General features: G+C 54.3%; 5 protein-coding genes and 4 long non-coding RNA genes across 21 annotated transcripts; 5 read left to right on the plus strand and 4 right to left on the minus strand.

The window, feature by feature from the left end:
• The first annotated feature begins 1,743 nt into the window (after positions 1 to 1,743).
• LOC128798894 (uncharacterized) lies at positions 1,744 to 8,062 on the plus strand. Its single transcript, XR_008434579.1, has 2 exons — positions 1,744 to 1,837; positions 7,759 to 8,062. It is a non-coding gene; the product is annotated as an uncharacterized LOC128798894 (long non-coding RNA).
• Positions 8,063 to 26,050: 17,988 nt separating this feature from the next.
• LOC128798887 (uncharacterized) lies at positions 26,051 to 29,553 on the minus strand. Of its 2 annotated transcripts, XR_008434571.1 has the most exons (4): positions 29,356 to 29,553; positions 28,585 to 28,638; positions 27,811 to 27,864; positions 26,051 to 26,598 (listed from the first exon to the last, which is right to left on the minus strand). It is a non-coding gene; the product is annotated as an uncharacterized LOC128798887 (long non-coding RNA). The 2 variants fall into 2 exon arrangements; XR_008434570.1 differs by lacking the exon at positions 29,356 to 29,553 and having other exon boundaries at positions 28,585 to 28,723.
• Positions 29,554 to 33,837: 4,284 nt separating this feature from the next.
• On the minus strand, positions 33,838 to 48,587 carry C22H1orf159 (chromosome 22 C1orf159 homolog). Of its 5 annotated transcripts, XM_053962830.1 has the most exons (9): positions 48,517 to 48,534; positions 46,994 to 47,125; positions 46,783 to 46,866; positions 43,294 to 43,382; positions 42,502 to 42,601; positions 40,965 to 41,099; positions 39,275 to 39,300; positions 37,915 to 37,945; positions 33,838 to 37,022 (listed from the first exon to the last, which is right to left on the minus strand). In XM_053962830.1, the coding sequence occupies exons 4-9, from the start codon at positions 43,363 to 43,365 to the stop codon at positions 36,952 to 36,954; spliced, it is 435 nt and encodes a 144-aa protein (XP_053818805.1). In that variant the 5' UTR covers positions 43,366 to 43,382; positions 46,783 to 46,866; positions 46,994 to 47,125; positions 48,517 to 48,534; the 3' UTR covers positions 33,838 to 36,951. The 5 variants fall into 5 exon arrangements, with proteins under 5 accessions (XP_053818805.1, XP_053818807.1, XP_053818804.1 ...); XM_053962832.1 differs by lacking the exon at positions 46,994 to 47,125 and having other exon boundaries at positions 42,502 to 42,577; positions 48,517 to 48,587; XM_053962829.1 differs by lacking the exon at positions 46,994 to 47,125 and having other exon boundaries at positions 48,517 to 48,587.
• Positions 48,588 to 62,552: 13,965 nt separating this feature from the next.
• Positions 62,553 to 63,492, plus strand: RNF223 (ring finger protein 223). Its single transcript, XM_053963201.1, has one exon. The coding sequence runs from the start codon at positions 62,553 to 62,555 to the stop codon at positions 63,369 to 63,371; it is 819 nt and encodes a 272-aa protein (XP_053819176.1). The 3' UTR covers positions 63,372 to 63,492.
• A 1,767-nt stretch (positions 63,493 to 65,259) lies between these two features.
• LOC128798893 (uncharacterized) lies at positions 65,260 to 65,902 on the plus strand. Its single transcript, XR_008434578.1, has 2 exons — positions 65,260 to 65,357; positions 65,416 to 65,902. It is a non-coding gene; the product is annotated as an uncharacterized LOC128798893 (long non-coding RNA).
• On the minus strand, positions 65,712 to 167,704 carry AGRN (agrin). Of its 6 annotated transcripts, none has more exons than XM_053962802.1 (38): positions 167,649 to 167,704; positions 132,082 to 132,129; positions 127,665 to 127,880; positions 126,417 to 126,641; positions 125,413 to 125,637; positions 123,202 to 123,408; positions 116,752 to 116,973; positions 112,678 to 112,872; positions 111,722 to 111,922; positions 109,205 to 109,350; positions 109,012 to 109,117; positions 107,499 to 107,612; positions 105,091 to 105,255; positions 103,935 to 104,078; positions 103,145 to 103,269; positions 102,771 to 102,876; positions 101,802 to 102,173; positions 100,590 to 100,724; positions 98,606 to 98,733; positions 96,516 to 96,630; positions 95,772 to 95,891; positions 94,048 to 94,479; positions 92,306 to 92,498; positions 90,370 to 90,585; positions 88,848 to 89,077; positions 88,090 to 88,224; positions 86,811 to 86,907; positions 85,516 to 85,680; positions 83,643 to 83,754; positions 79,816 to 79,827; positions 78,364 to 78,480; positions 76,943 to 77,132; positions 75,317 to 75,404; positions 73,833 to 73,856; positions 72,357 to 72,389; positions 70,660 to 70,884; positions 69,283 to 69,386; positions 65,712 to 68,377 (listed from the first exon to the last, which is right to left on the minus strand). In XM_053962802.1, exons 1-38 carry the CDS (start codon positions 167,695 to 167,697, stop codon positions 68,238 to 68,240), a joined length of 5,877 nt encoding a protein of 1,958 aa, XP_053818777.1. In that variant the 5' UTR covers positions 167,698 to 167,704; the 3' UTR covers positions 65,712 to 68,237. The 6 variants fall into 6 exon arrangements, with proteins under 6 accessions (XP_053818777.1, XP_053818773.1, XP_053818774.1 ...); XM_053962798.1 differs by lacking the exon at positions 167,649 to 167,704 and adding an exon at positions 134,943 to 136,192; XM_053962799.1 differs by lacking the exons at positions 79,816 to 79,827; positions 167,649 to 167,704 and adding an exon at positions 134,943 to 136,192.
• Positions 167,705 to 167,854: 150 nt separating this feature from the next.
• LOC128799096 (agrin-like) lies at positions 167,855 to 178,967 on the minus strand. The gene is made up of 4 exons (XM_053963202.1): positions 178,521 to 178,967; positions 168,345 to 168,623; positions 167,984 to 168,062; positions 167,855 to 167,880 (listed from the first exon to the last, which is right to left on the minus strand). The coding sequence occupies exons 1-4, from the start codon at positions 178,719 to 178,721 to the stop codon at positions 167,855 to 167,857; spliced, it is 585 nt and encodes a 194-aa protein (XP_053819177.1). The 5' UTR covers positions 178,722 to 178,967.
• A 46,793-nt stretch (positions 178,968 to 225,760) lies between these two features.
• On the plus strand, positions 225,761 to 228,069 carry HES4 (hes family bHLH transcription factor 4). Of its 2 annotated transcripts, none has more exons than XM_053962819.1 (4): positions 225,761 to 226,001; positions 226,091 to 226,186; positions 226,275 to 226,362; positions 227,035 to 228,069. In XM_053962819.1, exons 1-4 carry the CDS (start codon positions 225,798 to 225,800, stop codon positions 227,625 to 227,627), a joined length of 981 nt encoding a protein of 326 aa, XP_053818794.1. In that variant the 5' UTR covers positions 225,761 to 225,797; the 3' UTR covers positions 227,628 to 228,069. The 2 variants fall into 2 exon arrangements, with proteins under 2 accessions (XP_053818794.1, XP_053818795.1); XM_053962820.1 differs by having other exon boundaries at positions 225,761 to 225,908.
• A 20,182-nt stretch (positions 228,070 to 248,251) lies between these two features.
• Positions 248,252 to 251,240, plus strand: LOC128798891 (uncharacterized). Of its 2 annotated transcripts, none has more exons than XR_008434574.1 (3): positions 248,252 to 248,939; positions 250,054 to 250,181; positions 250,931 to 251,240. It is a non-coding gene; the product is annotated as an uncharacterized LOC128798891 (long non-coding RNA). The 2 variants fall into 2 exon arrangements; XR_008434575.1 differs by having other exon boundaries at positions 248,252 to 248,851.
• The last annotated feature ends 28,877 nt before the right edge of the window (positions 251,241 to 280,117 follow it).

A 280,117-nucleotide genomic window follows, 5' to 3' on the forward strand; every position in this document is an offset into this window, starting at 1 on the left:
TTGGGGAAAAAAAGCTTTGGGATTGGGAAAAAAAAGCTTTGGGATTGGGGAAAAAAAGCTTTGGGATTGGGAAAAAAAGCTTTGGGATTGGGGGAAAAAAAGCTTTGGGATTGGGGGAAAAAAATCTTTGGGATTGGGAAAAAAAACCTTTGGGATTGGGGAAAAAAAGCTTTGGGATTGGGGAAAAAAAGCTTTGGGATTGGGGAAAAAAAGCTTTGGGATTGGGAAAAAAACCTTTGGGATTGGGGAAAAAAAGCTTTGGGATTGGGGAAAAAAAGCTTTGGGATTGGGGGAAAAAAAGCTTTGGGATTGGGAAAAAAAACCTTTGGGATTGGGGGAAAAAAATCTTTGGGATTGGATCAGAAAAGCTTTGGGATTGGATCAGAAAAGCTTTGGGATGGAGGAAACGATCCCAATTTCCCTTCCCACCCCGGCTCCTGCCCTGAACCCCTTCCCCAGGCAGGAAGGGCGGAATTCCCAGGAAATCTCCGTGTCCTGAGCCGTGCCGACCGCGTTTGAGGAGGGGCAAAAACGGCGGCTTTGGGACGTTAGCCCTGACCTAAGCCCAGCTCCCAGGGAATGTTTCTGATCCCCGTTCCGACTTTTCCCCTCCCCGTTCTCCCCCAAATCCATCCTTACCCTGTGGAAAATCCCGGGAAATCCCGGCCCGGCTGGGATTTGGGGCCCGGAGTGCTTTGGATCGCCCTTTAAACATCGTTACCAGACAGTGTTAGAGTAGAGGCAGCAAATCCAGCACTGCCTGGTAAGATGCCCAGAGAGCACCAGGAGCGCCGCAGCCGCGGGAATCGGCAATTCCGTGTTCTTCGCGAGGCCAGAATTCCAGGAAAACCCAAGGAAAGGCTTTGCTTCCTCGGGAATTTGCCGCGGGTGCAACAGGAGGGCGAGGGGGGAAAGGAGGGATGGAAGCCGTGAGGGGGTTTTGGGGGGGGAAAAGAGCATAAAAAGGGATTTAGTTTGGGTTTAAAGTGGAAATAAGGGGGTTAAGCCTGGTTTAAGGCAGGACAAAAAGAGAAATGTGAGGTTAAGTCTGATTTAAGAGAGATCCAAAAGAGAAACAGGAGGTTAAGCCTGGTTTAAGGCAGGACAAAAAGAGAAAATGAGGTTAAGTCTGATTTAAGAGAGATCCAAAAGAGAAACAGGAGGTTAAGCCTGGTTTAAGACAGAGCTAAAAGAGAAAATGAGCTTAAAGCTGACTTAATACAGGTCTAAAGGAGAAAGAGGAGGTTAAGCCTGGTTTAAGACAGAGCTAAAAGAGAAAATGAGCTTAAAGCTGACTTAATACAGGTCTAAAGGAGAAAGAGGAGGTTAAGCCTGGTTTAAGACAGAGCTAAAAGAGAAAATGAGCTTAAAGCTGACTTAATACAGGTCTAAAGGAGAAAGAGGAGGTTAAGCCTGGTTTAAGACAGAGCTAAAAGAGAAAATGAGCTTAAAGCTGATTTAATACAGGTCTAAAGGAGAAACAGGAGGTTAAGCCTGGTTTAAGACAGATTTAAAAAAGAAATACGAGGTCAAGCCCAATTTAACAAGGGGTTAAGACAGATCTAAACGAGAAGCAGGAGGTTAAACCTTACTTAGTAAAAATCTAAAAGAGAAAGATCAGGTTAGACTTGACTTAACAGAGCTCTAAAAGAGAAGGATGAACTAAGCCTGCTTTAACACAGGTCCAGAATAAAACCATGAAGTTAAGCCTGATTTAAGTTCAGCCTGGTTTGGTGCCAATCTACAAGTGGAACAGGAGGTTAAGCCTGGCTTAACACACAAGAGCAAGGCGATCCCGACGTTCCTTCCCAAGCAAAGCCTCCCTGGGAAGCTCCTGGTGCGTTAAAGAAGATTTTTTTGGGACAGAGATTTCCCCTTTTCCCCTTTCCTAAACCACTTCCTCTTCCCAGCGGGACATTCCCGACATTCCCAGAGTTTTGGGAAGATTTTTGGGTTTTTTTTGCATTTTTTTTTTGCAGCGCCCCATCCGTGCCTTTTCCCTGAGCCAGGCTTATCCCCCAGCGAGATTTCGGATTTTCCCAACCCACGCTAAAACCCAGCCCGAAACTCAGAGCTCGGGCTTGGATCTGGGCAGTGCCCAAGGCTGGAACTCTTAAGCCGGGCTTAAGCCCCGCTGGCGGAGTGCAGGAAACGCCTTCATCATCATTACCAGGCAGTATTAGAACGGCACAGATCATCCAATGCTGCCCAGTAAGATGGCGAGGACGTCTCAGGCTCGAGGCTCCAAAATCGGAATCTTTTGGAGAAAAAAAAAAAAAAAAAAAAAAAAAACCCAAAAGGATTTTGGGGGAAAAAAAAAAAAAAAAAAAGAAAAAAAAAAAAAAAATTCCACCTGGGAATGGTTTTCTCTTGGGGTTTTGGCTTTTTTTTTTTTTTTTTTTTTTTGGGGGGCGTTTTTCCAGGGAGAAATCTGGAAAAAATTCCGTGGCCTGCCCGTAAAAGGGGAGGATTTCTAAAGATGAAAACCTGGCTTTGTTAGGCGAGGTTTAATAATAAAGGCCGGCTCTGTCGTCGCTTGGTTGTGCATTAAAAGAATGAGGAGTAATAGAATTTAAAAAAAAAAAAAAAAATAATAGAGTAGAAATAATGTGATAAAAAAATAAAACAGGAATAAATTTAATAGGGATAGTGGCGAATAATTGACAATGAAAATAATAATGATGGTAATGAAAATTCTAATAAAATAATAATTATAATTACGATACTGGAGAATAATAATAATAATAATAATAATAATAATAATAATAGTAACTATTTCAAAAAATCCCCCGATATTTAATTGCAATTAGAGCAAAACGATCCAGTTCTTAATAACTCGAGAATTATTTTCCAACCGTAAAAATCTTGGGAAAATCCAAAATTCTGCCTCCCAGAACAGGACTCGGAGCTTATTCCATAAAAATAAAACCAATCCCAACAATTCCTGGAGTTCCTGCAGGGCCTTGGATCAAAAACCTCCTTTAAAATCTCCCAAAAGCCGAGTTTAGGATGGAGCTGGGATCAAAAACCTCCTTTAAAATCTCCCAAAAGCCGAGTTTAGGATGGAGCTGGGATCAAAAATCTCCCAAAAGCCGAGTTTAGGATGGAGCTGGGATCAAAAATCTCCTTTAAAATCTCCCAAAAGCCGAGTTTAGGATGGAGCTGGGATCAAAATCAGCTCAGAAGAGAGTAACAAAACCAGTTCAAACCAGTAAAATCCCAGTTCAAACCAGTTCAAACCAGTAAAATCCCAGTTCAAACCAGTTTAAATTGGTAAAAACCCAGTTCAAACCAAAAAATCCCAGTTCAAACCAGCAAAATCCCAGTTCAGACCAGTAAAATCCCAGTTCAAACCAGTTCAAACCAGTTCAAAACAAGTAAAATCCAGTTCAAAACCCAGGAAAAGCCCAGTTCAAACCAGTATAAAACCAGTTAAAAACCAGGTAAAAATCCAGTTTAAAACCAGTTTAAACCCAGTTAAAAACCACCACAACCAGTTCAAACCCAGTTCAAACCAGTTTAAACCCAGATTAAGCCCATTTTAAACCAGTTTAAATCCAGATTAAGCCCATTTTAAACCAGTTTAAATCCAGTTGAAACCCAGTTTAAAGCAGTTCAAGCCCAGTTTAAGCCCAGTTCCAGCCCAGTTCAAGCCCAGTTTAAACCCAGTTCAAGCCCAGTTCAAGCCCAGTTTAAACCCAGTTCAAGCCCAGTTCAAGCCCAGTTTAAACCCAGTTCAAGCCCAGTTCAAGCCCAGTTCAAGCCCAGTTCCAGCCCAGTTCAAGCCCAGTTTAAACCCAGTTTAAACCCAGTTCAAGCCCAGTTTAAACCCAGTTTAAACCCAGTTCAAGCCCAGTTTAAGCCCAGTTCAAACCCAGTTTAAGCCCAGTTCAAGCCCAGTTTAAGCCCAGTTCAAACCCAGTTTAAGCCCAGTTTTCCAGAACTGCATCCCAGTGTTCCACTCAGCCTTTGTCCTGTGTGGAATAAAGCCAAGCTTAAATCTTGAACCTGAACTTGGAGCAAACCCCAGCAAAAGCTCAAAAAACTCAAAAAAAAAAAAAAAAAAAATCCCCAAAATTCAACACCAACCAAAAACCTCCAAAAAAAACCAACAAAAACCAACAAAAAAACTCCCGAAAAAACCCCAAAATAATGAGAAAAACTCCCCAAAAATTCCAGAAACGGCAAAAAAGCTCCAAAAGAGCAACAAAAAACTCCTAAAAAAACCCCAAAATAACAAAAAAAAAACCCAAAAACCCAAAAAAACCCAAAAAACCCAAAAAAAACCCAAAAAAACCCAAAAAGACAAAAAAAAAAAGCCAAAAATCACAATAAAACCTACTAAAAACTCCCAAAAAACCCAAAAATTCCCATTTTTATGGACAGAAAAAGGGCAAAAAAAAAAAGGAAAAAAATTCCTTTTTTTTTTTTTTTTTAATTGCTTGGAAAAGTGGCAGAAAAAAAAACCGGGGAAAATGAGGAAAATGAGAAGGGAAAAAAGGGAATTCCCAGCGCTCAGAGCTTTCCCTGCTCCTGCCTTTCCAGGGAATCCAAAATTTCCCTGATTTTTCCCTGATTTTTCCCTGATTTTTCTGATTTTTTTTCTGATTTTTCTGATTTTTTCCTGATTTTTTCCTGAGGTTTTGGAATTTTTCCTGATTTTTTTTTTCCTGATTTTTCCTAATTTTTTCCTGATATTTTTTTCCTGATTTTGCTGAATTTTTTTTCTGCTTTTTCTGATATTTATTTCTGCTTTTCCCCTGATTTTTTGCTGATTTTTTCCCTGATTTTTCTGATTTTTTCCTGATTTTTCCCTGATTTTTCTGATTTTTTTTTTCCTGTTATTTCTGATATTTTTTCTGATTTTCCTCTGACTTTTTCCTGATTTTTTCTGCTTTTATTTTTCCTGGGTTTTCTTGATTTTTTTTCCTGCTTTTTCTGATATTTATTTCTGATTTTCCCCTGATTTTTTCCTCATTTTCCCCTGATTTTTTTTCCTGACTTTTCTGATATTTTTTCCTAATTTTCCCAGGTTTTTTTCCTGATTTTTCTGATTTTTTTCCTGTTATTTCTGATATTTATTTCTGATTTTCCTCTGATTGTTCTGATTTCTCCCTGATTTTCCCCGATTTTTTCCTGATTTTTTCCTGACTTTTCCTGGTTTTTCCTGATTTTTTCTGATTTTTCCTGATTTTTTTTTATTTTTTCCTGACTTTTCTGATATGTATTTCTGATTTTTCTGATTTTGCTATTTTTTTCCTGATTTTTCCCTGATTTTTTCCTGACTTTTCTGAATTTTTTTTCTGCTATTTTTCTGATTTTTCTCTGATTTTTCTGATTTTTTTTCCGATTTTCCTCTGATTTTTCTGATTTTTCCCTGATTTTTCCTGATTAGTTCCTGATTTTTTTTCCTGATTTTTTTCCTGATTTTTTCCTCCATTTTTTTCAGATTTTTCCCTTTATTTTTCTGATTTTTTTCTGCTTTTTTCCTGATTTTTCTGATTTTTTTTCTCCTTTTTTTCTCTGATTTTTCCCGGATTTTCCAATTAAATTAGAAATTAGAAATTATAAAAATAAATATAAATATAATATAAATATAAATACTATACATAGAATTGTAAAATATAAATATAAATAATATAAATATAAATATAGAATAACTATAAAATAAATATAAATTTAAATACTACAGATAGAATTGTAAAATATAAAGATACGTATAAATATGAATATAAATATAAATAATATAAATAGAATTGTAAAGTATAAATATAAATATAAATAATATGAACATAAATATGAATATAAATATAAAATAAATATAATATAATATAAACATAAATACTATATATAGAATTGTAAACTATAAATATAAATATAAATATAAATATAAATATAAATATAAATATAAATATAAATATAAATTATGGCATTAAAAATCCTTCATCTTTTCAAATCATCAATAAAAATTTTCACCCCCAAAGAGGTGAAAATTTGAATTTTGAGCAGGATCGACACCCACAAAAAAAAATCAAAGGTAACACAAATATGAATATAAACTTAAAACCAATTAATATCACATTAAAAATAATTCATATCATATAAAATAATTAATATAAAATTAAATCATGACTACAATAAAATTAAATCATCACTATAATAATCAAAAATAGCTGAAAATTTGAATTTTGAGAGCGATTTAAACACCAAAAGTTCCGAGGTGCTTTCGAAATCAAATCTGGGTTTGGAAAAATGTTGGTTTTGAATTAATTTTTAATTTTTTTTTTGGTTTTTTTTTTGGCTAAAATTAATTAAAATTCATGCCTGAAAATGGAGAGTGGATTGAAAACTCTGCAATTCCCAGGGAAATAAAATAAGGGAAAAAAAAAATCAGGAGTGAATAAATTCCTGCTGGATTGGGGAAAGGATTAATCGGAATTAACCGGAATTAATCGGAATTAATCGGAATTAATTAATTAATCAATTAATTGGAATTAAATCCATGTGGGACAAGGCGAATATCTGGGGAAAATCCCATCCCCTGAAAGGTTTCAATCCAAAATTCGGGGGCGCTTCCCACTTTGTGCCCCACGGAATTTTCCAGAAGGTTTTTCCTCGTGGAGAAGTTTAAGTCGGGTTTAAATTGGGTTTAAAGCTGGGTTGAAATTGGGTTGAAATTGGGTTTAAATTGGGTTTAAAGTTGGGTTTAAACTGGGTTGAAATTGGGTTTAAAGCTGGGTTTAAATTGGGTTTAAATTGGGTTTAAATTGGGTTTAAAGCTGGGTTTAAAGCTGGGTTTAAATTGGGTTTAAATAGGGTTTAAATTGGGTTTAAAGTTGGATTTAAATTGGGTTTAAATTTGGTTTAAATTGGGTTTAAATTGGGTTTAAAGTTGGGTTTAAAATCCCACAAATCCATTCCCAAACCCGGCAGAATTCCCAAGAATCCTCCTGGATAACAAAAGCCCTCAACCCGAATTTCAGCCGCGTTTCCAGTGGAATTCCAACCCAAAAAATGGGATTTTGAAATCCAAAAAAAAGGGATTTTGAAATGGAATTGTAACAAAAAAAAAAGGGATTTTGAAATAAAAAAAAAAGGGATTTTGAAATGGAATTGCAACCAAAAAAGGGGATTTTAAAATGGAATTCAAACCCCAAAAAAGGAGATTTTGAAATGCAATTGTAAACAAAAAAAAAAAGGGGATTTTGAAATGGAATTCTACCCCAAAAATGGGATTTAGAGGACGAATCCAGGGCCTGATCTCACTCCCCAAAAATGAAATAAAATCACTTTATTGAACTTCTCCTTTTTCCCTTTGGAGCCCAACTCTACAAAATTTGGGAGAAACCAGGAAATTTCTCCAAAACTCAGGAGAAAAACAGGAAATTCCTCTAAAATTTGGGGGAAAAAAAAGGAAATTCCTCCAAAATTCAGGAGAAAAACCAGGAAATTTCTGCAAAATTCAGGAGAAAAAACAGGAAATTTCTGCAAAAAATCAGGAGAAACCAGGAAATTTCTCCAAAATTCAGGAAAAACCAGGAAATTCCTCCAAAATTTAGGAGAGAGCAGGAAATTCCTCCAAAATTCAGGAGTAAAGAGGAAATTTCTATAAAATTCAGGAGAAACCAGGAAATTTCTGCAAAATTCAGGAGAAAAAACAGGAAATTCCTCCAAAATTCAGGAGAAATCAGGAACAGCCGATCCCGGTTGGATCCAGCATTGGGATAAAGACAAAATTGGAATATTTGGATTTTCCAGGCACCAAAAAGGAGCCGGAGAAGCCCCAGGTGAGGAGGAATGGAGAATCCAACCCAAAATGGCTCCTGGCTCCTCCCGCCGCCGCCGGGAGCCGGAATTTTCCTCGGCGCCCGCTCGGATCCAAACAGAATTCCCAAATTTCCGCCTTCCGCTTGGGAAAATCCCAACCCCATCCCCTCGCTGCTCTGGCCCGAGGAATTGGGGCCGGGGAGGAGGGAAAATGAACATTTTTGGGATGGGGAGCTGTGGAGGGTGAGGAGGCCTCGTTAAAACGCTGGGTAATTAAAGAAGTCATTAAAACGTGGCAATCGTTACTCAGAGGCAGCGGCGAACGCGGATCGGAGTCGTCGCTTTTCGTCCAAAACTGGGAAATCCTCCCTTAAATCCAAATACTCCAATCGGTGGGAGATCCCCCTTCCATGTCAGGCTCATTTAAATAAGTTCGATTGGGATTTTAATTGAATTTTAATCCAATTTTCCCAATATTCCTTTTTTTTTTTTTTTGTGACTTTTATACCCAAAATTGGGAAATCCTCCCTTAAATCCAAATGTTCCGAAATCCAAAAACATGGCAAGGAACCCCTTTAATTCCATGCTTGTTTGATATAAATTTTATTGGGATTTTAATGGGATTTTTCCCAATATCCCGTTTTTTATTCAGAGCCAGCAGCAAACCCGGATTTGGAATGCTCACTTTTAGTCGAAAACTGGGAAATCCTCCCTTAAATCCAAATATTCCACAATCCGGGAATATTGGAAGAGTCCCCTTCAATTCCACGCTGGTTTCCAATCGATTTTATTGGGATTTTAATGGGATTTTCCCAAGATTCCTTTTTTTTTTTTCAGAGCCGGATTTGGAATCCTCAGTCGAAAACTGGGAGATCCTCCCTGAAATCCAAATATTCCACAATCCGGGAATATTGGAAGAGCCCCCTTCAATTCCACACTGGTTTCCAATCGATTTTATTGGGATTTTATTGGGATTTCATCGGATTTTCCCAATATTCCTTTTTTTTCCAGAGGCAGCAGCAAACTCGAATCGTGACTTTAACTCCCAACACTGGGAGATCCTCCCTTAAACCCAAAGATTCCCAAAATCCAGGAGTGTTGGAGGAACCTCCTTCCATTCCAGGCCGGTTTCCCGTGGATTTTATTGGGATTTTTTTGGGGGGATTTAATGGGATTTCCCTTTTGTCCCCAGCTCTCCCTGACACCTGGCTGCCAGCAGCTTTTCCCCCTCGTCTCCCTCCTCCTTCTGGCCGCCCTGGATCTGCTCGGACTGGTTGGACTGGTTGTAAAATGAACGTTTGGATTCATGCGCTGCCCTCCCCTCCCCCAGCGCACACAAAACCCGATCTGTCCGACAAAACCCTCTCGAATCCACCTGGGGGAGAAGGAGGAAGAGAAAAGAGGGCGGAATCGCGGAGAAAGTCAAGTGGGGAGAGGGGATATCCATGGAAAAGTAGGAAAAGGCCTCCGAGAAGTCGTTCTCGCGCTCCGTAAATCCCATTTTTTTCCCCCTCCCCGCTCTACCTGGATACTTTGGATCTTACCAGGACCAGCACAAAATCCAGGGGGAAACTTCAGTGCTGGGAGCTTCTCCCAAAGCCAGGTCAGCCTCCAGGTGGAGGAGGAATTTTGGGAGGATGAAGGAGCCAGGTGAGTTTTCCTCTTCCGCGTCCCGGAAAAGGCGACCTTGGATTTCGCGAGGAAATTGGCGCCGGAGACGAACGGTGGCAAAACCACCGCCAGACCTGGAAAAACAACACTGCTACACCTCGTTAGGCTGCTGAAACGGAGCTTAAAAAAACAAAAAAAAACCAAAAAAACAAAACAAAACCCGGCTTAAAAGGGGAAAAAAAGCAGGCCGGGAAGGGCTGGGCCAAGCGCGGCGGCTCCGAGGAGCTGCGTGTTGGAGCTGGAATTGAGGAGGGATGGTTGGGGAGCGAGGCCAAGGCTCGTCTTACATGGAGCCCTTCACCCCTCCCTGCGCAGGTGCACCGGGGCCAGCCAATCCCGCGGCCCCGTGGCCAACAGGTGTGTCCTGGCCCCGGGGAGCGGCCGCGGAGCCGCCTCGGGAGCCGCCGGGGCTGGGCCCGGCCTAACAAAGGCTGGCTTCTTCCCGGAGCCTTGGGGGGTGGCGGGCGCTGGAAGGGACGTTGGAGATCCAGGGTCAGCCCGGGCTGTGGGGAGGGACCTGCCACCATCCCGGGGTGCTCCAAGATGGACTTGGGCGCTTCCAGATTCTCAGGCCGAGGCCTTGCTGCCCTCAGTTTCCTCCCAATTTCTCATTTAGTCCTGCCCTCATTCTGCACAAAGCTGTTCCCCAGAAGGGACACTGGAGATCCAGGGTCAGCCCAGGCTGTGGGGAAGGACCTGCCACCATCCCGGGGTGCTCCAAGATGGACTTGGGCGCTTCCAGATTCTCAGGCTGAGGCCTTGCTGCCCTCAGTTTCCTCCCAATTTCCCACCTAAACCCACCCTCATTCCACACCAAACCATTCCAGGAAGGGACACTGAAGATCCAGGGTCAGCCCAGGCTGTGGGGAAGGATCTTCCACCATCCCAAGGGACTCCAAACCGGCCTTGGGCACGTCCATGGACAGGGCAGCCACGGTGCCTCAGGCCGAGGCCTCGCTGCCCTCAGTTTCCTCCCAATTTCTCATTTAGTTGCCTGCCCTCATTCTGCACAAAGCTGTTCCCCAGAAGGGACATTGGAGATCCAGGGTCAGCCCAGGCTGTGGGGAGGGACCTGCCACCATCCCGGGGTGCTCCAAGATGGACTTGGGCGCTTCCAGATTCTCAGGCCGAGGCCTTGCTGCCCTCAGTTTCCTCCCAATTTCACATTTAGTCCTGCCCTCATTCCACACCAAACCATTCCCCAGAAGGGACACTGAAGATCCAGGGTCAGCCCAGGCTGTGGGGAAGGACCTTCCACCATCCCAAGGGACTCCAAACCGGCCTTGGGCACTTCCATGGACGGGGCAGCCACAGATTCTCAGGCCGAGGCCTCTCTGCCCTCAGTTTCCTCCCAATTTCCCACCTAAACCCACCCTCATTCTGCACAAAGCTGTTCCCCAGAAGGGACATTGGAGATCCAGGGTCAGCCCAGGCTGTGGGGAGGGACCTTCCACCATCCCGGGGTGCTCCAAACCGGCCTTGGGCACTCCCAGGAATGGGGCAGCCACAGATTTGCAGGCCGAGGCCTCTGTGCCCTCAGTTTCCTCCTAATTTCTCATTTAGTCCTGCCCTCATTCCACACCAAACCATTCCCTGGGACACTGAAGATCCAGGGTCAGCCCAGGCTGTGGGGAAGGATCTTCCACCATCCCAAGGGGCTCCAAACCGGCCTTGGGCACCTCCAGGGATGGGGCAGCCACAGATTTGCAGGCCAAGGCCTCGCTGCCCTCACAAGGAACAATTTCCTCCCAATTTCCTCCCAATTTCCTCCCAATTTCCCCCCAGTTTCCTCCCAGTTTCCCACCTAAACCTGACCTTATCCACACCAAACCTTTCCCACTGTCCTATTCCTTGTCCCAGTCCCTCTCCTGGAGCCCCTTTAGGCCCTGGAAGGGCTCTGAGCTCTCCCCCTCCTCCTACCCCCACTAAGCTTTGCCAAATCCACCCTCAAAAGGAACAATTTCCTCCCAATTTCCCTCCTAATCCTGACCTTATCCAGCCCAAACCCGTTCCCTGTGTCCTGTCCCTCCGTCCCTTGTCCCAGTCCCTCTCCTGGAGCCCCTTTAGGCCCTCTTAGGGCTCTGAGCTCTCCCCATCTCAAATAAAAACATTGAAAAGAAGAGCACTTCAAAGCAAAACATTTAAAACAAAAGCATTTAGAAGAAAAGAGCTATTAAAAGTGAGAAGTGTGGCTTTTAAATATCCTTTAAAAATCGGGAATCGGCCCCTTTCAGAGATGGTGTCGGAGAATTCCCCTGGGCGCTGTGCAAATCGAACAAAAACACCAAATGTTTTCTCCTTGTTTTGGAGGAAGCAGGCTCGAATTTCCCAGGGCAGCTGCACTCCCGACTCCAATTATCCCGTTAATTAGCCCCAAACTCCCAGGAGACCCAGGCTCTGCTCACAAGTGACCCCGAGATCCCCCGGGAAGCTGGGGCTGGGACGGAGGGGTTGGAGCAGCAGCAGCTGAGCCCGGGGCTGCTGTTTGCCCACTCCTGGAACGAGCTGGCCCCGGGGCTTGGAGGGGATGGGATGGAGGGGACCCCCCAGAGCCCGTGGGGTCCTGTCCTGTGCCCGTGGGGTCCTGTCCTGTGCCCGGAGCCCGTGGGGTTCTGTCCTGTGCCCGTGGGGTTCTGTCCTGTGCCCAGAGCCCGTGGGGTTCTGTCCTGTGCCCGTGGGGTCCTGTCCTGTGCCCGTGGGGTCCTGTCCTGTGCCCGGAGCTCACAGGGTTCTGTCCTGTGCCCGTGGGGTTCTGTCCTGTGCCCGTGGGGTTCTGTCCTGTGCCCAGAGCCCGTGGGGTCCTGTCCTGTGCCCGTGGGGTTCTGTCCTGTGCCCGTGGGGTTCTGTCCTGTGCCCGGAGCCCGTGGGGTTCTGTCCTGTGCCCGTGGGGTTCTGTCCTGTGCCCGTGGGGTTCTGTCCTGTGCCCGGAGCCCGTGGGGTTCTGTCCTGTGCCCGTGGGGTTCTGTCCTGTGCCTGGAGCTCACAGGGTTCTGTCCTGTGCCCGTGGGGTTCTGTCCTGTGCCCAGGGCCTGTGGGGTTCTGTCCTGTGCCCGTGGGGTTCTGTCCTGTGCCTGGAGCTCACAGGGTTCTGTCCTGTGCCCGTGGGGTTCTGTCCTGTGCCCGTGGGGTTCTGTCCTGTGCCCGGAGCCCGCGGGGTTCTGTGCTGTGCCCGTGGGGTTCTGTCCTGTGCCCGTGGGGTTCTGTCCTGTGCCCGTGGGGTTCTGTCCTGTGCCCAGAGCTCACAGGGTTCTGTCCTGTGCCCATGGGGTTCTGTCCTGTGCCCGTGGGGTTCTGTCCTGTGCCCGTGGGGTTCTGTGCTGTGCCCAGAGCCCGTGGGGTTCTGTCCTGTGCCCATGGGGTTCTGTCCTGTGCCCAGAGCCCGTGGGGTTCTGTCCTGTGCCCGTGGGGTTCTGTCCTGTGCCCGTGGGGTTCTGTCCTGTGCCCAGAGCCCGTGGGGTTCTGTCCTGTGCCCGTGGGGTTCTGTCCTGTGCCCGGAGCCCGCCCGGGGCCCTGGGGTGGCCTGGGCAGGACGTTGCCACAGAACGTTCTCACAGAGAACATTCCCAGAAAACATTCCCAGAGAACGTCCCCAAAGAACGCTCCCAGAGAACATTCCCAGAAAACATTCCTAGAGAACGTTCACTGAAAATGTTCCCAGAGAACATTCCCCGAGAATGCTCCTAGAGAACATTGCCACAGAATGCTCCTAGAGAACATTCCCAGAGAACATTCCCAGAGAACATTCCCAGAGAACATTGCCACAGAACATTCCCAAAGAACATTCCCAGAGAATATTCCCAAAGAACGCTCCCAGAGAACGTTCCCACAGAACATTCCCAGAAAACGCTCCCAGAGAAAGTTCCCAGAAAACATTCCCAGAGAACATTCCCAGAGAACATTGCCACAGAACATTCCCAGAGAACGTTCCCAGAGAAGGTTCCCAAAGAACATTCCCAGAGAACGTTCCCACAGAACATTCCCAGAGAACGTTCCCAGAGAAGGTTCCAACAGAACATTCCCACAGAACATTCCCAGAGAACGTTCCCAGAGAAGGTTCCCAAAGAACATTCCCAGAGAACATTCCCAGAGAACGCTCCCAGAGAAAGTTCCCAGAAAACATTCCCAGAGAACATTCCCAGAGAACATTGCCACAGAACATCTCTTCAGAACGTTCCCATTGGAGGATAATCCCAAATATTCCCTACCCCATCAATCTCAGAGAACATTCCCACAGAACATCCCCACAAAACATTCCCACAGCCTCAAAAGCTTGGGGAAAAACCTCAAAAGCTTTGGAAAAAGCCTCAAAATCTTGGGGAAAACCCTTAAAATCCTTGAGCCAACCCTAAATATTCCGTATTTTCTCGCTGCGGGCCCTCAGCTGTGTTTGCTCGGGGCACAGGCGAGAGGGGAGACGATCCCAAACCTGGGAACATCGAGGGGTCCCAGGAGGGAAGCAGGATCCCATTAATCAGCCCCAGGGGATTTGTTCCCTGCTCCAAGCCAAGCAAACACAGGGAAATCAGAGCCCTTAAGCTGAGCTTAATTCCTGGTTCTGAACGAATCCCAGATCAAGCAAATAATGATTGCTCGGGGCCTTTTTACTCAGCGGTTAGATCAGCTTGGGCTCAGCGCAGGATTTTGAAAATCCAGCTTCAAAATTGTCCTTAAGACCTCAGACTCAGTCTAAAAACCCGTCCTTGAATTCTTGGGCTGGGAATTTTGAGAACCCAGCTTAAAAATCCTTGGGATCAAGCACACAGAATTTTGAGATTCTGACTTAAAAACCTTCCTTGAGACCTTGGGCTCAGAATTTTGAGAACCCAGCTTAAAAAAAACTCCTTGAATCCTTGGATTCAGCACAGAACTTTCAGAACTCAGCTTAAAAACCATTCCTTTAAACCTCGGGCTCAGAATTTGGAGAACTCAAGGTAAACCCTTGGGCTCAGCACAGAATTTTGAGAACCCAGTTAAAAAACCCGTCCTTGAATTCTTGGGCTCAGAATTTGGAGAATTCAAGTTAAACCCTTGGGCTCAGCACAGAATTTTGAGAACCCAGTTTAAAAATCATTGGAATCAAAAACTCAGAATTTTGAGAACCCAGATTAAAAATCCCTCCTTGAGACCTCGGGCTCAGAATTTGGAGAATTCAAGTCAAACCCTGGGGCTCAGAACAGAATTTTGAGAACCCAGTTTAAAACCCCTTGGGATCAACAGCACAGACCTTTGAGAATGTGACTTAAAAACCTTCCTTGAGAACTTGAGCTCAGAATTTTGAGAATCCAGTTTAAAAATCCCTCCTTGAGACCTCGGGCTCAGAATTTGGAGAATTCAAGTTAAACCCTTGGGCTCAGCACAGAATTTTGAGAACCAGGTTTAAAAATCCCTCCTTGAGACCTCAGGCTCAGAATTTGGAGAATTCAAGTCAAACCCTTGGGCTCAGCACAGAATTTTGAGAACCCAGTTTAAAACCCCTTGGGATCAACAGCACAGACCTTTGAGAATCTGATTTAAAAACCTTTCTTGAGACCTCGGGCTCAGAATTTGGAGAATTCAAGTTAAACCCTTGGGTTCAGCACAGAATTTTGAGAACCCAGTTTAAAACCCCTTGGGATCAACAGCACAGAACTTTGAGAATGTGACTTAAAAACCTTCCTTGAGAACTTGAGCTCAGAATTTTGAGAACCAGGTTCAAAACCCCTTGGGATCAAGAGCACAGACCTTTGAGAGTGCAGCTCAAGCCCCTGCGCTGAGCGGAGCTTTGCTAAACCGATTCAAAAGCCGTCCTTGGCCCCTCGGGCTGAGCGCGGGACGCTGAGAGCTCCCCGTCCCCTCCTTCCCAGGAATTCCGGCCGTTCCTGCCCTTTCCTCCTGCCACTCCTCCCTGCCCGCGCTCGCTGATCCCGGCAGGACAAAGGGGACTGAAAAGAAAGAGGAAAAAAGGGGAGGGGAAAATTAAATAAATAAAAGGAACAAAGGCTTTCATCGGCAGAGCAGGAAGAGTTCACATCTAAAGCGTGGGGCTGCCAAGAGCCAGGCTGAGCATAGGGATTGGTTTTCAGATGGGTTTTCAGCCCATCCCGGGGGTTTTGGGCCATCCTTTCCCTGCTTTTGTCTCCTCCTGGAGCAGCTGAGTGGGAGAAAAACCCCAAATTTAATCCCAGATTGGTTTCCAGGCCATCCTTTCCCTGCTTTTGTTTGTCCTGGAGCAGCTGAGTGCAGCAAAACCCCAAATTTAATCCCAGATTGGTTTCCAGGCCATCCTTTCCCTGCTTTTGTTTGTCCTGGAGCAGCTGAGTGCAGCAAAACCCCAAATTTAATCCCAGATTGGTTTCCAGGCCATCCTTTCCCTGCTTTTGTCTCCTCCTGGAGCAGCTGAGTGGGAGAAAAACCCCAAATTTAATCCCAGATTGGTTTCCAGGCCATCCTTTCCCTGCTTTTGTTTGTCCTGGAGCAGCTGAGTGCAGCAAAACCCCAAATTTAATCCCAGATTGGTTTCCAGGCCATCCTTTCCCTGCTTTTGTCTCCTCCTGGAGCAGCTGAGTGGGAGAAAAACCCCAAATTTAATCCCAGATTGGTTTCCAGGCCATCCTTTCCCTGCTTTTGTCTCCTCCTGGAGCAGCTGAGTGGGAGAAAAACCCCAAATTTAATCCCAGATTGGTTTCCAGGCCATCCTTTCCCTGCTTTTGTCTCCTCCTGGAGCAGCTGAGTGGGAGAAAAACCCCAAATTTAATCCCAGATTGGTTTCCAGGCCATCCTTTCCCTGCTTTTGTTTGTCCTGGAGCAGCTGAGTGGGAGAAAAAACCCCAAATTTAATCCCAGATTGGTTTTCAGCCCATCCCAGGTTTTCCAGGCCATCCTTTCCCTGCCTTTTCAGTGGGAACAAAAATCCAAATTGGATCCCAGATTGGTTTTCAGCCCATCCCGGGTTTTCCAGGTCATTTCCCTGCCTTTGTTTCCTCCTGGGGCAGCTGAGCGGAACAAAAATCCAAATTTAATCCCAGGGCCTCCCATAGCTTCTCTGGGAAATCCATCCCAGGGATTTCTCAGTGTCCCAGGGAAGGATTTATCCCAAATTTCCAACCCCTGACATCCAGGGGTGGGATTCTCTGGGAAATCCATCCCAGGGAAGGATTTCTCCTGAATTTCTGACCCAAACTGGCACAAGGGCAGGAGCAGCCACGGGTTCCCTGGGAATCCCATCCCAGGGAAGGATCTGCCCCAAATTTCCGACCCCTGATTTTTGGGGATTTGGATTCTCCAGGAATCCCAACCCAGGGCAGGATCCCAAATTTCCAACCCCTGATTTTTGGGGATTTGGATTCTCCAGGAATCCCATCCCAGGGAAGGATCTGTCCCCAGTTTCCAACCCCTGATTTCTGGGGATTTGGATTCTCCAGGAATCCCATCCCAGGGAAGGATTTCTCCCAAATTTCTGACCCCTGACTTTTGGGGATTTGGATTCTTCACAATTCTCCATCCCAGGGAAGGATTTCTCCCGAATTTCCAACCCCTGACTTTTGGGGATTTGGATTCTCCAGGAATCCCATCCCGGGGCAGGATCCCAAATTTCTGACCCCTGATTTTTGGGGATTTGGATTCTCCGTGAATCCCATCCCGGGGCAGGATCTGTCCTCAGTTTCCCCGGCTCTGCCCTGGCATCGCGTGCCAGCCCCAGCCCGGCTTCCCCCGGGCGCGGTGCCCGCGGAGCAGGAAGCGCGGCGGGGCTCAGGTGTGCCAGGTGTGCCAGGTGTGCCCGCTCTGAGTCACCTGCGCAGGGAGAGCTCCGGGCACCTGCCCTGCCCCCCCCCGGCGTGCCCCAACAGCCCCGGCCCTTCCTCCCCCACCCCACACCCAGCAGGGCTGGAAACCCACGGCCAAAACCCCAAATGTCCCCAGAAAAACCCCAAATGTCCCCAGAAAAACCCCAAATGTCCCCAGAAAAACCCCAAATGTCCCCAGAAAAACCCCAAATCGGGGAGGAAATGGTTAAAAATTCAACCTCCTGCAGATCAGTGTGAGCAATTCTGGGTTAAATCCATAAAAGGAACATAAAATCCACACCCAGCACCTTCCCTTCCTTCTCCAAAGGGTAAAAAATCCACAACCCTACAGCCAAAATCCCAAATGTCTCCAGAAAAACCCCAAATGTCCCCTGGAAACCCCAAATCGGGGAGGAAAGGGTTAAAAATTCAACTTCCTGCAGATCAGAGTGAGCAATTCTGGGTTAAATCCATAAAAGAAATGTAAAATCCACACCCAGCACTTTCCCTTTTTACCCCAAAGGGTAAAAATCCCACAGCCCCACAGCAAAATCATCCCAAATCCACCCCAAATATCCTCTGGAAAACCCCAAATGAGGCTGGAAATGGTTCAAAACTCAATTTCTTGCAGTCCAGTTGGACAGGTTCAATATTAAATCCATAAAAGGAACATAAAATCCACACTGAGCACCTTCCCTTTTTACCCCAAAGGGTAAAAATCCACAGCCCCACAGCCAAAACCCCAAATGTCCCCTGGAAAACCCCAAATCGGGGAGGAAATGGTTAAAAATTCAATTTCCTGCAGATCAGAGTGAGCAATTCTGGGTTAAATCCATAAAAGAAATGTAAAATCCACACTGAGCACCTTCCCTTCCTTCTCCAAAGGTAAAACATCCCATGACCCCACAGCCAAAACCCCAAATGTCCCCTGGAAAATCCCAAATCGGGGAGGAAACGGTTCAAAATTCAACTTCCCACAGCAATTCCAGATTAAATCAATTAAAGGAACATAAAATCCACACTGAGCACCTGAAATCCTCATTTTTAACATCAAATCATGGGGGAGTTTTGATCCTAAAGTCATCCTTTTAATCCTGAAATCAGCAGTTTAACCCTAAAACCATGGGATGGGTTCGATCCTAAAATCATCCTTTTAATCCTAAAATTGGGGGATGGTTTTGATCCTAAAATAATCATTTTAATAATTATTAAATAAAAATTAAATTATTATTAATTATATTAACTATTATTACTAATTATTAATTAGTAGTAAATTATTAACAATTATTATTAATAGTTATTAGTTATATTTTTATTGTTAAATTATTATTATTGAATAAAAATTAAATTATTAGATCATTTTAATAATTATTAAAATGATTATTAAATCATTATTTTAATCATTCTTTTAATCACAAATCCATCATTTTAATCCTATTTTTTTTTTTTTTTTTTGTAATAAATCCATCATTTTAATCCTAAAACCCTGGGATGGTTTTAATCCCAAAATCTTCTTTTTAATCCCAAAATCATCTTTTTAATCCCAATTCCTTCCCAGTCCAGGAGGGTTTAAACTGGGAATTCCCAGGGATATTTCTGGGGCAGGAGTGAAAAATCCCCCAAGTTTTTCCAGGGAGTTTGAGCTGAATTTCCCTTTACCAAAACCCCAAAAATGCGGGGTGAACTCCCCTTCCTTATCCCCAAAAAGGGGATCCCAGGAATGTGCGGGAACAGGGAATTTCCCTGCGGGATTCAGCTCCTTCCCCTGAATTTCCATCCCCATTTCAATATGGGATTAAAGGGGCCTGGAAACAAATTTGGGAAGGATCCATGCAAATCCCAAAGGAAGGGGATTTGGGATTGCAGGGAAAGGAGGGGCCGGGGCCACGTGAACCCCAGGAAACAGGGAATGGATGCAAATTCCCGGATTTCCGCAGGGCAGCCCCTTCCAGCTGCAGCCCGGAGCTCTGCTCTGGGGTTTCTTTGGGATTTTGTCCCCAGTTGTTCCTGGAATCCTTTCGGATTTGGGGTGGGAAAGGCTCAAACCCAAATTTGTTCCTGATTTCTCTCAGATTTGGGGTGGGAAAGGCTCAAATCCAAATTTGTCCCTGAATTCTCTCAGATTTGGGGCGGGAAAGGCTCAACCCCAAATTTCCCCCCCAATCCTCCTGGATTTGGGGTGGGGAAAGCCCAAACCCCAATTTGTCCCTGAATTCTCTCAGATTTGGGGTGGGGAAAGCCCAAAACCCAATTTATCCCTGAATCTTCCTGGATTTGGGGCAGGAAAGGCTCAAATCCAAATTTGTCCCTGAATTGTCTCAGATTTGGGGTGGAAAAGCTCCAACCCCAATTTTCCCCAATCCTCCCAGATTTGGGGTAAAAAAACTCAAACCCCAATTTTCCCCAATTCTCCTGGATTTGGGATGGGGAAAGCTCAACCCCAAATTTGTCCCTGAATTCTCTCAGATTTGGGGTAGAAAAGCTCCAACCCCAATTTTCCCTGAATCCTCCCGGGTTTGGGGTGGAAAAGCTCCAACCCCAATTTTCCCCCCGGGTTTGGGGTGGCACGGCCCCAGTGCCAGGCGGGGCCCTTGGCAGGAGGAAGTGTCAGGTGACAATTTGGGGACAATGTGGTGACAATGTGGGGACTCAGCTGGAAACAAAAACCCCAAAAAATACAACAGAAGGGAGGTGACGACCCGGGAATGTCCCCAGGATGGTTTTTGGGGTTCGGGGTCTCCGGGAAGGAGGGAAGGAAGGATCCCCTCAGCGATCAACCCATGAATCGCTGTCCCTGCCCCGGCCCCGATGTCCCCTCCCCGGCCCCGATGTCCCCTCCCTGCCCCGATGTCCCCTCCCGGTCCCGATGTCCCCTCCCTGCCCCGATGTCCCCTCCCCGGCCCCGATGTCCCCTCCCTGCCCCGATGTCCCCTCCCGGTCCCGATGTCCCCTCCTGATCCCGATGTCCCCTCCCTGTCCCGATGTCCCCTCCCTGTCCCGATGTCCCTTCCCTGCCCCGATGTCCCCTCCCTGCCCCGATGTCCCCTCCTGGCCCCGATGTCCCCTCCCCCGGTCCCGATGTCCCCTCCCCCGGTCCCGATGTCCCCTCCCGGCCCCGATGTCCCCTCCCCGGTCCCGATGTCCCCTCCCTGTCCCGATGTCCCCTCCCGGCCCCGATGTCCCCTCCCGGTCCCGATGTCCCCTCCCGGCCGCGCTGGCGCTCCTTAAACCCGGCTTATCTGGGCGGGGCTGGGCGGGAGTGCCAGGGTGGGGACAGTGAGGTGACACCGGGGTGACAGTGAAGTGATACTGGGCTGATACTGGGGTGACACTGGGGTGATACCGGGGTGACACCGGGGTGACAGTGGGGTGATACTGGGGTGACACCGGGGTGATACCAGGGTGACAGTGAAGTGATACTGGGGTGACACCGGGGTGACACTGGGGTGACAGCGGGGTGACAGTGAAGTGATACCAGGGTGACAGCAGGGTGACAGTGGGGGACACTGGGGTGACAGCGGGGTGACAGCGAGGTGACAATAGGGTGATACCGGGGTGACAATGGGGTGATACCGGGGTGACACCGGGGTGACAGCGGGGTGACAATGGGGTGACACCGGGGTGACAATAGGGCGATACCGGGGTGACAGTGGGGTGATACTGGGGTGACACTGGGGTGACAGTGGGATGGTACTAGGGTGATACCAGGGTGACAATGGGGTGACAATGGGGTGACACTGGGGTGACATCTCCGTGACACCAATGTGATGTCACTGTGACATCTCCGTGACACCAATGTGATGTCACTGTGACATCTCCGTGACACCAATGTGATGTCACTGTGACATCACCGTGACACCAATGTGATGTAACTGTGACATCGCTGTGACATCACTGACACGGGCCAGCCTCCCCTCAGAGAGAGCTGTGGAATGGGTGTGGGGTGGGAATTCCTGGCAATTCCTGAGAATTCCTGGAAATTCCCGGCAATTCCTGATCATTCCTGATCATTCCCAATCCTTCCCGATCTTTCCCAGTAATTCCTGCCAAGGGATGGAGTTTGAAGGATGGAAGAGGAAATTTGGGAATGGTTTTGGGGTGAGAATTCCTGAGAATTCCTGGTCATTCCTGACAATTCCCGATCATTCCTGACAATTCCTGCAGCCGGGACAGGGATTTAAAGAATGGAAAAGAAGATTTGGGAATGATTTTGGGGTGTGGGGTGAGAATTCCTGAGAATTCCTGCCAAGGGATGGAGTTGGAAGGATGGAAGAGGAAATTTGGGAACGGTTTTGGGGTGTGGGATGAGAATTCCTGATCATTCCCAGTAATTCCCAGTAATTCCTGTCACAGATGGAGTTGGAAGGATGGAAGAGGAAATTTGGGAATGGTTTTGGGGCCTGGGATGAGAATTCCTGATCATTCCCAGTAATTCCCAGTAATTCCTGTCACAGATGGAGTTGGAAGGATGGAAGAGGAAATTTGGGAATGGTTTTGGGCCTGGGGAAGGGGAGGCTCAACCTGGATCCAGCCTGGAAAATCTTTGGGAATATTTGGGGGGGGGGAGATGCCGATTTCAAGGCCGAGATCCCAAAATTCAGGAATTTTTTCCACCCCCCAGCTCCATTTTCACTGAATTTCGCTTCCTCTGCTCCGTTCTCTGCCTATGCCAAAGACAAATTCCCCAAATCCCAAATCCCAACAGGAAAAATTCCCAGGTCCCAAGCTAAGCCCCGCCCTCATTTTAAATTTATGCTGATTTTAAATCATGATTTTAAATTTAATAATGAATTTCATCTGCCTTTAAAACCCAGAAATTCCATTTTTTCTCCACTTTCTCTTCCTTTTTTCCCGGGATTTTTTGACCTCGCCTTTGGGAAGCAGCAGAAGCAATCAGCGGCTCTGCTAATTAGCATGGGGTTTTGCATAATTAAATACTAATTAGGGCAGCACGTGGCAAAAGAGAAGCGTGGCAGGGAGGAGCATTTTGGAAGGGAAAAATGCGGATTTGAATAATTTTGCCTGGAATTCCATCTTCCCCCTGGGATTTAAAACTTCCCTGGTTTCCTTTGCAAGTGAAACGAGCTCAGGGAAATTCATTTGGGATATGCAAATGATCCCTAATAATAATTATAATAATAATGATCCCAAAAATCTCAGGGAAATAAATCCACGAGGGGCTTGAGGAAAAAGAGATTTTAAAGAATGAAAAAATGGGAAATCCCTCTGGAATTCTGGGAAGTTCCCCCTCCTTTTCCCTGTGTTCTTCCTGTTCCCTGACCCTTCAAATTCCCAGATTTTTATTTGGGATTTTCAAACAATCCAGGGAAAATAATGGGATAAATCCTTGAGGGGTTTAAGGAAAAAAGAATGAAAAAAAAAAGGAAAATCCCTCTGGAATTCTGGGCAGTTTTCCCCCCCTTTCTCTGTGTTCTTCCCTTTCCCTGATCCTTCAAATTCCCAGATTTTTATTTGGGATTTTCAAATGATCCCAGGAAAATAATGGGATAAATCCACAAGAGATTTGAGGAAAAAAGAATGAAAAAAAAAGGAAAATCCCTCTGGAATTCGGGGCAGTTTTCCCTCCTGTTCCCTGTGTTCTTCCCTTTCCCTGATCCTTCAAATTCCCAGATTTTTATTTGGGATATTCAGATGATCCCAGGGAAATAACGGGATAAATCCTCGAGGTGTTTATGGAAAAGGGAATGAAGGGATTGGGAAATCCCTCTGGAATTCTGGCTCAGTCTCGTGGATTTCCCCTCCCGTTTCCTGCGGCTGTGGATCGATCCCAGAACTCCCCGGCACATCCGGCTCCATCCCAAAAAAAGCATTCCCAGAAAAGCTCGGGAAGCCCGGCAGGAAAAACAAAAACAAAAACAAAAACAAAAAATTGGGAATTTTCATCTCCCCTCAGCCCGGAGAGGGATCCGAGCCCCCCAAAAATGGGGATCCCAAAAAGCGGGAGGGATTTTTGGCCAATCCCGCTGCGGAAATCCCAGGAATTCAGGAGCCAACCCCGCCCCTGCTCCTTTCGTTTGCCTTGGATTCGCCCCAGGTTTGAGTCACGGAGGGCAAACAAAAGGAAATAAAATAAAATAAAATAAAATAAAATAAAATAAAATAAAATAAAATAAAATAAAATAAAATAAAATAAAATAAAATAAAATAAAATAAAATAAAATAAAATAAAATAAAATAAAATAAAATAAAAATGAAATGAAATAAAATAAAATAAAATAAAATAAAATAATAAAATAAAATGAAATAAAAATGAAATGAAATGAAATGAAATAAAATAATAAAATAAAATAAAATAAAATAAAATAAAATAAAAATGAAATAAAAATAAAATAAAAATGAAATGAAATGAAATGAAATGAAATGAAATAAAATAAAATAAAATAAAATAAAATAAAAATGAAATGAAATAAAATACAATAAAATAAAATAAAATAAAATAAAAATAAAAATAAAAATAAAAATAAAAATAAAAATAACCAAAAAATCCCAACTTTGGTGTTTCACGTCCCGGGGAAAGGAGAATTTTGGGAATGACGAGGGCACGGCTTTGCTTTATCCCAAAAAAAAAAACCTCACTGGGAGGCGCTGAAGGGGAAACTGAGGCCAAAATCCACAGGGAAGGGCGGGGGCGGGAGCGGGGATTGGGTGGGATCGGCTCCCGCAGGAGCGGCGGGAATGCGGCGGGAGCCGAGAGGGAGAGCGAGAGAAATCCGGGATTTTACATCGGGAACGGTGGGAAAAGAGAGAAATCCGGGATTTTACATCGGGAATGGTGGGAAAAGAGAGAAATCCGGGATTTTACATCGGGAATGGTGGGAAAAGAGAAAAATCCGGGATTACCTCGGGAATGGTGGGAAAAGAGAGAAATCCGGGATTTTACATCGGGAATGGTGGGAAAAGAGAGAAAAATCAGATTTTTTACCTCTGGAATGGCAGGAAAAGAGAAAAAAAAATCCACATTTTTTACTTCTGGAACGGCAGAAAAATACAGAAAAAAATTTGGATTTTTTTTTTACCTATGAAACAGCAGAAAAAGAGAGAAAAATACGGATTTTTTTTCCTTTGAAACAGGAGAAAAAGAGAGAAAAATCCGGATTTTTTTTTCTCAGAAACGGCAGAAAAATAGAGAAAACATTTGGATTTTTCCCTCTGAAACAGCACAGAAAATAAAGAAAAATTTGTATTTTTTCCCTCTGAAACTGCAGAAAAATCAAAAAAAAATCCGGGTTTTTTTCCCCTCTGAAAGAGAGAAGAAAAAGAGAAAAAAATCCAGAGTTTTTTTCCCTTTTCGCCCTGAAAGAGAGCAGAAAAGTAGAGAAAAATCCAAATTTTTTTGGCCTTTTTCCCCTGAAAGAGAGCAGAAAAAGAGAAAAAAAATCTGGATTTTTTGGGCCTTTTTCACTCTAAAAGAGAGCAGAAAAAGAGAGAAAAATCCGAATTTTTTTCCCCTCTGAAACAGAGCAGAAAAAGAGAAAAATCCGGATTTTTTGGCCTTTTTCACCCTAAAAGAGAGCAGAAAAAGAGAGAAAAATCCGAATTTCCCCTCTCCTGTGGCATTTCCATGGAAACCGAGGCCGGGGCCGCTCCTGGGATTCGGGACTTGGGAATTTTGGGATGATTTTGGGGATTTTAGGAGGATTTTAGGGAGTTTTGGGATGATTTTTGGGATGATTTTGGGGATTTTTGGGATGATTTCAGGGATTTTAGGAGGATTTTAGGGAATTTTGGAAGGGTTTTGGGGATCTTTGGAGGAATTAGGGATTTTTTGGGATGACTTGAGGGATTTCTGGGAGGATTTTAGGGATTTTTGGAAGATTTTAGGGAACCTCTGGATAATTTCAGGATTTTTTTTTAAATTTTTAGGGATCTTGGGAGGATTTTAGGGATTTTTGGGAGGATTTTAAGGATTTTTAAGGATTATTTTGGAGGATTTGAAGGATTTTAAGGATTATTCTGGATGATTTTAAGGATTCTAAGGATTATTTTGGAGGATTTTAGGGATTTTTAAAACTCATTTTGAGGACTTGAGGGATCTTTGGATGATTTTAGGGACCCTCTGGATGATTTCAGGGATTTATTTTTATTATTTTAGCGATTTTTTGGAGGATTTTTGGGACTTCTGGATGATTTTAGGGATATTCGATGCTGCCAGACCTCATAATAATAATAATAATAATAATAATAATAATAATAATAATAATAAATAATTATTATTATTTAATATTTTTATTTTTATTTTTATTTTTATTTTTTTTCATCCCTGGGTTCTCAGCCCTCTGGGGCTGACACTCAAAGCAATCCCAAAAATCCAAGATTTCAATAAAATTCCCTCTCTCCAGCCACATTTTAAGAAAGATTCCCATTTTTTAATTTTTTTTTTTTGGCTCTGCAGGAAGAGCAGGGATTTGGGATTGTTCCAAGGGGGAAATCCCTGATTTTCCACCTGCTCTGGGATCCCTCAGAGTGCAAAAATCCAGGTAAAATACCACAACACATCCCCGGGATGCCAAAAAATGGGCTTGGGAGTGATTTTTCCTTTGATTTTCCAGTGGGAATTCCCTCCCTGCCTCTCAAACATGGCTGGGAATTGCCAGGAATCACCAGAAAATTGGGAAATACCTCTTTGAACCACTTTGTCCTCATCAATACCTGAAGAAATTCCCTTAATTCGCCTCAAAACCCAGGATTTTTTTAATCCTTTTTGCTCTAAATACCCTAAAAAAAAATAAAAATCCCAACCCAAGAATCCTTCAGGAAAAAAAAAAAAAAAAAAAAAAAAAAAAATTCCTTTCTTAGGAGAGAGGATAAAGTCCAACACTTACTTGTGGTGCCCAGTCCTCTTTGTGCTTTAAACTCCAGGAAAACCCAGGAAATGCTGATCCCAAAAGGAGAGAAAAAAAGAAGGAAAACGAGGTGGGAAAGGGGAGCTGCGGGTGGAATTTGGGATTTCTCGCTGCTCTCTTATCTCCAGCGTGGAAATCTTTGCCTGGTACAGTCGGAGCCGCCGCTTCACAGGCCAGGAATTTTCACTTTGAATAATTTTTAACTTCGGCTCCCGGCGAGGAAAATGCTCCCTGCTTGGTTGGGTTTGTTATTTATTTCCTGGGAGAGGATTTTTTTTTTTTTTTAATTGAGGGGAGGAAATGGGGGAAAATCTCTTTTTTTTTTTTTTTTTTTCCCCGTCGTTTCTCAGCTTCCAAGGGTGGAGGGGATGAGGGGGAAAGGATTGGAATCATTTTCCTGGGAAAACGAGGAGATAGCAGAGCTGGGAGAGTGGAGCTCCAGGAATTTTCATCCTCTGAGCGCCGCTTCTTTTCTGCTTTGTTTTAAAATGGAAATCATTTTCCTGGCCTGTGGCTGAATCCCCTCCGAAGGGCTGAAAAATAATACACAATTGTGATCACTGAAATGGGTAAAAACACCAATTTATTGCTATTTTCATCATTTTTACCTCTTTGAGGACTGAAATTCCCCTCACAAACGGGGAGAATTCACCTTAAAACACAAAGGAACTCAAGGTCAAGGAAAAAGGCCCAAATCCCCTCAGTAGGGCTGAAACAAAACTATTTAACAAATGTGATCATTGAAATTGGTAAAAACACCAATTTATTGTTATTTTTGTTCTTTTTACTGTTTTGAGGGTTGAAATTCAGGCACATTCCCCTCACAAACGGGGAGAATTCACCTTAAAACACAGAGGGAATAAAAAACTCCAGGCCAAGGAAAAGGCCCAATTCCCCTCAGAAGGGCTGAAAAGTAATTCACAATTGTGATCACTGAAATTGGTAAAAACACCAATTTATTGCTATTTTTGTTCTTTTTACCTTTTTGAGGGTTGAAATCCAGGCACATTCCCCTCACAAACGGGGAGAATTCATCTTAAAACACAAAGGAAATTGTAAAAATTCAAGGTCAAGGAAAAGGCCCAAATCCCCTCAGAAGGGCTGAAAAGTAATTCACAATTGTGATCACTGAAATTGGTAAAAACACCAATTTATTGCTATTTTTATTCTTTTTACCTTGTTGAGGGTTGAAATTCAGGCACATTCCCCTCACAAACGGGGATAATTCACCTTAAAACACAAAGGAAATTAAAAAACCTCAAGGCCAAGAAAAAGGCCCAAATCCCCTCCGAAGGGCTGAAACAAAAGTAACTCACAATTGTGATCACTGAAATGGGTAAAAACACCAATTTATTGCTATTTTTATTATTTTTATCTCTTTGAGAGTAGAAATTCAGACATATTCCCCTCACAAACAGAGAGAATTCAGCTTAAAACACAAAGGAATTCAAGGTCAAGGAAAAAGGCCCAAATCCCCTCAGAGGTGCTGAAACAAAAATAACTCACAATTCTAATCACTGAAATGGGTAAAAACACCAATTTATTGTTATTTTCATCACTTTTACCTCTTTGAGGACTGAAATTCCCCTCACAAACAGGGAGAATTCACCTTAAAACAAAAAGGAACTCCAGGCCAAGGAAAAAGGCCCAAATCCCCTCAGTGGGGCTGAAACAAAACTAATTAACAAATGTGATCATTGAAATTGGTAAAAACACCAATTTATTGTTATTTTTGTTCTTTTTACCTTTTTGAGGGCTGAAATCCAGGCACATTCCCCTCACAAACTGGGAGAATTCACCTTAAAACACAAAGGAAATTGTAAAAACTTCAAGCCAAGGAAAAAGGCCCAAATCCCCTCAGAAGGGCTGAAACAAAAGTAATTCACAATTGTGATCACTGAAATTGGTAAAAACACCAATTTATTGCTATTTTCATCATTTTTACCTCTTTGAGGACTGAAATTCCCCTCACAAACGGGGAGAATTCACCTTAAAACACAAAGGAACTCAAGGTCAAGGAAAAAGGCCCAAATCCCCTCAGTAGGGCTGAAACAAAACTATTTAACAAATGTGATCATTGAAATTGGTAAAAACACCAATTTATTGTTATTTTTGTTCTTTTTACCGTTTTGAGGGTTGAAATTCAGGCACATTCCCCTCACAAACGGGGAGAATTCACCTTAAAACACAGAGGGAATAAAAAACTCCAGGCCAAGGAAAAAGGCCCAAATCCCCTCAGAAGGGCTGAAAAGTAATTCACAATTGTGATCACTGAAATGGGTAAAAACACCAATTTATTGTTATTTTTATTCTTTTCACCTTTTTGAGGGTTGAAATTCAGGCACATTCTCCTCACAAACGGGGAGAATTCAGCTTAAAACACAAAGGAAATTCTAAAAATTCAAGGTCAACAAGAAGGGACCAAATCCCCTCAGAGATGCTGAAACAAAAGTAATTCACAATTGTGATCACTGAAATTGGTAAAAACACCAATTTATTGCTATTTTTATCATTTTTACCTTTTTGAGAGTTGAAATTCCGGCATATTCCCCTCACAAACAGAGAGAATTCAGCTTAAAACAGAAAGGAATTCAAGGTCAAGGAAAAAGGCCCAAATCCCCTCAGAGGTGCTGAAACAAAAGTAACTCACAATTCTGATCACTGAAATGGGTAAAAACACCAATTTATTGCTATTTTCATCATTTTTACCTCTTTGAGGACTGAAATTCCCCTCACAAACAGGGAGAATTCACCTTAAAACAAAAAGGAAATTTAAAAAAATCTGGGCCAAGGAAAAAGGCCCAAATCCCCGCAGAGGTGCTGATACCAAGCTAATTAACAATTCTGATCACTGAAATTGGTAAAAACAACAATTTATTGCTATTTTTATCATTTTTACCTCTTTGAGAGTTGAAATTCAGACATATTCCCCTCACAAACTAGGGGAATTCACCTTAAAACACAAAGGAAATATTTCACAATGCAGGTCAAGGAAAAAGGCCCAAATCCCCTCAGAGATGCCGAAATAAAACTATTTAACAATTCTGATCATTGAAATTGGTGAAAACACCAATTTATTGCTATTTTTATCCTTTTTACCTCTTTGAGGACTGAAATTCCCCTCACAAACAGGGAGAATTCAGCTTAAAACACAAAGGAAATTGTAAAAATTCAAGGCCAAGGAAAAAGGCCCAAATCCCCTCAGAGATGCTGATACCAAGCTAATTAACAATTCTGATCACTGAAATGGGTAAAAACACCAATTTATTGCTTTTTTTATAATTTTTTACCTCTTTGAGGACTGAAATTCAGGCACATTCCCCTCACAAAGAGAGAAAATTCACCTTAAAACACAAAGGGAATATTTCAAAATGCAGGTCAAGGAAAAAGGCCCAAATATCGCAGCTCCGCGAAGAATTAAAAAAAAATTGGGAAAATTGGGATCAGACCTCAAACTGCACCCAGACATCAAAAAAAAAACAACTTTTGAACCAAAGGTGCTGGAAATCACCCAGTGTAAAGTGAATTTTTCCAGTATTTTTACACCTGGGAAATTGAGGAAGGCAGAGGAAATGGAGCTGGGAGATTTCTGGGGTTTTTTTCCAGGTTCTGTTCTCTGAGGATTCCCAGGGCTCATTCCATGAAAAAAAATTGAGTTTCTAATTTTATTTTTTTCTAATATTTTCCTCCTGGAGGGGGTGAGGATCCCTGAGCAAAACCGTCCAAAACAAAACAAAAAAAAAAAAATCAAAATATCCCATCCAAAGCTTGAAGAATCTCTGCCCCACCCTGACGCTGGATGAGAAATTTATTTATTTTGTTTATTCCCACCCTAAATGATAAGAAATTGATTAATTTTGTTTATTCCCACCCCAAATAATGAGAAATTGATTTATTTTGTTTATTCCCACCCCAAATGATAAGAAATTGATGTATTTTGTTTATTCCCACCCCAAATTATAAGAAATTGATTTATTTTTATTCCCACCCCAAATGATAAGAAATTTATCTTTATTCCCACCCCAAATGATGAGAAATTGGTTTATTTTGTTTATTCCCACCCCAAATGATAAGAAATTGATTTATTTTTATTCCCACCCCAAATGATAAGAAATTTATGTATTTTGTTTATTCCCACCTCAAATCCCAGTAGAAAAACTCTTTATTTTTATTTTTATTTTTATTTTTTTTGCTGGCACTGCCAGCTGAGCCCCACCACAAACATCCCGGTGTTTTTATGCTGTTTGTCCTTGTTAAAGTCAAATTTATCTTTTTTTTTTCCCCTCTCAGCACCTGCCCCTTTTCCACCCTGGGAGCTGCCGAGCACCTGCGCAATTAAAGCTTCATTAAAACCGACTTTTTTAATTGCCTCTGGGTCGTTGGAGCAGGAAGAAACCAGCAGGAGAAAAGCCTTGGGTGTGGTGAGGAAGCAGCAAAAATTCCGTGTTTTCTCCTCGGGTTGACTGGTTTATTTTTATTATTTTGTGTCCTCGCCGCGGCCAGCGCGGAATTCACCAAGCTGGGAGTGGCCGTCCCCAGTAAGGAACTGGGAAGAGAGAATAAATAAAGGTGTCCAGGGAAAAAGGGAAGAAAAATAATAAATAAAATATAATAATAATAATAATCATCATCAGGATATTCCAGAGAAAAAGGGAAGGATAATAATAAATAAAATATAATTAGCATCGTTAGCATCAGCGGGATATTCCAGAGAAAAAGGGAAGAATAATAAATAAATAAATAAATAAATAAATAAATAATTATAATAATAATTATAATAATAATTATAATAATAATGATAATGATAATGATAATAATAATAATAATATTCCAGAGAAATAGGGAAGAATAATAATAAATAAAATATAACTTTGTAAGAAATTAAAGATATTTTTATAATTAATTAAATATATTTTTTGTAATAAATTAAAGGTACTTTTGTAATAAATTAAAGATTCCTTTGTAATAAATTAAAGCTTTTTTTTAAGGGTTTTTTAAGCCTTGGGGAAACTTTCTTCTTATCCCAGGAATTTTTTTGGAGCTGGATTTGTCCTGGCCGAGCAAAGAGCCCCAGCAGAGCTCGGCTTTCCATGGGGATCCATCAAATCGGGATCCATAAAATCAAATTGGGATCCACAAAATCAGGATCCATAAAATCAAATTGGGATCCATAAAACCAGGATCCATAAAATCAAATCGGGATCCATAAAATTGGGATCCATAAAACCAGGATCCATAAAATCAAATCGGGATCCATAAAATTGGGATCGATAAAATCGGGATCCATAAAATCAAATCAGGATCCATAAAATCGGGATCCATAAAATTGAGATCCATCAAATTGGGATCCATCAAATCAAATCAGGATCCATAAAATTGAGATCCATTAAACCCGGATCCATCAAATCAGATCGGGATCCATCAAATCAGATCGGGATCCATAAAATTGGGATCAATAAAATCGGGATCCATAAAATCAAATCAGGATCCATAAAATCAAATCGGGATCCATAAAATTGGGATCCACAAAATTGAGATCCATCAAATTGGGATCCATCAAATCAGATCGGGATCCATCAAATCGGGATCCATAAAATTGGGATCCATCAAATCAAATCAGGATCCATCAAATCAAATCGGGATCCATAAAATTGAGATCCATCAAATCGGGATCCATCAAATCAGATCGGGATCGGTAAAATCGGGATCCATCAAATCGGGATCCATAAAATGGGGATCCATAAAATCAAATCGGGATCCATAAAATGGGGATCCATCAAATCAGGATCCATAAAATCGGGATCTATCAAATCAGGATCCATGGAATCGGGATCCATGGAATCGGGATTTTTCTCGGCTCGCTGGCAGCGCCCCGCGACCGTTGGGAGTTTATCAGAAGAGATAAGGGAGCCGGGCTCGGGCTCGGCTCGTTAAAGCCCGGCCCAGGGCACTCGAGGAACCGCCTTTTCCCAGGGATGAGCAGCTCCAGAGCATTCCCGGGAAAAGCGCGGGAAAAGCTCCATTCCCGGGCCAAAATCCGGGATTGTGATCCAGGAGAAAAATCCGGGATTCTGATCCAGGGCCAAAATCTGGGATTTGCTGATCCAGGGTCAAAATTTTTGGGATTTCTGATCCAGGGGCAAAATCTGGGATTTGCTGATCCAAGGTCAACATTCTTGGGATTTCTGATCCAGGAGCAAAATCCTGGGATTTGCTGATCCAGGGGCAAAATCCGGGATTCTGATCCAGAGCCAAAATCCGGGATTCTGATCCAGGAGCAAAATCCGGGATTTGCTGATCCAGAGCCAAAATTTTTGGGATTTGCTGATCCAGAGTCCAAATCCCGGGATTTGCTGATCCAGGGGCAATGAATGATTTGGTTTTTTTCCAGGGATTCCGCGGGATGATTCCGAGGATTCACCTGTTCCCAGGAATTATTGGAATTCTCGCTCCCAGCTCCACTTCCCGGGACTCTCCTTGCCTTCGACTCCCCCCAGTGGCCACAGCTCCAGGGAATTCCAGGAATGGAATGAAAAGAAATCCATGGAATGAACAAGAAATCTATGAAATAATTTTTTAAAAAATCAATTTAATTGAATGGAATTAAAGGAACTACGTGGAATTAAAAGGAAATCCCTGGAGTTAAAAAGAAATCCATGGAGTTGAAAAGGAATTCAAAGGAAATCCAAAAGAAATCCATGGAATTAAAGGAAATCCAAAAGAAATCCCTGAAATTCCAAAGAAATCCATGGAATTAAAGGAAATCCACGGAATTCAAAGGAAATCCATGGAATTAAAGGAAATCTAAAGGAAATCCACAGAATTAAAGGAAATCCGTGAAATAAAAAAAGAAACTAAAAGGAAATCCATGAAATTCCAAAGAAATCCATGGAATTAAAAGGAAATCCAAAGGAAATCCAAAGGAAATCCATGGAATTCAAAGGAAATCCAAAGGAAATCCATGGAATTAAAAAGAAATCAATGGAATTCCAAAGAAATCCATGAAATTAAAAGGAAATCCAAAGAAATCCATGGAATTAAAGGATATCCATGGAATTCAAGGAAATCCAAAGGAAATCCATGGAATTCAAAGGAAATCCCTGAAATTAAAGGAAACCCAAAGGAAATCCACAGAAGCCAAAGGAAATGCATGGAATTCAAAGGAAATCCAAAGGAAATCCATGGAATTCAAGGAAATCCATAGAACTAAAGGAAATCCAAAGGAAATCCATGGAATTCCAAAGAAATCCATGAAATTAAAAGGAAATCCAAAGGAAATCCATGGAATTCAAAGAAATCCAAAGGAAATGCATGGAATTCAAAGGAAATCCAAAGGAAATGCATGGAATTCAAGGAAATCCATGGAATTCCAGGAAATCCATGGAATTTAAGGATAATCCATGGAATTCCAAAGCAATCAGCCCAAACCCCGCAGTGGGAATGACCTCCCTGGGACGGGGAATTGGGAATTTCCCAAGCCCGGATCCCAGTGGGCAGCAGGGAGGGCAAAAGGCAATTAAAGCCTGGCTTTACCTGCTCCAGGTAAACATCGTAATTAAGCCCGCGCTAATTGCTCGCTCCTAATTAAAGCTCTCCCAGTTCCAGAGCCTCTGGAATTCAGGGATTTTCCACAAGGAAATTTCCCCTCTCGGCTCTCCCTGAGGGGCAGCACAGCCTCGGAATTTGATGTTTTTTCCCCAAATTTTTCCTCTGTTTTATTTTCTAATCAAAGCCCAAGAAAAAGCTGAAAAGCCAAAAAAAAAAAAAAAAGCAAAGTTTAAATCTCTTTATTTTGGCACCGTGTACAAAGATACAAATCCAGGAAATGCTGGGGGTTAAAACCGAGTTTTAAAGCAGAGTTTTGTTGGTTTGAACCCAAAGCAGAGCTTTGGGAAGGGAACTGGATGGTGAAAAGGAAGGGAAAACCCAGAGAACTCAACATGGAACCCACAAAACCAAAGCTCAGCTCCAAGCCCAAACCAACCCCACAAAACCCAAGCCCAAAACTCAACACTAAAGCCATAAAACCAAACGAAACCCACAAAATTCAACCACAAAACCCCAAATTAAACCCAAACCTTAACCCCAAATCCGAATCTAAACCCACCAAACTCCATCACAAACCCAAACCCACTAAACCCAGTCCCAAGCCCAACACTAAACCCATAAAACCAAACTAAACCCACAAAACCCAACCCCAAACCCAACACTAAACCCATAAAACCAACACTAAACCCACAAAATTCAACCACAAAACCCCAAATTAAACCCCAACCTTAACCCCAAACCCAAACTAAACCCATAAAACCCAACCTTAACTCCAAACCCAAAACTAAGCCCCCAAAGCTCAATCCCAAACCCAAAAAAAAAGCAAAACCCCAAAGCTCAACCCCACAAAACCCAAAATTAAACCCACAAAACTCAAATCCCAAACCCAAACTAAACCCATAAAACCAAACCTTAACCCCAAAACCCAAAACTAAACCCAAAAACCCAAACCCGAAACTAAACCCCCAAAGCTCAATCCCAAACCCAAACCTGAACCCCACAAAGCCCAACCTCAGCCCCAAACCCAAAACTAAACCCAAAAAACCAAACCTTAACCCCAAACCCACAAAGCTGAACCCCAAAACTAAACCCACAAAACCCAACCTCAGCCCCAAACCCAAACCTAAATCCCCAAAGCTCAACCCCACAAAACTCAGCCCCAAAACCCAAACCTGAACCCATAAAACCAAAACTGAACCCCAAAACCCAAAACTAAACCCATAAAACCCAACCTAAACCCACAAAGCCCAACCCCAAAACCCAAACCTGAACCCACAAAACCAAAACTGAACCCCAAAACTCAAACCTGAGCCCACAAAACCCAACCTTAGCCCCAAACCAAAAACTAAACCCATAAAACCCAACCTAAACCCACAAAACTCAGCCCCAAAACCCAAACCTGAACCCATAAAACCAAAACTCAACCCATAAAACCCAACCCCAAACCCCAAACCTGAACCCATAAAACCCAACCCCAAAACCCCACAAACTCAACCAGGAGCTCACAGCGATGGCAAAGCTGAACCACACCCCAAAAGTGGGGAAAAATTTTGGGGTTTTTACATTTTCTGGGTAAAAACCTTGGGATTTTCACGTTTTCCGTGTAAAAATTTTGGGATTTTCAAGTTTTCTGGGTAAAAATCCCTGAGAAAAACTCGATTTTAACCACACACAGAACTCAGTTGTTGCATTTTTAACGACACAAATCCCGTTTTTAGATTTTTAGTTTCACAGATCCCATTTTTCAGGACACAAATCCCATTTTTCAGGACACAAATCCCATTTTTAGACACCAATTAAAGCAAATCCCACACGAGAAGAGACAGAAAAAGGAGCTGATCCTTCAATAAATTAACATTTCAGCAATTAAGTTAATTAAACACACAGGAATTCCTTGGAATTATTTGCATAGTTCCTCCTTTTTTTTTTTTTTTCCCCTCTCTTTGGAATTCAGAAATTCCTCAGGAATTTGGAAAATCCTCAAGAATTCTGAATTCCAGGATAAAAACTTCCTATTTGGGGGAAAAAAAAAAAAATCTCAGCAGCAGAAAATTGGAAATGATCAAAATTCCAAGTTGGAATCTCCCAAATCCTCCAAAGAAAAAAAAAAAAAATTGGGAATTTCAACTGGAATTCCTTGGCCAGGAGGGAAACAACTTTATTTTTCATAATAAAGAGGAAAAATTTGGAATTTTTTGGCACAGGAACCTCTCCAAGATTTGGGTTTTATCCCTGAAAATTCCACCAAAATCTCGTTGGTTTTAAAGGAGATAAAAACAAATCCAGCTGCCGGGCTGGGCCGGGCCGGGCTGGGCTGGGCTGGGCCGGGTTGGGCTGGGCCGGGCTGGGCTGGGCCAGGTTGGGCTGGGCTGGGCTGAGCTGGGCTGAGCTGGGCTGGGCTGGGCCAGGATCGCCGGGCTGGGCTGGGCTGGGCTGGGCCGGGCTGGGCTGCGCTGGGCTGGGCCGGGTTGGGCTGGGCCGGGCTGGGCCGGGCTGGGCTGGGCCGGGTTGGGCTGGGCCGGGCTGGGCTGAGCTGGGCCGGGCCGGGCTGGGCTGGGCCGGGTTGGGCCGGGCTGGGCTGGGCCAGGCTGGGCTGGGCAGAGCTGGGCCGGGCTGGGCTGGGCTGAGCCAGGATCTCCAGGCTGGGATCTCCTGGCTGGGTTGGGCCGGGCTCCCCAGGCCGGGATCTCCAGGCCGGGATCCCCAGGCCGGGCTCCCCAGGCTGGGTTGGGCCGGGCTCTCCAGGCTGGGTTGGGCTGGGATCTCCAGGCCGGGATCTCCAGGCCAGGTTGGGCCGGGCTCTCCAGGCCGGGATCTCCAGGCCGGGCTGGGCTGGGATCCCCAGGCCGGGCTCTCCAGGCCGGGCTCTCCAGGCCGGGCTCCCCAGGCCAGGCCAGGCTCTCCAGGCCGGGATCTCCAGGCCAGGTTGGGCCGGGCTCTCCAGGCCAGGATCTCCAGGCCGGGCTCCCCAGGCCAGGCCAGGCTCTCCAGGCCGGGATCTCCAGGCCAGGTTGGGCCGGGCTCTCCAGGCCGGGATCTCCAGGCCAGGCCAGGCTCTCCAGGCCGGGATCTCCAGGCCAGGTTGGGCCGGGCTCTCCAGGCCGGGATCTCCAGGCCAGGTTGGGCCGGGCTCTCCAGGCCAGGATCTCCAGGCCGGGCTCTCCAGGCCAGGATCTCCAGGCCGGGCTCTCCAGGCTGGGATCTCCAGGCCGGGCTCCCCAGGCCAGGCCAGGCTCTCCAGGCCGGGCTCTCCAGGCCAGGTTGGGCCGGGCTGTCCAGGCCGGGCTCTCCAGGCTGGGTTGGGCTGGGATCTCCAGGCCAGGATCTCCAGGCCGGGCTCAGACGTTGCTGACACGGCTGTCGGGCGGGCCCAGCGAGCGCTCGCGGCGGACGTAGCGCGGCTTCCGCACTGCCGGGAAAAAACATCCCAAAAAATCCCCTGGGATGGGAGCCAGGAGGGAATTCCCGAAGAACAGAGAGGGGATGTGGGGATTGAGACATAGAAGGGTTTGGGGCTGGGTTTTGGGGTTGGGTTTTGGGGGTTTAGGGTTGGGTTTGGGGTTGGGTTTTGGGGTTGGGTTTTGGGGATCCGGGGTCGAGTTTTGTGGTTTTTAACCCCAAACCCAGTATTAACCCCACAAAACCAAGCCTAAATCCCCCAAAACCCAATTCCCAAACTACACCCACAAAACCCAAACCCAAAACTAAACCCACAAAATCCAACCTCAAACCCAAAACTAAACACACAACCCACAAAAACCCAACCATAAAACCAAGCCTAAATCCCCAAAACCCACCCCCCAACCTAAACCCACTAAACCAGCCCCAACCCCACTAAACCAGCCCCAAACCCAGCCCCAACCCCACTAAACCAGCCCCAACCCCACTAAACCAGCCCCAACCCCACTAAACCAGCCCCAAACCCACTAAACCAGCCCCAAACCCACTAAACCAGCCCCAACCCCACTAAACCCAGCCCCAACCCCACTAAACCAGCCCCAACCCCACTAAACCAGCCCCAACCCCACTAAACCAGCCCCAAACCCACTAAACCAGCCCCAACCCCACTAAACCCAGCCCCAAACCCACTAAACCAGCCCCAACCCCACTAAACCAGCCCCAACCCCACTAAACCCAGCCCCAACCCCACTAAACCAGCCCCAAACCCACTAAACCCGGCCCCAACCCCACTAAACCCGGCCCCAAACCCAACCCAAACCCCAAAATCCCATCCCGGGCATTTCCGCTCCTGAGCCCGGGAATTTTGGGGATTTTTGTGGGATTTTAGCAAATCTCCTCACCTGAGGAAGCTGCAGGAGGGATCATGGAGGCCTGAGGGGCAGCAGGAGGTCAAAAAAAAGCATTTTTAATGGTTCTTCCTTAAAAAATTCAGGAATTTTAAAAAAATCCAATTTTATTCCTGAAAAAAAGCACTTTTTCAATGGTTTTTCCTTAAAAAAATCAGGAATTTTTAAAAATTCCAATTTTATTCCTGAAAAAAAGCACTTTTTAAATGGTTTTTCCTTAAAAAGTTCAGGAATTTAAAAAAAAAATTCCAGTAATATTCATGTAAAAACCACTTTTATAATGGTTTTTCCTTTAAAAAAGCCAGGAATTAAAAAAAAAAATCCAATTTTATTCCTGAAAAAAAGCACTTTTTCAATGGTTTTTCCTTAAAAAGTTCAGGATTTAAAAAAAATTCCAATAATATTAATGTAAAAAAAGCACTTTTTAAACAGTTATTCCTTAAGAAAAGCAGGAATTAAAAAAATTTCAATTTTATTCCTGAAAAAAAGCACTTTTTAATGGTTTTTCCTTAAAAAATTCAGGAATTTTTAAAAATTCCAATTTTATTCATGAAAAAAGCACTTTTTAAGAGTTTTTCCTTAAAAAAATCAGGATTTTCAGCAATTAATTCAGCAATTAAGGAGTTGCTCAATAAAATCTCGATTTTGTTAATTTAAATCAAAATTTTTGTTAATTAAAATGAAAATTTTTGTCAATTCAAATGGATTTTTTTTTATTAAAAAGGAAATTTTTGTCAATTTAAATGGATTTTTTTTAATTAAAATGGAAATTTTTGTTAATTCAAAACAAAATTTTTGTTACTTAAAATGGAATTTTTTTTAATTTAAATGGAATTTTTTGTCAATTTAAAAGGAAAATTTTGTCAATTTAAATGGAATTTTTTAATTAAAATGGAAATTTTTGCCAATTAAAATGGAATTTTTTTAATTAAAATTGAATTTTTTGTTAATTAAAAAGGAAAATTTTGTCAATTTAAATGGAATTTTTTAATTAAAGTGGAAATTTTTGTTAATTTAAATCAAAATTTTTGTTAATTAAAATGGAAATTTTTGTCAATTAAAACGGAAATTTTTGCCTATTAAAATGGAAATTTTTTTCAATTAAAAAGAATTTTTTTTGTCAATTTAAATGCAAATTTTTGTCAATTTAAATGGAATTTTTTTGTCAATTAAAAAGGAAATTTTTGTTAATTAAAAAGGAAATTTTTGTCAATTTAAATGGAAATTTTTTGTTAATTAAAATGGAGTTTTTTGCCAATGAAAAAGGAAATTTTTGTTAATTAAAATGGAAAATTTTTGTCAATTAAAAAGGAAATTCTTGCTGATTTCTTGTCCCCCCAGAAGCAGAACTCACCGTTTCACTGGGCTGCAGAACAGAAGCTAAAAGAGAAGAAAAAAGAAAATTAATGAAGATTATTTTAATTAATTTGAAGGCTGGGAATGTTCCTTTGCCAAAACCAAAGCCACGCAGGGAATAAATCTCTGGTTAAAAAAGGGAATTTTGTCCCAAAATGCAACGAAAATCTTCAAAATTCCCATTTGGAGAAGGGATTGGGAGAATTCATCGGCACAAAATGGGAATTCCTCCATAAAATGGGAATTTATGAGCTGAAAATTGGGATTTTTGAGGTCAAAATTGGGAATTTTCTCCATAAAATGGGGATTTATGACCTCAAAATTTGGAATTTTCTCCCCAAAATGGGAATTTTTGAGCTCAAAATGGCAATTTTCTCCAGAAAACAGGAATTTTCTCCCCAAAATGGGAATTTATGAGCCCCAAAATGGGAATTTTCTCCAGAAAATGGGAATTTTCTGCCCAAAACGGGAATTTATGAGCTCAAAATGGGAATTTTCTCCCCAGAATGGGAATTTTTTTCCCAAAATGGGAATTTTCTCCCGAAAAAGGGAATTTATGAGCCCAAAAATGGGAATTTTCTCCCCAGAATGGGAATTTATGACCTCAAAATTGGGAATTTTCTCCAGAAAAGGGGAATTTTCTCCAGAAAAGGGGAATTTTCGAGCCCCAGATTGGGATTTTTTTTCCCAAAAATTGGAATTTTCTCGCCAGAATGGGAATTTTCTCCCCAGAATGGGAATTTTCTCCAGAAAATGTGAATTTTCTCCCCAGAATGGGATTTTTTTTCCCAAAATGGGAGTTTTCTCCCCAGAGCGGGAATTTTTGAGCCCCAAATTGGGAATTTTTTTCCCAAAAATGGGCGTTTTCTCCCCAGAGCGGGAATTTTTGAGCCCCAAATTGGGAATTTTTTTCCCAAAAATGGGCGTTTTTTCCCCAGAGCGGGAATTTTTGAGCCCCAAATTGGGAATTTTCTCCAGAAAATGGGAGTTTTCTCCCCAGAGTGGGAATTTTCTCCAGAAAATGTGAATTTTCTCCCCAGAGTGGGAATTTTTGAGCCCAAAAATGGGCGTTTTCTCCCCAGAGCGGGAATTTTTGAGCCCCAAATTGGGAATTTTTTTCCCAAAAATGGGCGTTTTCTCCAGGAAATGGGAATTTTCTCCCCAGAATGGGAATTTTCTCTCCAAAATGGGAATTTTCTCCCCAAAATGGGAATTTTCTCCAGGAAATGGGAATTTTCTCCCCAGAATGGGAATTTTCTCCCCAGAATGGGAATTTTTGAGCCCAAAAATGGGAATTTTTGAGCCCCACATTGGGAATTTTTTTCCCAAAAATGGGCGTTTTCTCCCCAGAGCGGGAATTTTTGAGCCCCACATTGGGAATTTTTTCCCAAAAATGGGCGTTTTCTCCCCAGAGCGGGAATTTTTGAGCCCCACATTGGGAATTTTTTTCCCAAAAATGGGCGTTTTCTCCCCAGAGCGGGAATTTTTGAGCCCCAAATTGGGAATTTTTTTCCCAAAAATGGGCGTTTTCTCCCCAGAGCGGGAATTTTTGAGCCCCAAATTGGGAATTTTTTTCCCAAAAATGGGCGTTTTCTCCCCAGAGCGGGGCCGCTGAGGGGAAGTCCCCGCTCGGGGCCGTGAGCAGAGCAGAGCTCGTTAACGCACCCCTCATTAAGGTGTGGCTTTACCTTTGCTCCTGGCGTGCAGCAGCCCCGGCAGCCGGCTGCCGCGGCGCAGGTGGAAGAACGCGGCCACGGAGAGGATGAGGAAGAGGCAGAGCAGGAAGGAGCCCAGGATCAGCGCCGCCGCCGCCTCGGGGCCGCCTGCAGGAGGAGACGGATGCCCTTGTCTTATCCTTATCTTATCTTATCTTATCCTCATCTTATTTTATCTTTATCTTATTTGATCCTCATCTTATTTGATCCTCATCTTATTTGATCCTCATCTTGTCTTATCCTTATCTTATTTGATCCTCATCTTATTTTATCCTTATCCTATTTATCTTTATCTTATTTGATCCTTATCTTATTTGATCCTCATCTTATTTTATCCTCATCTTGTTTTATCCTCATCTTATTTTATCTTTATCTTATTTTATCTTTATCTTATTTTATCCTTATCTTACTTTATCCTCATCTTATTTTATCTTTATCTTATTTTATCTTTATCTTATTTTATCCTTATCCTATTTTATCTTTATCTTATTTTATCCTTATCCTATTTTATCTTTATCTTATTTGATCCCTATCCTATTTTATCTTTATCTTATTTGATCCTTATCTTATTTGATCCTTATTTTATCCTTATCCTATTTTATCTTTTTCCCACCCAGCAGACAGGAGTGCATTCAGCCCTGCCTACGGACTTAGCCCTGTCCGTGCCGCGATTTCCCAGATTTTGTCCAAAAAAGGCAGCTGCATTGCTCCTACCTGTGCTGCATTGCTGCTGAGCGAGGCTTTGCTGCATTGCTCCTACCTGTGCTGCATTGCTGCCGAGCGATGCTTTGCTGCATTGTTCCCTACCTGTGCTGCATTGCTGCATTGTTCCCTGTGCTGCATCGCTCCTACTTGTGCTGCATTGCTGCTGAGCGAGCCCTGTGCTGCATTGCTCCTACCCGTGCTGCATTGCTGCATTGCTGCCGCATTGTTCCTACCTGTGCTGCTGATGCTGCATTGCTCCTACCTGTGCCGCATTGCTGCCGCATTGCTCCTACCTGTGCTGCATTGTTGCCGCATTGCTCCTACCTGTGCTGCATTGCTGCCGCATTGCTCCTACCTGTGCTGCATTGCTGCCGCATTGCTCCTACCTGTGCTGCATTGCTGCCGCAGTGCTCCTACCTGTGCTGCATTGCTGCCGCATCGCTCCTACCTGTGCTGCATTGCTGCCGCATTGCTCCTACCTGTGCTGCATTGCTCCTACCTGTGCTGCATTGCTGCCGCAGTGCTCCTACCTGTGCCGCATTGCTCCTACCTGTGCTGCATTGCTGCCGCAGTGCTCCTACCTGTGCTGCATTGCTGCCGCATTGCTCCTACCTGTGCCGCATTGCTCCTACCTGTGCTGCATTGCTGCCGCATTGCTCCTACCTGTGCTGCATTGCTCCTACCTGTGCTGCATTGCTCCTACCTGTGCTGCATTGCTGCCGCAGTGCTCCTACCTGTGCTGCATTGCTCCTACCTGTGCTGCATTGCTCCTACCTGTGCTGCATTGCTGCCGCAGTGCTCCTACCTGTGCCGCAGCGCGGGCCGAGCGCGCAGGAGCCGTTGGGGTCCAGCATCCCCTCGCAGCAGGCGGGCGCCGGCGCCTGCGGAGACAATCCCGGGGGTCCCTGAGGGATCCCCCCAGTCCCGCCGGGAGGGAAGTTTCATTTCATGTTCATTAATCTGATTTTATTTTATACGTCTGTTCTTAAATAAATCGATTCTTAATGAATCAACTTTTTTAAAATAAATCCTTTTTTTTTATAGATCCATGTTTTATAAATGAAAGTAAAATAAAATAAAAATAAAAATAAAAATAAAAATAAAAATAAAAATAAAAATAAAATAAAATAAAATTAAAAATAATATAAAATAAAATAAAATAAAAATAACATAACATAAAAATAAAATAAAATAAAAAATAAAATAAAAAAAATTAAATTAAAATTAAAATTAAAATTAAAATTCAATTAAATTAAAATGAAATTAAAATAAAATTACAATAAAATTTAAAAAAATAAAATAAAAATTAAATTAAATTAAATTAAAAATAAAATGAAATTAAAAAAATTAAAATTAAAGACAAATAAAATAAAAATTTTAAAAAATAAATAAAATAAAATAAAATAAAATAAAATAAAAATAAAATAAAATAAAATAAAATAAAATAAAATAAAATAAAATAAAAATTAAAATAAAATAAAAATTAAAATTAAAATAAAAATAAAATAAAATAAAATAAAATAAAATAAAATAAAATAAAATAAAATAAAATAAAATAAAATAAAATAAAATCCAATTCAATTCCTGGAGCACTCACCGAGTTTTCCGTGGATTTTCCAGCAGCTTCTGCCACGAGCCTGGTCAGGAGAAGCACCGAGGGCACCTCCATCCCGGGGAAACACGGACCTGCAGGAAAACTGGGAATAAATTCCCATTGCTCCTGCAGGAGCCGGGAATTCTGCTGCCCTGCGCTGAAGACGTTGGGGAAAGGGAAGGATCAGGAAATAGAGAAAACCAGGATTAGAGATTGTCAGATGGAACGAATGACAAAGAAAATGAAATTATTTAATTCTTGCCAACTCCTGCTTGCTCAAAGAGTAACCAAACACAGACGAGGAAAGATTATTTATTTAAAAATGAAAAAATTCAATTATTTTGATTTTTGTCAACACCTGCTTGCTCAAAGAATAACCAAACACAGATGAAAAAGGATTATTGATTAAAAAATGAAAAAATTCAATTATTTAGATTTTTGTCAACACCTGTTTACTCAAATAATAAAAAATCACAGATGAGGAAGGATTATTTATAAAAAACCATAATAAAATTAAATTATTATTTCGATTTTTGCCAACTCCTGCTTGCTCAAAGAGTAACCAAACACAGACGAGGAAGGATTATTTATTTAAAAATGAAAAAATTCAATTATTTTGATTCTTGTCAACATCTGCTTGCTCAAAGAGTAACCAAATACAGACGAGGATTAGTTATTAAAAATGAAAAAATTAAATTATTTCGATTTTTGTCAACACCTGCTTGCTCAAAGAGTAACCAAACACAGATGAAAAAGGATTATTGATTAAAAAATTATAAAATTCAATTATTATTTCAATTCTTGTCAACACCTGATTATTCAGGTTCCCAGGAAGGAACAACAACTTTTAGCATTTTCTGGTCAAACTCAACATTCTGCTGCCTCCAAGGACGAGGTTTTACCTCATAAATTCAAATTTAGAGAGGAAAAAAAATCCCAAACCTTGAGGAGATTGAGGATCCACTGATCCTGAGGAGGAGGAGCTTGAAATTCCCTCCAAACCATCCCAAAATTGACAAATTTCCCACAGATTTCCTCAGGATCAAAAACCCACAGCAAAATAAATTGCCCCCAAAAAAATCTGTTCTATATTTGGCAGGGTTTTCCCTATGGATTTGGGAAAAAAAAATAGAAATATTTATAGATAAATAAAGCCTCTGCCTGAATGAGAAGATTTTTTTTCCCCTCAGGATTTTCCCGCCAGCGCAGGAAAATGTTGGAATTCCAACAAGGATTTCACACCCTGGGAAGGAACAACAACTTTTAGCATTTTCTGGTCAAACACAACATTTTGCTGCCTCCAAGGACGAGGTTTTATCTCATAAATTCAAATTTAGAGAGGAAAAAAAATCCCAAACCTTGAGGAGATTGAGGATCCACCGACCCTGAGGAGGAGGAGCTTGAAATTCCCTCCAAACCATCCCAAAATTGACAAATTTCCCACAGATTTCCTCAGGATCAAACACCCACAGCAAAATAAATTGCCCCAAAAAAATCTGTTCTACATTTGGCAGGGTTTTTCCTGTGGATTTGGGGAAAAAAAAATATAAAAATACATATAGAAATCCTCTGCCTGAATGAGAATATATTCAATTATTAGCCACACCCAAAAGCTGCCTAATTCTGAGGAGATAAAGCTGAGAGCAGAACCAGAGAGGGCTGGAAAATTGGAAATTATTAAACTGAGGAGAAAAGTTGAAATTATAAAACTGAGAGAAGAATGAAAGGCTTTTAAGCGTTGACAATTAAACATTTAAACACAAAACTCTGCCTGAATTAGAAAACCCCTGAGGATTTTCCTGCCAGCTCAGTTTGGGGAAGGCAGATTTCGGAATTCCAACAAGGATTTCACCTTTGGAGCAAATCCCAAATCTCTGCCAGCTGGGATCTGCACGGGAATGAAACCCGGGAGGGAATTTTGCCTCTTTTTGCTTCACAAACACCTCGGGGCTCTCCTCCCACTCCTGCAGGCAAAACGCTTCCCTTATCTGCACAGTTTCCTTCTGTTTTCTGTTCCTTTATCAGCATTTTTCTGGCTGAAAGTGTTGCTGGAGCTTGGGAATTATTTCAGCAGCTGGGAAAAGGAGGGAAGTGGAGAGAAACCGTGCCTGAAATTCAGGTGGTTTCACAATTCCCAATCCACAGCACGCCCAAAAGCTGCTTAATAAAAGAAGAGATAAAGCTGAGAGCAGAACCAGAGAGGGCTGGAAAAGCCCAAATGATAAAACTGAGGAGAAAAGTTGAAATGATAAAACTGAGAGAAGAATGAAACGGTTTTAAAAGCTGGAATGACAAAACTGAGAGAAGAATGAAAGGGTTTTAAAAGATAAAATGTTAAAACAGAGAAGAACAAAAGGGTTTTAAAAGATAAAATGTTAAAACAGAGAAGAACAAAAGGGTTTTAAAAGATGAAATTATAAAACTGAGAGAAGAATGAAAGGGTTTTAAAAGCTGAAATGACAAAACGGAGAGAAAAACAAAAGGGTTTTAAAAGCTGAAATGTTAAAACAGAGAATGAAAGGGTTTTAAAAGCTGGAATGACAAAACTGAGAGAAGAATGAAAGGGTTTTAAAAGATAAAATGACAAAACTGAGAGAAAAACAAAAGGGTTTTAAAAGATAAAATGTTAAAACAGAGAAGAATGAAAGGGTTGTAAAAGCTGAAATGTTAAAACAGAGAAGAATGAAAGGGTTTTAGACACTGAAATGATAAAGCAGGGAGAACAGAAGGGTTTTACACACTGAAATGATAAAGCAGGGAAGAAGGAAAGGGTTTTACACACTGAAATGATAAATCAGAGAGAACAGAAGGGTTTTACACACTGAAATGATAAATCAGAGGAGAACAGAAGGGTTTTACACACTGAAATGATAAATCAGGGAAGAACAGAAGGGTTTTACACACTGAGATGATAAAGCAGAGGAGAACAGAAGGGTTTTACACACTGAAATGATAAAGCAGAGGAGAACAGAAGGGTTTTACACACTGAAATGATAAAGCAGGGAAGAAGGAAAGGGTTTTACACATCACAATGATAAAGCAGGGAAGAAGGAAAGGGTTTTACACACTGAGATGATAAATCAGAGGAGAACAGAAGGGTTTTACACACTGAAATGATAAAGCAGGGAAGAAGGAAAGGGTTTTACACACTGAAATGATAAATCAGAGGAGAACAGAAGGGTTTTACACACTGAAATGATAAATCAGAGGAGAACAGAAGGGTTTTACACACTGAAATGATAAATCAGAGGAGAACAGAAGGGTTTTACACACTGAAATGATAAAGCAGGGAAGAAGGAAAGGGTTTTACACACTGAAATGATAAAGCAGGGAAGAAGGAAAGGGTTTTACACACTGAAATGATAAAGCAGGGAAGAAGGAAAGGGTTTTACACATCACAATGATAAAGCAGGGAGAACAGAAGGGTTTGACACATCACAATGATAAAGCAGGGAGAACAGAAGGGCTGGAGGAGCTGCACGTGCCGCTCACCTGCAGGCCCCCCGGAGCCCTGTGCACCCGGCCCTGCTGCCAGCAAACACCCGAGGCCCCGCTACTCATTTCACCTGGAACCTGCTGTGGCACAGAGAGAGAGAGAGGTTCAACAAAACAAACTTTTCTCAGTCCCAGCTGGAGCAGGACTCGTTTTTCCAGCTCGGAGCTGAGCTCCAGCCCTGCCCTTTCCACGGCCGGGCTTTTGTACCAGCAATTAAAAGCTGGGTTTAACCAGAGCCGCCTTGAGCCGGGCTTTGCTGCAAGAGCTGCTCCGCGCCTGCCTTGAGCAAACATCCATCCCTGTTTGCTGCTGGGACTCCTTCTGCTCCTCCAGCACGCGCTGCAAGCACGAAAAATCAGGAGGAGAGGTGAATATCCCACGGGGAAAAGTGAGAGATGAATATTCCACGGGGAAAAGTGAGAGATGAATATTCCACGGGGAAAAGCGGTTTGGGAAGCAGAGGTGAATATCCCACAGGGAAAAGTGAGAGATGAATATTCCACAGGGAAAAATGGTTTGGAAAGCAGAGGTGAATATCCCACGGGGAAAAGTGGTTTGGGAAGCAGAGGTGAATATCCCACAGGGAAAAGTGAGAGATGAATATTCCACAGGGAAAAGTGAGAGATGAATATCCCACGGGGAAAAGTGAGAGATGAATATCCCACGGGGAAAAGCGGTTTGGGAAGCAGAGGTGAATATCCCACAGGGAAAAGTGAGAGATGAATATTCCACATGGAAAAGCAGTTTCGGAAGCAGAGATGAATATTCCACAGGGGAAAAGCGGTTTGGGAAGCAGAGATGAATATCCCACAGGGAAAAGCAGTTTGGGAAGCAGAGGTGAATATTCCACAGGGAAAAGCAGTTTAGGAAGCAGAGGTGAATATTCCACAGGGAAAAGTGGTTTGGGAAGCAGAGGTGAATATCCCACAGGGAAAAGCAGTTTGGGAACGGGCTAAAGGAATGGTTGGAAGGGATTTAAAAGGTGCCACCCCCAGGGACACCTTGCAGTGCCCCAGCCTGGCTTTGGGCATCCCAGGGATGGCATTTCCATGGGGTAACCAGTGCCGGGATCCCAGCAGCCTCACGGGCAGGGATTTTGTTCCCAAAATCCACCCTAAAGCCGCTCCTTGTCGCTCGGGATTAACCCCCCCTCGCTCCATGTCCTGCCGCTCCATCCTCTGGAAATATTGTCCCTCCTGTGGCTCGGGAAGGTCACGGCGAGGTCGCCCCAGAGGTTCCCCTCTCCAAGCTCAACAATCCCAATGTTTCCATGGCCACTTTGGGGTTTTTCCACCCCGCAAACGCTGCACCAAAATCCCCTTTATTTGGGGGGAAGCTTAGCCAGGAAAACCACGCCAGAACAACATCACCAAACCCCCGCGACCCCCAGCAATCTCAGACTGGCAAAAAAAATTGTCTTCGACCGAGTTAAATGATTAGGAAATAAAAGTTTCAGGCGGGGGATAAGGACGGGATTCCTGCAGCAGCCAGCTGGCCCCAAAAGCGCTGGGCGAGGAGCAGGAACAAGGGGCGAGTTGAAATCCTAAAGCCGAGCCCCTCGGGCCCCCCCGCTGCCCATTATCCCCGGAGAACTCGGTGACTCCATGAGGAACCGCTGCCCTCCGCCGCTCCCCGCGAACAATGGGGCCCCACCCAGCGCTCGCCGCCCGTTCCCCCTCCCGCTTCTTCTTCTTCTTCCTCTTCCTCCTCCTCCTCCTCCTCCTCCTCACCTGAGGGCTCCCCTCAGCATCCCCCCGGCACCGCCGAGGTTCCCGTTCGTACCCCCCGCCCTCCACCGGCGCCCAGCCCGCTGCGCCCCGCCGCACCCTGGGAGTTGTAGTCCCGCGGCCGCCGCCCTCCGCGCCGCTTCGCCTAGCGGCCGCCCCGCTGGGAACTACAAATCCCAGCAGCACCCGCGGCGCGCCCCGCTCCCCGCAGGTAAATGCGCGCTCTCCGCCTTTTCGCGCGGCGCCGCGGCGCCTGCTGGGAGAGCGAGTCCCGCGCTGCCGGCGGGGCGCGGGGGCGTTGGGGTCTCCGCACTACAGCTCCCGGCGTGCCCCGCGCGCGCGCGCGCGCCGCCATTTTGGGCGTTGCCTGGCAACGCTGACGCGGCGGGAGGGAGGAGGCGGCGGGGTCGAGGCCTGGGCGCCCCAAAATCCCGGGAATTCGGGGAAAAATGGGGAAAAATGGGGAAAAATCGGGGGAAAAACCAGCTGTGCCAGATGTGGAAACCCATCCCTGGCAGTGCCCGAGCCCAGCTTGGAGCAGCCAGGGACAGGGGGATGGCCCTGCCTGGGGACGGGCTGGGGCGGAGGAGCCCACCCAGAGCGTTCCTTAATTCCACACAGGAAACCAGAGGGTTTATTTCCCATAAAAAATCATTTTCACGTGGTTTGTTTCCCATAAAAACCTCATTTTAACGTGGTTTATTTCCCATTAAAACATCATTTTAACGTGGTTTATTTCCCCTAAAAATCTCCTTTTAGTGTGGTTTGTTTCCCATTAAAATCTCCTTTTAACGTGGTTTATTTCCCATAAAAACCTCATTTTAACGTGGTTTATTTCCCATAAAAACCTCATTTTAACGTGGTTTATTTCCCATTAAAATCTCATTTTCATGTGGTTTGTTTCCCAATAAAATCTCCTTTTAATGTGGCTTATTTCCCCTAAAATCCTCATTTTCATGTGGCTTATTTCCCCAAAAATATCCTTTTAGTGCGGTGTATTTCCGCCTACAAATCTCCTTTTAATGTGGTTTATTTCCCATAAAAGTCTCTTTTTAAATGTGGTTTATTTCCCCTAAAAATCTCCTTTTAGTGTGGTTTATTTCCCCTAAATACCTCATGTTAACGTGGTTTATTTCCCCTAAAAACCTCCTTTTAAAGTGGTTTATTTTCCCTAAAACCTTATTTTAATGTGGTTTATTTCCCCAAAAGAATCTCATTTTAATGTGGCTTATTTACCCTAAAAATCTCATTTTAATGTGGTTTATTTCCCCTAAAAACCTCATTTTAACGTGGTTTATTCCCCTAAAAACCTCATTTTAATGTGGTTTATTTCCCCTAAAAATCTCCTTTTAATGTGATTTATTCCCCCTACCAATCTCTGCCAAAATTGAACCAAAAAAATCATAAATATTAAAAAATATTAAAATATTCAAAATCCATGAGGGATTTTCCAATTTACTTCCCTGAATAAAAGGGAAAAAAAAAAAAATCCCTGGAGGTGGGAGAGCCTCGAAATTCCAGGGTTTGGGGGCCAGGAATTCCTGGGTGGATTTCCTTGTTTCTTCCCGTGCTGGAATTTTTGATTTTTGATTTTTAATTTTTAATTTTTAATTTTTCATTTTTAATCTTTAATTTTTATTTTTATTTTTTAATTTTTATTTTTAATTTTTAATTTTTAATTTTTAATTTTTAATTTTTAATTTTTAATTTTTAATTTTTAGTTTTTAATTTTTTAATTTATTTTTAATTTTTATTTTTTAATTTTTGATTTAATTTTTAATTTTTAATTTTAATTTTTTAATTTTTTAATTTTTAATTTTTAATTTTTTAATTTTTAATTTTTAATTTTAATTTATTTTTTAATTTTTAGTTTTTGAGTTTTCATTTTTACATTTTTACCTTTTTAATTTTATTTTCTAGTCAGGAAAATTCCGTCCCTTGGGGCTGGGAAGGGCTGGGCTGAGCAGGGATTGGGATTGTCCCAAACTTCCAGGGATGTGTCCAGTTGTGGGGTTGGGAATGGGATTGGGAGATGGGAAATGGGAAATGGGGAATGGGAATGGGAAATAATGGGAAATAATGGGAAATAATGGGAAATGGGATTGGGGATGGAAATGGGAATGAGGATGGGAATGGGATTGGGAAATAATGGGAATGGAAAATGGGATTGGGAAATGGGATTCACATTCCCATGTGAAACAGGAATGGGGATGGGAAATAATGGGAAATAATGGGAAATGGGGATGGGAAATAATGGGAAATGGGGATGGGAATGGGGAATGGGAATGGGGATGGGAATGGGAAATAATGGGAAATAATGGGAAATGGGATTGGGGATGGGAATGGGAATGGGAATGAGGATGGGAATGGGATTGGGAAATAATGGGAATGGAAAATGGGATTGGGAAATGGGATTCACATTCCCATGTGAAACAGGAATGGGGATGGGAAATAATGGGAAATGGGGATGGGAAATAATGGGAAATGGGGATGGGAATGGGGAATGGGAATGGGGATGGGAAATAATGGGAAATGGGATTGGGAATGTGAAACAGGAATGGGGATAGGAAATAATGGGAAATAATGGGAAATAATGGGAAATGGGGATGGGAATTAATGGGAAATGGGATTGGGAATGGGAAATAGGATTGGGAATGGGAAATGGGAAATAATGGGAAATGGGATGGGGATGGGATTGGGGATGGGAAATAATGGGAATGGGAAATGGGAATGGGAATGGGAATGGGAAACGGGAATGGGAAATCCTTGGCTGGGGGGATCCCATGGATCCTGGAAAAGCAGGGACGGGGAATCCTTGGATCCCGGAAAAGCAGGAATGGGGAATCCTTGGATCCCAGAAAAGCAGGGACAGGGAATCCTTGGATCCTGGAAAAGCAGGGATTGGGAATCCTTGGATCCCGGAAAAGCAGGGACGGGGAATCCTTGGATCCCAGAAAAGCAGGAATGGGGAATCCTTGGATCCCGGAAAAGCAGGGACAGGGAATCCTTGGATCCTGGAAAAGCAGGGACTGGGAATCCTTGGATCCTGGAAAAGCAGGGACAGGGAATCCTTGGATCCTGGAAAAGCAGGGACGGGGAATCCTTGGATCCCGGAAAAGCAGGGATTGGGAATCCTTGGATCCTGGAAAAGCAGGGACGGGGAATCCTTGGATCCCGGAAAAGCAGGGATTGGGAATCCTTGGATCCTGGAAAAGCAGGGACGGGGAATCCTTGGATCCCGGAAAAGCAGGGACAGGGAATCCTTAGCTGGGAGGATCCCGTGGATCCTGGAAAAGCAGGGACGGGGAATCCTTGGATCCCGGAAAAGCAGGGATGGGGAATCCTTGGATCCCGGAAAAGCAGGGATTGGGAATCCTTGGATCCTGGAAAAGCAGGGACGGGGAATCCTTGGATCCCGGAAAAGCAGGGATTGGGAATCCTTGGATCCTGGAAAAGCAGGGACGGGGAATCCTTGGATCCCGGAAAAGCAGGGATTGGGAATCCTTGGATCCCGGAAAAGCAGGGATTGGGAATCCTTGGATCCCGGAAAAGCAGGGACGGGGAATCCTTGGATCCCGGAAAAGCAGGGACGGGGAATCCTTGGATCCCGGAAAAGCAGGGATTCCGCCAGCAGAGGCCGCAGGGTTCGCGGGAGAGGAGGAGCAGGAGCGCCCCGCGGGCTCTGCCGGAGTCATTCCCGAGGCATTCCCGAGGCATTCCCGGGAAGTGAGTGCGGCGGGAAGTGAGCGATTCCCGCGGGACAGGCACGGGACAGACACGGGACAGGCACGGGACAATTTGGTTTTGTATTTCTTTATTTATTTCTTATTTATTTCTTACTTATTTCTTATTTGTTTATTTATCGTTTCTTTTTTACTTCTTATTTGTTTCTTATTTATTTCGTATTTATTTCTTATTTTCCAGCTCCTGCATCCACGTTCCCCAGCTCCTGCAATCCAGGGAAAACCCTGGGAATATCCAGGGGAAACCCTGGGAATATCCAGGGAAAACACTGAGAATATCCAGGGAAAACCCTGGGAATATCCAGGGGAAACACTGGGAATATCCAGGGAAAACCCTGGGAATATCCAGGGAAAACACTGAGAATATCCAGGGAAAACACTGGGACTATCCAGGGAAAACACTGGGAATATCCAGGGGAAACCCTGGGAATATCCAGGGGAAACACTGGGAATATCCAGGGAAAACACTGAGAATATCCAGGGAAAACACTGGGAATATCCAGGGAAAACACTGAGAATATCCAGGGAAAACACACGGAGCTCTCCACCTCCCTCTAAGCAGCTTTTCCCGAGACAATTCCAGCGCTTTGTCCCGGGAATTCCTGGGAATTCCCGCTCCAGGCTGGAAACAGGGAATGATTCCCAGCCTTGTTCTCATCCTGGTTCCAGAGAAACAATTCCCAGCTTTCCTGGAATTCCCACTCTAGCCTGGAAACAGGGAATGTTCCCAAACTTTTCCCCTCCTGGCTCCAGAGAAACAATTCCAGCTCTTTGTCCCAAGAATTCCTGGGAATTCCTGGGAATTCCCACTCCAGCCTGGAAACAGGGAATGGTTCCCAAATTTTCTCCTCCTGGCCCCAGAAAAACAATTCCAACTTTCCTGGAATTCCCACTCCAGGCTGGGAACAGGGAATGGTTCCCAAATTTTCTCCTCCTGGCCCCAGAAAAACAATTCCCAGCTCCGTCCCTGCAGCATTCCCAGGAATTCCAGGCTCAGCTCCATCAGGGAATTGTTCCCAGCCTTTTCTCCTCCCGGCTCCAGAGAAAATTTCCCTGAGCTCCAGCTCTGTCCCTGCAGCATTCCCGGAAATCAGAGACCGGGAATTCCCACTCCAGGCTGGGAATGGTTCCCAAACATTTCTCCTCCTGGTCCCAGAGAAACAATTCCCAGCTCTCCCTCCCTGCAGCATTCCCAGAATTCCCAGGAATCCCATGAGGGAACGGTTCCCAAATTTTCTCCTCCCAGCTCCAGAGAAACAATTCCCAGCTCTGTCCCTGCAGCATTCCCGGGAATTCCCAGGAATCCCATCAGGGAACAGTTCAGTTTCCAGACTTTTCCCCTCCTGGCCCCAGAGAAACAATTCCCAGCTTTCCCTCCCTGCAGCATTCCCGGAATTCCCACTCCAGACTGGGAATGGTTCCCAGCCTTGTTCTCCTCCTGACTCCAGGAATTCCTGGGAATTCCCACTCCAGGCTGGGAACAGGGAATGGTTCCCAAATTTTCCCCTCCCGGCCCCAGAGAAACAATTCCCAGCTCTGTCCCTGCAGCATTCCTGGGAATTCCAGGTGAATTCCCGGAATCCCATCAGGGAACGGTTCCCAGATTTTCCCCTCCTGGCTCCAGAGAAACAATTCCCAGCTTTCCCTCCCTGCAGCATTCCCGGAATTCCTGGGAATTCCCAGGCTGGAAAAGAGGGATAAATTACGGCAATGGACGGAAAAGGAGAGGAAACTTTGCGAGCCTCTGGAAAATCAGAATTTCCCAGGCTGGAAAAGAGGGATCAAGGATGGAAAATATTAAAAAAAAAATTTAATTTAATTTCCCAGGCTGGAAAAGAGGGATCAATGATGGAAATTTTTTAAGACCCTCAAAAATGGAATTTCCCAGGTGGGAAAAGAGGGATCAATGATGGAAAATATTAGAAAACAAAATATAAATTGAATTTCCCAGCCCGGAAAAGAGGGATCAGTGATGGAAATGAATGGAAAATGACTGAATTATTTTTTTTTAATCCTCAAAAATTGAATTTCCCAGCCTGGAAAAGAGGGACCAGTGATGGAAAGGGATGGAAAAGAAGAGGAAACGTTGCAAACCCCTGGAAATGAGAATTTCCCAGGCTGGAAAAGAGGGATCAATGATGGAAAATATTAAAAAATAAAATATAAATTGAATTTCCCAGGCTGGAAAAGAGGGATCAAGGATGGAAAATATTAAAAAATAAAATATAAATTGAATTTCCCAGCCCGGAAAAGAGGGATCAGTGATGGAAACGGTTGGAAAAGGAGAGGAAACATTGCAAACCCCTGGAAATCAGAATTCCCAGGCTGGAAAAGAGGGATCAATGATGAAAATGAATGGAAAATTACTGAATTTTTTTTTTTTTTTAATCCTCAGAAATTGAATTTCCCAGCCCGGAAAAGAGGGATCAGTGATGGAAAGGGATGGAAAAGGAGAGGAAACGTTGCAAACCCCTGGAAATGAGAATTTCCCAGCCCGGAAAAGAGGGATCAAGGATGGAAACGGTTGGAAAAGGAGAGGGAGCTCTGCAAACCCCTGGAAAATGAGAATTTCCCAGGCTGGAGAAAAGGAATCAATGATGGAAAATTTTTAAAAAACCCTCAAAAATCGAATTTCCCAGCCCGGAAAAGAGGGATCAATGATGGAAATGGATGGAAAAGGAGAGGAAACGTTGCAAACCCCTGGAAATGAGAATTTCCCGGGGCGGGCACGGCGCCGGGCGGTGCCCCCGGAGCATTCCCGGAGCATTCCCGGAGCATTCCCGGAGCATTCCCGGAGCATTCCCGCCCGCTCGGGGCCGTGATTCAGCGGATGGGGCCGGGACAGGCGGAGCAGGAAAAGTCACCTGGGGCAGGCGGGGATAAAACACACCTGAGCCGCCCGCGGGATTTCCTGCTCCGCGAGCGCTCCGGAGGCTCCGAGGCCGGCATTCCCGAGGATTTCCCGGGGATTTTTTGAGGATTTTCCGAGGATTTTTCGAGGATTTCTGGAAGATTGATTTCTGGAGGAATTCTGGAGGATTTCTGGGAATCTCTGGAGGGTTTCTGGGCACTGGGAGAGCAGGAGATGGTTTGGTCCCTCTAACAGCACCTGGACAGGTACTGCTGGGGCTGGGGGTGAAAATCCCACGGGGAGAACGCTGGGAATGGGGAACTGGGAGTGGGGAACTGGGAATGGGATTATTTGGACTGGGATCACTGGGACTGAGGAACTGGGACTGGGATCACTGGGACAGGGATTGTTTGAACTGGGATTGTTGGAACTGGAGTCACTGGGACTGTTTGGACTGGGATCACTGGGACTGGGATTGTTGGAACTGGGACCGTGGGAACTGAACTGGGATTGTTGGAACTGGGATTGTTGGAACTGGGATTGTTGGAACTGGAATCACTGGGAATGGGGAACTGGGACTGGGATCACTGGGACTGGGATTGTTGGAACTGGGAATATTGCAACTGGGATCGTTGGAACTGGGGTCACTGGGACTGGGATTGCTGGAACTGGGATTGTAGAACTGGGATCACTGGGACTGGGATTGCTGGAACTGGGACTGTGAGAACTGAACTGGGATTGTTGGAACTGGGATTGTTGGATCTGGAATCACTGGGACTGGGATCACTGGGACTGGGATTGTAGGACTGGGATTGTTTGGACTGGGATCACTGGGACTGGGATTGCTGGAACTGGGACTGTGAGAACTGAACTGGGATTGTTGGAACTGGGATCGCTGGAACTGGGATCGTTGGAACTGGGGTCACTGGGACTGGGATGGCTGGAACTGGGATTGTAGAACTGGGATCACTGGGACTGGGATTGTTGGAACTGGGATTGCTGGATCTGGAATCACTGGGACTGGGATCACTGGGACTGGGATTGTTGGAACTGGGATCATTGGGAATGGGGAACTGGGACTGGGATTGTAGAACTGGGATCACTGGGACTGGGATTGTTTGGACTGGGATCACTGGGACTGGGATCACTGGGACTGGGATTGTTTGGACTGGGATCACTGGGACTGGGATCACTGGGACTGGGATTGCTGGAACTGGGATTGTAGGACTGGGATTGTTTGGACTGGGATTGTTTGGACTGGGATTGCTGGAACTGGGATTATTTGAACTCAGATCAGTGGGACCGGACAAGTCCTAATCCCAAATCCCAAATCCCAAATCCCAAATCCCAAATCCCAAATCCCATCCCAAACGTGGCCCCTCTCAGTTGCTTTCATGGTGTAAAAAGATTCCTGGAATTTCCAAAAACCCACGGAATTCCCTCCTTTGCGTCCCCCTCCTGCGTGGCTTCCTTATTTCCCAAAGCCCCTGGAAAATCCCAGGAAATATCTGGGATGAGGAGAGGCTGTGGATTGGGGGAAGAAAAAAAAATCAGAAAATCAAACAAAAAAAAAGCCCCTAAAAATCAAATTATTCTGTTAAAAATGAGGAGGGGGGAGGTTGAGGAATTAAAAATCTCTCGTCCTCTGCTTGATCCAAATCCCAAACCCCAAAAATCAAAATATCAAACAAAAAAAAAAAGCAGAAAAAAAGGATAAACCCAGCAAAATCCCAATTTAATAAACCCGAGAAGGCCACGATGGCACTGGGGGAAGGGGAAAATCGGGATTTTTTTATTGAAAAGCAAATTTTGGGGGAAAAGTTGAGTTGAATTCAGGATTTCAGAAAGAGCTGCTGGGATTTCCTCATTAAGAGTTAATCATTTCATCATCCCTAATTAATGACGTCATCGTTCCTCATTGCATAACGAGAGCCTGGGCAAGCCAAGGCTGCTCCCTTTGCCAGCTCAGAATTCCTGAAAATCCCTAAAAAAAAAAACCAGGAACTGCAAAAAAAAAAACCAAAAAACAAACAAACAAACAAAAAAAAAACAAAACCCAAAAAACAACAAAAAAAACCAAAAAAAACCACAAAAAAAACCCAAAAAAAACCCCCAAAAAACCTCAAAAAAACAAAAAAAACCCCCCAAAAAACCAAACAAACAAACAAAAAAAAATAACCCAAAAAAACCAAAAAAAAAACCAAAAAAGCATTGAGGGAATGGGGGAAAAAAGGGAAAATTTAGCCCAAAAATTCAAGATAAAAAGGGAAAAAGTCCCTCAGGTTCTCCCCAGCTTTGTGCCAGTTTGGGCTTGGATTTGTGATTTATCTGATAGCAAAAAAAAAATATTTAAAAAATAAATTAAAAGCCGTTAAAACCCGTGGGAAATGCACAAAATTTCACCGCAGGAGAAGCTGCACCCGAAAAAAAAAATAAAATTAATAATTCATATTTAAAGGAAGAGAAGCACAAAAACAAGAGAAGTTCTGAAGGGTGGCTCGGGGGGAGATAGAGGATAAATAAATGTATTAAAAAATAAAATATATTTTATAAAAAGATATGAACTATAAATATAGTTAGATATATAGATGTATAAAAATATATTAAAATAGATCTAAATATAGATATGAATATAGATACTAATGTAGAATCAGAAATAGAAATAGAAATAGAAATAGAAATATAAAGGAATAGAAGTAGAAATAGAAATATAAATAAAAAACAAATAAAATATAAATATATAGAAATATAAATATAAATATATAGAAATAGCAGTAGAAATATAAATAATAAATAAATAAAAATAAAAATAAAAATAAAAATAAAAATAAAAATATAAATATATAGGAATAGAAGTAGAAATAGAAATATAAATAAAAAATAAATATAAATCTAAATATATATAAATAGCAGTAGAAATATTAATATAAATATATAGGAATAGAAGCAGAAATAGAAATATAAATAATAAATAAATAAATAAAATTATAAATCTAAATATATAGAAATAGCAGTAGAAATATAAATATACAGGAATAGAAGTAGAAATATAAATATAAATAAAAAAATAAATAAAAATATATAGAAATAGCAGTAGAAATATAAATATAAATAAAAATAAATAAAATTATAAATAAAAATATATAGAAATAGCAGTAGAAATATAAATATAAATATAAATAAACAAAATATAAATATAAATAAGATATGATCGGTAGAAATGGAGCTAATAAATAACATAAACAATGGAAATAACCATTCAAACGTCGTTATTATAAATAATAAATGTAAATAATCATGAATAATTCAATCCAAATAATGGAGATTTTTTTTTTCCCCTTGTGGATCACGGGGAATTATCTGCCATCGCTTAATTGCAATTCAGGTTTAATTGCTGGGCCGAGCTCTAATTACAGGAAGCTGCAAATCCCGGTGACACATCCCAAAAAAATCCCCCAAAATCTCCTGGGAAATGCGGCCCCGGAATTTCCTGCTGCTCTGGGGAGCCTGAAATAATGGGAATTTTGGGGGGTTCCAAGGGGGATGAAGCTCAAAATTTGGGTCTGGGGGCAGCTGGAGCGAAAATAATCCGAATTTTGGGGGATTTTAAGAAGGATGAAGCTCAAAATTTGGGTCTGGATGCAGATGTTGCCTAAAATAATGGGAATTTTGGGGGATTTTAAGGAGAATGAAACTCAAAATTTGGGTCTGGATGCAGATGTTGCCTAAAATAATCGGAATTTTGGGGGATTTTAAGGAGAATGAAACTCAAAATTTGGGTCTGGATGCAGATGTTGCCTAAAATAATCCGAATTTTGGGGGATTTTAAGAAGGATGAAGCTCAAAATTTGGGTCTGGGGGCAGCTGGAGCGAAAATAATCCAAATTTTGGGGGATTTTAAGAAGGATGAAACTCAAATTTTGGGTCTGGGGGCAGCTGGAGCGAAAATAACCCAAAATTTTAGGGGATTTTAAGAAGGATGAAGCTCAAAATTTGGGTCTGGGGGCAGCTGGAGCCTGAAATAATCCGAATTTTGGGGATTCCAAGAGGGATGAAGCTCAAAATTTGGCTCTGGATGCAGCTGGAGCGAAAATAATCTGATTTTTAGGGAATTTTAAGAAGAATTAAGCTCAGATTTTGGATCTGAATGCAAATGTTGCCTAAAATAATCCAAATTTTGGGGGATTTTAAGGAGAATGAAGCTCAGATTTTGGCTCTGGATGCAGATGTTGCCTAAAATAATGGGAATTTTGGGGGATTTTAAGAAGGATGAAGCTCAAAATTTGGGTATGAATGCAGATGTTGCCTAAAATAATCCAAATTTTGGGGATTCTGAGGGGGCTGAAGGGACAGGAGCTGAAATGTTGGGTCTGGGTGCAGCTGGAGCTAAAATAATCGGAATTTTGGGGATTCCAAGGGGGATGAAGCTCAAATTTTGGCTCTGGAAGCATTATTGCTAAAATAATCGGAATTTTGGGGGATTTTAAGGAGAATGAAGCTGAAATTTTGCATCTGGATGCAGATGTTGCCTAAAATAATGGGAATTTTGGGGGATTTTGAGGAGGATGAAGCTCAGATTTTGGCTCTGGATGCAGATGTTGCCTAAAATAATCCAAATTTTGGGGGATTTTAAGAAGGATGAAGCTCAGATTTTGGCTCTGGAAGCATTATTGCTAAAATAATCCAAATTTTGGGGATTCCAGGGGGCTGCAGGCACAGGAGCCGTTTCCCCCTCTCTGAGCAGGAAAATCCCGAATTTCCTCCCTGCCGTGATTGGGTTTTTTTTTATGGAATTGCAGCCCCCAGGCCCAAATTCCCCCCAAAAAAGAAGTTTTTTTCTCCCCATTTCCCCCCGAGCTGGCTCCGTGTCCCCCGGCCCGGCTCTAATTCCCCATGGAATTCTCGGCGCTGCTCCCGGCTCCCAGCGCCCGGGGTAGGTCCCGGCTTGGGGAGGTTTTGCCCCAAAAAAAGAGGAATTTGGGGGATTTTGGGGGGATTTTGGGGGATTTTGGGGGATTTTGGGGGGATTTTGGGGGGATTTTTTTGGGATTTTGGGGGGATTTTGGGGGATTTTGGGGGGTTTTGGGGGATTTTGGGGGGTTTTGGGGGGATTTTGGGGGATTTTGGGGGGATTTTGGGGGATTTTTTTTGGATTTTGGGGGGATTTTGGGGGGTTTTGGGGGATTTTTGGGGGATTTTGGGGATTTTTTTGGGATTTTGGGGGGATTTTGGGGGGATTTTGGGGGGTTTTGGGGGGTTTTGGGGGATTTTGGGGGATTTTGGGGGGATTTTGGGGGATTTTGGGGATTTTGGGGGATTTTGGGGGGATTTTGGGGGATTTTTTTGGGATTTTGGGGGATTTTGGGGGATTTTTTTGGGATTTTGGGGGATTTTGGGGGATTTTTTGGGATTTTGGGGGGATTTTGGGGGGATTTTGGGGGATTTTTTTGGGATTTTGGGGGGGATTTTGGGGGATTTTGGGGGGATTTTGGGGGATTTTGGGGGGATTTTGGGGGATTTTGAGGGGATTTTGGGGGGATTTTGGGGGATTTTGGGGGGATTTTGGGGATTTTGGGGGGATTTTGGGGGATTTTGGGGGTTTGGCTCCTGTGCCCGCCCGGGAAGTTCGGGGTGGTCCCTGGGGGGTTTCGTTTTTCTCCGGGGATTTTTTTGGGGTTGCCAAAAAGGTGGAATGAGGAGGAGAAAATGAGGGAATGAGTGAAAAAAAGAAAAGAGGTAAAATTCAAAAAATTCAAAGCGGGTGATTCTGTGTAAATGGAATAAGGGAGTGAAATGAAATGAAATATGAAGTAAAATAAAATATAAATTATAAAAAATAAAATAAAATAAAATAAAATAAAATAAAACAAAATAAAAATTAAAATAAAATATAAAAAATAAAATAAAATAAATAAAATAAAATAAAACAAAATAAAATAAAATAAAATAAAATAAAAAATAAAACAAAACAAAATAAAATAAAATAAGAAAACCAAACCAAACCAAAATAAAATAAAATAAAACAAAATAAAAAAAAAAAATAAAAATAAAATAAAATAAAACAAAATAAAATAAAATAAAATAACCCAAACCAAAATAAAATAAAATAAAATAAATAAAATAAAATAAATAGTGGGTGATTCTGAATAAATAAATAAAAGGAAATAAAGAAAAGGAAATAGAAAGTGGGTGATTCTGAACAAACAAATACAATAAAATAAAAAAATAAATAAAACTAACTGAAAAGCAGGTGATTCTGAATAAATAAATAAGAATAAAATAAAATAATAGAAAAGAATAAAAGAAATAATAAAAGAATAAAGTAAAATAAAGTAAAATAAAATAAGAAAATAAATGAAAATAGAATAGAATAGATTAAAATAAAATAGAATGAAATAAAATAAATTAAAACAGAATGGAATGGAATGGAATAAAGTAAATGAAAATTAGAATAGAATAGAATAGAATAGAATAGAATAGAATAGAATAGAATGAGATAAAATTAATTAAAATAGAATGGAATAGAATAGAATAGAATAGAATAGAATAGAATAGAATAGAATAGAATAGAATAGAATGAGATAAAATTAATTAAAATAGAATGGAATGGAATGGAATAGAATAGAATAGAATAGAATAGAATGGAATAGAATAGAATAGAATAGAATAGAATAGAATAGAATAGAATAGAATAGAATAGAATGAGATAAAATTAATTAAAATAGAATGGAATAGAATAGAACGGAATAGAACAGAATAGAATGAAATAAAATAAAATAAATTAAAATAGAATGGAATGGAATGGAATAGAATAGATCAAAATAAAATAGAATGAAATAAAATAAATTAAAACAGAATGAGATGGAATGGAATGGAATGGAATGGAATGGAATGGAATGGAATAGAATAGAATAGAATAGAATAGAATAGAATAGAATAGAATAGAATGGAATAGAATGGAATAGAATAGAATAGAATGGAATAGAATAGAATAGAATGGAATAGAACAGAATGAAATAAATTAAAATAGAATGGACTGGAATGGACTGGAATAGAATGAAATAATAGAGTAGAATAGAATAGAATAGAATAGAATGAAAAAATAAATTAGAATAGAATAGAATAGAATAGAATAGAATGAAAATATAAATTAGAATAGAATAGAATAGAATGGAATGGAATAGAATAGAATAGAAAAGAATAGAATAGAATAGAATAGAATAGAATAGAATAGAATAGAATAGAATAGAATAGAATGAAAAAATTAATAGAATAGAATAGAATAGGATAAAATAGAATAGAATAGAATAGCATAGCATAGCATAGCATAGAATAGAATAGACTAGACTAGAATAGAATAGAATAGAATGAAAAAATAAATTAGAATAGAATAGACTAGAATGAAATAATAGAATAGAATAGATAGAACAGAAACGAGACCGAACATGACGCAGGAGTGCCGCAGTGACGCCGCTCTTTGCTCCGCAGGCTCTCCGCGGGCGCGGCTCCTCCCGCGGGGCTCCAGCATGTCGTGCTTCCCGCAGCTGCGGCGCTCGGGCTCCGCCGAGGCCCCGTCCAGCCCCGCGGCCGCGTCCCCGCGCTCCGCGCCGCCGCTGAGCCCCGCGGGCTCCGCCGGGCCCGGCTCCCCGAAGCCCGCCTCGCCCGTGGAGTGCTCCATCTGCTTCACCACCTACGACAACTCCTTCAAGACGCCCAAGCTGCTGCAGTGCTCGCACGTGTTCTGCCTGGAGTGCGTGGCGCGGCTGAGCGCGGCGCTGGGCGGCGGCGCGGAGCTGCTGCCCTGCCCCTTCTGCCGCCAGCCCACCTGCCTGCCGCGGCAGGGCGCGCCCGGGCTGGCCACCAGCCGCGAGCTGCTGGCCACGCTGCCGCCCGAGCTGCAGGGCGAGCGGGAGCTGTGGATGGAGGGCACCAAGCTGTGCTGCCGCCGCGCCTCGGCCGACGCCGAGAACCCGGACTCGTGCGTGTCCATCGACGTGGCCATGAGCAAGGCCGAGAGCGCCGAGGCGGCGCCGGCGGGGCTGGCGGGGCGGCTGTCGCGCTGCGACATCTGCGACGACTGGAAGCGCATCGTGCTGCTCTCGGCGCTCCTCATCATCCTCTTCTGCATCATCCTGTGGCCCGTGCAGTGCGCGCTCAAGACGGGAAACCTGCGCTGCTTGGCGCGCACCGCGGCCGTCAGCCGGCCCGAGCTGCTGCCCCCCAAAGCCACCGCGGCCGCGGCCACACGGCCGCCCTTCCACTAGGGACAGAGCCGCTGCGGCCCTCGGGGACGGGGACAGGGACGGGACCGGCTGTCCTGACAGGACCTGGGACAAAATCTCCATTCCAGTAGAGGCAGAGCCTCTGGATCTGCTCAGGGATGGGAACTGGAATGAGACATGCTGTCCTGACAGGACCTGGGACAGAACCACATTCCAACACAGCCAGAGCCTCTGGATCTGCGCAGGGATGGGAGCTGCTGTCCTGACAGGACCTGGCACAAAATCTCCATTCCAGTAGAGGCAGAGCCTCTGGATCTGCGCAGGGATGGGAGCTGGAATGGGACCTGCTGTCCTGACAGGACCTGGGACAAAACCCCCATTCCAGTAATGCCAGAGCCTTTGGATCTGCGCAGGGACGGGACCTGCTGTCCTGACAGGACCTGGGACAGAACCCCATTCCAGTAGTGGCAGAGCCTCTGGATCTGCTCAGGGATGAGGAACAGGAACAGAACCTGCTGTCCTCACAGGATCTGGGACAAAATCTCCATTCCAGCAGCACCAGGAGCTCCTGGATCTGCTCAGGAATGGGAACTGGAATGGGACCTGCTGTCCTGACAGGACCTGGGACAAAACCCCCATTCCAACAGAGCCTGAGCCCCTGGATCTGCTCAGGGATGGGAACAAGGACAGGATCTGCTCTCCTGACAGGACCTGGGACAAAATCCCTTTCCAGTAGTGCCAGAGCCCCTGGATCTGCTCAGCTCCATGAGGACAAGGGACAGGACCTGCTGCCCCGAAAGGATTTGGGACAAATCCCCTCTCCAGCGGCACCGAGAGCCCCTGGATCTGCTCAGGGATGAGGAACAGGGATGGGACCTGCTGTCCTGACAGGACCTGGGACAAAACCCCCATCCCAGCTCCCCCAGGAGCCTCTGGATCTGCTCAGGGATGAGGAACAGGGATGGGACCTGCTGTCCTGACAGGATCTGGGACAAAACCCCCATCCCAGCTCCCCCAGGAGCCCCTGGATCTGCTCAGGGATGGGGACAAGGGACAAGGGACAAGGGACAAAAGCCTTTCCTGGATCTCGGCTCCGTCCCCAGCGCGGCGGTGCCAAGCAGGACCCGCTGCATTCCTGGGATTGCCGGCACATCCCACATCCCGCTCACCGCGCTCCCGTGCCTCCGGAATGTCCTTCCCGTGCCTCTGGAATGTCCTTCCCGTGCCTCCGGAATGTCCTTCCCGTGCCTCTGGAATGTCCTTCCCGTGCCTCCGGATCTCCTTCCTGTGCCTTTGGGATGTCCCCGTGCCTCTGGGATGTCCTTCCCATACCTCTGGAATGTCCCCGTGCCTCTGGGATGTCCTTCCCATACCTCTGGAATGTCCCCGTGCCTCTGGGATGTCCTTCCCATACCTCTGGAATGTCCTTCCCCGCCTCTGGGATGTCCTTCCCATACCTCTGGAATGTCCTTCCCCGCCTCTGGAATGTCCCCGCGCATCGCTGCCAGGCTCTCCATGGAATGCAGGGCTGGGAATGCACCGAGAGCTTCCCAGGATCCCCCGTCCCTGCAGCTCCTGAGGGAATAAAGGGATTTTTTTTTTTTTTTTTTTTTTTTCCCCTGGAGGAGCTCCGTGATTATTCCCGTGAGGAACTGGGATGGCTGGATGAACAGATGGGAAACGCCAGAATTCCAGAGGCTGGGGAGGTGAAACCCAAATTCCAGAGGTTGGGAGGATGAAACACCAAAATTCCAGAGGTTGGGAGGGTGAAACCCAAATTCCAGAGGTTGGGAGGGTGAAACACCAAAATTCCAGAGGCTGGGAAGGTGAAACCCAAATTCCAGAGGTTGGGAAGGTGAAACAACAGAATTCCAGAGGTTGGGAGGGTGAAACCCAAATTTCCAAGGCTGGGAACGGGAAACACCAAAATTCCAGAGGTTGTGAGGGTGAAACCCAAATTCCAGAGGTTGGGAACGTGAAACACCAAAATTCCAGAGGTTGGGAGGGTGAAACACCAAAATTCCAGAGGTTGGGAAGGTGAAACCCAAATTCCAGAGGTTTGGAGGGTGAAACCCAAATTCCAGAGGTTGGGAACGTGAAACACCAAAATTCCTGAGGCTGGGAAGGGTCCCTGGTGCTGAGGGAATAAAAGAGACAAAGAGGGAAAAGTGGAGACTCCCACAAGCTGAAACCACAGAGGAGGGGAAGGAAAGACACAAAAATCCTGCAAAACCCTGGGATTGGGGGTTGGAATTCCTGGAAAAAAACTGAATTTAGGAGACTTCACCCTCCTGCGCCCAGCAAACAGCACCAGGAAAATTTCCTTTATCCTAGGGGGGGAAAAAAAAAAAAAAAAAAAAAAAAAAGAGAAGAAGCAGCAGGCCCCTTAAAAACCTCTTTAATCGTTTCCAAAGTTTATTTCTGGGTGATTTGACGAAAGACACGAGTTAGTAATGGTTACATCATGCTGCTCCTCCGCCCGTGCAACTCAGCCAGCAGCTCCCCAAGTCAGGAATTCACCCTCTCCGTGGACAGCTCGGGGGTTTGCAATTAAAAAAAAAAAAAAAAAAAAAGAGCCAAAAAAAAAAAATCTAATCCAGAAAAAAAAAACAACCTCAATGTCTCTTTTTTTTTTTTGTTTTTTTTTGGTTTTTTTTTTTTTTTTTTTTTTTTTTTTTTTTTTTTTTTTTTTTTTTGCACATTCTGTGGTAGAAATGTTGTTGAAAATTGTGCAGAGTGCTGCTGGAAATTCCAAATGCTCCCCCAGGAGGACACAAAGTCCTGGTTTAAGGCATTTCCAAGCCCCAGCAAAAGCAGAATGAGTTTTTATTTTGCTTTTTTTTTTTCAGTTGTTGGGGTTTTTTTTGGTTTTTTTTTTTTGCCGTTTCTTCATTCCTGAACATCAGCAGCTTCCCCGTCCCTCTGGAGCTGGAACATCCAGCCCAGCTGGGAATCCCACTCCCAAAATATGGACTGGGGGGCTGCCAGACCCCTCCCTCCCACCAGGAATCCCAATTTGGAGCCAGCAGCCCCCAAAAAAATGGGAATTTTGGCACGCACAGAACCCCCCAGGCACAGCAGAGCCCTCATCCCACACAGGGCACAGCCCCCCCTGGAAGATTTAACCCTGGGTTTTCCACGGGAATGTCACGGGTTGGGAATATTTATTTATTTATTTTATTTTTTTAAATCAAATAAACGAAATCAAAGCAGATCCAAGTGGTTTTTCCATAGGCTTCCCCTCTTGGTTCCACCTTTGTTCAGAGCTCACCCTGAGAGAAGAAATTTGACCTTTCCTGCCTCAAAAGTTGGTGCCAAAACCCCCATTTCAAAGGGTGCCCTGCAAGGTGGGGTGGAAATTTAGGGGGGGGGGAAAAGCCAAATTCTGGCACCTTGGGCAGCAGCTCCCACCCAGAACCCGGCGGGATCCCGCAGACCAATTCCCAAAAGTTGTTTTTCCACGGAGAAATTCCAGCTGAGGGTTGGGAAAGGGACCCAGAGGCCACCAAACACCAGGAAACCCTTCCATGGGGAAGGAATCCCAAAGGAAGAGGGGATTCCTTCCAGAGCTGGGATCCACCTGCTCTTCTCCACGTCCCGGGAGGTGCAGAGCTGCAGCCACACCCCAGGAACTTCAGAACCGGCCCCAAAATTTTTGTTTCCTGGAGGAAAATGCTTCAAATTCCCCCCAGATACTCCCCGGCCTCGCTCCTGCTCCTGCTGGAGCCCTTCCTGCTGGGCTGGCAGCATCCAGAGGAGCCTGGAAGACCCAAAAACTCCAAGTCCAAGGTGAAAAATTCCAAATTCTCTTCGTGGGAGAGGCTCCAGCGGCAGCTCTGCCTTGCCAGAGGCTGGAGAACACTGTGGGGCACGGAAGGACACATCCAAGAGATCTCTGAGGAGGGAAAAGGGAATTTCCTGGTTCCTTTTGGGAGAGGGAGAGAATTCCCAGCTCTTGGAGAGGAGCTCCAAGTGATCCCCAGCACGAGGGAGGCCAAGGCTCGGTGGCCGGGGAGGGGTCAGGACACGTCTGGATGAACACAAAATGTGGGGATGAGGTTTCACAGCCGCTCCTGCACGTGTCCAAGAGGAAGAGGAGGAGGAGAACCGCTGGAAAAATCCACATTTTTGCCTCCCCAGCAGCTCTGAGTCCAGCAAAGAGTCCCGAGGCAAGCTTGGGCCCGGCTCTCTCCCTTCCAGTGCGTGGCATCCCTGATTTGAGCAGAGCTCGGAGGAGAAAAGCACTTGAGATCCTTACACACATAAATTACAGTGAGAGGAACAGGGGGCAGCAGGAAATCAGGTGAACACGGGGCCAGGAGAAGGTTTGGAAGAGCCGGAGCCCGGAGCAGGGTGGGAATTCCCACCCCGCGAATCCGTGAAGGCCTCGCCAGCACCAGCAGCGTTTCCCCCCACAGGAAAACAGGGTTGTTTTTGGGAACAAACCCCCCCAAAAACACCAGGCAAAAAAGGGGGAGAACAACCCCAAAACAAAGAAGCTTCAAGTATGAAGAAGATGGACGCTGCAGCGGGAGAGCTCTGGTGCCACTTCCCGGAGCCTTGGCCGAGCTTCGTTCTGCTGCTCGCCGCCCCAAGGACCCGAAAGCAAAAAAGGGTTTCCTGCCCTCCCCGTCCTCCCCCCCCAAAAATATAAAAAGCAATAAGTTTACAAAAATAGAAAATAATTACAGCAATAGGCAGGGGGGAGGGGGAGGGAGGGAGGTCCCTGGGCTCTATTTGGCCGAGCAGTGCAATATCCGGGGCCGGTTCAGGGCGTCCTCCAGCAGGTGCAGCTCCCGCCGGTCCACGAGCACGTCCCGCATGCAGCCCACGAAGCCCGTGCTGAACGCCTTGGGCAGGCGCTGCGGCACGCTCGGCTTGTCCAGCCCCCCTGGAAATGGAACGGGGTCAGCTGGGACAGGGACACAGCAGGGGACAGAGCAGGGGACAGGGACAGAGCTCCTGGCAGTCCCTGAGCACATCCTGCATGCAGCCCGTGCTGAACGCCTTGGGCAGGCGCTGCGGCACGCTCGGCTTGTCCAGCCCCCCTGGAAATGGAACGGGGTCAGCTGGGACAGGGACACAGCAGGGGACAGGGGACAGAGCAGGGGACAGGGACAGAGCAGGGGACAGAGCAGGGGACAGGGCTCCTGGAAATGGAGCAGGGTCAGCTGGGAACTGAGCAAGGGACAGGGACAGAGCAAGGGACAGGGACAGAGCAGGGGACAGGGACAGAGCAAGGGACAGGGACAGAGCAGGGGACAGGGACAGAGCAGGGGACAGGGACAGAGCAGGGGACAGGGCTCCTGGAAACAGAGCAGGGTCAGCTGGGACTGGGGACAGCACAGGGGACAGCACAAGGGACAAAGGAGGAGACAGAGCAGGGGACGGAGTGAGGACAGCACAGGAGACAGGGACAGAGCAGGGGACAGCACAGGAGACAGGGACAGAGCAGGGGACAGAGCAGGGGACAGAGCAGGGGACAGGGAACAGCCTGCCTGGAAATGGCACAGGGTGGGCTGGGACAGGGGACGGCACCCCTGGAAATGACACGGGGGACAGGGGACAGACAGACTGAGGACTGTCACACACAGCCTGGCCCCAGCACGGTCATGCTGCCACCACTGGGGCCTGTCCCTCCCTGGAATGATTTCCCAGGGAGGCCAGGGCTGCCCCATCCCTGGAAGTGCCCCAGGCCGGGTTGGAATAGCTGGGGACACTGGGACATGTCTGGAAGTGGCACTGGAGGGGCTTTAGGGTCCCTTCCACCACCAGTTAGGGCTGGAATTCCCTCAGGGGACTGGCACTGCTCCCTCGGTGTCACCACCAGAGACATTTGCAGGGATTTTTCAGCCACCTGCGGGGTGGTGCTGAAGGAAGGGAGGGACATCCCCAACATCCCCAGCTCTGAGCCCTCCCGGGGACACCGGGAATGTCCCTTCCCTGGACTCACCCAGCCACAGCGCCCCGTCCGTGTCCAGCTGGGTGGCCCCGAGAGGAGAGGAGCCGGCGATGGGGGCCTCGTTCCCAACCTGCAGGGAGCCTTCCCTCTGCACCCTGCTCCGAGGGAGGAACAGCCGGGATTCAGGGATGGCCCCGAGGGAGGGAGGAACAGCCGGGATTCAGGGATGGCCCCGAGGGAGGGAGGAACAGCCGGGATTCAGGAATGGCTCCGAGGGAAGGAGGAACAGCCGGGATTCAGGGATGGCCCCGGGGATTCAGGAATGGCCCAAGGGAGGGAGGAACAGCGGGGATTCAGGGATGGCCCCGAGGGAAGGAGGAACAGCGGGGATTCAGGGATGGCTCCGAGGGAAGGAGGAACAGCAGGGATTGAGGAATGGCCCCGAGGGAAGGAGGAACAGCGGGGATTCAGGAATGGCCCCGGGGATTCAGGAATGGCCCCGAGGGAAGGAGGAACAGCGGGGATTCAGGAATGGCCCCGGGGATTCAGGAATGGCCCCGAGGGAGGGAGGAACAGCGGGGATTCAGGAATGGCCCCGGGGATTCAGGGATGGCCCCGAGGGAGGGAGGAACAGCGGGGATTCGGGGATGGCCCCCAGAGCCAGCCCAGGGCTGCTCCCTGCAAGTGCTGACACTGGGAACCACCAGGGGGGCAGATTTGGGGATAATCTCCACCCTACTCCTGGGATTGGGATTCAGCTGGGGTCTGTCCCACCTGCTGCCCTAAAGGGCCTGATCCCAATCCAGATCCTGCTCCAGATCCTGATCCCAATCCAGATCCCAAACCCAATTCCAATCCAGATCCCAATCCTGATCCAGATACCGATCCCAATCTGGATCCCAATCCAGATCCGAATCGTGATCCCAATCCTGATCTAGATCCCAATCCCGATCCCAATCCAGATCCTGATCCCAATACTGATCCCAGATCCCAATCCTGATCTAGATCCCAGTCCAGATCCCGATCCGGATCCCAATCCTGATCCAGATCCCAATCCCGATCCCAATCCCAATCTAGATCCCACTCCCAATCCAGATCCCAATCCCAATCCCAATTCTGATCCCAATCTTGATCCAGATCCTTCTCCCAATCCAGATCCCAATCCTGCTCCCAATCCTGCTCCCAATCCAGATCCTTTTCCCAATCCAGATCCAGATCCTGCTCCCAATCCAGATCCCAATTCTGATCCCAATCCTGATCCAGATCCCGCTCCCAATCCAGATCCCACTCCCAATCCAGATCCTGCTCCCAATCCCGATCCTGCTCCCAATCCAGATCCCACTCCCAATCCAGATCCTGCTCCCAATCCTGCTCCCGATCCCGATCCTGCTCCCGCTCCCAATCCCGCTGCCGCTGCGCCGCGCTCACCTGGAGGCTCGGATGTGCACCCACTGGTTGGTGTTGACGGGCACGCTGGAGCGCAGGGTGACGCCCTTGGAGCCCAGGTCGTAGCTGAGCTGCACGAAGCCGTCCACGATGGCCAGGGCGATGTAATCCGAGCGCTGCAGCCCCTTCCCGCTCCACAGCAGCAGCCCCTGCGTCGCCTCCGTCTTGATGCTCAGCTCAAAGTGGTTGGACTGCAGCGCCTTCTCACTGCGGGGCAGAGCCACGGGCAGCTCCCCGAGCAGCCTCCCCTTCCTCCTCCTCCTCCTCCTCCCCCACAGCCAGCCGGGATAAACTCCCCGCCTGTCCCCACCTGCTGGCCTGGAGGGTCACGGGTTTTGGGATAACCTCCATCCCACCGAGCAGCTGGAAGCTGGGATAATCTCCATCCCTTTCCTGGGATTCACCCACGGGGTCTGTCCTGTCTGCCACCCTAAAGGTGGCGGATTTTGGGATAATCTCCATCCCTTTCCTGGGATTCACCCACAGGATGTGTGCTCTCACCTGCTGCCCTAAGGGTGGCAGATTTTGGGATAATCTCCATCCCTTTCCTGGGATTCACCCACGGGTGTGTGCTCTCACCTGCTGCCCACAAGAGGAGCAGATTTTGGGATAATCTCCATCCCTTTCCTGGGATTCACCCATGGAGTCTGTCCTATCTGCTGCCCTAAGGGTGGCAGATTTTGGGATAATCTCCATCCCTTTCCTGGGATTCACCCATGTGCCTGTCCTATCTGCTGCCCTAAAAGGTGTCAGATTTTGGGATAACCTCCATCCCATTCCTGGGACACACAGGAAAGGTCTGTGCCCACCTGCTGCCCTAAAAGGTGGCAGATTTTGGGATAACCTCCATCCCACTTGTGCTCGTGGAGCGCAAGGATCAATCCCTGCCAGCTGTGACACAGCAGCCGTGGCACCCTGGGGACTGCCACAGGAAGGGGATGGAGGCCACAAAACCTCTTCCCAAGGGAGGAGGGAAGGAAAGATGGGATTTTCCCCAGGCTGGAATCCTGATTTTTGCCTCTGGAACAGGCACGAGGCTCCTGGCCACAGCTGGAGTGGGACACACGGAGACACCACAGAGAGCTTTTTATTCCCAAGGGACACCTGGGGGGTGGGACAGGGCCCTGCTGGCCCTGCAGGGTCACCCAGCCGGGGCTGGTGGCCCTTGGCTGTCCCTGCAGGGTCACCCAGACTGGGCTGGTGGCCCTTGGCTGTCCCTGCAGGGTCACCCAGCCGGGGCTGGTGGCCCTTGGCTGTCCCTGCAGGGTCACCCAGCCGGGGCTGGTGGCCCTTGGCTGTCCCTGCAGGGTCACCCAGACTGGGCTGGTGGCCCTTGGCTGTCCCTGCAGGGTCACCCAGCCGGGGCTGGTGGCCCTTGGCTGTCCCTGCAGGGTCACCCAGCCGGGGCTGGTGGCCCTTGGCTGTCCCTGCAGGGTCACCCAGCCGGGGCTGGTGGCCCTTGGCTGTCCCTGCAGGGTCACCCAGCCGGGGCTGGTGGCCCTTGGCTGTCCCTGCAGGGTCACCCAGCCTGGGCTGGTGGCTCTCTGCCATCCCCCCCGTGCAGAGCTGATCCCTCGCGGATAAAAAGCCAGGACAGGGACACAGAGGACACACACAGGGACACGGGGACATGCTGAGGCACGGGCAGAGCAGGGGACAGGCGCAGCCTGGACACTCACCTGGGCTCCGAGGGGAAATCCAGCGCCTCGGGACTTGGATGGGGAGAAAAGGGGAGCGAGCCATAAGCCAGGGGCAGCGAGGAGACCCTGCCTTCCTCCTCCTCCTCTGCTTTCCTTTTTTCCTTTCCTTTTCCTTTCCTTTCCTTTTCCTTTCCTTTCCTTTCCTTTCCTTTCCTTTCCTTTCCTTTCCTTTCCTTTCCTTTCCTTTCCTTTCCTTTCCTTTCCTTTCCTTTCCTTTCCTTTCCTTTCCTTTCCTTTCCTTTCCTTTCCTTTCCTTTCCTTTCCTTTTCCTTTCCTTTCCTTTCCTTTCCTTTCCTTTCCTTTCCTTTCCTTTCCTTTCCTTTCCTTTCCTTTCCTTTCCTTTCCTTTCCTTTCCTTTCCTTTCCTTTCCTTTCCTTTTCCTTTCCTTTTCCTTTCCTTTTTCCTTTCCCTGGAGGAGGAAAAAATCACTTTTATGGGCAGCCAAACGCAGCAGGAGGGTGTGGGAGAAGCTCCCTCGAAGGATGGGGCAGCACAGCCCAAACTGGCTGGGAAAGGGCTGGAAAAGGCTGGAAAATGCTGGGAAAAAGGGCTGGGAATGGTGACATTCCCTCTGCAGGGACAGAAGGCAGCAGGAATGTGGCTCGGGGAGCGGGCACAGGGACAACTGTGAGCTCACAGTGCTGGAGGGCACTGCCCAGCTTAGGAGAACGCTCAGGATAATCCTAAAATTCCTAAAAATCCCTTTGCAGCCCCTCCCAGTGGCGTGGACATGCAGGTGATGGCTCTGCAGCCCCCCATGCACAGGCACAGCTCAGCCCCCACGGCCCTGGGGGCACACAGTGAGGTGGGATGGGATGGGATGGGATGGGGCAGGCAGGGACCCCCCCAAATCCCCCAAATCCCCCCGTCCCCACAGCAGGGAATGCTCTGCATGGAGCAGGGAATTTTGGGATCCCTTTTAGGGCTTCCCTCCCATGCAGGACGGACACACAGCAAATCTCAGCTGTGCAGGGATTGGGATTTCTCCCCGCCCTCCTGCCCTGAGCCTTTTTCTGACCCCTCATCCACACTGGAGATGTTTTTGGGGGTTCCCAGTGCCACATCCACGCTGGAAAAATCAAGGCTCAGCACCCCCAGTTTCCATCTCCAACACCTGGGGCTGCTGCTGGAGCTGGAAACCACAGGAATTTTCCTTCCCTGTGCCCATCCTTCTTAAAATCATGCTCAAAGATCCACGGAAGGCACGCTGGGGGGGACAACAGCTGGCTGTGCCAGGGCTGGGACAACACCTGGATGTGGCACAGGGGAAGCAGCTCCTGCTCAGCCCCACGAGCTGCTCCCAGCACCTGAGCCCTCCTCCCCCCGGAATGGGAAGAGTTTTCCACCCAAAACCCCGGGAGAGGCCCCAGGTTCCTCCCCCAGGCCCTGCCCCGAGCTGCCCCGGGGTTTGGGGTGACAATGGGGACGCGGTGAGGGTGGCAGGGCCGTACTTACGCTGGGATCTCATTGCTCAGGTGGCTTGGAAACAGAGAAACAGTGACATTGAGAAGGGACAGACACCCAGGGAGGGACAGACGGACAAACGGAGGGACAGACACCCAGGGAGGGACAGACAGACAAACGGAGGGACAGACACCCAGAGAGGGACAGACACACACCCAAACAGGGACAGACACCCAGAGAGGGACAGACGGACAAACGGAGGGACAGACACCCAGGGAGGGACAGACACACACCCAAACAGGGACAGACACCCAGGGAGGGACAGACGGACACCCAAACAGGGACAGACACCCAGAGAGGGACAGATGGACACCCAGAGAGGGACAGATGGACACCCAGGGAAGGACAGACAACAGCTCCACACGGACACCCCCCCTGGCAGGGCTGGGAAACCGGGAATGGGAGAGGCACAAGGACACGGGAGCCTCCTGAAGAGGGAATTTCCAGCTCAGGGGGAGCTGTGCTCATCCCCAGACAGAATTCCCAAGTTCAAATCCATCCCTGAGGTGGAAACCCATCCCTAGGGTGGGAACCAATCCCTAAGATGGTGGGAATCCATCCCCAAGATGATGGGAATCCATCTTTGAGATGAGAACCCATCCCCAAAGATGATGGGAATCCACCCTGAAGAAGATGATACCCATCCCTAAGATGATGGGAATTCATCTCTGAGGTGGGAATCCATCCCTGAAGTGGGAATCCATCCCCAAAGATGATGGGAATCCACCCTGAAGAACATGATACCCATCCCTAAGATGGTGGGAACCCATCCCTGAGGTGGGAACCCATCCCTGAGGTGGGAATCCATCCCTAAGATGGTGGGAAGTCATCCCCGAGGTGGGAACCCATCCCTAAGGTGGGAACCCATCCCTGAGGTGGGAATCCATCCCCAAGATGATGGGAATCCATCTCTGAGGTGGGAACCCATCCCTATGATGATGGGAATCCATCCCCGAGGTAAGAACCCATCCCTAGGGTGGGAACCCATCCCTGAGGTGGGAATCTGTCCCCAAGGTGGGAATCCATCCCCAAAGATGATGGGAATCCACCCTGAAGAAGATGATACCCATCCCTGAGGTGGGAACCCATCCCTGAGGTGGGAATCCATCCCCGAGGTGGGAATCCATCCCCAAAGATGATGGGAACCCATCCCTGAGGTGGGAACCCATCCCTAAGATGATGGGAACCCATCCCTAAGATGGTGGGAACCCATCCCTGAGGTAGGAATCCATCCCTGAGATGATGGGAACCCATCCCTGAGGTTGGAATCCATCCCTGAAATGATGGGAACCTGTCCCTGAGGTAGGAACCCGTCCCCGAGGTGGGAACCCATCCCTATGATGATGGGAATCCATCCCCGAGGTGGGAATCCATCCCCAAGATGATGGGAACCCGTCCCCAAGGTGGGAACCCATCCCCGAGGTGGGAACCCATCCCCGAGGTGGGAGCCCCTCCCTCGGAGGCCGGGCCGGTACCTCCTGGTGACGCCGTTGTGGTACTCCAGGTACGTGCGGCCGTTGAAGGCCACGGCCTCGGCGTCCCCCGCTGCCTTCTCGATGATCACTGCGGGGCAACGGGGACATGGGAAAAGAGCGGCCAGGGAAGGTCCAGGGAGAGGGGGCAAACCCCCCCGGGCAGCACCGCGGACAGGACAGTGACACCGCCAGCCCCCAGGGAATGTCCCTGGGGGGGCTGAGGGGCTTTGGAGCCCGGGCTGGGAACCGAGGGGATTTAGGGTCCCTCCCAAGCCGGCCCACGCCGTGGCTCCCCAGCCCGGCTCCCCAAGGGCTCTCCTCCCCCACGGCTTCCCGCTGTGTGCTCGTTTTCACCACAACCCCTGCTGGGCGTGCCCAACCTCCGCTGGACATCTTCCAGGTTTTCCACCCAGCCTCCCGTGGCCACCTCCAACCCCCCATGGCCACCTCCAACCTCCAACCCCCCATGGCCACCTCCAACCCCCCATGGCCACCTCCAACCTCCAACCCCCCATGGCCACCTCCAACCTCCAACCCCCCCATGGCCACCTCCAACCTCCCATGGCCACCTCCAACCCCCCATGGCCACCTCCAACCTCCCATGGCCACCTCCAACCTCCCGTGGCCACCTCCAACCCCCCATGGCCACCTCCAACCTCCCGTGGCCGCCTCCAACCTCCCATGGTCACCTCCAATCTCCCATGGCCACCTCCAACCTCCCATGGCCACCTCCAGCTCCACATGGCCATCTCCAACCCCCCATGGCCACCTCTAACCCCTTGTGCCACTGCCACATTTCCTGTGCCACCTCCATATTCCCTGTGCCACCTCTAGCCCGTGGTGGCCACCCCCAGCCCCCTGTGCCACCTCCAGCCCCCAGTGGCCACCCGCAGCCCCCTGTGCCACCTTCAGCCCCCAGTGGCCACCCGCAGCCCCCTGTGCCACCTCCAGCCCCCAGTGGCCACCCGCAGCCCCCTGTGCCACCTTCAGCCCCCAGTGGCCACCCGCAGCCCCCTGTGCCACCTTCAGCCCCCAGTGGCCACCTGCAGCCCCCTGTGCCACCTCCAGCCCCAGTGGCCACCTGCAGCCCCCTGTGGCACCCGCAGCCCCCAGTGGCCACCTCCAGCCCCCAGTGGCCACCCCCAGCCCCCAGTGGCCACCCCCAGCCCCCTGTGGCACCCCTAGCCCCCGTGGCACCCGCAGCCCACTATGGCCACCCCCAGCCCCCTGTGCCACCTCCAGCCCCCTGTGGCCACCCCCAGCCTGCGGTGGCCACCTCCATATTCCCTGTGCCATCCGCAGCCCGCGGTGGCCACCCGCAGCCCCCTGTGGCACCCGCAGCCCCCGTGGCCACCCGCAGCCCGTGGTGGCCACCCGCAGCCCCCTGTGGCACCCGCAGCCCCCGTGGCCACCCGCAGCCCCCTGTGGCACCCGCAGCCCCCGTGGCCACCCGCAGCCCCCTGTGGCACCCGCAGCCCCCGTGGCCACCCGCAGCCCCCTGTGGCACCCGCAGCCCCCGTGGCCACCCGCAGCCCCCGTGGCCACCCGCAGCCCCCTGTGGCACCCGCAGCCCCCGTGGCCACCCGCAGCCCGCGGTGGCCACCCGCAGCCCCCGTGGCCACGCACCCTTCTCGCAGTGGGCCCCCGAGAAGCCCCTGTGGCAGGAGCACTGGTAGCCGCCCATGCTGGGGCTGCAGGCGCCGCCGTGCTGGCAGGGGTTGGGTTTCTGGGTGCAGGGGTGCCCCCGGAACGGGGAGATCTCCCTGGCGCTGCGGATGTTCTGCTCCTTCAGCACGGCCACGCCGTCCAGGGAGATCTGCGGGGGCAGAACGCCTCAGCCCGGAGCTGCCGGGACCCGGCAGGGACTGCCCAAAAAAAAACCTGGGAATTCTCATCCCCGGCAGCGTCCCTGGCCGGGCTGGGATGGTGGGAGGTGTCCCTGCCCGCAGGGTCAGCCTGGGGGCTCCTCCAAGCCAGGCCAGGCTGGGACCCCCTGAGGGTCCTTCCCCACCCACCCCGGGTCAGCTGGGGACACCGCGCAGTGTCCGTGGGGACAAGAGGAGGTGGGAACCCATCCCTGGGGTGGGAACCCATCCATGAAATGATGGGAACCCATCCCTAAAATGGGAATCCATCCCTGAGATGATGGGAACCCATCCCTGGGGTTGGAATCCATCCTAAGATGATGGGAATCTAACCCTAAAATGGGAATCCATCCCTAAGATGACAGGAATCCATCCCCAAGGTAGGAATCCATCCTAACATGACGGAAACCCATCCCTAGGGTGGGAACCCATCCCTAAGATGATGGGAATCCATCCCCAAGGTGGGAATCCATCCCTAAGATGATGGGAATCCATCCCCAAGGTGGGAATCCATCCCTAAGATGATGGGAATCCATTCCAAGTGTCCCCAAACTCCCCTTCTGACCCCACTGGTGTCACTTTTCCACCAGGTCCATCCCAGGACAGGTGGGACACCGGCCAGACCAGCAGGACCTCACCCTCTGCACAGCTCCCAGTGGACCCTGGCCAGACCAGCAGGACACTAGCCAGGCCAGCTGGACACCGGCCAGACCAGCAGGACCTCACCCTCTGCACAGCTCCCAGTGGACCCTGGCCAGACCAGCAGGACACTAGCCAGGCCAGCTGGACACTGGCCAGACCAGCAGGACCTCACCCTCTGCACAGCTCCCAGTGGACACTGGGCTGACCAGCAGGACACTGGCCAGACCAGCAGGACACTGGGCTGACCAGCAGGACACTGGCCAGACCAGCAGGACACTGGGCTGACCAGCAGGACACTGGCCAGACCAGCAGGACACTGGCCAGACCAGCAGGACACTGGGCTGACCAGCAGGACACTGGGCTGACCAGCAGGACACTGGGATGACCAGCAGGACACTGGGCTGATCAGCAGGACACTGGCCAGGCCAGCAGGACTCTGGGATGACCAGATGGACACCGGCCAGGCCAGCAGGACACTGGCCAGACCAGCAGGACACTGGCCAGGCCAGCAGGACACTGGGATGACCAGCAGGAGCTCACCCTCTGCACGGCTCCCTCGAAGCCGCTGGAGATGGCAGCTGCTCGAGCCAGCTTGGAGAAGTCGGGGGCTCCCCCCACGTAGAGGGGCTCCTTCAGGTTCAGCACCATGTGAGGCACCTGGGGGCACAGGGACACCAGGGACAAGGTGTCAGCTCGTCCCTGCCTGCCCCAGGAGCTGCCCCCGGGGACCCTCGTGCCTCTCTCAGTGTGGGATACTTGATGAGGATTTATGGTTTGTTTTATGGCATTTGATTGATGGGTCTGTGATGGAGCCTCCAGGAAACCTCCTCAAGCCAAGGACCGCCAGGTCCCACCCCAGCAGGCACCTGGGAAAGCTTCCCCTGGGTTGAATTTTGGGGAGAGGCTCTTCCCACAGCCTGGAGGGGGGCTCTGCTTTCGTGTGCCCCCCAAAATTGGGGTGCCCAGAGCCTCTGCTGGGCTCTGCTTTAGTGTGGCCCCCCAAAATTGGGGTGCCCAGAGCCTCTGCTGGGCTCTGCTTTTCTGTGCCCCCCAAAATTGGGGTACCCAGAGCCTCTGCTGGGCTCTGCTTTTCTGTGCCCCCCAAAATTGGGGTGCCCAGAGCCTCTGCTGGGCTCTGCTTTTCTGTGGCCCCCCAAAATTGGGGTACCCAGAGCCTCTGCTGGGCTCTGCTTTTCTGTGGCCCCCCAAAATTGGGGTACCCAGAGCCTCTGCTGGGCTCTGCTTTTCTGTGCCCCCCAAAATTGGGGTGCCCAGAGCCTCTGCTGGGCTCTGCTTTTCTGTGGCCCCCCAAAATTGGGGTACCCAGAGCCTCTGCTGGGCTCTGCTTTTCTGTGGCCCCCCAAAATTGGGGTACCCAGAGCCTCTGCTGGGCTCTGCTTTTCTGTGGCCCCCCAAAATTGGGGTACCCAGAGCCTCTGCTGGGCTCTGCTTTTCTGTGGCCCCCCAAAATCGGGGTGCCCAGAGCCTCTGCTGGGCTCTGCTTTTGTGTGCCCCCCAAATTTGGGGTGCCCAGAGCCTCTGCTGGGCTCTGCTCAATCCCAGCACATTCCAGAGGGATCCAGCCTGGCTTGGAGGAGCAGGTTCAGGTTTCCTCCTGCACCCCATGGCTTGAGGAGGTTCTCGTGCACCCCACGTGGTGGCTTTGGAGGAGAAAAATTCCCTCCTTGCTGTCACCAGCCCCCAGGATTCCCGGGAATTCTCAGGGCCACAGCAAGGATGGGGTGACATGGATCGCTAGCGAATGTCGTGTGGGATTGACACAAAATAAAATGAGCCCGGATTAATTGAAATGGTCCCAAAAACGAGAGGTGACAGCTGGCTGGGAATGAAGGACAGGAGAGGGAATGAGGGGCTCTAAACTACAGGGAGCCTAAATCAGATGGGGAAGATGAGAAAAAAAGCCACAAAAATAGGAAGGAGGTGCCAATGGCAGATGAGATGGAGGCGTGGGGGGTCCATACTTATCTGTACCTTACGGGATTTCTGGGATCCAGACAGCAGGGGAGGGGAAAATACAAAGGAAAATCAAAGGGAGAGAGAGAGAAAAAAAAAAAAAAAACAAAAAAAAAAAAGAGAAAAGGGACATCAGTGGGGTGACATTGCCACAGGCAGGGCTGGCAGCAGGGCTGGGCGGCTCCGGGGGCGGCAGGAGGGGCACTGCCACCCAGGGCACAGCTCTGCTCGGGGAGCAGCTCGGGAAGAGGAGAGCCAGGGGAGGAAAAATCCCTTCTTTGGGCTCCGGGGGTTTAGGGACGAGCCTGTCCTGCCTGCTCCTGGCAACCGGGACGGAGGGGATGCCCGGGAATGGCCAGGAATTCAGGAATGCCCGGGAATGACCAGAGATGCAGGAATTCCCAGGAATGTCCAGGGATGCCCAGGGATGCCCAGGAATGCCCGGGAATTCAGGGATGCCCAGGAATGCCCGGGAATGCAGGAATGCCTAGGGACACCCAGGGATGCCCGGGAATGCCCAGGGACACCCAGGGATGCTCAGGGACACCCAGGGATGCCCGGGAATGCCCAGGAATTCAGGAATGCCCGGGAATGCCCAGGGATGCCCGGGAATGCCCAGGAATTCAGGAATGCCCGGGAATGACCAGAGATGCAGGAATTCCCAGGAATGTCCAGGGATGCCCAGGGATGCCCAGGAATGCCCGGGAATTCAGGGATGCCCAGGAATGCCCGGGAATGCAGGAATGCCTAGGGACACCCAGGGATGCCCGGGAATGCCCAGGGACACCCAGGGATGCTCAGGGACACCCAGGGATGCCCGGGAATGCCCAGGAATTCAGGAATGCCCGGGAATGCCCAGGGATGCCCGGGAATGCCCAGGAATTCAGGAATGCCCGGGAATGACCAGAGATGCAGGAATGCCCGGGAATGCCCAGGGATGCCCAGGGATGCCCAGGAATACCCAGGAATGTCCAGGGATGCCCAGGAATGCCCGGGAATTCAGGGATGCCCGGGAATGCCCGGGAATGCCCAGGGATTCAGGAATGCCCGGGAATGCCCAGGGATGCAGGAATACCAGGAATACCCAGGAATGCCCAGGGATGCCCAGGAATGCCCGGGAATGCCCAGGAATGCCCAGGGATGCCCGGGAATTCAGGACCAGCAGCAGGGAGAGGCCGCAGCTGCAAAATTCCCAGCCGGGAGAAGAGCAGAGGAAGCAGCAGGAGCTGCAGCAGGGCCGGGCCTTTCCTGCCCCCCGAGCTCCTCTGGCTGCTGGGGGCTCTTAATTAACGGCTAATTAACGGCTAATTACTGACCCACGGGTGAGAAATTCCACTCAGATCCAGAACTGAAAGGCCAGGAACGGAGAAATTCCAATCAATCCCGAATTTGCAGCCCAGGAACCTCAGAAATTCCCCTCAAATCCCAAATTTAGATCCCAGGAACCTGAGAAATTCCACTCCAATTCACACTTTAAAGCCCAGGAACTGAGAAATTCCCCTCCAATCCCGAATTTAGATCCCATGAGCCCCAGAAATCCCCACCAATCCTGAATTTAGATCCCAGGAACCTCAGAAATCCCAGTCAAATCTCAAATTTAAATCCCATGAACCTCAGAAATCCCAGTCAAATCCCAAATTTAGATCCCAGGAACTGAGAAATCCCAATCAAATCCCGAATTTAAATCGCAGGAGCCCCAGAAATTCCCCTCCAATCCCGAATTTAAATCCCAGGAACCTGAGAAATTCCAATCAAATCCCAAATTTAAATCCCAGGAACTGAGAAACTCCACTCAAATCCCAAATTTAAATCCCATGAACCTCAGAAATTCCAATCAATCCTGAATTTAAATCCCAGGAACTGAGAAACTCCACTCAAATCCCCAATTTAGATCCCATGAACCTCAGAAATTCCACTCAAATCCACACTTTAAAGCCCAGGAACTGAGAAATCCCACTCAAATCCCGAATTTAGATCCCAGGAGCCTCAGAAATTCCCCTCCAATCCCGAATTTAATTCCCATGAACCTGAGAAATTCCAATCAATCCCAAATTTAAATCCTAGGAACTGAGAAATTTCCCTCAAATCCTGAATTTAAATCGCAGGAGCTGAGAAATTCCCCTCCACTCCCGAATTTAGATCCCAGGAACCTGAGAAATCGCAGTCAAATCCCCGAATTTAGATCCCATGAACCTGAGAAATTCCCCTGAAATTCCCAATTTAGATCCCAGGAACTCAGAAATCCCAGTCAAATCCTGAATTTAGATCCCAGGAACCTGAGAAATCACAGTCAAATCCCCAATTTAGATCCCAGGAGCCTCAGAAATTCCCCTCAAATCCCAAATTTAGATCCCAGGAACCTCAGAAATTCCCCTCCAATCCCGAATTTAAATCCCATGAGCCTCAGAAATCCCAGTCAAATCCCGAATTTAGATCCCATGAACCTCAGAAATCCCAATCAAATCCCGAATTTAGATCCCATGAACCTCAGAAATCCCAATCAAATCCTGAATTTAGATCCCATGAACCTCAGAAATCCCAGTCAAATCCCGAATTTAAATCCCAGGAGCCTCAGAAATTCCCCTCAAATCCCAAATTTAGATCCCAGGAACCTCAGAAATTCCCCTCAAATCCTGAATTTAAATTGCAGGAGCCCCAGAAATTCCCCTCCACTCCCGAATTTAGATCCCAGGAACCTGAGAAATCGCAGTCAAATCCCAAATTTAGATCCCAGGAACCTGAGAAATCGCAGTCAAATCCCGAATTTAGATCCCAGGAACTGAGAAATCCCAGTCAAATCCCAAATTTAGATCCCAGGAACTGAGAAATTCCCCTCCACTCCCGAATTTAGATCCCAGGAGCCTCAGAAATCCCAGTCAAATCCCAAATTTAGATCCCAGGAACCTCAGAAATCCCAGTCAAATCCCGAATTTCGATCCCAGGAGCCCCAGAAATTCCCCTCCAATCCCGAATTTAGATCCCAGGAACCTCAGAAATCCCAATCAAATCCTGAATTTAAATTGCAGGAGCCCCAGAAATTCCCCTCCAATCCCGAATTTAAATCCCAGGAGCCTCAGAAATCCCAGTCAAATCCCGAATTTCGATCCCAGGAGCCCCAGAAATTCCCCTCCAATCCCGAATTTAAATCCCAGGAGCCTCAGAAATCGCAGTCAAATCCCGAATTTCGATCCCAGGAGCCCCAGAAATTCCCCTCCAATCCCGAATTTAGATCCCAGGAACTGAGAAATCCCATTCAAATCCCGAATTTAGATCCCATGAACCTCAGAAATCCCAGTCAAATCCCGAATTTAGATCCCATGAACCTCAGAAATCCCAGTCAAATCCCAAATTTAGATCCCAGGAACTGAGAAATTCCCCTCCACTCCCGAATTTAATCCCAGGAACCTCAGAAATCCCAGTCAAATCCCGAATTTCGATCCCAGGAGCCCCAGAAATTCCCCTCCAATCCCGAATTTAAATCCCAGGAGCCCCAGAAATTCCCCTCCAATCCCGAATTTAAATCCCAGGAGCCTCAGAAATCCCAGTCAAATCCCGAATTTCGATCCCAGGAGCCCCAGAAATTCCCCTCCAATCCCGAATTTAAATCCAGGAGCCTCAGAAATCCCAGTCAAATCCCGAATTTCGATCCCAGGAGCCCCAGAAATTCCCCTCCAATCCCGAATTTAAATCCCAGGAGCCTCAGAAATCCCAGTCAAATCCCGAATTTCGATGCCAGGAGCCCCAGAAATTCCCCTCCAATCCCGAATTTAAATCCCAGGAGCCTCAGAAATCCCAGTCAAATCCCGAATTTCGATGCCAGGAGCCCCAGAAATTCCCCCACTCACCGGGGACTCGCCGGTGACCGCGGCGCCGCCGTTGACCCTCAGGACGCCCTTGCGGCCGCTGCGCTCCAGCCGGACGCTGACCCAGGCGTGCAGCGGCACCGGCTCCCTGCTCCTGGGCAACGGGGAGAAAAGGGTTCAAAGCCATTAAAAATCCCTAAAAATCCATTTGGGAGCTTAAAAATCCTTAAAATCCATTAAAAAATCCATTAAAAAAAACCTTAAAATAATAAAAAAAATCCTTAAAATCCATTAAAAAATCCATTAAAAAAACCTTAAAATAATAAAAAAAATCCTTAAAATCCATTAAAAATCCATTGAAAAATCCTTAAAATGCATAGAAAAAAAACCATAGAAACCTTAAAATGCATAGGAAAAAATCCATTAAAAATCCTTAAAATCCATAGAAAAAAATCCATAGAAACCTTAAAATCCATAGGAAAAAATCCATTAAAGGATTGTAAAATCCAGTGCCACCAGAGTGCCAGCAGTGCCCTCACCTGAGCAGTGCCAGCGGTGCCAGCTCTCTCACCTGAGCAGTGCCCACACTCTCACCTGAGCAGTGCCAGCGGTGCCAGCAGTGCCCACACTCTCACCTGGGCAGTGCCAGCTCTCTCACCTGGGCAGTGCCAGCTCTCTCACCTGGGCAGTGCCAGCGGTGCCAGCAGTGCCCACACTCTCACCTGGGCAGTGCCAGCTCTCTCACCTGGGCAGTGCCAGCGGTGCCAGCAGTGCCCACACTCTCACCTGGGCAGTGCCAGCTCTCTCACCTGGGCAGTGCCAGCGGTGCCAGCAGTGCCCACACTCTCACCTGAGCAGTGCCAGCAGTGCCCTCACCTGAGCAGTGCCAGCAGTGCCCACACTCTCACCTGGGCAGTGCCCACGCTCTCACCTGAGCAGTGCCAGCTCTCTCACCTGGGCAGTGCCAGCTCTCTCACCTGGGCAGTGCCAGCAGTGCCCACACTCTCACCTGGGCAGTGCCAGCTCTCTCACCTGGGCAGTGCCCACACTCTCACCTGAGCAGTGCCAGCTCTCTCACCTGAGCGGTGCCAGCTCTCTCACCTGGGCAGTGCCAGCTCTCTCACCTGGGCAGTGCCAGCTCTCTCACCTGGGCAGTGCCCACACTCTCACCTGGGCAGTGCCAGCTCTCTCACCTGAGCAGTGCCAGCAGTGCCCACACTCTCACCTGAGCAGTGCCCACACTCTCACCTGGGCAGTGCCAGCTCTCTCACCTGGGCAGTGCCAGCTCTCTCACCTGGGCGGTGCCCACACTCTCACCTGGGCGGTGCCAGCTCTCTCACCTGGGCAGTGCCCACACTCTCACCTGGGCGGTGCCAGCTCTCTCACCTGGGCAGTGCCAGCTCTCTCACCTGGGCAGTGCCCACACTCTCACCTGGGCAGTGCCAGCTCTCTCACCTGGGCAGTGCCCACACTCTCACCTGGGCAGTGCCAGCTCTCTCACCTGGGCAGTGCCAGCTCTCTCACCTGGGCAGTGCCCACACTCTCACCTGGGCAGTGCCAGCTCTCTCACCTGGGCAGTGCCCACACTCTCACCTGGGCGGTGCCCACACTCTCACCTGGGCGGTGCCAGCTCTCTCACCTGAGCGGTGCCAGCTCTCTCACCTGGGCAGTGCCAGCTCTCTCACCTGGGCAGTGCCAGCTCTCTCACCTGGGCAGTGCCAGCTCTCTCACCTGGGCAGTGCCCACACTCTCACCTGGGCGGTGCCAGCTCTCTCACCTGGGCGGTGCCCACACTCTCACCTGGGCGGTGCCAGCTCTCTCACCTGGGCAGTGCCCACACTCTCACCTGGGCAGTGCCAGCTCTCTCACCTGGGCGGTGCCCACACTCTCACCTGGGCGGTGCCAGCTCTCTCACCTGAGCAGGGCGGGCCCCTTGCCCAGGTCGTATCTGAACTCCAGGTGCCCCTGGTGCAGTGCCAGGGACACGAAGTCGCCGCTGCCGTCGCTCCTTTGGCCGTTGTAGAAAATCATCCCGTGGGGCCGGCGCGCCAGGAACACCAGCTCCATGGCCATCCTGTCCCTGCCGGATCCATTATTGGTTATTGATCGGGGTTACTGATCAGGGATCAGGGATTATTGGTTATTGATCAGTGATCAGGGATCAGGGATCAGTGATCAGGGAGTATTGGTTATTGATCAGTGATCAGGGATCAGGGATCAGGGATTAGTGATCAGGGATTATTGGTTAGTGATCAGGGATCAGGGATCAGGGATTATTGGTTATTGATCAGTGATCAGGGATCAGTGATCAGGGAGTATTGGTTATTGATCAGGGATCAGGGATCAGTGATCAGGGATTATTGGTTATTGATCAGTGATCAGGGATCAGTGATCAGGGAGTATTGGTTATTGATCAGTGATCAGGGATCAGGGATCAGTGATCAGGGATTATTGGTTATTGATCAGTGATCAGTGATTAGTGATCAGTGATTATTGGATAGTGATCAGGGATTAGTGATTATTGGTTAGTGATCAGTGATCAGGGATTATTGATTATTGGTTGGTGATAAGTGGTTATTGGTTAGTGATCAGTGATTAGTGACTATTGGTTATTGATCAGTGATCAGGGGTTATTGATTAGTGATCAGTGATCAGTGATTAATGATTATTGGTTAGTGATCAGTGATCAGGGGTTATTGGTTCTTGGTCAGTGATTGGTGATCAGTGATTATTGGTTATTGATTAGTGATTATTGGTTATTGATCAGTGATTACTGGTACTGGCACTCCCTGTGGCCCCTGGCACTCCCTGTGGCCCCTGGCACCCAGTGTTGCCCCCTGGCACCCACTGTGGCCCCTGACACCCCCCGTGGCCCCTGGCACCCCCCGTGGCCCCTGGCACCCAGTGTGGCCCCTGGCACCCAGTGTTGGCCCCTGGCACTCCCCGTGGCCCCTGGCACTCCCCGTGGCCCCTGGCACTCCCTGTGGCCCCTGGCACTCCCCGTGGCCCCTGGCACCCCCCGTGGCCCCTGGCACCCACTGTGGCCCCTGGCACCCAGTGTGGCCCCTGGCACTCCCCGTGGCCCCTGGCACCCCCCGTGGCCCCTGGCACCCAGTGTGGCCCCTGGCACTCCCCGTGGCCCCTGGCACTCCCCGTGGCCCCTGGCACCCAGTGTGGCCCCTGGCACCCCCCGTGGCCCCTGGCACTCACTTGAGGTCGGGCACGAAGCTCTGCAGCCCGCTGAGCTCCAGGTAGGAGTGGCCGTTGAAGTCGGGCAGGAAGGGCACGGACTGGTCCTGCTCCGTCACTGGGCACAGAGCGGGCAGCGTCACGGACAGCGCGTCCTCACAGGCCACGCGGGGACACCGGGGGGGACACCGGGGGGGACACCGGGGGGGACACCGGGGGGGACACCCAGGGGGGACATTGGGGGGGACATTGGGGCTGGGGACACCAGGGGGGGGGACATCAGGGGTGGGGACACTGGGGGGGGGACACCAAGGCTGAGGACACCAACTGTGGACACCGGGGTGGGACACCGGGGCAGGGGACACCAGGCTGGGACACCAAGGTTGGGGACACTGGCTGGGGTGGGACACCAGTTGGGGACACCAGGGTGGGACACCGGGGCAGGGGACACCAAGGTTGGGGACACCGGCTGGGGACACCAGTTGGGGACAGCAGTTGGGGACACCCAGGGCTGAGGACAGCAGTTGGGGACAGCAGTTGGGGACACCGAGGTTGGGGACAGCGGTTGGGGACACCAGGCTGGGACAGCAGTTGGGGACAGCAGTTGGGGACACCAGGCTGGGACAGCAGTTGGGGACACCGAGGTTGGGGACACCAGGCTGGGACAGCAGTTGGGGACACCGAGGTTGGGGACAGCGGTTGGGGACACCAGGCTGGGACAGCAGTTGGGGACAGCAGTTGGGGACACCAGGCTGGGACAGCAGTTGGGGACACCGAGGTTGGGGACAGCAGTTGGGGACAGCGGGGCAGGGACAGCGGGGCAGGGACACCAGGCTGGGACAGCGGTTGGGGACAGCAGTTGGGGACAGCGGTTGGGGACAGCAGTTGGGGACAGCGGTTGGGGACAGCGGTTGGGGACAGCGGTTGGGGACAGCAGTTGGGGACACCAGGCTGGGACACCAGTTGGGGACAGCGGCTGGGGACAGCAGTTGGGGACAGCAGTTGGGGACAGCGGTTGCGGACAGTGGTTGGGGACAGCGGTTGGGGACACCGAGGCTGGGGACAGCAGTTGGGGACAGCAGTTGGGGACAGCAGTTGGGGACAGCAGCTGGGGACACCAGGCTGGGACAGCAGCTGGGGACACCGAGGTTGGGGACACCAGGCTGGGACAGCAGTTGGGGACACCAGTTGGGGACAGCAGTTGGGGACACCAGGCTGGGACAGCAGTTGGGGACACCGAGGTTGGGGACAGCGGTTGGGGACAGCGGTTGGGGACAGCGGGGCGGGGACGCCGTCCCACCTTGCTCGCAGAGGTCCCCTTGGCGGCCCATGGGACAGGCGCACAGGGCGCCGCCTGCGGGCAGCACCAGGCAGGTGGCAGAGCCGTGGCACGGCGAGGGCTCGCACGGGTTCCTCTCCAAGGCACACGTGGGGCCTGCGGGGCACGGGCAGCTTGGCACCAACGCCCACGGCCCCGGTGCCCAATGGCCCCGGTGTCCCCCGTGTCCCCATGGGCGTGTAGGCGTCAAGGCAGTGGCACAACGACCCCAAAAAACCCCTCAGAACCCCCCAGAGGGGTGGAAACCCCTCAGTGCCCTCCCCAAACCCCAAAAACCCCTCAGAACCCCACAGTGCCCATCCCCAAACCCCAAAAACCCCTCAGTGCCCAAAATGCCCACCCCAAACCCCCAGAGTGCCCTCCCCAAACCCCAAAAACCCCTCAGCACCCTACAGTGCCCACCCTGTACTCCAAAACCCCCTCAGTGCCCACCCCAAACCCCAAAAACCCCTCAGTGCCCACCCCATACCCCACAACCCCCTCAGCACCCCTCATACCCCAAACCCCCTCAGTGCCCATCCCATACCACACAAACACCCTCAGAACCCAAAATGCTCACCCCAAACCCCCTCAGTGCCCACCCCATACATCAAAACCCCCTCAGCACCCCGTGGTGCCCATCCCATACCCAAAAACCCCTCAGTGCCCAAAATGCCCACCCCAAACCCCCTCAGTGCCCACCCCGTACCCCACAAACCCCCTCAGTGCCCGCCCCGTACCCGTGTAGGCCTCGGGGCACTGGCAGCGGAACATGTCGGCGTCCCTGGCGTGGCAGGTGCCCCCGTGGTGGCACGGGTTGGGCTGGCAGGGCTCGGTGCCGCACTCGCCCACGGCGCTGCCGTAGAGGACGTCGCCGGCGCCCTGGCGCAGCTCGTGCCCGCGGTTGTTGATGGCCAGCGCCCGCACGCAGCCCCGCAGGCCGCCCGCCGCCCCCGTGCGCTCGGCCGCCCTGGGGGGACACGGGGACGGCGTGCCAGGGCCGGGACGGGCACGGGGACGGTGCCCGCGGGGGCACGCAGGGACGGAGGGCAGCGGGGAGGGAGAGATGGGACCTGGCCCCGCGCTGGCACTGCCGCGCGGCAGGACACGCTCACGGGGACAGTGCCACCCTCATAGTGCCACCCTCATGGGGACAGGGCATGCTCACGGGGACAGTGCCACCCTCATAGTGCCACCCTCATGGGGACAGGGCATGCTCATGGGGACAGTGCCACCCTCATAGTGCCACCCTCATGGGGCAGGACACGCTCACGGGGACAGTGCCACCCTCATAGTGCCACCCTCATGGGGCAGGGCACGCTCATGGGGACAAGGCCACCCTCACAGTGCCACCCTCATGGGGACAGGGCACACTCATAGGGCAGGGCCACGTCATGGGGCAGGGCACGCTCACGGGGACAGTGCCACCCTCATAGTGCCACCTTCACAGTGCCACCCTCATGGGGACAGGGCACGCTCATGGGGACAAGGCCACTCTCATAGTGCCACCTTCACAGTGCCACCCTCATAGTGCCACCCTCATGGGGACAGGGCACGCTCATGGGGACAGTGCCACCCTCATAGTGCCACCCTCATGGGGACAGGGCATGCTCACGGGGACAGGGCCACCCTCACAGTGCCACCCTCATGGGGACAGGGCACGCTCATGGGGACAGGGCACGCTCATGGGGACAGTGCCACCCTCATAGTGCCACCCTCACAGTGCCACCCTCATGGGGCAGGGCACGCTCATGGGGACAAGGCCACGCTCATAGTGCCACCCTCACGAGAACAGGGCACGCTCATGGGGACAGGGCCACCCTCACAGTGCCACCCTCACAGTGCCACCTTCACAGTGCCACCCTCTTGGGGACAGGGCACGCTCATGGGGCAGGGCCATGTCATGGGGACAGGGCACGCTCACGGGGACAGTGCCACCCTCACAGTACCACCCTCACGGGAACGGAGCACGCTCATGGGGCAGGGCACGCTCATGGGGACAAGGCCACCCTCATAGTGCCACCCTCACAGTGCCACCCTCATGGGGCAGGGCCACCCTCACAGGGGACAGTGCCACCCTCATGGGGACAGTGCCACTCTCACAGGGGCAGTGCCACCCTCACAGGCCCCGTGCCACCCTGGCGGGTCCCGTGCCACCCTCACAGGCCCCGTGTCACCCTCACAGGGCCAGCGTCCCCCTCATGGGGCAGTGCCACCCTCACAGACCCCGTGCCACCCTCGCAGGCCCCGTGCCACACTCACAGCGCCATGTGCTCGTCGGGCACTCCGCCGATGAAGAGCTCGGTGTCCAGGTTGAGCCCGTCGGTGCCCGGGGGGCTGTGCCCGCTCACGGGGGGCTCCCCGTCCACGGCCAGCGTGCCCGTGCGCCGGTTGCGCGTCACCAGCAGCCGGTGCCAGCGGCCCGGCTCCACCCGCACGCGGCTGGTGACGGTGCCCGTGCCGGAGCCCGTGTCAAACCTGCGCAGAGGCTGCCCTCAGTGCCCCCCTCAGTGCCCCCCTCAGTGCCCCCCTCAGTGCCCCCCGAGGCGCCAGCTGGGCCATGCCAGGCGGGACGGGGAGCGCTTGGGGAGCCTCTCCCTCCTTCCCTCCTTCCTCCCCTCCCTCCTTCTCTCCTTCTTTTCCTCCCTCCTCTCCCTCTTTCCCTCCTTCCCTCCTTTTCTCCCTTTCCCTCCCTCCTTCCTCCCCTCCCTCCTCTTCCTCTCTCCTTCCTCCCCTCCCTCCTTCTCTCCCTCCTTCCCTCCCTCCCTCCTCTCCCTCCCTCTCTCCCTCCTTCTCTCCTTCTTTCCCTCCCTCCTCTCCCTCTTTCCCTCCCTCCTTCTCTCCCTCTCTCCCTCCTTCCCTCTTCTCCTTCTCTCCCTCTCTTCCCTCCTTCTCTCCTTCCCTCCTCTCCCTCTCTTCCTCCTTTCCCTCCTTCTCTCCCTTTCCCTCCTTCCTTCCTCCCCTCCCTCCTCTTCCTCTCTCCTTCCTCCCCTCCCTCCCTCTCTCCCTCCTTCTCTCCTTCCTTCTTCTCCTTCTTTCCCTCTCTCCTTCCCTCCTCCCTCTTTCCCTCCTTCTCTTCTTCCCTCCTCTCCCTCCTTTCCCTCCTTCTCTCCCTCCCTCCTCTCCCTCTTTTCCCTTCCCTCCCTCCTTCTCTCCCTCTCTTTCCTCCCCTCCCTCTCTCCCTCCTCTCCCTCTTGGGATGTGAATTCCCATCCTGGGGCTCACCCGAGCTCCAGCCCCCTCAGTATTCCAACCACATCCCCAAAAATTTTTTAAAAATCCAGATTTTTGTCCACTTTGAGGCTTTTAGGATGTGAATTCGCCTCCTGAGGCTCACCTGAGCTCGAGCTCCCTCAGTATTCCAACCACGCCCTCCCAAAAATTAAAAAAATCCCAATTTTTATCCACTTTGAGGCCTTTTAGATATAAAATCTCCCTCTTGGGATACAAATTCTCACTCTTGGGATACAAATTCTCCCTCTTGGCTGCGAATTCCCATGCTGGGGCTCACCTGAGCTCGACCATTCCAACCACACCCTCCCAAAAATTAAAAAATTCCAGTTTTTATCCACTTTGAGGCCTTTTAGGATACAAATTCTCCCTCTTGGGCTGCGAATTCTCCCTCTTGGGATATAAAATCTCCCTCTTGGGATACGAATTCTCCCTCTTGGCTGCGAATTCCCATGCTGGGGCTCACCTGAGCTCGACCACTCCAACCACGCCCTCCCAAAGATTAAAATATCCCAATTTTTATCCACTTTGAGGCCTTTTAGATATAAAATCTCCCTCTTGGGATACAAATTCTCCCTCTTGGCTGCGAATTCCCATGCTGGGGCTCACCCGAGCTCGACCACTCCAACCACACCCTCCCAAAAATTAAAAAATCCCAATTTTTATCCACTTTGAGGCCTTTTAGGATACAAATTCTCCCTCATGGGATGCAAATTCCCATCCTGGGGCTCACCTGAGCTCGACTATTCCAACCACGCCCTCCCAAAAATTAAAAAATCCCAATTTTTATCCACTTTGAGGCCTTTTAGGATACAAATTCTCCCTCTTGGGATACAAATTCTCCCTCTTGGGCTGCGAATTCCCATGCTGGGGCTCACCCGAGCTCGACCACTCCAAGCACGCCCTCCCAAAAATGAACGCCCCCCGCGCTCTGCCCCCCGGGCACGCCGGGCCGTGCCGGGCTCACCGCAGCTGCACGAAGCCGCCGAGCAGCGCCAGCGAGATGAAGTCCTTGCCGTGGCGCTGCGCGTTGTAGAGCAGCAGCCCCGCGGGCTCCAGCGCGCGGAACTCGAGCGCGACGCGCAGCGTGTGGTACGCGCGCAGCGTCCGCAGCGCCAGCACCGAGCGGCCCCCGAAGCGCGGCACGAACGGGCCGGGGGCTGCGGGGAGAACGGGCATGGGGAGTGGGGGAACGGCGGGGGAATGGGGGAAAGAACGGGGGAGACAAGGGGGGAGACAAGGGGGAGAAATGGGGTGGAAATGGGGGGAATGGGGGCGAGAAATGAGAAATAAAGCGGGAAGAAAGGGGGAGAATGGGGGAAAGAACGGGGGAGACAAGGGGGGAAATGGGGGGAAAAGGGCAGGAGAAACGGGGGAAGAGTGACGGGGGAATGGGGGGAAATGGGGGGGAGAAATGGGGGGGAAATGGGGGGGAAATGGGGGGGAGAAATGAGGAATAAAGGGGGAAGAAAGGGGGAGAATGGGGGAAAGAACGGGGGAGACAAGGGGGGAGACAAGGGGGGAAAGGGGGGGAAAAGGGCAGGAGAAATGGGGGAAGAGTGGGGGAGGAATGGGGGGAAATGGGGGGGAGAAATGGGGGGGAAAGGGGGGGAATGGGGGGAAAAGGAGGGAAAAGGGCAGGAGAAATGGGGGAAGAGTGGGGGGGAAATGGGGGGAAATGGGGGGCAATGGGGGGAGAAAAATGGGAGGAAATGGGGGGGAAATGGGGGCAAGAAATGAGAAATAAAGGGGGAAGAAAAGGGGAGAATGGGGGAAAGAACGGGGGAGACAAGGGGGGAGACAAGGGGGGGAAAGGGAGGGAAAGGGGGGGGAGAGGGGGGGGAAATGGGGGGAAATGAGGGGAGAAATGGGGGAGAGTGGGGAGGGAAATGGGGGAGAAATGGGGGGGAATGGGGGGAGAAAATTGGGAGGAAATGGGGGGGAAATGAGGAATAAAGGGGGAAGAAAGGGGGAGAATGGGGGGAGAATGGGGGAAAGAACAGGGGAGACAAGGGGGGAGACAAGGGGGGAAAAGGGGGGAAAAGGGGGGGAGAAATGGGGGGGAAATGGGGGCGAAATTGGGGGGAGAAATGAGGAATAAAGGGGGGAGAATGGGGGGAGAATGGGGGAAAGAACAGGGGAGACAAGGGGGGAGAGAAGGGGGAGAAATGGGGGGGAGATGGGGGAAAAGGGGGGAAAAGGGCAGGAGAAATGGGGGAAGAGTGGGGGAGAAATGGGGGGAAATGGGGGGGAGAAAAATGGGAGGAAATGGGGGGGAAATGGGGGCGAGAAATGAGAAATAAAGAGGGAAGAAAGGGGGAGAATGGGGGAAAGAACGGGGGAGACAAGGGGGGAGAAAAGGGGGGAAAGGGAGAGAATGGGGGGAAATGGGGGGATATGGGGGGAGAGCAGGGGAGAAATGAGGAATAAAGGGGGAAGAAAGGGGGAGAATGGGGTGATTTTTTAGCTGTTTGGTGATTTTTTTTAGCAGCCTGGTGATATTTATTTTAGCAGTTTAGTGATTTTTTTTGCTGTCTGGCGATTTTTTTTTAGCCATTTAGTGCTTTTTTTAACCCTTTCCCATCTCTGGAAGTGCCCAAATCCCACCTGGAACAACCCGGCAGGGGTGCGGGGGGGGTGGCACCCTCCCCACGGCAGGGCGAGGGAAGCGATTTCCAAGGGCCCAAATCCGGGGTTTTTGGCACCTACATTTCTCGCACGCGGCCCCTCCCGTGCCCGCGGGGCAGCTGCAGGTGAAGTGGTGCCCGTCGTCCTGGCAGGTGCCACCGTGCAGGCAGGGCTGGGACTCGCAGGGCCGCGGGGCGGGCGCCGTGCCAGGGGCCGGCGGGGTGGGCTTCCTCCGGCCGGGGCTCCCGGCGGTGCCCGCGGGCTCGCCCGGGGCCACGGTGGCCGTGGGCACCCTGCGGGTGGTGGCCACGGTGCCCGCGGGCTCGCCCAGGGCCGCGGGCGCCCTGCGGGTGGTGGCCACGGTGCCCGCGGGCTCGCCGTGCCACCCCGGGGCTGCGGTGGCCGCGGGCGCCCTGCGGGTGGTGGCCACGGGCGCCCTGCGGGTGGTGGCCGGTGCCATGGTGGTGCCCGTGGTGGTGGTGACGGTGGTGGTGAAGAGGTGGGGGATCCAGTCTGGAACACAGCGGGGAGGGCTCAGCTGGGACTGGGGTTTGGGGTCAGCTGGGACTGGGGTTTGGGGTCAGCTGTGGGGTTTGGGGTCAGCTGGGTTTGGGGTTTGGGGTCAGATGGGATTGGGGTTTGGGGTCAGCTGGGACTGGGGTTTGGGGTCAGCTGTGGGGTTTGGGGTCAGATGGGGCTGGGGTTTGGGGTCAGATGGGGCTGGGGTTTGGGGTCAGATGGGACTGGGGTTTGGGGTCAGCTGGGGCTGGGGTCTGGGGTCAGCTGGGACTGGGCTCTGGGGTCAGCTGGGACTGGGGTTTGGGGTCAGATGGGATTGGGGTTTGGGGTCAGCTGGGACTGGGGTCAGCTGTGGGGTTTGGGGTCAGCTGGGACTGGGGTTTGGGGTCAGATGAGGCTGGGGTCAGATGGGATTGGGGTTTGGGGTCAGCTGGGACTGGGGTCAGCTGGGAATGGGTCAGCTGGGACTGGGGTTTGGGATCAGCTGGGATTGGGGACAGCAGGGGGTTAGGGCTGGGGTCAGCTGGGGGGTTTGGGGTTAGCTGGGGTTTGGGGTCAGCTGGGGTTTGGGGTCAGGTGTGGGTTAGGGTCAGGTGTGGGTTAGCTTTAGGGTCAGGTGTGGGTTACATTTAGGGTTTGGGTTGGGGTCAGGTGTGGGTTACATTTAGGGTCAGGTGTGGGTTAGCTTTAGGGTAAGTTGTGGGTTAGGTTTAGTCAGGTTTAGGGTCAGGTGTGGGTTAGGTTTAGGGTCAGGTGTGGGTTACATTTAGGGTTTGGGTTGGGGTCAGGTGTGGGTTATGAGAGGAGCAGCCAGTGTGCTCATGGAGGAGAAATTTTCGACACAAGAGGCTCGAAGTGGACACAATTTGGGGTTTTTTTGGGACGCTGGCAGTGGGGCTGTGCCTCTGCCAGGCTCTGTGTGCCCTGGGAGCCCGGGCTGGGTGGAGCAGGAGCAGTCCCAGACTGGCCACCCCCCCCGGAATGCCAGGATCCCTTTCCAGGCCACATCCCGCAGAAAAGGGGGGGATTTTAACCCTTTCCTGCTTTACCCAGGGCGTGGGGAGGCCCTGGAATGGATTTCCCAGACAGGCTGAGGCTGCCCCATCCCTGGAAGTGCCCAAGCACCCTCTGGAAGACCCCTGCCCACGTCCAGACCCCTCCCAACCCCAAACATTCCAGGATTCCTCCGGACCCACCCGGGGAAGTTCTGAAGGGTTGGCAAGACCAGCAGAGCCCTGCTGGCATGCTGAACCCCCAAACCAAAAATCCATTAATTCGGGACTCACCAAAATCCATGAATTTGATGTGCTCCTGCTGGGGCTTCTTCACCAGGATGGTTTTTCTCTTGGAAGCTCGGAGCTGCTTCAGCAGGGCCCCCTGGATGTCGGCGGCCGTGTGGGACGTGGCTGGGAAAGGCGGGAAGCAGCAGTGAGGATTCCAAGAGGAATTTCCTTCCCATGACCTCCCCAAATCCCTCCTTTCCCAAGGAAAATAATCCTCCTTTCCCAAGGAAAATAATCCTCCTTCCTAAGGAAATAATCTTTCTTTCCCAAGGAAAAGAATCCTCCTTTCCCAAGGAAGTAATCCTTTCCAAGAAAAGTAATCTTCCTTTACAAGGAAAATAATCTTCCTTTCCAAGGAAAATAATCCCTCAATTCCCAAGGAAAATAATCCTCCTTTCCCAAGAAAATAACTCTCCTTTCCAAGGAAAATAAACCTCCATTCCCAAGGAAAATAACCCTCCTTTCCAAGGAAAATAATCCCTCAATTCCCAAGGAAAATAATCCTCCTCTCCCGAGGAAATAACCCTTCCTTCCAAAGGAAAAGGATCCTCCTTTCCAAGGAAAAAAACCCTCCTTTCCCAAAGAAAACCCTTCCAGCCTCCTTAGCGTGCAGCTCCTCCCAGCTGCGCTCACATGGAAATGCTGCGGGATGAAAAATTTTGGGATGGTTCTTTCCTTCTCCTCCCCACCCAGGCAGATTTCCCAGCCAGAATTCCTGCTGGGAAAGCCCAGGGAATTTGGCCCTACCCGGGTCGAAGTGGGCCTCCACGATGACCCTGACGGCGCTGCTCTGGCCCAGGTCCCGCACGCGGACGCTCCTGAAATCCCTCCTGACGTCAGAGCCCCGGAACAGCTCATCCAGCTGTGGGGCAAGGAAAGGGTTAACGGGGGCATCCTGCCCCGGGCATCCTGCCAGGGAAAGATCCCAGGGAAAGATCCGGGCTGGGATTCGCTTCCCAGCCTCGGCAAGGTGACAGGGAGGGGACAGGGATGGGCTGGGGCACTTCCAGGAATTTAGGGCCAGGGGAAGAACGGGATCCATAAAGTGGGACAGGGATGGGCTGGGACAGTTCCAGCTGTTCTTTAGGGCCAGGGGAAGAACGGGATCCATGAACAATTCCAGCTGTTCTTTAGGGCCAAGGGAAGAACAGGATCCATAAACAATTCCAGCTGTTCTTTAGGGCCAGGGGAAGAACGGGATCCATGAACAATTCCAGCTGTTCTTTAGGGCCAAGGGAAGAACGGGATCCATGAACAATTCCAGCTGTTCTTTAGGGCCAGGGGAAGAACAGGATCCATAAACAATTCCAGCTGTTCTTTAGGGCCAGGGGAAGAACGGGATCCATGAACAATTCCAGCTGTTCTTTAGGGCCAGGGGAAGAATGGGATCCATGAACAATTCCAGCTGTTCTTTAGGGCCAGGGGAAGAACGGGATCCATGAACAATTCCAGCTGTTCTTTAGGGCCAAGGGAAGAACAGGATCCATAAACAATTCCAGCTGTTCTTTAGGGCCAGGGGAAGAACGGGATCCATGAACAATTCCAGCTGTTCTTTAGGGCCAAGGGAAGAACGGGATCCATGAACAATTCCAGCTGTTCTTTAGGGCCAGGGGAAGAACAGGATCCATAAACAATTCCAGCTGTTCTTTAGGGCCAGGGGAAGAATGGGATCCATAAACAATTCCAGCTGTTCTTTAGGGCCAAGGGAAGAACGGGATCCATGAACAATTCCAGCTGTTCTTTAGGGCCAGGGGAAGAACAGGATCCATAAACAATTCCAGCTGTTCTTTAGGGCCAGGGGAAGAATGGGATCCATAAACAATTCCAGCTGTTCTTTAGGGCCAGGGGAAGAATGGGATCCATAAACAATTCCAGCTGTTCTTTAGGGCCAGGGGAAGAACGGGATCCATGAACAATTCCAGCTGTTCTTTAGGGCCAGGGGAAGAATGGGATCCATAAACAATTCCAGCTGTTCTTTAGGGCCAGGGGAAGAACGGGATCCATGAACAATTCCAGCTGTTCTTTAGGGCCAAGGGAAGAACGGGATCCATGAACAATTCCAGCTGTTCTTTAGGGCCAAGGGAAGAACGGGATCCATGAACAATTCCAGCTGTTCTTTAGGGCCAGGGGAAGAACGGGATCCATGAACAATTCCAGCTGTTCTTTAGGGCCAGGGGAAGAACGGGATCCATGAACAATTCCAGCTGTTCTTTAGGGCCAGGGGAAGAACGGGATCCATGAACAATTCCAGCTGTTCTTTAGGGCCAAGGGAAGAACGGGATCCATGAACAATTCCAGCTGTTCTTTAGGGCCAGGGGAAGAACAGGATCCATAAACAATTCCAGCTGTTCTTTAGGGCCAGGGGAAGAACGGGATCCATGAACAATTCCAGCTGTTCTTTAGGGCCAGGGGAAGAACGGGATCCACAAATAAAGTGGGACAGGGATGTTCTGTGACAATTCCAGCTGTTCTTTAGGGCCAGGGGAACAACAGGATCCATAAAGTGGGACAGGGATGTTCTGTGACAATTCCAGCTGTTCTTTAGGGCCAGGGGAAGAACAGGATCCATAAACAATTCCAGCTGTTCTTTAGGGCCAGGGGAACAACAGGATCCATTAAAAAACTGGGACGGGGAACCACCGTCCATTTTGTGACCGTTTTGGGTTCCCCTTGGGTGGGCCCTGGCCATGCCCAAGGTGGGCCCATTGAGGAGATCCTTGTAACAAATCCCTGCTTTACCCTTTAGCTCTGATCTAGGGCAGCCTCTCGGGGCACCAGCAGGGCTCCCTGGGGTGCCAGGTGCCAGCCGTGCCCGCCGCGAGGGGCGCGGAGCTCACCGCGCTCTCGATGCTCCGCGCCGTCTCCCCGAAGAGCTCGGATTTGGGGTCGGCCATCTCCGGGGTGTAGAACAGCTCCTGGCCCTCCACCTCCTCCAGGATCAGCACCCCTTGGAACACTTTGGTGGCTGGGGGAGGGAGGGAACACAAGACAAAGCCCTTGAGCTGGGCAGGGGCGGCGAGGGAGCGCCGGAGTCCCTGGGCAAGGGGGATGGCGGTGTGGGGGTAGTGCCAGTGCCGGGTTAGTCGGGATGGGACGGGGACAGCCATGGAGGATTAGTGCTGGAGCAGATGGCAAAGACCAGGCTGGAGATGGCAGCTTTTACCAGACGGGTTCCTGCGAGCTCCGGCGCGGAGAGCAGCCCCCCTGCACCGCTGGGTGACAAGAGAGACACGTTAGAGGACACGCCACGGGCACGCACGGGGCGCAGCGGGGCCGGGGGCGAGGGGCACGCCTGGCACAGGGCAACCACAGCCCTGCCAAACCAGCCTGGAGTGGCACCAGGAGTGCCAGGGCTGGATCCTGCCCTGGGGACGCAGAGGATGGAGAGATCCTGCTGTGGGAACCACACAGGAGGCTCCTTTTCCTTTCTATTTTCCTTTTTCCTTTTCCTTTCCATTTTCCTTTTTCCTTTTCCTTTCTCTCTCCTGTTCCATTTTCTTTTTCCCTCTCCTTTTCCCTTTCTCTTTCCCCTTTCCCTTCCTCTTTCCCTCTTTCTCTTTTCCCTTTCCACTTTTTCTTTGCCTTTTCCTTCCCCTTTCCCTCTTTCTCTTTTCCCTTTCCCCTTTCTCTTCCCCTTTCCCTCTTTCTCTTTTCCCTTTCCCCTTTTCCTTCCCTTTTCCCTCCTTCTCTTTTCTCTTTCCTCTTTCCCTTCCCCTTTCCCTTTTCCCTCTCCCTTCACACCGGGCTGTCCTTTACGGGTTCAAAGGGAAAGTGCCATTTTCCCAGAGGAGAAGGGGATGTCCCACTGGGAACCCCAAAGAACAAGGAAAGACTTGAGCAGGGAAAAATCTGGGACGCGGCCCCTGAGGAACGATTTTCAGGAAAACGAGGATATTCTGAGGGAGCAGAGGTGGGGCTGTGCTTCCTCAAATTGTGGGAAGGAGGAGAGATCCCAGCTGCGTCAGGGAGCAGCAGGCACCCCCAGGAAGTGACCCCAAACCAGCCCCAAATCCACCGGGAGAGCTCTGTGTGTCATCCCCCTGGAGGAATCTCCAATTCCTGACCCCAAAAGGACCCCAAACCTTCCCAAACCAGCCCTAAATCCACCTGGGGGGTTCTGTGTCCTCCCACCCTGAGAGATCCCCAACTCCTGACCCCAAACCAGCCCCAAATTCACCTGGGCAGTTCTGTGTCCTCCCCCTTGAGGGATCCCCAACTCCAGACCCCAAACCTTCCCAAACCAGCCCCAAATCCACCTGAAGAGCTCTGCGTGTCATCCTCTTGAGAGATCCCAATTCCTGACCCCAACTGATCCCAAACTAGCCCCAAATCCACCAGGAGAGCTCTGCGTGTCATCCTCTTGAGAGATCCCAATTCCTGACCCCAAACTGATCCCAAACCAGCCCCAAACCCACCTGGGCAGTTATCTGTCCTCCCCCTTGAGGGATCCCAAACTCCAGACCCCAAACCTTTCCAAACCAGCCCCAAATCCACCTGAAGAGCTCTGTGTGTCATCCTCTTGAGAGATCCCAATTCCTGACCCCAAAGGGACCCCAAACCTTCCCAAACCAGCCCCAAATCCACCTGGGGGGTTCTGCATGTCATCCCCCTTGAGGGATCCCAAACTCCAGACCCCAAAGTGATCCCAAACCAACCCCAAATCCACCTGGGCAGTTCTCTGTCCTCCCCCTTGAGGGATCCCCGACTCCTGACCCCAAACCAGCCCCAAATCCACCTGGGGGTCCTGTGTCCTCCCCCTTGAGGGATCCCCAACTCCCGACCCCACAGGGCCCCCTCGGTGCCCCGCAGCCCCAAACCCACCGGGGCAGTTGCTCCCCTCGGCGTCGGCCGCCGCGGTTCTGCCGTCGGAGCAGCAGCCCAGGGCGCTGTTGTAGCACGTGGCCCTCTCGATGGCAGGCGTGGCTGTCACCTGGCCCTCGTCCGGCTCCTCCTCACCTGGGGACAGCGAGGGGACAGCCAGCGGTGACATCGCTGAGTGTCACCTGCTCCAGGGAACAGCCAGCAGTGACACTGCTGAGTGTCACCTGCTCCAAGGGACAGCGAGGGGACAGCCAGCGGTGACATTGCTGAGTGTCACCTGCTCCAGGGGACAGCCAGCAGTGACACTGCTGAGTGTCACCTGCTCCAAGGGACAGCGAGGGGACAGCCAGCGGTGACATTGCTGAGTGTCACCTGCTCCAGGGGACAGCCAGCAGTGACACCTTTGTGTGTCACTGGGGGACAGCGAGGGGACAGCCAGCATGACACCTCTGTGTGTCACCTGCTCTGGGGGACAGTGAGGGGACAGCCAGCGGTGACATTGCTGAGTGTCACCTGCTCCAGGGAACAGCGAGGGGACAGCCAGCGGTGACATTGCTGAGTGTCACCTGCTCCAGGGAACAGCGAGGGGACAGCCAGCGGTGACATTGCTGAGTGTCACCTGCTCCAGGGGACAGCCAGCAGTGACACAGCTGCATGTCACTGGGGGACAGTGAGGGGACAGCCAGCAATGACACTGCTGTGTGTCACCTGCTCCGCTCGTGGTGACACCTGGGGGGGCTGAAACCACCAGGGGACACTCAGTGCCTTGGGGACATTCAGTGGCCTGGGGACACTGAGCATGGCACTGCCCTGGGGACACTCAATGGCACTGCTCTGGGGACACTCAGTGGCCTGGGGACACTCAGTGGCACTGCTCTGGGGACACTCAGTGGCACTGCTCTGAGGACACTGAGCATGGCACTGCCCTGGGGACACTCAGTGGCACTGCTCTGGGGACACTGAGCATGGCACTGCCCTGGGGACACTCAGTGGCACTGCTCTGGGGACACTCAGTGGCACTGCTCTGAGGACACTGAGCATGGCACTGCTCTGGGGACACTCAGTGGCACTGCTCTGGGGACACTCAGTGGCCTGGGGACACTCAGTGGCACTGCTCTGGGGACACTGAGCATGGCATTGCTCTGGGGACACTCAATGGCACTGCTCTGGGGACACTCAGTGCCACCACAGAGCCCCAGGGGTGGCACTCACCGGCAGATCCCGCCCCGCTGGACTCCTGGTCACCACTGGTCCCCATGTCCTGGTCCCCGCTGCCCTCGGCGCTGCCGGACTCGCCGTAGCCCGGCTGGCTGGTGGCCACCACCACGGGCACGGTGGCCAGTGGGCGGACGGTGGCTCTGTGCACGCCGTGGGTCACCCAGGGCGTGGTGGCCGGCCTGGCCGTTGTCACACGCCTCGTGGCAGGGTGGCCTCGTTCCGTGGGCTTGGCTTGCAGCGGCGGCGAGCCGGTGGCCACCGGGGCTCGCGTGGTGGCCCGAGGGGGCGCGGGCAGCAGGAGCCGGTCCGGGGGCAGCGTGGGCAGCGGCGTGGGGGGCACCGGGGGGCTCGCATGGGTGACGGACTCTGTGGGAGCAGCAGAGGCGGGAGGTGAGGAGGGGGTGGCACTGGGAAGGGGTGACAGAGCCCGGGAAGGGCGGCTGCTGTGCCAGGGCATGGCCCAGGGGTGGCAGGGCCAGCCTCAGGACACGGGGCTGGCACTGCCCTGGGGACACAGTGTGGCCCTAGTGACACTGAGCATGGCACTGCCCTGGGGACACTCACAGTGGCACTGCCCAGGGGACACTCAGGGACACTGCCCAGGGGACACTCACCATGGCACTGCCCAGGGGACACTCAGGGACACTGCCCAGGGGACACTCACCATGGCACTGCCCAGGGGACACTCAGTGACACTGCCCAGGGGACACTCAGTGGCACTGCCCAGGGGACACTCACCGTGGCACTGCCCAGGGGACACTCAGTGGCACTGCCCAGGGGACACTCACAGTGGCATTGCCCTGGGACACTCAGTGGCACTGCCCAGGGGACACTCACAGTGGCACTGCCCAGGGGGCACTCAGTGGCACTGCCCAGGGGACACTCACAGTGGCACTGCCCAGGGGGCACTCACAGTGGCACTGCCCAGGGGGCACTCAGGGACACTGCCCAGGGGACACTCACCGTGGCACTGCCCCACGTGCTTGACCGTGATGCGCTGGCCCTGCCTGCAGGCGATGGTCCGCAGCTGGCACTGGTCCCCGTAGGTGACACCATCAGAGCCACACACCTGGGGACACGGGGGACACCGGAGCTGCACCTCGGGTCCCTCCCGGTGACAGCAGTGCCGGTGACACCCTCCGAACGCCGGCAGCGTTTTTGGGGGGCTCATCCGGGGCACAGCCCCAGGGCAGGCTGGGGGGCACAGGGCAGCCCAGGGGTGCCAGGGGACATCTGTGACCCGTGTGTCCCCCTTGCCCAGCAGGGAACAGTTCCTGCAGGATTTTGTGTCCCGTCCCAAACATCCCCGAGCCCCCCCCCGGGGCATGTCCCCAAACCTTGGTGGCGTTGGCCTCGGGGCACAGCGGGGACGGGCACTCGCAGTGGGCGAAGCCGTTCAGCTCCACGCACGAGGCCCCGAAGTCACAGCTCAGCTCCTCGCAGGACCGGGGGGCCGAGGGGTCTGGCAGGGCGAGAGGGGATCCAGGAAAATCCCAGTTAGGCAGGAGCCAAAATCCCAAACAGACAGGAGCCAAAATCCCAAACAGATGGGAGACAAAATCCCAAATACAAGGGAGCCAAAACCCCAGTGCTGCAGGACCCAAAACCTCAAATAAACAGGACCCAAACCCCCAGTGCTGTAGGACCCGAAACCCCAAATAAACAGGACCCAAAACCCCAAACAAGTAGGACTCAAAACCCCAAATAAGCATGGCCCAAACCCCAAATAAACAGCACCCAAAACCCCAAACAAGCAGGACCCAAACCCCAGAGCTGCAGGACCCAAAGCCCCAAATAACCAAGACCCAAACCCCAAATAAACAAGACCCAAACTCCAAATCAGGAGGACCCAAAACCCCAAATAAACAAGACCCAAAATCGCAAATAAACAGAACCCAAACCCCAGTGCTGTAGGACCCAAAACCCCAAATAAACAAGACCCAAACCCCAGTGCTGTAGCACCCAAAACCCCAAATAACCAAGACCCAAAACCCCAAACAAGCAGGACCCAAACCCCAGAGCTGCAGGACGCAAAACCCCAAACAACCAAGACCCAAAACCCCAAACAACCAAGACCCCAAACCCCAAACAACCAAGACCCAAAACCCCAAATCAGCAGGCCCTGACCCTCCTCGCAGCCCGCGGTGCCCAGCCGGCTGCCCGCGGGGCACTGCGTGCACTTCATGCCCGTGATGCCCGTCCTGCAGGAGCACAGCCCCGACATCTGCTCGCAGTCGTCCCGCACCGAGCCCACGGGGTCACAGCCGCACGCTGCGGGACGGGGGACGGGGTGGGAGAGGGGGAAAACACAGTTATAGGGTGGGAAAATGGGAAAAACGCAGTTATAGGGTGGGAAATGGGGAAAGAACACAGTTATAGGGTGGGAAAATGGGGTAAATGCAGTTATAGGGTGGGAAATGGGGGAAACACAGTCATAGGGTGGGAAAATGGGGAAAATGGAGTTATAGGGTGGGAAATGGGGAAAAACCCACAGTTATAGGGTGGGAAACGGGGAAAAATGCAGTTATAGGGTGGGAAAATGGGAAAACACATTTATAGGGTGGGAAATGGGGAAAGAACACAGTTATAGGGTGGGAAACGGGGGTAAATGCAGTTATAGGGAGGGAAAATGGGGAAACACCCAGTTATAGGGTGGGAAATGGGGAAAAACCCACAGTTATAGGGTGGGAAACAGGGAAAAATGCAGTTATAGGGTGGGAAAATGGGAAAACACCCAGTTATAGGGTGGGAAACGGGGAAAAACCCCACAGTTGTAGGGTGGGGACATGGAAATGCAGTTATAGGGTGGGAAAGGGGGAAGGGGGGCCTGGCAACCACGTGGGAAGAGGGGCGGTGATGTGCCACCCCTGTCACTCAGGGAAGTGTCCCACCCCTGTCCCACCCCCAGGCACTGTCCCCTCACTGTCACTCAGGGGTGTCCCCTCACTGTCCCTGTCCCACTCAGGGGTGTCCCCTCCCTGCCCCTCAGGGTGTCCCCCCGCTGTCCCCATCCCCATCGCTGTCAACGCAGAGTGTTCCCTCGCTGTCCCCACTGCTGTCCCCTCACTGTCCCTCAGGGTGTTCCCTCGCTGTCCCTGTCCCCGTCGCTGTCCCTCAGGGTGTCCCCCCGCTGTCCCCTCTCTGTCCCTCAGGGTGTCCCCCCGCTGTCCCCTCCCTGTCCCTCAGGGTGTCCCCCCGCTGTCCCCTCCCTGTCCCTCAGGGTGTCCCCTCCCTGTCCCCTCCCTGTCCCTCAGGGTGTCCCCCCGCTGTCCCCGTCCCTCACGCGTGCAGCCGCTGCGGCCGTCGGTGACGATGCCACGGAAGTTCCAGAAGCCGGGCTCGCAGCGGTCGCACTTGAGGCCGCCCACACCGGGCTTGCAGGAGCACTGGCCCGTGCCCGGGTCGCAGGAGCCACCGTAGGAGCCGTAGGGGTTGCACTGGCACGTGCCTGAGGGCAGGGACAGCAGGGGACAGCCGTGTCACCGTGTGTCACCCGTGTCACCGTGTGTCACCCGGTGCCACCAGCTGCTCCCCTCTGCCAGCCGCTGTCATCAAGAGCTCCTCTCCCATTAACATCAAAGGGGAAGGAAGCAATTAGAGGGTGATTATTAATTCATTAACGAGCAGCTTGATGGAGGGAAGGCAGCCAAAGACAGACAGCCAGGCGCTGTCCTTGTCCCAGCGGGAAAGGGACACAAAGGGACACAGAGGGACACAGAGGGACACCTGGGGAGCAGCGGGGCGGGGTGAGGACATCCCAGGAGCAGGGAAAGGGAATGTCCATGGATAAACCCGGCCCAGGGGCGTCAAGCTGCTCCTTGAGTGGTGAGACCCCCCGAGGGACACGGGTGGGACACGGGTGGGACACGGGTGGGACACGGGTGGGACACAGACTGGTGGCATCTGGGTCCATGGATTGGGGGCAGGATTTCCACTGGAAACGCCAATTCTGGGGAGCTGTGCCCATGGATTCCATGGATTGGGGGTGGATTTCCACTGGAAACACCAACCCTGGGAAGATGAATCCATGGATTGGGGGTGGATTTCCACTGGAAACACCAACCCTGGGAAGATGAATCCATGGACTGGGGGTGGATTTCTGTTAGGAACACCAATCCTGGGGAGCTGTGCCCATGGATTCCATGGACTGGGGGTGGATTTCCACTGGAAACACCAACCCTGGGAAGATGACTCCATGGATTGGGGGGTGGATTTCCATTGGAAGCACCTGGAAAGCTGAGTCCATGGACTGGGGTGTGCAGGATTTCCATCGGAAAACCCAAAGATCATCACTGCCAGAGCGATGGAAACGCCCCTGTCCCCTGGAGCATCCCCCTGGGCAGCACCCCCACAGCTCCTGCAGCTTTTCCCATTATCCAGCTCTTTTTTCCCATTATCCATCTGTTTTTCCCATTATCCACCTGGTTTTTCCCCATTATCCAGCTCTTTTTTCCCATTATCCATCTGTTTTTCCCATTATCCACCTGGTTTTTCCCCATTATCCAGCTGTTTTCCCCCATTATCCAGCTGTTTTTTCCCTCATTATCCAGCTGCTTTTCCCCCATTATCCAGCTGTTTTCCCCCCATTATCCAGCTGCTTTTCCCCCATTATCCAGCTGTTTTTTCCCCCATTATCCAGCTGTTTTTTCCCCCATTATCCAGCTCTCCCTGCTCAGCAGCCAGGCATTATCCCACCCTGGAGCTGTGTCTCCACGCGCTGATGTTTTCCCCCATCAGGCCTCAGCTGTTGAGAGCCTTTCAAAACGCTCCCGCTGGCTCGGATAATTAGTGAATAAATATTAATGAGCCCCTGGCCAGCTCAGCTTCCTGCACAGAGGGTCACCCAGCTGTCACTGGGCCTCTGGAAGGTCCCCAGGTGACACGTTTCCCTCCATGGAACATTGCTGTCACCCAGGCAGGTGCAAATCCCTGAGCCCAGCAATGGGCTGGAGGCACCAAGGAGCTGGAGGCACCTCTGGGGACATCCAGAGGACCCAAAGTGTCCCCTCCAGCCCCCTGCCCTCCTGCATTCCCAAGGGATTGAGGCCTGGGAGCAGAAGGACGGGAGGATCACCAGCAGTGGGAGGTTGTGGGGCAGGTGGGGTCACTCCCTTCTCCCAGGGGACAAGGGACAGGACCAGAGGAAAAGCTGCACCAGGGGAGGTTCAGGTTGGATATTTGGGAAGATTTGTTCACTGGAAAGAGTGGTCAGGCTTGGAATGGGCTGCCCAGGGAAGCAGTGGAATCACCATCCCTGGAAAAGCTCAAACCCCCATGCACGTGGCATTTGGGGACAGGATTCTGTGGTGACCAACTCAGGAGGGCTTTTCCAACTTGAACATTCCACCATCCTACAGCAATGGGATCACCATCCCTGGAAATGCTCAAAACCCCGTGCATGTGGCACTTAGGGACAGGAATTCTGTGGTGACCAACTCCGGAGGGCTTTTCCACCATCCTACAGCAATGGGATCACCATCCCTGGAAATGCTCAAACCCCTGTGCACGTGGCACTTGGGGACAGGAATTCTGTGGTGACCAACTCAGGAGGGCTTTTCCAACTTGAACATCCCACCATCCCTACAGCTGAGGAGCTCCCAGCTTCACCCCCCCGGGGACAGGAGCCCAAATCCTCCCTCCAGCCCCCCGAGGGTCCCTCGGTGTCCCCCCCCCCGGGGCGGTGGCACTCACTGGGACATCCGGCCGCTCCCACGCCCAGCGCCAGGGTGACGTTGTCGGGGCAGCAGCCGTAGACGGTCTGGCTGCAGTGCACGACCAGCAGGGGTGGCGGGGTGGTGGCCAGGGCTGCAGGGGAGGGGACAGGGACACAAAGGTCACGTTGGCACCCGGGACCTGGCGGCGTTGCCAGAAATCCTCCTGGAGATGCTGGGAACTGGAGGTGAGGCCCTGGACAGGGGACAGCAGGGTATGGGGACAGCAGGGCACGGGGACAGCAGGGCACAGGGGGACAGCAGGGCATGGGGACAGCAGGGCATGGGGACAGCAGGGCACGGGGACAGCAGGGCACAGGGACAGCAGGGTATGGGGACAGCAGGGCATGGAGACAGCAGGGCATGGGGACAGCAGGGCATGGAGACAGCAGGGCATGGGGACAGCAGGGCACAGGGGGACAGCAGGGCATGGAGACAGCAGGGCATGGTGACAGCAGGGTATGGGGACAGCAGGGCATGGGGACAGCAGGGCAGCCCCTGAGAGCAATTCCTGCTTATTCCCAGGGAAAGGGCACCAGGGACACACCTGGGGACATGTCAGGGACACAGCCACCAGGGAGGGGTGGCTGCCCTCAGGGGACACACCCAAGGACACACCCAGGGACACACCCAACAGGGGGGAGTGGCCTCTCTCAGGGGACACACCCAGGAACACACCCAGTCAGGAGGGCATGGCTTCTCTCAGGGGACACACCCAGGGACACACCCAGCAGGGGGAGTGGCTCTCTCATGTGACACACCCAAGGACACACCCAAGGACACACCCAGGGACACACCCAGCAGGGGGGAGTGGCCTCTCTCATGGGACACACCCAAGGACACACACAGGGACACACCCAGAGGGGGAGTGGCCTCTCTCATGGGACACACCCAAGGACACACCCAGGGACACACCCAGAGGGGGAGTGGCCTCTCTCATGGGACACACCCAAGGACACACCCAGGGACACACCCAGAGGGGGAGTGGCCTCTCTCAGGGGACACACCCAAGGACACACCCAGGGACACACCCAGAGGGGGAGTGGTCTCTCTCAGGGGACACACCTAGGGACACACCCAGGGACACACCCAGAGGGGGAGTGGCCTCTCTCATGGGACACACCCAAGGACACACCCAGGGACACACCCAGCAGGGGGGAGTGGCCTCTCTCATGGGACACACTCAAGGACACACCCAGGGACACACCCAGGGACACACCCAGGGACACACCCAGGGACACACCCAGAGGGGGAGTGGCCTCTCTGAATGGACACACCCAGGGACACACCCAGGGACACACCCAGCAGGGAGGAGTGGCCTCTCTCTCATGGGACACACCCAGGGACACACCCAGGGACACACCCAGAGCAGGGAGTGGCCTCTCCCAGGGGACACACCCAGGGACACACCCAGCAGGGGGAGTGGCCTCTCTCTTATGGGACACATCCAGGGACACACCCAGAGGGGGAGTGGCCGCCCCGAGGGGACTCACCCCGACAGGCTCCCTGGCCGGCGACAAAGAGCTCCTGGCGTTTCTCGCACCGCGTCTTCCTCAGCTGGCACTCGTTGGCGTAGGTGACCCCGTCAGAGCCGCACACCTGCGCGCAGGGCGAGGCCGCGGCTCAGGGCAGCCCTGGCACGGCCGCGCCGGCCCGGGGAGGGGCCGGCAGGAGGGCACGGCTCACCGGGCTGCGGGGCACGGCCACGCAGGTGAAGTCACACACGCAGGGCTCGTCCTCGGCGTCCTCGTCCCACCAGCCCCCGAACTGCCGGCACCGCTCCTGCTCGCACTCGCTGCCGTCCCCCGAGCCGGAGCCCCCCGAGCCACACTCTGGGGACAAGGAGGGAATGAGCTGTGCATGTTCTCAGAGAGAAAAAGAGAAAGATTTCTGCCCGGCTAAGCCTGGGGAAAAGGAGAAAGATTTCTGCCAGGCTAAGCCTGGGGAAAAGGAGAAAGATTTCTGCCAGGCTAAGCCTAGGGAAAAGGAGAAAGATTTCTGCCAGGCTAAGCCTGGGGAAAAGGAGAAAGATTTCTGCCAGGCTAAGCCTGGGGAAAAGTCCGAGAGGAATGTAAACAATCTGTTATCTTGCTTTCCTGTCGCAGGGACATCCTTCTTTCTTTCAGGATTTTTCATAGAGGTGCACAGAGAGAAAGAAAGTTATGCAAGAGCCAAAATCCCAGTTGTGCAGGACCCAAAATCCCAGTTGTGCGGGACCCAAAATCCCAGTTGTGCAGCACCCAAAATCCCAGTTGTGCAGCACCCAAAATCCCAGTTGTGCGGGACCCAAAATCCCAGTTAAACAGGAACAAAAATCCCAGTTGTGCGGGACCCAAAATCCCAGTTGTGCAGGACCCAAAATCCCAGTTGTGCAGGACCCAAAATCCCAAATAAACACCCCAAATCGTGCACAGGGGAGCTCGTGGGTGACGTGGAGCTGGGGCAGGGAGAAGACTGAAAGCCCTGGAGCTGCGCAGGACGAGCTGCGGCAGCAGAGACGTGCCTGATTTCAAAGGCTGCTGGAAGGGGGAAAAGGGATGGGGGAAGGGGAACCGGGCCCTTTTCATGGCGTGATCAAAGGCTGGGCTTTGGCATTACACACAGAATTATTCAGGCTCTGCCTGCGGAGGGACAGCAACCTGAAATCCCCCGAGCAGGGCTGTGATCAAACACCCTGCTCTGGCTTTTCCCCTCTGCCCTGCTCTGACGTGCTCCACCACGTGTGCCAGGCAAGCTCAGCTCCCTCCCCGTGCCAGCAGAACCCACAGCTTCCCCCTGAGTGGGAAAACTCGGCGGGTTCTTTATTTTTAGGCTCACCAAAAAAAGGTAGAGCCGACCCCAAAACCTTCCCTGGAGCTCTGCTGAGGCAACAGGGCCGTGGGATGGGCTGGGTTGGAAGGGAACTTAAAAATCCTCCAGTCCCAAACCCCTGCCAGGGGCCAGGGATGGCACTGGAGAGGGAAGATTTACACAGGATGCAGAGACAGGACAAGGGGGGTTGGCTTCAAACTGAAAATCAATAAATTTAGGTGGGATATGGGGATAAAAGAGGAAAAATTTACATTGGATGCAGAGATGGGACAAGGGAGAATGGCTTAAAACTGAAAATCAATAAATTTAGGAGGGATATGGGGGAAAAAAGAAGAAAAATTCACATTGGATGCAGAGATGGGACAAGGGAGAATGGATTCAAACTGAAAACCCTGAAGTTTAGGTGGAAAATAGGGAAAAAGAGGGAAAACTTACACAGGATGGAGAGACAGGACAAGGGGGATTGGCTTCAAACTGAAAATCAATAAATTTAGGTGGGATGTGGGGGAAAAAAGAGGGAAAATTTACATTGGATGCAGAGATGGGACAAGGGAGAATGGCTTAAAACTGAAAACCCTGAAGTTTAGGTGGAAAATAGGGAAAAAGAGGGAAAACTTACACAGGATGGAGAGACAGGGCAAGGGGGCTTGGCTTCAAACTGAAAATCAATAAATTTAGGTGGGACATGGGGATAAAAGAGGGAAAATTTACATTGGATGCAGAGATGGGACAAGGGAGAATGGATTCAAACTGAAAACTGGGAAGTTTAGGTGGGATACGGGGAAAAAATTCCTCCCTGTGAGGGTGGGGAGGCCCTGGCACAGGGTGCCCAGATCTCTGGAAGTGCCCAAAGTCGTTTGGATAGAATTGGAAAAAAGTGGGATAGAGGAATGGGGGTTGGAGTTAGAAGGGGGCTGGCACAGGACTGGGGGTGCCGGGGGTCCTTTGGGGCACGGGGGGGCTGTGAGGGAAGCGTGGCTGGCACAGGATCTGCTCTTTTGGGGGGTTTGGGGTCTCACAGGGCACAGAGGAAGCGTGGCTGGCACAGGATCTGCTGTTTTGGGGGGTTTGGGGTCTCACATGGCACAGAGGAAGCGTGACTGGCACAGGACCCGCTGCTCTGGGGCTTTTTGGGGTCTCACAGGGCACAGAGGAAGCGTGGCTGGCACAGGACCTGCTGCTCTGGGGCTTTTTGGGGTCTCACAATGCACAGAGGAAGCGTGGCTGGCACAGGACCGTCTGTTTTGGGGGGTTTGGGGTCTCACAGGGCACAGAGGAAGCGTGGCTGGCACAGGACCCGCTGCTCTGGGGGTTTTTCGGGGTCTCACAGGGAAGCTCCCCTCGCCCCTTCCTCCCTTTCCCCCGCCCCCTGGAGAAGCAGGACCAACCTACCGTCCTCACAGGGTCCCGTGGTGGCCACCTCGATGCTCTTCTGCAGCTGGCACGAGGCCACCCGCAGCTGGCAGGGGCTGTCGTAGGTGACGCCGTCGGTGCCGCACACCGGGGCCGGGGGCTGGCGCTCGCAGCGCGGGCACAGGCACTGCCCACCCACACAGCGGCTACCAAAGGAGCACACGGAGCTGCCACACGACTCTGGGGCACAGGGAGGGTCACACTCAGCCACCCTGAGCCACCAGGGCTTTGTCACGCGGCCGGGGGCATCGCCATCATTAATTTGCCACTAGTTTGCCATTAATTTGTTATTCCTCATTTAATCCGTGCAACATTGGGCGCCCACCCCGAGCATTTCGGGTTCCCAGCAGCTCTTTCTGGAGGGGAAAGAAAATCCCATTTCGCCGTTTCTTCCGGGAGGCGGCTGCCGCCTCACCCATCCTCCCCACAGCTCTTGGGGCTGTCTCAGCCCGGCACGCCCAGCCCCAGCTGGACAGCTCCGTACCTTTTGTCCTAAGCAGGGCTTTGAATTCATTAAGAAATTAGCCCAGACAGCTCCCCGGGGGCTGGGGAGAGGGGAGAAAAGCAGGAACAAAGAGGAATTGACCCCAGGGGAGGGAGGGGAGGGAGGGGATCAAACGCAGCTCTGCTCTCACTTCTGCTGCTGCCTGTTGACACGTTTTTAGCCTAATTCCTGCTTTGGCCCCGTGGACATTAATCCAATTTCTCTGCTTGGCTCAAGACCAATAACACCGGGGGAGGGTTATAAGCGAGGGGGGGGAACCAAACCCAAGCTGCTGGAGAACCTCGAAACATCCAATTAAAATTTACTTTTCCCAAGTAAAAGGGAAAACCGCTCAGACCCAAACGCCGCGGAGCAGCAGGGCCGAGGAGCGGGTGACACGGGCTGGGGACGGGGCGGGGGGGGACACAAAGGGGGACACTGCCACACTCACTGCAGTGGCCCTGGGCGGCCACCAGGATGTTCTTCTGCTGGGTGCAGGCTCGGACGTGCAGCTCGCACTCGCTGCCGTAGGTGTTGCCGTCGGTGCCGCAGACGGGCTGCGCCGAGGGCACGCACTCGGTGGGGCACACGCAGCGCCCGCTCTCCGCCTCGCAGATGGCACCGAAGTGGCACTCGCCGCAGGGCTCTGCGCAGGGCGAGGGCACAGCTCGGCGTTAGAACGGCTCTGGGGGCTGCCCGGGCCGGAGGTGACGCTGGTTTTTTTTTTTTTTTTTGTGAGCTCCTGCTCCTGAAGCCGGGGCTGAGGCAGCCGCAGCTCCCCCGGCAGCCTCCCCTCCCGGCTCTTACCGCACACCTGATACTGGGGGAATTTACAACACAGACCCCACGAGGTAAAGGCCCTGCCGAGCCCCTGCGGGGGGAAATGATGCCTCAGGTTTTGGATTTCCTGTTTATCAGCTTCTCCACTGATGCCTCAGGTTTTGCTTTTTTATTTAACAGATTCTCTAATGATACCTCAGGTTTAGCTTTACTGTTTTTCAGATTCTCTAATGATACCTCAGGTTTAGCTTTTCTGTTTTTCTGATTCTCCACTGATACCTCACATTTTAGCTTTTCTGTTTTTCTGATTCTCTACTGATACCTCAGGTTTTGGCATTTCTATTTATCAGCTTCTCCACTGGTGCCTCAGGTTTAGCTTTTCTGTTTTTCAGATTCTCCACTGATACCTCAGGTTTAGCTTTTTTATTTTTCAGATTCTCTACTGATACCTCAAATTTTAGCTTTTCTATTTATCCGATTCTCTACTGATGCCTCACATTTCAGCTTTTTTGGTTTTCAGATTCTGTACTGATACCTCAGGTTTAGCTTTTCTATTTATCAGATTCACTACTGATGCCTCACATTTCAGCTTTTTTATTTTTCGGATTCTCTACTGATACCTCACATTTTAGCTTTTCTGTTTTTCAGATTCTCCACTAATACCTCAGGTTTAGCTTTTCTATCTATCAGCTTCTCTACTGATGCCTCACATTTTAGCTTTTTTATTTTTCAGATTCAATACTGATACCTCAAATTTTAGCTTTTTTGTTTTTCAGATTTTCCACTGATACCACAGATTTAGCTTTTCTACTTATCAGATTCTCTACTGATGCCTCAGGTTTAGCTTTTCTGTTTTTCAGATTCTCTACTGATACCTCAAATTTTAGCTTTTTTGTTTTTCAGATTCTCTACTGATACCTCAAATTTTAGCTTTTTTGTTTTTCAGATTCAATACTGATACCTCACATTTTAGCTTTTCTATTTTTCAGATTCCATGCTGCTTCCGTGTGTGGGTCTGAGCTTCACATTAAGGTTCACATTAGGTTTTTTTTTGGTTTTTTTTTTCTGGGGGCACAGAAAAACCTTGATTTTGTAAAAAAAAAAAAAAAAAAAAAAAAAAATCCCTCTCCAAGCAGCTCTGCCTCCCCGCAGGAGACAGCAGCGAGCACCTCCCCTGACTCCTGGGTATTCACGGATTCATCCTCCCCTCCCAACACCTCCCTTCGCTCCCTGCCAGTCATTTCGGCAGGAATTTGGCTCCAAGGTGCTTTTCCTGCTTTTCTCTTGCACACAGCAGCTGCTGCCTTGGCATGGGGGAGGAGGAGGCACCAACCCCCTGCTCAGTTCCTGCTGCTGGTCTGGAGGTTTTTATCCTGGCCTGGAGGTTTTTATCCTGGCCTGGAGGTTTTTATCCTGGCCTGGAGGTTTTTATCCTGGTCTGGAGGTTTTTATCCTGGTCTGGAGGTTTTAATTCTGGTCTGGAGGTTTTTATTCTGGTCAGGAGGTTTTTATCCTGGCCTGGAGGTTTTTATCCTGGCCTGGAGGTTTTTATTCTGGTCAGGAGGTTTTTATTCTGGTCAGGAGGTTTTAATCCTGGCCTAGAGGTTTTTATCCTGGTTTTCATCCTGGCCTGGAGATTTTTATTCTGGCCTGGAGGTTTTTATCCTGGTCTGGAGGTTTTTATTCTGGCCTGGAGGTTTTTATCCCAGCCTGGAGGTTTTTATTCTGGTCAGGAGGTTTTTATTCCAGCCTGGAGGTTTTTATTCTGCTTTTCATCCTGGCCTGGTGGTTTTTATCCCAGCCTGGAGGTTTTTATCCTGGCCTGGAGGTTTTTATCCTGGCCTGGAGGTTTTTATCCTGGTTTTTATCCTGGACTGGTGTTTTTCATCCTGGTCTGGAGGTTTTATCCTGGTCTGGAGGTTTTAATCCTGGCCTAGAGGTTTTTATCCTGGCCTAGAGGTTTTTATCCTGGCCTAGAGGTTTTTATCCTGGTTTTTATCCTGGCCTGGAGCTTTTTATTTTAGCAATAAAATAACCCCCCGGCCCAAATCTCACCGCAGGGTCCTTTGTCCTTCACCCTGGTGTCCCTTTTGAGGACAAACGCCACCAGCAACAACAACAACAAAACAACAACAAAACAACAACAAAACAACAACCTCCAGCCAAACCTCACCACAGGGCCCCTTGTGCGTGACCCTGATGTCCCTCTTGAGGTCAAAGGCCACGAGAAACAACAAAACAACAACAAACCCCAATTCCCACCCAATTCCCACAGGGCCCCTTGTCCTCGATGCTGGCGTCCCTTTTGAGGACACAGCCACCACAGTCCCAGCCCAAATCTCACGTCAGGGCCCCTTGGGCTCAACCCTCAAGTCCCTCTGAAGGACCCAGGCCAACAACAACAAAATAATAACAACAAACCCCAAATTTCACCACAGGGCCTCTTGTTTTTTACCCTGGTGTCCCTTTGAGGGCACAGCCACCACCAGCACCACAATCCCATCCCAAATTTCACCACAGGGCCCCTTGTTTTGCACCCTAACGTACCTTTGAGGGTACAAGCCACCACCAGCAGCCCAAATTTCACATCAGGGCCCCTTGTCCTTCGCCCTGACATCCCTTTGAGGGCACAGCCACCACCACCAGCACAATCCCATCCCAAATGTCACTGCAGGGCCCCTTGTTTTGCACCCTGACGTCCCTTTGAGGGCACAGCCACCACCAGCACCACCACCAGAACAATCCCAGCCCAAATCTCACATCAGGGCCCCTTGTTTTGCACCCTGACTTCCCTTTGAGGACACAGCCACCACCACCACCAGCCCAAATCTCACCACAGGTCCCCTTGTCCTTCGCCCTGACTTCCCTTTGAGGACACAGCCACCACAACAATCCCAGCCCAAATTTCACCACAGGGCCCTTTGTCCTTCACCCTGACTTCCCTTTGAGGACACAGCCACCACCACCACCAGCCCAAATTTCACCACAGGGCCCCAGCCCCAAGCCCGGCCGGTGTCTCACTGCAGGGCCCCTTGTGCCGGAGGCCGATGTCCCTTTGAGGGCACAGCCACCACCACCAGCACAATCCCAGCCCAAATGTCACTGCAGGGCCCCTCATTTTGCACCCTGGTGTCCCTCTGAGGGCACAATCACCACCAGCAGCACAATCCCAGCCCAAATCTCACCACAGGTCCCCTTGTCCTTCGCCCTGACTTCCCTTTGAGGGCACAGCCACCACCAGCACCAGCCCAAATCTCAGCGCAGGGCCCCTTGTTTTGCACCCTGATGTCCCTTTGAGGGCACAGCCACCACCAGCACCACCACCAGCACAATCCCAGCCCAAATTTCACCACAGGTCCCTTTGTCCTTCACCCTGACTTCCCTTTGAGGACACAGCCACCACCACCACCAGCCCAAATTTCACCACAGGGCCCTTCGTGCTTCGCCCTGACTTCCCTTTGAGGGCACAGCCACCACCAGCACCACCAGCACAATCCCAGCCCAAATTTCACCACAGGGCCCTTCGTCCTTCACCCTGACTTCCCTTTGAGGGCACAGCCACCACCACCACCACCAGCCCAAATTTCACCACAGGGCCCCAGCCCCAGGCCCGGCCGGTGTCTCACCGCAGGGCCCCTTGTGCCGGAGGCCGATGTCCCTTTGAGGGCACAGCCACCACCAGCAGCACAATCCCAGCCCAAATCTCACCACAGGGCCCCAGCCCCAGGCCCGGCCGGTGTCTCACCGCAGGGCCCCTTGTGCCGGAGGCCGATGTCCCTCTGGAGCAGGCAGGCCATGGCGCGCAGCTCGCAGGGGTTGCCGTAGGTGCGCTGGTCGGTGCCGCACACGGGGTCGTAGCGGCCCTGGCACTGCTGCTGGCACTCGCACACGGCCTCCTGGTTCTTCACCGCGCACGTGGCCCCGAAGGCGCACTCCACGCTCAGGCAGGGGCTGGGCGTGCCCAGGTCTGCGAGGGGACAGGGAGAGAGGCGCGGGGGGCTCGGGCGGGCGCCGGCACGGAGCGGGGCGGGACGCGCCCCCAGCCCCGGCGAGCGCCGGAACCCTCGGACAAAGCTCCCACAGGGACGGCTCCCTTTCCTTGGATCCGCACCCAGGGGTCACACTGCTCCCCAGAAAGCTCATGGGGTTCCCCAGGAGGAGCTGGATCAGCGCGGCCCCCGCGCAGAGCTGGCAGAGGTGAGGCATGGCCAGCAGGCACGGGAACGGGATTGCCAGCTCGCCCCGTGCCCGCAAACGGGAGCAGCAGCAGCACTGGCAGAACCTCGCACAAAGCTCCCACAGGGACAGCTCCCTTCTCTGGGATCCGCACCCACGGGTCACACTGCTCCCCAAAAAGCTCATGGGGTTCCCCAGGAGGAGCTGGCTGGGGAGGGGACACTCGGTCCCACCACACTGCTCATCCCCCAGGCCATCCTCTTCCCAGGGAGCTGCTGCGGGGCAGGATGGGGACATCCCGCGTCCTTCCCTCAGCCCAGCCCTCGGGAAGGGACTCCAGGGGTTGGGAATTCCCTGGCTGGAAGCAGCATTCCCTCTGGACCCACCAGCCCAGCCCCTGGGGGATGCCCAGCGGTGACAAAGTGCCAGCAGAGAGCAGAGGCCGTGTCCCAGTCCCTGCTGGCAGGGACATCCCAGGGGTTCACCCCAGCTCCCAGCCAAGAACTCCCCCCAGCACCCAGCACCCAAGGAGGGGGTGGCCGTGCTGCTGGGGACAGAGCCAGCAGTGCCCAGTGACCCTCTGGGACAAGGCAAGGACAGCACGGGTTTCACCTGAGCTCGACAGTGACAAGGACACAGGACAAGGACACAGGTGGGGACAGACAATGCAGCCCGGAGGGGATGGAGCAACAGCAGACACAGCACAGCCCCGGCAGCGAGGCAAGAGCTGGGCAAGGTCCCTCTGGAGTGGCCCTGGGCACCGCCCCTGGCAGCAGCACAGCGGTGGCAGCGCTGTGGCACCGCTGTGGCACTGCTGTGGCACCGCTGTGGCACACCTGTGGCAGCGCTGTGGCACACCTGTGGCAGCGCTGTGGCACACCTGTGGCACCGCTGTGGCACTGCTGTGGCACCGCTGTGGCACACCTGTGCCAGGCAGCCTAGGACAGCCTGGGTCGGGATCTACCTGCCTAGTCCCAGCCTAGAGCCAAGGGTCTGCAAAGGAACAGGGAGAGGGGACAGCTCAGGCACGAGGACACAGCTCTGTCCCCAGCTCCAGGCACAAGGACACAGCTCTGTCCCCAACTTTAGCACAAGGACACAGCTCCAGCTCTGTCCCCAACTTTAGGCACGAGGACACAGCTCTGTCCCCAACTTCAGGCACGAGGACACAGCTCCAGCTCTGTCCCCAACCTCAGGCACGAGGACACAGCTCTGTCCCCAACCTCAGGCATGAGGACACAGCTCTGTCCCCAACTTTAGGCACGAGGACACAGCTCCAGCTCTGTCCCCAACCTCAGGCACGAGGACACAGCTCCAGCTCTGTTCCCCAACTTCCCTGCAGCTCTGAGCTCTTCCCAAGGGCCAGGAATTGCCCTTGGGGTGCTGCCCCCATGCTTGTTTCCCGTTTTTGTCCCCTAACCACGTCCCCCCAACACAGGGACACCGATTCCATGGGGAAATTCCCTCTGGACAGAGTTTTCCTGGGCATGAAGCAAAGATAATCCCTGGTTTGAGATCCAGGCTCGCCCTCCTGCCTTGGGAATGGGAGCACAGGGAGGGGCCAGCCCTGCAGGAGAACCCTGACACCCCCTGTCCATCTCCACTGGAGATGCAGCGCGTGAAATCCCCAAATCCCAGCCTGGAACATCTCACACCCAGCCTTGGGCACCTCAAGACATCTCTGGGGGGTTTGGCACCGATTTTGCTGTGGGTGGGGACAACGAGGACCTGCTGAGCTGGGCTTTAACCCAGACCTGCTTTGAATTCTGGCCCTGCTCCATCCTGCAGGGAGGGAAACTGAGGCACAGGGAAAGCCAAACTCTCTTCCTGCACCCTGGGTGATTCCAGGGCGTGATGTGAGCAGGATCAGGACCTGCTGCTGAGCCTGGATTGCTCCAGACCAGGCTCAGAGCAACCTGGGGTAGCGGGAGGTGTCCCTGCCTGTGGCGGGGGGGTGGAGCTGGATGATAATTTGAGATCCTTCCGACCCAAACCATTCCATGGTTCTGAACAGACACCTAACCACGCCCTGGGAATCCCAGATTCTGAGAACATCCAGGGAATACCGAGCTCTCCTGCCAGCCCAGCTGGGGAAGAGGCACTGAACCCATCCATCTGTGCCTGGGACATCCAGCGAGCTCCAGCATGGCTCTACAGGGAAACATTCCTGGGGAAGAGGCAATTCCAGCTCCTCCGAGCCTGGGAGAGGGAGATGGGATCCCTGAGGGGCTCCTAGCCCTGGGCTAGCACAGGGGACAAGCAGGACACACAGCCCAGCTGGGGAAGAGGCACTGAATCCATCCATCCGTGCCTGGGACACCCAGCGAGCTCCAGCACGGCCCCACAGGGAAACATTCCCAGGGAAGAGGCAATTCCAAGCCTGGGAGAGGGAGCTGGGGTCCCTGAGGGGCTCCTAGCCCTGGGCTAGCAGGGGGGACAAGCAGGACACGCAGCACAGCTGGGGCAGCACAGCTGGGGCAGCACAGCTGGGGCAGCACAGCTGGGGCAGCACGGGGAGAAGCGCCGCAGCCCCGGGCAGGGGGAGCTGGGGAAGCCACGGGGGTGAGCTGGGAGCAGGAGGAGAGGGGAAAATCAACCAGGAGCAGTCCGGAGCGATGCGGCAGCCCCGGGGCAGGGCTGGCTGAGGAGTGGGGGGCTCCCAGCACCCACCTCTGCTCCCACTCTCCTTTGCCTGGAGGGCACAGCGAGCACCGGGCAAGAGCAATTTCCACTGCAGCGGGGTTTGGGGCCAGGGGTGGGACAAAGCCCAGGGCAAGCTCTCCGTCCTGGGGGGCTCTCAGGCCAAACCAGACAGAGGTGGGAGCAGTGAGAGGAGGCCAGGAGAGGCCCTGGCCACGGAGGAGGGGCAGAGGCGAGCTCCCAGCAGAGGTGTCCGGGCAGGGAGCAGGAGGGTGGTGCCAGGACAGAATTCCTTCCTCCACACAGGCAACACTGTAAAACACAAGACACAGACGAAACAGGAAAGAGAGAGAGAGAGAGAGAGGACAGCAGAGAGAAGAAAAGACAGATGCAACTACACCTTCCTTCCTTCCTGGCCACATCAACCTCATCCCATCCCTTCTTTCTCAGCTGCAGCACCCAGAAGGATTCAAAACAATAAATTTGATGATGAATGCTTGTGAGAAATTATTATTTTACCAATCGAAATTGCAAAACTTGTTTTTGAATGAAGACCTGAGCTGAAAACAAACGAACAAGCGAGCTCTTAAGAGCTAGCTACAAAATAGAAATTCCTGTGTGATGAGTTTTTCAAATGTTCTTCTAACCACCTTCTTCTCTCTTAATGGCTTGGATGGCTTTGTTTGGCTTTGCCTCCCCGGCCTGGCTGCTGGAAAAGGCAGGAGAGCTCAGGGTTTGTCAGGCAGGTGCTTGTGAGGGGTTAAAATGCTGCCAAGCCCTTCCCCAGCTCTGCATTCCCACAGCTCCCAGGCACACTCCGAGCTCAGAGCTTTTCCTTTTCCTTTCCAGAGCTGACAGGGCTAAAAAAAATCTGCTCACACCTCCTGGGGATGGGCTCCAGGACTGCCTGGAGCTGCCACAGGCACTCTGCAATCCCGGTTTTGGCAGGCAAAGCCCTGGTTTGGATTCATTCCCCCGTTTTTCGCTCCTGTCCCACCAGGATGCAGCTCCTGGAAGCAGATGTGTGCCGGGCAGGAGGGAGGGGAGCTGGGAGGGAGCTGAAATCAAGGAGAGGGAGGAATGGCAGGTGCACCAGGAGCACGTCCTGCTGCTCCCGGCCTTCTTCCACGGCACACGGTGGAATTGACGCGCGGCTGGCGCTCAGAGCAGCGCGAATTCCCTGCTCATCCCGGAAATCTGGGAATTTTCAGCCTCTCAAGGAGGCGCAGGGGAGGGTTTGGAGAGAGCCCAGGGAGGCAGGGCTGCAAAAAATCCCCTCCCCATGGGATCACAGCCTTTCCCACAGGGAAAACCTGGGGAACTGACCCCCAGCCATCCCCCCACAGGGAACACAGAGAAGTGGATGTTTAAAAATAACAGCTGTGATTATTCTGAGTGGGATTTTGGGAGCCTGACAAATTCTTTTCCAGCAGCTGGGTCTGGCAGCCTCGAAAGCCTCCAGCAGGAGCACGAAGCCGGCAAAGCACATCCCAAAGGTGGGATTCTGATTGCCAAGCACTTCAGGAGGCTCAACCCTGATCAAACGTCAGCTTAAAAGAGCAGGACGCAGCTCCAGAGGTGGGAAAACCCAAGCTGAGCCGAAATGAACAGCTTGTAACTCATCCAAATCAGTGCAGGGGCTGCTTTAAGCTCCTTCACTTCCCGGGGGAGAACCTTACACCTGGACACTCCCAGCATCCTAAGGATCCAAAGCCCCATCCTATCCCATCCTCCTGAGAAAGGTCCATGGGGGAGCTTCTCCTAGAGACGAGACAAAGACACGGTGAGAGCTCCAGACAGGGCACAGAGGGAAGAGTTCCCGGCGGAGAGAAGCAGGCAGGCATGGAAGGGAGAGCGTGGCAGGGGTTTGGAGGCTGGCACTACCCCGGGAGGAGCGATGGATGGCATGGATTGAAGGGAGCGTGGTGGGGAGGGAGAGAAACCAGCAGGAGGTGACAGACACTGGGGTCAGACACGCACGGGTGTCCCCCGTGTCACACAGCAGACAAGAGACAGGACCAGGACAGCGAGACGTGCACACAGCAGGGCTGCTGGAAGGACAGAAACACGGGGCCAGGGGCGGTGCAGGCTGCTGCACACCGGGCTCGGCCCCCGGCTGCCTCGGTGGGCGTCCACGTGCAGCCTCAGCGTGCCACCCTGCCCGGAGCAGCTGGGGAGGGCCAAGGGTGGGGGGGGATCAGCATTCCCACGGGAGACGGGGGACAGACCCATGGGACAGCATCCCTGTGGGACAGGGGGGACCAGCATCCCTGTGGGATGAGAGAGACCAGCATCCCTGCAGGACAGTTTGGGGACTGACACCTCCATGGGGCAATCTAGGGACCAGCATCCCCACAGGACAGCATCCCCATGGGACAATTTGGGGTCTGACATCCCTGCAGGACAATTTGGGGACCAGCATCCCCACAGGACAGCATCCCCATGGGACAATTTGAGATCTGACATCCCTGCAGGACAATTTGAGATCTGACATCCCCACAGGACAACTTGGGGACCACCACCCACCAGGACAACTGGGGGACCACCATCCCTACATGACCACATCCCTGAGGGACAACTTGGGCACCGCCACCCCTGCATGACACCATCCCCATGGGACAACTTGGGGACCACCACCCCTGCAGGACAGGAGGGGCCACCACCCCTGCAGGACAACTTCAGGACCACCACCCCTGCAGGACACCATCCCCACAGGACAACTTGGGGACCACCATCCCTGCAGGACAACTTCAGGACCACCACCCCTGCAGGACACCATCCCCACAGGACAACTTGGGGACCACCATCCCTGCAGGACAGGAGGGGCCACCACCCCTGTGGGACAACCTGGGGACCACTATCCCTACAGGACAACTTGGGGACCGCCATCCCTCCATGACACCATCCCCATGGGACAACTTGGGGACCACCATCCCTGCAGGACAACTTGGGGACCACCACCCCTACAGGACAGAAGGGACCAGCATCCCTGCAGGACAAGCTGGGGACCACCACCCCTGAATGACACCATCCCCACGGGACAACTTGAGGACCACCACCCCTACAAGACAGAAGGGACCACCATCCCCGGGGGACAATTTGGGGTCTGACACCCCCACGGGACAACCTGGGCACTGCCACCCCTGCATGACACCATCCCCACGGGACAACTTGGGGACCAGCATCCCTGCAGGACAAGCTGGGGACCACCACCCCTGAATGACACCATCCCCACGGGACAACTTGAGGACCACCACCCCTACAAGACAGAAGGGACCACCATCCCCGGGGGACAATTTGGGGTCTGACACCCCCACGGGACAACCTGTGGGCCACCACCCCGGGGCCCCCCCCAGCCCGCGGGCGTCCCGGCGCTCACCGCAGGGCCCGCCGTGGCGCACGGGGACGCTGGCCTGCTGCAGGCACTCGGCGCGGCGCCGCTGGCAGTCGCTGCCGTAGGTGCGGCCGTCGCGGCCGCACAGGGGCCGGAAGGCGCCGTCGCAGGCGATGCGGTCGCAGGAGCAGCGCGCGGCCCCGCGCCGGTTCAGGCACACGGCGTTGAACTTGCACTCGTCCTTGCACTGGTCTGCGGTGGGGACAGGGCCAGCAGGGCTCGCACCCGCCCCAAGCACCGCGGGACGGGGGCGAGGGGCATGCTTAGGCGGGTTTTAAAAGTATTTTAAATATTATATAAATAATAATAATAATAATAATAATAATAATAATAATAATAATAATAATAATAATAATAATTTCACTATAATAATAATAAAATAATAGGTTCTGTACTGATATTTTTAAGTTTTAACTTTTGTATTCTTCAGGTTCTGTATTGATGCTTTAAGTTTTAACTTTTGTATTTTTCACATTCTGTACTGATACTTTAAGTTTTAACTTTTGTATTTTTCACGTTCTGTACTGATACTTTAAGTTTTAACTTTTGTATTCTTCAGGTTCTGTATTGATGCTTTAAGTTTTAACTTTTGTATTTTTCACGTTCTGTAGTGATGCCGTAAGTTTTGGCTCTTATATCAATACATAGTGTAATATAATAAACAATATTAATTGCACATTATATGTAATATACATAATTATGCATTGTGATTATACACAATATATTATATATATTTATTATGTGTATCTATATAATGTATTATATAGTCATTAATATATTATATGTAATTTATATATTACGGAATATGATTCTTATATATTATATATAATTTATATTATATACTATATAATATGATTATTATATGTAATTTAATTTATACTATGTATTATATAATATATAAGATATATAGTCTATATAATATCTATAATTAATATATATTATATATAATTTATATAATTCATATACAATATATATTAAAATATATATTATATATTATATGTATTGTATATAATATATTAATATTATATATTATATTTTAATATTATATATTAATATATAATATATATTGTATATTATACGTATTATATATAATATATTATATATAATATATATTATATTAATCTATTACATATTCATATATTAATATACTAAAGAACATATTAAAAGGAACATATTAACATATTTAACAAAGAACTACTACTATTTTAAAAAGAATACAGCCTCTAGCCTCTGGTCTAGGCAGCCTCTTTAGGCACTGCGGAGAGAGGAGGAGGAGGAGCAGGAGGAGGAGGGGGAGTGAAACATAAACTTTAAGAGATTTAGAGATTTTAGAGGAGCTAAGATTTTAGTTAGAGAGAAGCCTTACTAGAGTTAATTAAAATAAAGGGATTCTGTAAGTAGGCCTTGATGAAGTTAAGAGTTAGTAGTTAACTAAGAATTGATTGCTTGTCAACACCATGTTTAGTTAGCTGGGTTTATAATGAAGAATATAGAAACTGACAAACAGCTTTTAGGAACATGAGACAATTGTGGGCCTCCTCTGTTCTGAAACCAATTGAAGACAAGGAATGGGAGTTCTACCAAGGTTCATTTGTCACATTTGCATTGAAAAGGTAGAAAGGTCAGAATGAGGAAGACTTCATTTACTTCCTCATTTTGGGACCCCTCCCCATGGAAGGGACCACTGACCCATAATAGCTTTGGGAATGATTAGCATACGGAGCGAGGAATGGGATGTACTAAATGATGAATATGTGTTTGTGGTTTGGGTGTTCAATTCTGGTGTGGATAAAAGGACTCTGTAATCATTGGAAAGGCGCAGTGTGCATTTGGGAGCTATCCCGCACGCTGCCCGGCGCCGCAATGAACATACACTTTCTAACTTTAAACTGTTAGAGAGTTTTTGTCCGTCACAGTTGGGTATTGGTGCTAGATCGATATCCATATTTTTTTAATAAATCAGGAGAAGGAGCAGCAGGAGGAGAAGGAGGAGGAGGAGCAGGAGGAGAAGGAGCAGGAGAAGGAGGAGAAGGAGGAGAAGGAGGAGAAGGAGGAGAAGGAGGAGAAGGAGGAGGAGGAGGAGCAGGAACAGGAGGAGAAGGAGGCAAAGGAGGAGCAGGAGGAGAAGGAGGAGAAGGAGCAGCAGCAGCAGGAGGAGGAGGAGGAACAGCAGGAGGAGGAGGAGGCGGCACTCACCCTGCTGCTGGCACTGCCCCGAGCGCACCTTCTGGATGTCCATGCCCCGGATGGCCGCGGAGCGCCCCATGGCGCACTCGCTCTCGTAGGTGACACCGTCGTCGCCGCACACCGGGTCCCTGCCCGGGGGACAGCCCTCGGGCCGGGGCAGCAGCTCCGCCCGCCGCGTCCGCGGGTTCACGCGGCACACGCGGCTCGGCTCGCTCGGCACGCCCTGGCACGGGTCTGGGGACGGAGGTGGCCTGGGAGTCACTGCCTGCCCAAACTGGGGGTTCCCAGACTCTGCTCCTTCCTTTTGGAAGCCCCAAAAGCCCCCAAACCTTCCCTTGTGCCCCAGGACTCACTCCTGCCCAAATCAGAAATTCCCAGGCTCTGCTCCTTCCTTTTGGGGGCCCCAAAAGCCCCCAAACCTTCCCTCGTGCCCCAGGAGCCACTCCCTGCCCAAATCAGAACTTTCCAGGCTCTGCTCCTTTCCTGCTTGGCCCCAAGAGCCCCCAAACCTTCCCTTGTGCCCCGGGAGTCACTCCTGCCCAAATCAGAAATTCCCGGGCTCTGCTCCTTCTCTTTGGGAGCCCCAAGAGCCCCCAAACCTTCCCGTGTGCCCTGGGACTCACTCCTTGCCCAAATCAGAACTTTCCAGGCTCTGCTCCTTTCCTGCCTGGCCCCAAGAGCCCCCAAGAGTCATTCCTTGCCCAAATCAGAAATTCCCAGGCTCTGCTCCTTCCCTTTGAGGGCCCCAAGAGCCCCCAAACCTTCCCATGTGCCCTGGGAGTCACTCCAGCCCAAACTGGGGGTTCCCAGGCTCTGCTCCTTCTCTTTGAGAGCCCCAAAAGCCCCCAAACTTTCCCTCGTGCCCCGGGAGTCACTCCCTGCCCAAACTGGAACTTTCCAGGCTCTGCTTTACCCTGCCTGGCCCCAAGAGCCCCCAAACCTTCCCTCGTGCCCCGGGAGTCACTCCAGCCCTCTGGCACGGCCACCCCGTGCCCAGATCACGCCCCGCTCACCGCAGGGGCCGTCGAACTTCTTGAAGACGTTCTCCTGCTTGTCGCAGGCGTGCTTGTTGAGGTGGCACTGGCTGCGGTAGTCGCGGCCGTCGCTGCCGCACACGGGGCTCTCGGGGACGCCGCTGCACGACGAGGGACACACGCACTTGGCCACCTGGCCGTCAGGGGAGGGGACACAGGTGCTGCCAAAGCTGCACGTCACCTCGGCGCAGGGGTCCTTGGAGCCTGGGGGACACAGGTGGGGACACGGGTGAGAGCATGGCACAGGTGAGAGCATGGCATGGGATGTCCCGTTCCTCTTGTGCAATAACCCCAACATATCCCGATATCCCCCAAATCCATCCTTCTAAATGCCCCAATCCAGCAGCAATGGATAATTTTCCATCAGCTACAGTGGATTCTTGGAGTCTGAGGGACACAGGTGGGGACACGGGTGAGAGCATGGCAGGGGATGTCCCGTTCCTCTCGTGGAATAACCCCAACATATCCCGATTTCCCCCAAATCCATCCCTCCAAAAGCCCCAATCCAGCAGCAATGGATAATTTTCCATCAGCTACAGTGGATTCTTGGAGTCTGAGGGACACAGGAGGGGACACAGGCGAGAGCATGGCACAGGATGTCCCATTCCTCTCGTGGAGTAACCCCAACATACCCCGATTTCCCCCAAATCCATCCCTCCAAAAGCCCCAATCCAGCAGCAAAGGGTAATTTTCCACCATTTTCCCATAATTTCTCCATCATTTCCCCACCATTTCTCCATAATTTCTCCGTATTTCCCCATCATTTCTCCATATTTTCCTGCCATTTCTCCATCATTTCTCCATGTTTTCCCACCATTTCTCCATAATTTCTCCATATTTCCCCACCATTTCTCCATTATTTCTCCATATTTCCCCACCATTTCTCCATCATTTCTCCATGTTTTCCCACCATTTCCCCACCATTTCTCCATCATTTCTCCATCATTTCTCCATCATTTCCCCATGTTTTCCCGCCATTTCTCCGTCATTTCTCCATATTTCCCCACCATTTCTCCATATTTTCCCACCATTTCTCTATCGTTTCCCCATCATTTTTCCATAATTCCCCCACCATTCCCCCACCATTTCCCCTCCTCATCACACTCTGCTGACCCCCAAGGCAGCGCCGATGATCCCCGCAGCGCCCCCAGCCCCGTGCCCACCCCTCCGGCCGTGCCCCGAGGTGTCCCTGCCCGCCCCGGGGACACGCCGGCGCCCCCCACTCACCGCAGGGGCCCTTGCTGACCACCTTGATCCTCCTCTGCTGGTTGCACTGCGCCCTGTCCAGCTCGCACTCGTTGCTGTAGGTGGAGTGGTCGGAGCCGCACACCGGGGCCACCACGGGGGCGCAGGGACCCTTCCGGCACACGCACGAGGCCTGGCCCGGCTCCGAGGGGCTGCGCTCGCACACGGCCCCGAAGCCACACAGCATCCCCCGGCAGCCTGCGGGCACGGGGACAGCCCGTGGGCACGGGGACATGCCATGGGCACGGGGACACACACAGGGGGCACGGGGACACACACAGGGGGGGCACCAAACCCACACAGCATCCCCCGGCAGCCTGCGGGCACAGGGACAGCCCATGGGCACGGGGACACACAGGGGGCACGGGGACACACACATGGGGGGCACCAAACCCACACAGCATCCCCCGGCACCCTGCGGGCATGGGGACAGCCCGTGGGCACGGGGACATGCCATGGGCACGGGGACACACAGGGGGCACGGGGACACACAGGGGGCACGGGGACACACACGGGGCACAGGGACACACACATGGGGGTCACCAAACTCACACAGCATCCCCCGGCAGCCTGCGGGCACGGGGACATGCCATGGGCACGGGGACACACAGGGGGCACGGGGACACACACAGCATCCCCCGGCAGCCTGCGGGCACGGGGACAGCCCATGGGCACGGGGACACACAGGGGGCACGGGGAGACACACATGGGGGGCACCAAACCCACACAGCATCCCCTGGCACCCTGCGGGCACGGGGACAGCCCGTGGGCACGGGGACATGCCATGGGCATGGGGACACACAGGGGGCATGAGGACACACAGGGGGCCCCAAACTTTTCCCTAAAATCCAATTTCCCCCTTCCCTGGGACAGCTCCATCCAGTCCTTGGGGTGCTCCCTGCCCCAGTGCCCCCTCCCAGGGCACCCCACACGTCAGAACCAGAGCCTGACCTACAGAAAAGGGAAAAGAGGAATCCTAAAATCAAAGCCCTCATTTACACTTCAGTTCCCGGGCCTTGGCCTTTGACTGCCTGGAGACTCAGGAGATAAATCCCATAAATCCCAGGAAATCAAAAGGAAAAGGATTCTCCTCCTCTCCTGCCCCAGAACGAGATAAATCCCAGGAAATCAAAGGGAAAAGGATTCTCCTCCTTTCCTGCCCAGGATCTAAAGGGATTCATCATTTTTCTGAAGAGCTCAGGATGGAGTCTGAGCTGCTCTTTCCCTCTCTTTGGGGTTTTTTAAATTGCAGATGAGGTGTAAAAATTCCGGGGGAATAGGAATTGTGGGATTCAGCCCGAGGGAAGGGGCTGGGGAGTGGGAATGGAGCTGGCTCAGAGGGGAAGGGAAAAGAGAGGAAAAAAAGGAGAGGAAAAAGCGGGGGAAAAAAGGCAAGGGGAAAAAAAAGGCAGGAAAAAAAGCAGGGAAAAAAGCAGGGAAAAAAGCAGGGAAAGGGGGCAGGGAAAAGATGGGAGAAAAGTGAGGAAAAAGGCAAGGGGAAAAAGGGTAGAAAGAAAGGTAGGAAAAAACATGGGGGAAAACGAGCATTAAAAAAGGGGGAAAAAAGAGGATAAAAAAGGGGAGGAAAAGGGAATCCATGGAATAAGCAGTGCCAGGCCCTCCCCATCCTCCCAGGAAAGAATTCCTTCCTCCAAACCTCCCTTTTTCACTTTGGAAAGTGAAAAGCAGCCCTGAGGTGCCAAGGGAAGGGCTGGGCTGCACCCCGCCATGCCCAGCGCTGGCGAGGGCACTTTTTGGGGCTCCACAGAGTTAATTCTTAACTTAAAGTAAAAATCCACTTCAGATTGAAATGAAATGGTTTGAATGATTTCGTTTGTTGTTTACTCACACAGGTGGAATACGTGGTTTGAACCCGTTTCATCTGTTAAAATTTGCTGCGCCCAAAAATGCTTCTTTTGGCAAAAAAAACAAAACAAAACAAAACAAAAAACCCCTCGTGCCCAAAAGGGGCAGAAGGAAAGGCAGGGCTGGGCATTCATTAATTCGGGGTGGGCATTAATTAATTCGGGGTGGGGCATTAAATTTGGGTGGGGCATTAATTAATTCAATTCAATAAATTCAATTAATGCTGGGGCATTAATTAATTCGGGGTAGGCATTAATAATTTGGGCAGGGCATTAATTAATTCGGGCTGGGCATTAATTAATTCGGGCTGGGTGAGGTGCCCGTTGCCATGGAGAGCGGCTGGGCTGGCACCTCCGGTCCCCCAGCCCAGCCCTCCTCATTAATATTCAAATATTCATCCCTGCTCATTAATATTCAAATGTTCAGCCCTGCTCATTAATATTCAAATTTTCAGCCCTGCTCATCAATATTCAAATTTTCAGCCCTGCACCATCAATATTGAGCTCTGGCTGAGTATTCCTGAGCTGAATATTCCAAACCTGAGCTCTGGCTTTGCTAGGACAGAGACCCTGCCCAGCTTTGCACCCCAAACCCCAGCTCTGGCTTTGCTAGGACAGAGACCCTGCCCAGCTTTGCACCCCAAACCTGAGCTCTGGCTTTGCTAGGACAGAGACCCTGCCCAGCTTTGCACCCCAAACCCCAGCTCTGGCTTTGCTAGGACAGAGACCCTGCCCAGCTTTGCACCCCAAACCCCAGCTCTGGCTTTGCTAGGACAGAGACCCTGCCCAGCTTTGCACCCCAAACCCCAGCTCTGGCTTTGCTAGGACAGTGACCCTGCCCAGCTTTGCACCCCAAACCTGAGCTCTGGCTTTGCTAGGACAGAGACCCTGCCCAGCTTTGCACCCCAAACCCCAGCTCTGGCTTTGCTAGGACAGAGACCCTGCCCAGCTTTGCACCCCAAACCCCAGCTCTGGCTTTGCTAGGACAGAGACCCTGCCCAGCTTTGGGAGCTCCCCAAACCCCCGGGTTTACCCAACCCCTTTGTGCCACCCCGGCCAAATCCCAGCACCTTCCCAGCTCAAAGCCCGTCCCAAACCTGCCCAGGGGACGCCCAGAGCCACATCCGACCCCCCCCGGGCACGAGCAGAACACAACCAGCACGGCAGGGCCAGCAGAACCCACCCCCTGCCCCAGCAGGGACCCCCCTCCCTGTGTCCCCTGTCCCCCCCCAAAACACCTCGGAAACCCCACGGGAGGAATTTTGCCCCCCAGGAGCCCCGGCAGCCTCGCAGAGTTGGTAGTTTTCCATCTCCCGTGGGAGCAGCAGGGATCTTTTGGAAGTCTGGCATCTGGCTGGGCTGGGCTGTTCATATTTTGGAGCCCTTGAGCAAGGAGTTCCACCCACGTGGGGGTTTATTTTTCGCTCGAGATGCCTTTCCCCGGGGCCAATTATAGATTAATCACATTTTATCTCCCATCCTTTTCTCCCCCACCCCCGGCAGGGGAGGCAAAAAAAAAAAAAAAAAAAAAAAAAAAGAAGTTTAAAAAAAGCAGCAAGCAGGTTATTAATTGGCTGCTGTTTTCTGCTGGGCTCTTATCTGTGCACGTGAAGCCTGCCAGCCAAGGCAGGGGCTTTAAGCCTGGTTTTAAAAAGGAACAAAGCTCCTGGGATGGTTTTATCTCAGCCTGGGCTTGCCTGCCCTGCATCCAGCAGCTCCTGAGGCTGATAAGAACCTCCAAAAAACAAACACAAAACAGAGAAACAAAAACCAAACCCGAAGTTCTCTGTGAAACCAGAGGAAAGGTGGGAGAGGCAAGAATGGAAATGCAGGAAATTCACCTTTTCCAGCCCTTCCCTGCTTCCAGCCAGGAAAACCCCGGGAAAAAAAGGAGCAGTGAGGGGCCCCTGCCCCCCCCTCCTCACCCAAACCCTGCACCCCCAGCGCTCCCCAGGCTCCCGCTGTCCCCAGGGCTTGGGGACACTCTGTACTCGCTGTCCCCAGGGCTGTGGGGACACTCTGCACTCCCTGTCCCCAGGGCTTGGGGACACTCTGCACTCCCTGTCCCCAGGGCTGTGGGGACACTCTGCACTCCCTGTCCCCAGGGCTTGGGGACACTCTGCACTCCCTGTCCCCAGGGCTTGGGGACACTCTGCACTCGCTGTCCCCAAGGACGAGGGGACACTCTGCACTCCCTGTCCCCAAGGACGAGGGGACACTCTGCACTCGCTGTCCCCAAGGGCTTGGGGACACCCTGCACTCGATGTCCCCAGGGTGTGGGGACACCCTGCACTCCCTGTCCCCAGGGTGTGGGGACACCCTGCACTCCCTGTCCCCAAGGGCTTGGGGACACTCTGCACTCCCTGTCCCCAAGGGCTTGGGGACACCCTGCACTCGATGTCCCCAGGGGTGTAAGGACACCCTGCACTCCCTGTCCCCAGGGCTGTGGGGACACCCTGCACTCCCTGTCCCCAAGGACGAGGGGACACCCTGCACTTGCTGTCCCCAGGGCTGTGGGGACACCCTGCACTCACCATCCCGTGGCGGCGTCGGCGTCTGCGTGAAGTAACTGTTGGGTTTGTCTGCAAGGAAACAAAAACCATGGAGCTGTCACGGCTTCCTCGGGCACAGCCCTGCCCCCAGCCATTTTTTGGGATGCTGTTCATCCCTCCTGGAGCCGGTTTGGCTCCCAGGAGCTCCTGGAAGAGCCAGGATCACCCCAGCCGGGTTTGAGACAGCCCCAGGTACTCATGGAGATGTCACAGGTTCCTTGGGCACAACCCAGCCATTTTTTGGGATGTTGTTCATCCCTCCTGGAGCTGGTTTGGCTCCCAGGAGCTCCTGGAGGAGCCAGGACCACCAAAACCCAGTTTGGGATAGTCCCAGGTACTGATGGAGCTGTCACAGGTTCCTTGGGCACAACCCAGCCCTCCTTTGGGATGCTGTTTATCCCTCTCCTCAAGCAGGTTCGGCTCCCAGGAGCTCCTGGAGGAGCCAGGATCACCAAAACCCAGTTTGGGATAGCCCCAGGTATCAACAGAGCTGTCACAGCTTCCTCGGGCACAGCCCTGCCCCCAGCCCTCCTTTGGGATGCTGTTTCATCCCTCCTGGAGCAGGTTTGGAGCTCCTGGAGGAGCCAGGCTCACCAAAACCCGGTTTGGGACAGCCCCAGGTACTGATGGAACTGTCATGGGTTCCTCAGGCACAGTCCTGCCCTTGTTTGGGATGTTGTTCATCCCTCCTGGAGCAGGTTTGGAGCTCCTGGAGGAGCCAGGCTCACCAAAACCCGGTTTGGGATAGCCCCAGGTACTGATGGAACTGTCATGGGTTCCTCAGGCACAGTCCTGCCCTTGTTTGGGATGGTGTTCATCCCTCCTGGAGCAGGTTTGGAGCTCCTGGAGGAGCCAGGCTCAGCCCAGCCCGGTTTGGGACAGCCCCAGGTAGCGCTGGAGCGTCTCTGGCACGGGATGTGGGAGCAGCCCCCGGGGCCCGGCAGGGCTGGGAGCTGCCTCAGCCTGTCCTGCCCCATCTCCTGGGGGCTGTGAGGCCAATCCTGCTCTGGATCACCCCTGGCCTCGGCCCCACCCGGTTATCCCGGGGTGGGAATGCTGCAGCCCCCAAAACGTGGGAGAAAGGGGCGGCAGGACTGCAGGGTGCCGTGGTGTCACCACAGGTCCCCAAGCAAGGGTCACCTGCCACCCCTCTGCCTTTGGGGACCCTGCCTGAGCTGTGGGGGAGCTGAGCTCTGCTCAGCCTCCAAAATCCCTCCCACGCTGCAGGGGCAACGCCCAAAAAACGGGATTGGGATGGGACTGGGGCAGAGATAATCCACCCCAGCACACTCCATCCACCCAAAAACCGGGATTGGGATGGGGCTGGGCTGGAACAGAGATAACCCCACCCCAGCACAGTCTGTCCACCCAAAAACCAGGATTGGGATGGGGCTGGGGCAGAGATAACCCCACCCCAGCACAGTCTGTCCACCCAAAAACCAGGATTGGGACGGGGCTGGGGCAGAGATAACCCCGCCCCAGCACACTCCATTCACCCAAAAAACGGGATTGGGATGGGGCTGGAACAGAGATAACCCCACCCCAGCATGCTCCATCCACCCAAAAACCGGGATTGGGATGGGGCTGGGGCAGAGATAACCCCACCCCAGCACGCTCCGTCCCCTGAGCCCGGCTCCTTGGAGACGCCCGTGTGTTTCCAGCGTTTATTCCCAAGCACAGCTGCCCCAGCAGGAGCTGCCTGCCCTCCCCACAGCCTCGGGGAGCTCAGGGGCAGGCCGGGAGGACGGGATGTTCCCCGGGAAGGGAAGGGGAGCAGCTGTGCCGGCAGGAGCCTGGCACAAAAACCTGCGTCCACACCCAAGGGTGGGATCTACTCAGCTGCACCAGGGATCAGGTTAACAGCCAGACCTCGGGGAAATCCTCACATGCCCTGGATCACCACCTGCCCTTCCCAAATCCTCAGATCTCCCCAAACATCATCAGCCCTTCCCAAATCCTCACATCCCCCAAACATCATCAGCCCTTCCCAAATCCTCACAACCCCCTGATCAATCTCCTGCCCTTCCCAAATCCTCACATCTTCTGGATCACCACCTGCACTGGCCCTTCCCAAATCCTCACATCCCCCCAAACATTACCAGCCCTTCCTAAATCCTCACATCTTCTGGATCACCACCTGCACCAGCCCTTCCCAAATCCTCACAACCCCCTGATCCATCTCCTACCTTTCCCAAATCCTCACATCCCCCCAAACATCACCTTGACCATCCCTTCCCAAATCCTCACATCCCCTGGATCATCACCAGCCCTTCCCAAATCCTCACATCCCCGGATCCCCACCCGGATTTGGGATGGATCTGGGATGGATTTGGGATGGATCTGGGACGGATCGGGGATGGATCTGGGATGGATCTGGGATGGATCTGGGACGGATCTGGGATGGATCTGGGATGGATCGGGGATGGATCTGGGATGGATCGGGGATGGATCTGGGACGGATCTGGGATGGATCGGGGATGGATCTGGGATGGATCGGGGATGGATCTGGGATGGATCGGGGATGGATCTGGGATGGATCGGGGATGGATCTGGGACGGATCTGGGATGGATCTGGGATGGATCGGGGATGGATCTGGGATGGATCGGGGATGGATCTGGGATGGATCTGGGATGGATCTGGGATGCTGCCAGGAGCAGCAGCAGCAGCAGCAGCAGGTGGGAGCTGTCCTGGCCCACGCAGAGCCGCCCTCACAGCTCTGCTCCCTCTTCCCTGCCAGGGAAAAGTGGGGCAGGGAGCTGCCAGCCCCGGGATCGTCCCCAAGGCAGCGAGGAGCTGAGCTGAGCCCGCGGAGCCCAGCCCGGCCCCGCTCAGGGACACCTACAGTTATTGAGGAAGAGCAGCACGGCGAATCCCAGCGTGGAGGTGGCCAGCAGGATGAGGCAGATGTTGCAGGGGATCATGAAGTAGCGCACCACCAGGGACACCTTGTGCTGGTACAGCCGGTCCCGCTCCAGGGCCCCGGGCGCCATGGGGTGCTGGCACGCGGTCATGCTCGGCTCTCACGGCCAGCCAGCGCCGACGAGTCGCCACGAGGCTCACATGGATCCTTTTTCCCCCGTCCCCGGGCGTTTTTGGCAGCCTAAGTTTTCCCGGAGGTTCCCATCTCGGCCGGCAGCAGGATGGGGGCACCTTCAGGACTCTGTGCCCGGCGATGCCATGGCAGAGGCGCGGCCTCGGGGACAGCTCCAGCGGCACAGGGACACTCAGCCAGCCCCCGAGGTGTCCACCCACGGCTGCCCGCAGAAAGGAAACCAAAATCCCCAGAAAGCAAACCAAAATCCCCAGAAAGCAAACCAAAATCCCCAGAAAGCAAACCAAAATCCGTGGCTGAGCCCACGAGGACAAGGACACGCCGGGGTGGGAATGGTGGGAATGTCACAGCAGGAGCAGCGCTGGGACAGGGACAGCGCCAGCACAGGAGCGCTGCCAGGCTCGGGAATATCGCTGTCCTCTGGGATCCTCCAGGATAACTGCTGAGATCCTCTGGGATATCCTCTGAGATTTTTCAGGACATTCACTGAGATCCTCTGGGATAACCACTGAGATCCTCCGGGATATCCTCTGAGATTTTCCAGGATATTCACCGAGATCTTCCAGGATATCCTCTCAGATCCTCTGGGATATCCTCTGAGATCCTCCGGGATAACCGCTGAGATTTTCCAGGATATTCACTGAGATCCTCCGGGATATCCTCTCAGATCCACGCCGGCCTCGCTCCGGGCACACGGAGCTCCCTCAGCTGTCCCGCAGCTCCTCCAGGACACGTCCGGCAGCCTCTGACCCTCCGCAGGTCCTCGCAGCCGGGAGCAGCCAAAATTCCAGGAGCAGCCAAAATTCCAGGAGCAGCCCAAGGATTCCAGGGGAAACCCAAAATTCTGGGAGCAGCCAAGATTCGGGAGCAGCCCAAGGATTCTCGGAGAAGCCCAAATTTCCGAGATCAGCCCGAGGATTCCAGGAGCAGCCAAGACTCCGGGAGGAGCCCAAAATTCCGAGATCAGCCCCAGGATTCAGAGATCAGCCCCAGGATTCAGAGATCAGCCCCAGGATTCCGAGATCAGCCCCAGGATTCCAGGATCAGCACAAGGATTCCAGGATCAGCCCCAGGATTCCAGGATGCAGCTCAGCCCGAGGCAGACGCTCCCTCTCGCCCTCCGAGGCTCCTCAGCTCCGCTCCAGCGCCATCCCCGCTCCTTCTCCGCCTCTCGCCAGGCGAGCCCGGCTCTCCAGCACCTTGCCAAGCCTCGGGCCAGCGGGAAGGGGCCCGGCTCGGCCCCGGCGGGGGCCAGCTGCCCGCCTCACGCCGCTCGGACATGCCGGTCCCTCCCGGGCGGAGCGCGGCGCCGCGCGGAGCCCGGCATGGAGCGGCCGGGAGGGATGGAGGGAGCCTGGGAGGGATCGAAGGAGGCTGGGGTGGAGGGAGGGATGGAGGGAGGGAGGTGGATCCCTAATCCCGGTGGTCTCCGTGCGCCCCCCGCGCGGGGAAGCGGCCGCGCAGCATCAGACAAGGGAGCGGCGGCGCGGAGCGAGCCCGGCGCACGCCCCGGAGCCTCCCCCCTTCCCTCCGCCCGCCCCTCGGCCCGACCCCGGCGAGGGGGGGGCCGTGGCGAGCCCCTCCGAGCGCTCGGCGGCCAACAAAGGGGAGCGGGGGCGCAGGGGCGCGGCGCAGACAAAGAGCGGGGGCGGCGGGGGTCGCGCAGGAGCCGCTCCCCCACCCCTCCCAACAAGGCGTGGGCGGGGGGACCCCCAGGACCCCCCCCCAGGACCCCCGGGATGAGCAGGGAGGGGTGGGAGGGGGTGGAAGGGCTCAGCCCCTCCGCCCGCTGGAGGTGCCGGGAGGAGGAGGAAGGCTCGCACCTCTCCCGGCATCGCCTCGCCCGCCCCGAAAAACCCCCAGAGGCACGGGAACAGCAGGGGGGGAAAAAACCCCGGTTATTATTTTTTTTTAGGGCGTTCTCGGCACGGATTTGGCACAGCCTCCCCAAAAGCAGCCGGGGGAAAGGAGCAGGGGCTGAACTGCTCCATCCCTGCGGGCTCCCGGCTTTTCCTGCTTCCCCGCGGGGATGGGAAAGGTGCCGCCAGCGGAGCTGGGGGAAAGGCAGAGGGAGGCGCAGGTCCAACAATGGGCTGAGAGCGCGGCCGCAGCCCCAGGCAGGCATTGCTGGTGCCCCAAAGACAAATCCAGGAGCTCACCCTGCTCTCCCCGTGGCCTGAGGCTCTGCCAGGATGGCATTCCTGGCAAAACACGACCAGCACGGCATTCCTGCCACTGCAGTGGCGCTTTCAGGGCGCCGGGACACGCCGGGTCCTTCCTCAGCCACCACAGCCGAGCTCTTCCTCAGCCGGGAGGAGCTGGGCAGCTCTGGAAAAGCCCTCCAGAGGAAGGTGCCGGGCTCACAGAGAGCCTGGGCTGAGCCCACAGCTCTGCCACGCCAGGTTAGCACCCAAAAAACGGGGCTGGAGCGCCCGGCAGCACCGGGAGGGATCCTCCAACCCCGCACAGGACAGACGGACACTGCGGGGGGGGTGCGGGGAGGGCAGTGGGAAGCTGCGGGCAGAGCAGCTGCTCCGAGCTCCTCGGGTTTCCCCGAGCTCAGCAGCAGCAGGGAGGGAAGCTCAGCTCCCCCTGCAGCCTCCGGGAGCTTCCCCCTCTCCCTCTGGGGTGTCTGGGGGGACATCGAGGCAGCTGTGGGGGCTGCTCGGAATTCCTGCTTCCCGCTCCTCCAAAAAGGCAACAGCTTGGGAGGAAAACCTTTGCCAGGTGCAGGTTCCCCTCCCAGCCCTTCCAAGAATCCTTCCCTCACCTTGGCAGCGCACCTGCAGCCCGAGGGACACAGAGATTAAAGAACCCGCCCACGCTCCCCTCCCACGGGGACACCTGGGGGGACACTGGGTGGTCCTTCCGCGGGGCACTCCTCCAGGAGCCTGCAGGTCCCCGGGGGACGGGCACAAGCTGCCCCCCAGCCACCCCACACGGCCCCCCTGCTCCTCTCCGAGGGCTGGGAGCATCCCGAGGTGCAATTCCAAGAAAAAAAAAAAACCAGAGAAAAGAGCGGGGGAAAAAAAAAAACAAACCCAAGTCACGTCCAGGAGATTGCTCCTCTGGAAACCCGCCTCGCTCCCTGCATCCTTCTGCTGATCCTGCATCCTTCAGTGCCTTCTCTTCCATCCTTCCCATCCCAGCTCCTCCATCCTTCAGTGCCTTCTCCTGCATCCTTCTGCTGCTCCTGCATCATTCCCATCCCAGCTCCTGCATCCTTCCCATCCCAGCTCCTGCATCCTTCAGTGCCTTCTCCTGCATCCTTCCCAGCCCAACTCCATCCTTCCCACCCCAGCTCCTGCATCCTTCTGCTGCTCCTGCATCCTTCCCAGCCCAGCTCCAACATTCCCATCCCAGCTCCTGCATCCTTCAGTGCCTTCTCCTGCATCCTTCTGCTGCTCCTGCATCATTCCCATCCCAGCTCCTGCATCCTTCCCATCCCAGCTCCAACATTCCCATCCCAGCTCCTGCATCCTTCCAATGCCTTCTCCTGCATCCTTCCCATCCCAACTCCATCCTTCCCATCCCAGCTCCTGCATCCTTCTGCTGCTCCTGCATCCTTCAGTGCCTTCTCCTGCATCCTTCCCATCCCAACTCCATCCTTTCCACCCCAGCTCCATCCTTCCCATCCCAGCTCCAACATTCCCATCCCAGCTCCTGCATCCTTCAGTGCCTCCTCCTGCTCCTGCATCCTTCCAGTGCCTTCTCTCCCATCCTTCCCGTCACACAGGTGCCCAATTCCTGCCCCATGCCCCCGCCCTGCTGTCACCACTCCGGGACCGTCCCCGTCCCCCTCCCACCGCCCCGGGCAGGGTTTCAGAGCCAGCCCAGCAATCCAGGACTAGGCCAAGGCCTGGCTTTGAACCATTCCCGAAGGGAATTCCCGAGGTTTGCATCCTCCCCGTGCTGCTTTCTCATGCAAATCAGCCTTTCTGTCCCCTCCAGCCACTGCGGGGCCACTTTTAGGGGCAGCCTTTGTGTCCCCCGCGCTGTGTTCCAGCTCCAGAGCGGCTCCTCATCCTCCCGGGAACCCCAAACCCCGTGCCCCCTGTGGGATTTGGGGTGGCACCTGGCAAGCTCAGGGTCCCTCTGCCCTGCGGTGACCCCGCACAAGGTGGGGGTGGCATTTCTGTCCACCGGTGTCCCCAGAGCCACCCAGCTGCCACATGCTCGTTGGTGACAGCGGCAGCCACGTGTCCTGGACACTCGGGATGTGTCCCTGGGGAATGAGGGGCCAGGCAGGAGGATCCAGCAAGAGGGTTTTGCCAAGTTAAAAAAAAAAAAAGGCCAGAAAAGCCAAAAAAAAATAAAAAAGGAAAAAAAAGAAAAAAGAAAAAAAAAAAGCACAAAAAAAAAAAAAAAAAAAAAGGCGAAAAAAAAAAGAAAATAAAAGAAAAAATCACAAAAGCAAAAAAAAAGGCAAAAAAAAGAAAAGAAAAAAAGCAGAAAAGCAAAAAAAAGGCAAAAAAAAGGCGAAAAAAAAAGAAAAGAAAAAAAGCACAAAAGCAAAAAAAAAGCAAAAAAAAGCAAAAAAAAAAAGGTGAAAAAAAAGAAAAGCAAAAAAAAAAAGCCCAAAAGCGAAAAAAAATGAAAGCAAAAAAAAAGCCCAAAAGTAAAAAAAAAAAGCCATAAAAGTGAAAATGGCCAAAAAAGAAAAAAAAAAAAAAAAAAAAAGGGCAGAAAAAAAAAAAAAAAAAAAGGAAAAAAAAAAGCTATAAAAGTGAAAAAGGCCAGAAAAGCAAAAAAAAAGAAAAAAAAGGGTTAGAAAAGCCACCTTTGGCTCCAGAAGGAGCAGCTGGAAGAGCAGATCCAGGTACGCAGAGCCTGCCCAGCACCTGCTGGTTGTCCCTGGATGGAGCAGGGATGGATTCATCCCTCATCCCTCATCCCTCAGCTCTGCCCATCATCCCCCTGCAGCACAGCCTTCCTCCTCCTCCTCCTCCTCCTCCTCCTGCTGCGCCCAGGGCACAGCCGGCCCCAGCTGGGGACAGGAGGCACAAAGTCCCCGTGGTGGCAGAGGAGGGAGGGACAAGGGACAGGTGGCCAAGTGAGCCCCCTCACACGGTAAAAATCCATCATTTCCTGGCCAAACCACAGGGTAAAAATCATAAAAATCCATCACCTCCTGGCTAAACCACAGGGTAAAAATCCTAAAAAAATCCATCAGCTCCTGGCCAAACCACAGGGTAAAAATCATAAAAAACCCATCATTTCCTGGCCAAACCACACGGCAAAAATCCTAAAAATCCATCATTTCCTGGCCAAACCACAGGGTAAAAATCCTAAAAAATCCATCACCTCCTGGCTAAACCACACGGTAAAAATCCTAAAAATTCATCATTTCCTGGCTAAACCACACGGTAAAAATCCTAAAAATCCATCATTTCCTGGCTAAACCACATGGTAAAAATAATAAAAATTCATCAGCTCCTGGCTAAACCACATGGCAAAAACCCATCAGCTCCTGGCCAAACCACAGGGTAAAAATCCTAAAAATCCATCAGCTCCCAGTCAAACCACACAGTAAAAATCCATCACCTCCTGGCTAAACCACAGGGTAAAAATCCATCATTTCCTGGCTAAACCACACGGTAAAAATCCTAAAAATCCATCAGCTCCTGGCTAAACCACACGGTAAAAATCCTAAAAATCCATCAGCTCCCAGTTAAACCACACGGTAAAAATCCATCAGCTCCTGGCTAAACCACACGGCAAAAACCCTAAAAAATCCATCGCCTCCTGGCTAAACCACAGGGTAAAAACCCATCACCTCCTGGCTAAACCACACTGCAAAAATCCATAATTTCCTGGCTAAACCACAGGGTAAAAATCCATCAGCTCCTGGCTAAACCACACGGTAAAAGCCATCATTTCCTGGCCAAACCACAGGGTAAAAATCCTAAAAAATCCATAATTTCCTGGCTAAACCACAGGGTAAAAATCCATCAGCTCCCAGCTGGGCCCCATCCCCTGGCCGGAATCTCCCCTGGGAATGTCCCTGCGTCCAGGGCCCGGAGCTGCTGGCATTCAATTCCTTCCCAGCTCCCAAAAAACCTGAGCTGCTGCTTTTGGGGAGGTGATTGACAGCTGTCAATCACGCCCTCCTCCCCTGCCAGGCTGATTCCCCTCCCGGCTCGCTTCCCGCTGATCCTGTTTGGCAGGGAGCTAATTGGGATTTATCTGACAGCAGCCAGAGCCTGCGGCGAGGAGGAGGAGGAGGAGGAGGAGGAGGAGGAAGAGGAAGAGGAGGAGGAGGAGGAGGAGGAGGAAGAGGAAGAGGAGGAGGAAGAGGAGGAAGAGGAAGAGGAAGAGGAAGAGGAAGAGGAAGAGGAAGAGGAAGAGGAAGAGGAGGAGGAGGAAGAGGAAGAGGAAGAGGAAGAGGAGGAGGAAGAGGAAGAGGAAGAGGAAGAGGAAGCGGAAGAGGAGGAGGAAGAGGAAGAGGAAGAGGAGAAGGAAGAGGAGGAGGAAGAGGAGGAGGAGGAGGAGGAAGAGGAGGAGGAAGAGGAAGAGGAGGAGGAAGAGGAGGAGGAAGAGGAAGAGGAGGAGGAAGAGGAGGAGGAAGAGGAAGAGGAAGAGGAAGAGGAAGAGGAAGAGGAAGAGGAAGAGGAAGAGGAGGAGGAGGAGGAGGAAGAGGAGGAAGAAGAGGAGGAAGAAGAGGAGGAAGAGGAGGGAGCCTGCGAAAGGCGTTCGCTCCTTCTCCCTCTCCCCATCCGCTCCCGCAGTTTTCCCGGCTAATTACCGGCGTTAGGAGGAGCAGGAAGGGCATTAATTATTAATTAATTATTTCATTTATCACTTGGCAGGACCCAGCCTGACTCCCCGCTGAGCAGCGCCTGGAAATGAAGAGCTGGGAAAGGCTCTCCGGGGGAGGGGAGGGGAGGACGGGGCCGGCGTGTGCAGGGAGGGATGGGCAGGGTCATTCACAGCGTTCCCAGGAAAAATTCCCAAAAGGCATTCCCAATCAGCACTGCTGCTCCCGGGAATGCTGGGCATGTCCATTCACACTGTTCCCAGGAAAAATTCCCAAAAGGCATTCCCAATCAGCACTGCTGCTCTGGGCAATGCTGGGTATGTTCATTCACACCATTCCCAGGAAAAATTCCCAATCAGCACTGCTGCTCCTGGGAGTGCTGGGCATGGTCATTCACACCATTCCCAGGAAAAATTCCCAAAAGGCATTTCCAATCAGCACTGCTGCTCCCGGGAGTGCTGGGCATGTTCATTCACACCATTCCCAAGAAAAATTCCCAATCAGCACTGCTGCTCCCGGGAATGCTGGGCATGGTCATTCACACCATTCCCAGGAAAAATTCCCAATCAGCACTGCTGCTCCGGGCAGTGCTGGATAAGGGCTGCCTCTTCTGAAAAAAAAGGGTTTTTTTCCCCACTGAAGAGCTTTGTCTGGAAGCAGATCCAACTCTGGACCACGCAGGTGTGCTCAGGGATGGAAAATCCCTGGAAAAGGGATGGAAAAGCTCCAGCATGGAGTGGGCCACACATCTGTGCCCGGGGACCCCAGGTCCCCCTCTCCCAGCCCAGCAGAGCCTTCCCTGCTCCCCAGAGCCTGCTCTCCTTCCGTGCGCTGCCCAGTGAGACCCCTCAAATCCCACCCAGCCTCGGGGGCGTCCTCATGGGCCTGCCCCGCCCGAAATCCAGAAAAATCCCAGCGAGGTTTCGCACGCGGAGCTTGGAGGGTGCGGGAGGACGAGATGCTGTCCCAGAGGGAAGCTCGGGAAGCACCTCCGAGCTAAAGCCACGCCATTCCCGCTGTTCCGAGGACCCGGAGCATCCCCCTCACCTCAGCCCCAGCCCCAGCCTGCCCCAGGCCGAGCTGCCGCCCTGGGCACGGCTCACACGCAGCGCTGGGACCCCATTCCCGGCCGGAACGCGCAGCTCCAGAGGATTTCCCGGAGCAAGGCGGCGAATCCGGGATTTCACAGCCTCGGCGGGCACCGCCTCCCCTTGGCCGGCTCGGGCGGGACAAGCGCTGGGAGCAGCGGCCAGGAGGGGCGGGGATGGGGACAACCGCCCGAGGGTGTCCCCTGTCCCCAGCAGCAGCCAGGACAGAGCAGGACAGTAATGGTGACAACCGCCCGAGGGTGTCTCCTGTCCCCAGCAACAGCCAGGAGGGGCGGGGATGGGGACAACCGCCCGAGGGTGTCCCCTGTCCCCAGCAATGGTGACAACCGCCCGAGGGTGTCCCCTGTCCCCAGCAGCAGCCAGGACAGAGCAGGACAGTAATGGTGACAACCCCTCGAGGGTGTCCCCTGTCCCCAGCAGCAGCCAGCACAGAGCAGGACAGTAATGGTGACAATCCCCCGAGGGTGTCCCCTGTCCCCAGCAGCAGCCAGGAGGGAGGCACAGCGGGACAGAGATGGGGACAATCCTCCGAGGATGTCCCCTGTCCCCAGCAGCAGCCAGGACACGACAGTAATGGTGACAACCCCCCGAGGGTGTCCCCTGTCCCCAGCAGCAGCCAGCACCGAGCAGGGCGGTGCTGGTGACACCCCCCGAGGGTTGTTGTTGGTGACACCCCCCGAGGGTTGTTGTTGGTGACACCCCCCGAGGGTGTCCCCTGTCCCCTCGCGATGCTCCGGCAGCGCCAGCAGGGGAAGCGCAGCCGCGGTGGCCGCGCTGCTCCGCGGGCTCGCACCGCCACCTGCCGCCCTTTGCCGAGCCTCTCCTGCCGCCGGGAATTGCGGCCGAGCCGCGGGGAGCTCCGGAGGGAGCGGGAGCAGAGCCCGGAGCAGCTCCAGAGACGCGCACGGGAGGAGGGACAAACAGGGGGACAAACAGAGGGACAAACAGAGGGACCTTCCCAACCCTTCATCGCACCCAGAGGGGCTCCAGGGCTGCATGGGGCACAGCAAGGACATTCCCAGGAATCCAGAGCCTTTTCCAGCCATGGCAGAGCCGAGCAGCCAGCCCCAGCTCCTGTCCTGCCCCCTGCAGTGGCAGCACCGGGCAGGGCAGGGCAGGGCTCGGCTCTCCCCGCGGGAAGCAGGCAGGATTCCCTGTCGCCCTGATTTTCAGGAGTTTTCTAAAGCCTTCTGAGTTTACGTTCCTGTAGGGAACTTTCCCCACACAACTTTCTGTAAACAACCTATTGTTTTGCATTCTTTCACAGAGGCGGAGAAATTTGATGCACAGGTGGTTTGTCCAGTGTCGTTGGAGAGGTGGCACGTTCACCCTCCAACCCACTGGCACCTTCTGAGGACTAAAAAAGATCGGAGTCAGAGAAAATAAATGAGTCTCTTCATCGTGACCAAAGCTGTGGTGCGTCGTTTTCCCTTGTGTCATCTGGTGACAATCCCCTGCCTGCCCGGCGAGCGGGAGGCTCGGGAAGCAGCAGCCAGCAGAGGATGCTGTGGGCTTGGGAAAAACTTCCCTGTGCTCCTCCCGCAGCCGCCAGCCTGCGGCTCCGCAGCCAGCTCGCTGTCCCCGAGCTCGATGTCCCCGAGCTCGGTGTCCCCCGTGTCCCCTGGGGCAGCGGATCCCTCGGGATCAGCAGGGCCCAGCCCATGGATGAGCACAGCCAGGGGGAGAGGGAGGAAATCCGGCTTTATCCAGCTCCCTCCGCTGCTGGGGCCGGTTCAATCCCCTCAGCTCCTCTGGCAACCACGAGCAGCTGAGCTGGCACAGCTTTGTCCCACCCCACACCGCCCCAAAGAGCTGCTCTGGGGTGGGCAGTGATCCTAAAAGTCCTGGGGTGAGCAGCAAAGTGGGAAGAGGAGCAGTTCCAGCCCCAAATCGGGGGCACTCCTGGTTCAGTCCCTTCTCCTCAGCTCCTCTGGCACCCGAGGGCAGAGCTGGCACAGCTTTGTCCCACCCCAAAAAGCTGCTTTGGGGTCGGCAGTGAACCTAAAAGTCCTGGGGTGAGCACAGGAGCTCGAGAGTGGGCAGAAGAAGAGTCCCAACCCCAAATCTGGGGCACTCCTGGTTCAATCCCTTCTCCTCAGCTCCTCTGGCAGAGGGCAGAGCTGGCACAGCTTTGTCCCACCCCGCTCCAAAAAGTGACCCTAAAAGTCGTGGGGTGAGCAGCAAAGTGGGAAGAGGAGCAGTTCCAGCCCCAGATCTGGGGCACTCCTGGTTCAGTCCCTTCTCCTCAGCTCCTTTGGCAACCAAGCCTGGTCCAGCCTGGCCCTGGACACTTCCAGGGTTGGGGCAGCTTCTCTGGGCACCCTGTGCCAGCGTTCTGCCACCCTCATTGTAAAAATTCCTTTTTCTATCCAGTCTAAACCACCCTGCTCCAGCTTAAACCCATCCCTGCTTCTCCTCGCTTTTCCCTGGAATTCCCCAAGGAATTGCTGCACACCTGGAGCTTCCCAGCTCAGCCAGGACCGGGGCAGGAATTCCCTGGATCTGAGCAATGCCCCAAGCCCCCCGAGCAGCCCAGCGCTCCCAGTTTGCCCCAGCGCGAGCTCAGCGAGCCCTGCCCGCCCTCCCAGGCCGCTGGTGAAGGCGAGAGGCTGAGGATGGAGAGGAAGATGAGCCAAGCACTACGTGAGGAGCCCTTAGATCACAGCTCCGCACCCTGAGGGTGGGGACAGACCCGGAGAGGGACGAGGGGACGGCCAGGAGCTCCCCAAACCGTGATCTAACAGCAATGGGGGCCTCGCAGGTGGCAGCACGCTCGGGAGGCTCCCATTGCTCCAGCACATCCTGAGGGGTGAGGATGACAGGGACTAAGCCAGCCAGGCTGATGGTGGATGGAGAAAATGGGAATTTTGGGGTGGTTTTTTTGGTTTTTTTTGGCGTGACGGCCCCACCACTTACCGGCGAGAAGCTTCCTATGTTCTTTAGAAAGCAGGGGAGGAGAAAAAGGAGAGAAGAAATCAAGTTAGAAGCAGGAAAACAGGAGCAGCCCCCAAGCTTTCCTCCTCCCCGAGCCCCCTCTGCCACCTGGGGCACTTCCAGGTGTCTCTCCCAGGCTGGATCCTGCCCCACATCCAGGCCAGGCTCCCCGATAAAGGAATTCTTTATCCCTGTTCCCAAATCTCATGGGAAAGCAGCGGGAGGAAGTCCCAGGGAACAGAGCTCGGTGCTTTTCCCACCTGTAGCAGGTCCTGGAAGGGAATCCAAGGCCAAGGACTGGCCACAGATTCTCTCCTCAGCTCCTCTGGCACCCGAGGGCAGAGCTGGCACAGCTTTGTCCCACCTCAAGTCACCCCAAAAAGCTGCTTTGGGGTCGGCACTGAACCTCAGAGTCCTGGGGTGAGCACAGGAGCTCGAGAGAAGAATGCACGTGGTCCAGACCCCGCTGGGAAGGAGCAGGGACAGAGGGACAGCAGGACTGGCACTGCCACCTTCGCTTCCAACGCAGCAGCGGGCTGAGCTGATCCCCAAAATCCCGGCTCTTCCTCAGTGAACCCTCCTTTCAGGAGCTCATTCCCATCCCCGCCTTCCCAGCACACGGATCGAGCCACGCTGGAGCGGCACGAGGAGCTCCCAATCCCGCAGGCAGCAGGAAACAGCCGGATCCTGCTGATCCCGATGATCCCACAGGCAGCAACAGCAAATCCTGCCCGGGAAAACCAGGGGGAAACACCCCCAGGACACCAAACCAGAGCCAAGCACAGCACAAAGCCCAGCAGCGACCCCGCCCTGGATTTGATGCTCAGGATCTGACCCACGAGGAGCTGGCACTCAGGGAGATCCTGGGGAACGTCCCAGGCACAGCCAAAAAAGCTCAGAATTTCCATGAATCCCCTTAAACCCCGCGGATTTTCCGCTCCAAGGGATGATTTCCTCAAACCAGGTGACGCTCAGGGGATGTGCCTGGAGCTGCCAGGGCTTCAGGTGCTCCCCTCTCCCAGGCCAGCCCGATCCAGAGGCACCTCCTGGGCCGGGAGCGCTTTTGGGGCTGAGGGAAGCAGAGCAGGGGATGGGAGGTACAGGGTTAATTAACAGCTGAGCATCTTGACAGCCCTGCCCAGCCCACGGTTAATTAACAGCCGTGATTAATCACAGCCCTGCCCAGCCCTCGGGGAAGTGGGGAACTCCTGGGGCTCCTGGAATCCCTGAGGAAGAGGAGCTGTCACCCCACCAGGGCAGCTCCGGGGGTGACAGCCAAGCCTTGGCCTGGAGGGGACGGAGGGGACCCGAAATGCCACCACATCCCTTGGGGACTCTGCTCTGCCAGGGTGGGGCTGGGGCACTTCTAGGTGCCAGGGCTCCCCTGGGAGAGCATTTCACCCCTGGCAGGGAGGAGCTGCCCCCAGGGCTACCGGGAACACCAGGGTGGCAAGGAGGGACAGAGCAGGGCTGGGGCTTTTGGGGACATCACCCCTGGCAGGGAGGAGCTGGGGTCCCCAGGGGTGTGGTGGCGTGCCAGGGGACACCAGGAGGGACAGAGCAGGGCTGGCTGCTGGGGGTTTTGGGGACATCACCCCTGGCAGGGAGGAGCTGCCCCCAGGGCTACCGGGAACACCAGGGTGACAAGGAGGGACAGAGCAGGGCTGGCTGCTGTGGGTTTTGGGGACATTACAGGGAGGAACTGCCCCCAGGGCCGTGGTGACGTGCCAGGGTGACACCAGGAGCCAGGGAGGGGACAGCAGGGCTGGCTGCTGTGGGTTTTGGGGACATTCCTGTTTGCTGGGGGGTGTCAGGCAGCTCTGTCACCGCGGGGACAGTGGCACAGTGCCAGCAGCTGCCACCCCGCGCTCGGTGACACATCAGGGCCGTCACCCCTGCGCCTGGCACGGGAGCTGCTGCCACCACCCCTGGCACTCCCTGGTGTCCCCTGGCATGCCACCACTCCCCTGAGGGCAGCCCAGACGTGCCCGGGACAAGGGACACCAGAACAAGGGACACGGGACAAGGGACACAGGACAAGTGGCATGGGACAAGTGACAGACAAGTGATACGGGACAAGGGACATGGGACACAGGACAAGTGGCATGGGACAAGTGACACGGGACAAGTGACACGGGACAAGGGACATGGGACAAGTGACACGGGACAAGGGACATGGGACACAGGACAAGTGGCATGGGACAAGTGACACGGGACAAGTGACACGGGACAAGGGACATGGGACAAGGGACATGGGACACGGGACAAGGGACATGGGACACGGGACAAGTGGCATGAGACAAGTGGCACAGGACAAGGAACAAGGGACAAGGGACATGGGACTATGACATGGGACAAGGGACACTGGACAAGTGGCACAGGACAAGGGACAAGTGGCACAGGACAAGTGGCACAGGACAAGTGGCACGGGACAAGTGGCACGGGACAAGGGACACGTGCCCAAGGCCAGCAGGGAGGAGCTGTGCCAGGGGGACTCGGGACATTCCCAAACTTGCCCCAGGCCCGTCCCACGGCGCTGTGGTGGCCCCAGGGCTCGGTGCTGGGTGACAAAGTGACAAAGTGTCGGTGCCGCCTCCCAGCCCAAACAACTGGGAATCTGCTCCCGGGAATCCAGGGGAATCCAGGGGAATCCAGGGGAATCCAGCACAGAGAGGAGACGGAGCTGCCTGGCCAGGAGCAGCTGCCCAGAGCGGCTGGCGCTGCTTTAGGGGCGGGGAACGTGATCCCACAAGGGTTAAAAGGGCCTCGGGATGCCCCTCGGCCACACTGGACGCTTGACCACAAGCCAAGGGTCACTCACGGGGACTCCAGACCATTCCACATCCATGGATGGACACTCCAGCCCCTCCCCACACAATTCTTGCAGCCAAATCCACCCAGATCTCCCTCAGGAGTCCATTTTTGTCCATCCAAATCTCCCTCGGGAGACTCCACAGCCAGACTGGACACCTGACCACAAGCCAAGGGTCACTCACGGGGACTCCAGACCATTCCACATCCATGGATGGCTCTGGATGGACACTCCATCCCATTCCCACACAATTCCTGCAGCCAGATCTCCCTCAGGAGTCCATTTTTGTCCATCCAAATCTCCCTCAGGAGACTCCACAGCCAGAGTGGACACTTGACCACAAGCCAAGGGTCACTCACGGGGACTCCAGGCCTCTCCTGTGCTCGGCCACAGCTCCAGATCCGCACTCCAGCCCCTTCCCACACAATTCCTGTCCATCCTGCAGCCAAATCCAGCCAGATCTCCCTCAGGAGTCCATTTTTGTCCATCCAAATCTCCCTCGGGAGACTCCACAGCCACATCCACCCACAGCTCCGGATGGACATCCCAGCCCCTTCCCACACAATTCCCGTCCATCCCACAGCTCCCCGTTCCTCGGAGACCCCCCCAGCCCAGCAGGGCTCACACGTTCCCCTCTGATTTCCAGAATAAAAGTGCAACTGAGCCGAGCCTGCCCCTCCTTTCGAGCCCTGCAGAATTCCCCAGGCTTCGGTTTTCCCCTTCCCGGAGCCGCAGCTCCGTGGGGCGGCTGCGAACACCAGGGAGAGGGAGAAGAAGTTTGTTTTAGTGCGGATTAAACAACACAAAACGCGAAAGGAGAGCGGGAGGCTCCGCTCCAAGGTCAGTGGAACGTTTCCCCGGGCAGAAGGAGCAGGGAATATTCCTGGGAAGCGAGGATGGTGGAGGGTGGTGCTGGAATTCCCTGCTGGAACAAAGCTGCCTGTCCTGGTTGGAAGCTGCAGCTCTTTCCTGGGGGTCTGTGGTACAGGAGAGACTCCTCTCTCCCTTGGCGAACTAAGATTTGATGATGTGAAAAGCAGGAACTTGATCAAGAATCCAAAGCTGTGTCTCGCTGTGTTTTAGTAGAAACTAAAGTGGGGCGGGGGGGAAGAGGAATGTTGCAGAAAGTTTTCACCCTGAATTCTGTGCGTTCCTTTCACTGTCGCCGCAGAATAATAAAGTTTTTTTTCCCTTTGTTTTCAAGCTTAAGCCTGCTCTGCTCTGTTCCCGATCATTTGAAAAGAGTATTTTCATGGGAACACCGGCACTGCTGTCAAACCACGACACCGCCCTTGCCTGCTCCCCCCTTCCCTCCCGCCGTGACTCACTGGGACGGTGGCACCGCTGGCCAAGGCACCCCGGAGCTGCTCCTGACTCACGGCCGGGCTTTGCCCCGGGGGCAAAGCTCAGCCGGTCCCGGGGAAAAGCCTGCCCGGAGATCCCAGCCCGGAAAGGAGCCTCTGGAAGTGGCTCCCAAGGCGTCCCGAGGAGGGGAAGCCGCTGCCTTCCCGGGGGTGGCACGGGGGGTGGGCGCTGGGGGTGCCCACAACCGGGACAAGGGGCCGGGGAAAGTCGGGATGGGCTCCAGCAGCTCCCAGCAATTTCACCTTGCGATCCCTCCGAGAGTTTCTCCCTTTTCCTGGCGCCCGGCCAGCGAGTTCAGGGATTTGGGGCGCGCTCCTGTTAATTGCACGCTAATTACTGCGGCCGCTCTCAAAGGCGGCTCCATCCCCTGGCAGCACATCAGCACCAGGCACCGGCCCCGCCTCCCTGCAGAGCCGGACTTTGGGATCGGGATTCTGGGATCGGGATTCTGGGATCGGGAGCTCGAGATTTTGGGATTGGAGCTCGAGATTTTGGAATCAGGAGCTCGAGATTTTGGGATTGGGAGCTCAAGATTCTGGGATTTGGAGCTTGAGATTTTGGGATTGGAGCTTGAGATTTTGGGATTGGGATCTTGAGATTTTGGGATTTGGAGCTCAAGATTTTGGGATTGGAGCTCAAGATTTTGGGATTTGGAGTTTGAGATTTTGGGATTGGAGCACGAGATTTTGGGATCAGGAGCTCGAGATTTTGGGATTTGGAGCTCGAGATTTTGGAATTTGGAGCTCAAGATTTTGGGATTTGGAGCTTGAGATTTTGGGATTGGAGCTTGAAATTTTGGGATTGGAGCTCAAGATTTTGGGATCGGGAGCTTGATATTTTGGGATCAGGTACTTGAGATTTTGGAATCAGGAGCTGGAGATTTTGGGATTGGGAGCTCAAGATTTTGGGATTGGAGCACGAGATTTTGGGATCAGGAGCTCGAGATTTTGGGATTGGAGCTCGAGATTCTGGGATCAGGAGCTCAAGATTTTGGGATTGGAGCTCGGGAGCATCCCCAGAGCCACTGAGGGAGAGGAAGAGGCCGGCACTGCCGCACCTTCCTCCCTTCCCGAGCTCTGCAAGGCCCCGAGACGCCGCCAGGATTGAAAGCAGATGTGTCGGAAGTGTCTCATTAGCGGTAATTGCTTCGCGAGGATTTGAGGTTTCCCCTCTCTGCCACCACCACCAAAAACACTCGGGAGGAGCTGCCTTGGGTCTGGGACAAGGGGGGGGAAAAAAAAAACCCTCAAGGCAGAGTTTGTGCTGCACAAACGTTTGGGATTGAAGGCAGGGAAAGTTTATTCAGCCGGGGCTGGCAGCAGGCTGAGGGATCTGAAACCATCCCGGCAGATTAAGCTGGAAAAACTCTGCCAAAATCCCACTTTCCTGCCTCACCGCGGCCAAATGAGTCGTGAAATGGGCTCACAGTTCAGTCCCTGGCACCCTCCCGGCTTCCAGAGGGGGAAAACAGGCACGGGACCCTCCAGGAGCTCCTTCCCCACAGCTCAGAACTCTCCAGGAGCTCCTTCCCCACACTCAGAACTCTCCAGGAGCTCCTTCCCCACACCTGGGATGCTCCAGGAGCTCCTTCCCCACACCTGGGATGCTCCAGGAGCTCCTTCCCCACACCTGGGATGCTCCAGGAGCTCCTTCCCCACACCTGGGATGCTCCAGGAGCTCCTTCCCCACACCTGGGACACTCCAGGAGCTCCTTCCCAACACCTGGGATGCTCCAGGAGCTCCTTCCCCACACCTGGGATGCTCCAGGAGCTCCTTCCCCACACCTGGGACACTCCAGGAGCTCCTTCCCAACACCTGGGACGCTCCAGGAGCTCCTTCCCCACACTTAGAACTCTCCAGGAGCTCCTTCCTCACACTCAGAACTCTCCAGGAGCTCCTTCCTCACACTCAGGATACTCCAGGAGCTCCTTCCCAACACCTGGGACGCTCCAGGAGCTCCTTCCCAACACCTGGGACACTCCAGGAGCTCCTTCCCCACACCTGGGACGCTCCAGGAGCTCCTTCCCCACACCTGGGACACTCCAGGAGCTCCTTCCCCACAGCTCGGGGCTGCTCCGGGGCCGTGGCAGCGGCTCCAGGAGTCCCTGACCCATCCCTGGGTTCCAAAGTTTTCCTTGGGTTGGATCAGGCAAATCCAAGAGCTCAGGGCAGGCAGGTCCTGGCAGGGAACAGGCTCGGAGCAGGGAGGTTTCAGAGCTTGCTGGGTGAGATCCAAGACCTTCCCCATGCTATCCAGAGCCAATCTTCCCCCGTGCTGCACAGGCTTCCCACGCCAGGTGCGATTTTCCACCTGCTCCCTAAATCACCTCTTTGTTCTCGGGCTGAATTCCCACTCCTTGGCGCCGCAGAATTCCCCATTTATGGCACGGATCTCCCCACCAGTGCTGGGTCTGATCCCCCCTCGGGGGGCAGAGCAGAGCCACCGCGCTGTCCCCATCCCCTCCGTGGGGCTGAGCTGTCCCCGAGGGGTCCTGGCAGGGGGGGGGTTGATTCCAGACAGAAAATCCCGGGAGGCAGCTCCCTGCATCCCAAACCCCGCCAGAATCCCGCCCCGCAGCGAGCCGGGAGCACTCAGAGCTGAAGCAGCCCTTTGTCACTTTGTCACTTTGTCACTTTGTCACTTTGTCACAACACCCCTGTGACAAAGCGTCCCCAGCGCCACTCCCAGGACGGGACCCCCGTCCCACACGGGGCACGGTGCCAGCCGCGGGGCCGCCCTGTCCCCGTTTCCTCACGCGGTTTTGGGGACAAAGGCGCCTTTGCTGTCACCTCCCGCCCCCCCCGGGTGGGGACAGGGCGATGGCGGCTCAGAGGAGGAGCCGCAGCCGCTGGATTTGCGGTGGGAGCAGCACACCCGGAGCCCCGGGCTCCTCCTCTGTGTCCCCTGCGACAGGCGGTGTCCCTGTCCCCTGGGTGTCCCTGTCCCCTGTGGCAGGCAGTGTCCCCTGTCCCCTGTCCCCTGGGTGTCCCTGTCCCCTGTGGCAGGCAGTGTCCCCTGTCCCCTGTCCCCTGTGGGGGCCATGTCCCCTGTCCCCTGTGGCAGGCAGTGTCCCCAGTGTCCCCTGTCCCCTGGGTGTCCCCTGTCCCCTGTGGCAGGCAGTGTCCCCTGTGAGGGTGGTGTCCCTGTCCCCTGCGGTGGGCAGTGTCTCCTGTGGGGGCTGTGTCCTCTGGGTGTCCCCTGTCCCCTGTGGGGGCCATGTCCCCTGTCCCCATCGGTGTCCCCTGTCCCCATCAATGTCCCCTGTCCCCATCGATGTCCCCCATCCCCATCAATGTCCCCTGTCCCCATCGATGTCCCCCATCCCCATCGGTGTCCCCCATCCCCATCAATGTCCCCTGTCCCCATCGGTGTCCCCCGTCCCCATCAATGTCCCCCGTCCCCATCGGTGTCCCCTGTCCCCATCAGTGTCCCCCATCCCCATCAATGTCCCCCATCCCCATCGGTGTCCCCCGTCCCCAGCGCAGCCCCGGCGCTCACACAAAGGCCGCTTCTGTGGGAGCCCGGCGCTGTTTTCCGGGAAGGGAGCCAGGGCTGGCAGCTCCCGGCAGCGGGAATCAAAGCCCCGTTTGTGCTGCGCAGCCCCCGGGCAGCGCCGGGGCACCGGCGCGGGGAGGCAAGGCCGGAGCAGCCTGCTGGGGACAGCGACAGCGCCGCGCGCAGATGGGGACAGCGGGACGGGAGCCAGCCTCGTCCCGGGAAAAGCTGTGCCACGGGCACGCTCCAGGATCCCAAAAACCCCTTCCCTTCCCCGGGCAGGAACTGGGAATGGATCCCTGCTCCTCCATTCCAGCACAGACATCCCCAAACCCCTCCTGGATCAGCTCCCCCAGGGAATTCTGTGAGCTCACAGGCTGGTTATCCCACGGGGACAGAGCCGTGGGCTCCAGGATCCTGGCAAAGCCTTCCCTTCCCCGGGCAGGAACTGGGAATGGATCCCTGCTCCTCCATTCCAGCACAGACATCCCCAAAGCCCTCCTGGATCAGCTCCCCCAGGGAATTCTGTGAGCTCACATTCCCAGCCCAGATCCCACAGGCTGGGACTCAGGTGTGAGCTTATCACACAGGGACAGAGCCGAGGGTGGGCTCCAGGATCCCAAAAATCCCTTCCCTTCCCTGGGCAGGAACTGGGAATGGATCCAGGATGGATCCCCGCTCCTTCATTCCAGTGTGGGGACCCCCAGATCCCTCCTGGATCAGCTCCCCTAGGGAATTCTGTGAGCTCACAGGCTGGTTATCCCACGGGGACAGAGCCAAGGGCTCCAGGATCCTGGCAAAGCCTTCCCTTCCCCGGGCAGGAACTGGGAATGGATCCCTGCTCCTCCATTCCAGCACGGACACCCCCAAACCCCTCCTGGATCAGCTCCCCCAGGGAATTCTGTGAGCTCACAGGCTGGTTGTCCTACGGGGACAGAGCCGTGGGCTCCAGGATCCTGGCAAAGCCTTCCCTTCCCTGGGCAGGAACTGGGAATGGATCCCTGCTCCTCCATTCCAGCATGGACATCCCCAAACCCCTCCTGGATCAGCTCCCCCAGGGAATTCTGTGAGCTCACAGGCTGGTTGTCCCACGGGGACAGAGCCAAGGGTTCCAGGATCCCAAAAACCCCTTCTCTTCCCAGGGCAGGAACTGGGAATGGATCCAGGATGGATCCCTGCTCCTCCATTCCAGCACGGGCACCCCCAAACCCCTCCTGGATCAGCTCCCCCAGGGAATTCTGTGAGCTCACATTCCCAGCCCAGATCCCAAAGAAACATGGGCAGGCTCCAGGATCCCAAAAACCCCTTCCCTTCCCCGGGCAGGAACTGGGAATGATGTCCCAGGCCTGGATTCATCCCTGCCCCCACCATTCCAGCACGGAGTCCCCCAGATCCCTCCTGCTGCTGGCACAGATCTGGCGATGCTAAAACCGAGCGGGATCAGCTCCCACCGGGAATTCTGAGCCCACATTCCCAGCACGGAGCCAGCCCCCCTGCCCTGCCCCAGGCAGTGCATCCCAGCTTCCCAAAATCCCTCTTCCCCGGCAGCAGAGCCTTCCCAGTGTCCCCATTTCCCTGCCATGTCCCCAAATGCAAATCCCCTCCAGGAATCCGAGTGGCCTCTCCTTTTCCTTTGCTCTTTACGCCGCTTTAAAGTCGCTTTTCTGCTGTCCTGAATAATTGATGGGAACATGAAAATTTAAAAGTCTTTCAAGATTCCATTAAAATTCATTCCCTTTCCCTTTGGAGAATTGCCACTGCCATAGTCCCATGTAGGGCAGCTGCCTCCCTTCCCAGGATTTAAGTCCAGAGCAAATTCCCTCGGAATTGTTTCATGGAGAGCCCGAAATAGCATCCTGCATCCCTCTCCATCAGCCTGCTCATCCCATCCCCTCCCGATTCCAGCAGCAATCCTGCAGCTCTGCCTCCTCCAGCCCACTGAGGATCCAGCAGTTCCCAGCACCCCTGCATTCCCAGCATTTCCCAGAACCTGCATTCCCAGCATTTCCCAGAACCTGCATTCCCAGGACAATGGGATCCAGCATTTCCCAGAACCTGCATTCCCAGCATTTCCCAGCACTCCTGCATTCCCAGGACAATGGGATCCAGCATTTCCCAGAACCTGCATTCCCAGCATTTCCCAGCACTCCTGCATTCCCAGCATTTCCCAGAACCTGCATTCCCAGCATTTCCCAGCACTCCTGCATTCCCAGGACAATGAGATCCAGCATTTCCCAGCACTCCTGCATTCCCAGGACAATGGGATCCAGCATTTCCCAGCACTCCTGCATTCCCAGGACAATGAGATCCAGCATTTCCCAGAACCTGCATTCCCAGGACAGTGGAATCCAGCATTTCCCAGCACTCCTGCATTTCCAGGACAGTGGAATCCAGCATTTCCCAGCACTCCTGCATTTCCAGGACAATGGGATCCAGCATTTCCCAGCACTCCTGCATTTCCAGCATTTCCCAGCACTCCTGCATTCCCAGGGCAGTGGGATCCAGCATTTCCCAGCACTCCTGCATTCCCAGCATTTCCCAGAACCTGCATTCCCAGGACAATGGGATCCAGCATTTCCCAGCACTCCTGCACTCCCAGGGCAGTGGGATCCAGCATTTCCCAGAACCTGCATTCCCAGGACAATGGGATCCAGCATTTCCCAGAACCTGCATTCCCAGGACAATGAGATCCAGCATTTCCCAGAACCTGCATTCCCAGGACAATGGGATCCAGCATTTCCCAGAACCTGCATTCCCAGGGCAGTGGGATCCAGCATTTCCCAGCACTCCTGCATTCCCAGGACAATGAGATCCAGCATTTCCCAGCACTCCTGCATTCCCAGCATTTCCCAGCACTCCTGCATTCCCAGGGCAGTGGGATCCTGCTCTGATCCAGGACTGCAGCCCCTCATCCCCTTCCTCACAGGAATTGTGGGGTGGGATTCCCAAAATCCCTCATCCCCAGCTATTCCTGTTGTGCATCCCATCTTCCCTGACCCTGAGGGATAACCTGAGGAAAAACTGAGGAGTAACCTAAGGAATAACCTGAGGAATAACTGAGGAATAACCTCAGGAATATCCTGAGGAATAACTGAGGAATAACCTCAGGAATAACCTAAAGAAGAACTGAGGAATAACCTAAAGAATAACTGAGGAATAACTGAGGAATAACCTCAGGATTAACCTAAGGAATAACTGAGGAATGACCTAAGGAAACCATCAGACAGCATAAAAAACCAAACCAAACCAAACCAAAACAAAAAAAAAAAAAGAAAGAAAAAAAAAACAAAACCAAAAACAAAAAAAAAAAACCCCAAAAAACCAAAAAAAAAAACCCCAAAAAACCCACAAAAAAAACCACACACACACACAAAAAAAACCAAAACAAAACAAAAAAAAAACCAACAGTAATAAATAAAGGCCAAAACTGCTTTTAGTGCTCTTAAAGTGCCACCATGGCCACCAAACCCTTTTCTGGGAGCACCCTCTGCTTCCCAGCTGCTTCCCAGCCACTTCCCAGCTCTCCAGAGGCTGCTGGGACCGGCTCGGGTTTCCCACCGAGCCTGGAGTTAATTAACTGTCACACCCTTGGGCAAAGCTCTCCCAATTTACCCCACTTGACCAAGTGACCCCGAGGATTTGGAGCAGGCTCCATAAATCCCAGAGCCACGTGGGCTTTGTTTTCCAGGAGGGAATTATCAGGGAATGCCGGGCGGGGAGTTCACACTTTCCCCTTTCCTGCACAAGGGGATTTCCATCCTCACCATCCCTGAGATTTTGCCAGGGAATTTTAACATGCAGAAAGGAGGAGAGAGGGGTTTTGTCCTGTCCCCTCCGTGCCACCTGCCCAGGGGAGCTCCAAGGAACAGGCAGATCCAAGGAATTCTCCCACCACACCAGCTCAGGGGTGGCACAAACCACCCTTGTGCCGCCTCTCCTGCCCCAATTTCCATCCCAAAAGAGGAGAGGAAAATGTTCTTACCTAATGGATAATCCACAATCCACCGGCGGGGGGGACAGGGGCAGCACATGGAAAAAAAAAAAAAAAAACACACAGGGAAAACAGCGGGATCAGACCAGGGGAAATCCTGTTCAGGAAAAGGGCCCGGCCCTGCTCCTGCCTGGGCAGCCCAGCGTGCTTCTGCTGGGCGTGGGCAGGAGCTGGACCCTCACCCCAAAAATGCTGCAGCCCCCTCCCTTCTGGAGCAGAGATCCCCCCCAAAAAAGCTCCAGCCCAGCCCCTAGAGATTCACCCCAAAAATCCTGCATTTCCCTCCAGATTCACCCCAAAAATCCTGCATTTCCACCAGATTAACTCCAAAAAAAAAACTGCATTTCTCCCTAGATTCACCCCAAAAATCCTGCATTTCCCCCCAGATTCACTCCAAAAAAACTGCATTTCCCCCCAGATTCATTCCAAAAATCCTGCATTTTTCCCCAAAGATTCACCCAAAAAAAATCTGCAATTCCTCCCAGATTCACTCCAAAAATCTGCATTTCCCCCCAGATTCATTCCAAAAATCCTGCATTTCCCCCCAGATTCACTCCAAAAAAATCTTGCATTTCCCCCCAGAGATTCACCCCAAAAAGCTGCAGCCCCTCACGGAAGAGATTCACCCCAAAAAGCTGCTTCCTCCGGAGATTCGCCTCCAAAAAAACTGCAATTTCCCCCAGAGATTCATCCCAAAAAAACCCTGCAATTCCCTGCAAAGATTCACCCCAAAAAGCTGCAATTTCCCCTAGAGATTCACCCCAAAAAAACCCTGCATTTCCCCCCAGATTCACCACAAAAACCTGCAATTTGACCCAGAGATTCACCCCAAAAAGCTGCAATTTCCCCCAGAGATTCACCCCAAAACCCCCTGAAATTTCCGCCAGAGATTCACCTCAAAAAAACACCCTACATTTCCCCCAGATTCACCACAAAAACCTTCAATTTGACCCAGAGATTCACCCTAAAAAGCTGCAATTTCCCCCAGAGATTCATCCCAAAAAAACCCTGCATTTCCCCCCAGAGATTCACCCCAAAAAGCTGCAATTTCCCCCAGAGATTCACCCCAAAAAGCTGCAATTTTCCCCAGAGATTCACCCCAAAAAGCTGCAATTTTCCCTCAGAGATTCACCCCAAAAAACTGCAATTCCCCCAGAGATTCACCCCAAAAAGCTGCAATTTCCCCCAGAGATTCACCCTAAAAAGCTGCAATTTTCCCCAGAGATTCACCCCAAAAAGCTGCAATTTCCCCCCAGGGATTCACCCCCAAAAGCTGCAGCCCCCAGAGCAGGGGCTCACCCCAAAATCCGCGGCCCAGAAGGGGCAGAGGAGGAGGGAAGGGCTCCTGTCCCAGAGCACGGGGCCCGAGGGGCAGCGGGGGGGGAGCAGCAGCTGCTGCCAGGGCTCGTGCCAGGGTTGCCAAGGCTGCCGGGCTCTGTTATCCACCAACAGCCTTTGAAGTCAGGGCCCGGGAATGTGCCCGCCAGGGAAGGGGGGACAATGTCCCCAGAGCCACCAGAGCCACCTGGCTGCTCCCCAGTGCCCGCCAGGGAATTGGGGACAATGTCCCCAGAGCCACCAGAGCCACCAGAGCCACCTGGCTGCTCCCCAGTGCCCGCCAGGGAATTGGGGACAAGAACCCCAGTGCCACCAGAGCCACCAGAGCCACCTGGCTGCCCGCCGGGGGCATCCCAGTGCCCGCCAGGGAAGGAGGGACAATGTCCCCAGTGCCACCAGAGCCACCTGGCTGCTCCCCAGGAGTATCCCAGTGCCCGCCAGGGAAGGGGGGACAAGGTCCCCAGAGCCACCAGAGCCACCAGAGCCACCTGGCTGCTCCCCAGTGCCCGCCAGGGAAGGGGGGACAAGGTCCCCAGTGCCACCAGAGCCACCTGGCTGCTCACCGGGGGCATCCCAGTGCTCATCAGGGAACGAGGGACAAGGACCCCAGTGCCACCAGTGCCACCAGAGCCACCTGGCTGCTCCCCAGTGCCCACCAGGGAATTGGGGACGAGGTCCCCAGTGCCACCAGAGCCACCTGGCTGCTCGCCGGGGGCATCCCAGTGCACATCCCCTGTGCAGGGACACACAGCAGGAATGCTGCCCTCCCTGCTTTCCAGGGAAAAACGAGGGGCTGGAAGCTGGCGGTGCTGCCCAGCAGCCTGGCCAGGCCACGCAGCTCACCCCGTGTCCCCAAGCGTCCCCTGTGCAGCCCCGTGCCACGGCACAGCCGCTGCGTTGGTGCCGAGCACATCCCAGCCTGTGGGAAGCATCCCTGTGGCTGCCCTGGCTGAGACCCTGGCAGGGGGCTCGGGGACCCTGGCACGAACTCAAAACCACCTGTGGCTTCGATTTTAGCCCGTGGAAAAAACTGCCAGCTCTGTGTGAGGAATTACAAACCACAAGGGTTTGAGTGGTGTGGTAGGTGAATTAACACAGGGTGGAAAAGTGGAATTTTGGGGTTTTTTAGAACGGGGTTCAAGGGGACAAGATGGAGGGGTTTGGGTGTGCCCTGACCTTCTTCTCCTTCTCCTTGCCCTCCATGTCCTGCTGTGCTGGTGACACTTTTCTGTTGGTTTAAGGTGCAGACACACTGCCCAACATCAGTGGCAGATATTGGCACATAATACACGTAATTTCTAGCATAAAATGCAAACGCCGCCCGAGGTGGCCGAGCTGCTGGACAGAGCTCAGCAGGGCAGAGAGAGAAAGTTCTAGATCAGGGAAAAATAAACAGCCTTGAGAAGCCGACCCTGTGCATTCAGACTCCTCCTCTGGCTGCGGGGCTGGGAAACAAAAGGATTTGACACTCTCGGGGTCACCCCGGCACCCCGACACGCAGCTGGGTCTGGGCAGTTCATGCCCCCGTGGGAATTGCCAGGAGCGGGGCCCGCTGGGTTTGGGCACCCCCAGAGTGGGGTCACAGCGGCTGCTCCGGGGCTCTCAGCTGCCCGCAGCTGCAGCTGCAGGGCTGCAGGGATGCAGGGCTGCAGGGATGCAAGGCTGCAAGGCTGCAGGGATGCAGGGATGTAGGGCTGCAGGGATGCAGGGATGCAAGGCTGCAGGGATGCAAGGCTGCAGGTCTGGAAGGCTGCAGGGCTGCAGGGATGCAGGGCTGGAAGGCTGCAGGGATGCAAGGCTGCAGGGATGCAAGGCTGCAGGTCTGGAAGGCTGCAGGGCTGCAGGGATGCAGGGCTGGAAGGCTGCAGGGATGCAAGGCTGCAGGGATGCAAGGCTGCAGGGCTGGAAGGCTGCAGGGCTGCAGGGATGCAGGGCTGGAAGGCTGCAGGGATGCAAGGCTGCAGGGATGCAAGGCTGCAGGGCTGGAAGGCTGGAAGGCTGCAGGGATGCAGGGCTGCAGGGCTGCAGGGCTGGAAGGCTGGAAGGCTGCAGGGATGCAAGGCTGCAGGGCTGCAGGGCTGCAAGGCTGCAAGGCTGCATGGATGCAAGGCTGCAGGGCTGCAGGGCTGCGGCAGCCACCGAGCCCCCCGGAGGAGTTTTGGGGCCGTGGAAAGGCTCGGCTTGGGAGGGGTAGGAATCCCAGCCAGCCCCACCTGCCACTATCCCAGATGGCTCCAGCCTGGCCTCGGGCACTCCCAGGGACGGGGAATCCATGGAATTACCTGAGCCAGGCCCTCACCAGCCTCGCAGGGAAGGATTTCTTCCCGATATCCAACCCAAATTTCCCCACTGGAGGGGAAGGAGGAGTTCCCTGAGGTCTGACCTCCTGGTTATGGTGCAGCTGGAACGACCCAGCAGAGCCAATTATCCATTCTTTATCCATTCTTTATCCATTTTTTATCCATTTTCCACCCATTCCAGAGCTCAGATGTGATTTTTCCCCCCCCCCCATTCCAGCCACACCACCCACAGGATCACTCCAGGATCAGCACCCAGGCTCACCCTGAGCTCCCCCACGTCGCCATTCCCAGGTCACAGCTCCTGGGGCCACATTCCAGCCTTTTCCTGGCAGGGCCACCCCCTGGACGGACAGACACACAGACAGACAGCCAGCTGGGAAGTGTCTGTCCTGCAGAGCCTGGCCCCTGAAGATCCCAGGGCACGGGGTCAGGCTTCAGAGCTCTCAGGAAAAAAAAAAAAAAAAAAAAAAAAAAATCCCTGCTGGAAAATGGAGCAGGAGGCACGGGCTGAGCGTGTGGAAAGCAGGACTGTGGATTTGGAGCTGGGCTCTTTCCTTGTCACCACAGACGTGGTGGCCAGAGGGTCCCCAGGGTCCCCAGAGCAGCAGCCCCAGCCCCCCTCTGCTGCTTCCCTTCACCCCGGGCCTGCCCCGGGATGGATTCCAGAGTTTCTCCAAAGGGTTCCCACGCCTGGAGGGGCTGGAATGTCCAAAATCCTCCCCCTGGGGATGGAGCGAGGCTGGTCACACACTGCTCCTGCTGCACAGGCCGTGGAAACACCAGAGCCCAGAGCTCCCAGTGCTCCCAGTGCTCCCAGTGCTCCCAGTGCTCCCAGTGCCCCCAGTGCTCCCAGTGCCCCCAGTGCTCCCAGTGCCCCCAGTGCTCCCAGTGCTCCCAGTGCCCCCAGGCAGCGGGATGCTCCCGTGGGATGCTCCTGGAGAGGAGGAAGAGGAGGAGGGATAATCCACAGGCTGCAGCTAATCCACTGCTGCTGCAGGGAATTTGGGGAATTTCCAGGGGTGTGAGGGGAAAATCTGGATTATCACTGGTGCCTCAATTCCACGGAATTTGGGGAATTTCCAGGGGTGTGAGGGGAAAACTGGGGAACCTCACTGGTGCCTCAATCCCAGGGAATTTGGGCAATTTCCAGGGGTGTGAGGGGAAAACTGGAGAGCCCCACTGGTGCCTCAATCCCAGGGAATCTGGGCAGCTTCAAGGGCTGCAAGAGGAATTTTGGGGAGGTGCCACTGCTGCCTGCTCCAGGGAATCTGGGGAATTTCCAGGGATGTGAGGGGAAAATCAGGAATGTCCCACCACCCTCTTAAAGTCCCCCTTCCCTTCCGGGTTCCTCCACTCCTCCCTTCCCCGGGTTGGAAAAGCCCGGCCTGAAGGAGAAATCCTCCATGGAAAAGGAGAATCTGGGCTGGAGGGAGCCCAGAGGGAGCCCCAGCACCCACAGCCCTCAGCCTGAAACCCCAAATCCGCAGGCAGGGACACGGCCCTGGCAGCCTCCAGGGAGCCTGGCACTTCCAGAGGCTGGGAAAGGCTCCCTTGGGCACAGAGAGGACAAGTGCAGGGTCTGAGCAGGGCTGGAGCTGCCTGGGAGAAACGGGAGAACAATTCCAGCTGGGATTTCTGTCAGTGCCTGGGAACTGGGGCCTGGCCAGCAGCGCTGAGCTCGGGGCTTCCACGAGCCACAGCAGCACAGAGGGGATCAGCTGCAGGCAGGAGAAGCTTCGGGATGCGGAGTTTAAAGGGAATTTGGTGGGAATGCTCCATCTGAAGCAGAGCAAACCCCTCCCAAACCTCCCGGCAGCTTTTATCCATCACTTCCAAGTGGAAGGATCCTGTTGTGACAGGAAACCCCTGACAGATTCCCAGTGCTGCATCCCAAAAAATGCTCCATCCCACTCCAGCAGCAGGGAAATTCCAGCTCCTTCCCCCTTCCCTGAGCGAATCCTGGGGAAGCAGAGCAGGAACCTGGGTCTGTCTGGCCAAGGCAGGAAAAAGAAGGCAGCAGGCTTGGGATGTGTCCTGGATTAAAGCAGCTCTGGACTAAAAAATAGCCCTGCAACAAAAATCAGCCCTGGAGCCAAAAACCAGCCCTGGACCAAAAAAAACAGCCCTGGACCCAAATCTAGCCCTGGACCTAAATCCAGCCCTGGACCCAAAAATCAGCCCTGGACCGAAAAAAACAGCCCTGGACCCAAATCTAGCCCTGGACCCAAAAACCGCTCTGGACCCCAAAAACCACTCTGGACCCAAAAACCAGCCCTGGACCCAAAAGTCAGCTCTGGACCCCAAAACCAGCTCTGGAGACAAAAACCAGCCCTGGACCCAAATCTAGCCCTGGACCCCAAAAACAGCTCTGGAGCCAAAATCCAGGCCTGGACCCCAAAAACAGCTCTGGACCCAAATCTAGCCCTGGACCTAAATCCAGCCCTGGACCCCAAAACCAGCCCTGGACCCAAATCTAGCCCTTGACCTAAATCTAGCCCTGGACCCAAAAATCAGCCCTGGACCCAAATCTAGCACTGGACCCAAAAATCAGCCCTGGACCCAAATCTAGCCCTGGACCCAAAAATCAGCCCTGGACCCAAATCTAGCACTGGACCCAAAAATCAGCCCTGGACCCAAATCTAGCACTGGACCCAAAAATCAGCCCTGGACCCAAATCTAGCACTGGACCCAAAAATCAGCCCTGGACCCAAATCTAGCCCTGGACCCAAAAATCAGCCCTGGACTCACAAGTCAGCTCTAGACCCAAAAAACAGCCGTGGACCCAAATCTAGCCGTGGACCCAAAAAACAGCCTTGTACACAAAAAACAGCCCTGGACCCCAAAAACAGCTCTGGATCCAAAACCCAGCCCTGGACCTAAATCTAGCCCTGGACCCAAAAATCAGCCCTGGACCCAAATCTAGACCTGGACCCAAATCTAGCCCTGGACCCAAAGATCAGCCCTGGACCCCAAAAACAGCTCTGGACCCAAATCCAGCCCTGGACCCAAACCCACCCCAGCCCCCTGCGTTTTCCTGAGAAAGTGGGTGGGAAAATCCAGCCTTTGATGTTCCGCTGAGCGGCTCCAAAACAAAGCTGGGCCACGGGAGATAAAAACACCAAACAAACCTCGCCACGGGACACATCCGGGAGAGGGAGTGGGAAAGAATTCCACTTCCATGGAGCCATGGAAAATCCACAGCGCAGCTGCTTTCCACTCCCAGCACAGCAGCAGAGCCCCACATCCAGGATGCCGGGGAAAAATCATCCTGAAAAAGCTGCTCTGGGCAAGGCAGGTGCCTCCCCAGGACTGCCCTTGCATCCCTTGGGGAGCTCTGGCATTGCCTGAATTCCTTGGAATTGAGGAACAAGGGATAATCCTGATTTTCCCCTCACATCCCTGGATATTCCCCAAATTCCCTGGAGCAGACAGCAGTGGCACCTCCCCAAAATTCCTCTTGCAGCCCTTGCAGCTGCCCAAATTCCCTGGGATTGAGGCACCAGTGGGGCTCCCCAGTTTTCCCCTCACACCCCTGGAAATTGCCCAAATTCCCTGGGATTGAGGCACCACTGATAATCCTGATTTTCCCCTCAAATCCCTGGAAATTCCCCAAATTCCCTGCAACTGAGGCACCAGTGACAATCCTGATTTTCCCCTCACACCCCTGGAAATTGCCCAAATTCCCTGGAATTGAGGCACCAGTGGGGCTCCCCAGTTTTCCCCTCACATCCCTGGAAATTCCCCAAATTCTCTGGGATTGAGGCACCAGTGACAATCCTGATTTTCCCCTCACATCCCTGGAAATTGCCCAAATTCCCTGGGATTGAGGCACCACTGATAATCCTGATTTTCCCCTCACATCCCTGGAAATTGCCCAAATTCCCTGGGATTGAGGCACCAATGACAATCCTGATTTTCCCCTCACACCCCTGGAAATTCCCCAAATTCCCTGGAGCAGACAGCAGTGGCACCTCCCCAAAATTCCTCTTGCAGCCCTTGCAGCTGCCCAAATTCCCTGGGATTGAGGCACCAGTGGGGCTCCCCAGTTTTCCCCTCACACCCCTGGAAATTGCCCAAATTCCCTGGGATTGAGGCACCACTGATAATCCTGATTTTCCCCTCACATCCCTGGAAATTCCCCAAATTCCCTGGAGCAGGCAGCAGTGGCACCTCCCCAAAATTCCTCTTGCAGCCCTTGCAGCTGCCCAAATTCCCTGGGATTGAGGCACCAATGACAACCCTGGTTTTCCCCTCACACCCCTGGAAAGTGCCCAAACCCCCCGGAGCAGCAGCAGGAGCTCTGGCATCGCCCAAATTCCCGGGAAGAGGTCGGGGAGCGCCCGGAGCTGCTGGCAGGGTGCCAGGGGGAGGCTGCCCTGGATCCGGGGAGGCACCGCTGGAATTCCAGGCTGGCAGGGCAGGATCCGTGCCAGGACAGGTCATGGCAACACAGCTCGGGCACGGAGAGAGGGCTGGGGCAACTGGGCACAGACTGGCCAGGAACTGGGCAGGGCTACTGGGCAAGGACTGACCACTCCAGGGCTACTGGGCAAGGACTGACCACTCCAGGGCTACTGGGCAGAGACTGACCACTCCAGGGCTACTGGGCAGGGACTGACCACTCCAGGGCTACTGGGCAGAGACTGAACACTCCAGGGCTACTGGGCAGGGCTACTGGGCAGGGACTGACCACTCCAGGGCTACTGGGCAGGGACTGACCACTCCAGGGCTACTGGGCAGGGACTGACCAGTCCAGGGCTGCTGGTCAGGGCTACTGGGCAAGGACTGACCACTCCAGGGCTGCTGGGCAGGGACTGACCAGTCCAGGGCTACTGGGCAGAGACTGACCACTCCAGGGCTACTGGGCAAGGACTGAGCACTCCAGGGCTACTGGGCAAGGACTGGTCAGTCCAGGGCTGCTGGGCAAGGACTGGTCAGTCCAGGGCTGCTGGGCAAGGACTGAGCAGTGCAGAGCTCCTGGGCAGGGCTACTGGGCAGAAACTGGTCAGTCCAGGGCTACTGGGCAAGGACTGGCCACTCCAGGGCTACTGGGCAGAGACTGGCCAGTGCAGGGCTAGTGGGCAAGGACTGGGCAGCAGAGCCCCTGGGCAGGGCCCTGGGCAGGAGGAACGGCCTGGCAGCCTCGGGAGCTGACCCCGCAGGATGTGCCAGAGGAGCCGTCCCAGCCTCCCACTCCAGATTAAAATTCCACAGGAATTTGCTCAACAAGTGGAACCTCTCGGCTCCTGCCACCAGCCCGGGGATGTTTGGCATTTCTGCCACAGGGAGGGAGGGAGGGAGGGAAGGGACCCTGGGGCTTGGTGGGGACAGGGATGGGGACAGGGATGGGGCTGGAGACAGGGCAAGGTGGCCTCTGCAGCACTGACACTCCCTGCTCTGCCAAGGGCGTTTTCCATGGAATCCCTGGGAGGATTCCATTCCTTGCCCGTGGATGAGGCAGCAGGAAGGGGCCCCCAGGGCTGCCCAGTGCTGGATTTTCCCCTCTCCACTCCTTCCTTCCCCCTTTCCCACACTCCCCAGCTGCTGGGCAGCTCTCTGCCCCTCCTGGGACCGAGGTGTTGATGCTGCTCTCACTATCTCTGATGTAAAACAGAAGAGGAGGAAGGAAAGGAAAGGGAAAAAAAAAAAAACAACAAAACACTTTTTTTTGAGGAGAAACCCACACATCAAGTCCTGGAGCTGAGTTCCCAGCCTGGGAATGGCTCCCAGGGGGGCAGGGGCAGCTCCTCAGGGAGGGTTTTGTTGGTTTTTCCAGGAGCCAGGTGGGCTGGAAGAGACTGCAGAGAGCTCAGGGGATGTCTGGGATGGGGCTGGAAAAGACCTCAGAGTGCAGAGTGTCCCACCCCAAACACACAGGGAAGTGCAGGGTGACCCTAAATCACCTGTCCATGAACCACCGAGCCCAAGGGGCTGTGATGGGAGCTCACAGACCAACGTGACCAAGCCCAGAAGATCCCAAATCATCACCTGCCCATCACCCACTGACCCCAAAGTCAATGCCCAGACACACACAAGCCAGCAGGACGCCCCTCAACCACCCACCCCTGCCCATCCAGGGGCTGGGAACACCATAAAACCCCACAAAATCCCATAAAACCCAAAAAGACCCCGTTAAAAACAAAAAAAAACCCCAAAAACCCCCCCAGGTCGCCCTCATCTTCCACGCAGTGCTCTGCCTCCTCCAGGTTGCGCAGCGTGATGCGCATCAGGCTGGAGTTGAACCAACCACCCCTGCCCATCCAGGGGCTGGGAATCCCAAAAAAAAAAAAACCAAAACACGAAAATCCCATAAAACCCCAAAAAAACACACAAAACCCCCATAAAACAAAACAAAAAAAAAAAAAATCCACAAAAACCTCAGAAACACCCTCACCTTCCACGCAGTGCTCCACCTCCTCCAGGTTGCGCAGCGTGATGCGCATCAGGCTGGAGATGCACTGCGCATCCAGGGGCTGGGAGCCCCAGAAAAACCCATAAAACCCCATAAAAAAAAACCCAAAAAAACCCCAAAAACCCCCAGGTCGCCCTCACCTTCCACGCAGTGCTCCACCTCCTCCAGGCTGTGCAGCGTGATGCGCATCAGGCTGGAGTTGAACCACCCACCCCTGCCCATCCAGGGGCAGGGAACCCCACAAAAACCCATAAAACCCAAAAAGACCCCATTAAAAACCAAAAAAAACCTCATAAAAACCTCAGGAACACCCTCACCTTCCACGCAGTGCTCCACCTCCTCCAGGTTGCGCAGCGTGATGCGCATCAGGCTGGAGATGCACTGCGCATCCAGGGGCTGGGAGCCCCACAAAAACCCCAAAAGAGACCCCAAAAAACCCCAAAAAAACCCCAAAAACCCCCAGGTCGCCCTCACCTTCCACGCAGTGCTCCACCTCCTCCAGGCTGTGCAGCGTGATGCGCATCAGGCTGGAGTTGAACCACCCACCCCTGCCCATCCAGGGGCTGGGAACCCCACAAAAACCCATAAAACCCCATAAAAAAAACCCCACAAAAACCCCAAAAGAGACCCCAAAAAACCCCAAAAAAACCCAAAAAACCCCAAAAAAACCCCAAAAACCCCCAGGTCGCCCTCACCTTCCACGCAGTGCTCCACCTCCTCCAGGTTGCGCAGCGTGATGCGCATCAGGCTGGAGTTGAGCATGAGCTCGTTGCGGTGCGCCGGCCACAGCGCCTGCGGCGCGGGGTTGACGAAGAAGATGCGCGTGTCCCCCGTGGCCACCTGGTTGTCACAGATGAGCGGGTCCCCGAAGCCCCCGATCACCACCTTGTTGCCCCCGTCCAGCAGGATCTCGTGGGTGACGATGTCCTTGCCCTTCAGGTAGCGCCACACCCGCACCTGGCACGGCGAGGGGAGAGGTCAGCAGGTGCTTGTGTTTTGGGGGGATCCCGGTTTTCCTTCCCTGGGATCCTCTTCTCCCTTCCTGAGCTTCCCTGGGCTCCCATTTTCCCTCTCTGGGCTCCTCATTCCCATCCTGGGCTCCTCATTCCCCTCCTGGGCTCCCATTTTCCCTCCGTGGGCTCCTCTTTTCCTCCCTGGGCTCCCATTTTCCCTCTCTGGGATCCTCTTTTCCCTTCCTGAGCTTCCCTGGGCTCCCATTTTCCCTCCCTGGGCTCCTCTTTTCCTCCCTGGGCTCCTCATTCCCCTCCTGGGCTCCTCATTCCCCTCACTGGGCTCCCATTTTCCTTCCCTGGGATCCTCTTTTCCCTTCCTGGACTTCCCTGGGCTCCCATTTCCCTCCCTGGGATCCTGTTTTCCCTCCCTGGCCTCTTCTTGCCCTTCCTGGCTCCCATTTTCCTTTCTTGAGCTGCTCTTTCCCCTCCCTGGTCTCCCATTTTCCCTCTCTGGGCTCCTCTTTTCCTCCCTGGGCTCCCATTTTCCCTCTCTGGGATCCTCTTCTCCCTTCCTGAGCTTCCCTGGGCTCCCATTTTCCCTCCCTGGGCTCCTCTTTTCCTCCCTGAGCTGCTCTTTCCCCTTCTGGGCTCCCATTTCCCTCTCTGGACTCTTTTCCCTCCCTGTTCCCCCATTTCCCCCCCTGTTCCCCCATTTCCCCCCCTGTGCCCCCATTTCCTTCTCTGTGCCCCCATTTCCCCCCCTGTGCCCCCATTTCCCCCCCCTGTTCCCCCTTTTCCCCCCCTGCCCTGCCCAATTTTTGATGGTGTTATCCCAGGCACCCCAGGGCCGGCAGAACCTTCCAGCACAGCCCATCCCAGGAACCCTAAAATCACCAAAAAAAAAAAAAAAAAAAAAAGAGCCCCAAAAAGCACAAAAAGCGTGGAAAAAAAACCCCGAGCGAAGCCCACGGGGCTCCCTCCTCCCTGGCGAGGAGATGTCGGTGCCCGGGGAGGGGAAAGCGCGGCTGGAGGAGGGAAAGCTCTGCCAGGGACCCGACGGGGGTGGAAATCCCACCTGGGAAGGGCTGCAGGGCTCGGGAGAGGCTCTGGAAGCGGCACACGAGGCTCCAGCTGGGCCAGGGGGAGGCACGACGGGGTGGGGGACAAGGACTGGTGGCCCTGATGAGGACTGGTGGCCCTGACAAGGTTTGGTGGCCCTGACAAGGTCTGGTGGCCCTGATAAGGACAGGTGGCCCTGATGAGGATTGGTGGCCCTGACAATGATTGGTGGCTTTGGCTGACAAGGTTTGGTGGCCCTGATAAGGACTGGTGACCCTGACAAGGTTTGGTGGCCCTGACAAGGACTGGTGGCCCTGACGAGGATTGGTGGCCCTGATGAGGATTGGTGGCCCTGACAATGGTTGGTGGCCCTGACAATGATTGGTGGCTTTGGCTGACAAGGTTTGGTGGCCCTGACAAGGACTGGTGGCCCTGACGAGGATTGGTGGCCCTGATGAGGATTGGTGGCCCTGACAATGGTTGGTGGCCCTGACAATGATTGGTGGCCCTGACAATGATTGGTGGCTTTGGCTGACAAGGTTTGGTGGCCCTGATAAGGACTGGTGGCCCTGACGAGGATTGGTGGCCCTGGCAATCTTTGGTGGCTTTGGCTGACAAGGTCTGGTGGCTCTGATAAGGTCTGGTGGCTCTGGAAAAGTTTGGTGGCTTTGACAGATGAGGATTGGTGGCCCTGACAATGATTGGTGGCCCTGGCAAGGACTGGAGACCCTGGCAGACAAGGTTTGGTGTCCCTGGCAAGGATTGGTAGCCCTGGCAGATGAGGACTGGTGGCCCTGACAAGGTTTGGTGGCCCAGACAAGGACTGGTGGCCCGGATAAGGACTGGTGGCCCTGGCAGGGATTGCTGGCCCTGGCAGACATGGTTTGGTGGCCCTGGCAATGTTTGGTGGCCCTGGCAGGGATTGGTGGCCCTGGCAGACACGGTTTGGTGGCCCTGGCAATGTTTGGTGGCCCTGGCAGACATGGTTTGGTGGCCCTGGCAATGTTTGGTGGCCCTGGCAGGGATTGGTGGCCCTGGCAGACACGGTTTGGTGGCCCTGGCAATGTTTGGTGGCCCGGACAAGGACTGGTGGCCCTGGCAGGGATTGGTGGCCCTGGCAGACATGGTTTGGTGCCCCTGGCAGGGATTGGTGGCCCTGGCAGACACGGTTTGGTGGCCCTGGCAGACACGGTTTGGTGGCCCTGGCAGGGATTGGTGGCCCAGACAAGGATTGGTGGCCCTGGCAGGGATTGGTGGCCCTGGCAATGTTTGGTGGCCCGGACAAGGACTGGTGGCCCTGGCAGGGATTGGTGGCCCTGGCAGACACGGTTCGGTGCCCCTGGCAATGTTTGGTGGCCCTGGCAGGGATTGGTGGCCCTGGCAGACACGGTTCGGTGCCCCTGGCAATGTTTGGTGGCCCTGGCAGGGATTGGTGGCCCTGGCAGACACGGTTCGGTGCCCCTGGCAATGTTTGGTGGCCCAGACAAGGATTGGTGGCCCTGGCAGGGATTGGTGGCCCTGGCAGACATGGTTTGGTGCCCCTGGCAATGTTTGGTGGCCCTGGCAGACACGGTTTGGTGGCCCTGGCAGACATGGTTTGGTGGCCCTGGCAGGGATTGGTGGCCCAGACAAGGATTGGTGGCCCTGGCAGGGATTGGTGGCCCTGGCAGACATGGTTTGGTGCCCCTGGCAATGTTTGGTGGCCCTGGCAGACACGGTTTGGTGGCCCTGGCAGACATGGTTTGGTGGCCCTGGCAGGGATTGGTGGCCCAGACAAGGATTGGTGGCCCTGGCAGGGATTGGTGGCCCTGGCAGGGACTGGTGGCCCTGGCAGACAGATCTATCCCCCTGGAAGAGGAACCATTCCCAGTTTCCTGCCCGCGCCCCGGTGGCCCCGCAGGTGCCCCCGAGGGGCTGCTCAGACACAGAGACCTCTCCCGGTGCCGAACTCCTCCCTGAGCACCTCCAGCCAAGATCCGAGGCCGCAGAGTCCGACCCAGGGGGTGAAACCTCGCTGGGGGCCCCGGGGAACGCCAATCCCGCGATCAACCGCCGAAATTTATTTTTTGGGTTTTTTTTTTTTTTTTTCCCGCAGCCTGAGCTCCAGCATTTCAGCCCTGACCGAAGGGAATTCAAAGTTCACGCTGAGCTGGAGCCAAGCTCCTCCAGAGTGTCCCTGGCAGGACGGGAACGGGGTCAATCCCACATTCCCTGCGGCCACGGGAGCCACAGGCCAGAGCCTCCTGCTCGGTGCCAAGCGGCAAAAGGGAACAAATTCCGCGCTGCCCGCGCCCTGCAGGCACAAATCACGGTGAGGAACAGCTGAGGAGTTTCTCTCTCCCTCACACCCTCCTGTTTTCCTCGTGTGAAATATTCCGAGCAGGACCCCGGGCTTGGCGGAAGGGTCTGAGCTCCCAGGCAGCGCAGCCATCCAAAAATCAAAACAAAAAAAGCAATAAATGACCCCAACTGTCAGCCCCCGAGGCAGCCCGCGCTGCACAGCTGAGCTGCAGGAGCAGCCCAGGTGCACTCGGGGCTGGGACAGCTCCTCTGGAGCCGCCCGTGCCTCAGTTGCTCCCGGGGGGAGAGCTCGGCGCTGCCGCGCTGCTTCCCGCCCCAGCCCCAAAAGTGGGGGTCCCCACCGGGGGGGCTGAGCCACCCAAATGAAGAAAAGATGGGAATAGAAATGTAAAAAAAAAAAAAACGAATGGGGTTGTCAAAATAGGATTGTGTGAGAAGAGTTTTGTACGAATAGAATTGTGGAAAAAATAAATAGAATTATAAAGAAATAGAATTATTTTAAAAAGAGAATTATAAAAAAATAGAATTATAAAAAAATAGATTTATAAAAAAATAGAATTATTAAAAATATAATTATTTTAAAATATAATTATTAAAAATAGAATTATAAAAATATAATTATTAAAATATAATTATTAAAAATAGAATTATTTTTAAAATACTTTAAAATATAATTATTAGAATAGAATTATAAAATAGAATTATAAAATAGAATTATTAAAAAAGAATTATAAAAATAATAGAATTGTATAAAAATAGAATTTTGTAAAAATAGAATTTTGTAAAAATAGAATTGTGAAAAATAGAATTTTATAAAAACAGAATATGATAAAAACAGAATATGATAAAAACAGAATTTTATAAAAACAGAATATGATAAAAACAGAATATTATGAAAAAAGAATTTTATAAAAACAGAATTTTATAAAAATAAATAATAATGGGAAGATTCCTGCATGGGATGTGGCGCTCCCTGCACAGCCCAGATCCGAGCTGCTGGACAGGGACAGGGACAAAGTTTTGCTCCTCCTGCAAAGCCACCGAGGGGCTGCTGCAAGGTCTCCACGGAATTTTCCCTCCTCTTTGGTCCTCGGACAAACCCAGCTCCCAGCAGGGTGCAAGGAGAGGTTAAACCCCAAATCCCACCGAAATTTGCTGAGGTTCAACTCAAGCTCTGCTCCTCGTGGGTCCTTCCCAATCCCAAAACCATTCCAGGATTCCTGAAGGAGCCGGGAAGAGCTCCCAGGGATGCCCAGGTGGGATTTCTGCAGGGATGAGAGCCGGGCTCTGCTCCTCGTGGGTCCCTGCCGACCCCAAAACCATTCCAGGACTCCTGAAGGAGCTGGGAAGAGCTCCCAGGGATGCCCAGGTGGGATTTTTGAAGAGAGCCGGGCTCTGCTCCTTGGGGTCCTTCCCAATCCCAAAACCATTCCAGACTCCCTGAAGGAGCCAGGAAGAGCTCCCAGGGATGCCCAGGTGGGATTTCTGCAGGGATGAGAGCCGGGCTCTGCTCCTCGGGGTCCTTCCCAATCCCAAAACCATTCCAGACTCCCTGAAGGCGCTGGGAAGAGCTCCCAGGGATGCCCAGGTGGGATTTCTGCAGGGATTAAGAGTCGGGCTCTGCTCCTCGGGGTCCCTCTGGACCCTAAAATCATTCAGGACTCCTGAAGGAGCTGGGAAGAGCTCCCAGGGATGCCCAGGTGGGATTTCTGCAGGGATGAGAGTCGGGCTCTGCTCCTCGCGGGTCCTTCCCAATCCCAAAACCATTCCAGGATCCCTGAAGGAGCCGGGAAGAGCTCCCAGGGATGCCAAATTGGGATTTCTGCAGGGATGAGAGCCGGGCTCTGCTCCTTGGGGTCCTTCCCAATCCCAAAACCATTCCAGGATCCCTGAAGGAGCTGGGAAGAGCTCCCAGGGATGCCCAGGTGGGATTTCTGCAGGGATTAAGAGCCGGGCTCTGCTCCTCGGGGTTCCTCCCGACCCCAAAACCATTCCAGGATTCCTGAAGGAGCCGGGAAGAGCTCCCAGGGATGCCCAGGTGGGATTTCTGAAGGGATGAGAGCCGGGCTCTGCTCCTCGCGGGTCCCTCTGGACCCTAAAACCATTCCAGACTCCCTGAAGGCGCTGGGAAGAGCTCCCAGGGATGCCCAGGTGGGATTTCTGCAGGGATTAAGAGTCGGGCTCTGCTCCTTGTGGGTTATTCCCAAACCCAAAACCATTCCAGGATCCCTGAAGGAGCCGGGAAGAGCTCCCAGGGATGCCCAGGTGGGATTTCTGCAGGGATGAGAGCCGGGCTCTGCTCCTCGTGGGTCCCTCTGGAACCTAAAACCACTCCAGGATCCCTGAAGGAGCCGGGAAGAGCTCCCAGGGATGCCCAGGTGGGATTTTTGAAGAGAGCCGGGCTCTGCTTCTCGGGGTCCTTCCCAATCCCAAAACCATTCCAGACTCCCTGAAGGCACTGGGAAGAGCTCCCAGGGATGCCAAATTGGGATTTCTGCAGGGATTAGAGCCGGGCTCTGCTCCTCGTGGGTCCTTCCCAATCCCAAAACCATTCCAGGATCCCTGAAGGAGCCGGGAAGAGCTCCCAGGGATGCCCAGGTGGGATTTCTGCAGGGATGAGAGCCGGGCTCTGCTCCTCGGGGTTCCTCCCGACCCCAAAACCATTCCAGGATTCCTGAAGGAGCCGGGAAGAGCTCCCAGGGATGCCCAGGTGGGATTTCTGCAGGGATGAGAGCCGGGCTCTGCTCCTCGGGGTCCTTCCCAAGCCCAAAACCATTCCAGGATTCCTGAAGGAGCCGGGAAGAGCCTCCGTGGCCCTGACCCCGCAGGAACCGCGGCACCCCCAGCGCCAGCGGCCGCCCGGGACAGCCCAGGCGAGCCTGGGGGAGGCGCGGAGGGCTCAGCCCCGCTCTCGCCGAGCCTCGCCAGCCGCTCCTCCAGCCTCCCGAGCTGCTCCCTCCCCGCAGTCAAGTCCAGACACCTTCCCGCAGCCCCACCTCCTCCAGCCCCGGGGCAGGTGAGCAGCAAAGCAGGGCGAGAACCCAGCCAGACAAAGGAGGAAAAAAATGAGGGGAAAAAAAAAAAAAAAAACAAAACACCTCCTCCAGCAGCAGAAAGCACAGCCCGAGGCTGGCTCCGAGAGGCGCGTGCGGGGCATTTTCACAGCTCGGGGTTTGGTTTTTGTTTTGGGGGTTGTTGTTTTTTTTTTTGCTTTTTTTTTTTTTTTTTTTTTTTTTTTTTTTTTGAAGGTGGGGAAAAGCTGAATTCTCCCCCCCAGCTCTGCGGCAGATGGGAATTGGCGTTAATTGGCGTGGCTGCCGCGCTCAGGCAGCTCCGAGCCAGGCCACAGAAACATCAAGAGTCCAGCGGCCTCCTCCCCACCCTGATGAATGGATGTGCGCGGCACCCGAGCCCCGGCAATTACCTGCGGGGCATCCCATTCATCAGCGCGGCGCAATTAAGACTTTGTCACCGCTGACTCACCGGCGGCAGCGAGGATCGGGGCAGAAGAGGAAGGGAGACAGAGAAAAAATTGGGCTGGGACCTGTTTGGGGGAGGACCCTGCCCTGGAGCGCTCTGTTTTTCCAGGGGGAACAGAAAGCGCTGGATTTTAAGGGGGTTTTAAAGCTCCGCGGAGGCAGAGGAGGAGCGGCCACAACTTTATCCAGGCGCGGGTGTGTTTTAAAGGCAGGGGGGAAAGTAAAAAACCCAGAAATAAAAGGATTTTCCAACATGCCAGGGGGGTGCATGCCATGATAGGGAAGGGGACCACCTGTACAGGAACATTCCTGCCAGGAAAACGCCGCGGGAAATGCCAGGTTTGGCTTTGTAAAGTTGGAGCAAAGTCCCCTCTGGAGGAGCTGTCACTCGGGATGGGAAGCACCGAAAGGGGTCACCAGGAAATGTTGGGAATTTTGGGAGATAAAAGCCAGTATCAGCTCTGCTTCCACGAATTTTTGGAAATTTTGGGAGAAAAAAGCCAGGATCAGCTCTGCTTCCAGGCCTTCCTCTCCCCTTTTTTTTTTTTCTCTCTCTCTGTGCCTTTTCCCTGCCCCTTCCCCAGGACCCAGCAATTCCCACAAAACCCCCCCAAAATCTGTGCTCCATTGTCCGGAACAGGATCCACATCCTTTTCCACACTTCCTACGGCACTCATAGAACCTGGATTTCTCCCATAAATAGCAGCTGCCTTCCCAAACATCGGGACAGCCCAGAAAAAGGCACTTCAGGGGGCCAGAGCAGGAAGGGACAATGCCAGCACAGAGCAGCAGCAGCAGCAGCTTTGCGCACAAGTCAGAAAAAGCCCTCGGGAATGTCAAACCCCTTGGAAAAAGGGCACGGCAGCCACTTTTTGGGGAGTTCTGTCAGCCTGCTCCTCCTTCCCCCAGCTCCCCCCGGCAGCCCAGGCACGGCTGGCAGCTATTCCGGGGTGTTTATCTAACATTAACTTCACATTTCTCCCGCTGCTTATCTGCGTCTATCGAAGCGCTCAGCTGGGAGGGTTTGGAGCCGAGCTGGGAAGAACAATGCCCCAGAGCACGGAATTCTCAGATCCCCACGTGCCCGCTCCCTCCCGGACCACCCAGCTCCAGCAATACTCGGGATTTTGGGTGTGGGAGCTCCCCACACGCGCTGGGCCCTCGCCTTTCCTCTGCAGATAAGGAAGAGCCCGACAGGAGATAACGGCGGGGTCTGGGGAGCAGCGAGGGCAGGACAGGAGGAATCGGGGCAGGAATTTCCTCAGCACAAGATCCTGGATTTGTCCCAGCTCCCCCAGGGGCAGTGCAAGGACAGCAGGAGCCAGGGGTCAGGTTTAATCCCGAACTGCTGCTGGAATTTAGGTTAAAAACAAAACAAAAAACCAAAACAAAATAAACTGCAGGCATGGCAAATCCACACAATTCCAGTCCCAAGACTTTGGGAGATCTGAGGAGGGCGATGAGCCAAGAGCTGCTGCAAAGCTGCACATCCCCAAGTCATTGCAGTGACAGGAGATTTATCTGCTCCCATGTCCTTGGGACACCCCAAATCCCATTCCAAAGCCGTTTTTCCCTGCAAAGGCACCACGGAATGCCACCACAAACGACACAGGACGGGCTGATGGGCAGGGAAAGGGACGGGGAACCGCTGTGCTGTGAAAATTCCTGAGTGTCACAGCACTGCCACATCGGGATGGGATGGCAGGGCAGGGAATGGGATGGGATGGGATGAAAGCTTTCCTGCTTTCACTTTTACACGACTCCAAGGCCGGGATGATCTCTCGGGATCAGGTCCTGGCCCTTCTGTGCTCTTTCGAGACCAGGAAGGGGCAGGAGAAAAACCCCAAACTCCAGAGCAAGCAGCACAAACCTGTCCTGGGCACTGCTCAGGGAAAGGCAGGGGAGAGATTCCCTTCCCAGTGTTAAGGAATTCAGATGGTGCTTCACAGAAAGCCACCACGGGCAGCCCCATCCCACTCCTGGCTGCTCCAGCTGGGGCTGGATTGCACCTTGCAAAGGCAGAGCTGCTTTTCCCATCCCAGCTTTTCCCCCATCCCAGCTTTTCCCCATCCCAGCTTTTCCCCCATCCCAGCTTTTCCCGGCCCACAGTCCTGCCCTGCTGCTGCAGGATGATTTTCTGCCAGGCAGGCACCTCGCTGTGAGTCCGCAGCGGGAGAAAAGGGATTTATTTCTCACCCTGGCATCTCCGCCTCGCCACCAGCGCCACTGGGCCACCTCCCGTGGCCACCTCGCGCCGGCCTCAGGTGGCCACATCCATCTGTGCCCCACAGGCGCAGCTCATTAATGCTCGGCGGAGCACCCAGGATGTGCCAGACACTCTGCAAACAGACGGTGCCGGCTCTCGCCCGGGGGGGCTGCGAGCTCGTCGGCGAGCTGCAGATGGGTCGGGGGGCGCTGGGAGCGGGCAGGGGCTGGGGGGATGCTCGGGGGATGCTCCAGAGCACCGCGGGAAAGTTCGCCTTCCTCTCAGCCACCAGAGCATCGCCCCCGGCGCTGCTCGGCACCAAGCAAAAGCAGGATTTTTAGGAGGAAAAGGGGAACGGGGAGAAGGGGAAAAGGCAAGGGAAGAGCGTGTCCTTGCGAGCGAGATTCCTGCCCCGGCAAGGGTTAAGGCATCCGGCACGTTTTCTGTCAAGCGGGCGGATGGGATTTCAGGTTGCTCGGGACTTCAGCGTCTCTCCCGCTTCGGGGGGAGATAAAAAAGCCCCATCGCCCGAGGCCAGGTCGGTGGTTAAACAATAGCTCGGGCTGCAGGAACTCGAGATGCTGCTAAAGTCAACAGGAGAGGCTCCCAGCACCTTCCCGGCAGCCGGGCACGGAAAGTTGGGAGGCAGCTCCGCATCACGCCAAAGCCAAAGAGGGAAATGCCCATAAAAAGCAACCTCTGGAGATTCCTCGCCCCCCCGCCCTCCCCGGCCACACAGCAGCTGGAACCTCTCCGCAGCCCACCCCCCCCAAAAAAAAAAAAAAAAAAAAAAAAAAAAAAGCCCCGATTCCACCCCAAACCGCACGGGGGGCGAAAGTTCCCCGCGCGGCTCTACCTTGCACGAGTAGGTGTGGTGCACCGGGTCCACGTTCATGATCTCCTCCACCGTGCCCGTGAGCACCACGTTGGCCTCCTCCTCCCTGCGCTCCAGCTCCCGCTCGGGGCAGCTCGCCAAGCCCAGTCCCGGCAGTGCCACTGCCAGCGCCAGCAGCAGCGGCGGCAGCGCCCGGCCGGCGGCCGCCCGCGGTGTCCCCATGGTGGCGGTGGCGGTGGCGGCCCGGTGGCGGTGCCGGTGACCCCGGCGAGACAAAGCGGCCCCGCTCGCAGGCAGCGCTGGCGCAGCCGAAAGGGCCACTTTTGTTCCAGGAGGTGAAAAGGAGGAAAGAAAGAGAGGAGGGAGGGAGGGAGGCAGGCAGCGAGGGGAGGGGAGAAGGAGGAAAATCCCAGGAGGAGGAGGAGGAGGAGGAGGAGGAGGAGGAGATCTGGAAGGCGCTCGGCGCTCGCTGCCGTGGCCCTGGAAGAAAGCGCGCAGATTTGCATGCAATCTGAATTGCTGATAAGGAGGGAGCGGGGGTTCGGGGGGGAGAGGAGGCAGGGAGGGAGGAAGGGAGGGAGGGAGGGAGGAAGGCAGCGCGCCCGCCCTGCTGGCAGCGCTCGGTGCGAACGCCGCCCCCAGGAAAGGGAGCCTCGGTTAATGGATAATCAGCGCCGCGACGTGAGGAGACTTTTAAAGGTGTAGGGACCGCAGCCGGCCCCGCCACCCCCCTCACCGGGAGTGGCAGCTGTCCCCAGCCCTGTCCCGGGGTGTCCCCGCTCCATCCCGCACCCCCGGGATGCTCAAAGAGGGAGGGTTTGTCCCTCCCTGTCACCCTCATGAATGGCAGCTGTCCCCAGCCCTGTCCCGGGGTGTCCCCCGCTCCATCCCGCACCCCCGGGATGCTCAAAGAGGGAAGGTTTGTCCCTCCCTGTCACCCTCATGAATGGCAGCTGTCCCCAGTTCTGTCCCGGGGTGTCCCCGCTCCATCCCGCACCCCCGGGATGCCCAAAGGGAGGGTTTGTCCCTCCCTGTCACCCCTCACCGGGAGTGGCAGCTGTCCCCAGCCCTGTCCCGGGGTGTCCCCCGCTCCATCCCGCACCCCCGGGATGCCCAAAGGGAGCATTTGTCCCTCCCTGTCACCCCTCACCGGGAGTGGCAGCTGTCCCCAGCCCTGTCCCGGGGTGTCCCCGCTCCATCCCGCACCCCCGGGATGCTCAAAGAGGGAGGGTTTGTCCCTCCCTGTCACCCCTCACCGGGAGTGGCAGCTGTCCCCAGCCCTGTCCCGGGGTGTCCCCGCTCCATCCCGCACCCCCGGGATGCCCAAAGAGGGCTGGCACCCCGGCATTTCCCTCCCGGGCACCCCCAGTTCAACCCCAAGGATGCTCCCCACGGGGAAACTGAGGCAGGGCTGGTCCTGGCAGGTCACACCTGCCCAGGGGTGACCCGCACCGGGGGACATCGCTGTCACCGCGCTGTGCCCCAGCCGTGACAGAGCCACCCGTGGAAGCACGGAATGGCTGGAAAAGAACTTTAAAATCATCTCGTCCCAGCCCTTTCCCCACGCCAGCCCCGCGACCCCGCGGCCCGGCTCCCCTCGGGGGCTGCAGGGTGATTTCCCCACTTGTGCCGGGCAATTAGGGCAGGGAGAAAATGAAAAGTTAAGTGGCACCGGGGGAGGGATGTTGTTTCTGCCCTCCATAAATCAGCCGGCCCCCAGGGGCGCTTTACGAGGCCGTTTCACTTGATGGCCCTAAAAAAAATCCCCTCGTTTCACTTGATGGCCCTAAAAAAAAAAAAAAAAAATCTCCTGGTGTGACCCAGCCGAGCTCCCGATCCCAGGGTGAAGTTTAACCACCTGCCAGCCGAGGATGTGACACACGAGGTGTCCCCATGTCCTCAATCCTGTCCTTTCCTAAATTCTCGAGTAATTCCTTCCCCTAAATCCCCAGCGCTCCGTGCTGTTCGCCCCTGTGGGCGTCACGCTCCTTTTCCTCCCCTCCTCTCATTTATTTCATCTATAGAAATATTTCATATATAAAAATAAATGGATCTCGCTGAGTGTTCCATAGTTTGTCCCTGAAGAGGATGGAGCACCAGAGATCCCGTAAATCTGCCAGGAAATATCCCAAATCCTGTGGGGTTTGAAGGGGAAGCACCTTGGGCATTTTCTGTCTTAACCCAGGCATTCCCACAGTGCAGCCCCGTGGCTTCTCCCAGTCCTCTTTCCACTCAAAACTTCCATTTCTCCCTTGGAAATCTGAATCTCCCAGCTCAGCACCGAGGGAAGGTGCTGATCCAAAGCAGGCAGGGTTTTATCACCTCAGGGATAAAATCCTTATCAAAAAGGGCTTCATTTTCCCCCCAAAAAAGTGGCCCAGAGCAGGCTCAGGCCTGCAGAAAAACTCTTAGGGAATAACTTCCAAACCTGCCAGACTTCCCTATACTGTAAAACCCCAAGCTGCAGGATGAAGTGACCCAAAGAAAATTCTCATTTTCTCACCAAAAACTTCCCCCAAAACCTGGATTTTGGCTGAGGGGCTCTGGGAGGCCTCCATCCCTCAAAGGCAAGGCCAGGCCCCACAGGCCTCACATCCCAGGGCTCTGTCCATTCAAAACTTCCATTTCTCCCTTGGAAATCTGAATTTCCCAGCTCAGCACCGAGGGAAGGTGCTGATCCTAAGCAGGCAGGGTTTTATCACCTCAAGGATAAAATCCTTATCAAAAAAAAGGCTTCAGGGAGATCATTTTTCCCCCCAAAAAAGTGGCCCAGGGCCTGCTCAGGCCTGCAGGAAACATTTTAGGGAATAACTTCCAAACCTGCCAGACTTCCCTACACTGTAAAACTCCAAGTTGCAGGATGAAGTGACCCAAAGAAAATATTCATTTTCTCACCAAAAACTTCCCCCAAAAACCTGGATTTTGGCTGAGGAGCTCTGGGAATCCTCTACCCCTCAAAGCCAAGGCCAGGCCCCACAGGCCTCACATCCCAGAGCTCTTTCCACTCAAAACTTCCCCCAGAAAGTTCCAGGATGAAGCGACCTGAAGAAAATCCACATCATCCCACTTTCTTAGTAAAAAACTTGCCCAAAGAAAACCTGGATTTTTGGCTGAGGGGCACTGGGAAGCATCCATCCCTCAAATCCAAGCCCAGGCCCCACAACTCCTCATAGTGGAGCTCCATTACTCCATCCCTGTGTTTATAAACTCCAGCAATCAGCTAAAAATATTTCAGCGCCCTGGCAGCTGATTTTTTTTTTTTTTTTTATGTCCTGCTGTTTTAATAATTAATTTTTATTGTATTCCTCGAGCACTGCTGGAGTGGAAATCCCAGGAAGAAGCTGAGCTCGAGGTGGAAGGAACCATCTGGGATTCCCTGCTCCAGAAACTCGTAGAGGAGGAGAGGAGAGGAATTATTTCTTTTGGATTTGGACAATTTTCTGGGTTTGAGTTGTCTCCTTTTAGCCCCACCCCTCCATCTGCTTTCAGAGCTGGGATGTGAGGAGAAAAATGCATTTCACAGCTTTTGTTTTTTGATGTTTTTGCCCCAATCTGGTGTGGTTTGACTGGAATTACTTGGCCTTGAGGTTTTTTTTGGTGAGGAGCTCGATCTGCTTGTGGGGGGGGGGGGGGTGTTTGATGGGATTCAGAAGGACAAGGAATTTCCAAAAGGCAGGAAAAGAAGAAAATCACCTTTTTCGGGGCCAATGTGCAGGGAGCAGCACATTCCCACAGGGAATTGCTGAGCCTCAAGCTGATAAAAGGAGAAACAGGCAAAAAAAAAAACCTGGGATGTTTCTGTGGGAAAACCGAGGCAAATTCCTTGGCAAATCAGCGCCCAAAACAAATAAACAGCAGCTCCCAAAAATACACAAAACACCGGGGTTTGTCCTGGCTCTTCCTTGTGAACCTGGGGCTCGGGAAAACTTCCGGGAATGCCTTTGGAGGTGGCTCAGTCTGCCGCTGGAAAAAATCAAAATATCTCGGAAAAACTGCGAGGAACTAGGCAGGGTTTGCTTCCCCACAGTTCTGCGTGATTTTGGGTGGGAATTCCAAGGTTTTTTTTGGAGGGAGCGGGGGCTAAATGGAGGAGGGAAGGGGAGGAGAGAAGAGAGAAGGGGAGGGAGGGCCTGGCACTGCCCACATGTCAGGGCAGGAACCCCTCAGGGTTCCGAGCCAAATATTTGCCTGGAAAGCAAATAAAGGCCCTGGTGAGGAAAACCCAGCCCCAGAGGTGACAGCAGTGTCCCCATCCCTCATTTCCACCATCCCTCATTTCCAGTGTCCCCATCCCTGATTTCCAGCGTCCCTATCCCTGATTTCCAACATCCCCATCCCTGATTTCCAACATCCCTCATTTTGAGCATTGCAATCCCTGATTTCCAACATCCCCATCCCTGATTTCCAACATCCCTCATTTTGAGCATTGCAATCCCTGATTTCCAACATCCCCATCCCTGATTTCCAGCATCCCTGATTTCCAACATCCACATCCTCATTTCCAGCATCTCCATCCCTCATTTCCAGTGTCCCAATCCCTCATTTCCAGCATCCCCATCCCTCATTTCCAACATCCCCATCCCTGGTTTCCAGCGTCCCCATCCCTCATTTCGAGCATCCCCATCCCTGATTTCCAACATCCCTCATTTTGAGCATTGCAATCCCTGATTTCCAACATCCCCGTCCCTGATTTCCAGCATCCCTCATTTCCAACATCCCCATCCCTGATTTCCAGTGTCCCCAACCCTCATTTCCAGTGTCCCAATCCCTGATTTTCAGCATCCCTCATTTTGAGCATCCCAATCCCTGATTTCCAACATCCCCATCCCTGATTTCCAACATCCCTCATTTTGAGCATTGCAATCCCTGATTTCCAACATCCCCGTCCCTGATTTCCAGCATCCCTCATTTCCAACATCCCCATCCCTGATTTCCAGTGTCCCCAACCCTCATTTCCAGTGTCCCAATCCCTGATTTTCAGCATCCCTCATTTTGAGCATCGCAATCCCTGATTTCCAACATCCCCATCCCTGATTTCCAGCATCCCTATTCTGATTTCCAGCATCCCCATTCCTGATTTCCAGCATCCCCATCCCTCATTCCCAGTGTCCTCATCCCTGATTTCCAACATCCACATCCCTCATTTCCAGCATCCCCATCCCTGATTTCCAGCGTCCCCATCCCTCATTTCCAGCGCCCCTATCCCTGATTTCCAACATCCCTCATTTTGAGCATCCCAATCCCTGATTTCCAACATCCCCATCCCTCATTTCCAGCGTCCCCATCCCTCATTTCCAGTGTCCCCATCCTTCATTTCCAGCATCCCAATCCCTGATTTCCACCATCCCTATCCCTCATTTCCAGTGTCCCAATCCCTGATTTTGAGCATCCCCATTCTTCATTTCCAGCATCCCAATCCCTGATTTCCAGCATCCCCATCCTTCATTTCCAGCATCCCCATCCTTCATTTCCAGCATCCCCGTCCCTGATTTCCAGCATCCCCATTCTTCATTTCCAGCATCCCAATCCCTGATTTCCACCATCCCCATCCCTCATTCCCAGCCTCCCCATCCCTGCTTCCTTCCCTGCTCCATCTCCATAAGCTCCAAAATGGTTTAATGTGATTTTTCCCCCCCCCCCCCTTATTTCTCTTTCAAGTTTAATCCCTCCTGGTGCTTCCTGCCACTGTCAAATTCCCTTTGTGTGCTGTTCGAAACCCTCTGGGTGTCACTCAGGAGCAGCTGGAGCAGGCTGCCCCTGGGATGCTCTGGGGTAATGAGTGCCAAATTAGTGAATCTGTTAATTAGAGCGGGGCTGAGGGCTGAGAGCAGCCCCACAATTTGGGGGTTTCACCCCGCAGCAGCTTCACCTCGGCCACTGCAGCACCCAAGGGGGGGTCACTCTGTCCCTCTGCTGTGGGGACAGAAAAAAATGAGCTTTTCCCAAAAAAAAAAAAAAAAAAAAAAAAAAAAAAAAGGAGCTCACAGGGAGCTGTCACATCCTGGAGGAAAAAAAAAAAAAAAAATCGAGAATTTGGTGTTTTCCTCCCCAAATTCCAGAGGAATTCCTGTGTTCACTGTAAAGGGCGTTGGGAATTTTGTCCAGGTGGAATTGGGACGCCCCCAGTCGCTCCTCTCATCCCAGCACAGAATTCCCTGGCTCATCCCAGGATTTGATGTGGGAGCCATGGATGCAGGGATGAGGAATATCTGGAGTAGGACACCAAAAACCTTTCCTGCCTTGAATTCACAACCTGGAAATAAAAAAAAAAAAAAAATAAAAAAAAAAAAATTCAGCATTTTCCTCCCCAAATCGGGCTGGCAGCCTTGAATTGGGTTAAAAACTGGGCTAAAATGGGGTTAAAAATTCCCATCCAGGCTTTGCCCCACAGGCAGGAAAAGCTGGGAATTGTGCTGAATGGGCCCAAATTCCTGGGAGAAAACCCCAAACCACTTCGGCTCTGAGCTCTAACGACAGGCTGGGAGGAACTCAGCCTGGAACGGGATCAAGGGCTGCGGTCACCCCGGGATTTCGGGGATTTTTAGCCCCAAATCCTGGGGATCAGAGCCCCCCACACCCCTACAGGTGTTTTAGGGCTGGGTTTAGCTGCCCTGAACCTCTGGCAGGGTTTAACTTAACCCCGGCTCGGGGGCAAAAGCACCCAGTGAACCACAAGGGCTCTTTCCACAATCAAAAGGGGGAAAGGGAGAGAAGCAGAAGGAAAACCCCCAGGATCAAACCCCATCCTCAAAAACGCCTGCGGGGCGGCTGGAATTCCTCCTGCTGGAATTCTGTGTGGCCACGGAGCCTCCCTAATGTGGATTGATGGCCTCAATCTGCTCTCCGTGCAGGGAAAAGAGAGCCCCGGCCCCTGCCATCCGTTTTTCCTCCCAGAAATCCCAATCTAAGTGGATTTCCCTGTGCCACATCCAGGAGAAAACGTCTCCATCCATCCCCCCCCACGGCAGGCAGCCGCAGAGGGAAGCGTTCCCAGCTGATTCCCCCCGCTCCTGGATTGATTACAGCCACGCCAGGAATAATTGGGGGAAGTAAAAATGCTTCTCTGGGCGATCAATCTTCGCCCGGTTCCCTCACCTTGTCATCCGCTAATAACCGGGAAATCAAAATTCCCCTCCTGGCTGCCTCGTGCCTGCAAATGGATTTCTCTGCTGCATTGCTGGGAATCCTTAAAAGGCATTTTGGGAGCAGCCAGGAGACAAATGGGATTAGCTGGGCAGGGAAAGTGCAGCCACAGCATTTCTGCATTCCCAGCACGGGGAAATTCAGCTCAGGGGATGGGGAGAGCCTCGGGATACGGAGCAGGATTTGGGGTGGGTGCACCGGTGGGGCTGAGGAATATTTGGAATGAAACACTGGTTTAAATTCCAGGGGGATTCCTGTGCTCAGTGTAAGGGGCACTGGGAATTTTGTCCGGGAATTTGGACATCACTCCTCTCCTCCCACCACAGAATTCCCTGGATTCAGTGTGGATGCAGAGATGAAGAATATCTGGGCTAGAACACCAAAAACCTTTCCCGCTTTAAATTCCAGAGAATTTCTGAGCCCATTTTCTGTGTAAGGGGCGTCGGGAATTTTGTCCAGGTGGAACTGGACATCCCACCACAGAATGCCCAGGATTCAGCGTGGGAGCCGTGGATGCAGAGATGAGGAATATTTGGAGTCAAACGCCAAAAACCTTTCCTGCTTTAAATTCCAGAATACCCTGGTTTGTCCCAGTGTGTTCCCAGCTGTTTGGGTTTGGATTTCCCAGCTGGCCACGCCATGCCAAGGACATCTGGGGGATGTCACCATCTCTGGAACGTCAAATTTGGCTCAAATGTATCACAAGGAGCTGAGAACCCGGCCCTGTCCGAGAGAAACGGGGAATCCTGGAATGGTTTGGGTGGGGAGGGACATAAAGCTGATCCCATCCCTCCCCCTGCATTCCAGGGACACCTTCCACTATCCCAGGTTGCTCCTTGGACAGTTCCAGGGGTGAATCCACAGCTCCTCCTGGCAAATCCCACTTAATTCCTTTAAAACCACAGGAATCCGGGAAACCCCACAGCCAGGGCAGTCCCAGCTCCCACCAGTGACGTTCCCTGCGCTCTGGGGGGATCCCAGGGGGTCCCTGGGTGCCCAGGGCTGGCACTGCCCCATCCCACAAAGGCTCCCAAAGCTTCCAGGAGCTCCCTGATGGAAAACACGGATTGTGCTGGGAAGCAGAACGACCTGAAAGAGGAAAGATTAAGATTCAGAGCATGCAGGGATCCAGCTTTTCCCTTTCTCCCTCTTTTTTTTTTTTTTTTTTTTCTTTTTTTTTTGGAGGATTGAAGGAGCCAAGGTTTTCCCAGTCCCTCTGAGGGGCCTTGGCAACCCCTGGGAAGCTGCTGGAGCCTCTCCCAGAAGGACTGGAATGCCCAGGGCTGGGCACAGAGGGACCCAGCCCTCCCAAATGGTGGTTTCACACTCCCCCGACCCCATTTCATCCTCCGAGCAGGATTTATTGGCCCAGGCTCTCCAGGAGATGAAGGCTTTTGTGTGGAATTTTATCCCAAACCCTTCCTGCAGCTGCTGCGTGGGCAAAAGAAAAATAAAAAAAAAAAAAAAGAAGAGAGAGAGAGAAAAGGGTCGGGGTGGGGGAGAAAAGAATAAAAAAGACATTGAAAGTGCGAGGTTTGAAAAGATTTCTTCTCTCTGGAATCGGTCTGTGAGTCACACACAGGGAATGGCCAGGGAATATTTCATCCTGCCGGGGCCACGCTGAGAGGAGGCAGCGGCGCGATCTGAATCTGCCCGAAGCTCGGCTCTGCATTCGTCATTCCGCACACACACGGAGCGGGCAGCGGGGTTTAACCTCTTCCTGCCCGCTCCTCCCGGCACTCTGCCCCCGGCTGTGGCACCGACCGCTTTCCTCCCGGTTTAAAACCGGGACAACGCCGGGGATGCTGTCCCAGAGAGGCTGAAACACCAAAAAAAAAACCCCATGGGAATCGTTCCCAGCCTCAGTCCGGGCTCGGCTCAGGCCGTGCAGGGAGAGGGGGAGCAGGAAAACGGGAGCTGAGGGTGCTGTGCACCTGCTGGCCAGGGAGTGAGCGGGATCTGGGCTGGAATCGCCTTCCCGGGGGTGGGACAGCCTCAGGGAGAGCCCGGGAATTGCCGGCTGGAGGTTGAGGAGGATGGAGGGATGGAGGGATCCATGGATGGGTGGATGGATAAAGGATGGATGGATGGATGGAGGGATGGATGGATCCATGGAGGGATGGATGGATAAAGGATGGATGGATCCATGGATGGATCCATGGATCCATGGATGGATGGATCCATGGATGGATGGATGGATGGATGGATGGAGGGATGGATGGAAAAAGGATGGATGGATCCATGGATGGATGGATAAAGGATGGATGGAAGGATGGATGGATGGAATTCATGGATAGATGGATCCATGGATGGATGGATGAATGGATCCATGGATGGATCGATCCACGGATGGGTGGATGGATCCATGTATTGGTGGATCCATGGATGGATCCATGGGTGGGTGGAAAGCAGCCTGCTCCTTTCCCTGGATCTTCCTCTCGGATCCCCTGCAAAGCGCTGAACCCGAATTTTAAAAAAGTGGCAGGAGAGGAAGGGGAAAATCCGGGGGGAATCTCAGTGCAGGGCAGTGGGACTGGACGGCCTTTAAAGGTCCCTTCCAACCCAACCCATTCCACGATTCTCTGATCCTTTCCCCGCCAAAACTCCTTTGCTGGGCTGTGGAAGAGAAGGGAAGCCAAGGGAAGCTCCCTCACCTCTGCCAGGACCCAGACCTGCCCTAAACCCTCGGCGAAGCTGAAGCCACCTGGTGAGACACCCCGGTGCCACCAAGGCCACCGGGTTTGCTGCAGGGAGCGGGAGAGGAGCCAAGGAGCCTCGGGATCGTGCTCAGCTGCTCAGGAGCTGTCAGGGCAGCACATCCTGGCGCAGCCTCCCAATTATCCAAAGTGCTCTCCGCGAGCTGCAGCCTCATCCATTAGGGCTGCTCTGACTCAGGCAGCTCCAGACCGGCTCTTCTCCTCCCCTCCCGGGGTGTTCCAGCTGGGAAAAGGGGGACAAAGCAGGCGGGAGAGGGGGGAAAAGCTGAGCCCACCAGGAAAACCCGGATTTCCCAGCCCCAGGCTGGCTGGGCTCGGGTTTAGCGGCAGAAGTGGGGCTGGTGCAGTGTCCAGGAAAGCTTGGGGATGTTTTGGGGCAGGCAGGGAGGGGAGTGCCAGGGGGACGGAGCCTGTCCCTGCCCGGGGGCGCCACCGTGAGCGCCCACACCCCCCTCGAGGGGGTTCCTGAGCCCCTCTGCTCCTGGCTCAGCTGCAAACCCCGCTCCTGCTCTTTTCCTGGAGCCATGAAAGTGCTCTTTGTTAGGCAAGAGCTGGAAAACAGCTGCCGAGGGCTTGTCCAGACACATAATCCCGGCTGGAGAGGCGGGCTGGGACCGGAGCAGCTCCTCAGCCCCGCCCGTGTCCCCTGCCCGGGCAGCGACAGGGGCACCGCTGACACGGCGGGGCTGGGGGCAGCCCCGGCCTCTGCCGCTGCTGGCAGGGGGGCACAGGAGGGCATTTGGGCAGGAGGGAGGCTCTGGGGCTGGGGGAGCTGATTGCAGCCACCGGAGCTCGGCTCCCGCTCCAAGGAAGGATCCTGGCTGGTTTTTCCCCCCATTCCAGGGCTGCAAGAGCTTTAGGTGAGGGTGGGGAGGCGCTGGAAGAGATTTCCTTGGTAAACTGGGGCTGCCCCATCCCTGGGAGCGTCCAAGGGCAGGCTGGAGCAGCCTGGCGTGCTGGGGGGTGTCCCTGCCCATGGGAGTGGGGTGATCTTCAAAGCCCCTTCCACCCCAAACCGCTCTGTGATCGGGAATGGGATCCTGTCCTGCAGAGCTGAGCGATCTGAGAGCGATCCCATCCCATTCACGGGGGAAAAAAAAAAAAAAAAAACAAAGGAGAATATTCCAAAATGGAAGAGGCAGAAGTTTGAATCCAGGGGCTTTGATGAAAGGGAAGGAAATCTGCCCAGGCTAAGCTCAAATCAAAGCTCAGCCCTGGCTGAACTCAAATCAAAGCTGAGCCTGGGACCAGAGCCTTGCCCAGGGCTTGCTCCCAGTCCAGTCAGGCAGGATTTGCTGCAAGCAGCTCCCTCTCTCTTCTGGCTTCACAATCGAGTCAATCAAATCCTGCTGGAAACCAGGAGTGCCCCAGGAGTCTCCATGGCAAGGGGCAGGCGGCTCCTGCGAGGATGCTCAGCCTGGGAAAGGCTGGCAGGGCACAAAGAGTCATTAAATTTCTGCTTTTTACAGCAAACGTGGCCAAACCAGGCTGGCTGGTGCTGGGCCCTGCACAGAAACCATCACCTCCCTCTGATATCCTGCTCCACCCCAGTGAAAAACCAGTTTAAAGCTGGGTTCATCCTTCCTGTACTGGTTTCCTCCCAGTTTGGGTGGTCCAGGCCGTGGCAGCCCCTCCAGCACGGAACAGGAGCTGGGGAGGGGGGTGGCAGCAGCATCTCTGCCCCTTCCCCTTCTCCCAGAGATCTGCCAGAGCCAAGGAGATGTTCCAGGATGGGTCCAAGCCCAGTGCAGGGCCTGGATTTGGGATCAGGAGGGATCAAGCCCGACGTGCCAGAGGGATCGGAGGGAAGAGGCCCCAGAGCAGAGCAGGCAAAGCTCTCTGCAGGTGAAACCCCCTCCCTTGTTGTCACGGAATCACGGAAGGGTTTGGGGTGTGAGAGACCTTAAGGATCACCCCATCGCAGCCCTGCCTTTCCAGGGACACCTCCCACTGTCCCAGGGTGCTCCAGCCTGACCTGGGGCACATCCAGGGACCAGGGGCAGCCACAGCATTTTTGGGAAACCTGTTCATTGCCATCAGGAACTGACCCCGACCCTATTTTCCTCAGGACTTTCCCCTTCATTTCCCTCATCACTCTCCTCCTTCAGCGATGTGGCCCCTGCCATCCATTTTTCCTCCCAGAAATCCCAACCTGAGTGGATTTCCCTGTGCCACATCCAGGAGAAAACGTCTCCATCCGTCCCCCCCGAGAGGCAGCCGCAGAGGGAAGCGTTCCCAGCTGATCCCTCACCCCGCTGAGGGTGGGGCGCTGTCCCTGGCTCAGCCAGTGCCACCTCCATCCTGTCCCTTCCCTGCAGCCCTGGAAGCCACCCAAGGCTGGCTGAGCAGGAGGCAGAGAACGTTCAATTAAAGCTCAGCACAGGGCCGAGCGAGGAGATTTAATGGAAGGGCTGGCTGGAGCCCCTGGCAGCAGCAGGGCTGAGTGCAATGAAATCCCATAAAGCTCCAAAAGTGGGGAGCAGCCAGGATGAGAGTGGCTCTGGCTCCCAGTCGCTGGGAAATCGACGGATCCCACAGTGCGGCGGGAATTTGGGGATTTGGGATGCGTAACGAAGGTGCTGGCACAGGGAGAGGAGAGGAAAAGGAATCGGGAGGGTGAGGCCAGCCCAGCCTCCCTCTGCTCCCCAGCAGGATTCACAGAATCCCGGGAGGGACCCCAGAGCCCATCTCGGCAGGGCCATCCCAGGGCACAGGATGGTGCCCAGCTGGCTCTGGAACATCCCCACCCCTCTGGAGCATCCCCACCCCTCTGGGACATCCCCACCCCTCTGGAGCATCCTCACCCCTCTGGGACATCCCGACCCCTCTGGAACATCCCCACCCCTCTGGAACATCCCCACCCCTCTGGAACATCCCCACCCCTCTGGAGCATCCCGACCCCTCTGGGACATCCCGACCCCTCTGGGACATCCCGACCCCTCTGGAACATCCCCACTCCTCTGGAACATCCCGACCCCTCTGGAACATCCCCACCCCTCTGGGACATCCCCACCCCTCTGGAACATCCCGACCCCTCTGGAACGTCCTCACCCCTCTGGAGCATCCTCACCCCTCTGGAGCATCCCCACCCCTCTGGAGCATCCTCACCCCTCTGGAGCATCCCCACCCCTCTGGAGCATCCTCACCCCTCTGGAGCATCCCGACCCCTCTGGAGCATCCCCACCCCTCTGGAACGTCCCGACCCCTCTGGGACATCCCCACCCCTCTGGAACATCCCCCCCCCTCTGGGACATCCCCACTCCTCTGGAATGTCCCGACCCCTCTGGGACATCCCCCCCCCTCTGGGACATCCCCACTCCTCTCAGGGCTCGGGCACAGGGAAGCTCTGCCTCCTGCCCAGGGGGAATTTCCTGGCCCCCAAGGCTTTGAAGTTTTCCCACTGTGATTTCTGGTCCCCTCCTGTCCCCTGGGCACACTTGGAGGGGTCACTGCCCTCCTTGCCGGGGTCATTCCAGCAGGGCACGGCGGGATTCATGGAATGGGAAAGCTTGGAAAGGACTGCAGTGGCTCTGGGGTCTGCTCCAAGCTCTCTGCAGGCTCATCCTGGAGGACACTGCCCCCAGATCCTTCTGGAAGTGTGGAGTGGAAGGTCCCTGCCCATGGCAGGGAGCTGGAATGGGATGAGATTGAAGGTCCCTTCCAACCCAGACCATTCTGGAATTCCGACCTGAGGTTTTCCCATGGCAGGAGACGCTGGATTTGCTGACACTGGAGGTGGGACGCAAACCTCCAGACTTCCCTGCTCCCACCTGGCTCCCTGCAACGCCAAAGGAATTATTTCAGGAGATACAACCCCAAGGAAAAACTCCAGAGAAGTTTCTTACCAATTCCTCTCTTCCTGGCGAGAAGAAGTGAGGAAAAGTTGGGAAGGAGCTGGGCGGGAAAACCCAAAAAGCCACGAACTGGGAGAAACATCCGCACGAACTGGGAGGAACATCCCGCGCCAGGTTCCTCTCCCCAGCCTTTCCCCGGCGCCGCGGCAGCAAACGCGAGAGGAAAGTGTCCTCTCGTGGATGGAAACTGCGCTGCAGCTCCACGAAAAGTGCAGGAAAACTGGGGGGGAAAAAAGCTGTGGAGCAGCAGAGGGTCCCCAGGAAGGCAGGTGGGGACAGCACGGGGACACCAGGGCTGGCACCGTGCCCTGGGAACGGTGGCACACGGGCGGGTCCTGCCACCAGGCAGGGATGTGAGCAGGGAAATTTGGGCACAGCGCGGGCAGCTCCCTCCCCATCCCGGAGCTGCAGGAGGCTTGAGAGAGGGAATCCCTGCTCCGGCAGATCCGCAGGATAATCGCAGGATCACGGACTGGGGGGTTTAGGATCAATTAGAGGAAGGAAATCTCGCCCTGCGAGGGTGCTGAGACACAGGAAGAGGCTGCCCAGAAATGTCCCATCCCTGGAAGCGTCCAAGGACGGGGTTTGGAGCTCTCTGCGGTGGTGGGAGGTGTCCCTGCTGGAACGCGATGGGATCGAAGGTCCCTTCCGTCCAATTCCAGGGCTCTGCCACTCGGCGTCCCCACGGCTGCCGCTGCATCCCAATCCCGTTCCAGCCCCGACTGGGACGGGCCATCCCCTCACCTCCCGACTCTCCCGGGCCCCTGCGAGCGGCGGGAGCAGCGGCAGGGCCGAGCCGAGGGGGATGTGGCAAAGCGGGGAGCTGCAGATCCCCCAGGACCCATCCCCGCTCCGCCGGGCAGGGACCGGCAGAGGGCACGAGCGGCCCGCGGCTGGCGGAGCCGGGGGAGCCGCGGGGCGAGGACGGGGCGGCGACCCCCGCGGGACCGCGCCCAGTCCCCGTTCCCGCTGGTGGATCCCATCCGCCTCCCCACGCGGCCCGGCCCGTCCAGCAGGAATTCCCGAGCTCCACGGCATCCCCGTGGCATTCCCAGTGGCATTCCCCACGACGTTCCTGTGGCGTTCCCAGTGGCATTCCCATTGCCTTCCCCTTGGCATTCCCAGTGGCATTCCCCACGACGTTCCCGTGGCATTCCCAATGGCATTTCCAGTGCCTTCCCCGTGGTATTCCCAATGGCATTCCCCACAGCATTCCCGTGGCATTCCCAGTGCCCTCCCCGTGGCATTCCCCACGGCATTCCCAGTGGCATTTCCCACGGCATTCCCGTGGCGTTCCCAATGGCATTCCCAGTGCCTTCCCCGTGGCATTCCCATGGCATTCCCAGTGGCATTCCCCACGACATTCCCGTGGTATTCCCGTGGCATTCCTCACGGCATTCCCAGTGCCTTCCCCATGGCATTCCCAATGGCATTCCCAGTGCCTTCCCCACAGCATTCCCCACAGCATTCCCATGGCATTCCCAGTGCCTTCCCCATGGCATTCCCGTGGCATTCCCGTGGCATTCCCAGTGGCACGGGGAGCCGCCGTTGCCGGCACGCCGCAGTTTCCTGCTCCCCCAGCTGTCAGCCGTGTGTTCCCATAAAAAGCGGGATCGTTCCCGATCCGTGGAGCCTTCCCGGGAGCTGCAGCAGCCCCTGGCTCCCAGATGTCGGCGTGTGTGCCCCTGGAGCGGCTCCCTCGGGGCGGGACAGCTCCGATCCCGAGCCGGGATCCAGGGAACGGCTGGAGCTGTGCCAGCGAGGCTGGGATGGGGTTTAGGGAATTCTCCCCCGCCGAGGGTGCTGGGGCGCTCCCCAGGGAATGGGAACATTCCCAAGGCTGCCGGAGCTGCAGGAGAGCAGCGCTCCCAGGGATGCATGCCCAGGGTGGAATTTTGGGATGTCTGTGCAGGGATAAGGGCTGGATTGATCCCTGTGGATCCCTTCCCACTCCCTGTCTCACCTGCAGATCCCTAAGGGATCGCCCTGGGATGGAGACTCCAGGATTTCTCCATCCTTCCCAACTTCCCCCCACAGCAGGAGCCAGGATTTCCAATTCCACAAAACCTTCCTGAGACGCTCCAGGCCTGATCCCTCAGAACTCCAAAGGCTGAGGGAAACATCAAAGCCTGGGTGATTAAAGCTTTTTCAACGGGGGCATTAACTGAATTTATTTATGCCTTCATTTGGGTCCCTTGCCTTTGGAATCTCCCCCCTCCACGTGCTGCAGCCATCTGCAGAGCACATGGAGCAGGGAATTCCACATGGATGGCTCCCCAGGGAGGGCAGGCTACTGTTGGACTCCCTGAGCAGGGCCACGGCCCCGGGAAGCTGCTGGGGAAGGGACTCCCAGCCTGGAATTGTGCTTGGCTTCCATGCCCAGGCTCCCGTTTGGCTCCTCCGTCCCAGCCGTGCGCGGGCACAGGGGTGGGATGGGGGTGGAAGGGACCTTGAACATCCCCTTGTCCCCTCCCTGCCCTGCCAGAGGCACTGCCACCATCCCCAAGCCTGGCCTTGGACGCTTCCAGGGATGGAAAGTGTCCATCCAGGGTTGTTTCCACCCTGGAGAAGAAATCCCGGGGTTATTCCTATCTGGGGGTGGGAATCATGGAGTTATTCCCATCCGGCCCAGTCTGAGGCTGCAAACCAGGGTTAGAGCCCCTGGATTTCTCCTCCAGGATGGGAATAACTCCATGATTTCCCCCCTAGGATGGGAATAACCCCTGGATTTCTCCTCCAAGATGGGAATAACCCCTGGATTTCCCTCCTAGGATGGGAATAACTCCATGATTTCCCTCCTAGGATGGGAATAACCCCATAATTTCTCCTCCAGGATGGGAATAATCCTGGATTTCCCCTCCAGGATGGGAATAACCCTGAATTTCTCCTCCAGGATGGGAATAACCCCTGGATTTCCCTCCTAGGATGGGAATAACCCCATAATTTCTCCTCCAGGATGGGAATAATCCTGGATTTCCCCTCCAGGATGGGAATAACTCCATGATTTCCCTCCTAGGATGGGAATAACCCTGAATTTCCCTCCCAGGATGGGAATAACCCTGGATTTCTTTTCCTAGGATGGGAATAACCCTGAATTTCCCTCCAAGATGGGAATAACCCTGAATTTCTCCTCCAGGATGGGAATAACCCCTGGATTTCCCTCCTAGGATGGGAATAACCCCATAATTTCTCCTCCAGGATGGGAATAATCCTGGATTTCCCCTCCAGGATGGGAATAACTCCATGATTTCCCTCCTAGGATGGGAATAACCCTGAATTTCCTTCCTAGGAGGGGAATAACCCTGGATTTCTCCTCCAGGATGGGAATAACTCCATGATTTCCCTCCTAGGATGGGAATAACCCTGAATTTCCCTCCCAGGATGGGAATAACCCTGGATTTCTTTTCCTAGGATGGGAATAACCCTGAATTTCCCTCCAAGATGGGAATAACCCTGAATTTCTCCTCCAGGATGGGAATAACCCCTGGATTTCCCTCCTAGGATGGGAATACCCCCTGGGCTTCTCCTCCAGGATGGGAACAACCCCTGAGCGTCCTCAGCTCCCTCCTCCATCCCTCCTGTCCCCCCCTGGAACACCGGGCTGAGTCCCACGGACGCGACAGAGGCCGGAGCAGCTTCTCCCCTGGCGCGCCGCATTCCCGCACTCCCTTCTCCCACTTTTTATCCGCCTTTAATGAGATTAATCCCGAATAAATTATGCAGAGCCCACCCCCGCCAGCCCGCGCGGCACGGCCGCTAATTAGCATGGTTAATGAGGCCGTGACAATCGGAGCTGTCAGCCGGGCCCTCGGGGCTGCTGAAGTGTCCCGGGGCTTTTTGTCCCCAGCTCGAGTCCCCTTTGTGGCGGGCAGGAGGCGAAGGGGAGGCTCGGCTTTCCCTGGGGCCACCAAAAGTGCCACCAAAAGTGCCACCAGAACCCTCCCCCGAGCCCCGCGTTTTGCCCCGGGGTGGCGCAGAGCTCCTCTGGCTCCCACCCTGCGTTTTTCCATGGAATTCCCAGCTCGGCTGGACAAACCCCCGCCGGCGGCGGCTGCTGCTGGCCCTGGTGGCCGCGGCGGTGGCACCGCGAGCCGCTGTCCCCGAGCCGGCCCCTAATGAGCAGCACGCCGGGAGCGGATGTGTTAAAGGTTTCTGGTTCAGCGGAGGGAAAAATCCCCACAAAGGAAGGTGTACAAATATTGTGGGAAATCTATTGGCCCCTTAATATTTGATGAGGGCCCGGGCCATTGAGGCGCGGAGAATTCCCCAGCAAGGTTTCATTCAGGCGGCGTCAATGGGAAACTTTTAATTGAGAGGCTCCTCATTCAGGGCCCGGGGGTCATTCAGAGCCAGGGGCTTTCCAGGCTGAAATAAAAAAAAAAATTAAAATAAAACCCCCTCTGTTTCCTGCTCTGAATGGTGAGGGTTTTAATCCCACCAGAAGGGAAAAGTGATGCCCGTTTCTGAAATTCATTTCTCCAATAACAAGAAAAAAAAAAAAAAAGGAAAAAAAAAAAAAAAAAAAGAAAAAAAAAAAAAAAAAAAAAAAAAAAAAAAAAAAGAAAAAAAAAAAAAAAGGAAGGGAAAAAAGAGGAAAAAAAGAGGAAAAAAAGATTAAAAATAGGAAAAAAGAGGAAAAAAGAAGAAAAAAGAAGAAAAATAAGAAGAAAAAAAGAAGGAAAAAAGGAAGAGAAAAAGAAGAAAAAAAGAAGAAAAAAGAAGAAAAAAGAAGAAAAAAAGGAAGAAAAATGAAGAAAAAAAAGAGTGGGGAAGGATAAAAAGGGAGCAGGCAGAGGACGGGGCTGGGTGGAGCTCCAGGGGTGCTTCCATTACTGGGAAAAAGGCTGGATGCCCATCCCTGGGAGCAATTCCCACTTCTTGGAGGGGCTGGCCGTTCTTTTGGGTTGTTTTTTTTTTTTTTTTTTTTGGGAAGAACCCAACGAGACCGACACGAGGTCCAAGGGCTCGGCTTTTCCCCAGGATCCCCTCCGGGACGCGCAGCACCCTCTCCATGACCTCCCTCCCTCCCTGCAGCCGAGTTAAACCCGAGCATTCCGAGGCCGAGCGCCAGAATCCCACCAAAGGCGGCGCTTTGGGGCGGGAGGCTCCTCGGCCTCATCGTGAGGAGGATGAGGAAGGAATTCCAGAGCGGGCGGAGGGGAGGAGGAGGGAGGGCCGGCGCTCGCCGAGGCTCCCACGCCGCGGTTTCCAGGGAGACGGCGCCCGGCGCTGCATCCCTGTGCCGTCCTGCTGCGGCCCTTTGCAAGCTCCAGGAGCGCCGGCTGCTGTTTTCCCTCTGTTCCCAGCTGCCTGCCAGCTGGCGGCGCGGCCCGAGGCGGGCTTGGCAACATATGGGAAAGGGGAAATGCGGCGGCACGCTTCTCTCCCTCGCAGGATTTGTCATAGAGGAGCACAGAGGGAAGAAAGAAACAATTTCTGTTTCTGCTCCTTGTTTTTGCCATGTGGAATGTGCTGGAGAATTGTTTACCTGGGGTGATTGCTTGGTTGGATTCTGGTGAGGATTGTTTGGGGCTGGTGGCCAAACCAACCCAACCCAACCCAACCCAACCCAATCCAACCCAACCCAATCCAAACCAACCCAATCCAAACCAACCCAACCCAATCCAACCCAATCCAATCCAACCCAATCCAACCCAATCCAATCCAACCCAACCCAATCCAATCCAACCCAATCCAACCCAATCCAATCCAACCCAACCCAATCCAATCCAACCCAACCCAATCCAACCCGAGCCAATCCAACCCAACCCAATCCAATCCAACCCAACCCAATCCAATCCAATCCAATCCAACCCAACCCGAGCCAATCCAACCCAACCCAATCCAATCCAACCCAACCCAATCCAATCCAACCCAATCCAATCCAACCCGATCCAATCCAACCCAATCCAACCCAATCCAACCCAATCTAATCCAATCCAATCCAACCCGATCCAATCCAATCCAACCCGATCCAATCCAACCCAATCCAACCCAATCCAACCCAATCCAACCCAATCTAATCCAACCCGATCCAATCCAACCCAAGCCAATCCAACCCAAGCCAACCCGATCCAGTCCAATCCAATCCAATCCAATCCAATCCAATCCAACACGATCTGATCCAATCCAATCCGATCCAATCTGATCCAACCCAACCCAACCCAATCTGATCCAACCCAACCCAATCTGATCCAACCCAACCCAATCCGATCCGACCCAATCCAATCCAACCCAACCCAATCTGATCCAACCCAACCCAATCCGATCCAACCCAACCCAATCTGATCCAACCCAACCCGATCCGATCCAACCCAATCCAATCCAACCCAATCCAATCCAACCCAACCCAATCCAACCCAATCCAATCCAATCCAATCCAATCCAACCCAACTCAACCCAACCCAACCCACCTGTGGCTGCACTCCCAGGGAGCGTCACGGGTTGTGGGTCGGATTTGGGAGTTAGAACAAGTAGCGTGTAGTTTTTAGCATCCTCTTTTCTACAGGATATTAATGGATTCCAGCACAGTTATAATAAAGAAATCATTCAGCCTTCTGAGCTAAGCCAGACATCAGCGTTGGGTTCTCTGACATCTACAACAGGGAAAAAAATAAATTTAAAAAAATTAAATAAATAAAAACGGCGCTCGTGAGCTGTTTGGAGAGAGAGCCTGGAGGGGCTGGGATGCACGTCCAGCGTCCCACAGGAATATTTCATAAATTTTATAAGAATTTTATTTAGAAATTATGTTATAAATTCTATCAGAATTTTATTTATAAGTTATTTTATAAATTTTATTTTAAGAATTTCATCTATAAATTATTTTATAGATTTTAAGACTTTTAATTATAAATTATTTTATAGATTTTATAAGAATTTTCTTTAGAAATGATTTTATAAATTTTATTTTAAGAATTTGATTCATAAATTGTTTTATCATTTTTAAGAATTTCATTTATAAGTTATTTCATAGATTTTATAAGAATTTTATTTATAAATGATTTTATAAAATTTTTATTTATAAATTATTTTATACATTTTTTTATCATTTATAAATGATATGTAAAATGATTTTTTAATCATTTATAAGTTATTTTATAAATTCTATCAGAATTTTCCCAGTGCTGTGATGGGCAGTTGTTAAAACACCCGGAGGTCAGGTCATGCGCTGTGATCCATGATTTTTTGGGAAGAGGAGCCAGAGGGAAGCCAGAATTCCATCAGGAATTGTCACAGCCAGCACCAGGATTTTCCTGCGGCTCTCCCACCTCCCACAGCCTCGCCCCACTCGTGCAAAATCCCTCTGGATGTGCAGGGAAATCCCAGGATTACGGAGCCGTGGGAGCGCAGCCCGGTCTGGGCTGGAAAGGGCCGGGAAGCTCCTGGTGCCCCCCGGGCGGGGACAGGCTCCACCTCGCACCCCCTGGGAAAGGGGAAAAGGGGATCCACTCCCCCGCCGAGCACAGAAAACTTCCCAGATTTCCACCTCCACAATTTCTGATGCTGCGTGGAAACACAGGAAGCCATCAAATGCATTAATTAAATCTTAATTAAGTGTAATTTACTGAGCTTTTTAAATTTTTTTTTTCCCCCAAGTGCCACTGAGTTGGTTTGAAGGCCCGGGTGGGGTTTTTTGTTTGTTTTTTGGTTTTTTTTTTTTTTTTTTCAGATTCCTGAAAACACGGCAGGCTCCAGAGGTTGTGGATGCGTCCTGAAACGAGAATTATGGATGGATTAATGAAGCAGATTCCCAAATTTCCAGGCGAGCCCCGACCTCTCCGTCATGGACAGCTCAGGAATCCCTGCTGGAGCTGCCAAAACCCCTCTGACCCCAAAATGGGAATTTGGGGGGCGGGGGAAGACCCTCAGGGGGTTCCCAAATCCCTCCTGCCCTGGGAAGGAACCACAGCTCCCAGCACCCCCAGCTAAACCATTCCCAGTGGGCTCCAGCCCGCTAATTTATGCACGAGGGCCCAATTAGCACAAGCCCAGCACCTGATGAGCCCCACGCAATTAATTCATGTCTGATTGCTCAATTAGGCCGCACTTGAGCGCCGGTGTGAGCTCGTTAGGACCGCCTCGGCATCACACCTGGGCGCGCAATTAATTTATGCATGGCCGCCCAATTAATTTATGCATGGCCGCCCAATTAATGTATGCATGAGCGCCCAATTAATGTATGCATGAGCGCCCAGTGACGTCATGCACGCGCGCCCAATTAATTTATGCATGAATGCCCAATCACATCACGCGTGAGCGCGCAACTATTTCGTGCATGGGCACCCAATTAATTTATGCATGGGCGCAAAATTAATTTCTCCATGTCGGCCAATTAATTCGTGCGCGAGAGCCCAATTAATTGACGTGTGGCCGCCCAGTTCCTTCACATATTCCCCCCCCCCCGCCCGCCGAGACTGGGAAGTTTTGCTGAGCCAAAACCCGGCCCGTGGTGGCCACCGAAGGGCTCGCTGGAGGTGACAGGAAAGGATTTTTTTGGAGGAGGAAAAGGCAAAGGGGAAAACGCAGGTGGAGAGCGCGTGGGAGGGAAAATGAGGCGGATAAATCCGAAATTAAAAAAATGCAGAACACGAGAGGGTGGAGGAGGAGGGAAATTCAGGCGAGCAGAGGACGAGATAAAGAGCCGAGAATTCCCGAATATTCTCCTCTAAGGGAGGGATTTCCAGGCCGGGCTCGTCTTTCCCAGCTTGGAACAAAGGTGGCGAGGAAAGGAAGGAAAAGGGACAGGGAATGGGGACAGGGAATGGGGACAGGGAAGGGGGACAGGCCCCGTGAAACCCCACGGAGCGAGGGAAGGGGCAGGGGGCGAGCGCTGGGAATCGGGGGCGGCCACAAAGAGGAAGAGCCTGATTATCCCTTTTATTTATTAGGAACTTTGTTATTCCTGCACTCCCCGACCCCATCAGGGGACACGCCGGGCTTTTCTCAGGGTCCTGGCCGTGCTTAAGCTGCCCATTTAGCAGCGGGAACGGTCCAATTAAAGGAAAGACAAAGGAGGAGCCCAGCCTGGCTTAATTGAAATGGGTTTCAGGCTAATGAGGATTAGCTTCAATCCAATCCCGGTCACCAGCGCCCAGCCCGGGGAGGGGGTGGAGGCACCGCAGCCCCTTCCCCGCCGGCCCCAGGCCTGCAGAATTCCCTCTTTCCCTGCTGGCTGCAGGTGGAACTCCCGGATTTGCCCATCCCGGAGCTGTGCCCGGCATCTCCCAGCTCCTCCTGCTCCCTGCCAGCTCCCCCTGCCCTGCGGGAGCTTCTGGGATCTCCTCCGGGAAGTTTTGGCTTTCACTCGAGGGGCTGGGAACAACCCGGGGGAGGGAAGGTTGGAAAACACCTCCAAAGCCATCGAATCCAAGCATTCCCCAGCGCTGCCGTGGTCAGCGCCAAACCAAGTCCCCTGGTGCCCCGTTCAGAAGGATTTTAACACTTCCCGGGGTGGCGATTCCACGGCTGCCCTGAGCACTCCCAAAGCCTGGCCACCCTTGCAGTGAAAAGCTTTTCTCATCACCTCCCGGAGGGTTTCTCCTCTTGGTCTTGTTCCCATCACTGCAGCACCAAATCCGGCTGCATCCCCATTCCCAGCTCCATCCCCATTCCTGACTCCATTCCCATCTCCATTCCCATTCCCAGCTCCATCTCCATCCCCATTCCCGGCTCCATTCCCAACCCCATCCCCATTCCCATCTCCATCCCCATTCCCGGCTCCATTCCCAGTCCCATCCCCATTCCCAGCTCCATCTCCATCCCCATTCCCGGCTCCATCCCCAGCTCCATTCCCATCTCCATGCCTGGCTCCATCCCCATTCCCGGCTCCATTCCCAGCCCCATCCCCATTCCCAGCTCCATCCTTACCAACTCCATCACCTTCCCCAGCTGCATTCCCGGTTCCATCCTGATCCCTGGCTGGCTCCATCCCCAGTCCATCCATCCCCATCCCCAGTTCCATCCCTAATTCCCAACTCCGTCCTTCCCCGGCTCCATCCATCCCAATCCCCACCCTGCGCCGCATCCCTGATTCCATCCCTCCCCTTCTCCAGCTCCATCCCCTTCCCCGGCCCCATCCATCCCCATCCCGGCTCCATCCCTAATCCCATCTCCACCCCTTTCCCGGCTCCATCCCTAATCCCATTTCCACCCCTTTCCTGGCTCCATTCCTAATCCCATCTCCATCCCCATCCCGGCTCCATCCCTAATCCCATCTCCATCCCCATCCCATCTCCATCCCTAATCCCATCTCCACGCCTTTCCCGGCTCCATCCCCATCCCGATCCCCGGCACCGCGCGGGGGCACTCGCAGCCCGGCCGCGCCGCCGGAGCGGCTCCGGGATGATTCCGGGATGGCCCCGGGATAACTCCGGGATGGCCCCGGGATGGCCCCGGGATAACTCCGGGATAACTCCGGGATGGCCCCGGGATGGCCCCGGGCCCGCTCGTGGGCTGGGGCAGCCCCGCAGAGCCCAGCCCGGCCCCGGCTGCCCCCGCGGCCCCGGGCCGAATCCATCCCCCGCCAGCCGGGAATGAGCTGTCCCCGAGGCCGGGAGAGCCCCGGAGCTTCCCGGAGCGTCCCCGCCCGCCCTGCCCGCCCTCAGCCCCGCCTCAGAAGCCGCTGCTGTTCCTCTGTTCCAAATGCAGCAGCCGTGGGGAGGGGGCGGCTGCAGATCCCACCGGGAATGTGCCCGTGGAGCCCCGGCGGGAGCGAGAGCTCCCTGGCTGATCCCACCGAGGCTCCTGCTCCGGCAGCAGCTCCTGGCTGGCCACGATGAGAAGGGCAGAACCGCTGACTGCCAGTGAGCTACTTAATTCAGCTGCCAGGTCCTGCCAGGTCCCGGTCCTGCATCCCAGAGCTGCTCTGAGCCTCTGCTCATCCCACTCCTGCCCCCCACCCTCATCCGGAGGGAATTCTCCAGGATCCAGCTCTCCAGAGCCTCTGGAAGCGAGGCTTTAGGGATTAGCTGGACCCGAGTGAGGCTTTAGGAATCAGCTGGGCCCACAGTGAGGTTTTAGGGAACAGCTGGATCCAGAGCGAGGTTTTAGGAATCAGCTGGATCCAGAGAGAGGTTTTAGGGATCAATTGGACACAGAGCAAGGGTTTGGGGATCAGCTGGACCCACAGAGAGATTTTAGGGATCAGCTGGACCCACAGTGAGGTTTTAGGGATCAGCTGGATCCTGGCGTGCTTCAGGGGCTGGGAGGCAGCTGCCCCGGGAGAGGCAGCACACGAGATTTTCCATTTTCTCCTGTGAATGTGGGAGTGCAGGTATCCCATGGTTTGAGTCAGCAGAGGTGGGAGCAGGTGGCAAACCCGATTTATCATCTCCCGAGGGGGGGAATTCTGGCCGTGACTGACAGGCGGGTCCTCGCTGTCACTGTCGCTGTCTCTGCCAGCCCTCCCTCCCTCCCGGCTGGGGCTCTCTCCGCCTCCCCCCGCATTAATCATCCCCGGGATGCTGCCCACGCCTCTGCTGGCTCCAGGTCGTGCGAGTCTCATCCCACCCACCCTCCCCAGCCCGGCTCCAGTCACGTTCCAGCCTCCGGCAGAGCCATGTGGGGCTCTGCGGGCTGCAGGAGCCCGGCTGCTCCTCAAGCCCCGCGGCCCGGAGCTTTCCCGGGGGCTGCTGCGGGTGGGACAGGGCCAGCCCGGCCCCGGGGTGACAGCGGTGCCACCCGGAGCCGGAGCCAGCCAGGCTGGTGGCAGCGCCGGGGCCAGACTGCCAGTGATTATTGGCTCTGCGTGTGGCCGCAAAACGCGTCTGGAGCCGCTGCCGGCGCAGGAGCTGCAAATCGCGGCTGCGGGAGGAGCTGCGGAGGGAGGAGAGGCTTCCCGGGGGATGGGGAGGGAGGGGGAGGCTCTGGGGTCACCGGGGACAAGGACAGGGGGAGAGCTGGGCAGAGGGGAGCTCCCCTTTTATCTCCCCTCCCTGTTCTGATCCATTTTTGGGATCCGGGCTCTGCTGGGATGGAGGCCAGGGAGGGGTGAGAGGTGCAGGAGCCTCTGTCGGTGCTAAAATTGGGGTTTAGCACCCACGGGTGAGCCAAAATCCAGGTCACGTTCCATGTCATGGAACCATGCGATGGTTTGGGCTGGAAGGACCTTCAATGCCATCCATGGGCAGGGACACCTTCCACCATCCCAGGACGTGCCCAGAGGAGCCCGGGCTGCTCTTCCCCCGTCCCTGCTGTGTCACCTCCCTGCTCTGAGGTCACTCTGTGCCCCCAGCACTGTCACCATGCCCTGCCTGGGCAAATCCCCCCGATCCGTGGCACCAGGGGACACCCCGAGCCCCATCCTCACCTGGGGCTGCTCCCCTCTGCAGTGGGAGCTGGAAAATGGGATTAAAAGCAGCGATTTGTTTCCCCGTGCTGAGAAGAAAATAAGGACAAGGGATTAGCCCCCAGACGTGTCACACCACACCTGCTGCCCCCCAGGGCCAGGGCCAGGATTATCCCCTTATCCCAGCCCTTCCAGCCTCTTGGATAAGCCAGTCCTGCACTCCGTGGAGCTTCTGGAGCTCTGCCTCTGTGCTGGACACTGGATCCCAGCATGGTCCCACTGGGAAGGGCATTTTGGGCCAAGGAGTCCCAGCACTGCCGGGTGCTACCTCCCTGCAGCTCAGGGGGAAGGCTGTAAGGATAAAAATACCCTGGAAGTGGGAGAAAATCCTGATTTTCAGACCCAGACTCCAGTGCTTCCTCAAGGCTGAACAGTGCCAAGGTGCAATTCCAGAAAATCTGGGTTTGGATCCCAACCCTGCAGCCCAGGCTTTGCTTGGGACAACCTGAGGGGAGTTCTGATGGGGAAAACACTTTCATCACATCCCTGATCCCAAATCCTTCTCCTGGCCTATTTATCTGGCTGGGAGACAGGGCCAGCAGCGTTCCCAAGCACTCGGGAGGCCTGGAAAATGTCTCTTTCCAAAGGGGATATCGGGCTTTGCATTAAAATCCAGCCAGGAGCTGCGAGAGGGCAATAAAAGAAGATGAACGATGTGCAGGTGCTGGCTGGGATCCCCTGGAATGAGCTGCTCCGAGTCCCCAGCTCCTCTCACCATCCTGTGTGCTTTTCCCACTGTTTTTTATAGCAGGGAATTTTAAATTTCTTCTTCTTTTTTTTTTTTTTTTTTTTTTTTTTTGGGAGCGTGTGGCTCGTGCTGGGAAATTTCCACCCTCTCTGCTCCCCCACGCTCACGGCTCCAGCTGCAGAGACACGGAACGTTCTGGCCCGGGGTTTTCCTGCCTGGATCTGTCTCTCATCCCATTGTTAAACCCCGGGAATTGTGATGGATTGAAGAGGGAAACTCGCAGCAAAGCTCTGTGGGGAAGAACCTGTGGAGGTTTGAAAGATGAGTAGGAAGGAAATGGAGCTCAATTTGTGCTCTGCAAAAAAACTCTGCCTTTTCCAGACCTGCTTCAGCTCCAAACCACCGCGGGTCACAGGCTTTAAATTATAACTGGAGCTGAAATTTGGGAACTCTAGGCCCTGGGAAAGCAGCATCCCTGATCCTAGCCAGCAGTGCCAGGTGGAGACAGTAAATATTGCAGGGAAATCAGACACCCCGAGCTGTTCCAGAGCATTCCCATCCGCACTGGCATCCTGCTGAGCTCTCCCACTTCCCTCTCCCGGGTCATTCCCAGCAGGAGAACTCTGGGATTCAACTGGGCCGAGTCCCACTGCTCCCGTGGGAATGGGAGGAGCGGCAGGGAGGAGAAATCCCCTGGGATTTCTTAGCAAGGGCGGCCAAACCGAGCAGCTGCCCCTGCTCAGCGCGGGGAGCTGAACTCGGCGGTGACTTTCAGCATTCCAGCAAAATCCAGCGGCGCTTGGATTTCACAGGATGGCAGAGCTGGCTCTTTCCCCGCCCGGAGAGGCTGCGGGATGTCACCATCGGGAGGGTGACAGTCCCTGCCTGTTCCGCTCCTCCCTCTCCTGCTGCTCCTCTTCCTCCCAGCCCCGCGCACCTGCGGCTCTGCCCATCTCCTCCGCGGGCTCTGCCCATCCCTTCCCCGGACTCTGCCCATCCCTTCCCCGGGCTCTGCCCATCTCCTCCGCGGGCTCTGTCCATCTCCTCCCCGGGCTCTGCCCATCTCCTCCGCGGGCTCTGCCCATCTCCTCCCCGGGTTCTGCCCATCTCCTCCGCGGGTTCTGCCCATCTCCTCCCCGGGTTCTGCCCATCTCCTCCGCGGGTTCTGCCCATCCCTTCCCCGGGCTCTGCCCATCTCCCTCCCGGGCTCTGCCCATCTCCTCCGCGGGCTCTGCCCATCCCTTCCCCGGGTTCTGCCCATCTCCTCCGCGGGCTCTGCCCATCTCCTCCGCGGGCTCTGCCCATCCCTTCCCCGGGCTCTGCCCATCTCCTCCGCGGGCTCTGCCCATCTCCTCCCCGGGTTCTGCCCATCTCCTCCCCGGGTTCTGCCCATCTCCTCCGCGGGCTCTGCCCATCTCCTCCCCGGGTTCTGCCCATCTCCTCCCCGGGTTCTGCCCATCTCCTCCGCGGGCTCTGCCCATCTCCTCCCCGGGTTCTGCCCATCTCCTCCGCGGGTTCTGCCCATCTCCTCCCCGGGTTCTGCCCGCTGCTCCTGCCCGCTGCAGCCACCCCCGGCCTGCCGGCGACATCCCGCCACGGCCAGGGCGGCGGGCACGGTGCCACCAAGGGCGGCCAAAGCCATCCCCGCGGTCCCGGCTGCGAGAAGGCACAGCCGGGCCGGGGGGAGCCGGTGAATCGGGGCGATCGATCAGCGGGAAGGGGCTCGGATCCCGCCCGGTCCCGGCAGCAGCCCCAGCCCGGCTGGGGGGCGATGCTGGCGCTGACTCAGCAGCTGCTGGAGCCTGATAAGCGGCGTTATCGCCCGGCCCGCTGGCGCTGGTCGCTGCCCTGGCTCCTCTCCAGCTGCCGGGCTCGGGGGGAGCTGCCCGGACTCGCTCGGGCCGGATCGGCCGCGCTCCTGCCCAGCAGGGAATTGGATTTCTGCTGGAGCGCTGCCTGACGGAGCCTTTCCCAAATGGATGCTGACACCAGCGCGGATTTCCCGGCGCAGGCGCCGCCGATCCGGCGGCAGCCGCTGCCGGCTGTCGCTCGTGTGTGTCCCTGCGTGACATTTGTCACCCACAGCGGCTCCACGACACCTTGGCAGCCCTCCGGAGCTTCCCAGTGCTCCTGCACATCCCTTTTCCTCCCTGCTGGAAGGGTGCGGGTTTATCCAACCCAGGAGGGGTTGGCACCTTCGGCAGGGAGAGGGAGATGCAGAAAGCCTGGATCCGGCGAGGGCACAGAGGGCACAGAGCTTCTCCGGTGGGATTCGTCCCTCTGGAATTCTCTCTTCCACGTGGCACTGCTCCGGGGGGGAAGCCAATTCCAGGCTGGAATTGCTGTGCTTGGAACTGACTGAGGGCAGGCAGGAGAAGGATTCACAGGAAATTGGTTCCTCTGCACCGGCTCAGAGGGGGAATAATTCCCACTGGGAATTGTCCTGTTGAATCCAGGCTCTGGTGGCCCTCTTGGTGGCCCCGTGGCTCTGGAGATGGCTGGGAAGTGCCCTGGGATGCCCCGGGCAGACGCCAGCAAGGAAAACCTTCCAGGAAGGCTTTTCCCAGCCCCATCCCGTGGGTTTTGCCACGTGCTGAGCACATTCCTGCTGCTCCCTGGTGCAGTTTCATCCCATCGATCCGAGGGAGGATGGAGAGCCAAGCTCCACTTCCTGTTAATGGGGATGGGAAAGGGGAATGGGAATGGGAAAGGGAATAGTGATGGGAATGGGAATGGGAAATGGGAAAGGGGAAATGGGAAAAGGATAGGGAATGAGAAAGGAGAATGGGGATGGGAATGGAAATGGGAATGGGAATGGGAAATGGGAAAAGGATAGGGAATGGGAAAGGGGAATGGGAAAGGGGAATGGGAATGGGAATGGGAAAGGGGAATGGGAAAGGGAAAAGGATAGGGAAAATGAAAGGGAATGGGAAAGGGAATGGGGATGGGAATGGAAATGGGAATGGGAATGGGAAATGGGAAGGCTTTGTGGGCAAACTGGGCGACTCTGGTGCAGGGCTCTGCCACGCAGCGCTGCAGAACTGCCACGAGAAGGAATTTCGGTGCCGAAACTTCTCCACCTCCCCTCCCTCAGTGCCGGAACCTCTCCTCCTCCCCTCCCCGTTAATTACCCCGCGAGCGCTCCGTGTTTTGGCTCCGAGCTCTGTCTGGGCTCCCGGAGCCCCCGGCGGACCCCGGGCATCGCCCGGCGCTCCGGGCCCCCCCTTCTTTGCCATGGCAGCCGCTCCCCGCCGCGCTGGCCATTGTCCCCCTCCCTGCGAGCCCGAGCACCTGGAGACCTCCTCGGGAAAACTTCATTTGCCGGGGCGAGCTTTGATTAAAGCGGCCTGGCGGGGAGGCCGCGCCGCTCCCGAGTCAATATTGGTTTTGGAACAGATGGGGGTGACGACAGGAGCGGGGAGGGGGGACCCGAGCCGCGGTGCCAGCGCCCGGGCAGGGGATGCTGTGGCTGGATGCCTCTGTGGCAGAGCCCGGGGAGTGGCAGGAGGCCCTCGGAGATCAAAGTGGGGCAGCCCCGGCGAGGTGGAGCGGCTCCCCGTGCGCGCTGGAAACGCCGGCGAACAAAAGCATCAAAGGGAATCCAATGAAACTAATTGAAGGGCTGGAGCGCTAAATAACGAGCGCCGGGCTTTCATGGAGCGCCAGCTTCTTCCCGTCAGAAACGCGGGGACGCGCTTCCAAGAAAACCCCAGGGACAGCCCCCCCCCACCCTTCCCCAAAAACAACAACAACAACAAAACCCCGAGCCCAAACATCTCGCACAAAAGGGCAGCAGATCCCGCCTGGCGCAGCCGCTCCCCGGGCACCGGGCGGGATTTGAGGTCGCTTCCACCCCAAACCAGTCTGGGATGGAGGGGTTCCATGGCTTCAGCTGGATCACTCGTGGCAAACAAGGTCCCGCTGCCCTCCCTGATCTTTGGGTGCCCAAACAAGATCCCAGTGCTTTCCCAAATCTTTGGGGTGCCCAAACAAGGTCCCGCTGCCATCCCTCATCTTTGAGGTACCCAAACAAGGTCTCAGTGCCCTCCCAGTTCTTTGGGGTGCTCAAAAAAAGTCCCTCCTGGTCTTTGGGATGCCCAAACAAGATCCCAATGCCCTCCCTGATTTTTGAGGTACCCAAACAAGGTCCCAGTGCCCTCCCAGTTCTTTGGGGTGCTCAAAAAAGGTCCAACTGCTCTCCCTGATCTCTGGCGTGCTCAAACAAGGCCCTCCTGATCTTTGGGATGCCCAAACAAGATCCCACTGCCCTCCCAGTTCTTTGTGGTGCTCAAAAAAGGCCCTCCTGATCTTTGGGATGCCCAAAGAACGCCCCAGTGCCCTCCCTGATCTTTGGGGTGCCCAAAGAACGCCCCAGTGCCCTCCCTGATCTTTGGGGTGCCCAAAGAACGCCCCAGTGCCCTCCCTGATCTTTGGGGTGCCCAAACAAGATCCCACTGCCCTCCCTGATCTTTGAGGTGCTCAAAAAAGGCCCTCCTGGTCTTTGGGATGCCCAAACAATGTCCCAGTGCCCTCCCTGATCTTTGGGGTACCCAAACAAGATCCCATTCCTCTCCCTGATCTTTGGGGTGCCCCAACAAGATCCCATTCCTCTCCCTGATCTTTGGGGTGCCCAAACAAGACCCCAGTGTCCTCCCTGATCCCTTGGGCGCTCGTGTCTCTGCAAAGCCTCTCCCCTGCCCTTCCCAGAGCCCCGGGAGAAGGGGAAGGAGCAGCCGAGCTGGCGCAGACGGGGAGGTCCTCGCTGGCCCTGGGCAAACGCGGCCCCGGCGAGAGGAGCCCACGTGGAGCCGGTCCTGGTGAGCGATGTCGGCCCCGGCAGGCTCGGTGCCTGCCCTGCCCCGCGGCTGCCGCGCATCCATCACCGATCAAGGGAAGCCCCTGCAGGTTGTTTTAAACCGGGGCCAGCGGGAGCTTGGGTTAATGAGTAAAATCTGAGCATTCCTCAAATTTCCCATCCATGCCCAGCGCGGGGAGGGGGATGGGGACAGAATCTCCCTCTGGAGAGGGGCGGGAGTGGGGAGCTAATCCCTGTCCCGATCCATGGGGTGGCAAAGTTCTCCTCGAGGTGAGGACGCAAACCCTTCCCTGTCCTTTCCCTCCTTCCCTCTGGAATGCAGCTTTCCCTGGGCTCTGAAATGCAGCTGGGAGCTGCTTGGGACACACCGAGCTGGGAGCTCCGTGCCAGCTCCTTGATCCCCCTTGGAATTCCTGCTCTGGGGGCCGGGAGAACAGCCCCGTTCCCAGGTGTTCCACGATTTCCCCTGGAGATGGCTCCCTCCGGGAAAAGCCTGTTCAGCGCCAGCCTCACCCACGGCAAAGCCAACAAAGAACCCAGCCCACCTCTCCAGAGCTCTCCAAAGGGGCTGCACAGGAGGGGAAAGGTCCTTAAAAGGCATCCAAAAGGGTAAAAAAAAAAAGGGATTTTAAAGAGGGAGAACAACCAGGCCTGGTCAGAGCAATCCCCCCTTGCCCCTTGGATTTCTGTGGGATCCTGGAGCTCTGGGATTTGTGAGAGAGCTTTAAAGGATCCCAGCAAGGGCTGCCCTGCATGGCTTTGGCAGCCCCTTCCTCAGGCACCCCGAGATTTTGTGGTGGGAAGGGCTGGAGCAAACCTGGCTTCGCACGCCAGCTCAGAGCTGCTGGTTCCGTTTGTCCTTCAGGCTTGAAATCCGCGGCTTTAAAAATTCTTTAAGAGAGGGAAACGTAAGAATTTATCAACAATAAGGTCCTAGACTCTTTTTTTCATTAATTAACCCAGCCCAGGTCCCTATCCCGACACCTCCCCCGGTTCCTCACCGCTTCTCCTCCGTGCTTCCCCATCTCCCCGGCTCTCTCCCCCTGGGATTTTAATTACATTCATCAATTTCCACTCACTGGCTCTGTCACTGGGCTGTAATTATTCTCTGGGAAGCGCCGCTGCCTCTGCCGGAGCCTGAGCGGATTAAGGATCCTCCAGCGCCTCTTTCCCAGCCGCCGGTGCCAGGTACCTGCCCGGGGCTGACAGATGGCCAGGGGCCACTGATTGCCCCTAATGAGCTGCCACAAAAGGGGGCGGCTCCCCAAACTCGGGCAGGTTTGCGGGCGCTCCCAACGCCCCCGGATTCCCAGGGAAGGAAGGTGGGGATGGGGGATTCTGTGGGGTCAGAGGAGGTCCCCAGCTCCAGGGTTCCCCAAGCCCAGCTCAGGAGCTCTCCAGCTCTAAATCCTCATGGGATGAGCTCCAGAGTTCCCCAAGCTCAGCTCAGGAGCTCTCCAGATTTAAACCCACATTGGATGAGCTCCAGGGTTCCCCAAGCCCAGCTCAGGAGCTCTCCAGCTCTAAATCCTCATGGGATGAGCTCCCGAGGTCCCCAAGCTCAGCTCAGGAGCTCTCCAGATTTAAACCCACGTGGGATGAGCTCCAGGGTTCCCCAAGCTCAGCTCAGGAGCTCTCCAGATTTAAACCCACGTGGGATGAGCTCCAGTGCACTTTTCCTTCCCCAGGGAGTGTCAGGCACGAGGCTGACCCCACAAAAACCAACCCAACCACCCCACTGAGGCCAGAGCAGTGAGAGCGAGCCCTGGGCGGGCACCAGGGGATGGAGGAGAGGCAGGAATGCCCAGCAATTCCAGGCACAAGCACACGAGTGGAGATTAGGGCATGAAAAGGGAGCGTGGCGCCCGCAGGGAAGCGCCGGGGCTTTGGGGGATTTGTGCCAGCTCAAAGCTGAGCTCCAAAGTGGATTTATTTTAACTCTCTGCAGAGGAGCTGGGCACTGCCCCCTCCCCCTCGGCTGCCCTGGCCTTGCTCCAGATGATTAAAATGTGAATTTCCTTCCAGAGCTGCCAGCGGTGGGGATGGAGGGTGCCCAAACCCACCCTGTGCCCACCCTGTGCCCGCTCCCACCCCCCACCCCGCTGCCTCCTCCTCCTGCTCAGCTGAAATCCACGACTTTTCCTTCTTTTTGCAATTCCGAGGAAAAGGCAGCTGGGTCATCCCTTGTGATCAAGGATTTGGGTGGGATCTGCCCCGTGGGAAGGGAGGGGAACCCTTCCCGAGTTCCCTTGCACTCTCCCCGCTCCCAGGGATTCTGCACGGCTGCCGTTGGGGAGGAATAGGAAAATCCTGGGGTTTAAATGGAACCCCATCCATGGAAAAGCCCCCAGGGCTCTCCCTGAGCTCCACTGAAGGTGTCAGTGGGGCCAGGAGCTCCCTCTGCTCCTCAGGCATTCCCCGGTTTTGTACCTGGGAATGGTTTTGATGGGAATCCCAGGCTCCAGCTGCTCAGGTCTGGGAGACTGAGCCGCATTTTTTTCTGGGATGAGGGTTCCCCTGATGTTCCACACGTGTTCGGTGCTGGCCTGGAGAGCTCCTGGAGCAGCAGGAAGGGCGGTGCCAGGACATTTCCTCCTGATTGTCACCTCTGGGGCTCGGCAAAACCCGAGCCCTGCTGGGGGCATAATCCCACTCACCAATCCCACTCACCAATCCCATCCATTTTCCAGAGGGATCGCCTGGAAAAGAGCCACAAGCCGGAGCTCCGGAGGGCCAAAACACGAAATGTCCCGGTGAACCCAAGGGGCTTCGGGAATTCCAAGGGAATTAAAGACCCCTCAGCACAGAAGGGAGCTGGCCCTGCTGGCCTGGCCCAAATCCAGCTCGGGGGAATTTTCTTTTCCCTCTGGAGCCCTCGGGGTCTGTGGCAGCTGTGCCAGGTCCTGGGCACTGCTGGGGCAGCAGAGAAGAGGTGAATTCGGGGGGGGGGGGGGGGGATTCAGGCACAGCTCGTTAAAAGCCGACATTTGCAGGTCCCCTTGGAAGTGTTTATCCATTATTGAAAATCCCATATGTTCCACGTCCAGGAAGATCAGCTCTCAGCCGCGAGATAAGCGGCGTCCATTCATTGTTCTCCCCTCTCTCCCTCCTCCCTTTCTCCCTCCTCCGGGGCTTTTAATTACATCCATCACCTCCCACCCCTCTGGGCCAGCCGGCTCCGGGTCCCCCCAGCCCAGCACGGCCCATTTTTTTCCCCCTTGGAAGGGGAGCAATTGTTTCTCTCCCCTCTCACAAGTCCTGGAGCGAGAGAGAGAGAGAGAGAGAGAGAGACATTTAGCAGCCGCTGTGAAATTTCAGCCGGGATTGGAATTTATTTTAAGACGCCGGCCTTTAAATTTTTCATTAAACCCTTTCTCCCCCTGCCACGCAGCGGGGACCCGGGGAAGGGGGTGTTGATATGCCCGGCACGTTGGGAGAGGATGGAGGATTTCACACCACCCCGGGCAAAGCCTGCAGCCTGTTTGGAGCTCCGGCCTGGCTGGAATTCCGAATGCCACCGGATTCCGTGGAGCCCAGCCCTGCCCCGGCTGCCTGCCCCAGGAGTGGCCTTGCCAGGGGCTGGCTGCTGGCCCGCGGGGGTGCCGAGCCCCGGGCGAGCTGCTGGCAGCTCCCGGGCGGTGCTGGAGCAGAATCTTGGATTGCTGCCGGCTCCAGGGAGCGTTTGGAGCATCCCGGGGAAACACCCGGGGGTTTGTGGTTGGAGCTCGGCCAGACCTCGGGTGCCCGAGCCGGGATTTTTCCGCCTTGGGCGCCTCCAGGGAAGGAGATGCCTGCGGGGAACTCAGAGGGGATGGAAGTGCCTGGAGGAGATGTTCCTTCTTCTCCCCACGTGCTCGTTCCTGCTGCATTTCCCTTCCATCTCCTGCTGCATTTCCCTTCCATCTCCTGCTGCATTTCCCTTCCATCTCCTGCTGCATTTCCCATCCAGTTCCTGCTGCATTTCCCTTCCATCTCCTGCTGCATTTCCCATCCATTTCCTGCTGCATTTCCCTTCCATCTCCTGCTGCATTTCCCTTCCATCTCCAGCTGCATTTCCCATCCATTTCCAGCTGCATTTCCCTCCCTTCTCCTTCTGCATTTCCCTCCCAGTTCTTGCTGCATTTCCCTTCCATCTCCAGCTGCATTCCCCTCCCATCTCCATGAGTGTCCCCACGGCCATGGTTTCCACATATCCCGATCCCAAATATCCATCCTGACCACACTTCCAGGGCTGAATCCCAAAATGTTCCCCAAAGCTCCCAGGGCTCCCCAGCCCGGACGCAGCTCCCGGGTTTTGCCCAGCTCCAGGTTTCATTCCGGCTCGCCCCGTGTTCAACGCGCAGCAGAGAGGTGTCTCATTAACTGATTAATTATTCATGGGGCGCCAGACGGGCAGGCAGCGCTCAGCCGGGAGGAGCCCAGCGCCTTCCCAGCCTCTCCTGATGTCACCACTCCCTCCCCAGCCACAGCCACGTTGTCACCAGTTGTCACCGGCCACCTGCTCGGGCTGGGCAATGCTTGTTAAAATCCCAATTAGCATACAACGAGGTCGGGGCAAATCCCGGCTTTCTCAAGGCCCAATTCCCTTTCTTTCCTTTTTTTTTTTTTTTTTTTTTTTTTTTAAACGAAATATTTCCAGTTGTTCAAACTCGGGGGATCCAGGGTCACGTCCCAGCCCAGGATTGACCAGGCAGCTTGGGAAGAGCCTGGAAAATCGAGAATTCCGTGTCCCCTTGAGCTGGCTGAATGGTCCTGGAGTTCTCCAGAGGGGCTGCTTGAGTTTCCCATCCTGGAAAAGCCCCTCCACAGTGGGAGTAATTCCCTTTTCAGGCTGCTCAGGGAAGTGGGAATCACCATCCCTGCTGGGGACACGGTGTGGTGGTGACCGTGGGGGTGCTGGGTTGGTGCCACCACTCCATGGGCAGCTTTTTGGGACCTCACAGGTTAAACTGCCCTGGGATTTTGGCCACTTCTCTCTGGATGAGTCCATTTTCCTTCCTCCCACGCTTCACAGCGTCCCTTAGAGCCACCAGCCGCGTTAAGCTCAGTTTAAGAACAAATCGAGTTCAAAATCCAAATGGAAACCCTCCACTCGGCTATTCCCCATTTTATTTTTCCAACAGCTTTCCACTCCGGGCATCATTTCTCCAGGAAGAGAAACGGGAGCAGAAATGAACATTTTCCCCCGCTCCGAGGACGTTTTGGGGCATTCAGGTTCCAAGCCCTGGGGAGCAAAAGCTGCAGGAGGAGCCGAGTGCCTTTGTCCCTGTGCTGCTCAGAGCAGCAAAGCCCCCGAGCTAGGGAGGGCCGGGGCTGTCACCGCCACGGGGAGGTGGCCCAGCCTGGGTGTCCTGTCCGTCCCTCCCCGCCAAGACAACTCTTTTTGCCATCCCATTGAATTTTTAATATAAAGCTGATACCATGAAAAATGAGCATCTTTTTGCCGGGAAGACAATGGGGGATTTTTCAGGGAGTTGTTGCGCTCATTGTGCGCTTTGTGGGGTTTTCTTTGCTCGGTTCTGACTGGGGCAAGTTTTATCAAAGGCCCGGAGTGACTCGGAGCCGCGGGGACAATGGCAGGGGGATGAAGTCACGACGTTAATCTGCTCTGTGCCGCTCTAAAGAGGTGGAAACTGCCGTGAATGCCATGAAATCCTCCCCACAATGAGGCCGCTCTGAGGTGCCAATCACAAAGTCACGGCGGCCACGGAAGGGGAAATCTTGGGGGAAAAAAGCTCTGGAATGGTGCAAACAGAAGGAACTTTAATTATGTGATTTTTTTTTTTTTTTTAATTTTATTTTTTTTTTACAAGGAGGAATGGGAAACCGAGGGAATGGAATGGTTTGGGTTGGACGGGACCTTCAAGCTCTTCCCATTCCCACATCCCATGGGCAGGGACACTTCCCACCATGCCAGGCTCCAGGAATCATCTCCAAACACATCCCAGCAAGGAGCCCCCGGCCTCGTTTGAGTGACAGGATGGGAGGAAGCGGAATCAGGAGGAATTCTCTTGGAAACGTCTCCCCTTCCAGCTGGAGGAGCCCCCACAGCTCCGGGGTTCGCTGGGATTTGGTCCCGTGGCGCGCGCCGGGCGCGGGAGCTGGGTCTGGGAGCTCCTGGCATCCAGGGAGAAGCCCAGGAATGAGGGAGGCCTTTGGCACACCCTGGGGCACGGTCCTGGATCCCTGGGATCAGGCAACGGTGGAGTTGTAAAGGTTGGGAAGGGCCTCGAGGCCCGGCCGTCAGGGCAGCAGCACCACCCTGTCCGCGATGTCCTCGAGCCGCTTCCACGCGGTTCCCGAATTCCTCCTGGGCATCAGGAGGAATTTGCTCCAGGAAAGGCCGTGAAAGTTCGGAATGTGCCATCCCAGGAGTTTCGGAGTCCCCGTCCCTGGAGGTGCCCAAGGAACGCCTGCATGGGGCTGGTGACGAGGTGGGGACAAACTGGGCCCAGCTTGGACTCGGGGACCCTGGAAGGCTTTTCCAGCCTCGGTGACTCCGGGATTCTGGATGTGGATCAGGAATTCTGCTCTGTGGAGATCCCAGATGGATTCTGGAAGTGGATCAGGAATTCTGCTCTGTGGAGATCCCAAAGGGGATTCTGGATGAGGATCAGGAATTCTGCTGTGTGGAGATCCCAGACAGGATTCTGGATGTCAATCAGGAATTCTGCTCTGTGAAGGTCCCAGACAGGATTCTGGATGTAGGTCAGGAATTCTGCTCTGTGGAGATCCCAGATGGATTCTGGATGAGGATCAGGAATTCTGCTCTGTGAAGGTCCCAGACAGGATTCTGGATGAGGATCAGGAATTCTGCTCTGTGGAGATCCCAAAGGGGATTCTGGACATGGATCAGGAATTCTGCTGTGTGGAGATCCCAGACAGGATTCTGAATGTGGATCAGGAATTCTGCTCTGTGGAGATCCCAAAGGGGATTCTGGAAGTGGATCAAGAATTCTGCTGTGTGGAGATCCCAGATGGATTCTGGACATGGATCAGGAATTCTGCCGTGTGGAGATCCCAGATGGATTCTGGACATGGATCAGGAATTCTGCCGTGTGGAGATCCCAGAGAGATTTTTTTTCCTGGTGCCTGCCAGAAGAAGAACGGCGTGAAGACCCAGAATTCCAAAATCCTGGAGCTGTTGCTTTGTTTTCCTTGCTTCTCCCGAGGGCTGGTTGGTGGGAAGGGGCAAAGGACAGACCCCGAAGCACCCAGGGACACATCCAGCTGTGCCAACGAGCCGGGCTTTCCCCAGAAATTCGATTTCAGGCCGGGAATGGAACGTCCCGGCTCTTCGGGAATTCCACTCCCTCTTGCCGCGGGTGCCCGTCCGTGCTCCCGATGCCTCAGTGCGCGGCTTTAAAGGAATTTCTCCCCTCTTCTGGATTAGTGACCCATTCTAACAGCTCCTCATTGCCCGCGAGTGCGGGGCTCTCAAAGGCCCCATTGGATCGAGCTTACAAAGGAGCTGAGCCGGAGATGAAGAGTTTACAAAAAGTTTGTAGGAAGCCGTGGAGTCCTTTTAAAAGAGAATAAACTGCCACTGCTGTGTCTGGGTTGAGTTAATCTGATTAGGCCAAGCTCATCAACAGCCCCAGTGAAAGGAATGAGGCGGGGGGGAAAAGCCGTGGACAGGGCCTGGAAAAAAAAAAAACAAAAAACAAAAAACAAAAAAAAAAAAAAAAAAAAAACAAAAAAAAAAAAAACCAGGGACCCTTTTAGCAGGGAAGTCAAACAAACCCCATTGTGGGGGAGCACGCTCGCCTGCAGATGGCAAAATGACAAATCTGCTCAAAGAAAAGCAAATAGCCGTGATGGCTTTTCCCCCCTCCCTCCTTTTCCCCAGGTATGGGAACAGGGGCTTCGGGAGATGAAGGGAACCTCAAAGGGAAGGGGCTGGGAAAAGTCGTGGACGGCAGAGGAGGGTGTTTGGGTGGCAGAGCAGGACGGGGTTTACCTGCTCTGCGGGAAAACTGGAGGGATAAAAGGATTTCCGTGAGGTTTTTTTTATGCTGCCGTGTCCCTTAGGAGCCATCATCGCCCTGCTCCCAGCTAAATTTGGGCTTTTCCAAGCCCTGGAAGCGGCAGCACCCATCCAAGGAGGAAGGAGGCATCAGGACCTCACCCAGCCGAGGCTGAACCCCTTGGGACGCTGTGCCCGGCTCAGGAGGGCACAGAACGGGGGCGACGCCACCATCGCCCCACCTCACGGGGACTTTGTGACTGTGTGCCAACCAAAAACCCGCACTGAAAGCCCCCCCAAGAACGCCCCATCCCCACCACCACCACCTCCCGTGGTGGGGGGGGGGGGGGAGATTTTCGGCTCTGCATTTGGAGCAGCTGGAACTGTGCTGGGCTTTAACCCCCCCCCGGATAATTAAGAACAACCTCAGTGCCAGGCGTGGCAGGAGATTTTCTGCCCAAGGCCGCCTCACACCGCTGAGATTGGCTCTGTTTTCTGCCTCCTGCACACGCGGGGCTGAGGCTCAGCCCCCGTTCTCCGTCCCCAAAGGAACAGGACCCCGTGAAAGGGGCACGGGGCTGTGGGAAATCCGGGCACGACGCGGCTCCGCTCCCTCTTTTCGTCGCCGCCGCCTTTTCAAGATGTTTTCCAGGGAAGGGAAAGTCAGCAGATCCGCGCTTGGGCAGAGTTTTTGGCACCCGCAGAAGAAGGGAACATCTGTCTCAATCAGCTGGGCTATTCTGTGTGGCGGCTCCTCCTCAGCTCTCAGCACCGAGAGAGACAAAACCGGGGCAAAACCTTCAAAAAGGGGGTTTTGTCTACGCCGCCGCAATTTCCTTTTAGGAAAATTTCCAAGGGCGGGGAAGGAGGAAAGGAGGGGAGAAAAGAAATTAAAGCCCATTTGCTTCCTCGTGAAAAAGAGGCAAAAAAGAAAAAAAAAAAAAAAAACCCAAACCACCAAAATCTCCATTTCTAACGGGGCGAGATTCCTTCCCAGCCCTCAAAAGGATGTCCTTAACAGCAGCGGGCGGGATGAAGAGGAGTTAATGAGTGCAGAAGACAGGAATTCTCTTGGAAACGTCTCCCCTTCCAGCTGGAGGAGCCCCCACAGCTCCGGGGTTCGCTGGGATTTGGTCCCGTGGCGCGCGCCGGGCGCGGGAGCTGGGTCTGGGAGCTCCTGGCATCCAGGGAGAAGCCCAGGAATGAGGGAGGCCTTTGGCACACCCTGGGGCACGGTCCTGGATCCCTGGGATCAGGCAACGGTGGAGTTGTAAAGGTTGGGAAGGGCCTCGAGGCCCGGCCGTCAGGGCAGCAGCACCACCCTGTCCGCGATGTCCTCGAGCCGCTTCCACGCGGTTCCCCAACAATTCCAGGGATTTGGGGGCCCCCCCCCGCCCATTCCCAATGTTTACAGCCCTTCCCACGATTTTTTTAAACCGATATCCGATCTAACCAAAAGATGGAAGAGCCTCTGGCCCCTGAGACCCGGCCTCGGCTGCGGAGCTCTGCGGAGGCACCTGGAAATATCCAGGTTTCGGATAAAACTGTGGGACATGGCCGAGCTGGAGCCATCCCTGCGGATTTTCCCTGCTCTGACGCTGTTGGAAATGACTCCAGCTGGCACCGGAGGGATGGGAGAAGCAGAGCTCAGCAGGGCTGGGACAGGAGTGGGACAGACCAGGACACAAAAACTTCCCCGCACGGTTTCCCCCAAACCCCTTCCCGGCCCTGGGCCTGTTTGGAGGGGGGATTTTGGCGGCCACATGACCCCTGCTAATTAATTTCAGCTGATTAGAGCTGGAAACTCCGCGGGGACAAAAGAGGCCACGGGAGGTTTGCCGGGGATGCTCGGGGCTGGAGGCTGCGCTGTAATTTGTTCCCCATTATGGGCCGCCAGAAAAAAAAAAAAACCAACAACAAAACAAAACAAAACAAAACCAAACCAAAAAAACAAAACAAACAAACAAAAAAAAAAACCCAAAAATAAAAAACAACCCCAACCAACCCTCCTCGCGAGCTGCCAGCCCTTAATGTCTTCATTTCTGCCGCAGCATTCCCTGTGACACATCCCGAAGTGATGGATGGGATCAAGGCCGGGGAAATCCCGGAGGGATTAGAGCCCAATCCCTGGGCAAACAGCGCTGGAGAGGCTGAGCAGCCCCAGCTGTCCGGCCGACAATGCCGCGAGCAAACAGCGCCAGGGAGGGGCACGGGGACAGCGACAAAAACCCCGCTCAGCCCCCCGGGACCTTTTATGAGCCTCTTCCCCCCCCTTGGGCCGCAAAGCTTTTCAGCGGCGTTCCCAAATTTCGAGCGGGCTGGATGTAATAAAATGGGGTTTAGGGATCAAAGGCAGCGCCGGGCAGGGACAAGTGGGGACGGCCACCAGCGGCTTGTCCCCTGCTCTCGGAGCCGCGATATCGGCATGAATAACCCGCCTCACACCACCAGAATTGCTCAAAGCTTTGAAGCTGTTTTTATTTAAAAAAGTATGAACACGGGGGTTTTTTTTTTAGTCTTTTTTTTTTTTTTTTTTTTAAGGGATCAAGATTAAATATATAGGCCACGGCCAGAGAGGAATCACGGGGACTTTGCACACAAAGCCCTAAGAAGGAAAATCCCAGGTCTGATTCCAGAGGTTGTTTAAAGGCTTTCACTTCCCAGCACAAGCTGGAAAACCCGAATTATCCCGAGCTGGGGTAGCTACAAGGGAGGAATTGCGGGAGGGGAGGGTGAAATGATTGCAATTCCAGGATAAACGCAGTGGGATCAAAGCTGCCATGCCAGGATTCGCCACTCCTGGCGTCCGTTCCCTCGGCATCTCCCGCGGACCTTGCGCGGGGGATAAAATAGACGGAAAAGAGATGTGAAATGCGGGCCGGGCTGGAGAAAAGCGGCTTAGAGGAAGAAAAGCCTCGGGGAGGGAGGCTGTGCTCAGCACCACTCCCCGCCCTGCCGTCCCAACGCCCCCCGTTTCCCGATATCCCCCAAAACTCCCCGGGATTCGGGACCTTCTCCCACCTCCCGCTCCCCAGCGTGCCAGCAGGGAATTTCCCGGGCTCCTTCTGGGAGTTTTCCAGCTGCAAGGGGGTGGGGAAGCTGGGGCAGGCACAGCTGGCCACAGCTGGCCACAGCTGCGGGGTGGCGGGGGGGAGTTCGTGTCCCCATCCTGTCCCCATTGTGCGGCTTCAATCGCCACTAAAAGGGTGTAAAAACGCCGCGGAACGGGAAATGGCCCCGGGCACATCCAAATGTGGGTTTAGGTGGGGATAAAACAAAACAGAAACAAAAAAAAAAAAAAAAAAAAAAAAACCCAACAAAACAAACCCAAGTGCAGATCCTGGCGGAGGACAGAATTGCGGCTCCATCGGAACTGAAGGAAAGGAGCTTTCCCCAGGGTTCCCCGAGCTCGGGAGCCTGAGGATGGTGGAAAGCGGAGGAGCGACGTCAGGGGCTCAGAGCGGCAGGAATTCTCCCCAGTTATCCCGTGGAATTCCCTCTGGAGAGCAGCACAGCCAGCAAGAGCTGCTCCCAGCCTGGGAATTGCATCACATTCTGCCGAAATCCTCCATTCGTGACTTCTTTTTCTTTTTTTTTTCAGTGTAATTATGTAATTAATGCGTTCACAACGAGGTGCCGAAGGAGGGACATAATTTTTAGATTTTTTATTATTATTATTATTATGACTTGCTTCCTCCCAGGACTTTTACAGCCTCCCTTATTCTCAGGGAGATTGCACAAGGGGCTGTTGTTCTGCAGTTTATTGCTCTCAGAAGGAAACTGAGCCCCCAAACCTTTGCAGTGACACTCAAGAAGCCCTTTAATAACATTTATTCCTCCCCACGGACACAACCTGTACCCTTTTTCCAGAGGAACGGGCCCCACTTTGTCGCCACTTCGACTCCTCCAGAAAAACAACACCTCCCACACAGCAAAAATCATAATTCAGCCCGGAATTGCTGCTCCTGTGGTCACGTGTGCCTTGGGGAGGGAGAGGAAAAGGCTCCTGGAATAAATGAATTCTCCTGGAGCCTTTGATGTCTGCGGGAGGATGGTGCCGCTTCCCCGGCACGGCTGCCTTGGCTGCTCTCGGCAGCCTGGATGTGGCAAAGCACCTGGAATTGCTCCGGAGATGAAAGGCCCGGGATCTGATCACCGCGAGAACGGGAACACTTCCAAGTGCTTTTCTCCCCTTTTCTTTCCCTCTTGTTTCCCCATCTTTTCTCTTCTATTTTTTTTTTCTTTCATTTTTTTTCCATCTTTTCCCTTCCTTCCTTCCTTCCTTCCTCCTTCCTTCCTTCCTTCCTTCCTTCCTTCCTTCCTTCCTTCCTTCCTTCCTTCCTTCCTCCTTCCTTCCTTCCTTCCTTCCTTCCTTCCTTCCTTCTTCCTTCCTTCCTTCCTTCCTTCCTTCCTTCCTTCCTTCCTTCCTTCCTTCCTTCCTTCCTTCCTTCCTTCCTTCCTTCCTTCCTTCCTTCCTTCCTTCCTTCCTTCCTTCCTTCCTTCCTTCCTTCCTTCCTTCCTTCCTTCCTTCCTCCCTCCCTCCCTCCCTCCCTCCCTCCCTCCCTCCCTCCCTCCCTCCCTCCCTCCCTCCCTCCCTCCCTCCCTCCCTCCTTTCCTTTCCTTTCCTTTCCTTTCCTTTTCCTTTCCTTTCCTTTCCTTTCCTTTCCTTTCCTTTCCTTTCCTTTCCTTTCCTTTCCTTCCTTTCCTTTCCTTTCCTTTCCTTTCCTTTCCTTTCCTTTCCTTTCCTTTCCTTTCCTTTCCTTTCCTTTTCCTTTCCTTTCCTTTCCTTTCCTTTCCTTTCCTTTCCTTTCCTTTCCCTTCCTTTCCTCTGGGAATGATTGATTGGAGCGAATTAAGAGCAGAGCAGGAGTCAGGCCAACAGTGGGGATTAAATTCCACGTGTGCTTCCCTTCTCCTCCCAAAGAATTCCCACAAACTCAGCCGGGTCTCCCTCAGTTTTCAGCTGGAAAAACCAGACGTGTTTTCCTGAGAGTTTACAAAAAAAAAAACAACCTCTTATTTTTACATTTTTTATCCTTCAGAACAGCTGAGGAAAGGGGAGGAAAAAGGAGCAGCGTTTTTCCAGCCCAGGAACCCTCCCCGCTCTGAGCCGTCGGAGCTAATTCCCAATTTATGATTATTAAAAGATTAAAGCCTGCAGCAGCGAGATTTCACACCAGGGCTGCATTCCCCGGGAAGGGCCTGAAACGAGCCAGGGGCTGCTCCGGCCCGGGGGTCCCACAGCAACGGGATTTCTTTGGGACACGGGCACGGGACTGAGCCGTGCCAGGCACGGGGAGCCCAGGCCACAAACTCGGAGCTTTTGGGGTTTCCCAAAGGCCCGCAGCTTTTGGGGTTTACCAAAGCCCCCAGGTTTTGGGGTTTCTCAAATCCCTGCAGGTTTTGGGGTTTCTCAAATCCCTGCAGATTTTGGGGTTTCTCAAAGCCGCCCAGGTTTTGGGGTTTCCCAAATCCCTGCAGGTTTTGGGGTTTCTCAAAGCCGCACAGCTTTTGGGGTTTCTCAAATCCCCGCAGATTTTGGGGTGTCTCAAATCCCTGCAGGTTTTGGGGTTTCCCAAAGGCCTGCATCTCTCGGGGTTTCTCAAAGCCCCCCAGGTTTTGGGGTTTCCCAAAGGCCCGCAGATTTTGGGGTTTCTCAAATCCCCGCAGATTTTGGGGTGTCTCAAATCCCTGCAGGTTTTGGGGTTTCTCAAAGTCCCGCAGATTGTGGGGTTTACCAAAGCCCCCCAGGTTTTGGGGTTTCTCAAGGCCCCGCAGATTGTGGGGTTTCCCAAAGCCCCCAGATGTTGGGGTTTCTCAAATCCCCGCAGATTTTGGGGTGTCTCAAATCCCTGCAGGTTTTGGGGTTTCCCAAAGGCCCGCATCTCTTGGGGTTTCTCAAATCCCCGCAGGATTTGGGGTCTCCCGAAGCCCCCCAGCTTTTGGGACACGCTGTTCCCGTCCCAAAGGGAGCCCCAGGCTTTGTCAGTGGGGGTGGCACAGAAAAGCAGGGTGAGGTGGGGGGGGGTTGGCACCTCCCTTGGCACGCCGCGCTGGTGGGCACCGAGCTCTGCTTGAACCAACCTCAGTGACAAAAAAAACCCCAGAATCGGGGCAAGAGCACGGGAGGGATTTTCGGGGGGTCACTCCCTGCCAAACCCCGCTTTCACAGAGGGGGGGGGGGACAAATTCCGAGGTCCCCTTGGGCATCCACGGGGCTTGGGCAGGGGTTGTCACACCCGGAGGTGGTGACACAAGGGGCGGGGGGGGTCCCTCACGACTCCGGGGGGGTTCTGCCCCCTCCAGCCCGGTTAAACCGGGGGGTCCCGGGGCACCGGAGCATCACCGGGGGTGATGCCCCCCGAACCCCGCACCGGGATTTGCTCCGGAAGAGGGGGGAGAAGAGGGGGTAAATAAGGGTGAGGGGGCAGAATGGGGGTGCCCCAAGAGTGCAGGGGGGTCCTGACCCTTCCTGACCGGTTAAGGCGGGGGGGGGGGGGTCCCGGGGCACCGCAGCACCACCGGGGGCGGGAGAAGGCGCCGGGAGTTCACCCCCCCCCCCCCCCCGCCCCGTGCACATCCAGCTTCCTCCCGCTCCGCCACCGCCGGGATTGGCTTGCCGGGGAGCGGGGGGAAGCGGGGGGAAGCGGGCAGGGAGGCAGCGCAGGAAGGCGGCAGCCCCGCGGGCGGTGCGGCGGGGCGGCTGCCGCCGGCGGGCGGGCGGGCGGCGGCGGCGGCGGCGGCGGCGGCGGCGGCGGGGCGGGGTTTTCCCATGGATCCGGGAGCCGGGAGCGCTCCGGCACGTGCTCCAACGGGAAAACCTGGGGGGAGGAGGAGAGGAGGAACAGGAATGGGAATGGGAATGGGAATGGGAATGGGAATGGGAATGGGAACGGGGGGGGGGGGGAACCGGGGCGGGCGGGGGCGGGGGGGGGGGGGGGGGAGCGCGCGAGCCGCGGCCGTGATTGACAGCGGCGCCCCCGCCAGCCAATGGGAGGCCAGAGCGCCCGCGCGGCCGCCCGCACCGCCCGCCCATTGGCCGGCCGCGGCCTCGCGTGCCGCGCCCGCCGCCGCCGCCGCCGCCGCCGCCGGGCCGCGTGTCACGGGGCGGGCCGGCCGGGCCCGGCGCGGCGGTGCCGGGGCCAGCGCCCCGCCCGCGCTCTGCCCTCACGCTCGCCCTGCGCTCTTTCTCCCTCCCACCCCCACCCCCCCTCACCGCCATTTCCTCACCGCCATTTCCTCACCCCACGTGGCCGCGCTGAGGGGCGGGGGGGGCGTTCCCCTCGCGCGCGTGACGGGGCGGGGCGCGCTGAGGGGGTGGGTGGAGAATGGGGGGGAGGGGGTGGGTGTGAGGCGCGGGCCAATGGGAGCGCGGGACGCGCGGGCGCCGGGCGCGGGCCGGGCGCTGATTGGCTGCGCGCGAGTGTGGGAACGGCGGCGGCGGCGGGTTCACACGAATGGGCGCCGCCGCCGCCGCCGCCGCCGGGGCTATAAAAGGGCGCGGGCGAGGGGCGGGGGGCGCCGCCGCCGCCGCACGCCCCGCGCCCGCCGCACGCGCCCCGCGCCCGCCGCCGGCACGCGCTCGCTCGCCCCCTCCGGTTTCTCGCCACCACCGCCCCGCCAGAACCCGGTTTAGCCGCTTCCCCCCCCCCCCCCCGCCCCGTGATTTTTTTTTTTTTTTTTTTTTTTTTTCTTTTCTTCGTTTCTCTCCCCCCCTCCCCCCCCCCCCCCTCCCCACCGGTTCCTGCACCGGAGGATCTCAGCCATGCCCGCCGACACGGGCATGGAGAAACCGACCGCCTCGCCCATCGCCGGCGCGCCCGCCAGCGCCAGCCACACGCCGGACAAGCCGCGGAGCGCCAGCGAGCACCGGAAGGTAAATGGAGGAGGAGGAGGAGGAGGGTGCCGGTCGGGGCGCAGCAACGGTGGCGGCGGAGCTGGATGGCGGCAAGCCCGCGGCCGTGCTGAGGTCGGTGATGGTCGGGGTTGACGGTCGGGTGCGGTGTTGGGGTCCCGGGGCTGTGCGGGGGGCGCTGACCGGCTCCGCTCTCCCCGCAGTCGTCCAAGCCCATCATGGAGAAGCGGCGCCGGGCGCGGATCAACGAGAGCCTGGGGCAGCTCAAGACGCTCATCCTGGACGCGCTCAAGAAGGACGTAAGTGGGGCTGGGGGGGTGACACCGGGGACGCACCGGGGGGTGTCCGGCCGCGGGCAGCCCTGACCGAGCCGCTCTTGTCCCGCAGAGCTCGCGGCACTCCAAGCTGGAGAAGGCGGACATCCTGGAGATGACCGTCAAGCACCTGCGGAACCTGCAGCGGGCGCAGATGACCGGTGAGTGCCAGCCCCGGGGGCACCGGGCACCGGGCATGGGCACCGGGATCGGGGTCTGCACCGGCAGCTGAGGACAAGGGGTCGGGGATGGGGATCGGGCTCCGGAGCGGGAGCTGGGGACAGAGAACGGGGATAGGGATCCGGACCGATGGCAGGGCACCGGGAACCGGGCTCTGCACCGGTGACTGGGGGCTGAGGACGAGAGAACGGGAGCTGGAGACAGGAGACCGGGACGGGGCTCCTTAGAGGGGACCTGGCTCCAGACTGGGGGCCGGGAACCGGGCTGCACCCCCGGGGTTAGCGACAGAGCACCGGGAACCGGGCTGCACCCCCCGGTTAGGGACAGAGCACCGGGAACCGGGCTGCACCCCCGGTTAGGGACAGAGCACCGGGAGCCGGGCTGCACCCCCCGGTTAGGGACAGAGCACCGGGAACCGGGCTGCACCCCCGGGTTTAGCGACACAGGACCGGGAACCGGGCTGCAGCCCGGGGTTAGGGACAGAGCACCGGGAACCGGGCTGCACCCCCGGTTAGGGACAGAGCACCGGGAACCGGGCTGCACCCCCGGTTAGGGACAGAGCACCGGGTGCTGGGGACAGGGTACCGGGGCCGGTACTCCGGACCTGCCACTCACCTGCCGCCCCCTCCTCCTCCCCCCCCCCCCCACCCCAGCCGCGCTCAGCGCCGACCCCACGGTCCTCGGCAAGTACCGGGCCGGCTTCAACGAGTGCATGAACGAGGTGACCCGGTTCCTGTCCACCTGCGAAGGGGTCAACGCCGACGTGCGCACGCGGCTCCTGAGCCACCTCTCGGCGTGCCTGGGCCAGATCGTGGCCATGAACTACCCCCCTCCCCCGCCGCCGCCGCCGCCGCCCGCCCAGCCCGCACATCTGGCGCAGCAGCCGCTGCACGTCCAGCTGCCCCCGGCCGCAGCTGGAGCCGTGCCCGTGCCCTGCAAGCTGAACCCCGCCGAGGCGCTGTCCCCCAAGGTCTACGGCGGCTTCCAGCTCGTGCCGGCCACCGACGGCCAGTTCGCCTTCCTCATCCCCAACCCGGCCTTCCCTCCCGGCTCCGGACCGGTTATTCCTCTCTATGCCAACGCCAACGTGCCGGTGTCGGCGGGCGGCGGCTCGGGGAACGCGGCCGCCACCCCCTCGGCGTCGCCGGTGCAAGGCTTGACATCATTTGGGGGCAGCATCGGCCCGGCGTCGCAGGCCGGGAGTCCCGTCGGGGAGCGCAGTGAATCCGTCTGGAGACCCTGGTGACTTCCTCCGAGTCATTCCCCCCATCTCCAAAAACAAAACAAAACAAAAACCAACCAACAAACTCTCGTTGGCTCCGTTGTATGGAGCCCCTGTTACGTTTTGGGTTTTTTTTTTTTTTTTTTAAAGCAGATTCAAGCAGAAAGGAAGAAAAGGACCTCGCTATGAACGTGCTATTTATTATTTTCAGAGGTTGGGATCTCGACTTGTATTTTTACTCCTTTAAAATGCCTTTATTTGAGATACTTTTTTTAAAGAAATGAACAAGGAAAAAAAAAATAAATGAGAAATAGTTTTGTAACAAATATTCAGAAAGTTATAATGCCAAAGTTGTTTGTATCCCGTTGGTCTGTGGGTGTGTGCGTGCCTGTGTCGAAGACTTCCAAAAATGAAAAGAGAAAAAAAAAAATGCAGGTGTTTCAATAAAGGAACTCTTTGAAATAGATTTTTTTTTTCCACCCTTTCATTTTGTTTGAGAGTGGGCAAGGACGAGCTCATCCTCTGTGTGCAAAAAAAAAAAAATAGGACTGGACTTTATGGCTGTATTTAAGGATAATTGGAAGGGATTTGGGTAAGAAATTGAGGGGGAAAGTGATGGGGCTAAGGGGGGGGGGGTTAAATATCCCCGGAGTTTCGCAGTCAAAAGAAGGATTCCTAAAAAACCCGCTGCTGGAAGCTGAGCAAACACCTGGCGCCTGCTACCTGCTCCCAAAATCCCAAATCCGGCTGCTCTGCAGCTTTTCCCACCTCTCGGGGTGGGGGTGGGCTGCACAGAAGTTACTCCGGGCCCACAAAAGCGGCGAGAGAGTCCGTCCCTATTGTCAGGAGGGTAATTAGGAGGTATAAAGGGTCTCATCGAGTATGCAGCGGGCTCTTTGGGAAGTTGGGAGCCCTATTGAAGCGCCTGGGAACTCGGAGCTGAGGGTTAATGTGTGTCTTTTTTTTTTTTCCCCGGCGCTCTCATTGACAGGGCCAGATAGACTCTGATACTCAATGCTGTTGTAAATTCAATTGCCTGGCCTCACAATGCCCACCTCATAAAAGAGAATAACTCGGGGTTGTGGCTTTTTCTTCGCCGCTGAGCGGGGGCGGGGGGGGGGGGGGGGGGAACTGAGGAAAAGACAGTTTTGCCACCCATTCTGACTCACCCCCGGCACTTGAATCGTGGCCAAGTGGAAGCAATTGCAGCCTCTCGCACACGGAGAATGAACCACTTCCAATTGTCACCAATTAATAAGGGCCGCGGTGCGGAGAAAAGACCATTGGGAGGGAACGCTCGGGGTGCAAGGCGAAGCTTTGTGCTCTCTGCTCCAGATTTGTGAGGTGGGGCTGTCCTGGAATCCGCACGAGGAACGCCAGGAGATGGGGTGGGAGTGCCAGAGGCATCTCCCACCTCGGCTGGGGGTCTGTGGGATCCTGATTTCCCCGATCCCCCCCCTTCCCCGGGAGCCTGGGGATTGTCCTGGTGGGTGGGCAGGAGGGGGGATGAGCCCGGTGGCACCAGCAGCGTTTCCCAGCTCAGAGAACGAGCTGATATTTGCCGAGCATCCAACGACACAAACCCAGGCTTTTTTTTTTTTTTTTTTATCCTTTTTTTTTTTTTTTTTTTTTTTTTTTTAAGAACAGAAATGCAATTCCATCCTTCAAGGTCTGCTCCCATTAACAACCGGGCTGCAGCTTCTGTGAGAACAGGGCCTGTGGCTGTGTGTGTGTGTGTGCTGGGGGTATAAAAAGCAGATTATCGGCTCCTGAAGGCTTTTTACAGCTTCCTGATGGCTCAGGCGCGGCTCGATAAAGGAGCACAGGCTGCTCGGAGCCTGGTACCGATCCAGTCCAGCAATTCCTGCGCACCACGGCGTGGGCAATCGATCAGTCTGAGAGCCCTCCATCACCCGGGCAGAGCGAGGGATCCATCTGAATCAGGAGGTTCCCAGGAGGTTTCGTTATGCAATCACAGACATAAAATCATGTTACAGCAATTCTCCTCCATCCCCCACAGCCCTACCCCTCCTCTTCTGTCTGAAGGAGGCTCGGAAGAGCAGATGAAAGCCTGGCTGTCGCCTGCCTGCAACCAAATCCCTCCCTGGGGCAGCCCCGCGTCCCCGGCCCGGCTCTGAGCGCCCGCTCCCCCCCGAGATCCGGCAAATTCCCTTTATTGCCGCGGCACGCAGCGGGGCTGGGAGTGCTGAGCGCAGGCAGAGCCAGAGCCCCGCTCCTGCCGAGTGGGTTTGCGGCGCTGGCAGCAGCGCAAACACGACCCGGAGCGCGGCGCTCCCCGCGGGACGCGGCTCCCGGCGCGGGGGAAGCGGCGCTGCCCCCGCAGTGACAGCCCGGAGCGTCACCTCAGAGAGCCCCCAGAGCCACCTCTGCCCCCGCAGTGACAGCCCGGAACGTCACCTCAGAGAGCCCCCAGAGCCACCTCTGCCCCCGCAGTGACAGCCCGGAACGTCACCTCAGAGAGCCCCCAGAGCCACCTCTGCCACCTGCTCCGCTCCGCGTGGGTGGGGAGCTGGGCTGTGCCGCTCCAGAAATTCCAAATCCTTCCCAGGAATGCCGCGGCCGTGAGCTTCCAGGTGGCTTCGGGAGATTGCCGGGCTCTGTTCCATGCCAGGTTGCTGCCACTGCCCCCGAGTTGTGCTTTTTTCGCGGCCTAACTGCTCTGTTGTCTTCCACCCTGAATATTTCCACGGTGTGATTTCTTGTGTTTTGGATGCAGGAACTTCTAGCGGTGCATTTTGAACTTCTGTTGGCCGCGCTGTCGCGAGCTTCCTCCATCTCTTTTATCAGCTCATCCCTTCCAGGTTATTCCCCCTCCAACAGCAGCGCGGCCGAGCCCCTCCAAAGGCTCCCGAGGGCTTTTCCAGAGGGTTCTAAATTTGCCCTTATCCCTTTAAAGGTGCGGGGACGGAGCAAAGTGCGCGGCTCCCCGGAGGTGAAAGTCCAAAGGGATGCGATAAAGGCTCGGGCAGCCGGGAATTCCCGGGCATCAGGGAATGATCGGGGTGTGGTGGGGGAAGGAGAGCTGGGAGGCGTTCGAGGGGGGTGGAAAATCAGAGATTCCTCCTCAGCCGACCCGAGCTGGAGCAGCTGCGCCTCGTTCCATGGGAAAGGATGTGGCGAGAGGTGTTAACGAGCCATTTCCAGCTAAACGGAGCCGGGGATGGAGTTCCAGGCACAAAACTCGCTGGAATGTTCGGCGGGGGCTCAGCTGTGGCTCCGCAGCGCCGTGACCCCAGGGGCATCCCGAAAAATCCTGTCCAGAGCAGGGAAAGGCTTCCCAAGCTCCGGGCAGGAACCAAAGCCCTTCCCAGCTCCCGGGCCTGCCCAGGTCACCAGGGGAAAAAGAAAAACACCTGGAAAAGCACTGGAGGTTCTGGATGAGCCTTTTGCCCTTCCCAGCTCCCGGGCCTGCCCAGGTCACCAGAGGAAAAGGGAAAACACCTGGAGATTCCAGAACCTGGAGGTTCTGGATGAGCCTTTTCCCCTTCCCATCTCCTCTCCTGGTGCCTTTGGATTCTGCTTCCCGGTTTCCCACCGAGCAGGGGGTTGGGAGAGCTTCAAGGCTCCTTCCAACCCCACCCGTTCCATGATCCTGTGACACTTTTTGGGATTATCCTCCTGCCTCCCTCGGCATTTCCTCACCCTCTGCCTCCAGCAGCCACATCTCCATCTCTTCCCTGCCCGGGAGGGAGCGGGCAGCACAGGAGGGGCTGGAAAAGGGGCCAAAGCCCTCACTCCCTTCCCACATTTCCCACGTTTGTCATATTTCACACATTTCCCATATTTCCCACATCTATTTCCCGCCTTTCCCCTGGGAGGTGGGAAAGGGTCACAGAGGGATGGGGGGGCTCTGGGGCCGTGTCCCTGATATTCCAAAGGCTCCTAGTGAGGGGATGAAGGCATCCCCGAGCCCGGTGACTCGGGCAATCCCACAGCCGGCCCGGGAGGAGGAGGAGGAGGAGGAGGAGGAGGAGGAGCGGGAGCCCGGCTCAATGGACGCGGGCAGCTTTACTCGGGCTGTTAAGCTGATTAATTGAAATGAAGTTCCTCCCGAGCCTCGGCGCGTTCTTTGAGGTCAGGGTCACCGCACTGAGACGCTTAATCAGATCTTCCCATTTAGCCCCTCTTAGCCTGGCAGGGCTGGAATGCGGCCCTTTCAAAGCCGGGCTCTTGGCGCCAAATTCCTGCTCTATCTCCCTCTCCCATTCCATGGGAGCGGCACATCCACCATCAGGAAATCAAATCCAACGCCACCGACCCGGCTCAGGTGAGCTTTCCGCTGCCAGAGCGGGTAGGGAAGGAAATAAAACACAAAACCAAAGCTGGCAGGTTGATGCCGGGGCTGTGGATCCTGTGATTCCGGGGCTCTTTTCCATCTGCTTTTTCTGTGGAAAAGCAGAACGGGGAGCAGCAGAGCTTCCCCCAGGCAAATATTTGTAAACAGCCTGCTTTCCAGAGGAGGGGAAGATTCCAAGGCCGAGGCACAAAAATAGAGCGGAGCAGATGGAAAAGAGCCCCAGAACCCACGGAGGCTCGGCGAAGGCAGCTCGGAGCTGCCCAAGTGGCTTTGGCAGCCTTTGGGTGCTAAACCAGCAGCGAATCCCGAGCTCAGGGGCTCTGCTGGGATTTCCCGGATCCTCCGGGAGCACCGGGGGCAGGGGAGGGAATGCTGAGCTGCGGGGGTGGGAAGGGGGTGAGGGCAAAACCTTCCCCAGACTCCAAAACCCAGCAGCAGCAGCAGGAGCTGAGTCGAGCTCCGGCTCTGGAGGCAGCCCCTGGTTTGCAGGTTGCTCAGTAAAGCTGTTGCCATGTCCAGAGACCCCCCAGGTAAATCAAGATAAATCCAGGCTGCTCACCCGGGGCACTTCCCAGGTTTTCTCTGGGAAGGCAAAACAGGATCAGCTGGGAGAGGGAGGCTCAGATTGTGACCTTGGCTTGGTGTGACTCCGTTTAAAACCTGTCCCCTCGCATAGCAGGGGGCCAAAAAATGATACCAAAACCCCATTTTCTCTTTGGGAATCCTAAAGCAAAGCCCTGACCCAGTGGGATGCGCGGTGTGATCCCAGGATTTTCCACGGAGCAATGGAATAAAGCCCACAGGGACGCTGATTTAATCAGAATATTGGCATTTTTCACCCTTCCTGCTCCTGTTCCAGCTCCCCTTGCTGCTCCTGGTGCTCCCACGGGGGGCAAGGAAGGGAGAAGGGGGAACAAATCCTGGTGGCACCCAAGACACCCAGAGAAATGAGCACGGTTTTTTTAGCATATATTGCTTTTTGAGCAGCTTCCCCCACTCTAAATCCAGCTGGGAATTATTTCTCCGTCGGTGCTGAGCATGGAAAGCTCCATTTTTTTGGGTTTTTTTTTTTTTGGGAAGCACGAGGCAGAGCTGCCCCCAGCGCTGGGAGAGGCCACAAGGTGCTTTATTTAACCTCCAAACACGCTCAGACACATCCACTGCCGGGTATTTTTAGTGGGCACCAAAGGGCAGCGACCTGGCCGGGAGGAGGGGGAATTCGGCTGCCTTGGAGCAGCTCCACAGGATGGGAAAGGGTAAAATGTCCCTGAGGAGAGCCTGGCTGCGCTGGTGTCACCGCCAAGGTGACCTGGGGACAGCCCTTCCGAGGCAGGCTGTTTACAAGGCTTGGAGTGCCCTGGCCCCGGGCGGCAGGAGGGGGAAGCTGCCCGTGCCCCTGGCAGAGCAGACTCTGGAAGGACAAGGTCAGTGCAGGAATGAGAGGCACAGAAACATTCCATGGGAGCCTCTCCTTCCCTCCTTCCCTTTGCTTTTCTTCCTTCCTTCCCATTGCTTTTCTTCCTTTTTCCCCTTTGCTTTTCTTCCCTCTTTCCCATTGCTTTTCTTCCTTCCTTCCCATTGCTTTTCTTCCTTTTTCCCCATTGCTTTTCTTCCTTCTTTCCCATTGCTTTTCTTCCTTTTTCCCCATTGCTTTTCTTCCTTCTTTCCCATTGCTTTTCTTCCTTCTTTCCCTTTGCTTTTCTTTCCTCTTTCCCATTGCTTTTCTTCCTTTTTCCCCTTTGCTTTTGTTCCTTCTTTTCCATTGCTTTTCTTCCCTCCTTCCCATTGCTTTTCTTCCTTGTTTCCCATTGTTTTTCTTCCTTTTCCCCCACTGCTTTTTTAATTCTTTTCCATTGCTTTTTTTCCCTCTTTTCCATTGCTTTTCTTCCTTCTTTTCCATTGCTTTTCTTCCCTCTTTCCCATTGCTCCTCTTCCTTCTTTCCCATTGCTTCTCTTCCTTTTCCCCCACTGTTTTTTTCATTCTTTTCCATTGCTTTTCTTCCCTCTTTCCCATTGCTTTTCCTCTTTCATTCCCATTGTTTTTCTTCCTTCCTTCCCATTGTTTTTCTTCATTCTTTTCAATTGCTCTTCTTCCTTCTTTCCCATTGCTTTTCTTCCTTTACCATTGTTTTCCTCTTTCTTCCCCATTGTTTTTCTTCCTTATTTTCCATTGTTTTTCTTCCTTTCCCCTATTACTTTTTCTCTTTCTTTCCCATTGCTTTTCTTCCTTTTCCCCCATTTCTTTTCTTCCTTCTCTACCCTTTGTAGTGCTTTTCTTCTTTCTTTCCCATTGCTCTTCCCCTTCCTTTCCCGTTGTTTTTCTTCCTTATTTCCCATTGCTTTTCTTCTTTCCCACCCCTGCCGAAACCCCTGGTGAAGCTCTGCCCTCAGACCCACGAAATCCTGGAATACCCTCAGCAGGATCACCGATTTTCCTCCCGCTCTCTGCATCCTGCCTCAAACTCCCTCCGAGGACTTGGGACAGGGGATGGAAATTCCCAATTTCCATTTGCTGCCCCCCCCATCTCAGGATTCCTCAAGCCCACCCCCCCCCCCCTGCAGCCCCTCTGCCCTGTCAGATCCCATCTCCCAGGCGGGCAGGGATGTGCGGGAAGGGCTGGGATGGAGCTGATAATGAGTGGATGCTGGAAGTCTCCCAGTGCTGACCTGTCAGGCCGGGCTGGGATGACACATTCGGAGATAACAACCCGGGCTGTCAGTCATGCCCGGCGTCGGAGCAGCGCCTGCCGTGACAGCTCTGCCTGACAGCAGCTCTGACTGACAGCTGCAGGGACTGCGGGCTCTGGAATGGGAGCGGGGCTCGTCTCCAGCTGGACACGGCCTCTGGAATGGTTTAAAACCCCGGGAAAAGCCAGGAGAGGTTTTTGGGCAGAGCACCTTGCGCTGGTTGATTCCTGCTGGGAATGTCCGGGGCTGCTCTGTGGGAGCTGTTGGGTGGAAATCCCAAATCCCGGAGGTTCTGCTGTCAGAGATGCCTCCCAATTTCACTCAGCTCGGCCCCAGCTGCTCCCCAAAATCTGAGCAGCCACCTCTGTCCCCTCTGCTGTGTCCTGCTCCTTGGTCCCCTCTGTGCCCAGCTCTGCCGGGGGGGGCAATTTGGGGAGCACAAATTCCCTGGAGCAGCGGCTGCTCCTGCTGCTTTTGGCCCCAGGGCTGGAGCACAGCTCAGAAACTCCACCTGGAATTCTGGGTTAGAGCAGGGAGCGTGATTCCCCACGGAATCCCTGAAGCAGGAAAAGAAATTCGCCACGTGCCACCATCAGCCCAGCACTGCCCGGCCAAGCAGAGCGCTAAAAACTGTCCCCAGATGTCACATCCACGCGTTCTTGGAGCACGCTCAGGGGTGGGGATTCCACCACTGCCCTGGGCAATCTGATCCAACGCTTGCCCATCCTCCCAGGGAAGTTCTTCCCTGATACCCAACCTAAAACTCCTCTGCTGCAACTTGAGATTTTTTTTTTTGAGGATTTTTCCTTTTTTTTTTTTTTTTTTTTTCTGTTTGAGGATTTTTTTTTTAATTTTTTTCTTTTCTTTTCTTTTTGTTTTGTTTTGTTTGAGGATTTTTCCTTTTTTTTCAATATGAAGATTTTTTCCTTTTTTTTTTCTTTTTGTTTTGTTTTGTTTGAGGATTTTTCCTTTTTTTTCAATCTCAGTTTTTTTTTTGGTTTTTTTTTTGTTTGTTTTTTTTTTGTTTGTTTGTTTGTTTGTGTTTTTTTTTGTTTTTTTTGGTTTTTTTGAGGATCGTTCCTGTTCTCCTCTCCAGGAGGAGAGGCTGGAATGCCAGGAGGGAAGCAGCAGCCAACCCCAGCCATTCCCGCAGCTTTTCCTGCCACCATCCCCCGCTGCCCTTTTCCCCCCTAACCCCCGCCGGGGCCAGCGCCTTTCTCCCAGCACCCAGGGCGCTTTCAGGGCTCACTCCCGCTTTGCTTTCCCCATCCCCGTCCTCCCCGCCGCCTTTCCCCTCCTCCCCGAACCCTCTCAGCTATTTCGGGCGAGTGACGGCAGCCAGGTCGGTGGCCCAGGCGGGGCAGGGGAGGGGAAATCAGCTGCTGAATCACCGGCAGGCCGAGGCACGCTCTGGGCCGTGCCTTCAGGGGGAATTATTCATCTCCTCCTTCGGCCCGGCTTCCCTCGGGGGCTGGGAGCGGCGCCGCATCCCGCCGGGGCAGCAGCCTGGGAAAGTGGGAGCCTGCCAGGGGCTGGGAGGCTGCCGGTGCCCGGATTGCTCGGTGGCATCGGCTGCAACCCGGGTTTCGCCTCCCCGGCCGCGGCGGGCACGGGAGGAGGGCAGGGATGGCAGCAGGGAGCCGAGGGAGAGGGGGGGGAAAGGCGGCTGAGCTGGCGCTGGGCAGCCGCGTGCCCTCCGTGCCCTGTGCCGGCCACAGCCGGGAGCCACCCAGGGAGGCGCCCGGGCCGCAGGGGATTTGGGAACCGGCGGGGAAAGGGGCGTCTGGGATGGCCCCGGGGCTCTGGGAGAGAGGACTCGGAGGGAAGAGGGGGGGAAAAGGCAGCTGCGTCCTCAGGGGGGGGCTCCCCCAGCCCCTCTGCGGCTGCTAAACGCGTTTATTCCGTGTCAGGAAAGCAGGGAGTGCTTCCCAAGGGATGAGCCCCCAAAACCTCCTCCTGCAGGGATTTGGGGTGGCTGGGGGCTCTCCACATCCACAAATTCCCTGTCAGGGAACCAGGGGACATTTCCCAAGGGATGAGGCAGATCCCAGGTGAAGCTGAGCCCCCAAACTTCCTCCTGCAGGGATTTGGGGTGGCTGGGGGCTCTCCACATCCACACATTCCCCGTCAGGAAACCAGGGGACATTTCCCAAGGGATGAGGCAGATCCCGGGTGGTGCTGAGCCCCCAAAACCTCCTCCTGCAGGGATTTGGGATGGCTGGGGGCTCTCCACATCCACAAATTCCCTGTCAGGAAACCAGGGAGCACTTCCCAAGGGATGAGGCAGATCCCAGGTGAAGCTGAGCCCCCAAACTTCCTCCTGCAGGGATTTGGGATGGCTGGGGGCTCTCCACATCCACACATTCCCTGTCAGGGAACCAGGGGACATTTCCCAAGGGATGAGGCAGATCCCGGGTGAAGCTGAGCCCCCAGACCTCCTCCTGCAGGGATTTGGGGTGGCTGGGGGCTCTCCACATCCACACATTCCCTGTCAGGAAAGCAGGGGACATTTCCCAAGGGATGAGGCAGATCCTGGATAGTGCTGAGCCCCCAAACCTCCTCCTGCAGCGTTCAAGGCCAGGCTGGAGCAACTTGAGATTGGGAAAGGTGGAATGGGACGAGCTTTAAGGTACTTCCAACCCAAATCCTGCAGGGATTTGGACTCTGGTGTATCCCAAAATGTGACCAGGGGAGGGGACAGTCCCGGCCACCAGACCAGGCAGAGACAGAGAGAGAGAGGGAGGGAGCAGAGAAGGCTTTAGTGCCCCCCAAAAAGGGAATGAAAAAGTCAGGAAGAGCATCCAAGGTTCCCAAATTCCCTTTTAGGACACACCCACCTCCCCTGAAATAAAGGAGACACAGTCCCACCCGTCCCCCCTTTCCCACAGCTGCTCTCACAGTGCTCCCAGTGCCAGCCCAGTGCTCCCAGTGCCAGCCCAGAGCTCCCAGTGCCAGCCCAGAGCTCCCAGTGCCAGCCCAGTGCTCCCAGTGCCAGCCCAGAGCTCCCAGAGCTCCCAGTGCTCCCAGTGCTCTCCCAGTGCTCCCAGTGCTCTCCCAGTGCTCCCAGTGCCAGCCCAGTGCTCCCAGTGCTCTCTCAGTGCTCCCAGTGCTCTCCCAGAGCTCCCAGTGCCAGCCCAGTGCTCCCAGTGCTCCCAGTGCTCCCAGTGCTCTCCCAGTGCTCTCCCAGTGCCAGCCCAGTGCTCCCAGTGCTCTCCCAGTGCTCTCCCAGTGCCAGCCCAGTGCTCCCAGTGCCAGCCCAGTGCTCTCCCAGTGCCAGCCCAGTGCTCCCAGTGCCAGCCCAGAGCTCCCAGTGCTCCCAGTGCTCTCCCAGTGCTCCCAGTGCTCCCAGTGCTCCCAGTGCCAGCCCAGAGCTCCCAGTGCTCTCCCAGTGCTCTCCCAGTGCTCCCAGTGCTCCCAGTGCTCTCCCAGTGCTCTCCCAGTGCTCCCAGTGCTCCCAGTGCCAGCCCACTGGCATTCCTGGTGGGGAGGCACGAGCGGCTCGTGTGGCGATGCCCCGATAAGCCGGGCAGGGCCGGTCCCACGCTCCCTCCCTCTTTCCCAAGCACATCCCGGGAATGCTGCTCATTGCTCCGGGGGAGCTCCGAGCCCGCACCCCGCTCCCAAAGCCCGGGGCAGCCCTTTGAACCTTTCAACAGCTCCTTTTATTGTTTTTTTTTTTAATTTTTTTTTTTTTTTTTTTGGCTTTTCCTTGCAGCCTCTTAAATCAAACCTAACCCGGCTCCGGCGCGAGCTGCCGAGGGAAATCCGGAGCTGCTCGGGGCAAGAGTTAAAACGTGTTAAGCACCGAGATCCAGGCCAGATGTGGAACTCTCCGGGGCCACCACGGGGCTTTGAGCCGCTTGTTTGACACCTCTGCTTTCGACATTAAAAGTCCCAGCGGGGAGGAAATCCTCCTGGCCCGAGCCATGGGCTGTTTACCGAGGGGGGCTCCGGGCAGCCCTTGAAAGGACTCCCAATAAAACCTGGAATAAGAGTAAATTATTAGCATAGGCTGGGAAAAGAGGTTTATTTTTTAAGGCAGCTGGTTTTATGGATTTTTTTTTTTTTTTTTTTACAGCAGTAGTGCTGGATGAAGATAAAAATCCTCCTGCCTCTGAGGGATAAGGGAATGCTGGAAGTGTGTGAGAGCTCCAGTCCCGCTGGGAAAAGCACTCGGCAGGCAATAAACCCCTGCTCTTCCTGCTCAGCTGCTGGCATGGGATAGCAGAGGATTCTCCCCCCGAGTCAGATGTGGGGAGCAAAAATCAGGAATTACTGGCTGGATGCTCCAAGTCCCCATTCGGAATCTCCCCCTCTCTCTGCTCCTCTCTGTTCCCAGGATTTTCCTGTGGTTCAGGGAAGTGCTGGAATCCCTGGAAACGTCCAAAAAAATGCGTGAATGCAGCGTTTGGGGACCTGGCTTCACAGTGACCATGGTTAAAAGTTTGACTCCACGATTTTTGGGGTTTTTTTCCAGCCTTGTCCCAGCGCTGTGGGACGGATCCCAGCAGCCCAGCTCCTCTCCCATTAGCTGTGGGGTCTGGGAGCCGTGGGAAGGGGATTGAGGACCTGCCCCTGCCTTTCCCAGCTCACTTTCACCAGCCCAGGTGTGAGCCACAATGGATTTCGTTCTTCCTGGCTCTCCTAAAAAAAAAAAAAAAAAAAAAAAAAAAAAAAAAAAAAAAAAAAAAAAGACCCTTAAGTTGCAGGAAAAGGATTTCCCTAAGCTCAGAGGGCTCAGGAATATTTTCCAGGGGTCTTCACCCGGGAATCCCACCCGGATCAGAGGCCACCGAGCATGGACAGAGGGTGGTGACAGGGCTGGATTTTGAGGCAGAACTCCCAAAATCGGCGAGCAAAGCCCTTTGGCTCCTGGCACGGAGCCTCCCCCCTCTCCCCGAGGCCGGGAACACAAACCCCGAGGGGCTGATGTGCTTCGTGGCCCCCCTCCCCGTGGATTCCACCCCCAGCTGTCAGAATCCCCCGAACCTGAGCCTTCCCAGGATGCCGAATCCGTGTCTGCACGGTTTTCCTGTGCCCTGACATGACTGGAAGTGGCAGGACTGCTCCTGCCCATCACTGCCTGCCCTTGAGTTGTCTTCCAGACACGTTGCTTTTTTTTTTCCCCCCTCCCCTTCCAGGGTTTGATTTCCCTGCTTGTTTGTTTTCCTCCCTGCTCGGTGTCAGAGCAGCTCCAGGGCTCGTTCTGAGGCTGACAGGACTTAAGGGACGGGGTTTTTTTCTGGCTGCTGTAGAGAAATCCTCCTCTTTTTATCAAAAAGGACGCAGCCAGCGCTTGCTGGGCATCCACAGGTGCCAAAGGGTGCAGGGGAGGGCGGTGGCAGCTCCTCCATGCCCTCTTCTCCCTGGCCAGCCCTCCCGAGGCTGCCCAGGCCAGGCCAGGGCGCTGGAGGGGCTCCAGGGTTCAGGGGGGAGCAGAGAACACCTCGAAATACCCGCGAGCCAGACCTTCTAGAGAGTTCTGTGTGCAAGTAAGCACCAAGTAAAGGCGTCCCAGGGCTGTCCCGGGGTGTCCCAGTAATGTCCCAGTGCTATCCCAGTGCTGTCCCAGTGCTGTCCCAGTGCTGTCCCAGCATTATCCCAGTGCTGTCCCAGTGCTATCCCAGTGCTGTCCAAGTGCTACCCCAGTATTGTCCCAGAGCTGTCCCAGTGCTATCCCAGTAATGTCCCAATAATATCCCAGTGATATCCCATGGCTATCCCAGTGCTGTCCCAGCAATATCCCAGTGTTATCCCATGGCTATCCCAGTGCTATCCCAGTGCTATCCCAGTAATGTCCCAATAATATCCCAGTGTTATCCCAGTGCTATCCCAGTGCTATCCCAGTGTTATCCCAGTGCTATCCCAGCAATATCCCAGTGTTATCCCATGGCTATCCCAGTGCTATCCCAGTGCTATCCCAGTAATGTCCCAATAATATCCCAGTGTTATCCCAGTGCTATCCCAGTGCTATCCCAGTGTTATCCCAGTGTTATCCCATGGCTATCCCAGTGCTATCCCAGTGCTATCCCAGTGCTATCCCAGTGCTATCCCAGCAATATCCCAGTGTTATCCCATGGCTATCCCAGTACTATCCCAGTGCTATTCCAGTGCTATCCCAGCAGTGTCCCAGCATTATCCCAGTGCTATCCCAGCACTGTCCCAGCAGTGTCCCAGCATTATCCCAGTGCTATCCCAGCAGTGTCCCAGCACTGTCCCAGCACTGTCCCATGGCTAGCCCAGTGCTATCCCAGCACTATCCCAGCATTATCCCAGCGCTATCCCAGCATTATCCCAGCACTATCCCAGCAGTGTCCCAGCATTATCCCAGCACTGTCCCAGCATTATCCCAGCACTATCCCAGCACTGTCCCAGCATTATCCCAGCACTGTCCCAGCAGTGTCCCAGCATTATCCCAGTGCTATCCCAGCACTGTCCCAGCGCTATCCCAGCATTATCCCAGCGCTATCCCAGCATTATCCCAGCGCTATCCCAGCATTATCCCAGTGCTGTCCCAGCATTATCCCAGCACTATCCCAGCACTGTCCCAGCATTATCCCAGCACTGTCCCAGCAGTGTCCCAGCATTATCCCAGCACTATCCCAGCACTGTCCCAGCATTATCCCAGCACTGTCCCAGCAGTGTCCCAGCATTATCCCAGCACTGTCCCAGCAGTGTCCCAGCATTATCCCAGTGCTATCCCAGCACTGTCCCAGTGCTATCCCAGTGCTATCCCAGCACTGTCCCAGCGCTATCCCAGCATTATCCCAGCGCTATCCCAGCATTATCCCAGTGCTGTCCCAGCATTATCCCAGCACTATCCCAGCATTATCCCAGCGCTATCCCAGCACTGTCCCAGCAGTGTCCCAGCATTATCCCAGCACTGTCCCAGCAGTGTCCCAGCATTATCCCAGCATTATCCCAGCACTATCCCAGCATTATCCCAGCGCTATCCCAGCACTGTCCCAGTGCTATCCCAGCGCTATCCCAGCACTGTCCCAGCGCTATCCCAGCATTATCCCAGCATTATCCCAGCACTATCCCAGCATTATCCCAGCACTGTCCCAGCACTGTCCCAGCATTATCCCAGCACTATCCCAGCATTATCCCAGCACTGTCCCAGCACTGTCCCAGCATTATCCCAGCACTATCCCAGCATTATCCCAGCACTGTCCCAGCACTGTCCCAGCATTATCCCAGTGCTATCCCAGCGCTATCCCAGCATTATCCCAGCACTATCCCAGCGCTATCCCAGCATTATCCCAGCACTGTCCCAGCACTGTCCCGCTCCTGAGTCACCCAGGCCCCGGGCTCACTCCCTGCCCTGCCCTGCCCTGCCCGAGGTTCCCATGGCCAGCAGCAGCTCTGAGCCCCTCCTGACTCAGCCCGGACCTGCCGGGCTGGCCCGGCCGGTCCCTCTCAGGTGTGGCCGCGTTATTTGCTCGCTGATTACGGGAATAAAACCATCATTAAACTGCTGCTGCCACCCCGCCGGGCGTGTGCCTCCCGTCTGCAGCCGGTCCCTGAGCCCCGGGCCGGCTCCCAGCCCGCTCCCTGCCAGCCCCGGGGCTGCTCTTTGGGGTCGGGGGCTGGGTCCCTGCTCACGGGATCCACATTTCCCAGCTTTGTGCCTTATCCCATTCCCAGGAGCAGGAAGGGAAAGAAGAGGAGGAAGGATGGGGTTTGGAGAGAGCCCAGAACTCAGCACTGGCTCCATCTCTTTGTTAGAAAAGGGGGGGAATGACACTGAAAATTACGTTTTAAATTACATTTTAAACGGATGTATTCCTTACAAACGCAGGCGGAGCCCCTGGAGCACAGCTGGGTTTCACAGGGCAGGGATTTGCTGCATTTGTCCCGCACAAATGCCCCATCCCAGAGCTCGGGGCCGACCCCAAATCCTCCAAAGCCACGGGCAGTGGCACATCGTGGCACTGCCACGTGTGTCCCAGCCCTCGGGCTCTGCATCCTGCGAAATCCCCGCAGGCAGCTTTGGCCTGAAAGAGCTCCTTGTGTGGCTGGGACAGCAGTCCCCGACACGTCCCCGGGGCTGGCACTGTCCCTGCTCCTGCAGCTGTGCCACAGGGACCCCAGAGCACAGAGCTGCCCCCCGAAATCCCCTGAGCCAGCTCTGGGCCCACACCTGGCCAGGTGGCACACAGGGACCCTGCAGCGGCGGGGACAGAGGTGACAGAGGTGACAATTCCCCAACACGCTGCCAGACCCCGGGGTTATTCCCTCCACCTTTGAAGGTTTCATGCGTTCCAGGGGGAGGAAAGCACAGAACTCCCAGAAATTAATTTGCAGCCACTCTGCAGATATAAAAAAAAAAAAAAAAAAAAAAAAAATTCAGATTTCCCCCATTTTAAGCAGCGATTCCTTCTCAGCATTTTTCCCCCCTGTGACACCAAAACATCCACTGTGACATTCCAGAGGCCGCAGGAGCCCCAGGGATGCAGCCCAGGTGTAGGAAAGGATTGATTCTCCCTCTCCAAAACCACTGGAATTGCCCAGCAGGACAGGCTGGGAATGTCCCCTGGAACAGCCCAGCCCCGCAGAGAGCAGGCTGACATTTCCACCGGGCTGAAAACCTGTGAAACCAAGGAGGATTTCTCTTGGAAAAGGGGTAAATTTGGGTCAGCGGCGCTGCTTGCTGGGAGCAGGGCAGGAAGTGTCTGTGTTTACAGGGCTGGAGTTGTTTTTTCCTGTGGCACACACACGGAATGCTCTCGGAGCCTGGAAACGTTTTTATGGGAGACAGAACTCGCTGCAGGGTGAATAAAAAGTATCTGTGTGGGAAATCAATTTGTAGAGTAAAAAAATAGCTGGCTCCTGATTGTAACGGCGTGAATTTTAACATCTGTATTGTCTCACCCTTCACACGAGGCTGGAAACGGAATAAAAGTTTTTTGAACACCTCTCATTACCCCATCTCTAAGTCCAAAAAAATCTGACAATTTGGAGTAGAAAGCATTTGGGTATGGAGAGAGCAGCAGGCAGCAGCTTTGGGAAACGATTTTCCAAAGGGTCAGGTGGCGTGGGAGGCTGGAGCAGCCATCTGGGGAGGGAAGGAGGGCAGCAGAGGAGGAAAAGGCCCTTTATGACCGGCCCAAATGTTGCAGGCTGCCAGAAACGCGGGAATGAACCCATTAAGGGCCAAATGGATGCCATAAACCCGGGATTTTCCTCCTTTCTTTGGGGTTATTTCTGGTGCTTTCATCCCAATCAAAAACATTCTCAGCCTTCTGCAGGGGCTTTGTAGATGAGGCTTCGCTAGGGAAGGAGTTCCTTATGGTGGCGATTTCCTCCTGGTGCAAATTCCCAGATTTCCAGAGGGAAAATCCCCTCTCGGCAGCCATCCCGAGGAAAAGCGGAGCCGTGGTTTCCTCCCTGCACTGTCCCAGCCTGCCCTGATCCCGAGGAGCAGGAGGGATGTTGGGATAATTAACAATTAACGGGAGGCCAGGGCTCCTTCCCAAACTTCGGGGCGTGCGGAATGTCGGGATGCGAGGCGGGATTGGCGTCACTTCCTCCCCTCCAGCCTCACCTCAGCACCTTCCTTTTCTCTTCCCTGCTGATGAAACCATCCTGCACAGGGATGTCCTGCATCGCCCAGATCCTGTTTAAAAAACCAAACCCGCCGGAATTCCGGGCCGGGATGGGAAAATCCGGGACGCCAGGGGCTCCCCTTGCAGCTGGAAGCCTCTGGCCAGGTTTTCACCTCCCCTTTTGCTTTGTGTTGTTTCTTCTCCTGCTCTCACCAGCTCAAGAAGAGCAATTTTCCTTTCAAATGCAAGGCCTGGCCATAAACTTGGCAGGAAAATCCCTCCCAAGCAAATGGCAAGGGAAGGAGAGGGGATTTTGCTGTCCTGGGGGGAATTTTGCTGCCTGCCCACCCTCCATGGATCCAGGTTAAGAGCAGCATCAGGCTCCCTCAAAGACTGATTTAAAAACCCCCAAGCCACATCAGAACGGGCTGACAAATATCCCAAATAAAGAATTCCAGTGGGTGCAATATCCCAGATAAAGAATTTCAGTGGGTGCAATATCCCAGATAAAGAATTCCAGTGGGTGCAATATCCCAGATAAAGAATTTCAGAATTCCAAGGAGAGGAGCCAGGTTTGTCCTGGGAGAAGCCGGGAGATTTCAAGCTCAGGCGTTAAATCTCCAGCTGAGAGCAACTCAGGGGTGCAGGAATGGAAATATTAATGAAAATAAAGCCTTTTTTTTTTCCCCACACGAAGGGGATTTCACTGGTTTGATTGCCAACATTTTTAGGACCCTGTGGTCACCCTGCTGCAAAGGCATTTACCTGCACCTCAGGTACTCAGGGCAGAGAAAATGATGGAATTTCTGTATCCCAAGGAGATGTTGGGAGAGATCTCCTGGAGAGCAGCCTCTGGGATGGGTCTGTCACACTCCTGGCTGCAGGAATTCCCTCTCTGAGTGCCACAAGACAAGAGAAAACCCTGGAATTTTGGGTCTTCCCAGTCCTGGCTGCAGGAATTCCCTCTCTGAATCCTGCAACACTTCGAGACAAGAGAGACCCTGGAATTTTTGCTCTCCCAGCCCTCATTAGAGAAATTCCCTCTCCAAGTGCTGTGACGCTCCTGAGGCAAGAAGGACTCCTGGATTTTATGTTTTCCCAATCCTGGCTGCAGGAATTCCCTCTCCAAGTGCCACAAGACAAGAGGGAACCCTGGATTTTGGGATGAGAGGGACCCTGGATTTTGGGATGAGAGGGGCCCTGGATTTTGAGACAAGAGGGACCCTGGATTCTGAGACAAGAGGGAACCCTGGATTTTGGGATGAGAGGGGACCCTGGATTTTGGGATGAGAGGGACCCTGGATTTTGGCATGAGAGGGACCCTGGATTTTGGGATGAGAGGGACCCTGGATTTTGGGATGAGAGGGGACCCTGGATTTTGGGATGAGAGGGACCCTGGATTTTGGCATGAGAGGGACCCTGGATTTTGGGATGAGAGGGACCCTGGATTTTGGGATGAGAGGGATCCTGGATTTTGGGATGAGAGGGACCCTGGATTTTGGGATGAGAGGGACCCTGGATTTTGGGATGAGAGGGGCCCTGGATTTTGAGACAAGAGGGAACCCTGAATTTTGGGATGAGAGGGACCCTGGATTTTGGGATGAGAGGGACCCTGGATTTTGGGATGAGAGGGGACCCTGGATTTTGGGACGAGAGTGACCCCTGGAATTTTTGCTCTCCCAGTCCTGGCTGCGGGAATTCCCTGTCCAAGTGCCAACAACACCTTGGGGACAGGAGGGGAGCCTGGAATTTGTGCCTGCAGCCCACCAAACTGCCAGGAAATAAGGGGATTCCCGCCCCGGTGGTGCAGCTGGGCACGAAGTCACACCCCGAGATGAAAGGGGGAATGCAGGCGATCCTTCACACCAGCTCCGAGGGCTGGGAGGGGAGCAGGGAGGAGCTGAGCTTTGGTAGCACCCCCAGCTTTGGGAGAAATTCTCCTCTCCAGGCACAAAATCCGCTTTTTTTTTTTTTTTTTTTTTTTTTTTTTTTTTTTTTTGCAAAGTTTGGCGCATCAGTTATCGAGGGGATTTTTCATTTTCCCAGCTTAAGGAAGGTTTTCTTTGGGAAATTCCCTGATTTTAAAAGAAGGATTTCTCGCCCGGTTTGGCCAGTTTGATCTCCCTGCACGGCACTGGCGTGGCCCCTTCTTCCTGGTGATTTTTTTGAGTCTGACTTCCAGAGATCCAAGCCCTCGGACTTGGAGGAATGTGAGTTTGCCAAGTTGGGCAATTCCCTGGGGGCTGCCCTGGCAGGGGAGACCCTCCTGGAGCAGTTCTGTGTCGGGAACCAGGGACGTGTTGGACTTTTTCGGTCTCCAGCTTCTGTTTGTTGTTATCTTATCAAAACTTCAGCGCCGTCTGCACCAGACTCTGCGTGCAGGAAAAAAACAGCACAAAAATGGCAAAAAATCTCGTGCTGCAAGGCCTTTAAAGTCTAATCAAAAATGAAGCGACCCAATTAAGAAGTGACACCTAAATTATTTCCCTTTCTGACCCAATGACTGACCCCTAAAGATTCACAAAGTGGATTTTTCTGCCCAGTCACAAGACACCGCCCAAACCCAAGAAGAAGAAGAAGAAAGAAGAAAGGAACTCGAGACAACGCCCTGTACCCTCCATCTTGAACCCACCTAGACCATCCTAAAAATCCTAAAACCTGAATTCCTCACCCCGTGTGACACACTGCACTGCCCTCTGCAATCCCCACAATCCATTTCACACCTTTGTGGTCTCTGGTTCACCTCGAGGCTTTGGGAGTTTTCTCCATGAAATGAGGGTCAGGGTCAGCGCTGCCCTGGGGGTCAGGACACCCCAGAGCAGACAGGGAAATATTCCCATGTCCTGGCTTTCCACAGGGGAAGAGCAGCCCCGGGATTCCCACGGCAAATCCCGTTGGTCTGTGGGGTGGCTGAGCAGAGCGGGCAGGGGGGAGAAATTGGCTTTTGGAGCCGCGAGGCCGGGCAGGGCCGGCAGGGCAGACCCAGCTGCTCCGGCGCCTGAGGCACCTGGGGAAAAATGGGATAAATGGGATTTTGGGGGGGGGGGGCGGGAATGTCCCGCAGAGCCTTGTCCTTGTGGGGCGCGGTCAGTGCTGGCTGCGGGACCTGGCGGGATCCAGGGGGGATCCAGGGGGGATCCAGGGGGGATCCAGGGGGGATCGAGGCAGGATCCAGATGGGATCAAGGCAGGATCCAGATGGGATTCAGGCAGGATCCAGAGGGGATCCAGGGAGGATCCAGAGGGGATCGAGGCAGGATCCAGATGGGATTCAGGCGGGATCCAGGCAGGATCCAGAGGGGATCCAGGTGGGATCCAGGTGGGATCCAGAGGGGATCCAGAGGGGATCCAGAGGGGACCCAGGGGGGATCTAGGTGGGATCTACATGGGATTCAGGTGGGATCCAGGTGGGATCCAGGCAGATCCAGGTGGGATCCAGGGCGATCCAGAGGGGATCTAGGTGTGACCTACGTGGGATCCAGGCAGATCTAGGTGGGATTCAGGTGGGATCCAGATGGGATCCAGGTGGAATACAGGTGGGATCTACATGGTATTCAGGTGGGATCCAGGCAGATCTAGGTGGGATCCAGGTGGGATCCAGGTGAGATCCAGGTGGGATCTGGGTGGGATTCAGGTGGGATCTAGGTGGGATCTAGGCAGATCTAGGTGGGATCTAAATGGGATCCAGGCAGATCTAGGTGGGATCCAGGGGGGATCCAGGCAGGATCTAGGTGGGATCCAGGGGGGACCCAGGGCCAGGGGGACCCTCAGCCTGATCCCCCTCCAAAAGCTGGGAATGTTCACCTGGAGAAGAAAAGGAGAGCTCAGAGCCCCTTCCAGTGCCCAGAGGGCCTCCAGGAGAGCTGGAGAGGGACTGGGACGGAGGGACGGGACACAGGGAACGGATCCCACTGCCAGAGGGCAGGGCTGGATGGGACACTGGGAATAAATCCTTCCCTGTGAGGGCCGTGAGGGGCTGCGCTGGAATTCCCAGAGAAGCCCTGGCTGCCCCATCCCTGGAAGTGTCCGAGGCCGGGCTGGAGCACCCTGGGATGGGGGAAGGTGCTCGCGGCTCTGTTAAAAACAGCTCTGGTTGGGATTTCAGGTCCCTTTGACCCCAAACTCGAACGCCGGGAGCTCTCCCCGCGCCCTTTCAGCTTCCAACCAAGCGGAAAGCAAACACCTCCGGGACATGGAGAGCCTTTTCTTCCTGCCTTTATCTCCTTCCTCCCCTCTTCCCCTTCTCCCTTTAGTGCTCAGGGGCAGAGATTTGAGCGGGAGAAAAGCCCCCGGACAACCCGGGCTGTGAGGGGGGCAGAGAGGCCTGGGCCCGCTGCCTCGGCCTAAGCATGAATAGGCCCGGCCTAAGCAGGCCGGGGACCAAAAAAAAGGGGCTGGGCAGGGCTCATTGTGGGGCTGCTCGGGGTCAGCACGGACCATATGTCACCATTCCAGTGCCAGGGTCTCCATGGAGCCCCCTCGGCCCGGCTCTTTGTCCCAGTGTCCCCCCAGATATATTCATGGCCTGGCCGGGCCGTGCCCGGGGACAGAAACAAATTGCTACAAGGCAGGCCCACCGCGGCCCGCAGCACACAATAAAAGGCCAGTGCAGACTGTTTAAAAGCTGGAGAAAGGGCCGGTTGCCATGGCGATGGGATGGGAGGCCTGTTGCGGCCCATTAAACTCCAATCACATGTAAATTTATCCCCAGGCCTCCAGCGAGGGGGGACCCCCAGAGCTGCAGAATAGCCCCCGACAATAAGCAGTTTGTTTATCAATTCAGGTGCCGTTTAATTGGCTCCATTCAAGCCCCTCTTTGTTTAAAGTAATAACCTTTACAAAGCCCCACTGATTTATCATTTCCAGCACTCCATTAGATGGGCTTCTCGAAATCCTTTGCAGGCACCTCATCTCCGGGGAGAATAAATCAAGGGGGGATGCTCGGAGGTGGTACCCGGGCTGGAGGGCTCTGGAATCCCCCAGGACTCTCCCGGGATCCCCTCCAGGGCCTGGGCTGTGTGGGGAGCAGCTGGAATGACCTCGGCTCCTCTGCAGCCTGCAGGAGTGTGAAGGTCACCCCAAGAGAGACGGAGAAAAAACATCCCCCAGGGGATGGGCAGCAAGGGGGAAACTGATTTTCAGGGAGGATTTCTGTGGAGAAGGAGGGTTTGCTCCTCTGGGTGGTTTTTAGGGGATGTTTTAAGGGTGAAGAAGTGGTGGAGAGGCTCGGGGTGATGCCAGAAGAGCCTCCTGACAGCCCTTCCATGGCCTGGCTCCTGCCAGGGGCTGTCTGGAGCAGCTGGAATGACCTCGCTGTAAACTTTGGCTCCTCTGCAGCCTGCAGGAGTGAGAGGGTTTGGTTTGACACGGTTTCCCCGGAGGATTGCGAAGAAAAAACATCCCCCAGGGGATGGGCAGCAAGGGGGAAACTGATTTTCAGTGAGGATTTCTGTGGAGAAGGAGGGTTTGCTCCTCTGGGTGGTTTTTAGGGGATGTTTTAAGAGTGAAGAAGTGGTGGAGAGGCTCGGGGTGATGCCACAGCCAGGGACAGAGGGGCTGCCAAGGGTCCCCAGCGGGCAGCAGAAGGGAGGCACAGAGAACTTGTGGATTCCCCATCCCTGGAACTGTCCAAGCCAAGGTTGGATGGAGCAGCCTGGGACAGTGGGACCCATGGGGTGGGTGGCACTGGGTGACCTTCAAGTCCCTTCCCGACCCAAACCATTCCGTGGAGGGCTCAGTGGGTTCTTTTTCACTGCTCCTAAACACCAAGAAAGGCAGAGCAAGTGACAGTCAGGGATTGATGGACATCCAGGGATTGATGGATGTCCAACAGCACAGCCAAGAGCTGCTAAATCCCCTGGGGGAAATCTGTGCATCCTGCACCTCCCATTCCACAGATCCCGCTGGAATTCCCTTTATTCCTCGTGTGCAGAACGGGGCAGGTTGGGGCTGGACCCTCTCCCAGTCTGGAGTCCCTGGATTGCTCAAGAACTTCAGCTTTCCCCACGGAAATTGTTGGGAAAAGGTAAAAAACGGAGTCTCCGAGGGGACAGGAGTGAGGAAAGCAAAAAGGACATCAAATGTGGCTGGGTTTGGTGGCAGCTGGGTTGGGCTGGCTCTTCAATCCATCAGCACCTGACTGAGGGGCTTCAACACAGAATCGTGGAGTCACTAAGTCTGGGAGAAAGCCCCAGACTTTCTGGAAAAGTCAGGCAAAAACTCCAGGATGGGGAAATCCAACCTTGGAGCGAACACCCGCAGCATCCCCCCAACCATTTCTCCCAGTGCCACCAATATCCTCAATTCCTGAGCTTTTCCAGGGGTGGTGACTCCAGCACTTCCCTGGGGTGGGGGCAATTATATCTGCCTAATTAAAAAAGCTCCCAGTTGATTTTTGGCTGCAGAGTGAGGAAAGCAGCCCGAGAGGAGCCGGGATCCCAGAGGATCCCCTCTGGAGCGGGACCGGAGCGCCAGGGAAGCAGCACGGGAGGTCAGGGGTTAAACGGCAGCACTGGGAAGTTTTTTTTTTTTTGCAAGTGAAAAGTGGGGTTTGCAAACCCGGGAGTAATCCCGAGGCTTTCCAAAGCTTCCCAAGGTGCCCCCCAGCCCAGGGAAAGCTGCCCCGGGGCAGAGGGAGCAAATCCATGAATTCATTATCCCCCCTGCACCATGAGCTCCTTCCCAGGCTCCATTTTTCCAAACGAGACTTTTAAAAACCCCCAAATCTGGCACAAACCTGAAAACCCCCTCGGTTTTTCCCCCTCTCTTTTCCAGGCTCCAGAGGCAGAGAAGCTGCTGGGAATCACCTCCTCCCCGATGGGGAGCCACGGTCTAATTAAGAAGAAACCTCCACAAGCCCCTTACAAAGTCTGAGTGGCAGCTGATTATTGTAGCAAAGTGCAACCTCTGCCATTTTGTCAAGCAAGCCCATCAAATTAGGGCGAAATAAGATGTCCATCTGTTTCCTGAATGGCAGCGCCGCCAAAAAATCAGATTCCCACCAGTTCCTTAAGTCCCAATTATTCCCAGATTATCTTTTTGAGATCGGGGAGATCGGCGCTGAATAAACCTCGTGGCCTCGTTACTGACAGCCCGGTGCATCCCTAAGGAGGGCGGGGGGGCTCGGGTGTCAATCCCCGGGGTGACCCCGGGGCTGGCGGTGGCCCGGTGGCGACTGACAGCGGATAAACATTCCCGGCTCCCTCGGGATAAACATCGCGGCTCCTGCCCCGGGCGGGGACGGGGCCTTGGGAAGTTAAAGAGTAACGAGGCGGCTGCAGGAGGGTGGGGAGCGGCAGAAAATCGGCGCTCCAGCCCGGCTTTGGGCATGGCAAACCGAAGGTGAAGGGAATCATTTCGGGACGAGGAAGGGAGAAGTCACCCCGGGGTGCCCAGCACCTTTCCCACGGGGGACAAAGCTCAGAAAGGCCTTTCAGGTGACACAAGGACTGTAATTTTTTAAGGCATTTCCAGCGTCTTCCTGAACGTCTCAAGTTCTGTTTCCTTCCCTGCTCCTGCTGGGAAAGGATTTCCTTGGACAGCAAAACTCTTCTCCTGCTCTGCCCACTCATCCCCGGGTGGATTTTCTCACCCCACGTCTCCCCTCTCACTTCCCCAACATGGCCACGGTTTTCTGCCCCCTCTCTTTCAGGACTTTTGAAAAATAAAATTCTCTTTCTAGAATCCCGGAGTTTGGGATTGGAATCCCACGTTTGGGGTTGGAAGGGCCCTTAAAGTTCATCTCATTCCAAAGCCCTGATTCACTTGCAGACTTTTGCTGTGGAATTTTTTTGCCTCTCAACTCCCTCAAAATCCATTTAGCTTAAAATGAAGGATGAGATTGGGAATAAAAAATGAGAATTGCAATTTGTTCTCTTCCCTCTGCTTCACCCACCGAGTTTAATCCTGATTTTTCCACACCAAAGCAGAAACGTTTCTCTTGGAAGCCAAGCAACCACAACACTGCCCAGAAAGGCAAATTTGTGTCCCACAGGATTCAATTCCATCATCCTCTTCCCACCAAAAAGGGAGATAAGAGATTTTGGGAGCCATCCCCATTCCCATATCCTGTAAACGGGGCAAGAAAAACCCCACAGTTCTCCCCCTTCCGCTTCCCAGACAGCCCAGAACGTGGAAAAACTTTTTGATGCCTTTTTTTCCTTCCTTTTTTCCCCCTGTTCCGAGGCTTTGATTGCAAATCCTTTTGTCTCCCAGCTCCAGGGAACTCCCCCTCTTGCAGGTGGTGCTTGGCAGGCGCGGGGGAACTTCAGAGATTCCAGACTGTGCCCGGAGAGAGGCCGGGGATGAGCTGGGCTGGGGTGGGAGGGAGGAACTTTTATTACACGGATCTAACAAGCAAAGCTTCCCAGAACGTTGCTGGGAGCATCCAGGCTCCAAATCTGCATGAATTTCCACTTCAAACGCTGCACAGAAGCATCTTTATCACTCAGACCGCCGGGCCCAGCTCCCCTGAATGAAAGATTTTCCCATCCCTCTCCAAAAGCTCTGCTGAAGTTAAAAACAAAACAAAACAAAACAAAAAAAAAAAAAAAAAAAAAAAAACCCAAAAAACCCCAAAATAACCCCCAAAAAACTTAAGCAATACACAAAAAAAAAAGAAAAAAAAAAAAAAAACAAAACCCCAGAGGTTGGTCCTGGTGCTTTCTGTCTGGAGATGTCCCAGCCCAGGTTGGTGTGGAGATCTCAAAGCACTGGAGATCTTAAATTGGAAACGAGGAGCTCTGAGCACAGCAGATTCCCACATTTCACCCAGCTGCATTCCCAAAACCCAGCCCTGGAGTTTTCCAGTGAAATCCCAGCAGCTTTTTGCCCCAGAATGAATCCCCTTCACCTGGCTGCCACCCAGGAGTGACAGGACCTGGCTTTGGTGGCCAGGGAATGAATTTCCCGGGGGCTGTGGGGGGGAAGGTGCCCAGCGCCCCGAAATTGAGGCAGAATGAGGGGAAAACCCCCTGGGGAATGCAAATCCCGCCGGGAAAAGCAGCTGGAGAGAGGCAGGGAGGCTGAAGGAATGCATCAATATTCCAGGGAAAATTGCCCCGGGGCAAGGCAGAGCTGTGGGACTGTCCCGGTGGGGAAGAGTCCAGGGGTCCCTTTCTCCTCTCCGAAGGTGTTGAGAGCCAAAAAAAAAAAAAAAAAAAAAAAAAGAGGTGGAGAAGGCAACAGCTTTTCCTGCGTGACCCAGATTGTTTTTGAATGTTCCTGGGGAGGGCAAAAATAAACAACGATCTGCTCTGTTGGAGTGGGGACACCTCGCAGGTCAACCCCGGCATTAAATTGTGGGATGGCACCATTTCCATACAAATGCTGCAAGGGGAGAGTTGGGAAAGAGAAAAGGCAAAAAAAAAAAAAAAAAAAAAAAGGGGGAAAAAAAAAATAATAAAAGCCCTCCACAAGCCCCAGCCACAAAACTGCAACTCTTGATTTCATTGTGCGCCGGTGACAAGAGCAAACCCAAAATCAAAGAGTTTCATGGTCATTTTTCTATCAGCAAGTGATGCCGGGTGAATAACTTATTTACATGCCAATGTGGAGGCCTGAAATGGCCCAGGATGGGAAAAACGCAGGCTCTGTTATCAACAATGATAGCGGCAGCTCGTGGGAGCCACCCCGGGAGGAGGGCCCTAACGAGGCCAATGGCAATGGGGTTTTAATTGGTGACACATTTTATTTATCAGGCTGACAGCAGAGGGGCAGAGCCGCAACCTCCTCGTTGTGTGTTTGCCTTCCGCGACTTCCTTTGAACCCATTCACGTGTGAAAAGAATTTAAAGGTTATGGGAAGAGGGTGGGGGGAGGAAAGGAGGAGGAAGAGGAGGAGGAGGAGGATGGGAGGGAAGGAAGCCTTGTAATAATCCAGCATCATCCTCAGTGATGACACTGAATTATTCAGGAGGGTCCCTAAAAGGCGGGAGGGGGGAATCAAGGATGAAACAAAAGAGGAGTGAGGCCATTGTGGCTGGAGCTCCTGGAACCCGGGGGGAAGCAGGGCAGGGGAAAAGGGGGAAAGGGGAAAAGGGGGAAAGGGGAAAAGGGGGAAAGGGGGAAAAAGGGGGAAAAGGGGAAAGAAGGAAAAGGGGAAAAGGGGAAAAGGGGAAAAAGGGGAAAAAGGGAAAAGGGGGAAAAGGGGGAAAGGGGGAAAGGGAAAAGGGGGAAAGGGGAAAAGGGGGAAAGGGGAAAGGGGAGGGGGAAAGGGGAAAAGGGGAAAGGGGAAAGGGGGAAAAAGGGAAAAGGGGGAAAAGGGGGAAAGGGGGAAAGGGGAAAAGGGGGAAAAGGGGAAAGGGGAAAGGGAAAAAGGGGAAAAAAGGGGGGAAAAGGGGGAGAAGGGGAAAAAGGGGGAAAGGGGAAATGGGGGGAAAAGGGGAAAAGGGGAAAAAGGGGGAGAAGGGGAAAAAGGGGAAAAGGGGGAGAAGGGGAAAAAGGGAGAAAGGGGGGAAGGTGAAAAGGGGGAAAAGGGGAAAAAGGGGGAAAAGGGGGAAAAAGGGGGAAAAGTCCTGTCAGAGTCGTTCAGTGGAGCAGAATGGACTCTGTGGCAGGACAGAGTTAAAAGTGTTTAACGATTGTAATGTTTGTAATGATTGTGATGTTTGTGATGTTTGTGATGTTTGTGAGCTCAGGGATGGAGGGAGAGCCTGGGGAGCAAAGGGAGCCCTCCCAGCCTGGGAAAGGTCATTGGGAGACTGGGATGGGATGGGATCAATGGGATGGGATGGGATGGGATGGGATGGGATGGGATGGGATGGGATGGGATGGGATGGGATCAGTGGGATGGGATGGGATCAATGGGATGGGATCAGTGGGATGGGATCAATGGGATGGGATGGGATTGATGGGATCAGTGGATGGGGTGGGATGGGATCAGTGGGGTGGGATCAGTGGGATGGGATCAATGGGATGGGATTGATGGGATCAGTGGGATGGGATTGATGGGATCAGTGGGATGGGGTGGGATGGGATGGGATCAATGGGATGGGATCAATGGGATGGGGTGGGATGGGATCAATGGGATGGGATCAATGGGATGGGATCAGTGGGATGGGATTGATGGGATCAGTGGGATGGGATGGAACTTCTGGCTTTTCTTTCCCCACCTCCTCTTCCTGCAGCCCCCACATCTTTGGCCACAGAGGAGGTTTGGATGGGGAATTAGGGATAAATCCTTCCCTGGGAGGGTGGTGGGGCCCTGGCACAGGTGATTCCACATCCCTGGACGTGTCCTGGGATGCTGGAGTGTCCCTGCCCACGGCAGGGCTGGGCTGGGCTGGTTTTGGAGTCCCTTCCAGCCCAACCATTCCATGGTGCCATGATCTCCCTGAGGAGCTGGGAGCCACCATCCCAAGTGCTGGAATTCACCCACCAGGTGACCAAGAGCCTTTCCCAAGCATCCCCGGCCCCTCTGGCTGCGGCCTTTCAGTGCTGGTCTGCCTGAATAAACAGAAAAACGATTTCAAAACTCATTTAAAGTTACTTTAGTTTTATTTAAAAACCATTTCACCTGGGAGAGTTTATTTTTCCCTTTGTCATTCCACCCAGGACAGCAGCACGAGGAGCTTCCCCCACCTCCAAACCCACCCCTTCCCCTCCTTTAAACCCCTCCTTTAATCATCTGTTGACCCAGACTTTTCACGCCCACTTTTTTTTTTTTTTTTTTTTTTTAATTTTTTTAAAACCCAGAGCAGGTTAAAAAAAAAAAAAAAAAAAAAGAAAGGCGCGAGAAGAGCCTAATGAAATATTTAAGATTTTTTTTTTTTTTTTTTCCCTCTCTCTCCGAGGGAAAGCCTTGGAAGTGCTGACAAAGGTTTTGTTTGTTCCCGGCCTTTGTGCGAGCGCTCGGGGATGAGCCGGGAGCAGGTTGCAGAAAGCGCCGGGGTCACTCCATATTGAGGGGAGCTGTGTTGGCATTGGTCACAGCTGTGCCGGCCCGGCTCCCGGCTGGGCCACCAGCCCCCCGGCCTTTGTGGCCCGCCTGTCCCCGCTTTGTGGGCGGACAAAGTCGATCGCGGGGCGCCTTTGTCCGCACCCGCAGCCACACTCACAGCCCCGACCCACAAAAAAACAGCCGCGCTCTGACAATGTGATGGATTCCTTCACTGCTGCGCCGCATAATGAACTCAAACGCTGCTGCCCTGGCTCCGGGGCGGCGGGGGGAGAAAAAAAAAACCCCAAAAAACAAAAAAGCGACCCCGTATCCCACTGCTTTCCTCCTTGGAACCTGATTTTTTCCCACTAACTGCTGCCTGATTTATGGAGCCTCTCCTGTGCCGGGCGTTTGTGGCTCCGGGCATTTGGCATTCGCTGACATTTTCGCTGAAGCGACTGTGAAAGGGCAAATTTTCCTGGAAACGGAGCTGCAGCGGGGAAAGCACACGGAGCTGCCCGCCCTCCCTTCTCCCCGGAGCCGGGCAGGGACCTGGAGCATCCCTGATGGGAGAGGGTGGAGCGAGGAGGGCTCAGCCCAGCTCCTTCTCCAGCAGGAGGGCTCATCCCACCAGGAGGGCTCAGCCCAGCTCTTTTTCCATCATCCCAGCTCCTTTTCTATCAGGAGGGCACATCCCAGCTCCTTCTGCCCATCCCAGCTCCATCTCCCCCATCCCAGCTCCATCTGCATGATCCCAGCTCATTCTCCACCATCCCAGCTTCTTTTCCACCCTCCCAGATCCTTCTCCCCCATCCCAGATCCTTCTCCCCCATCCCAGCTCCATCTCCCCCATCCCAGTTCCCGCTCCTCCATCCCAGCTCCTTCTCCCCCATCCCAGCTCCATCTCCTCCATCCCAGCTCCATCTGCATGATCCCAGCTCCATCTCCCCCATCCCAGCTCCATCTCCACCATCCCAGCTTCTTTTCCACCCTCCCAGATCCTTCTCCCCCATCCCAGCTCCATCTCCCCCATCCCAGCTCCTTCTCCCCCATCCCAGTTCCTGCTCCTCCATCCCAGCTCCTTCTCCCCCATCCCAGCTCCTTCTCCCCCATCCCAGCTCCTTTTCCACCCTCACAGCTCCTTCTCCCCCATCCCAGTTCCTGCTCCTCCATCCCAGCTCCTTCTCCCCCATCCCAGCTCCTTCTCCCCCATCCCAGCTCCTTTTCCACCCTCACAGCTCCTTCTCCCCCATCCCAGTTCCTTCTCCCCAATCCCAGCTCCTTCTCCCCCATCCCAGCTCCATCTCCCCCATCCCAGCTCCTTCTCCCCCATCCCAGCTCCATCTCCCCCATCCCAGCTCCTTCTCCCCCATCCCAGCTCCATCTGCATGATCCCAGCTCATTCTCCACCATCCCAGCTTCTTTTCCACCCTCCCAGATCCTTCTCCCCCATCCCAGTTCCTTCTCCCCAATCCCAGCTCCGGCCCCCATCCCAGCTCCATCTCCTCCATCCCAGTTCCCGCTCCTCCATCTCAGCTCCATCTCCCCCATCCCAGCTCCTTTTCCAGCCAGGATATCCCTGCACAGCCACCCCCTGCTCTCCCGGCCCCCTCCAGGGGAGTTTCCATGAAGCGAGGGAAGGACTCACCAAATTTACTTTTTTTCCCTGGAATAAATTGATGGATGGGGATTTTGGGATGGGTTTTCCCACCCTCCTCTCCAGCAGGGTCTCCTGCTGCCTTGAGCCCTTTATCCCATCCTGGTTTTCACCTTGGGAAAGGAAACAAAGCCCGGCAGGGATGAACATTCCCCAGGGATGAACATTCCCCTGTGCCCTAAATCAGCCCAGGGGCTCAGGAGCCCCAATCCCACATGGAAAATCCAGGATTTTCCTGCCCCTGGAACCCCTCTGGAGCACCTGGGACTGCAGGCATTTCTCGGGAGAGCAGGTGAGGAGTCCAGCCAGGCTCGGGGCACCCTCATTCCAAAGGAATTCCCAGAAAATCCCGAGCTCTCCTGGGGCACAAATCCACATTTGGCTCCGCTGTGGAGCGACACAACTCCCGCAGCCCCGGGACTGTGAGAAACGCAGGTTTTGCTTAAAAAGTGCTGAAAACACGGCCCTGGAGGCTGCAAAATGTAACCTGAGGCTGAAATAACTGCGAGGGCAAGCAAAGCCCCCGGTCCCTTCCTCCCCTCCAGCCTCACAATTTCAATTTCATTCCCCAGCCGTGCACATTTAGGGCTGAGTTGGGATTTTCCCCCTGGCTGGGGACACCAGGGATTTTTTATTTTAGGTCCCAGCACAGAGAAAGGAGAATCACTGTGATATTTATGCAGAAAAACGGGAATTTTCCCCCTTTTTTTTTTTTTTAATTTTTTTTTCCCTCCATGCTTTTTGAAATGAATCCAGCCTGGGATTTCCCACGAGTGTTTGTGGCAGGGCACAACATCCAGAGCTGCTTTTCTGCTCGCCCTGGTCCCAGTTTGAGGCACAGAATTCAGCCATAAGTAATAAACCACCAATAAATAAAAATAATATAAATGAATAAACAAGCAAGAAATAATAAAAGAAGAAATAAGGAAAGAAGAAATAACAGAATAAGAAAGAATAAAATGAGAAAGAATAAAATGAGAAAGAATAAAATGAGAAAGAATAAAATGAGAAAGAATAAAAATAAGAAATAATAAAAATAAGAAATAAATAAAAATAAGAAATAATAAAAATAAGAAATAAATAAAAATGAGAAATAAAAATATTAAATAAATAAATAAAATTAATAAATAAAATTAATAAATAAAATTAATAAATAAAAATTGGTGATGACAAAAAGGTTTGAAGGCAGGAGAAAATAACAATAAAAACCAAAGGAAGGAACCCCCCAAAGCATGGATAGGGACACCCCACGAACACACTGGCACCACAAAAATGCTCCAGGACTTCTCTGCCCCTTTCCTAAATTGTCCCTGGCAGTTCACTGAGTCCTCTCCCTGCTCTGGGAGCGGTTTGGGACGGGGAGAGAGATCTGGAAGTTCTTTCTAAATGTGGATTTCTCATCGTTCACACCCCCCCCCCCCTTTTTTGACAGGGAGCTAAAAGGCTGTCGGCCGCTGCAGTAATTCCTGATTTATTGGGAATTTGGAGAAGCATTCCGAGCCGGGAACAGACAGGTCTGTGTCACACTGTGCCTCAAAAGGAGGAGATAATAAATGCATGAGCTGCCTATTTATAAAAACGGCATCAGCCAGGCGGGAAAAGCTCCGGGGAATATTTAGCAAGGAGGAAGAGGCTGGGCTGGTCCCAAAGCCGGGGAGCAGGGGAGCACCCCCAGGTGCCATTCCTGCAGGGAGCATGGTTAAACCCTGGGATAACGACCCCGGAATTCTGATCCCTGTTATTGCCCCTGCCCCTGCCCATCCTGGCAGGGCTCACAGGGAAAAGGAGCCTGCCTCGAGAATATCCTCAGGGGAAAATATTAATATTAATATGCAATATTAATATCAATATTAATTAATAATATAATATATAATACAAATATAATATAATATAAAATATATAATATAAAATATATAATATATAATATATTATATATTATATATTATATAAATAATTAATTAATAATAATGAATATTAATTAATATTTAATAATAATAATAATGATGATGATAATAATAATAATGATAATAATAATAATGAAAATAAAATCACATTCTGCTGCTTGTTCCACGGTGACGTTCCTGCTTTTGCTGGGCCACAGCATTCCTGGGAATATTCCCGGGAATATCTGAGCACGGAGGGGTCAAATCAGGAAAGGTTTGTTAAAGACAAAGGAGTTTTATGGCAATTGCAGCACTCCCCGAGCCCAAGGCCCGACCAGAGGCTCCAGCCGAAGCCTTTGGGCTAAAATATTCATGGAAAAGCCAAATTAACTTTGCTGGGAGTCCTCTGGAGCAAGGGATGGAGCCAGCCTGGGCCGGGGGGGGGATTGAAAAAAGGGGGAAAATATCCAGTGGAATACCCCAAAAGTCAGGGGGAGGCAGCTCGGAGGGGGAAATCCCTCGTGCCACAGGCCAGGAAGCTCCAGGAAGTCTCCAGAGTGAATTCCTCCTGGGAAATGAGGAATAAAAGCAGCCCCTCGGTCATAAAACCCCAGCCAGAAATGATCTGGGTCTGACCCAGCTGATTTGTGAATTGCTGGCAGAGAGAGAGAGGCTCTGATAGATTTTTTTTTTTTTTTTTAAATCTAATTTCCTTCTGGATATTTTTCCAGAGGAGCTTTCCAGGGAAGCTGGCATGCAAGGCTTGGTAATAAGAATAAATGAGAGCACTTTGGTGAGCTCCTTCAGAGCTGCTGGCTCCTTCCCTGTCCCTGATTTGGGGAAGATTGAGTTTTCAGGGCGAGCCTGCTGCTGCTGAGCCTCGTTTCTGCTGAGCTTTTCCCACCCTGGAGTGGTTCAAATCCAGGTTTCGGCTCCTGGAGTCAGCAGGAAAATCACCTTGGAGTTGGAATTTATGGGGAAAAAAAAAAAAAAAAAAAAAAAAAGGGTTTAGTGGTCGTGAACAATAAGCTGGTGTCCAGAGGGGATCGTCTGTGATTCCAGAGGGGGATTTTGGTGGGTCTGGCTGCTCAACCTGCAAGTGGCACCAGAGGGAAAGTCCCCTGTGGAAAGAACACCTGGATTTTCCTACTTGATTGGTGCTTAAGTGCATTGATTTATTGATTTCGCTGTCACTAAATGGCCTTTGGGGTCCCCTCCAGCCCAAACCATTGCAGCATTCCAGGATTCCCAGCCTGCCGTGCAGGAAAACCATCTGGCCCTGGATAGATGGAGGCTGTGGCCATCCCCTTCCAGGCTGGAGCAGAGCTTTAATCCCCGCGCGTTTTCCCGGGGATCTGCACCAGGAAATCCTGGCATGCTTTGGCTTGGAAGGGATTTCAAGGTCATGCAGTGCCACGGCAGGGACACCTCCCACTGGCCCAGGCTGGCCTTGGGATCCAGGGGCAGCCCCAGCTGCTCTGGGAATCCCATCCCAGCCCCTCCCCGCCCTCACAGGGAACAATTCCTTCCCAATATCCCACCCACAGCTCCCTTCTTGCAGTGGGAAGCCGTTCCCTCTTCCCCTGTCGCTCCATCCCTTGGAATTACTCCCTCTCCGTTTTCCCTTGCAGCTCCTGCGGGTCCTGGAAGGCCACCACGAGGTCACCTTGGAGCCTCCTCTTCTCCAGGTGAACAATCCCAATCCCTTCAGCCTCAAGCTCTTTACAATCCTTTTTTTTTTCTCTTTTTTTTTCTTTTTTCTTTTTTTTTTTTTTTTTTTTGCTTTGCTTTTTAGGCGACGGGAGATCCCAGTGCTGCTGCAGAGGAGGCTGAGCTGCAGAGCTGAGTGGCCTCGCGAGGTGACAGCCACCCCGTGCTGTGACAGCTGGCTCAGGGCCAGCTCTGCCATCCCAGAGCTCAGCCTCTTCATCCCAAGAAATCGGCGGCGCGGATTCCCCGGGTGCTTTTACGGCCGATAAATGTTCATTTTCCTAAAGGCTCCCACTGTAAAAAGCATCTGGGAAGGGCAGGGAAGCTGCTCCTCCCCCCAGTAACTCCAGCCCATCAATCAGGGAAAGGGGAAACTGAGGCAGGAAGGGAATTTGCTCTCTTGCAGCCGCTGATGTTCAACGCCTGGGTGAAGAGGGGGCCGAGTTTTGGGGGCAGAACCCTTTCTTAGGGCTGGAAATGCCAAATGCCCCTGCTCAGGGGCACGGCGGGGGCTCAGGGAGGGGGGTGGAGCAGGGTCAGGCTCCTGCAGATCCCCCTCTCCCTAAAGATCCCTCCCTGCAGATTCCTGTCTCCCTAAAGATCCCCCCTGCAGATCCCCCTCTCCCTAAAAATCCCTCCCTGCAGATTCCTGTCTCCCTAAAAATCCCTCCCTGCAGATTCCTGTCTCCCTAAAGATCCCCCCTCTCCCTAAAGATCCCTCCTGCAGATCCCCCCTCTCCCTGCAGATCCCCTTGCAGACCCCCCCCTCCCAAAAAATCCCCCTGCAGATCCCCTCTTTCCCTAAAATCCCCCTGCAGATCCCCTCTCCCTGCAGATCCCCTTGCAGACCCCCCCCTCCCAAAAAATCCCCCTGCAGATCCCCTCTTTCCCTAAAGATCCCCCCTCTCCCTAAAAATCCCCCTGCAGAGCCCCCCTCTCCCTGCAGATCCCCTTGCAGATCCCTCCTCCAAAAAAATCCCCCTGCAGATTGCCTTCTCCCTAAAAATCCCTCTGCAGATCCCCTTTCCCTAAAAATCCCCCTGCAGAGCCCCCCTCTCCCTAAAGATCCCTCCCTACAGATCCCCCTCTCCCAAAAAATCCCTCCCTACAGATCCCCCTCTCCAAAAAATCCCTCCCTGCAGAGCCCCCTTCTCCCTAAAGATCCCTCCTGCAGATCCCCTCTCCCCGCAGATCCCCCTTTCCCTAAAGATTCCCCCTCTCCCTATAAATCCCCCTGCAGACCCCCCCTCTCCCTGCAGACCCCCCCCTGCCCAAGGCCGCGTTTTTCCAGCGTGATCCCAGCCAGGAATTCCCGGGGGGAAGGCTCACACCGCTCGGCACGGGGAGGGGACCCGGTGACAGCCCCGGCCGGGCCGGGGGGGGTGACAGCGCTGGCAGGGGAGGGGGCTCAGCCCCTGCGCGGCTCCGGGCTGGGCTGGCACGAAGCGGCAATTAATGATCGCGGTAATTAATGATCGCTCCGGCCCCGCGGAGCCATGCCGGCTGTAATCAGCCCCAGCCGCAGCGAGGTTTCCGGGCGGATGGACCGCAGGGTGGCCCCGAGCCCGCCCGGGTCCCGCTGCCGGCGCTGCCCGGAGCCCGGGGGGCTCCCGCGGAGGAAGCGGCTCCGCGACCCCCGGGCGTGGGAAGCGCTCCCGGCCCTCGCAGCCCTCCCTGCCCTGGAGGGAGGGGAGGCTCCCCTGGGCTTTCCTGGGCTGAGAAAAGCCTGCCTGAGAGCCGGGAGCTGCGGGGAGGGGAGGGGAAAAGGGGAAAAGGGGAAAAGGGAAAGGAAAAGGAAAAGGAAAAGGAAAAGGAAAAGGAAAAGGAAAAGGAAAAGGAAAAGGAAAAGGAAAAGGAAAAGGAAAAAGGGAAAAGGGAAAAGGAGGGACGGAAGGGGAAGAAGGGAAAGGGGGAAGGGAAAGGGGAAAGGAACGGGGAAAGGGGAAGGGGAAAGGGAAAAAGGAAAAGGGGAAAGGGGGAAGGGAAAAAGGGAAGGGGAAAGGGGGAAGGGAAAAAGGGAAGGGGAAAGGGGAAAAGGGAAAGGGGGAAGGGAAAGGGGAAAGGAATAGAGAAAGGGGGAAGGGGAAAATGAAAAGGGGAAAGGGGAAAGTTCTTCTTGGTGGGAGGGAGGGATGGGAGCATCCCGACTTTTTCATGGCTGTGAGGAGGGAGGGAGGGATGGGGATGGAAGGGGATGGAGGGGGATGGAGTGGGATGGATGGATGCAGGCCCTGCAGGGATGGGGTTGGAAGGGGATGGAGGGGGATGGATGGATGCAGGCCCTGCAGGGATGGGGTTGGAGGGGGATGGAGGGGGATGGAGGGGGATGGATGGACGCAGGCCCTGCAGGGACAGCACCAGAGGACACATCCAGGCTCTGCTCGGTGGAAAAGCAGCAGCGGGCAGAGCCGGACGCGCAGGAAGCTCCACCTGACCCCGAGGAAGGAGCTCATTGTGAGCTCTGGGCCAGGCAGCCCCAGCGGGGCGCCGAGCGTCCCTGGCTGGAGACATTCCAGAACCTTCCGGCCACGTGCTGGGGAGCCGGGAGCCCAGCGGCCGCTGCGGCCCCTTCCTGTGACCCCGCCGGGGCCGGGGAGGGGCAGAGCCCCATCCCTGCGCCCGGAGCTCGCCGTTCCAGGCTCCCGTCCCGCCTGGAGTGGCCGTGGGGACGACCCCTGGCCCGCTGCCACCGCCGCCGCCGGCCAAGCGCCGTCCCCCAGCGCGTGCGGGCGGCGCGGGGGCCACCGGGGCCGGGTGACCTCGGCGCTGGCGGTGGCCCAGCCTTGGCAGGGAGAGCGTGAGAAACCAGGGGGCGACACCCAAGTGTCATCACAGCTGCAAAAACTGCTGAGCAGAAAGAGCCTAATTACAAAAATATGCGCCCGGAGGCTTTTCCGTGATGAAAACAGAGCCGCGCTTGAGCCTCAGCCTGGCAGGGCAGCAAAGCCGGGCTTTGCCGGCCAAGGGGGGGTTTAACGAGCCCGGGGGGGCTCGGCGTGGCCGGGGGCTCCATAAAGCTTGTCATCACCGAGTGTGGCATATCTGCGAGATGAAGGAGGGACATAACACACCCCATTAAAATTAACAAAGCCCTTTTTCTTCCTGCTTGGCTTTTCCTCCCTCCTCTCCCCCCTCCTCCTCCTCCTCCTCCTCCTGGCTGCCCCTCACCCCCGGCTCCTTGGCTGCCGCTGTTTGCAGAGTGACTTCAGGAACTGATAAAGCGCTCTAAGGGCAGCCAAACACCATCCTGGCCTCACATGGCAACGCTGGGAGGAATGTCCCACCACCGCACAGCACAGCACAGCACGGGCGTGACATTAAAATGGAATCTGCTCGCTTGACGCAGGCAAAAAAAAAAAAAAAAACCAAAAAAAAAACCAACCCAGGCATGTGCCACCATGTCCCCAAGGCCTGCTTCTCCGTGCCCTTGACACGTGGCTTGCAGGCGGGCAGTGCCACCGGGGCTGCACCGCTTTAACCTCAGCCAAAAAAAAACCAAAAAGGGAATTTCTGCGCTGCTGGCGTTCCCTGGGGAAGGGGTGGGAGGGTCTGTCCCCTGCCAAGCCCTGGGACATCAGGCCATGGGTTTGGCTGTGGGGATCAGGCTGTGGGGACACTGCTAATTAATTAATTGCACGTCAGCTCGTGAGGAGGCGGAGGCTGCCGTGACCTCGGCTGGGATGTGGATCCCAGGGAAGCGCCCTTTGCTCCCGCCCCGCCACGGCTCCAGGCATGTGACATCCCACCCTTCCCCCACCAGGCACTGGGCGTCCTGTCCCCCTCCTGAGCCCCCGAGGAGCTCCCAATGTCCCCAGATCTCTGCTGTCCCAGTGTCCCCAGGTCTCTGCTGTCCCAATGTCCCCAGGTCTCTGCAATCCCAATCTCCAAATCTCTGCAATCCCAATGTTCCCAGATCTCTGCTCTCCCAATGTCCCCACATCTCTGCAATCCCAATCCCCGGATCTCTGCAATCCCAATCTCCAAATCTCTGCAATCCAAATGTCCCCAAATCTCTGCTGTCCCAGTATCCCCATAGCTCTGCTGTCCCAATGTCCCCATAGCTCTGCTGTCCCAATGTCCCCAGATCTCTCCTGTCCCAATGTCCCCACATCTCTCCTGTCCCAATGTCCCCACATCTCTGCAATCCCAATCTCCAAATCTCTGCAATCCCAATGTCCCCATAGCTCTCCTGTCCCAATGTCCCCACATCTCTGCTCTCCCAATGTCCCCAGGTCTCTGCAATCCCAATCTCCAGATCTCTGCTGTCCCAGTGTCCCCAGCTCTCTCCAGCATCCCCAGATGTCCCAGCTGGAGCACCCCACTCCTCTCTGCTCTCGGAGCCATCCTCATCCCAAAGACCCCCCCAGAGCTCCCGAGCAGCCCCGCTAAAGCCACGCAGGGGCAGCACATCTGCCAGCGTCCGCTGCACCTGCTGGAAGTGTCCCCACTGTCCCCGAGCTGTCCCTGCTGCAGGACACCGTCCCCACAGCTCCGTGGGATTCCCCGTGAGGAGGGAACATCCCACCCCAAAACCAGCTCCCACCCCAGAACCAGCTCCCAATCCCAAAACCAGCTCCCACCCCAGAACCAGCTCCCACCCCAGAACCAGCTCCCACCCCAGAACCAGCTCCCAATCCCAAAACCAGCTCCCAATCCCAAAACCAGCTCCCACGCCAGAACCAGCTCCCACCCCAGAACCAACTCCCACCCCAGAACCAGCTCCCACCCCAGAACCAGCTCCCACCCCAGAACCAGCTCCCACCCCAAACCAGCTCCCAACCTCAGAACCAGCTCCCACCCCAAAACCAGCTCCCACCCCAAAACCAGCTCCCACCCCAGGACCAGCCCCCACCCCAGAACCAGCCCCCACCCCAAAACCAACTCCCACCCCAGAACCAGCTCCCACCCCAAAACCAGCTCCCACCCCAGAACCAGCTCCCACCCCAGAACCAGCTCCCAATCCCAAAACCAGCTCCCACCCCAGAACCAGCTCCCAATCCCAAAACCAGCTCCCACCCCAGAACCAGCTCCCACCCCAAAACCAGCTCCCAACCTCAGAACCAGCTCCCAATCCCAAAACCAGCTCCCACCCCAGAACCAGCTCCCACCCCAAAACCAGCTCCCACCCCAGAACCAGCTCCCACCCCAGAACCAGCTCCCAATCCCAAAACCAGCTCCCACCCCAGAACCAGCTCCCACCCCAAAACCAGCTCCCAATCCCAAAACCAGCTCCCACCCCAGAACCAGCTCCCACCCCAGGACCAGCTCCCACCCCAAAACCAGCTCCCACCCCAAGCAGAGCTCCTTCCCCTCCTGCAGGAGGGTCCCCAAACCCTCCTGGGGGTGTTGTCCCCACGCCCCATTGAGCACCAGGAGGTGTCTGGGCCTCCAGGAAATCTCTGCTGCTGCACTCGAGTGGCCTCCAGCGAGTGAGGCAAACAAAGGTTATGGTCCAGGTGTAAATACGAGTATCTCCAGTCTTTATCTAATCAAAGTTACATTTTTATCTTTACTGCCACTGGTGTTTAAATGTTTGCACTGCTTTTTAAACTGGCAAATGTAAGAGGGGCCATAAATCCCAGGCACATTTCCACTGCAGCGGTTTCGGTGCTGCATTTGCTCCTCCAGTTAACACCAAACTCAGTTCCTGGAGTTAACAAAGGTGCCCCACAACAGCCAGGGCCATCACCAGGCTGCTGCTGAAGGGGAGATGGTTATTTACCCACCCCAGCCACATTTACCCCACTGTCTCCAGTTCAATCCCATTAAACAGCAGCAGGAGCAGAGCTCTCTGCAGGCCCCCAGCTGCCTGCCAGGCTGCAGGTCTAAAATGAGATGTTTTAATCCCAGAAATGCCCTGAAGGCATGTGAGGAAAGGCAAAAAAAGCCCTGTGTGAAGCGCTGGCTGGGGCTGGGGAGGCGTGTGGGGCTGGCAGCAGCCACACGGGGCACGGGAGAGGATTTCCAGCTGGGAAAGAAGCAATCTCCTGGAGGAGAGTGGGATCTCAGGCTCTCAGTGCCTCTCCGCTGGGATTGCCCATCAGGGACGAGTTAACAGCCCCTAAAATCACTTTTCTCTCTCGGAAGGATGCAGGGGATGGACCTCAGGTGTTTGCCCACGCAGCCAGACAGCGGCCAGCACGAGTCTGGGGTGAAAGTCCGGCCCAGGAGGGCGAGATTCCCAGTTTGATTCCCTTGGAAAGCCCACAGGTGGATCCTCCCCCTGCCCCGCTCCTTCCCCTCGTTCCGAGCACGCAGGGAAGGGCTGGCTCCCCATAAAACCCCGGGCAAGTCGAGGGCACGGCTGGTGTTTGTCCGTGTCAGGGTCAACGCGACGGGGACAAATTCCAGCCATAAAAAAAAAAAAAGCAAAAAAAAAGCAAAAAAAACACAACCAAACAAAAAAACAAACCATAAAAAAACCTCATTAAAAAAACCATAAAAAAACCACCAAAACCAAACAAAAAAACAAAAAAAAAAACCCACAAACAAACAAAAAATAAAAAAAAAAACAACAGAGCGAGAGGAGAGAGAGGCGAGGAGAGAGTGAGAGCATCGGTGCTGGCAGTGCCAAAAGGAGTCAAGGTACGGGCCATGAGTCACCCTGGGAGCTTCCCGGAGGGAATGAACGGCTCCAGCACCAGATCCCAGCGCGCAGCCCCGCAGACAGTGCGGGGGAAGCCTCCGTCTGCTCGCCCGCTCCTCCCGGAGCCCATCCCGGGGGAGCTTTGGCCGCCGGTTGCCACATCCCCGCCGCCAGCAGCCAGCCGGGGAGGGGCACCGGGGGCGATAAACCCGAGCTGGGTGCCAGCAGTGCCCTCCTGGCAGCTGCCGGGAATGCGGGCGGCGCATCCCGAGCCGCGTGCGGGAGCTGCCCCTCCCCGGCAGAGCCGGAGCAGCTCGGGCCAGGTGGGAGGGGAGTTCAGGTGCTCCTTGTGCTCCGCTGGGAGCGGCGGGAGGGACACACGCCGACCTGGGAGGGGGCGGCTGGCCCGAGGGAGAGGGACAGAGCCCACAGCTCTTCCCAGAAATGTCGTTTTTTTTTTTGTTTTTTTTTTTTAAAGTCCCTCCCTGTCTGCCAAAGGAGGATGTGATGTAACGCATCCTAAATCTGGGTTCTTGGCGTTTTGGGTCCATTTTTGCCCTCCCCACCTGCAGATTCCCAGATCTGATCCTGCAGAGCACACACAGGTGGTGTTTCCAGCCTCCAGCAGCAAAAAAAGACGAGGTTTTTTTTTTTTTTAATCCTTTGTCTCCTCGTGCTGTAACTGGGATTCATTTCAGGACTCTCCGGACATTCCCTGCCCAGAATCTGTGGGATCCAGAGATCCAGAGCTCTGGCACCAAGAAACCCCCAAGTGTTTTCCTGCTCCAGCTTCTCCCCGTTTCACCAACAGGAGCAGAGCAGGAGATAAAGAGAAATTAAAAAAAAAAAAAAAAAAAAAATCTAGGGCAAAGCCAAGCTCCAACTCCCCCTCAGCTCAGCTTTTGTCACGCTGATTAAAGTTGCACCGAGCAGGGCTGGGGTGATTGATCCTCTGCAGAACGGCTGAGGCTGACCTAAATCAGCTGATCAATTCCTGCTCCAGGCTCTCTCCGGGGCTGGCACAGGCACCCAAAGCTCTCGGGGCCTGGGCAATCCCCGCCTCCAGGAGGGAAAGCAGCACCTCGGGATGAAGGGGAGAAAAGCATCGCCCAAAGTGAGCCCACACCTGGCAGGGTCAAGGTGGGCTGAGGTTGATTTCAGTCCCACGCTCTGGAGTAACCAGAGAGGCTCCAACCTCCCCAAAATTCAGTGTCCCGTGTGCCCCTGGCCTGGGCATCTTGTCCTTGCCAGGTGACAAGGTGACACCAGTTTGTACTGGGAACCCCCAGCAAAACTCCTCCCTGAGTCACCCGTGCTCCAAGCAGCACCTGCCCAAAACCTTTCCCAGGCCTGGCTCCCGTCTTTTTATTGGGAATTGATGGTGTGCTCCTTGTCTGGCTGCCCGGGCACCGCCCCACCCTCTCCCAGCCCATCCCAGTAATGAACCGGGAGCTTCCAGTGCTTTGAAAAGGGCTTGAGAGAGGAGCTGGGGCTGCTCCGGGGGGTTGGAGCAGGGACAGGGCTGGGAGCAGCAGGGACAGGGCTGGGAGCAGCAGGGACAGAGCTGGGAGCAGCAGGGACAGGGCTGGGAGCAGCAGCAGGGACAGAGCTGGGAGCAGCAGCAGGGACAGGGCTGGGAGCAGCAGCAGGGACAGGGCTGGGAGCAGCAGGGACAGGGCTGGGAGCAGCAGCAGGGACAGGGCTGGGAGCAGCAGGGACAGGGCTGGGAGCAGCAGCAGGGACAGGGCTGGGAGCAGCAGGGACAGGGCTGGGAGCAGCAGGGACAGGGCTGGGAGCAGCAGCAGGGACAGATCTGGGAGCAGCAGGGACAGGGCTGGGAGCAGCAGCAGGGACAGGGCTGGGAGCAGCAGCAGGGACAGGGCTGGGAGCAGCAGCAGGGACAGGGCTGGGAGCAGCAGCAGGGACAGGGCTGGGAGCAGCAGGGACAGGGCTGGGAGCAGCAGGGACAGAGCTGGGAGCAGCAGCAGGGACAGGGCTGGGAGCAGCAGGGACAGAGCTGGGAGCAGCACCAGGCACATCCTAATGACCATTTCTCCGTGCGGGGGGAGCTGCTTCGTGCCTGGGAAAGGCGAGCCAGGCACGCAGCCTGCGCTGCCACCCACGCAGCCGCCACTGGAGCTGCTGGCGTGTGTCACAGGAGCTCCTCGTCATCCTCCTCCCCCTCCTCCTCCTCCTCCGCTCCCTCCCCGCCGCTGTCACTCGCGCAGCCACCTCGCCGCTGCCAGGGGCTGCGGGGCCGGGCACATCCCCCTTCCCAAAATTGTCTGTGCTGCGCTTGCAGCGTGGGCTGAGCCGGGGGCACTTCTCCCTCGTGCCCCGCTCCTCCCCAGAGCGCGGCGTGTGTTTATTTCTGTGTTTGCACACATCCCCTCCCCTTCCTTCCTCCTCTCCCGGGCTATTTTTTTCTCCTGGCCTGCGTTTCTCTCGCTGTCAGCCTCCCCCCCCCCCCCCGCCTGGTGAGAACAAACATTGCCCAGCCGCTAATTCCTATCTGCTCCAGCCCAAACACCGGCAGCTGGACAAGACGGATGGGCTGCTCCTGCAGGCTCTGACAGGGAGCAGCACAGACCCCTGCCGAGGATGGAGCGCCCCCAAAATGCCCTCTTGGAGCAGCAGCTCCTCCGGGATAAGGTGGAAAACCGCCTGCCCTCAAGGGAGCCCTCCCCGCACAGGCAGGGCTGGGTTAATTCCCCAGCGCGGAGGTGCTGCTGCATCCCCATGGCTGTGGCTGGGTGTTTCCTTGTGTCCAGGCAGATTCCTGATCCCTGCTCCACCTGATCCCTGCTAGATCTCAGCCCTGCTCCATCTGATCCCAGCTCCATTTGAACCCAGCTCCTCTGATCCCTGCTCCATTTGAACCCAGCTCCATCTGATCCCAGCTCCATCTGATTCCAGCTCACCTGATCCCAGCTCCATTTGAACCCAGCTCCTCTGATCCCAGCTCCGTCTGATTGCAGCTCACCTGATCCCAGCTCCTCTGATCCCTGCTCCATCTAATCCCAGTTCCATTTGAACCTAGCTCCATCTGATCCCAGCTCACCTGATCCCAGCTCCATCTGATCCCAGCTCCATCTAATCCCAGCTCCTCTGATCCCAGCTCCATCTGATCCCTGCTCCACTTGATCCCTGCTAGATCTTAGCCCAGCTCCATTTGAACCCAGCTCCATCTGATCCCAGCTCCTCTAATCCCAGTTCCATCTAATCCCAGTTCCACCTGACCCCAGTTCCACCTATTCCCTGTTCCATCTGATCCCAGCTCACCTGATCCCAGCTCCATCTGAACCCAGCTCCATCTGAACCCAGTTCACCTGATCCCAGCTCCATCTGATCCCAGCTCCTCTGATCCCAGTTCCATCTAATCCCAGTTCCACCTGACCCCAGTTCCACCTATTCCCTGTTCCATCTGATCCCAGTTCCATCTAATCCCAGCTCCACCTGACCCCAGCTCCATCTATTCCCAGTTCCATCTGATCCCAGCTCAGCTGATCCCAGCTCCTCTGATCCCAGCTGCCTGCCCCGTGCTGAACGATCCCTCCCAGAGTGTTTGGGGTGGGATCTCTTGAGATCAGTCAGAGGTCGAGGGAAGTCCATCCTGTTCTGGGTGTCCCTGCATTTCCAGACATTTTAGGGAGCTGGAGGCACCACGCAGCCACTGAGAGCCTGGAGCTGGACACCTCCTGGAGGATCCAGGGATGCAGGATCCAGGGGATGGCTCCGTCACGGATGCCACCGCCAGGTCTGGGATTTCAAACATCTCCCACAGCCCCGGCCAGCCCGGCTGCAAATGCTGAGAGCCAGAACTGGGGGCCAAGCGCACAGATCTCAGGGGAAGGCTGGTTCTTCAGAGAGCTGGCTGCAAATTGTGTCAAAGGGAGCGAGATCCGGGTCTCCGTGTCCCTCAAGGTGCTCCAGGAACGGGGAGCTGAAATTCCACAGGGCTGGGCTGGCCCAGCACGAGGCTCAGCTCTGGAGCGTGGCCTCAGCCCCCGGTGATTGATGACCCTTGCCCACTGCCCGGTGTCCCTTTTGACTGAAATCAAAGTGACAGCCAATTAACCAAATTGCCTCCAGCCCAGGCAGAGGCTCCGCAGCGCTCCCGCTCCCGGAGGAAGTTAAACCCAAGGAATCCGGAGTCAGGGAACCTTGGCAAGCAGCGCTCTCCAGGCTTTGCTTCAGTGCTGTCCCGTGGGAAAAGGGAAGCCTTGGGGTTTATTTTTTATCCTTTTCTATCCCTCCTTTTATTTTCCAGGCTAAGCTGTTGGAGCGGATGCACTATCCCAGAAATCCGATTCATTTTCCAGTGACAAGTTAGTTTTTTAAACACAGACCCAAGACACATTTATTTTTTTTTTCTCTCCCAAGGATAAGTGGGACGTTCCTTCCTTCACTTGTACCTGGTTGTTATTGTTGGCTGGCAAAGCCTTCCCTGCAAGCGGCTCCTGGGGTTTTCCAGAGGAACTGTGGGTCCCTGGAAGTGGCCAGGCTGGACACTGGGATGGTGGAAGGTGTCCCTGCCCGTGGAGAGGGTTGGAAAAGCAGGGTCTTCATTCCAACCCAAACCATTCCGTGATTTCCCACTCCTCCTAAAGTCTTTAACCATTCCAACCCAAACCATTCCATGATTTCCCACTCCTCTGAAGGTCTTCAACCAAAACCCAAACCATCCCATGATTTCCCACTCCTCCTAAAGTCTTCAACCATTCCAACCCAAACCATTCCATGATTTCCCACTCCTCTGAAGGTCTTCAACCAAAACCCAAACCATTCCATGATTCCCACTCCTCCTAAGGACAGGGAAGCAGTTCCTGTGTCCCTGGGGCCACGCCAGGAGCGCACCGGGGACAGACCTCAGCGAGGGGGAGAGGAAGAGGAAGAGGCAGCCGCAGCCTGTTCAGGTTTTTATTGTTGCGAGCTGCTCCTGTCCCGGCCACATCCGAGCGCGGATGCCAAATTTGTCATTCCTGATATAAACCGAGGTGCTAAAAATAAACAAGGCAGCTCGGAGGGAAGAACTCACACCGCGGCTGCCGGGGGAGCCAAAAACCTCTCCTCACGTGGCACCATCCCCCTGCCTGCCTGAGAAAACAAACTGCGGCCATCTGGGGCCGCTCCCCTGCCCCGCCCGGGCCAGAACCGGGATAAATCACCCTGAACCGGGATAAATCACCCCAAACAGGGATAAATCACCGCTCCCCTCCCCGCGCAGCCACCTCGGAGTGTGTGCAATAACCTCGGCCTCCCCGGGGTGCCGTGAGCTTTAATTGCTTGCAGACGGCCCCGAGCTCCTCCAAGATTTGCAGAAGAGCAAAGGAATATTAATGCCCCGGCCCCGCACGCACATCTCCCATCGTTATCCATCCTGCCCGGCTGGACCCGTTCCCAGCATTTTGCTCCGATGGTTTTGCCTCGTTTAATCCATTTTAATTACCTCGCGCTGATTGCTTTTGCCCTTTGTTTAAAACATTTCAGATGCTTAATTGCAGCCCGGCTTTCTCCCATCAGTTGCTGTCGGGGCTGGTTCTTATCAGCCGGGCTGGGTTTGTTTTCCAGGCTCTCGAGGGGAGCGGGGAGCCAGGCACTGCTGGGATGGGGAGGGAGGCACTGAAACCCCACTCCGGGTCATGTTTATTTGTTTGCTTTCCCGGTGCAGGAACTGGGCAGGTTTTCACAGCTTCTCCAGGAAAGGGGCCACCCATTCTGTGGTCTGCACTTTGCTAACAGATCATTTAGGGCTTGAAAGTAAACAGGCGATTTTTTGGCCGCCTCCCGTGGCAAATGAGCGGCTCCTGGGGCTTTTTTTTTGGGGGGTGGCTGCAGCAGGGAAGCAGCCCGAGACCTCGCCTGAACCTTGCAGGGTTCAGCCCGGGGTGGGTTCAGGGATGTTTCAAAGCCCAGGGTGGATTTTAGGATGCTCCAAAGCCCAGGGTGGTTTTTGGGATGTTCTGAAGCCCAGGGTGGATTTTGGGATGCTCCAAAGCCCAGGCTCAGAAGGAAAGAACCCAAACTCCAGCAGGAACCCAAATTCCCCTCAACTTCAGCACCAAAAAGCAACTTGAAAGCTGAGGAAGGAAGTATGAACCCAGTGAGACAGGTGGGCACACACGGAGCCCAAACTGGGCACCCACAGCCCAAACTGGGCACACACAGAGCACAAACTGGGCACACACAGCCCAAACTGGGCACCCACAGCCCAAACTGGGCACCCACAGAGCACAAACTGGGCGCCCACAGCCCAAACTGGGCGCCCACAGCCCAAACTGGGCACACACAGAGCATAAACTGGGCTCACAGACCCGAAACTGGGCACATAAAACCCAAACTGGGCACACACAGAACCCAAACTGGGCACCCACAGCCCAAACTGGGCACCCACAGAGCACAAACTGGGCACCCACAGCCCAAACTGGACACATAAAACCCAAACTGGGCACATAAAACCCAAACTGGGCACCCACAGCCCAAACTGGGCACACAGAACCCAAACTGGGCACACACAGAGCCCAAACTGGGGCACACAGAGCCCAAACTGGGCACACACACACGGTGACAGCCCCGTGCCAGGCGTGTGCCCGCAGCTCCTGGCTGGGTGTGGCACTCCCAGGCACCCAGCCACGCGTCCCCGCGCCTTGGGCACAGCTGTGCCAGGCCGACCCTGCACCCTCGGGTCCTGGCACCACCCAGAGCCACTGCCAGGGCCACCAGGAGAGGCCAGCGCGGGTCAGGACGTGCGGGGGTGCTGTGGCAGCAGGACCTGCCCGCTTGTCACAGCATCCCGAAGTGGGTGGGACATCAAGGCCACCCCGGAGGCAACGAGGGATGTCTGAGCAGAGCCCAAACCCCCCCACGGGGGTTTTTCTGCCTTTCCCGTGCCTCAGGAGCGTGGGGAACTTTGTCCCTTGTGCCCTGCCACCCTCAGCCTTCCCGCCTGGCTGTGCTCCAGCTCCTGCCCTTCCTCTGCTCCCTCTCCCTCCTCATCCTCAGTGCCCCAGCTCCAGCCCTGGCTGTCCCCACGTCCCAGCTGCCACCCGGTGATGGCCGCGTCACCTTTCGGGCTCCCTCCCCGCCGTGCCAGGCGGGGCTGGCACCGGGCCCACGCCCAGGCGCTGCTTGCCACCCGTGCGGAAGAATTCCCTGCCTTTCCGTCCCCGCTCTGCTGGCACTGTCCCCTCCCAGGCAGGCGTGTCCCTGTCACCCCCCGAGGAGCAGGGAGCCACCGCGGTGTCACTGTCACTTGTTTCCCGCAGCGGGATTGTCGCTCCCTGGCTGGGGATGGGCTGTGGGAACACATCGGCTCTGCCTCGCCTTTAACGATCCGCTGACAGCCGAGACCGAGCAGGCACAAATCTCCATCCTGGATTCTCTCCAGGTTGTTGTTTTTTTTTTTTTTTTCCTAATTTTTTTTTTTTTTTTAAATCCACGGGAGCCCGAAGCCTTTCAGCATTTGGGAAAGCAGCAACAGGAAACGAGGCAGGGGGAATTTTAGGAGCTGTTGAGATGGCTGCGGTGTTTTACATTCCCAGAACGCAGCAGGCAGGCGGCTGCCTGGCCCATTAATCCTCCCCGAGCTCCCCTCCTGCCCCACTAACACATTCCTGCTGTGCCCCTGGAACACGCCAGGCACGATCCCATCCCGGGGCTCACGGAAAACCGGGAGGCACCGGCAGCCGGGGCCCGTCCCGGACCTGTTCTGCCGCCTGCCACAGGCTCGGCTTAAGCCTGAGCAGCTCCAGGGCTCCGTGCTCGCAGCTGGATTCCCCGTGGCAGCAGCCTGGGGGGAAATCCTGGAGGGAGCCGCGGTTTTTTTCCCCGCAGGAAGGCTCAGGAAACCTCCCCGGCGGGGCTGCGCTCAGCTGGATGTGCTGTCACATCCGTGTTTTTCTTCCTCCTTGGCCCAGCTGCCGGAGCTGCTTTCCAGACCCCCCCCACCCCAGCACGCTCGGGGCTGTCTCCCTGGCCCGTGCAAAGCTCATCCCACGTCTCCAGGAAAGTTCTGGAGCGCAGGACCCCTCCCGAGGCCATCTGGACGCGGGGAAGCTGCCGCAGCTCCAGCTCCGCTCTGGGGAAGTTCCTTTGGGGTCAGGGTCGGGGCTGTGCGAAGGAAGCCACGGCATTAACTGGAGGAGCTGCGTGGCTGCCGGAGCGTGCCAGGAGGCAAACCCAGCCCCTGGAAACTCGCGCCGGGCTCGGCTGGGAAAAGCCTTGGCATCCAGAGGTGGCCACTGGCAGCCTGGCACGGGCTCAGCAGAAAATCCCCACTGGCTGCTCCCCCCCCCCCACCCCCCCACCTGCCGGGGGAAATCTGGCCAGGACAAAAGCCAAACCCTCCCTCCCTTTTCCACGCTCCGCTCCCATCCCGGCCCCCGCCTCCCCCAGCGCGCCGGGGAGCGAGGCAGAGGCCAGAATGCCAGAATGCCAGAATTCCTCCCCCGAAACGCAGCTGGAGAGCAGCCGAGCCCTGCGCACAAAGGGGAAGGGGGGAATCGAGGCAGCAGGCACGCACAGGGCGAGCACACGCACGGACACACACACACACACACACACACACACACACACACGCGGGCTGTGGGGGAGGCGCTGGGAGGGTGCCTGGGTGGTGAGGAAAAATTTCATGCTGGCCTCTTTAAAGGTGTGTTATTTGTTCAAGGCTGTCCAAACATTTGCGGAGCGCTGGCAGGCCCGGAATGTGTGCGAGAGCTCCGGCAGCGTGGCTGAGGCGTGGGAAAGCTCTGCTCTCCTCAACCTTTACAGGCTTGTTCCCCCTCAGGCAGGGATTCAATAAAACCCCAGCCAGAGATTTATTGAGCTGATAATGACAGCTCCAGTCAGCAGGCAGACACCAGCAGGGCCCTCCGGAGGGGGAGAGGGACTCCCAAGTCGCTGAGGAGGGAGCAGAGATCCCAGAGCCTCCCTGGGATGTGGGATGGGACAGGGCGTGGGGTGGGCTGGGGGCTGCAGTTTTGTTATCCCAAATAGCAGGGGGGAATCCGAGATCCCAGCACCTTTCTGGGGTGGGAGGTGGGACGGGACAGGCTGTGGGGTGGGCTGGGGGCTGCAGTTTTGTTATCCCAAAAGGCAGAGGAGGGATCAGAGATCCTGGTGCCTTGCCAGGACAGGGCCGGGGGCTGCACCTCGGCTCCCAGCAAGGGCAGAGCCAGATTTCAGCCCCTGTCACCTTGCCAGGTGAGCTCCTGGCAGGTGTGCAGCACTCCCGGCTGTGGGAATCGCTGCTGGCCTTGCCCCGGGGTCACAATGTCCTGGCTGTGCCAGGGGACAGGCTGGGCACCTCTCCTGGGGTCACAATGTCCTGTCTGTGCCAGGGGACGGGCTGGGCACCTGTGCTGGGGTCACAATGTCCTGGCTGTGCCAGGGGACGGGCTGGGCACCTGTCCTGGGGTCACAATGTCCTCTCTGTGCCAGGGGACGGGCTGGGCACCTGTGCTGGGGTCACAGTGTCCTCTCTGTGCCAGGGGACAGGCTGGACACCTCTCCTGGGGTCACAGTGTCCTCTCTGTGCCAGGGGACAGGCTGGACACCTCTCCTGGGGTCACAGTGTCCCCTCTGTGCCAGGGGACAGGCTGGGCACCTCTCCTGGGGTCACAGTGTCCTCTCTGTGCCAGGGGACGGGCTGGGCACCTGTCCTGGGGTCACAATGTCCTGGCTGTGCCAGGGGACAGGCTGGGCACCTGTGCTGGGGTCACAGTGTCCTCTCTGTGCCAGGGGCCGGGTTGGGCACCTGTCCTGGGGTCACAGTGTCCTGTCTGTGCCAGGGGACAGGCTGGGCACCTCTCCTGGGGTCACAGTGTCCTCTCTGTGCCAGGGGACAGGCTGGACACCTCTCCTGGGGTCACAGTGTCCTCTCTGTGCCAGGGGACAGGCTGGGCACCTGTGCTGGGGTCACAGTGTCCTCTCTGTGCCAGGGGACAGGCTGGGCACCTGTGCTGGGGTCACAGTGTCCCCTCTGTGCCAGGGGACGGGCTGGGCACCTGTGCTGGGGTCACAGTGTCCCCTCTGTGCCAGGGGACAGGCTGGGCACCTGTCCTGGGGTCACAATGTCCTCTCTGTGCCAGGGGACAGGCTGGGCACCTGTGCTGGGGTCACAGTGTCCCCTCTGTGCCAGGGGACGGGCTGGGCACCTCTCCTGTGGTCACGGCAGGCTCTGGGGCAGTGCCACGCTGGCCCCAGGCCACCTGCCCGCGTTGCTTCACGTCCTGCTCTGCCACCGCCCGGCACTGCCGAGCCCCGGGTGATTGCCCAGCTGAGGGCAGGGAAGGCTCCCAGGCTGAGCTGCTGCAGGGCTGGAGGCTCGGGAGGCACTGGGGGCAGCTCTGCTCTCCCGGGGGGCTGCAGGAGGGTTTTGCTGCAGCTCTGGCTGGCACAGCCCAGCCTGGCCTGCTCGGGGACAGAGAGAACGCCCCGGGGCAGAGCCCTGTGTCCCACTGAGCCGCCACCTCTGGGTCCCTCCTGCTGCCAGAGGCACTTGGTGGTCCTGGAGGGCTTTTCCAGGGCGCTTCAGCAAAACCCCGGCAGACGGAAGGAGGGGCAGCCCCGCAGGCCTCGTCCCCTCCCTGCTGTCCCCGCTGCTGCGTGGCCGCTCGGGAGTTAAATCCCACAAACACACCTGTGGTTATCGGCCCCTTCTTCCCAGCGGGAAATGCTTGAGACGGGAGGGAAGTGACTCACCCTGCCCGGCAGCAGCAGGGCCAGGGACCAGCCTGACCCCGCTGCCCGCATCACCCCGGGCTCTGTGTGCCTGCTCACAGCCCTGGCACCCCTGCCTGGCACTGAACCCCCTCCTGCCAGCCCAGCTCTCCCATTCCACGGCCCCTTCACCCGCTACCTTGCCACGGGGGCGGGAATTTTTTTGCTGTTTTAACAGAAAAAGCTCCAAGGAAAACCCTCCCCTCGGCCCTGCCGGGGACACAGAGGCACCTCCGAGCCTTGGCACGGGCTGGCTGGAGGCAGCAGAGGCGCAGAGCAGCGCGGCCAGCGAGCAGAGCTGCATGAAAGGGACCTGGCCTCGCCTCTCCCATTTAATTATTCCCGTCTGTGCTCTTCTCTTGGCAGCTCCGGAGTTTTCTCGGCAGTGAGAGTGCTCGGCAGGGCTGGAGCCCCACACCCCGAGCTGCCAAGGCTTTCCCGAGGCCGGGCTTAAATCCCGGCAGGACCCGCTGGTGCTGGGCGCGGGGAGGGCGTGCGCAGGGCCCCGGTGGGTGCAGCAGCTCTCTGCAGTTTGCTGTCAGCAGCCAAGGGCAGCTGGTTTTCCTCCAATAAACACCCCGGGACCGTGTTTTCAAAGAGCTGCGGCTCCGGGCGGGTGTGATTTGTAACACAGAGCAAACCCGAGCGTCCGCAGCGCTGCCTCCCCTGCCTCGCACTTGGCCCCGGCGTTTGGGATGGGACGGGAGCAGCTCCAGCCCGGGCTGTGCGCTGGGAGTTCTGGCTGCTGGGAATTCCAGCCTTTCTGTGCGGCCAGGCGCCGACCCCCAGGAGAACACGGCACTGACCTGGGGCCGGGGAGAAGCTCCCAGGATGGAATGGTGGAACTGGGATTGTGGGGGTGGAGTTTGGAGAGAAGTGTGTGATGTCACAGGGTGGGAAACTCCGAGTTTGGGGTTTTAGTTTAGTGATATATAGGGAGCAACATGGAGGTCTTAGGGTGGAGGCTGGGCCTTCTTCTCCTTCTCCTTCTTCACTTTCTTCTTCTTCACTTTCTTCTTCTTCTTCACCTTCTTCACCTTCTCCTTCTTCACTTTCTTCTTCTTCACCTTCTCCTCCTTCTTCACTTTCTTCTTCTTCTTCTTCTTCACCTTCTTCTTCTTCACTTCCTTCTTCTTCTTCACCTTCTTCTTTTCCTCCTCCACCTTCTTCTCCTCCTTCTTCTTCACCTTCTCCTTCTTCTTTTCCTCCTTCTTCACCTTCTTCTCCTTCTTCTTCTTCCCCTCCTTCTCCGTGGGTTTGGGTGTTTTTGTGCAATTGGATAAAAATCCCGCATTGCAGGCCACGGGTGCTTGGTCATTGGGTTAAAAGTAAAAATCACTTAGGTGTCATTTCTGAACTGGACAGTTTATCCTTACAAGGCCTTGTTGAGAATGGCTGTTGGCCGTTTTTGTGCCTTGTTAGTGAAGAACTGCAGAACTCACTGCTGTGGGACTGCAACACGGGTAAGAAACAAAATAAACACCTGAGCCTGAGCTTCGTCTGGAGCGCCTTCAATCCCGACCTCGAGA

This window comes from Vidua chalybeata, chromosome 22 (genome assembly GCF_026979565.1).
Source record: "Vidua chalybeata isolate OUT-0048 chromosome 22, bVidCha1 merged haplotype, whole genome shotgun sequence".
NCBI classification, from domain to species: domain Eukaryota; kingdom Metazoa; phylum Chordata; class Aves; order Passeriformes; family Viduidae; genus Vidua; species Vidua chalybeata.

Bases quoted from the DNA above. Each gene is read 5' to 3' on its own strand.
- C22H1orf159 (XM_053962829.1), bottom strand. From the start codon at position 43,365: ATGGAGGTGCCCTCGGTGCTTCTCCTGACCAGGCTCGTGGCAGAAGCT. The intron at 42,602-43,293 runs GTGAGTGCTCCA...GGGATCCCTCAG, and splicing joins GAAAATCCACGGAAAACTCG to GGACCCCCGGGATTGTCTCC. The intron at 37,023-37,914 runs GTGAGGAGATTT...TTTTCCCGGCAG, and splicing joins CCCTCCTGCAGCTTCCTCAG to TGCGGAAGCCGCGCTACGTC.
- RNF223 (XM_053963201.1), top strand. From the start codon at position 62,553: ATGACGCAGGAGTGCCGCAGTGACGCCGCTCTTTGCTCCGCAGGCTCT.
- AGRN (XM_053962798.1), bottom strand. From the start codon at position 135,111: ATGACCGCGTGCCAGCACCCCATGGCGCCCGGGGCCCTGGAGCGGGAC. The intron at 94,480-95,771 runs GTGAGTCCCGAA...GCTGTGTTCCAG, and splicing joins CATCAAATTCATGGATTTTG to ACTGGATCCCCCACCTCTTC. The intron at 75,405-76,942 runs GTGCGTGGCCAC...GTTGCCCCGCAG, and splicing joins GGGGGCCCACTGCGAGAAGG to TGATCATCGAGAAGGCAGCG.
- LOC128799096 (XM_053963202.1), bottom strand. From the start codon at position 178,721: ATGGGGACACCGCGGGCGGCCGCCGGCCGGGCGCTGCCGCCGCTGCTG. The intron at 168,624-178,520 runs GTAGAGCCGCGC...TCGCCGTGCCAG, and splicing joins ACCACACCTACTCGTGCAAG to GTGCGGGTGTGGCGCTACCT. The intron at 168,063-168,344 runs GTTTTTGGGGTT...TGGGGCTCCCAG, and splicing joins AAGGTGAGGGCGACCTGGGG to CCCCTGGATGCGCAGTGCAT.
- HES4 (XM_053962819.1), top strand. From the start codon at position 225,798: ATGCCCGCCGACACGGGCATGGAGAAACCGACCGCCTCGCCCATCGCC. The intron at 226,002-226,090 runs GTCGGTGATGGT...CTCTCCCCGCAG, and splicing joins AAGCCCGCGGCCGTGCTGAG to TCGTCCAAGCCCATCATGGA. The intron at 226,363-227,034 runs GTGAGTGCCAGC...CCCCCACCCCAG, and splicing joins GCAGCGGGCGCAGATGACCG to CCGCGCTCAGCGCCGACCCC.